This window comes from Capricornis sumatraensis, chromosome 5 (genome assembly GCF_032405125.1).
Source record: "Capricornis sumatraensis isolate serow.1 chromosome 5, serow.2, whole genome shotgun sequence".
NCBI classification, from domain to species: domain Eukaryota; kingdom Metazoa; phylum Chordata; class Mammalia; order Artiodactyla; family Bovidae; genus Capricornis; species Capricornis sumatraensis.
Window position 1 is genome coordinate 34,065,755 of NC_091073.1, and position 288,358 is coordinate 34,354,112.

The 288,358-nt window shown below is 38.0% G+C and overlaps 2 protein-coding genes and 1 pseudogene across 2 annotated transcripts; 1 reads left to right on the top strand and 2 right to left on the bottom strand.

The window, feature by feature from the left end:
- The first annotated feature begins 58,481 nt into the window (after nt 1–58,481).
- On the top strand, nt 58,482–173,572 carry ABCB5 (ATP binding cassette subfamily B member 5). The gene is given in 28 exon segments (XM_068972746.1): nt 58,482–58,534; nt 60,636–60,690; nt 61,007–61,157; nt 64,469–64,523; nt 74,306–74,497; nt 74,583–74,754; nt 78,136–78,260; nt 79,026–79,203; nt 80,531–80,644; nt 80,960–81,070; nt 83,181–83,306; nt 85,218–85,421; nt 92,034–92,204; nt 111,978–112,139; nt 114,814–114,954; nt 123,176–123,319; nt 124,251–124,355; nt 124,539–124,616; nt 131,989–132,072; nt 142,958–143,161; nt 146,783–146,883; nt 147,851–147,991; nt 156,948–157,104; nt 159,971–160,134; nt 160,136–160,166; nt 161,640–161,846; nt 170,848–170,994; nt 173,375–173,572. Coding segments are annotated over 28 exon segments (3,771 nt in total).
- Nucleotides 108,839–109,609, bottom strand: LOC138080159 (mitochondrial glutathione transporter SLC25A39 pseudogene; annotated as a pseudogene).
- A 23,048-nt stretch (nt 173,573–196,620) lies between the features above and the next one.
- Nucleotides 196,621–199,124, bottom strand: SP8 (Sp8 transcription factor). Its single transcript, XM_068973389.1, has 2 exons — nt 199,104–199,124; nt 196,621–198,114 (listed from the first exon to the last, which is right to left on the bottom strand). The coding sequence occupies exons 1-2, from the start codon at nt 199,122–199,124 to the stop codon at nt 196,621–196,623; spliced, it is 1,515 nt and encodes a 504-aa protein (XP_068829490.1).
- Between the last annotated feature and the right edge of the window lie 89,234 nt (nt 199,125–288,358).

The following is a 288,358-nucleotide window of genomic DNA, read 5'->3' on the forward strand; positions in this document are numbered from 1 at the left end:
TACCCTCTGAGCTACCAGGGAAGCCCATTTATTAAGCACCAGGAATGTGACAGCAAAGAGTTTAATGTAAATAGGAAACAACAAATTGACACAGTAATGATATGTTCATTTTACAGATGAACAGATGAAAACTTCCACAGTTTAAGTAACATGCATGTATGCATGCTCAGTAGCTTCAGTTGTGTCCAACTCTTTGCGACCCTATGGATGATAGACTGCCAGGCTCTTCTGTTCATCGGCTTTTCCTGGCAAGAATCCTGGAGAGGGTTGCCATGCCCTCCTCAAAGGGATCTTCCTGACCCAGGGATTGAACCCACATCCCATGCATCTACTGCACTGCAGGCAGATTCTTTACTGCTGAGCCACCAGGGAAGCCCTTAGGTAATACATTTTCACAACTATTAAAAATGGATATGCTTAAATATAAATTAAAGTGATAAACAAGTGACAAGATTAAGATAAAAAGAGAGAAGACAACTAAAATAAGAAATGAAAGAGAAGATATTATAACTAATACCACAGAAATAAAAAAAAGTCACAGGGGACTATTATGAATGCTGCTGCTGCTGCTGCTAAGTCACTTCAGTCGTGTCCAACTCTGCAACCCCACAGATGGCAGACCACCAGGCTCCGCTGTCCCTGGGATTCTCCAGGCAAGAACACTGGAGTGGGTTGCAGTCTCCTTCTCCAATGCATGGAAGTGAAAAGTGAAAGCGAAGTCACTCAGTGTTGTCCAACTCCTAGTGACCCCATGGACTGCAGCCCACCAGGTTTCTCCATCCATGGGATTTTCCAGGCAAGAGTACTGTAGTGGGGTGCCATTGCCTTCTCCACTATTATGAATAATTATACCTAAAAACTGCACAATCCAGGAGAAATAGGTAATTTCTAAAAACATACAAAGTACCAAGGTTGAATTATGAAGAAACAGAAAATATGAACAGATTTATAACTAGTAAGGAGGATTAATCAGTAATTTAAAATCTCCCAACAAGAGAAGAACCAAGGACCAGACGGCTTCACTGGTGAATTCTACCAAACATTTAAAGAATTAATATCAACCCTATTTAAACTCTTCCAAAAAAAGAAGGAACACTTCTAAATTCATTTTATAATGTCAGAATAACCCTTAATATAACAAAGCCAGAAAACACACTACAAAAAAAAAGTAGCTAACTAAATATCATGATCTCCAATTAATACTGATGCAAAAATCCTCAACAAGACACTAGCAAACCAAATTCAATGGTGCATTAAAAAACTTTTACATCATCACCACCAAGTGGAATATGGTTTATTTATTCATTTATTCTTACAATGAAAAGGTAGTTCAACACACAAAAATCAATCAAATGTAATCACCACAAGACAAAATGAAGGACAAAAAATTCTCTCAGTTGATGCAGAAAAAGAATTTGAGAAAATTCAACACCTATTCATGATTTTAAAAACTCAACAAACTTAGAAATAGAGGGAAATGATATCAACATAACTAAGGCCATATATTAAATTTTCTGCAGATCCATTGCACAATAATGTGAATACACTTAACACTACTGAACTATACATTTAAAAATGGTGAAGATGATGAATTTTACATCGTGTTTTTTTTCATTTTTATTTATTTTTTACTTTACAATATTGTATTGGTTTTTCCATACATCAACATGAATCTGCCACATTCAGGATTGGGAACACGTGTACATCATGTGTTTTTTATAATAATTTTTAAGAAGTGAACATGTATCCAGATTTCTTCACAGATGTTTTCCTGAAACATGTACCTGGAGGAGATTGAAAGGAACAAACAGTAAGCAGTCCAGGTGGAATGAAGTGGTGAGATGAATAAGTATTGACACTAATATGTGTCAAATGATAATAACATGGTAGGAAACCAGAACTGTTTTATAAGTACCAATACACACAGTAGCCTGTAGTTCAAATGTCAGGATATGTACCTTTATAAGAGATTTAATGACAATAATTTTCTTCAAAGATTTAGTACCTACTTCATTATCATCACTGTATTAGTTGCCAAGATAGCCATAACAAAATACCACAGACGTGTTTTCTCTTACAATTCTTCAGGCTGAAAGCCCAAGATCAAGAGGTCAACAGGTCTGCTTTCTCCTCAGGTCTCTCTCCTTGGCTTCCAGGCGGCCTTTTCTCAGTGCACATGCATCCCTGATATGGTTCTCTATCTGTCCTAATTTTTTCTTATAAGGACACCAGTCAAACTGGATTAGGGCTCACCATAATAGCCTCACTTAATCATAATTAACTCTTTAAAAGCACTATCTCCAAACGCAGTAAGTCTTTAAGGTAACAGGGGTTAAGGCTTCAACATACGAATATAGAAGGAACAGAATTCAATGCATAACAATCACAATGTTTAATGCCTTAGTTAATTGTACATGTGGTTTTTGCTAAAGAAAAACAGAACTTATAGGTGAATGGTTCAGGTCATATGCTATCAGCCAGGGATAATAAACTCAATGGACAAGAGTTTGAGCAAGCTCCAGGAGTTGATGATGGACAGGGAAGCCTGGTGTGCTGCAGTCCACGGGGTCACAAAGAGTCAGACATGACTGAACTGAGGGAAAATAAGAATGTAATTCTTTTATGTTCTCAGCATCACCAGCCACTTACGATTTCACAAATTATACATTTCTACAGATGTAGCTTTTTTTGTTTGGTTGGTTAGTTGGACGATTGGTTAACTATTCTATATTTTACTCAGTAGCAGGGAAAATAAAAACATCAAAAAGCAGGCTGTCAGGGCCAAGTGAAAGTTTGAAAGAACATCTCTATAATTCTACAAGATTGTTCCCAAGAGATTTCACATTTCCTTGGGGAAGTCTGAGAGCATAACTTTTCTTCAAAAGGTTTTAATATTCTGGCCTTATCTGATGTTCAGGACTTACCCTGGACTGGGACATCTCTAAGTATTTTTAAATGAAATTTTTTTTAAAACTGTAGGACTATTTCAGAAGTTTTTCTTTTAATATCGTAAATGAAAACGTGACTTAATTTTGACCCCTGGAAACCAGGTACGTTTTCTCTTTCTCATGTTCATTTTACAGTCACTTCTGTAATACACTCAACAGCCATTTCTCTTCTGAATTTTTAACTGATTTAAATTCTTAAGAAAATTATTCTTGCACACACTGACTAATTTTCTCAGTATCACTAACATCAGTAAATATTTATGAAGGCCAGCTGCATTAACTACATATATACACATATATTCTTAACAAAATACAACACAAGAGCTATTTTTAATTTAAGGGCCTAAATAACCGTGTTTCTTTGATGGTTTAGTTTCTGTTAATGGAATCTGACAGAATTAAGGAAAACAACCCAATTTATGATGCTGCTGCTGCTAAGTCGCTTCAGTCATGTCCAACTCTGTGTGACCCCATAGACAGCAGCCCAACAGGCTCCCCCATCCCTGGGATTCTCCAAGCAAGAACACTGGAGTGGGTTGCCATTTCCTTCTCCAATGCATGAAAGTGAAAAGTGAAAGTGAAGCCGCTCAGTCGTGCCCAACTCTTTGCGACCCCATGGACTGCAGCCTACCAGGCCCATCCATCCATGGGATTTTCCAGGCAAGAGTACTGGAGTGGGTTGCCATTGCCTTCTCCAACCCAATTCATAACTGTCTATAATTTATGAAGAGCTATGTAGCAGAGACATTACTTTGCCAACAAAGGTCCCTCTAGTCAAAGCTATGGTTTTTCCAGTAGTCATGTAAGGATGTGACAGTTGAACTATAAAGACAACTGAGCACTTAAAAATTGATGCTTTTGAACTGTGGTGTTGGAGAAGACTCTTGAGAGTCCCTTGGACAGCAAGGAGATCCAACCAGTCCATCCTAAAGGAAATCAATCAATCCTGAATATTCACTGGAAGGATTGATGCTGAAGCTGAAATTCCAATACTGTGGCCACCTGATGCAAAGAACTGACTCACTGGAAAAGACTCTGATGCTGGGAAAGACTGAAGGTGGGAGGAGAAGGCGACAACAGAGGATGAGATGGCTGGATGGCATCACCGACTCAATGGACATGACTTTGAGTAAACCCCAGGAGTTGGTGATGAACAAGGATGCCTGGCGTGCTACAGTCCATGGGGTCGCAAAGAGTTGGACACAACTGAGGAACTGAACTGAACTGATGTACCAAATATATTCCCTTTTCAATAATATGAGATCTGGCACATTTTAAAATCCATAAAATAGAGAAAAATACAAGATAATAATTTAGAACAATTTCTAAATGGATGAGAAAATAAGACTGTTCAACTTTAAACATAATTTGAGACCACTTTACCATATCAGTAAGCACTGTTTACACAGATTTGATGTTCCCAACTATCATATTTTTAAATGGACAAGCAAATTCATGAACTTTACACCCCAAATACTGTTTACAAAGGCCTAAGTTTTTTTCTCTGATTATCTTACAAACATTATTTTAAAAGTAACGTATTTCTATTTGTAGGTTAGAGTGATGATTAATTATTTAATCTCTGTACTACACTAACAATATTCTTACATACAGTTTACTGAAGAAAAAAATTCATTCTAGTTCAATAGGAATATCAGCTAGAATACTGAGTACCAAAAGCAGGCATACCACATTCAAATGCAGTGACTAAATGTTAAATTTTAAATAGATTGATATAATATTAAATTTTCCTCTATAAACCTAGATATATAGACACCAAATACTCTTCTACTTCCCTGAAAAGTTCAAGAAACAAAGCAATGTCATGTTAGTATTTAAAATGTTAACATCAAAAAAATAGTGATGATGATTTATATTCTGCCCCCCTTTTTTAAAATTTCTTTGAAGACACAGGAAAACCAATTTTTTATAACTCCTGGATTAGACTGGACCCTGGTGTCCATTAATATAGCAATAAAGGGCTTCCCTGGTGGTCCAGTAAAGATACACCTTGCAATGTGGTAGACATGGGTTCGATCCCTGGTCCAAGAAAATCCCACATGCTGTAGGGCAACTAAGCTCATGTGCCATAATTACTAAGCCTTCACTCTAGCGCTTGCAAGCCACAACTACTGAGCCCGACTTTGCTGTAACTACTGAAATCAGAACACCCTAGATCCTGTGCTCGACAACAGGAGAAGCCACCGCAGAAGGCAATGAGAAGTCCATGAACCGCGAGAGTAGTCCCTGTTTGCCACACTAGAGAAAGCCGGCTTGTAGCAACAAAGACCCAGCACAGCCAAAAATAAAAATAAATAATTAAGTAATTTTTAAAATATAGCATAAAACAGGGGATAGGATGAGTTGAGACTAGATCATATGTAAATGTTAACTTCTATCTAACTGTCAGAGCACTGATGTCTTCTTGGCTTCTGAGGTCATCCTACAAAGTAAATATGAGAGCATAAATGCCAGGCAATATTCCTTCCAGACAGTCTAAAAACATGAGAAGACAAGTCTGTGACAGCCATTTAGAATAAGCCCTCACTCTACATAAGACTTACATAAGGCAAACATTTTCATCTCCTAATTATCAGCCACCCTGTGTACTTCTGGACTATCCTTTACCATCAATTTTTCAGCCTAATGAAACAAATTAATTGTAGTACAATTTTCTTTCACTTATTATTGAAATATAGTTGATTTACAATGCTGTGTTAATTTCAGGTGTACAGCAAAGTGATTTAGTTATAAATATAATTATATATATTCTTTTCTTACATTTTCTTCCATTATAAGTTATTATAAGATATTGAATAGATTTCCCTATGATATACAGTAGGTCCTTTTTGGTTATCTATTTCATATATATTCATGTGCATATTTGAATCCCAAACTGCTAATTTATCCTTCCCTTTGACAGAGTCAATTCCTAGGCAGGTTGATAAGAAGTCCAGGGGTCCCTGAGGAGAGAGGGGTCTGGAGTTCTCAAGGAGGAGGAAAGGATAAGCTATTTTTTCTCTACATTCCTTCGTTTTAGTCACATAAAACGTGTTTTCTTTTTTTTCTTTAAACCTGAAACTGATGATTACACAACAACTGAAACTCTGTACTAAGGATTATACCACAACAATGTATCCTGCTTGAAGACAGTTCCTCCTTCCTGAAAACCTTCTGGCTAATCATGTTATTTAAAATGTAAATTATGGGAGTGAGTCTAGTAAGATCTTTACAACCTTGAGACATTCTTTTGATCTATTATAATAATCAATCAAAGAAAGTATATAACTCGCTTGCTAACACTAGAGAGGGGGTACTCTCCATCCCTCTTCTCATGTCTATGTCAGAAGCCTTTCCATACTTTAATAAAACTGCTACACAAAAGCTCTTGAGTGATCAAGCCTGGTCCCTTGTCCTCAAGCTAAATCTTCTTGGGAGATCACAAATCTGACGTCATTCACTGTAAACTATCATCTTCCTCCCCTTTAGTAATCATAAGTTTGTTTCTACGTCTATGAGTCTACTTCTGTTTTATAATAAAGTTCACTTGTATCATTTCTTAAGATTCCACATATAAGTGGTATCTTATTGTATTTGTCTTGGTCTGGCTTACTCCACTTAGTATGATAATCTCTAGGTCCATTTATATTGCTACAAATGGCATTATTTCATTATTTTTCATGTCTAAGTAATATTCCATTGTATATGCATACCACTTCCTCTTTATGCAGTCATCTGTCTATGGACATTTAGACTGTTTGCATGTTTTGGCTATTATAAACAGTGCTGCTATGAATATTGGAGTGCATATATCTTTTTAAATTTTCTCTGGTATATGCCCAGGAGTGGGATTTCAGGATCATATGGCAGCTCTGTTTTTAGTTTTTTAAGAAAAAGCCATACTGTTCTCCATAGTAGCTGTAAAAATTTACATTCCCAGCAACAGTGTAGGACGGCTTTTTCTTCCACATCTTTAACATTATTTTCAGACTCTTTAATGTTGGCCATTCTGATTGGTGTGAGGTGATACCACATTGTAGTTTTTAATTGTATTTATTGAATAATTAGCTATATTGAGCATCTTTTAGTGTGCCTATGGGCATCTGTATGTCTCCTTTGGAGAAATATCTTTTGAGTTTCTGCCCATTTTTCTGCCCATTTTTTTCACACAGCCATGAAATTAAAAGACACTTGCTCCTTGGAAGAAAAGCTATGACCAACCTAAACAGCATACTGAAAAGCAATGACATGACTTTGCCAACAAAGGTCCATCTAGTCAAAGCTATGGTTTTTCCAGTAGTCATGTATGGATGTGACAGTTGAACTATAAAGAAAGCTGAGCACCAAAGAATTGATGCTTTTGAACTGTGGTGTTGGAGAAGACTCTTGAGAGTCCCTTGGACTGCAAGGAGATCCAACCAGTCCATCCTAAATGAAATCTGTCCTGAATATTCATTGAAGGGACTGATGCTGAAGCTGAAACTCCAATACTTTAGCCACCTGATGCAAAGAATTGACTCATTTGAAAAGATCTGATGCTGGGAAAAACTGAAGGCAGGAGGAGAAAGGGATGACAGAGGATGAGATGGTTGGATGGCATCACCAACTTGATGGACATGAGTTTGAGAAAGCTCCAGGAGGCAGTGATGGACAGGGAGGCCTGGCATGCTGCAGTCCATGGGGTCGCAAAGAGTCAGACACAACTGAATTGCTCATTTTTTGACTGGGTTGGGTTTTTACTTTTTGGATACTGAACTGTAAGAGCTATCTGTATATTTTGAAAATTAATTCCTTGTCAGTCACATCAGTTGCAAATATTTTCTCCTGTTCTGTAGGTTGTCTTTTTATTTATGATTTCCTTTGCTATGCATAAGTTTTTAAGTTTAATTAGGTCTCATAATTTTAATTAGACCTAATTAAGTTTAATTAGGTCTCAAAAGTTTTTAAGTTTAATTAGGAAATGGATCCAAAAAGATATTGCTTCAAATTATGTTAAAGAGTGTTTGTTCTATGTTTTCCTCTAGGAATTTTATAGTATCGTCTTAAAATCTAGGTCTTTAAAACACTGTGACTTTATCTTTGTGTATGGTGTAAAGGAAGTGTTCTTAATTCATTCTTTTACATGTAGCTGTCCAGCCTTCCCAGTACCACTTATCAAAGAATCTATCTTTTATCCATATATTCTTGCCTCCTTTGTCATAGATTAGGTGACCATGGGTTTGTGGATTTATTTCTATCCTGTTCCACTGATCTGTATTTCTGTGTTTGTGCCAATACCACACTGTTTTGATGACTGTGGCTTTGTAGTATAGTCTGAAGTCAGGGAACCTAATTCCTCCAACTTCATTTTTATTTCTCAAGAATAAAATAATAATAATTTTATTTCAAGAATAAAATAGTAAAATTGCTTTGGCTATTTGGGGTCTTTAGAGTTTCTACACAAATATTAAACCTTTTTGGTCTTGTTCTGTGAAAAATGCCATTGGTAATTTGATAAGAACTGAACTGAATCTGTGAATTGCTTTTGGTAGTATAGTCATTTTCACAATATTCTTTCAATCCAAGAACATGGTATATCTCTACACATGTTTGTGTTGTCTTTGACTTCTTTCATCATTTCTTATAGTTTTCTGAGTACTATTCTTTTGCCACCTTAGGTAGGTTTATTCCTAGATATTTTAATCTTTTTGAAAGATGCTTACTCCTTGGAAGAAAGTTATGACCAACCTAGATAGCATATTCAAAAGCAGAGACATTACTTTGCTGACTAAGGTCCGTCTAGTCAAGGCTATGGTTTTTCCTGTGGTCATGTATGGATGTGAGAGTTGGACTGTGAAGAAGGCTGAGCACCGAAGAATTGATGCTTTTGAACTGTGGTGTTGGAGAAGACTCTTGAGAGTCCCTTGGACTGCAAGGAGATCCAACCAGTCCATTCTGAAGGAGATCAGCCCTGGGATTTCTTTGGAGGGAATGATGCTAAAGCTGAAACTCCAGTACTTTGGCCACCTCATGTGAAGAGTTGACTCATTGGAAAAGACTTTGATGCTGGGAGGGATTGGGGGCAGGAGGAGAAGGGGACGACAGAGGATGAGATGGCTGGATGGCATCACTGACTCAATGGATGTGAGTCTGAGTGAACTCTGGGAGTTGGTGATGGACAGGGAGGCCTGGCGTGCTGTGATTCATGGGGTACCAAAGAGTCGGACATGACTGAGCGACTGAACTGAACTGAACTGAATCTTTTTGTTGCAATGGCAAATGGGATTGTTTCTTTAATTTTTCTTTCTGACCTTTCATTGCTAATGTATAGAAATACATGAGATTCCTGTGTATTAATTTTGTATCCTGCAACTTTACCAAACTCATTGATGAGCTCCAGTATTCTGGTAGTATCTTTAGAATTTTCTGTGTATAGTAAGTATCATGTCATCTGCAAACTGGTCTTACTTCTTTTCCAATTTGGATTCCTTTTCTTTTCTTCTGATTATCCTGGTGAGGATTTCCAAACTATATTGAATGAAAGTGGGAAGAGTGGACATTCTTTTTTTATTCCATATATTTTAGAGGAAATGCTTTTAGCTTTTCAGCACTGAGTATGATGCTAGCTGCGGGTTTGTCATATATGGCCTTTATCATGTTGAAAAACACTAAAATGAAAATATGGAGCTACACTGAGTACATAATACAGTGAAATAAAAATGCTTTTATGTTTTTTGCCTTTGCTTACCTTCTGAGTGAGAAGTTGGTTGCATTTTATAACTGATTTCTATGCTTCTATTTCTCCATTAAAACATTACTAAGTCATCAATGATTCTACCTTTGGTTAGTGGTTAGAAAACCTCTCCTGTCAGCACTTCTGTCTAATCTTACAATGAAAAAACTGACATGTGTACATTTAAGAGCAGATATTGACTATGTTCGATAGTTGGCACAAATTGGAAACAAAACACATTACCTAACACATTATCCACATTACTAAAAAAGCAGGCTTCTTTTGTAAGATTTATTCCTAATTCTTTTGAGGTTAGAGAGCAAAATGTAGTAAGAAGGAAAATTGCTTTTGAAACCAGTTATATTCCTCTTGCTTCTCTGTAAGGACTCTCCTGTTATCTCAGCCATCATTTTGATGTGGATAACTCTAGCCCAACTCCTTCCCTTCCCTCCAGGACAACATTTCAACTTTTCAGTCCAATGGCTGACACTTCCATCTGGATGTTCTGCTAACACCTCTGGCTTTAAAATGTATTCAAAATGGAGCCTCTTATCTGGGTCCTCCATCTGCCTCCCTTTCTCCTGTCTTAATAAATCTCCCTTATTATTATTTTAAAGATTTTTTTGATGTAACCATTTTTAAAGTCTTTATTGAATTTGTTACAACATTGTTTCTGTTTTATATCATACTTTTTGGCTGCTAGAAATGTGGAATCTTAGCTCCCCAACCAGAGATCAAACCTGCACCCACTGCTTTGGAAGGCAAAGTCACAACCACTGGACCTTGTCCAGTGGAAGGAAGTCCCATCCCTTCTTACTTTTCTGCTTCCTATTTGCCATTATTATCCCCATCTTTGAAATCATAGTATGGGTCCTTCATCCATGTGGATGCTACATCAGCCTGTCTTTATCAAGTTAAGCTCCTATTTTTGTGTCTACTATTGTTAAAGCCTTCAGTCCCTCCTTGAAGCAACTGGTCCTATAATCTGCTCTAAGATGTGTCTCCCTTCAGCACATCTGTCCCAGGCTACTACTAGCCCATTTGATGCTTTTGTATAAATTAGAAAAGACATCCTACCTTCAATACACTTGACTTATCTGTCAGGAAACTTGCAATAACATATTTACAATGACTGAAACATGGTCACAAAAGAAGGAAATGGCAACCCACTCCAGTACTTTTGCCTAGAAAATTCCATGGATGGAGGAGCTTGGTGGGCTACAGTCCATGGGGTCACCAAGAGTCGGACACAACTGAGCGACTTCACTTCAAAGAGTTTCCATGTGAATGGCACCCTCTAAGATTTTCAGTGGAAAATCTGCATACAACACTGGGCCGCCCTATGACCCTAGTGTTCCTCAACTGTATACATTTTAACAACCCCATCACCTGTGAAAATAAATGCACACCTGTCAGCTTAGTACAGGAAACTCATCATACTTGGCATCAGCCTGCATCTTCTGTATTATTTCCTATTTCCTACATTTCTACATACCTATGCTCCACTCTAGCTAGCACATTTTTCCAGAAACAACTCACACTTGCCTGTCATCTTGCTTTTAATCCTTTGTCTCCTTGGTATGCCCTCTATGCCTTTTTTCACCTGTAAATATCCCATCTGTTTTTCAAATGTCATTTCTTCCATGAAGACATATATCTTTTTCCCACCCCAAATAGAAGTGAGCATTCTCTTTGAATCTCACTGAACTTTGTTTACACCCCAGTTACAATATTGTAATATACTTCCTTTTATTAGAGTTATTGGCTCATTTGATTGATCCTGTACTATACTGTAAACTTCGTGAAGCTCTGGTTATTGTGTTTGATTTTACATCTTCTTTAGGGTCAAAGTGACTTCCCTGGTGGCTCAGATGGTAAAGCGTCTGCCTACAATGAGGGAGATCCAGGTTCAATCCCTGGGTCAGGAAGATCTCCTGGAGAAGGAAATGGCAACCCACTCCAGTAAGTATTCTTGCCTGGAAAATCCCATGAATGGTGGAACCTAGTAGGCTATAGTCCATGGGGTCACAAAGAGTCGGACACGACTGAGCGACTTCACTTTCTTTCACTTAGGGTCACAATGAGGATTTCATGCAGAATATTTTTAATTTGCTTAGTTGAACTAAATTAGTAGGCCTTACTTGCAATAAGTATGTACTATGTTTTTGTGGTTAAAAGCCTTCCTTATTCCTTAGGAACATCATCAAGGAATTTTTTCTTTACTATTGAATTGGCAAAAAAATAGAATAAATAACTATGTTTCTAGTCTTCTTATCTGTATCACATTTCATTTGATTTCTCCTTTAGCTGAATAACAGGCAATTGCTATAAAATGTATAACCCATAAGATATATGCTCACTATTTTATTTTGTTCAACCAAGCAGTGTTAAATATAATTCTTTCTTGCCTACAGACTAACTATAAAGTCAGTCTATCCCTAATTATATAGATCTCATTCCTCTGACATTTTCACTGCAAATAAATTAAAAAAGTCTTTCAAAGAGAGTGGGTAATGAAGTATTTCTTATTTAAAAAGGACCAGATCCAGCTCACAAACAATTATGGGACAGCAAGCATCCTCAATCTTTCACCTGCTGTGACTACTATGCCACTATGGATTTTAAAGAGCTCAAGAGCTCAACTCAGCTGAGCACTAGTCATTCATTTTATCAATTTTTTTTAAATTTATTTATTTTTCTTTACAATATTCTTTGGTTTTGCCATACATTGACTTGAATCCACCATTGGTGTACATATGTTCCCCATCCTGAACCTCCTTCCCACCTCCTGCCCCATCCCATTCCTCTGGGTCATCCCAGTGCACCAGCCCCAAGCACCCTGTATCATGCATCAAACCTGGACTGGTGATTCGTTTCACGTATGATAATATACATGTTTCAATGCCATTCTCGCAAATCATCCCACCCTCTCCCTCTCCCACAGATTCCAAAAGACTGTTCTATACATCTATGTCTCTTTTGCTGTCTTGCATACAGGGTTCTCATTACCATCTTTCTAAATTCCATATATATGCGTTAGTATACTGCATTGGTGTTTTTCTTTCTGGCTTACTCCATCTGTATAATAGGCTCCAGTTTCATCCACCTCATTAGAACTAATTCAAATGTATTCTTTTTAATGGCTGAGTAATATTCCACTGTGTATATGTACCACAGCTTTCTTATCCATTCATCTCCTGATGGACATCTAGGTTGCTTCCATGTCCTGGCTATTATAAACAGTGCTGCAATAAACACTGGGGTACACATGTCTCTTTCAATTCTGGTTTCCTTGGTGTGTATGCCCAGCAGTGGGACTGCTGGGTCATATGGCGGTTTATTTCCAGTTTTTTAAGGAATCTCCACACTGTTCTCCATAGTGGCTGTACTAGCTTGCATTCCCACCAACAGTGTAAGAGGATTCCCTTTTCTCCACACCCTCTCCAGCATTTATTGCTTGTAGACTTTTGGATAGCAGCCAATCTGACTGGCATGAAATGGTATGTCACTGTGGTTTTGATTTGCATTTCTCTTATAATGAGTATCACTTTGTGGTTAAAGTTATACAGACAGTGCTAATGAGACATCATTTATTTGAGTCAATTTATTTAACTTGTAAATATTTGATAAACATATGATTTTTAAAGAATATGTTTCTCAGGCCCTGAGACATACTGAATAAGCATGTGTCAGAAATTGGGCCCTAGACGTCAATCGAAAATGGTGATCAATGACACAAGGATACAAATGCAAACAGGGCTGACAACATTAATAAATAATTTAAAATCATTTTAAAATCCCTGTTATTTCATACTTCTTTCATTGATTGAGACACTTCGCATTCAATTGTCCTCAGATTCAGTTCAATCATGTCCGAATCTTTGCGACCCGTGGACTGCAGCATATCAAGCTTCCCTGTCCATAAAGAACTCCCAGAGCTTACTCAAACTCATATCCATCGAGTCGGTGATGCCATCCAACCATCTCATTCTCTGTCATCCCCTTCTCCTCCTGCCTTCAATCATTCCCAGCATCAGGGTCTTTTCAAATAAGTCAGTTCATCACATCAGGTGGCCAAAGTATTAGAGTTTCTGCTTCAGCATCAGTCCTTCCAATGAATATTCAGGACTGATTTCCTTTAGGATGAACTGGTTGGATCTCCTTGCAGTCCAAGGGACTCTCAAGAGTCTTCTCCAACATCACAGCTCAAAAGCATCAATTCTTTGGCATTCAGCATTTTTTACAGTCCAAATCTCACATCCATTCAGGACTACTGGAAAAACCATAGCTTTGACTAGATGGACATTTGTTGGCAAAGTAATGTCTCTGTTTTTTAATATGCTGTCTAGGTTGGTCATAACTTTTCTTCCAAGGAGCAAGCGTCTTTTAATTTCATGGCTTCAGTCACTATCTGCAGTGATTTTGGAGCCCAAAAATATAAAGTCTCTCACTGTTTCCATTGTTTCCCCTTCTATTTGCCATGAAGTGATGGGACCGGATGTCATGATCTTAGCTTTCTGAATGTTGAAATTTAAGCCAGCTTTTCATTCTCCTCTTTCACTTTCATCAAGAGGCTCTTTAGTTCTTCTTCGGTTTCTGTCATAAGAATGGAGTCATCTGCATATCTGAGGTTATTGATATTTCTCCCAGAAATCTTGATTCCAGCTTGTGCTTCATCCAGCCCAGCATTTCTCATGGTGTACTCTGCATATAAATTAAATAAGCAGGGTGACAGTAGATAGCCTTGACGTACTCCTTTCCCGATTTGGAACCAGTCTGTTGTTCCGTGTCCAGTTCTAACTGTTGCTTCTTGGCCTGAATGCAGATTTCTCAAGAGGCAGGTCAGATGGTCTGGTATTCCCATCTCTTTAAGAATTTTTCCACAATGTGTTGTGATCCACACAGTTAAAGGCTTTGGCATAGTCAATAAAGCAGAAGTAGATGTTTTAGGGCAAAGAAAAGGTTCACTTGCATTGATAAACAAAATTTCTACCTGTTTATCAACTTGAGAATGCATTTTCCCTCCTTGTTTTTTCTCTCAGGAAAATCAGGATTAGACTTGACTTTAAACTTACTTTCTAGGCCCCAAAATGCATATGAACTCTGACATTTAGGAGCTTTCAAGGGTGATAAGTTTCAATCACAAGGAGTGAAGTTCACCTAGTCTGCCATTTCCACTCATATCTGAAATTCCTCTACAGCTTCTCTAACATATGGCCATTGAATGCTCACTTTAACATGTCTAGTATTATAATAGGAAGCTCAGCTTCACAAAGACTCCTTTTCCTAGAATTAATTCAAATTTTAGAAAACCTTTCCTTATGATGCACTGAAATCTACTTTTTTGTCTAATTTCCCTTTCATTCCTATCTGTACCTCTTTTACCCTCCAGGGCTACAAATTTTTTTTTTTTTTTTACTTTACAATACTGTATTGGTTTTGCCATACATCAACATGAATCCACCACGGGCGTACATGAGTTCCCAATCTTGAACCCCCCCGCCCACCTCCCTCCCCATACCATCTCTCTGGGTCATCCCAGTGCACCAGCCCCAAGCATCCTGTATCCTGCATCGAACCTAGACTGGCGATACATTTCTTACATGATATTATACATGTTTCAATGCCTTTTTCCCAAGTCATCCCACCCTCTCCCTCTCCCAGAGAGCCCAGAAGTCTGTTCTATACATCTGCGTCTCTTTTGCTGTCTCGCATACAGGGTTATCATTAATGGAAAACAAAGCTGTAGTACATATACACAATGGAGTATTACTCAGCCATTAAAAATAATACATTTGAATCAGTTCTAATGAGGTGGATGAAACTGGAGCCAATTATACAGAGTTCAGTAAGCCAGAAAGAAAAACACCAATACAGTATACTACAAATATTTTTTAAACTCCCTTTTATGTTCCTCCTTTGAAATTTTAGTGAAAATTATCTTGCTCTTCATTCTATTTCAATCCTAGCTCTGCTACTTGCCAGCTTTGTCATGCTAGCTTTATATGTCTAAAAATATTAAAGACCCTGGAAAAGTTACTTAGTATCTTTAATTGCCAATGTTTTCCTCTATAACATGGAGCTAAAAATATGATCTGTCTCATACAGTTTATATTAAGGATTTCATGAGAAAAACACTTACAAAAAGTGCTTCACACATTTTCAGTACTCCCTTTGACTATTACAAAGACCTCATTTTTAAGTGTCCTCTCTCACCTATCTGGAAAGCCCTCTTTTTCTCAGTCCATCACCATCCCTCCTTTTTGTTTTTGTTCAAATTGCTCTTTTCAGTGCCTTTTCTACCTGTCTGGCAAACAAAGAGAAAGTGGCAGTGATGTTGCTGTGGCCTCACACAGTTCTAGTGACTCCTGATAATACATTCAAGTCTCATTTGTTTCTTTGAGGTATACCTTCTCTGTAGCTTGGAGCTCAGCGCAGTGTTAAAGAAGGCCACAATGCTGACTGGCATCGCCTGCTTTCCTCTTGAAATTTCCACTCTTCCCACCTGAGAACAACTTCCCAAGTGGTGCAAGTGGTAAAGAACCCACCTGCCAATGCAAGAGACATAAGAGACTAGGGTTGGATCCCTCGGTCAGGAAGATCCCCTGGAGAAGGGCATGGTGACCCACTCTGGTATTCCTGCCTGGAGAATCCCAGGGACAGAGGAGCCTGGCAGGCTACAGTCCATAGGTTCACAAAGAGTTGGACACAACTGAAGTGACTTAGCACACATTCATGCTCCCCTCTTGAAATTTCCACTCTAGGCTCCTCATCCCAGCCATTAATCCCCTCTCTGACAAAATCTAGACCGTCACAGATACTCTTTCTCCTCCAGCTTCTCTGGCACTGCAACAGAGAAAAAGATAACTAAACTTGTATGCTCCATGTTCTTTTTCTCTCAGTGCCCTTGCATTAGCCAGCTAATCTTACATAGCAATTTTGCTATTGAGCTAATGGGAACTAATGGTCTAATATTTTGCCCTTCTAAATAACAAAAAATGCTATATTTTAGACCAACTACAGAACCTAGATATGACTTTTACGTGTTGGATAAGACTTAATTTTATCCTGTAGGTGTCTTAACAATTATGCTTATAAGGTTATTTTTCCTAGCATTTTAAATTTACCTTAATTTATTGTCCTGTGTGCTGGAACCACGTGCTGCAAGAAATGATGACCCAAATGAAACTCAACACAGCCACAGATAAATAAATATGTATTTTTTTAATGTGCACGTATGCAGCACTTCACAGGTCTCCATATCTATTAATAAGAAGTGGAAACTACTTGGAAAATCAGTGATGGCAATTTCAGGCATCTCACTAGTGTGAGATGGGCTTCTCAATGAGAAATTTTGCAACATTTTTGTGTACACAAAAGTTCACACCATGTATTGTTAAGTCCAATCCTAAAACAAATTAAGTCTGATTCTATTCTAGAAACATGCTTATATGTAAAGAGTTATTTCACAACTATTGCTGTTACTTTTGGGAGGTGAATGTTCACTATCAACAGATGATTACCTAAAGGTTATGAAATTAACCTAAACAGAGAAAGGAAGAGATGAAATCAAACTTTTAACCAAAGTCAACAAAAGCACAACTTTCCTGCCTATTCTGTCTATCTCCAAAACAGGAAATGATCAAAATTCTTCTAATATTTATTCTTTGCACAGCATTCCTTCAACCTTTTCCATTTAGAAGCTGTTCATGCTAAGTATGAGATCTCTCTTTGAAGTAAATTTACAGTAATATGTACAAACCAAGATTGCTTACATTAGTGGCTGGCTTTTCTGAGAAGCATCCTCTATTGGCTTGTTTTCTATTTTAAGGGAAGTGGTAAATTTCAAGAAGCCTATCTTATAGAAATTTAGATGGAATTAAATTAAGATATTAATATATTAAGATATTAGTATCTGATAGATAGAGTGCCTGATGAACTATGGAATGAGGTTTGTGACATTGTACAGGAGACAGGGATCAAGACCATCCCCATGGAAAAGAAATGCAAAAAAGCAAAATGACTGTCAGGGGAGGCCTTACAAATAGCTGTGAAAAGAAAAGAAGCAAAAAGCCAAGGAGAAAAGGAAAGATATAAGCATCTGAATGCAGAGTTCCAAAGAATAGCAAGAAGAGATAAGAAAGCCTTCCTCAGTAATCAATGCAAAGAAATAGAGGAAAACAACAGAATGGGAAAGACTAGAGATCTCTTCAAGGAAATTAGAGATACTGAGGGAACATTTCACGCAAAGATGGGCTTGATAAAGGACAGAAATGGTATGGACCTAACAGAAGCAGAAGATATTAAGAAGAGGTGGCAAGAATACACAGAGGAACTGTACAAAAAAGATCTTCAAGACCAAGATAATCATGATGGTGTGATCACTCACCTAGAGCCAGACATCCTGGAATGTGAAGTCAAGTGGGCCTTAGGAAGCATCACTACGAACAAAGCTAGTGGAGGTGATGGAATTCCAGTTGAGCTGTTTCAAATTCTGAAAGATGATGCTGTGAAAGTGTTGCACTTGATATGCCAGCAAATTTGGAAAACTCAGCAGTGGCCACAGGACTGGAAAAGGTCAGTTTTCATTCCAATCCCAAAGAAGGGCAAAGCCAAAGAATGCTCAAACTACCACACAATTGCACTCATCTCACATGTTAGTAAAGTAATGCTCAAAATTCTCCATTCCAGGCTTCAGCATTCAGCTTCCTGATGTTCAAGCTGCTTTTAGGAAAGGGAGAGGAACCAGAGATCAAATTGCCAACATCCGCTTAATCATCGAAAAAGCAAGAGAGTTCCAGAAAAACATCTGTTTCTGCTGTATTAACTATGCCAAAGCCTTTGACTGTGTGGATCACAATAAACTGTGGAAGATTCTTCAAGAGATGGGAATACCAGATCACCTGACCTGCCTCTTGAGAAACCTATACGCAGTTCAGGAAGCAGCAGTTAGAACTGGACATGGAACAACAGACTGGCTGCAAATAGGAAAAGGAGTACGTCAAGGCTGTATATTGTCACCCTGCTTATTTAACTTATATGCAGAGTACATCACGAGAAACGCTGGGCTGGAAGAAGCACAAGCTGGAATCAAGATTGCCGGGAGAAATATCAATAACCTCAGATATGCAGATGACACCACCCTTATGGCAGAAAGTGAAGAGGAACTAAAGAGCCTCTCAATGAAAGTGAAAGAGGAGAGTGAAAAAGTTGGCTTAAAGCTCAACATTCAGAAAACGAAGATCATCGCATCTGGTCCCATCACTTCAAGGGAAATAGTGGAAATAGTGTCAGACTTTATTTTTTTTAGGCTCCAAAATCACTGCAGATGGTGACTGTAGCCATGAAATTAAAAGACACTTGCTCCTTGTAAGAAAAGTTATGACCAACCTAGATAGTATATTAAAAAAACAGAGACATTACTTTGCCAACAAAGGTCCGTCTAGTCAAGGCTATGGTTTTTCCAGTGGTCATGTACGGATGTGAGAGTTGGACTGTGAAGAAAGCTGAGTGCCGAAGAACTGATGCTTTTGAACTGTGGTGTTGCAGAAGGAGAGTCCCTTGGACTGCAAAGAGATCCAACCAGTCCATTCTGAAGGAGATCAGCCCTGAAACCCCAGTACTTTGGCCACCTCATGCAAAGAGTTGACTCATTGGAAAAGACTTTGATGCTGGGAGGGATTGGGGGCAGGAGGAGAAGGGGATGACAGAGGATGAGATGGCTGGATGGCTTCACTGCCTCGATGGACGTGAGTCTGAATGAACTCTGGGAGTTGGTGATAGACAAGGAGGCCTGGCGTGCTGTGATTTATGGGGTCACAAAGAGTCGGACATGACTGACTGAACTGAACTGAACTGAACTGAAATTAAGAAAAACAATCAGTGACTTGAAGGGTTGTTTCCACTGTTAAACAAGGTATTTTGGGTCTTCCATTCCACTCACCACAAAGAGACCATTTGTGTCAATTAAGTTGATTAAGCTAATAAAGACTAAGGCATCAATAAAGTTCATCTTCTGTATTCACATTCAAAATTCTCATTTATAAAACAAGGAAGAACATGTTCATTACTTCACAAAAATTATAGAAACAACACAAACACATCATGAACAAAAGTCATTAAAGAGATCTCCTCTAAAAACTGGATGTCAGGTGTGGGTGAAAGACATGAGACAATGGGAGAATTTAACTGGAGTCAACTAGTTAACCAGTTAACTGGACTTGCAATCTGATGTCTGAGATCTTTAAAATAATCAAAGAGTAAAACACTTAAGTATCTCACATTGTTAAAAACTTAATTTTTAAGGAGATTAAACTACTTTTTGATTCAATATTCTATATATCATAGATGTGCCACTGTTTTGAGGAATATGACAGTTTCCTAACACATGTATTATCTTACTGTATAAAAGCCCCTCTTGATCTCAAGCTTCCTTTCCCTTTCCCCTTTAGAACATACATTAAGGGACTTTGCACAGTTATATGCCATCCTAATGGTCAGCCCCAAGCTGCTGAGACCTCAATTTTGATAAGGAGTAACACAATGGCAGTAACTTACTCTGCAGTTCATCTTTTTATCCCTGGCAAGTAAAGAATTGGAAAAATCCTTAGACAGGGAGAAGGCAGTCTTTGGATGTCATATTAACTATGCCACCTGTTAGCTATATGACTTTGGGCAAATTACTGTACTTCATACAAGTTCAGCTTTTTGAGTGTTTAATGAGAATAATACTTTGCTCATTTACTCATTCAGGAAGGACTGGAGCCTAAGGCCAGGCATGACCTTCAGAGCTAGAGACACCTCTTAAAACCAGACACTACCTCTGGCCTTGAGAGGTCTATGATTTAAAAGAGAGTAGGCAGACATCTGAATTGGCAAGTAGAATAAAGGGTGATAAAGTGTCAAGCAAAGGGGCCTGATGACCTCCCTAAAAAAATTAACATTTCTCAACATTATTGAAAAATATATTCCTGACACTTAAAGTTGTAGCAAAACAGAGAGAAATATGAGTCAGCTAATGTACTGTCAAAATGTATACAAACCAAACAGGGAATTAAAAAAATTTTTGTGGTTGCTAGTAGGGTATCAACTAGTAGGGTAAATGTGTATATAACTGCAGTTCAGAGGATAACTAACAATGTATGCATGATTTGGTGAGTATGTTCTAGAAACAGGGTCCTTAGCTTTTATCAGATTCTCAAAAAGTTGAATGACTCCAAAATCCTAGGGGTCAATAGCTTCTAAGATAGATACATTTTGGAAGAATTATAAGTAAAATGCTTGGGAAAAAATATAGATAGGTAGGTAGGTAGATGGATAATAATGTAGCTCAAACTCTAGATATATGACTTTTTAAATATGTTATTTATATCACTCTTGGCAAAACTCTATTAGTCTTTGCCCTGCTTCATTCCTCATTCCAAGGCCAAATTTGCCTGTTACTCCAGGTGTTTCTTGACTTCCTACTTTTGCATTCCAGTCCCCTATAATGAAAAGGACATCTTTTTTGGATGTTAGTTCTAAAAGGTCTTGTAGGTCTTCATAGAACGTTCAACTTCAGCTTCTTCAGCATTACTGGTTGGGGCATAGACTTGGATTACTGTGATATTGAATGGTTTGCCTTGGAAACAAACAGAGATAATTCTGTCATTTTTGAGATTGCATCCAAGTACTGCATTTCGGACTCTTTTGTTGACCATGATGGCTACTCCATTTCTTCTGAGGGATTCCTGCTCAAAGTAGTAGATATAATGAGATAAATTCACCCATTCCAGTCCATTTTAGGTCACAGATTCCTAGAATGTCGTCGTTCACTCTTGCCATCTCCTGTTTGACCACTTCCAATTTGCCTTGATTCATGGACCTGACATTCCAGGTTCCTATGCAATATTGCTCTTTACAGCATCGGACCTTGCTTCTATCACCAGTCACATCCACAGCTGGGTATCGTTTTTGCTTTGGCTCCATCCCTTCATTCTTTCTGGAGTTCTTTCTCCACTGATCTCCAGTAGCATATTGGGCACCTACTGATCTGGGGAGTCCCTCTTTCAGTATCCTATCATTTTGCCTTTTAATACTGTTCATGGGGTTCTCAAGGCAAGAATACTGAAGTGGTTTGCCATTCCCTTCTCCAGTGGACCACACTCTGTCAGACCTCTCCACCATGACCCACCCATCTTGGGTTGCCCCACGGGCATGGCTTAGTTTCATTGAGTTAGACAAGGCTGTGGTCCTAGTTGATTAGATTGCCTAGATTTCTGTGAGTATGGTTTCAGTGTGTCTGCCCTATGATGCCCTCTTGCAACACCTACCATCTTACTTGGGTTTCTCTTACCTTGGGCGTGGGGTATCTCTTCACGGCTGCTCCAGCAAAGCACAGCTGCTGCTCCTTACCTTGGATGAGGGGTATCTCCTCCCGCCGCCCTTCCTGACCTTCAACGTGGGATGGCTCCTCTAGGCCCTCCTGTGCCCGCACACCACCACTCCTTGGACATGGGGTTGCTCCTCCCGGTCGCCATCCTGGCCTCGGGCATGGGATTGCTTCTTCCTGCCACCGCCCCTGGCCTCAGGCACCGCCCCTGGCCTCGAGAAAATGCACTGGTCATAGCAAACACCCTCTTCCAACAACACAAGAGAAGACTCTACACATGGACAACACAAGATGGTCAACACCGAAATCAGATTGATTATATTCTCTGCAGCAAAAGATAGAGAAGCTATATACAGTCAACAAAAACAAGACCAGGAGCTGACTGTGGCTCAGATCATGAACTCATTACCAAATTCAGACTGAAATTGAAGAAAGTAGGGAAAACCGCTAGACCATTCAGGTATGACCTAAATCAAATCCCTTATGATTATACAGTGGAAATGAGAAATAGAATTAAGAGCCTAGATCTGATAGATAGAGTGTCTGATGAACTATGGAATGAGGTTCGTGACACTGTACAGGAGACAGGGATCAAAACCATCCCCATGGAAAAGAAATGCAAAAAAGCAAAATGGCTGTCTGGGGAAGCCTTACAAATAGCTGTGAAAAGAAGAGAAGTGAAAAGCCAAGGAGAAAAGGAAAGATATAAGCATCTGAATGCAGAGTTCCAAAGAATAGCAAGGAAAGATAAGAAAGCCATCTTCAGCGATCAATGCAAAGAAATAGAGGAAAACAACAGATTGGGAAAGACTAGAGATCTCTTCAAGAAAATTAGAGATACCAAGGGAACATTTCATGCAAAGATGGGCTTGATAAAGGACAGAAATGGTATGGACCTAACAGAAGCAGAAGATATTAAAAGAGATGGCAAGAATACACAGAAGAACTGTACAAAAAGGATCTTCCCGACCCAGATAATCACAATGGTGTGATCACTCATCTAGAGCCAGAATCCTGGAATGTGAAGTCAGGTGGGCTAAAAAAGCATCACTACGAACAAAGCTAGTGGAGGTGATGGAATTCCAGTTGAGCTGTTTCAAATCCTGAAAGATGATGCTGTGAAAGTGCTACACTCGATATGCCAGCAAATTTGGAAAACTCAGCAGGGGCCATAGGACTGGAAAAGGTCAGTTTTCATTCCAATCCCAAAGAAAGGAAATGCCAAAGAATGCTCAAACTATCACACAATTGCACTCATCTCACACGCTAGTAAAGTAATGCTCAAAATTCTCCATTCCAGGCTTCAGCAATACGTGAACCATGAACTTTCTGATGTTCAAGCTGGTTTTCGAATAGCAAGAGGAACCAGAGATCAAATTGCCAACATCCGCTGAATTATCAAAAAAGCAAGAGAGTTCCAGAAAAACATCTATTTCTGCTTTATTGACTATGCCAAAGCCTTTGACTGTGTGGATCACAATAAACTGTGGAAGATTCTTCAAGAGATGGGAATACCAGACCACCTGACCTGCCTCTTGAGAAATCTGTATGCAGGTCAGGAAGCAACAGTTAGAACTGGACATGGAACAACAGACTGGCTGCAAATAGGAAAAGGAGTACGTCAAGGCTGTATATTGTCACCCTGCTTATTTAACTTATATGCAGAGTACATCACGAGAAACGCTGGGCTGGAAGAAGCACAAGCTGGAATCAAGATTGCCGGGAGAAATATCAATAACCTCAGATATGCAGATGACACCACCCTTATGGCAGAAAGTGAAGAGGAATTAAAAAGCCTCGATGAAAGTGAAAGAGGAGAGTGAAAAAGTTGGCTTAATGCTCAACATTCAGAAAACGAAGATCATGGCATCCGGTCCCATCACTCCATGGGAAATAGATGGAGAAACAGTGGAAACAGTGTCAGACTTTATTTTGGGGGGCTCCAAAATCACTGCAGATGGTGACTGCAGCCATGAAATTAAAAGACACTTACTCCTTGGAAGAAAAGTTATGACCAACTTAGATAGCATATTCAAAAGCAGAGACATTACTTTGCTGACTAAGGTCCGTCTAGTCATGGCTATGGTTTTTCCAGTAGTCACGTATGGATGTGAGAGTTGGACTGTGAAGAAGGCTGAGCACCGAAGAATTGATGCTTTTGAACTGTGGTGTTGGAGAAGACTCTTGAGAGTCCCTTGGACTGCAAGGAGATCCAACCAGTCCATTCTGAAGGAGATCAGCCCTGGGATTTCTTTGGAAGGAATGATGATAAAGCTGAAACTCCAGTACTTTGGTCACCTCATGCAAAGAGTTGACTCACTGGAAAAGACTTTGATGCTGGGAGAGATTGGGGGCAGGAGGAGAAGGGGATGATCGAGGATGAGATGGCTGGATGGCTCAATGGACGTGAGTCTGAGTGAACTCCGGGAGTTGGTGATGGACAGGGAGGCCTGGCGTGCTGCGATTCATGGGGTCACAAAGAGTCGGACATGACTGAGCAACTGAACTGAACTGAACTGAACTGATTTCACCCTATTAAGTTCTTTAAAGCATTTTCAGAGATTTGCAAATAAATAACTATCTCCCTTGCACAAAAACAAATAATCAAAAAAAAAAAAAAAACACATAGCTGTATAGTAACTATTAGAACAAGAAAGACAGTATTATAAATTAAAGTAGCTATATCACTTCATGACAAATAGATGGGGGAAAGGTGGAAACAGTGACAGATTTCTTTTTCTTGGGCTCCAAAATCACTATGGATCGTGACTGCAGCCAGGGAATTAAAAGAAGCTTGCTTCTTGGGAGAAAAGGTACGACAAACATAGACAGCATATTAAAAAGCCGAGACATTACTTTGTTGACAAAGGTCCGTCTAGTCAAAGGCATGGTTTTTCCAGTAGTCATATACGGATGTGAGAGTTGGACCATAAAGAAGGCTAAGCTCCAAAGAACTGGTGTTTTCAAACTGTGGTGCTAGAGAAGACTCTGGAAAGTCCCTTGGACTACAAGATCAAGCCAGTCAATCCTAAAGGAAATCAACCCTGAATATTCACTGGAAGGACTGATGCTGAAGCTGAAGCTCCAATATTTTGTCCACCTGATTCAAAGTGCCGACTCACTGGAAAATACCCTGATGCTGGGAAAGACTGAGAGCAAGAGAAGATGGTTGGATGGCATCACCACCTCTATGGACATGAGTTTGAGCAAACTCCAGGAAATAGTGAAGGACTGGAAAGCCCGGCATGCTGCAGTTCATGGGGTTGCAAAGAGTCTGACAGGACTTGGGGACTGAACAACAACAGTAATTGGAGAGAGCCTGCAAACTTTTATAAGGACATATGCAAAGAAAAGGAGATTCACTTTGTTCTATAACTGATTTGATCTTGTTCTCAAGTCGTACACTGCTACATTTAAGAGAAAAAATCAATTAAACATATTAAATTTCTCTTCTGGCCTAAAAGAATAGTTGTACAAGGTATACACCCACCATCCACACATATAATGAGAATTCTCCTATATTCTCATTCCCTCTGAATCCCTTGCATGCCAGGGTACACTATGAGGAACCAGAAAACTTTACCTCAGTTTTGTATATCGAGAAATCTCCCTTTGCTAATCCTGCATTTTGACTCTGAATCAGGATGTGTAACTCTGGAGTTTAAATGTATAGAATACCCTAGATGCCTTGCCAAGGAAGCAGGCCACCAGGCCACACATCTCGCCAGATTTCTCCTATCCATCTGGATGTAATTATGGCACTCCACTTCACCATGTCCGCTGCCACAATATTCCTCAACAGAGAAAAAAGCAAAGACATTGCTCTTTACTCCATTTAAAATCATTTACAAAAAAAAAAATCTTATATTATCAAAAGTTCTAAATATGAAAACCACAGAAGCCAACTGTATTGCTGATCCTGTCAGTGATGCCAACTGTCTTGCTGTTCACACTGTTTCCTGAACCCAGGGTAAGAAAGGCTGGAGCTAAAAGGCTGGAAGGAAACTCGAGGAGCTGCAGGAACTGCAGACATGTTTATTCTCTCCTGGCTGGCATGGCAGCCGTAACACATTCTCTCTCCTAGCTGACACAGCAGCCATAGCAGCAGCCACAACACAACTCTAATGGAGCCATGACATAACTTCAATGCAGCAGCAGCCAGGGCTTCCATGGCGAAGCTCATACAGGCATACCACTCACAGTAGCCCGTGACATGCATGCACAGTGCTACAAGTGATCTCAGCAGTTACATAACTGTGCAGTCATTGTTTACAGAACACGGGGCGAGAAAGCCTGACTGGTGCCATCTTGTTAATTTCCCCACACCAATCATAGGCCAACTACATGACTTTGGATAAATTAGAACCTCAACTAAAAAGTAACATTGGAAGTTCAGGTCTTCCCGTTCCAATTTCATTATTTTTTCCAGTGTTCCTTGTTTCCTTAATTATGTCTTTGATACTTCATAAATCAGATGCAGTCCATATTTTAAAATCACTGACGTTGAATATTAGCCACAGAGTGTCTTCCATGTAATAGTCATACACACAATAAGTTATTTACATTACAGCCAGAGTGATACTTTTCAAAATACCTTTACTAATGTAGTAAACATTTCCATAGCACTTCGTATGTACCAGGAACTATTCAATGTACTTTAAAGATATAAATTACTTTGATCTTCATTCTAACCTCATGCTACATATGCCATGGTCATCCCATTTTACAGTGAAGAAAACAAACACAGAAAAAAAAAAATTAACTTGTCCAACGTCATCAGCTAACCTCAGGGAAGCAAGATTCAATGGAGGCAGTCTAGCTCCTAGACCATTCACTTAGATAATGTCATTCCCCTACTTGGAAACATCCAATATCTTCCCATACTACACAAATGCCTTACTAGGTCCTATATGTCTCTGGTCTACCTTAAATGAACCAAGTAGCCTCCCATGTCAGGATCTTGGAGTTGTCCCTCCACCTGAAGCATTCTTCTCCTGTTTAATGTTTGGCTTGCTCTCCTGCCTTTCCCAGCTTCACACCCAGACTTTGCCCATCTTTGCTATTCTGCTTTACTTTTCTTCAGATCACTTAACTGCTGCCTAAATATGTATTTTTTTGCTTTTATTTTCCCACCATTCAAAATACAAGCTACCCAGCTCAGTGCTCTGTGATGACCTAAGTAGAAAGCCAGTTGGGGTGGGAAGGAGGCTCAAGAGGGTATGTATATGTACACATATAGCTCATTCACTTTGTTGTATAGCAGAAACTAACATAACATTGTAAAGAAATTATACACCAATAATAAAATTTTAAATGGTAAAATAAAGTCAAGCTCCCTGAGACAAGGGCTTTGTCTTTTGTTCATTGCTGTTTATCTCCAATGCTTAGAATAATGGCTGGCATATAGCAGAGAGACACTGAATGACCCTCTGTTGGACAACTAAATAATGATTGGATGAATGTGCAGAAGATGTATACATATATGGGGGGGGGGGGCGGGAATTTGTATTCTGCCTCTTTCTAGCCTGCCTTTTTGATCCCAGTGCTATTTGATCTGACATTCTGACTCTGCTGCTTGTTTTGTGTTTCAAAAGGACACAGACTGCAAAGTGATTCAAAGTATACAGAAAGTTATACTTATTTACAGCAAGGCAATCCTGGACATGGGCTTCCCTGGTGGCTCAGATGGTAAAGAACCTGCCTGCAATTCGGGAGACCCAGGTTCAATCCCTTAGTTGGGAAGATCCCCTGAAGGAGAGCAATGCACTCCGGTATTCTTTCTTGGAGAATCCCCATGGACACCGAAGTCTGGCAGGCTACAGTCCATGGGGGTCACAAAGAGTCAGACATGACTGAGAAACTAAGCACAGCAACCCTGGACATAGAATAATTCTAAACTATTTGTGGGAAATTATCAGCTTTCTCACAATTAAGCTAAAATCTATGTATAACACTTTAAATAATTTATAATAAATACTACTACTAGAAATCAATATATTTTCTTCACAACACAATTTTTACAGGTTGTGGGCTAGTTGCTCAGTGGTGTCTGACACAACTCCATGCACTGTAGCCCACCAGACTCTTCTGTTCATGGGATTTTCCCAGCAAGAGTATTGGAATGGGTTGCCATTTCCTCTTCCAGAGGATCTTCCTGATAGAGGGATTGAAATCACCTCTCTGGCATCTTCTGCATTAGCAGGCAGAGCTTCCATGGTGGCTCAGAGGTTAAAGCGTCTGCCTCCAATGCGGGAGACCTGGGTTTGATCCCTGGGTCGGGAAGATCCCCTGGAGAAGGAAATGGCAATCCACTCCAGTATTCTTGCCTGGAGAATCCCATGGATGGAGAAGCCTAGTAGGTTACAGTCCACTGGGTCGCAAAGAGTCAGACACGACTGAGCGACTTCACCTTTACCTATTTATCACTGAGCCACCTGGGAAGCCCTTTTATAGGTTAAAAACTGACTAAATTTATTAAAGGAACTTATAGCTACAAAGAGCAATAGTCATGTATGGATGTGAGATTTGGACCATAAAGAAGGCTGAGTGCCGAAGAACTGAGGCTTTCAAATGGTGGTGTTAAAGAACACTCTGGAGAGTCCTTTGGGCTGCAAGGAGATCAAACCAGTCGATCCTACAGGAAGTCAATCCTAAATATTCATTGGAAAGACTGATGCTGAAGCTCCAATACTTTGGCCACCTGATGCAAAGAGCTGACTCATTGGAAAAGATCCTGATTCTGGGAAAGACTGAGGCAGGAGGAGAAGGGGATGACAGAGGATGAGATGGTTGGATGGCATCACCGACTCAATGGACATAAGTTTGAGCAAACTCCGGGAGATGGTGAAGGACAGGGAAGCCTGTTGTGCTGCAGTCCATGGGGTCGCAGAGTCAGACATGACTGAGCAACTGAACAACAACAATAGCTACAAGAGCAGAGAAACTAATAATTGTACTTTATACAAATAAATAATAAAAAATTGAAGTTAATAGTCTTAAGTCTCTGTATTTTTTTCACTTAAAAATACTTAATAGTTTTTTTATATAGTTCCAGCCACTACTCTGAAAGCTTTAACAAAAACATAGTTTACAGGCATGTGTTTGCGCTCAGTCACTCAGTCGTGTCCAGCTCTCTGTGATCCCATGGACTGTAGCCTTCCAGGCTCCTCTGCCCAAGGAATTTTTCAGTCAACAATACTGGAGTGGGTTGCCATTTCCCCCTCCAAGGGATTGTCCTGACCCAGGGATTGAACCTGTATCTCTGGTGTCTTACAGGCATACCTCAGGGATATTTTGAGTTCAGTTCCAGACCATTGCAATAAAATGAATATTGCAATAAAGTGAGTCACATAATGTTTTTTATTTCCCAATATATATATTGCAAAAATTATGTGTATACTATACTGTAATCTATTAAGTATGCAGTAGCATTATGCCTTAAAAAATGTACATACCTTAATTTAAAAATACTTTAATTGCCAAGACAATTATAATAGTGACATCAAAGATCACTGATAACAGATCACTATGACAAATATAATAATGAAAACATTTGAAATATTGCAAGAATTAGCAAAATGTAATACAGAGACACGAAGTGAGCAAATGCTGTTGGAAAAAAATGGTATTGATAAACTTGATCAACACAAAATTGCCACAATCTTCCATTTGTAATAGAAGTAGTATCTGCAGTGCAATAAAGCAAAATACAGTATAATGTACTAATTCCTTTATTATTGACTAGAATATTAAAGAATATTCACATCTTCCTACTTGAATTCATATCTGCAAATTTTGACACACTCAAACTGAGCTTGTTAGAAATAATGGCCATAAAACTCTCAAAGCAAAAGCTAAAATCAGTGTGATATGATATAAACAAAACAACTATGAATTAATAATTTATAGGAATTTACACAAAAAAATAGTTGATTGTGAAAATATATCAACCATTGATTTCTTTAAAACATGAACTTTTTAAGTGACATAAGTATGCAATACAAAACAGTTATCTAAGAGTGAAATAGGTTTTATGGAATCTGCTTGTCTGTACTAGTTGGGGTAGGCCAAGGAAAGCTATAGTAATAGATGACAAATACATTCCAGTTACTTCAGTGGTGTGAAACTGAAAAGTTTATTTTTCATGCATGCTATATGCCTTACATTTTGGCAGGGGGTTCTGTACCCATTTTTCTTAGCTGGGACTTTCTGAAATGCCATTGACTGAGGTAACAAGCATCATCTTTTATTTCTTTCACCACAGCAAGTCATATGGCTGTGCCTACCTTCAAGCAGGTAGGGAAGTGCCATCAGAAATAGAGGGGAAGTATTAGTGAGGTTTTCAATCAAGATTTATCGACGCATAGTTCCTAGATAAATACATAAAATCAGTACTCAGGTTAAAAGGAAGACAGAGAAGCAGGATGTGACTATAGATAAGCAACCAACATTTTCTGCTACCATCAGAAGTGCTAGAAATAATAAATATGCTAATAGTGGCCAACATTTATTGAGAACTCACAAAAAGCCAGTCACTGTGCACTGTAGCCACTGTCATTTAAACCCAAATCCCACGGAGAAAGTGCTTTTTTGTCTATCTTCTAGAACACAAAACTGAAGAACAGAGAAGTAAAATATCTTTCTGGACCTCAGAGCTGGTAACTTGGAGCTAGGTTCAAGAAACTAGATAATCTGGTAATGCTCCCTCTTAGAATGACTCCCCTATACCACTTCCCGTATAGTGCTTCTCTTCTGAGTTGCACATGATTCAATGTTTAGAGCATTTTACCTCTGGATATTACACACTTTGCAACTATATTCATCACTGGATCATGAGTGCAAAGTAGACACTGACCCTGGTGGTTTAACTATAACCGGAAAAGACAACTTCCACAAAATTTTCTCAGTAAGCCTGTTGCCAAGATTGTTGAGAACAACATGTGCTTTCCCAGATTACAGTGATACGAAGGTCAATGTTACTGAGGGCTGCAAGTCCTAACGAAGCAGCAGGTCTCCGGGAGAGGGATAATTCTGCTGGCCTCCACAAAAGCCTGTGCAATGGTTTCTTGGGGAGGAGCTGGCTAAGTTGGTTGGGAAACATTGACTAGATTCATGCTGTTGGAAGGGCCATCAACAGGAAATGGTCACTAGATTCTCTTAAATCCACTGCGCTTACAGTGGGGTACTGCTGCAATCAGCTGAGTATTACCATGCTGTCCATTTACTTGAAGACTGCAAGACTCCTTCTGTTCTAAAGGAGGAGTAATTAAAGAAAAAAAGAGTGTCTGCCAAAATTAACTATTCAAATTACTCACCCACAACTGGGAATTTACACCAATCCTACCAAGAAAAAGGTAACTATTTCAGTGTCTGGTATCTGCTGAGCTGTAAATCTCTTCAACAGGTGTTTACTGTCATGGGCTGGCAGGTGCTAGTGTCAAAAGGCCTCTAGCAAACACATACACACTCCACGTCTTCTTTTCATGTCCAAGTTCTTTTAAGTCCACTGGATATCTGCACCTCCACTGGATCCTTTCTCTCACTCTTGGGGTACACAAGACTCAGAGGAGATCCTCAGAGATATTACATAAGGCTCTTCATCAGGCCATGGCTGGTCTGCTACTTCAGCCCCATGATAAACAAGGGGTTTCTCTTTATTTTATTTTTAGGCTGTGTTTGGTCTTCACTGCTGCACTCGAGCTTTCTCTAGTTGTGGCCAGGGGGGGCTACTCCTCATTGCAGTGCACCAGCTTCTCTTGTTGTACAGTACAGGCTCTAGGGTGTGCAAGCTTCGGTAGTTGCAATGTGTAGGCTCAGTAATTATGGCACACAGGCTTAGTTGCTCTGTGGCACATGGGCTCTTCCAGGACCAGGGATTGAACTAGTGTCCCTTGCATTGCACGGTGGATTCTTAACCACTGGACAACCAGGGAAGCCCCCAAGGGGCTTCTAACAGTACTCCAGTCTCCCTGGTTACACCTTGGAACCCTGGGAAGTGATGTACCAATTTCCTTCTGGTTAGGGTGAGGGAATACAGAGCAGGATTTGGGTTTCTCTCATTAACTCTTACATCATCATACATTCTTTGATTTTGGCATAATCTCCGTGCTTTATCACCTTCAGGACCTTGGATTCTAATACCCAAAGCCAAGCACTTGAATTTTAAAGTGCCTTATCTGTCTCAAGCACTTGGTTCCTAAGAATTTCACCTCTGCTTTAAGTTTCAAAATCCATTCATCATTCCAATTGTTTCCTTTCAAAGCTACATATGCCCTCCCTCTGTGGGTGGTGTATAAAGAAAATTATACTGTGGAGAAAAGGTAAATGGGTTCCAAGCTCCCCTACAGAGGAGTAGAAACTGGGATCAAGAACTCTGACTAATGTATCTCAAAATATAACATTATTTGTTGGATATGTATGGGTGTTTCTCCTATTTTGAGGTTATTCTAGTAACTGTAATAGCTACACTTATGTAGCATTTGATGATACCATGTGTCAGTATCTTAGATGACTTTACCCTCTAATCCTCACAAAACATTATGAGTTGGAGTTTTTATCTCCTTTCACAGATAAAGAAAGGGAGTCTCAGACATGCTTATTAATTTGGCTAAATTCACACAAGGTAGTAGATGGTGGAGCTGGGCACTATATTAGGCCCTGAGTGTTGAAAGATTAACGGTACAAAGATGAATGTACCAACAGGTACAGACATCAGAAACTTAAATGGACCCAGACAGCCCATGTGACTAGACCTGCTGATGAGGTTTACACACACAGGAAGGACATTTGACTAAGGACTATGAATGACTTCCTAAAGAGATTAAGTCCTGAGTTGATTCAAGAAGACTAAGCTGGAAGGTTAGACAAGTGAAAGAAATGGGAGAGGAAGAAAATAAAGGGTATTTCACGCCCAAGAAACAGAATCAACAAAGGCACAGAGGCAAGATTACATAGAATGATTTGCTCCCTATTTAGGCTTATTTCTCTGGTTACTGACTTCTGTGTAACAAGCCACCTGAAAACTTAATGTCTTATAACAGCAGTTATTTTGCTTACAGAGCCTGCAATTTGGACAGGGCTATGTGGGAACTCCTTATCTTATCTCTGCACTGCCTGGCTTCATCTGGGAGAACTTAAAGGCTAGAGCTAGAATCAACAAAGGCTGACTCATATGCGAGCTGATAATGGCAATAAGCTGAGACCTCAGATGAGTCTATGGGCTGATAAATATAGCCCTGGCATGTCCCTGTGGGTTAAGCTTCTTCACAACATGGTTGCTGGGTTGCAAGAGTAACCACCCTGAGAGAGAATAAACTAGGTAGAAGCCATATCACATTTTTTTATCTCACCTTTTAGTCACCAAGTGTCACTTCCACCACCTTCTCTTTGTCAAGAGAGCCACAAAATGTCACCCAGATTCAAAGAAAAGAGCAAAATCTCAACCCTTGAGGGCATATGGCAAAGTTTTGGAGGAGCATATGGAACTGGAAATAAGTCTGTGATCACTTTTTAAACATACAATCTGATGGCGCTATAAACATGAAAGAATAATATACAATGCAGATAGCCCTCTCCCATAAGTCATGTCATTCCTGATCTAATCACACTATTAGCTGTATGAGATCACTGATTGACTCATATCTTATTAGGAGGAGGTTAACAGCACTAAGTCAAGAAAAGAATTTAAGTCATTCACTATCCATGCACTAAATTGGACACAGGGAAATCCTGTCATCACTCCACAAAATTCAAAGAACACATTCATGAACTGTCTACAACAAAGACTCAGCTAAAAATTGTGTCCAAAAGCTTGAATTTGACTTTTGCAATTAAAAGACCATTTGAACCTTTGTCCCATGCTGCCATGGGACATGTGGTAATCTGTATGTCTTCACCAAGAATGCCTAACAGTTTTGCAGTCATTCAGGGAAGGTTTTATTGTTTGTGGAAATGTATTCAAAATGGCTTAACCACTTTTAGCTTCATCTCACTTGCAGAGTACAAAAATCACAGCCCCATGCCATTTAATCATAAGATTGTAAGATGCTGAGGTTTCTATGCCCTACAGGGCTCAGAGAACAAGTGGGTCGGTATTTCTTGCCATGTTAAGAAAATGTAAAGTTGCTTTTCTCAGGCAACTTGGAATGAAGCTAAAAAGATAAGAGCTCTCTTATCTAGGAAAACTTAGCTCTGAATTTTCAGCTTTTTAACCACCTCATCTCCACTCCCCTGGGGTCAAAACAGACACAGAGTAGAGCTAAGGTTTTTTTGTTTTTGTTTTTTCCAGGTATCTCAGAGATAAGTTTAGAACTAGCCATGAACAAATGCAGACAGGAACCCTGTTACCAAGCAATTTAATTCTAACAGGCACAAAGGTTTATCAAAGTCACACAAATATGGGATGTAACTGAGAAGATAAATGCTATTTAAAAAAAAAAAAAAAGCACCTGAGACTACTAAGAAAGAAGAAAGAAAGTGAAGTCGCTCAGTCATGTCCGACTCTGCGACCCCATGAACCGTAGTCCACCAGGCTTCTCCATCCATGGAATTTTCCAGGCATGAGTGCTGGAGTGGGTTGCCATTTCCTTCTCCAGGGGATCTCCCCGACCCAGGGATTGAACCCGGGTAACCCGCATTGCAGGCAGACAGTTTACCATCTGAGCTACCAGGGAATCTCCCGAGGCTACTAAAGCATACTATAAGTTGACAGATGCCTGGGGAAGGTTTCCCAGAGGAAGTGACAATAGGGCTGAAGCTACAGAACAAGTATAGCTAACTCGGAGTCTGGACTGAGAAGGGGAAAGGGACAGAGGCTGGTTCCAGACAGAACTAAATGAGCCTGGTGAGCCCCAGGAAAGAAGGCACAGCATACAGGATGCTTAGAAGTTGTGGAACTAGGTGATCCTGGAGAGCCTTTGTCCTAAACCTGGTGCTGTGCCCAGGGGACACACACACACGCCTCACAATGAAGAAACAAAAAGCTTCAGACCCTTATAGCCCGGCTCGCCATGTTGCAACTGTTGCAGAATTTTCAAGCCTTCTTGGGCAACATGGCTTGTCTCTTTTTGTCTCATATAAGGAAAGGTATTCGTCCTGTTCTCTCCTTTCCAGCAAAAGGAAAGTATATGTACCCCACGCAGTCAACAAGTGACTCAGAAAGATTTCTTTGTTCCCCAGCTATAAAAACAGGGGGATGACCCACGTTCCTTAAGGTGACCCAAGGTTCTAACAGCATCTCCCGCTCTAATAAACTCTATTCTCTTCATTCTGCTTCCTGTCTGGAAATTCTTTTCCAACACATGCATGGACTAGGACACTGAGGTCAATGAGAAGCCATTAACAAGATGTTAGTCCCTCGGTTTATAAATTCACTGCATTCAGTATCATACAATTTTCAACTAAAAGGAAGCCAAGCCAGAGCAGGGCGGCAGTTTCGGCACTGAGGTACACGTCTTCTGTCACAGCCTGGCCCTTGGACACTACCGCTACCGTCCGCTTTGTTTAACCATACGTTGTATCCTTACCCTGTGCTCCTCTCAGAGCGTCTTCAGTGGTCCACACGGCTGGTAAGCGCCCAGCTACCTCAGCACGGACCCCGGCCGTGCGCCGCTATGGCGGCGAGGACGCCAGCAACGCCTGGACGCCGGCGTAGGACCCGGATGATGAGGACGCCCTCTCGGTGAGAGGAACCAGGCTAGCAAAGGGGCCGCCGAGAGCTTCCGTGGCCCTGTGGAACGTGTTGCCTGTCTTCCGCTATGGCTTCTCCATCCTCTTGGTGTTTGGCAACATCTTTCGTGGCTTCTCTGCCTGAGGACAAGATGCCCGAGTGGGCACGCGGGAAACTGAGAGGCCTGTGAAAGTCCAAGAAGCCCAGGGCTCCGGATCTGCCTCGACTCCACTGAGGAGCGCCTGCCGGACCGTGGTGAGGACGTACCAGTTGTCGCGGGGCTTCAAGAAGTGCCGCCTTCTCCGCTCGCCGGCCGCCCTCTGCCCTCTCCTCAGAGCACTTAAGCAAAGGAACTGAAAGGCTGAACTCCACCCTCCGCCCCCCGTGCTTTCAGAACTTTATTAGGTGAATTTTGGGCAGAAATGAAAACTCTTGAAACTGTAGAAGTGGGTAGAGGCGCCTTGGCTTGGAGACGTTTCTCTCACTGAAAAGAAAGCCATCTGGTTTGATTTGTTTGATTGTTTTTCTCTGTTTTTTGTTTGTTTGTTTGTTTGTTTTTTGTTGTTGTTGTTTTTTTCCTAAAGAGGAGCTGACTGGCTGAGTATATCTGAACACAAATTATGTTCAGAATGGAGAACCAGAGGAAGGCAAGTCTCTGGGCACAAGACCAGACGAGAAGCAGAAGCCCCTGCTCTATAGGAAGGCAGACAGGTGCCAGTTTTATGTTGGGCACGGGAAAGTTGAGGGAAGGATATCTCTGCTCTTTGTAAATCGACCTTTGGTGAGAAGGAAACCTGAAAAATGGCGAAAAGACCGGGATAAGGGATATAGTCACACGGGGAAGAAAACAGATAACGGAGCTCAAGAAGTCGTGATCCTTCTTCAGCATCTGCCTAGTACCCAAGAGTTCATCTTCCTACAGTGAAATATTCCTCATGTCATTCTGCTCAAAAACTTTTAGAGGCATATTCAGAAAGAAGAATAAATTCCTCCTCTTTGTTATTTGTCATTTCTGGTTCTATACAATCTGTCTCCACAGCCAGCTCCCACTCTTCCCCAAATCTTTCGCTTCACCCGAACTCAGTATTTGTCGCCACCTCCTCACTTGTGCTCATGTCAGTAGGCACGAGCTTGCTCTCTTCCTGCCTTGGCCAGCTCTTACTAATTATTAGAATATCACCCTAGTCCCACATCTGTGGAAAGTTACATTTTACATTTATTTCTCTGAGAGCTTATAGCTCCCGTTACCTATACCCTTTCTATTTGCTAAGTCTCTTCAGTCGTGTCCGACTCTCTGTGACCCCATAGACGGCAGCCCACCAGGCTCCCTCGTCCCTGGGATTCTCCAGGCAAGAACACTGGAGTGGGTTGCCATTTCCTTTTCCAATGCATGAAAGTGAAAAGAGAAAGTGAAGTCACTCAGTCGTGTCCGACTCTTCGCGACCCCATGAACTGCAGCCTACCAGGCTCCTCCATCCATGGGATTTTCCAGGCAAGAGTACTGGAGTGGGGTGCCATTGCCTTCTCCGCTTTCTATTTGCAACTAGTCACAAATGAATGCACACGCCTGTGTTATTCTGTAACTGTTCACATAGGTCTGTCTTGTCTCTTCGAAGAAAAACACAAGTTCCTTGTCAGAAACCTTGCCTTTAATCTCTTGAACATTAACCTGCGTTGGTGATTCCATTTCTTAAGCAACAGTGCCATCTAGTGGTTGGAAGTTTTCATGGCTTCGACTGAATTTAATAGTTATATTTATAAGAAGGTTATAGAGTAAGTAATGAACTCAAATGATTCCCATCAATTATGCTTGCTCATGAAGGGACTTAAAATGCAGATTTATGTGCTCTCCCTTCCCAGTGCTTTCCCCATCCTCCTGTGGTCCAGTGGCCCACAAACTGCTGGTAAGGGGTCTCTGCATGTGCTCCCTGCAAACCACAACATCCCTTTCCCGTAGGAAGATCACTAGACGCTTTTATGGTGATTATGCGATTTTTAATTCTGTGCTTCCTGTTGATATAGAGGTTTATGTGCATAAATATTTATTTTGGAAATAAAATATGTACTTGAGGAAGAAACTTGAGATGATAAATATGATAGCCAGAGTAGAAACTCATTTCAAAGCCAAATGGGAGAGGCAGTGTGGTGTAAAGGAAAGCTTGTGTACTTTGGCTTCTGAAGGACTTGGGATCAAATGCCAGGTCTTTCCATTAAAGTCATGTGGTAGTTGTGACAACTAACATCTCTGGAACTGTTTTCTCATCCCAAACAAAGAAAATGACCTATACTTTGCCAAGCTGCTTTGGAGAGGATTAAATAGAATCGTGTACCAAAAAATTCTGGTCCAGAGTAGGCAGTCATAAATGATAACTATTATTATTGTTGTTGTTTACATTTTGCTAAGAATTATTACCATCGTGCTTCCAATTTTGTATCTTTTAAAAACAAAATCCTAGTTTTTAAATTTGGAAACATCAGTAACTAATTTTGATTCTGATTAAAATTACCTCATCATTCTTGGTTTAAAATGATAAAGCTATAAAGTAATGAATTTGGGAAAAGTATTTTAAATCTCTGAAAATGAAACAGGAATTCTAATCTGTAGACATCAAAATTTGAATAGTAATAAAGGATTTAGAAGAAATGAAGCAGACTGAAATTATCTTTACATAGAGAACTTGAAAAACAGCCACTTTAACTCAAGTTATAAATTTCGATGACAACCTGGATTTCTGGAGGGATAAAAAAGCACTAGGACTAAATATGCAAATAAGTTTAGCATAAGAAAATATAAAGTGCTGACTTGTGTGGCCCCCTTGTGGGCAAAATGTGAATAACAATTACCCTTTTTAAATGTACTTTTTTTGTTTTTAACAATTACCCTTTTTAAATATGATTTGAGTTTTATCTGAACTCAAAGGTAAACCAAGAATTTGTTTCAAAGTTCACTTTTTTGCCTATTATTTGGAAAACTTTTTTCCATATAAGGGATGTTATATATGGTGGTTTATTTTTCTGTCAGCCTCAGATTAATGCTACATTTATGCCTCAACAATATAGCCCCACAAATTGTATTAGCCCAAGTAGCAAAAATAGACAATGATGTTTCTTTAAGCACATCAAAGAACAATAGAATTTCTAGTTTGGAAGAAATCTGAGCTCTCTATTCTAAATTCCAGCTAAGTATACCAAAAACGGGCTTTCCTGGTGGCTCAGATGGTAAAGAATCTGCCTGCAATACAGGAGGCCTAGGTTTGATCCCTAGGTCAGGAATATCCCCTGGAGAAGGGGCTACCCACTCCAGTATTCTTACCTGGAGAATTCTATGGACAGAAGAGCCTGGAGGGCTACAGTCCATTGGGGTCACAAAGAGTCAGACACGACTGAGCGACTCACACACACACACACACACCAAAAACACTCCTTCCCCCCAACTGCCGTCCCATCAATGGAAACAAATAATTCCTTCTTCTCTTAGATCAGACATAGCTCTCTTATCCTGTTGAGAATTATAATAGAAACAGCAAGTCTTGGACAGAAGACCTGGGCTCAGATTCTCACTTTTTTTATTGTTGTTGTAGAAGAAGAGTAGAGTTGGGATTATCATCCCAAAATTTCATAACAGTAAGCAAAATTATCCTTTGTGCTCACGTTAAGGGCCTCCACAGGTTGACTGCTACGCTCTTCCCAAGTCTTTCATCCTGCTGTCTTGACTGAGACAGCAGCCACTGCCAGGAACATGATAGTCCGGTGGCAGAAGGGAAAAATAAATTGACCAGTGAAATGCCTCAAAGTGCCTGCTTGGAAGCAGCGTGGGCCTCTTCCGCTCACATTCCTTAATCAAAGCAAATTCTAGGACCAACCCCAATGTTAACAGAATAGTAAGTATACTCCTTTCACAGGGTAGAGCTCCAGAGAAGGGCAAGATAGGGAAGTCAGCAAATATTTTGAACAAATACTGAAATGTATCATTTTTTGTGGCAGTAAATAGATCACCTATGATCTGTTAGTCTTAAGACTCAACCCCAAAATTGGAGGTAACAATCCTTTCCAGCCTAAGCTCAGGATTGTGGTAAAGATCAAGTATTTGTTATTTTATCCTTTCCCATAGATTTTGTACAGCAAGTCTCATGTGGAACCCTGCTATCTATATTTTTTAAATGTCCCCGTACATTTCAGAACCCAAAGAGCTTTTAGGGAAGACATACTTTTGGGCCTTATGCCAAAAATTCTGATTTCACCAGGACTGGGATGGAGTTCTAGACATTGTATTTTTAAAAGCTCCTCCAAGTTTCTGATCTAAATCTGGGCAAGAAACCCTGAGCTATAGATCGTTTTTAACAACAAAATTCTGTAATGGATATAGTCAATAACTTCTCCTTTTTTTTTTTCAGAGAGCAGGGTATTTTTATTAACTGTTTATATAGCTTTCTTTAGAAACGTCATTTTTTAATATCTCAATCTAATACTGGAAAAAAAAAAAAAAGATAGGTAGCAGATAAGTAAAGAGGAAATACAGGAGAGAGATACCTAAAGTGACTACATAGCACTGAGTGAAGAAATAACAATGACGGCACTCATTAATTCTGTGATCTCAGGCTCTGGCTTGACATGTAATATTTCTCTGGAACCTTAGGATATCAGTATAAATTAAGAAATATTATACTATATTAACCTGGGTGCCAACAAAGTTAAGTCAGAAATAGATAAAGCAAGATTCATACTCAAAACTGTCTAACTCAAATCTCAGGAATACTGGAATGGGTTGTCATTTCCCTTCTCCAATTTAATCTGTGCTACATTCTCAATAGGTGGCCAATAAATGTTTATTCAGTTCAGTTCAGTTCAGTCGCTCAGTCGTGTCCAACTCTTTGCGACCCCATGAATCGCAGCACGCCAGGACTCCCTGTCCATCACCAACTCCCGGAGTTCACTCAGACTCACCTCCATCAAGTCAGTGATGTCATCCAGCCATCTCATCCTCTGCCGTCCCCTTCTCCTCCTGCCCCCAATCCCTCCCAGCATCAGAGTCTTTTCCAATGAGTCAACTGTTCTCATGAGGTGGAGAAAGTATTGGAGTTTCAGCTTTAGCAGCATTCCTTCCAAAGAACACCCAGAACTGATCTCCTTTAGAATGGACTGGTTGGATCTCCTTGCAGTCCAAGGGACTCTCAAGAGTCTTCTCCAACACCACGTTTTTTATTAGACAACATAAAAAGAAAAATTAGGGCTTCCTGATTGATTTTCATGATCCCAATATACACCTGGAAGCATTTTTCTTCTCCAGTCAGCTTTCAGAATTCTGCTTCTTTGGCCTCACCTAGGAAAACCTACAGGAAGAATCATCCTAATCCAGTGAGCACCTTGGGGCGTCTAACTTGAGTGCTTTGGCCCACAAGCCTTCCACATCTGCTGGTAGAGTGAGACTTGGAGAAAATAATACTAGTTCCCAGTCCCACCAACCTTAAGTCTTTGTTTTATGCTAAAGCTGTTTGGCACTGGCTTTCTGTCACTTGTAACCTAAAGAGTCTTAACTAATATGTTCTACTCAGAAATATCCAACTTTTAACACATAAAATTTGAAAAGTAAAGCAGGCAGGTAACCTGGTTCTTCAGACCACCAGTGCTAAAACAGTTCATGCCATACCACTGCTTCCCTTGATGTTGAGGCCTTTTAGTCACTTATAGACGTCTCTATGGTACTAGAGACAGAAATAGGAGAAAGAAATGGCAACCCACTCCAGTGTTCTTGCCTGGAGAATCCCAGGGATGGCAGAGCCTGGTGGGCTGCCGTCTATGGGGTTGCACAGAGTCGCACACGACTGAAGCAACTTAGCAGCAGCATGGTACTAGAAGCCAGACTTCCTAGAAACATAAAATCTCTCATAGGTGTTTCAGGAAGGTAAAAGAAAAACCACCATTGTGACCAGATGAGGACATTTGGAAAAGGGAGGAATACTGTACTCAAAGAGCCTTCCTTCCAGGCTTCTCTGACTCTTCCAGTCCCTTTTGTCTACATTCTAACCACTTCTACTCCATACCTAAATCCTTTACCCAGGTCCCCTTTTTCAGAGATTCTTTAGATAGCCTTAGCTCTATGTAATAAAGTATCCTTTTCATCAAGAAACCAAGGGAATCTTAGCTCACCTCCTACTCCAGTGCCTGTAGTGGCAACTTTTGAGATGTAGCTGTTCCTTAGATTTACAGGTTTCTGGAGCAGGTCTCCTCCATTCTTATCTCATAACATTCAATTCTTTGCTGCTCCAATTATTACTTCTCTTTGGCTACACACCAAATTTCAGAACAGATGGACTTGAATTGACAAACGCTGCTGTAAAGTTTAACTTTTTTCTTGCTCTAAATTTAAAATGTCACTATAGAACTGCTGGTCCCATCACTTCATGGGAAATAGGTGGGGAAACAGTGGAAACCGTGTCAGACTTTATTTTGGGGGGCTCCAAAATCACTGCAGATGGTGACTGCAGCCATGAAATTAAAAGACGCTTACTCCTTGGAAGAAAAGTTATGACCAACCTAGACAGCATATTCAAAAGCAGAGACATTACTTTGCCAACAAAGGTCCGTCTAGTCAAGGCTATGGTTTTTCCTGTGGTCATGTATGGATGTGAGAGTTGGACTGTGAAGAAGGCTGAGCGCCGAAGAATTGATGCTTTTGAACTGTGGTGTTGGAGAAGACTCTTGAGAGTCCCTTGGACTGCAAGGAGATCCAACCAGTCCATTCTGAAGGAGATCAGCCCTGGGATTTCTTTGGAGGGAATGATGCTGAAGCTGAAACTCCAGTACTTTGGCCACCTCATGCGAAGAGTTGACTCGTTGGAAAAGACTCTGATGCTGGGAGGGATTAGGGGCAGGAGGAGAAGGGGACGACCGAGGATGAGATGGCTGGATGGCATCACTGACTCGATGGATGTGAGTCTGAGTGAACTCCGGGAGTTGGTGATGGACAGGGAGGCCTGGCGTGCTGCAATTCATGGGGTGGCAAAGAGTCGTACACGACTGAGCGACTGAACTGATCTGAACTGATAGAACTTAGTCTATTAAGAATTTAAATTTATTTATTAAAGTACTCTGTAAGTCTTTGAGAAGCAATATAACATTAACACATTACCTCAGAATAGAGTTAGTATATAGAAAACAATCCACCCACATATGCTACAAGTGCATCTAATGTATGAATTCAAAAATTTGTCCTGTTTTATACCAACAGCCTAAGAACTTTTTCTGTATTTTTCATGTTTTTTGTTTTCTTTATTTTCTGATGCTTTTACATCTTGGGGCTTTACTGATCCTAGAGGGAATAACCCTCCCAGGGTTAGCTAATACCTAGGGAAATAGACAATTCAAGCTCGAGTGTTCCTTTTATATGCAAACCATATGAAATCCAGAGCCCATACCCTTAATCATCTCCTTTATTAGGCTGAGTAATAAACATGCTGAGTATGCCACTATCCTTCTGCCCTAATCACCACAAGGAAGGTCAGGTACCAGACAACTAGAGACAGAACCTGCTACACCCCAGCATCCACAGAAAGTATTCAGATTAGCAAATTCTAAGCCTGCTTATCCTGCTTTGCTTGGGCCTTTTCACAGAAACTACAGCAAAGCCTCTTATACTTGGTTTCTTTTGCTTCCCCTGCTTCCTTTCCAACCCTGGTACTTCTTTATGTGCAACTGCATGAAGTGGTATGCTTCATGTTCCTAGGCTCTAAGAAGTCTCTACAACCTCTTTTGATATGAATAAAATATTGTGAGTCACCCAAGGGAAAATAATTTCTTCTTTTGTTGATTAAGTGATACATAAATTTTTACAAAACTCTAGGGGAAAGGCATTGTTTCTAACAATTTACCTAATTGTTCATTCGAATCTGGTGGATTATCTTGCAGTTTATTTAAGACAGGGCTATTGAGAAGCAAGTGGCCCCTACATGTGACTAGCTAGTGTTTCCTTCCCTGGAGGAAATTAATCTTGTGGCAAATTAGGCATTTTCTTTTAGTTAATCTTTAAATGAGTATGGAGTTGATGGCCTACCTGGCTACCTGACAGGGAGATTTTACACACAAGGGTTACATTAATGTTATCTGTTGTAATTCATATTAAAAAATAAAAACACCACTGTCCCAGAGAAGTTATTTTTCCTCTATTTAGAAGAGGAAGTTTAAAATAGAAATTCTGCACATGAAAACAACCAGGGGTAGAACCAGCTATCCATTATTTTATACAATGGACCTCAAATTCTAATTTGAATCAAATCCTTTGTGGAGTGTGTTTAAAATGTGTATTTATAGATCATACTCTCCAGAGATTCTGATTCAAGAGTCTAAATAGAAGGTCAAAATCTTTATTTTATCAAGAAGTCCGTATCCTGCCACACATGTTCCAAGAATCACAATTTAATAAACACAAGGAAACCACCAGCCTACTTTGCCTGATTCTGAAGATTTATTGTTGAGTCACGTATGCAGTCAGCTGCCAGCTTTTAGGTCCTAAAGTATCTCCTAGTAACAGCTTCTCTCTAAACATTGGATTGATAATATTAATATCATGCATATATTATGTATACATTTATAGACAGATAGATCTGGCTATCTAGCTATAGATATGGTTTTGATATCACTTCATCTGAGCCAGACATAAATGAGTAAAATTTCTATCTCAGTCACTAACTGTCTGAGTCAGGGCAAGTTAAACACTTTGAATCTATTTCCTCATTTTTAAAATGGGATTATTATGCCACTTCACAGAATTGTGATAAGGATTAACGGAGCATTTGTGTATAATGCATTTAAACCAGTACCCAACAAAGAGTGAGGATAGGAGTGGAGACAGTGCTACTGATTGATGTTTTACATGTATAGAAACTGTTACATGGTTTCCAGAGCTCTTTCACATGCATCATTTAATTATATCCTCAAAATGTGCATGTGAGGTAGAGGCTGCAGATTATTGTTCCAATTATGAAAGTGTTAATCTCAGTCTGCCACCATGGTCATAGGAAAGAAAGGAAAGTGTTAGTCTTTCAGACATTTCATAAATGTCCAACTCTTTGCAACCCCATCGTAGCCCGCCAGGACTCTCTGTCCATGGGATTTTCCAGACAAGAATACTGAAATGGGTTGCCATTTCCTTCTCCAGGGGATCTTCCCAACCCAGGGATTGAACCCGGGTTTCCCATATTGCAAGTTAATTCTTTACTGTCTGAGCCATCCTCAGTGGGAAAAAAAATGAGCATCAAAGTGTCTGAGAGTATAGGAGTTTCTTTCACCTTTCGAAGCCGAAGAATTAGTGTGTCCCAGAATACTTCACACTTCAGAGTTCAAGGTGAGTTTCAAATTTGTAGAATGGCAGAGTAGTAGTGTTTAGGAGCATGGGTTTTCCAGTAGACAAATTTGGCTCTGTCACTTTAATAACTGTGTTAACTTGACAATGTTATTTAAGTCTTCTAAGCCTCAATAGCTTCTTAGGAAAACAAGACTTATAAAGCAATAGTTAAATAATTTTCATAAGTGTAATAATGATATCTAGTATTTATCAAAGCCTCCATAAAATATTTTGTAGAGTGTTTAGCAGAGTAGTGCTCATAATAGAGCAAGTATGTAAGAAATCATCCACCCACACATGCTGCAAGTACTACTAATGTATGGGAACAGTTATTACTATTGCTAACAAAGAATAAAGCAATAAATTTTTTAACTTGAAGAGATAGCTAATGGGCAAATTCTTAGTTACTATTATAACCACAGACTTTATTAGAAAGCAGAGTAAACATGAAGAAACTACGTAGATAGACCCAGATCACAAAATGACTCCATAGCAGGGTCAGGTTTCTGCCCTGTCCAAGACCTTGTCTCTTCTCCAGGGATTACTATGATCCTTTCATTTTACTCAGAAGAAGGTCTTACACTTGGAGAATTCCTTTGTAGAGTTCCATGGTTTTATACCAAATGCTCTGAGGTCTTGAAGATTGCCTTGTTTAATATGTTAAATTACCTTGTGTTTGATGTTCTGTGTTTATGTTGAAAATGGAGTTTTTGCAGAGTTAAAGGCCTACACAGTTCTTACAGGTTCCAGTTTGGAACCAACCCTAATTCTTTTGTGGCTTTAAGTTAGTCTTGGCAGAAGACTTCCAGAGTGGGAGGATTTTTAATGGTTTCTTTAAAAGATTCACTTTAAAACATTCATTTAGGCTCAAACCAAAGTAAACTGACCAATCTATTCCCATGGATTTTAGAGGAACAAGGGTTAGAATTCAGAGGAAATGTGGTAAGCAAAGCCTACTGAGAATTTGGTTGATACTGAGGGCCATTAAGTGAGCACGGTGTCACTAAAAGAAACTTTCTCACAAAGAAACTTTCTCACAAATATCCTACTATATTATGCTCCCATAATATTAGAGGTGTTTTGAATATATACATATATGTATACACACATAATTTATATACCTTATATCAATCCCAAAGATTGTCATAAAAGTGATATTTTGCTGAACTTAAAATCATAAAATAAACTTCTAGTACAAAAGAATAACTCTAAATTTTTTTTGTTGACAATAGTAGTAAAAATTTAAAGGTCTAAGATGACAGTGAAGACCTATAATTTTCTAAAGATTGTCATCTGTTAATAGCTCCCACGGTCATTATACAGCACATCTGTCTTACTAAGTAGCCATTTTTCTAAGTGAAATATAAAGATATTTTCCCACAATACTTGTTTTCTCTTCCCCCATAGTTTTTCTATTCATTTTTAGGTCTGAAAATTGTATATGGTTTTGGAGCTTTTTCACCCTCAGGAATATTTGAGATGGCAAACTAGTATTCTGCTCTTAATTACTTCTCATAAGTTGTGAAGAATCTTAATTGGGACTTTTTTCCTGAAAGAACTCATTGCTCAAATATATTCTAAAAGTTAAGCAATACGTGTTCTAATGATGACATTGTTTAGTATTGGATGAATGTTAGTGTCCAATAATTCTATAAAGATTAAAAGTATAGACCATTTCATTTCTTTTACACTCTATCTTTAAAGTCATATAGTGATTATTTTTAATAGTTTTCCTAAATCTATCTAGCTGAAGTACCTTCTCTTCTTTTAACACTCAATCAAATTTCTTACTTTGTTAACTCTTCTATTTTTTAAATTGAGATATAACTGACATACAATATTGTGTAAGTTTAAAGTATACAGCATGTTGAATTAATACCTTTATATATTGCAATATGATTACACTGTAGCATTAGCTAACATCTCTAGCACATCACATAATTTATAATTTCCTTTTTTGTGAGAAGACTTAATATCTAATATCTTAACAACTTTGAAGCTTATAAAACATGATTGCTGACTATAATCACACTGCTGTGCATTAGATCTTCAAAACTTATTTAACTTCTAACTATAAATTTGTGCCCTTTGACTACTGTTTCTGCATTTTTTCCACTTCCCAGTCCCTGGAAACAGCCATTCTACTGTTTCTCTGAATTAACCTTTTTTAGTTTTTATATACAGTCATGCATCAGAAATATTGAAGATTTGGTTCCAGACAACAGCAATAAAGCAAATATCACAATAAAGCAAGGCACATAAACATTTTGATCCTCAAAAAATTATAAAAGTTACATTTACACTGTACTATAGTCTCTTTTATGTCTTTAAAAACATGCCCATATCTTAATTAAATAATACTTTATCACTGAAAATGCTAACCATCATATGAGCCTCCAGCAAGTTTTCATCTTTTTGCAATAATAGCACCTGATATAACTGATCATCAATCACTGTAACAAAATATAATGAAACAGTTTGTAATGTTGCATAAATTACCAAAATGTGGCACAGAAGAGACATGAAGTGAGCAAATGCTGTTGGAAAAAATGACACTGATAGACTTGCTCAACACAGGCTTGCAACAAAACTTCAGTTTGTAAAAAAACTGAATATCTGCTAAGTGCAATAAAGCTAAGTGCAATAAAACAAGGTATGCTGGAGTTTACTCAAACTCATGTCCACTGAGTTGGGATGCCATCCAACCATCTCATCCTCTGTTGTCCCGTTCTCCTCCCGCCTTCAATCTTTCCCAGCATCACGGTCATTTCCAATGAGTCAGTTCTTCACAACAGTTGGCCAAAGTATTGGAGTTTCAGCTTCAGCATCAGTCCTTCTAATGAATATTCAGGACTGATTTCCCTTAGGATGGACTGGTTGGATCTCGTTACAGTCCAAGGAATCTTGTCTAACACCACAGAGTCTTGTCCAACACCACAGTTCAAAAGCATCAATTCTTTGGCACTCAACTTTCTTTATAGTCCATCTCTCACATCCATACATGCAATAAACATGAAGAGCATATTTCTCTTCAATACTGTTTTTATTTTCTTTGTTTATCTACACAAGGTGGTATTTCTGCATCATTATGGCTGTTTTATATTTAATATTTTGAATAACCTCCATACTGACTTTAGTATCAGGGTAATGTTGATTTTGCAAAATGAGTTTGGTGTGCTCCTTCTTCTTCAAATTTTGGAAGAATTTGAGAAGTATTGACATTAATTCTTCTCTGTTTGGTAGAATTTATGGGGAAACCATGTGGTTTTAGTCTTTTCTTTCTTAGGAGGTTTTGGATTACTGATTGAATATTCTTACTTATTGCTGATCTGTTCAGCTCTTCTATTTCTTCATGATTCTTGATTGGTTGTCTTGAGTCTTGATAGGTTGTATCTCTTTCTAGGAATTTATCCGTTTGTTCTACATAGATTATCTAGTTTGTTGGTATGTAATTTTTCATAGTATGATCCTTTGTATTATCAGTTGTGATATCTCCTTTAACTTAATTTTTCTTTTTTGGCCACATCTCACGGCATGCAGGATCTTAGTTCCCTGATCAGAGATCAAACCTGAACGTGCTGCAGTGGAAGCTCAGAGTTCTAACCACTGGACCGCCAGGGAAGTAAGTCCCTTAAATAAATGTTTAATCTTTTTTTGACACCTTTAATTTCTGATTTTACTTGAGTCCTTTTCTTAGTCTACCTAATGATTTTTCAATGTCATTTATCTTTTTTAAAAAATTAGCCGTTAGTTTCTTTTCTGTCATTTCTCTAGTCTGTGTCAGTTATTTCCATTGTGATCTTTCTTACTTCCTTCCTTCAACTAACTTTAGGTTTAGTTTGTTATCCTTTTTCTAGTTCCTTGATGTGTACAGTTAGGTTATTTGAGATTTTTCTTTTTCTTAATATAAGCATTTATCATTATAATCTCTCTTAGAACTACTTTTGCTACATACTATAAATGTTGACATGTTGTGTTTCCATTTTTCTTTGTTTCAAGATTTTTTAAGTTTCTCTGTTGACTTTTTCTTTGATTCAGTGGTTGTTCAGTGTATGTTGTTTAATTTTCACACATTGTGAATTTTCCAGTTTTCTTCCATTATTGATTTCTAGTTCCATACTATCATGGTCCAAAAGATACTTGGCATTTCAGTCTGCTTAAATTTGCTAAGACTTGTTTTGTGATCTAACATATGATATATTCTGGAGAATGTTCCATGCATGCTTGAAAGGAATGTGTATTCTGCTGCCGTTGGATGGAAAGTTATGTATGGGTCTGATAGGTTCATTTGATCTAAAGTATAGTTCTGGTTCAGTGTCTCTATTAATTTTCTGTCTGGTTTAGCTGCTACTGCTACTGCTAAGTCACTTCAGTCGTGTCCGACTCTGTGTGACCCCATAGATGGCAGCCCACCAGGCTCCCCCGTCCCTGGGATTCTCCAGGCAAGAACGCTGGAGTGGGTTGCCATTTCCTTCTCCAATGCATGAAAGTGAAAAGTGAAAGGGAAGTTGCTCAGTCGTGTCCGACTCTTCGCGACCCCATGGACCGCAACCTACCAGGCTCCTCTGTCCATGGGATTTTCCAGGCAAGAGTACTGGAGTGGGGTGCCATCGCCTTCTCCGAGGCTATCCCCTGTTAAAAGTGAAATATTGAAGTTTCATACTATTATTATATTGCTATCTGTTTATCTCTTTAGATCTGTTAGTATTTGTTTTCATGTTTAGTGCTCCAGTGCTGGGTGCATAAATATTTACAATTGTTATATCCCCTCGGTGAATTTATCTCTTTATCATTATATAATGATTACCTTCTTTATCTCATTACAGTTTTGATTTGAAGTCCATTTTGTCTGATATAAGTGTGGCTACTCCTGTTCTCTTTTGATTTCCACTTGCATGGAATATCTTTTTTCATCTCTTCTCTTTGCACATTTGTGTGTCCTTAAGGATGAAGTGAATCTCTTGTAGGTAGCATGTAGTTGGGTCTTGGGTTTTTTTGTTACTTCGTCCGCCACTTTATACCTCTCGATTAAAAATTTTAATCCACTTATATTTTAGTAATTATTGATAGGTGAGGACTTACTAATGCCGTGTTAGTATTTTCTGGCTAATTTTGTAGTTCCATTGCTTCTCTCTTCGTTTCTTGTTATCTTCCTTTATCTATTCATGATTATCCATAAAGATATGCTTTACTTCCCTTTTTTATCTATTGTGTATCTACTGTAGGTTTTTACCTTATGGTTACCACGAGGGTTATTTAAAACATATTCTGTCAGTCTGTTTTAAGCTAATAGCAACCTAACTTTGATCATATCCAAAAACTCTAACCTTCTACCCCTCCTCCCCCACCTTTTATGTTTTAATATAATAATTTAACTCACTTTATATTGTGTATCCATTAACTAATATTACAGCAATTGTTATTTTAATAATTTTGTCCTTTAACCTTTATACTAGAATTAAGTAGTACCACCATATTACAGTATTAGAGTATTCTACATCTAACAATATACTTAACCTTACTAGTGTTCTTTATGTTTTTATATATTTACATTACTAGGGTGGCTCAGGCAGTAAAGAATCTGCCTGCAATGTGGGAGACTTGGGTTCTATCCCTGGGTTGGGAAGATCCCCTGGAGAAGGGAACAGCTACCCACTCCAGTATTCTTGCCTGGAGAATTCCATCAATAGAGGAGCCTGGCAGACTACAGTCCATGGGGTCTCAGAGAGTCGGATACAACTGAGCAACTTTCACTTAGGGTTTCCCTGGTGGCTCAGATTGTAAAGAATCTACCTGCAATGCAGGAAACCAGGGTTCAATCCTCGGGTTGGGAAGATTCCCTGGAAAAGGGACTAATTCGTGTCCTTTCATTTCAGCTTTAAGAATTCCTGTCAGCTTAGGCAGGTCTTGTGGTGATGAACTCCCTCAGCTTTTGTTTGTCTGGAAAAATCTTTATCTCATCTTCATCTGTGAATGACAGCTTTGCAAGGTATTCTTGGTGGACAGTTGTTGTTGTTTTTCTTTTAGTGATTTAAATACAATATTCCACTTTCTCCTGGTCTGCAAGGTTTCTGCTGAAAAATCTGCTGTTAGCTTCATGAGCGTTCCCTCACATGTGAGAAATTTCTTTTGTCTTGTTGCTTTTAAAATTCTCTCTTTGTCTTTAATTTTAAACAATTTATTATATAAGTGTGTCTTGGAAAAGATCATTTGGAGTTGAAACTGGAGACCTGTGAGCCTCTTGAACTAGAATGTCTAATCTCTCCCTAAAAATGGAAAGTTCTCAGTCGTTCTTTTTTTTTTCTTTCATTATTTCTTTAAATAAGCTTTCTACTCCTTTCTCTGTCTCATCTCCTTCTGTAACTCTAATAAAGCTGGGCTTTTTCTCTTCATAGTGTCTTACAGTTCATGGGAGCCTTCTTCACCTTTTTCACTCTTTTTCATTCATTCATCATTTTATTTTCATTTTTCCTTTGTTATTCTCTTACCAGTAATTTCAAATGACCTGTCTTCTACTTCATAGATTTCTTCTTCTGCTTGATTGATAGGCTGTTGATTCCTTCTCTTTCATGTATCTCCATTCATTGTATTCTTCAGCTCGAGAATTTGTTTCTCTCTTATGATTTTTATTTCTTTTATACTTCTCATTTTGCCCATGTATTGTATTCCTGATTTTGTTGAATTGTCTTTCTGTTTCCTAGTAGCTCACTGAGCTTCTTTAAAACAATTATTTTGAATACTTTATCAGGCAAATCTCAGTTCTCCATTTCTTTAGGATCAGTTACTAGAAAATTATTGTGTTCCTCTGGTGATATCCAGTTTCCTTGATTTTTTATGTTTCTTGAGGTTTTACATTGCTGTCTTTGCATTTGAAGAAGGAACTATCTCTTCTAGTCTTTCCTGACTGACTTCAGGAAAGAAATATACTTCTTCAGCCCTGTTAGGGAATTTTAGGTGTTCTTAGACCTTTTCTATGGTTATGTCTGCTTTACACTTCTTGCTTCCTCATGGAGGGAGATTCTTAAGATTGTGTGCCTTCTCTTGATCCTGCACAGACAGACCACATACTGACAGCTTCTCCTTTTCTTTATTTTCCAAGACAGTGCTCAGTTTTGTGTGGTTTTTCACAATCATGTAAACTTCTCTCAGTTTTCTGTGCATATGCATGCATGTTCACTAGCTGTTTGCAAAGCCTTGCTTACACCATCCTCAGGGGTGAACACAGGGAGCCAGTCACAGGTTGGGAGGCAGTAGAGTGTGCGTGAGGCATGCAGAATGTAGGGGGTACTCATGGGCCAGTTGAGGAAATCCGTAGGCAAGGCATCCCAAGAAACTTTCGAGCTGGCTTCTTGATATGACTAGTAGGATCATATCAAGACTAGTAGGATTTGCAACCCTTTGATATGTTCCATTCTGAGCCCTGGCTGCTATTATCCCAGCTACTCCCAGCCCCCTCGTCATGCAGGACACCTCAGTATTCTAGATAGGGCTAGAAAGAAATGGGTATCTTTAGAGGCTTCCTATATAGCTGAGAGAGTTAAACTATTTCTCTTACTCTCTTCAATCCATTTAGTCTCAGGTTTTTACTGCAATAGTGAGCTGAAACTTCTCTGCTGGACCATCCCAGACATCTCCAAAGGCACTCTTGTCTGTGAGTGATTGTCTAAATCAGTGTTTTGGGGGTGGGAGATGGTAGAAAGCTCCTATTTCACCATTTTGACCTCTGCCTTCACTTCTTTTTTTTTTTTTTTTTAAATCCTGATGTTACACTGACATCTTGTGGTAATTGATATGGCTTGTTTGTCCTAAGCTGACAAAAAGTAGTTACATACTTTAGAAAAGGAAGAGAGGTATTGAGTTGTAGACACTGTGCTTAGTGCCATAGTAAGGATTAAATGTCTTACCCAAAGTTATATGCATGGGGAGTACAGAATTTGAGTCTAGGCAGTTTGACTCTAGAAATGTACTTTCTAATATGATAGCCACTAGCCATGTGTGGTTTTTAAAAGTTAAATTAGTTAAATTATGTAAAACTAGAAACTTAGTTCCCTCAGTCGCTACATTGTGGTCATGGTGATTTGGTCCCTAAGTCAGGTCCGCCTTGGGACCCCAGGGACTGTAGACTGCCAGGCTTCTCTGTCCGTGGGATTCTCCGGACAAGAATACTGGAGTGAGTTGCCATTTCCTTCTCCAGGGGATCTTCCCAACCCAGGTATTGAACCTGGGTCCCCTGCATTGCAGGCAGATTCTTTACCAAATGAGCTATGAGGAATACCCCTAATAGCCACATTACAGGTGCTCCAATAGCTACACATGCCTAGTGACTACGTCTTGGATGATATAGAGAATATCTTCATTTTTGCAGAAACTTCCATTGGATAACACTGCACTAGAAGCAAAACTCTTGACTTCTCTACTATACCACTTCACCTGTACTTGTATATAACATTGTCAGATTATTAAAGCAAGTTTATCCTCAAATTGAAATGGTACCCCACTCCAGTATTCTTGCCTGGAGAATCCCATGGACAGAGGAGCCTGGTGGGCTATAGTCCATGGGGTCTCATAGAGTCGGATACGACTGAAGCGACTTCACACGCATGCACGCATCCTCAAATTTTTAATCATTCATTCTGTGCAGATGACTATCACAAGTATACATCTAGCTTAACAGTTTTCCTAATTATCAGTGTCACATTTCCATCTATATGAAAGATATGTTCACTTGGACACACAAATATTAACCAATCTTTCATTTTTAATCTAAATGTAACTTTTTCCCCTAACCAACTTTCTCTCCTGACTTCCCTATTACCATCTTTCTTACTCTTTTATTCCCAGTTTCTGAAGTTTAGTTATTGAACTTGTTCTAATTCCTTCTTTCTTGTTCCCTGACTCTATATCATGTCAATTTTTCCTTAAAAATATTTCTCAGATTTGACTTTCTTACTGCTGTTAAACTAGATTATAATGGGTCAACCTGGATTTTATCTTTTCCCATGTCCTTATAATCAACATTTATCAGGTTAATTGTATCAAATATCAATGGCCCTGTCACTCTCATTCTCAGAAAATTATAACAGTTGCCCTAAAATTTGGTTCAGTGCATTCTACAATCTCATCTACCTTATCTCTTTCTTGATTTTTTGCATGAACTGTTAATTCTAACCAGACCGGTCTCATTCCTCTATTATGAGATAATTCATCTTTGCATTCCTGAGATTATGTTCCTATTCCTCCTCCACACATCTCTACTTATTGACATATTAACCACCCTCCAAAGATTAACCTCAGGGCCCTTCTTGTCTGTGTGGTGAAACAATTTAGGTCATAATGTTCTTCTTAGACGCTAGAAAAGTCACTCTATGTACTATTCATCATATAACTTCCTGTCTTGCTGGGTATAATAGTCAGGATTCTCCAGAAACTACCTATTGGTTTTGTCTATGTATCTATATCTATCTATATATGTATCTGTATCTATCTAGAGAGAGAGAGAGAGATTAGAAAAGGGGAGCATTAAGTTTTAAAAATTGACTCACATGAGTGTGGTGGCTGGCAAACCCAAAATCTTCAAGAAAGGATAAAGGTTAGAAACTCTAGCAAGAATTTGATATCTTGAGCCTCAAGACAGTCTAGAAGCAGAATTATTTCCTTTTTAGAGAAAAAAGAGAAAACTACAAACATATATCCCTTATAAATATTTATATAAAATTCCTCAACAAAATGCAGTAAGTTCCCTATATATGAACCTAAAGTTCTGAACCTTCAAAGATGGGAACATGCATTCACATGTCCAGTCACATAAGTTAGTTCACGTGTCTGATGTACATTGTGATGTTCATGTATCCTCTACAAGCGTTTGTGCTTTTGTGTACTTTACTGTACACTACTGTACAGAGTATAGTAGTATAGAATCTTTATTTCAAGCCCAGGATGTCCAAAAACAAGGGTAAAAGCTGTGGTGACATAGCTGATACTGCTAAGAAACACCATCTGTTTCACTGTACTACTATACTTTTTAGAGTACTGTACTATAAGACTAAAAATATTTTCTTTACTTTTTGTGCTTGGTTTTTTGTGTACTATTTGTGTGGAAAGTATTTAAACCTATTACAGTTCAGTACTATATAGCCGATTGTGTTAGTTTAGGTATTATGTTAGTTTATGTTAGTTCAGGCTAATTTTGTTGGACTTAACAACAAATTGGACTTTCAAACACGCTCTTGAAATGGAACTCGTCCATATGTAGGGGACTTGCCGTACTAGCAACCAAATTCAACAGCTTATTAAAGTGATTTCACATCTTGAAAAAGTGAGATTTATTACCAGATTGCAAGGGTATGTGAACTTTCAAAAAGCAATCAATTTAATGCATGCGTGCTTGCTAAGTCACTTCAGTTACATTCAACTCTTTGCCACCCTATAGACTATAGTCTGCCAGACTCCTCTGTCCATGGTTTTTCCAGGCAAGAATACTGGAGTTGGTTGCCATGCCATCCTCTAGGGGATCTTCCCAACCCAGGGATGGAACCTGCATCTCATATCTCTTCTGCACTGGAAGGCAGGTTCTTTACCACTAGCACCCCTTGGAAAGCCCCAACCAATTTAATACATCTCATTAATAGACTGAAGAAAAATTTGTGTCTATCTCAGTTGATACAATAAAAACATATGACAAAATTCAACACCATTTAATGATAATAACACTCTACAAACTAAGAATAAAAGGAAACTTCTTCAACATGATGAAGACCATTTATTCAAAAACCTACAGGTGACATCATACTCAATGGAAAAAAACTGAAAACTTTCCCATTAAGATCAGGAGCAATTCTAGGATGCCTACTCTCACCACTTCTGTTCAACACAGTTCCAGCCAGCACACTTGGGCAAACAAAGGAAACATGAAACATCAAAATTAGAAAAAGAACTCTGTTCTCAGATAAGATCTTGTATACAGTATCTGTATACAAGATCTTTTATCCAATATCTGTCTCTGTCACTCACACACACACAATTGTCATAGCTAATACATGTGTTCATCAACATGTAAAAATCAGTTGCTTCTTACTATTCACATTAGCCAAGATATGCAAACAACTTAAGTGTTCAGCCACCAGCAGATAAATATATAATGTATATCAGTCAATGAAAATTTGTTGTGCAAATGTGCCATTGACATTAGACATTTATTTTACTTATTACAATTACTAACTCAGCTAATAAAATTATATGGGACTAAACAATAGAAAACTGGGTATATAAACACTACACATCTTTAAAAAGAGTGTTTATTTGGCTCAGTGAATTTTCTTTGCTCATTTTGTTTCCCAAGTACCCTATGACAAGAACATGGTGTGCTTTACTTGGAAATTCACCCTTGCTGTAATCAGATATTAAGGTGTGGTCAGAAAATAGGCTTTAGCAAAGCACAGTTCTGAAAGTGCAGTTGGTTTTTGTTGTTGTTGTTGAAGAGGAGAAACCACTGATGAGTTTGGTATAAAGCAGCAGATCATGCACTTACCAAGGTGAGCCTAAATTGTTTTGGTTTCTTTTAATGGATTTATGAGTTTTATTATAGAATTGCTAATTTCTATGAAATGCAATGTTTGATAGAGTCTATTTAATTACTTACACATATGTTAAATAACTGGAGATGGTATAACATCAGTATAGCAATTATGAAGATTTCTTGTATGAAGTTATGAACATTGGTTTCCAACACAGGAAGAATATGCCAGTGTATTGGTATCATGCCTTCTTTCTCAAGGTCTCCCCTGGCGGCCCAAAGAGTAAAGAATCTGCCTACAATGCGGGAGACCTGGGTTCTATCCCTGGGTTTTTGGAAAGGTTCCCTGGAGGAGGGCATGGCAACCCACTCTCATATTCTTGCCTGGAGAATCCCCATGGACAGAGCCATTTCTGACCCATTGAACATTTCTTCATGGAGAAACTTACTATTTGAAAGTGTATTTTACAGGTTTTTACAGATGCTTAGGTAGTACAGTCCATGGATCTCAAAGAGTCAGACACAACTGAGCAACTAACACTTTCAGGTAGTGTTTAATTGATTACTAAGGCCACTCTACAGTTTAAGTCCATATATGTTATAATCATCTCAATATAGATATTACCCCATGAACTATACAGTCCATGGAATTTTTCAGGCCACAATACTGGAGTGGGCTGCCGTCTCTGGGGTCGCACAGAGTCAGACACGACTGAAGTGACTTAGCAGCAGCAGCAGCCTTTCTCTTTTCCAGGAGATCTTCCCGACCCAGGAATCATACCCAGGGAGAACCCAGGTTTCCCGCATTGTATGTGGATTCTTTACCAGCTGAGCCACAAGGGAAGCCCAGTTAGGATCTTAGCTAGTCTCAGGATTGTAATTATCAACATAAATTATCATTTTCTTTGCAAATACACAGATGTTTTTGACTCAATATGATTTGTTAGGCCATGGAATCGAACTGGGGTCTCCTGCATTGCAGGCGGACTCTTTATCAACTGAGCTATCAGGCCCATAGATATTCCATGGCCTAACAAATCATATTGAGTCAAAAACATCTGTGTATTTGCAAAGAAATGATAATTTATGTTGATAATTACAATCCTGAGACTAGCTAAGATCCTAACTGGGCTTCATTGGTGGCTCAGATGGTAAAGAATGTGCCTGCAATGCAGGAGACCAGGGTTCAGTTCCTGTGTTGGAAAGATCCCCTGGAGAAGGAAATGGTGATCCACTCCAGTATTCTTACCTGGAGAATTCCATGGACAGAGAAGCCTGGGGGGGCTACAGTCCATGGGGTCGCAGGAGTCGAACACAACTTAGTGACTAAATGACCACCTAAGATCCTAAAATATCATCTAAAGGAAGAATACACTATATTTAATATAATGAGGTCTTTTTAATATTCTAATTTTTAAGAGCTATTAATTCATATATAGTAGAAGCTCTAACTTCCTCATATTTAATAAACTAGAGAACTCTGCTCCCTCAAGCTACTGGCTAACAGAAACTATTGCACCAGTTTTTTATTTGTTTGTTTTTTGTTTTTTAACAGAGAAAACTAAGCACTAGATAATTTAAAGGTTTTTATTAGTAACAATAAAATCCAATATCCTGGGAAAACATGCATTGGTCATGAAATCTGGCTTTTCTCCTTTTTATTCTATTTCTAGAATTTTATTAGCTCCAAATCTAAGCCCAGAATGAAGCAAAGAAGTTATAAATTCATGTTAAGTTCTGAATAGGTGAGCTAGGTAACCAGAAACTTATTTGGTGTGTCAGGGTTGGGGGGGGCATGGTGAAACTCAGCAGCATGCTTTTCTAGAAGCCCTTAGGGATGTAAAGAACGCTTCATATCAATTAAGTGATAAAAGTTCACTGTCATGATATACTTGTTGATATTTTATTTCAGAAGAATTAAGTTGTAAATAAGATGGCAAATTCTGAACAAGCTGAAGAAATGCAAAAAAATTACCAGAGAAATGGGTATGTTTTGCCTAAATTCTACAAAACATGTTCTGCAACTTCAATTATATCTTATCCTTTTCTCAACTGTAGCAAAATGTCAATAATATTTTCCAAAAATAACAGTGCTGTTTGCATTTTGCTGGACTTTAACATAGTGTTATAACTGGATTAATAGTCAATTTAGGAAGCATAATTGCTACAGGCTTTGATTTTGTATTTACTTCAGATATTTATTCTTCCAAATTTCTTATCTCTTACCAACATGTAGAGGGAAAATACTTAAATATTTTTAATTCTTTGTGAATCTTTCATTCCATGTGGTACAGTTAATAAAAGAAAATATTGGATTCTAATTATTTTTTCAATAAGTTGGTATCTATATGTATATTTGTATGTGTTATAAAATTTTCCTACACCTGTAATTCATTAACTTAGAGATGTAAAATGGAAATGATTTTAAATATTTTATTTCCATTTTTACCATAATAATTGAGTTACATTTCAATGTATGAACTATAAAACTGTAGAGGCCTGCTTTAGATTACTGGTTATATATTCCTGAAACAAAATTTATCAAAAGAAGATAGGGCTCACTAGATCTAGAGCTTTAAAAGTCCACATTTGAGCTGGGAGAAGGAGTAGTAGGGCTTTATCATCTTGAAGCAATAATTTTTGTCATCTATGAATTATCTCTGAGCAAACTGGCCCAATATGTTAGTAAATTATTAACTTCAGGTGGAATAAAATTAAGTGACTTGTCATTTATCAAAGCGGCCAGAACAATATGTTATGAAGCTGAAGAGAGGAGTCAGGAATTCATCCTTCTGTGACATCTTTTTTAGGAAATTTAATCTGATCCCCTCCACCCTTCTTTTAATGCTTCAGAGTCTTGTGTGTGTGTGTGTGTGTGTGTGTGTGTGTTGTGTGTGTGTGTGTTTAATGACAGATTACAGATTCCCTGAAATCAGTGGACAAAAATTTACATTCTTTGTCTGGAACTCCTTGAAAGTGAGGAAGAAATGAAATTTTCAGTGAGTACAAATTTCTCAGTACACTTGTTTAATGTGTACCTAATAGAACTTCTTTTATTTAAAGCATACAATTTCTCTTGAGCAATTTATTACAAAGGGTTAAAAATTCTAATTCACCACCTCATACTCATTAGGATGGCTCCTATCTAAAAATAGTAATAATAATATAAAACAGAAAATAAGAAGTGTTGTTGAGGATATAGAGAAATTGGAATACTTGTGCATGGTTGATGAGAATGTGAAATGATATAGGAAACAGTATGGTGATTCCTCAAGAAATTAAAAGAATTCCCACATGATCTAGAAATTCTACTCTTGGTTGGATACACAAAAGAATTGAAAGCAAGGACTTGGAGAGATATTTTTATACCTATATTCATAGCAGTATTGTTCACAATAGCCAAAAAGTAGAAGCAACCCAAGTGTTCACTGCTGGTAAATGGGTGAACAGAATGTGAGATAATACTTGCAATGGAATAGTATTCAGACTTAAAAAGGAGGAAAATTCTGACAAGTACTACAACATGGGTTAACCTTGAAGACATTTTGTTAAGTGAGATAAACCCTTCAGAAAACAATAAAACACTGTATTATTCCACCAAAATGAAGTTCTTAAAGTAGTCAGATTCCTGGAAAAAGAAAGTACAATGGTGATTGGCAGTGGCTATGGGGGAGGAGTTATTTATTGGGTACTGAGTTTCTTTTGGCCAAGATGAGAGGTCTATGAGTGGTTGATGATGATAAAAGCAGTATGATTGTACTTAATACCATTATATTCTTAAAAATAGTTGAGATGGTAAGTCCTATGTTATGTGTATTTTATCACGATAAAAAAAATTCTACTTCAGATGTGTGTCTTTCAGTTGTTACCTAACTAATAATGCAGAGACAGCCAGTGATAAATTACTTTCCCAGTGATTATACTAAAAACCTTTGTACTGTATATCATTGTTTGATTTTAAAATTTCAGTGTTGATATAAACTTATTACCAAGAGTAAAATTTGATACTTCAACACAGTTTTAATTAGAAAAATCTACAAATTATATTCACATTGTAATCTTTCCATTTTAAACATTTGTTTTCCAGAAAACTCCAAGAACTGCCTAAAGTAAGAAAGCAAGTTGTTGGACCTATTGAAATAGTAAGTAAAATTAGTTAGAAAGTGTGTCTATGTATCAGAAAATTTTAGGGAATTGTCAGGAGAATATAGAATAATTGTGTTTGTCTCATACAAACATAATTTATTTTTGTGTTTGGGGGGATTTTAAGAAAATAATTTACAAAACTATTATTTCCAACAGGAAAAATATACGTAAGTAACCCATAAATGCTATAATAAGAGATTTTTTAAAAAAACACAGTACCTGTACAAAGATCCAATTTTGCCCAAACTAATGGCAAAAGCTAAAGGCTGATTTTTGGGTGTTTTTTTAACGTGTTTTATTCATTTTCCTCAGTTTCGCTTTGCTGACGGACTGGATATCACACTCATGATCCTAGGATTACTAGCATCACTTGTAAATGGGGCCTGTCTTCCTGTAATGTCACTGATACTAGGAGAAATGAGTGACAACCTTATAAGTGGATGTCTAGTCAAAACCAACACAAGTGAGTACAATATTTACCTTTCCATGTTGCTAGGGACTCAAAAGTATTAAGGAAAGCAGACATTAAACTCATAATACAGATTATTCTCTTGTCAAACTCTGTAATATTTATTCTTCTGTGTTGCCAGGGACTAAAGAACCAAAATCCATATTTGTCAGCCTTCTTCAAAGAAACAGAACCAATAGAATTTGTGTGTGTGTGTGTGTGTGTTTATGTAGAGAAAAAGAGAGACATGTATTTTAAAAAATATATATATAGCTCACATGATTAGGGGAGATCATAAGTCCAAAATCTGTAAGGTAAGTTGACAAACTGCAGACCCTCTGTTCCTTATTTGACTTTAAATATTAATTTATACCATATTATTTTCCACCCAAATTTTAATTTTTTAAATGCCCCAGTTTTGTTCAAGTGGAATAAATTCATAGTTTCCATTTCTATTTCCTTCCATGTGATGACATCCTGTCTACACAGTTATTAATTTTTTGATATTTTAATGATAGAGTCTAAAGATGTCATTTCATTTGGTAAACAAATGGAGCTGCCAATTCATTGAATATATGTTTGTTGATTGCCAGTTATGTCTGTCTGTCTCTCTCTTTCTCTGAATGAGTGAGTGAAGAAAGGGAAGGAAGGAGGGGAAAAAAGGGAAGGAGTAAGGACAAACTTAGCAACTTAAGACAATCTCTTTGGGAGTACTCCTTCAGTTGCATGCATATGTGCTAAGTAGCTTCAGTCTTAGATCTGCTCTGTAAATGATTACTTTGTTAACTTTAGATAGGGTAGTCATGTGTGAAAGCAAAAGTCACTCAGTCCTGTTTGACTCTTTGCAAACCCATGGAGTATACAGTCCATGGACTTCTCCAGGCCAGAACACTGGAGTGGGTTAGTTAGTTAGTTCAGTCGCTCAGTCGTGTCCAACTCTTTGCAACCCCACGAATCACAGCATGCCAGGCCTCCCTATCCATCACCAACTCCTGGAGTTCACTCAGACTCACGTCCATCGAGTCGGTGATGCCATCCAGCCATCTCATCCTCTGTTGTCCCCTTCTCCTCCTGCCCCCAATCCCTCCCAGCATCAGAGTCTTTTCCAATGAGTCAACTCTTCGCATGAGGTGGCCAAAGTACTGGAGCTTCAGCTTTAGCATCAGTCCTTCCAAAGAAATCCCTGATCTCCTTCAGAATGGACTGGTGGGATCTCCTTGCAGTCCAAGCTGTTCCCTTCCCCAGGGGATCTTCCCAATTCAGGGACTGAACCTGTAGTCATGAGTATTTGACTGATATTGCTGAATTTTAATTTTGTTTTTGTTTGAGCCATGTTACTCAGGGTTTCATTGTGTGTTGTTTCAAATGTAATGAATACATAAAGAGGTTGAGAAATATCTAGCTAAATAATGGGTTTTATTTGTATAGGGATTCCCAGGTGGCTCAGCAGTAAAGAATCTGCCTGCCAGTTTAGGAGATACAGGAAATGCAGTTTCGATTCCTGGGTCAGAAAGATCCCCTGGAGGAGAAAATGGCAACCACTCCAGTATTCTTGCCTGGAAAATCCCATGGACAGAGGAGCCTCGTGGGCTACAGTCCGTGGGGTCACAAAGAGTTGGACATGACTGAGAGACTAAGCACACATCCTATTACTGGTATAACATATTATTAAAAAGAAGTGGAAATATTAAGGAGTATATCTTCAGCCTTCTAACATTGGTTTTCTGAAGGATAACAGAGGAGGATTTTTTGCTCCTACAATTAAAGATATATTTAATAACTATCATTGATCAGAGGCCCATTTTTATTCCAGCACTGAACTTTTTCACATTTTACCTCTATTAATATAATCTCCAAAATGAAATTATACCATTTTTATGTGATTCTAGGTATGATTTTTAGAAACAATGTATATTCTCTTTGTTGTTGTTGTTTTTTTCCAAAAAATATATTGTAGGAAGAGAGCTGACTTCAGAGGCATTTCTCATTCAGAATGCAGAAATAGTTTCTTCACAGTCTCCAAAAACCAAATTAAGAAATTGGCCCCATTCTTCACAGGACTCCTCTCCGCTTCAATAAGAGACCTTGTTCTGTCTAAACAAGTGCTTCTGAGGAGGAGCTTGTGAATTATAGCCACATGCAGAGTTCCCTTTCTCCATAACTCCTTACATCCCATGACCTCTTTTTTTAATATAAATTTATTTATTTTAATTGGAGGCTAATTACTTTACAATGTTGTATTGGTTTTGCCATACATCAACATGAATCCGCCACGGGTGTACATGTGTTCCCCATCCTGAACCCCCCTCCCATCTCTCTGTTAATTCAGTTAAATTTCCTTAAAACTTTGTACTGAGGTTTAATATTTCTATGTCAACTTTGATATTTGTGATAAGCTGCTTTAAAAAAAGTTCCAAAAATGGAATAAAGGAAAAATGCACATAAAGATCATATACATCATCATATAGGATGTTATTGCGTTTATGTAAGAAATGAAGAGCATGAGGTCTGTTGATTTATTACAAATGTTTATTATGATCAGAGAAGGAAATGGCAACCCACTCCAGTATTCCTGCCTGGAGAATCCCATGGACAGAGGAGTCTGGTGGGCTACAGTCCATGGGGTCGCAAAGATTCAGATACGACTGAGCAGCTAATACATACACATATTATGGCCCTTTAAGAAAGAAAATTATGATAGTTGATATCAACCTCAGTTTTGTGCTGTTGGTGAAATTACAACCTTGGTATACTAATTAAGGTATGATGTAGGTTACTTTAGAATATATGTAGAAATTTTACATGGAAACAGGTAAACCAAGAATTATTTAAATACTATTTTATGATGTTGCCATTCTTGTACCCAACAAATTTCAATGAGCTTCTTTTAAATTTTTCCCATTACTACTACAACTTTCATTGGTATTCTTGCTTTTCCTGGACTTTCTAAATTATTTCCTGGGGTATTTCAAACTGAATTCTAAATGCATAATCTCAAAGGAAAGGAAATTCTGTTACTATTACTTACATTCCTGTTACCCGAAATCAGAGATATCCTAAAGAATTATTTCCCGGTATGAGCTACATGGTTAATGTTTCCTTGCAATTTTTCATGTTGCATGTGTACTTCATGTGACCAGAGATAATAAATTCAAATTTCAAATTTTAGTTTGAAGAATAGAAAATAAAGATGATCATTAGCTATTGTGTTAAGTCCATTTTTTTGAGAAGGCATTATGTTTTGTTTGGAGGACTATGTATAAAACACACCATGGCCAATTATAAATTGATTAATATCCTTTATAATTTGAAAAACTTTTCTACAGCAAATTATCGGAACTGTACTCAGTCTCAAGAGAAGGTGAATGAAGATATGATTGTGTGAGTACAAATGAAATGTTAATATCATATTCATTGCATGCTGCTTTGTAAAAAACTGAAATACCTATCTGATTATTAATATTACATATAAATAAGTAAAGTAAACATGTCCTCTTCTTTCATTAGATATATAAAACATAATTATATATTATTTTTTCGCCTACTTGAAAGGTGTATAGCTTCATATGCTTTCAGTTTTGACAAAATTGTCATAATAGAAATGTTGTATTGGGATTTGCATTTTTGTATCAGCTTTGTTTCCTGGAACTGAAGGTACATATCCTAGAGGTTAAATGACTAATTTTTCCTTTTTTTCAAGTTATTTTTCTTACAAAACTTACAGAAAAAGTGCCACCCCAGTAAACTTTAAAAGCCAAAAATATGTGCAACAAATAGTTAAGTGAAAAAAAAAAGTAAGGAATAGTAAAGTTTTATTCAGATGAATTTTGGAAATGAACTATTCAGACTGTTATCAGTTCAGTTCAGTTCTGTCACTCAGTCGTGTCTAACTCTTTGCGACCCCATGAACCACAGCACTCCAGGCCTCCCTGTCCATCACCACTCCTGGACTTTACTCAAATCATGTTCATTGAGTCGGTATTGCCATCCAGCCATCTCATCCTCTGTCATCCCCTTCTCCTCCTGCCCTCAAACTTTCCCAGGATCAGGGTCTTTTCAAATGAGTCAGTTCTTCGCATCAAGTGGCCAAAGTACTGGAGTTTCAGCTTTAGCATCATTCCTTCCAATGAACACTCAGGACTCGATCTCCTTTAGGATGGACTGGTTGGATCTCCTTGCAGTCCAAGGGACTCTCAAGAGTCTTGTTCAACATCACAGTTCAAAAGCATCAATTCTTTGGTGCTCAGCTTTCTTTATAGTCCAACTCTCACATCCATACATGACTGCTGGAAAAACCATAGCCTTGACTAGATGGACCATTATTGGCAAATAATGTCTCTGCTTTTTAATATGCTACCTAGGTTGGTCATAACTTTCCTTCCAAGGAGCAAGCGTCTTTTACTTTCATGGCTGCAGTCACCATCTGCAGTGATTTTGGAGCCAAAAAAAAAAGTCAGCCAATGTTTCCCCATATATTTGCCATGAAGTGATGAGACCGGATGCCATGATCTTAGTTTTCTAAATGTTGAGCTTTAAGCCAACTTTTTCACTCTCTTCTTTCACTTTCATCAAAAGGCTCTTTAGTTCTTCTTCACTTTCTGCCATAAGGGTGGTGTTATTTGTGTATCTGAGGTTATTGATATTTCTCCCAGCAATCTTGATTCCAGCTTGTGCTTCATCCAGTCCAGCATTTCTCATGATGTACTCTGCATATAAATTAAGTAAGCAGGGTGAGAATATACAGCCTTGACGTACTCCTTTCTTAATTTGGAACCAGTCTGTTTTTCCATGTCCAGTTCTAACTGTTGCTTCCTGACCTGAATGCAGATTTCTCAGGAGGCAGATCAGGTGGTCTGGTATTCCCATCTCTTTCAGAATTTTCCACAGTTTATTGTGATCCACACAGTCAAAGGCTTTGGCATAGTCAATAAAGCAGAAATAGATGTTTTTCTGGAACTCTCGCTTTTTCCATCATCCAGCGGATGTTGGCAATTTGATCTCTGGTTCCTCTGCCTTTTCTCAAACCAGCTTGAACATCAGGAAGTTCATGGTTCACGTATTGCTGAAGCCAGGCTTGGAGAATTTTGAGCATTACTTTAGTAGCGTATGAGATGAGTGCAATTGTGCGGTAGTTTGAGCATTCTTTGGCATTGCCTTTCTTTGGGATTGGAATGAAAGCTGACCCTTTCCAGTCCTGTGGCCACTGCTGAGTTTTCCAGATTTGCTGGCATATTGAGTGCAGCACTTTCACAGCTTCATCTTTCAGGATTTGAAATAGCTCAACTAGAATTCCATCACCTCCACTAGCTTTGTTCGTAGTGATGCTTCCTAAGGCCCACTTGACTTCACATTCCAGGATGTCTGGCTCTAGGTGAGTGATCACACCATCGTGATTATCTTGGTTGTGAAGATATTTTTTGTATAGTTCTTCTGTGTATTCTTGCCACCTCTTCTTAATATCTTCTGCTTCTCTTAGGTCCATACCATTTCTGTCCTTTACTGAGCTCATCTTTGCATGATCTATTCCCTTGGTATCTCTAATTTTCTTGAAGAGCTCTCCAGTCTCAGAATATTTATAGTAAAATTGTATTCAGATTAAAAATTGTAAATTCTGAAATAGATAACTTATAAGGACATTTTGTTTTTGTAGGCTTGTGTCTTAAGCAACATGCTTTCCTCTGTCACATGTGTCGTTTGTTAGAGAAATGCAGTCTTACTGGGTATATTCACTGGATTTCAGTAGTGTCTCACTAAAACTATCTGTCTTATCAGACCTAAAGTGAAAGTAAAAGTGTTAATTGCTCAATCGTGTTGGACTCTTTGCAACCCGTGACTGTAGCTTACCAGGCTCCTCTGTCCACAGGATTCTCCACACAAGAATACTGGAGTGTGTTGCCATTCCCTTCTCCAGGGGATCTTCCTGACCCGGAGATCAAGCCTGGGTCTCCTACATTGCAGGCAGATTCTTTACCATCTGCGCTACCAGGGAAGCCCTTATCAGACCTAGGGGATCTCTTATTCTTTTCCCCCAGAAGTGAAGCCTCCATGCTATATAACCCTAAGACACTGCAATGGCACTATCTAGGCCATAATTCTTGATCTTCCACACTGTTAGCCACAACCTCATGTAACTGTGGCTTCGTAATCTTCAATTAATTAAAATTAAATAAAATTTAAAAATCAGTTCCTCATCCTCAGTCACATGCCAAGTGCTCACAAGTCATGTAAGGCTGGCTGCCATATTGTACAGCATCAATACGTAACATTTTCTTCATCACAGAAAGTTCAGTTGGGCTGTGCTGTTCTGCAACTAAATGTGAATAGTACTGCCTCAAGTTTTGCTTTGCTGCAGTCTCATCTTTCTTTGAGGGAACATTTCTAACTTTTTTAGCAATTTTCTCATAAAATTTATTGGTTTTGGATCTTTTGAAAATTCCTAATTAGGATCCAGGAACTTCCTTCTATTGAATATACTAGTCTTACAGTATTAGAACAGGGCTCTGATGTTACAATCATGAAGTATGAGTTTCTTACCAAAAAAGTTTGGAACCTTTAAAATTAGGGACATCTATTTTAAAAACAGATAATAGAAGGGCTAGAGTAAGATATGTCTATGTAGTCTATGCACAGTTATTGAGATTACAAAATTTATGAGGAAATATTCCTAACATTTATAATGTAATATTTGTTATGATGTTGTTTCTCAAACTAGTGTATCAGTTTGGAAATATTTGAGGTATATAATGAATAATAGTTCCACAGTCAAATTGGTTTAGAAAACACTGTATATGACACCCTTGTTGGACACTTTGGACAGATAAGCATAGTTAAGGCTCAGTTTAACCCAAGTTTTCCAAACCTCTTTAATTATGGAAACTAAACATCCTGCTGAGCTAATGTTTTGATGAACAGCTATCTGGGAAACAGTTTTTTATAGAACTCTTTTGGTAGGAATAAGGTTGTCCCTCTTACCTCTGTAGTAATCAGGAACTGAAGAATTTTATTCTACCTCAGTCATTTTACAAAGAGAATCACTCATAGCTTTATGTAATTTTAATGTTTTAATGTTGTCTGTGCCTTTGTCTTACTAATTAGACAATTGTTCTGAAAATAAGATTCCTCCTTTGTAATCAGTTCCCATTTCCAACCCTCAGTCCAGTTCAGTTCAGTCGCTCAGTCGTGTCTGACTCTTTGCGTCCCAGGACTCCCTGTCCATCACCATCTCCCGGAGCTCACTAACTCACGTCCATCGAGTCGGTGATGCCATCCAGCCATCTCATCCTCTGTTGTCCCCTTCTCCTCCTGCCCCCAATCCCTCCCAGCATCAGAGTCTTTTCCAATGAGTCAACCCTTTGCATGAGGTGGCCAAAGTACTGGAGTTTCAGCTTTAGCATCATTCCTTCCAAAGAACACCCAGGGCTGATCTCCTTTAGAATGGACTGGTTGGATCTCCTTGCAGTCCAAGGGACTCTCAAGAGTCTTCTCCAACACCACAGTTCAAAAGCATCAATTCTTCGGCACTCAGCTTTCTTCACAGTCCAATTCTCACATCCATACCCCCAAGCAAATACTTCTCTGCTATCTTTAAAGATTTGCAGAATTCAGACACTGCATGTGCTTAGAGACATACAGTATATAGGATTTCCCACCTAGCTTCTTTTATTAAATGTAATGTTTTTGAGGTTCATCCATATTATAATATCTATTAGTAGTTTATTTCTTTTCATTGCTTAGTAGTAATCCACTGCAAGGATATATCACATTTTGTTTGACTGTTCACCAGATGATGGACTTTAGGACTGTTTCCATTTTCTTTTTTTTCATGTGCAATTTAAAAATAATGTTTCTATGAACATTAATATGTAAGTTTCTGTGTGGACATATGTTTTTATTTCTCTTGGGTAGATACTTAGGAATGGAATTGCTGGGTCATATGGTAAGTTCACATTTAACTTTTTAAGAAACTGCTAAACTGTTTTCCAAAGTGGATACACCATTTTACTTTCCCACCAACAATGTGTGTTTCAGTTTCTCCGCATCTCCACCAACACTTGTTATTGTCTTTTTCATTATAGCTATTTTGTAGATATGAAGTGGTGTGGTGTTGTGACTTTAATTTGCATCTCCCTGGTGACTAATAACGAGTATTTTTTTTTCATTTACTTTTTAAGCATACATATATTTCTTTGGTAAAATACATATTCAAATATTTTGCCTATGTTGTTGTGTTTGTCTTAAATATTGAATTGTAAGAGTTCTTTATAAATTCTAGATATGAGTTCTTTGTCAGATATATGACTGGCATATATTTTCTCCTAGTGTGTGGCTCATTTTCTCATTTTTCTTAAAGATTCCTTTTGAGGCTGAAAAGTTTTAAATTTTGATTAGGTACAGTTTATCAAGTTTTTTGTTTATGAATTTCCCTTTTGGATTTAGGAATTCTTTGCATAGGATCATGAAAATTCTCTTCTATATTTTCTTCTATAAATTTCAACATTTAAGCTCATCCTTAGGTTTTTGATCCATTTGGAGTTTATTTTTGTGACTATTGAGGTAAGGGTCTAACTTCTTTTTTGCATGTGGCTATTCATTTGTCCCAAAACTGTTTCTTAAAAAAACTTTTTTTCCACGTTGAATTGCCTTGGCACTTCTGCTAAAAATCAAATGCCCACAAATGTAAGGGCTTCTGTTCTCTCATTTTTATTGCATTTATTGATATGGTTATCCTTATACTACCGTTGGGCTTCCCTTGTGGCTCAGACAGTAAAGAATCCCCTGCAGTGCAGAAGACCTGGGTTCGATCTCTGAGTTGGGGAGATCCCCTGGAGGAAGGCATGGCAACCCACTCCAGTATTCTTGCCTGGAGAATTCCATGGACAGAGGAGCCTGGCAGGCTGCAGTCCATGGGGTCGCAAAGAGTTGGACAGGACCAAGCGACTAAGTGCAGCACATGTTGGTATCACACTGCCTTGAATACTGTAGAGTTAGAGTTTAAATAAATAAATTTTTTAAAATCAGGTAATGAAAATCCTCCAGCTTTGTTCTTCTCTTTAGACATCTCATCTCTACATACATTTCTACATCTATTTTGGGATTATCTTTCAAAATCTGCAAAATAGCTTGCTGAGATTTTTGACAGGGGTTAATTGAATCTATAGATCAATCTGGGGAGCTCATCATCTTATCAACACTGAGTCCTCCAATCCATTTATTCAGATCTTTAATTTCTCCCAACAATGTTTTATAGTTTTCAGTGTACAAGTCTTCCATTTCTTCTTTGCATTAGGTTTTCTTAACCCCTTTTCCTCTTACGATATTGCAAACATTTTCCCCACAACATTCCCCACAAAAAGTTCAATAAGATTTCTATTAAACCTATAGCATCCTGTGGTGTCTTTGGGCAGTCCCTTCTATTAGAAAACAGTAATTTCTCATTATTGTAATAATTATCTTCTATTAAAGTCATCGTGAACACCGAAATACCAATACTGAACCATCACTTCTAGGTTTCTGTGAACCTCCAGTCACAACATTTTCATTAATCAGTTAATATTGAACTCACGGTCAACAGCACTGTAACTCGTGTCTGAATGACACTTGCCTTTCACATGTATTTTCATGCGCCATAGGGGACTTCACAGCTTCCTGCACTTAGGAACACTAGACAGGACTTCAACTTGCTTCTGGAGAGTTATTTTAAACAGTGAAATCATCAACAAAAAAAAAAAAACACAAAAATGAGGACAATTTGCCACTACCTAAATCACAAAAATGACATTGAAGGACAGGGAAGCCTGGTGTGCAGCAGTGCATGGAGTCACAAAGAGTCAGACACAACTTAGTGACTGAACAACAACAACAGAAAAAAACAATGAGAGCTAAAACAGAGAAGTAGAATGTTGCCTTGTTCAGCCTCAGCTGGGAACATCTATCTATGTTGGGTGACTCAAAATTTTTGCCACTCTGCACATGTCCATAAATAACAATGAAAACAGCAATAACTGATTTTGGGGTTACACGTAAATTTTATTGAACAGGCACATTTGCCAACAGAGAATCTGGGAATAATGAGACTCAAGTGTACATTTCTTTGTGCTTTTCTTGGTACTTTACTATCTTGGCTTTCCAAGTACCTCACTGGCCGTTTCTCAAGCTTTCTTTACTGGTTCTTTGTCTTCTTCTTAAACTCTACTATGTTTGGAGAGTACTTGAGCTCAGTCCTTGGCCTTATTCTCTTTTTTTATTGATATCTACACTTTATTCTCTGTCTCTGTGGGTGATCTCAGCCAGTACTTTAATTGCCATCTAGAGCTGTTGACTCAAATTTTCATCTCCAGCCAATACCCCTCTCCAGCACTTCAGCTTCTCATTATCAACTTGTTATTTGGTATCCACTTTGATGTTTAATGGGCATGTCAGACTTATGTCTAAATCAGAACACTTAATATCTCCTGCAAATCTGTTCCTCTGTCAGCTGCCCACATATGTAAATGGCACCCCATTCACTCAGTCGCTCAAGACAAAATCTAAGCAGTTATGCTTGCTTTCTTCCTTTCCTGCTTCCTGCTTTCCTGCCAGTACACTGGCAATTCTTGTTTGTTGTTGTTTTTCCAAAATATAACTAGAATCTGTCTACCTCTTTGCAATCAGCTTCCACCATCTACGTCCAAGCCTCCATCTTTCTTACTGTGACCATTGCAATTGCCTCCTATCTAAACTGTCTTTTTTTCTTCTTCTTCTTTTGTTGTTGCCTTCATCCATTCTCAGAGAGGATCCAGAGTAATCTTTAAAAGTTGAATAGATAAGGACATTGTATGTTTAAATGGTCTTATCTCTTGGAATAAAACTTGTGCAGTGCACCATAGCTAAGAGCCCTATGACACGCCAAATTCTCCAGCCTCACAATTTCATACCACTTTGGACTTCTTTTGTCTGGAAATATAGTAAGCTCTTTCCTGCCTCTGAATGTATTACTTGCTCTTCTCTGTTCCTGCAATGCTTTTCTTGCTTTTTTATGGCTAGTTCCGTTTCTTCTTTTGAATCCCAGCCATTATATCATTTCCTCAAAGGAAATTTTCTTAATCATTCTTTTTATCTTCACTAACTCTCCTGACTCACCTTTTTGTTAGTCGCTAAGTCCTGTCCAACTCTTTTGGGACTCCATGGACTGTAGTCTGCCAGGCTCCTCTGTCCTTGGGATTTCCCAGGCAAGAATATTGGAGTGGGTTGCCATTTCCTTCTTCAGGGATCTTCCCAACCCAGGGATTGAACCTGCATCTCCTGATATATATCTATATATAGCCATTGATCCGTCAGTGACACTTAGGTTGTTTTCATTTCTTGGCTATTGTAAATAATACTGTGATGAATGTAGAGGAGCATATGTCTTTTCAAATTATTGGTTTTATATTCTTCAGACAAACACCCAGAGTAGAATATCTGGATCATATGATAGTTCCATTCTCAATTTTATGAGGAATCTCCATACTGTTTTCCATAGTGGCTTCACCAGTTTAAATTCCCAGCAACAGTGCACAAGGATTCCCTTTACTCCACATCCTCGCCAACACTTGTTATTTCCTGTCTTTGTGATAATAGCCATTTTAACAGATGTGAAGTGATATCTCATTGTGGTTTTGATTTGCATTTCCCTGATGATAAGTGATATTAAGCATATTTTCATGTGTCTCTTGGCCATCTGTAGGCTTTCTTTGGAAAAATGTCTCTCCCGATCCTCAGCCCATTTTTTATTTGAATTGTCTGCTTTTTCCTTGTTGATTTTCATTAATTTTTATATATCTTGGATCTCAGCCATTATATCATTTCCTCAAAGGAAATTTTCTTAATCACTCTTTTTATTTTCACTAACTCTCCTGAATTATCATTTTGTTAGTCGCTAAGTCCTGTCCAACTCTTTTGGGACTCCATGGACTGTAATCTGCCAGGCTCGTCTGTCCTTGGGATTTCCCAGGCAAGAATATTGGAATGGGTTGCTGTCTCCTTCTCCAGAGATCTTCCCAACTCAGGGATTGAACCTGCATCTCCTGATATATATATAATATTAGATATATGACTTGCAAATATCTTCTCCCATTCAGTAAGTTGTCTTTCTATTTTGTTGATAATTTCCTTTGTTGTGAAAAACTTTTTGGTCTGATGTCATCCCATTTGTTTATTTGAAAGCTGATTCTAAGAACCAATCTATTTCTTCTAGGTTGTCCAACTTGTTGGCAAATAACTGTTCATTATATTCTCTTTTAATCCTTTGGATTTCTTTGGTATCTGTTGTAATTTCTTCTCCTTTGCTTCTGATTTTATCTAAGCCTTTTCTTTTTTCTTAGTAAGTTCAGCTAAAGGTCTGTCAATTTTATCTTTTCAAAGAACCAGCTTTTAGTTTCATTGATATTTTCTGTTGTTTTTGGTCTCTATTTCATTTATTTCTGCTCACCACTGTCTTCAAGCTTCATTTCTTTTTCTTTTTCTAGCTCCATGAGGTGTTAAGTTAGATTATTTATTTGAGATTTTTCTTATTTATAGGCCTGCTGTGAACTTCTCCTTAGTACTGAACTTGCTGTGTTCCATAGATTTTGGCATGAAATGAATAAATTTCTTATCTGGTCTCCCACTGTTAGATATTTAGAATGTTTACAATTTCATGTATTAATGCTGCAATAAACATTCATCTAGATTAATCTTTGTACATATTTCCTCAGGGTAAATTATTTAAGTTGGATAATTTTGGATTTAATGGTATATATATATATATAAAGCATTTTAAATATATATTTAAAGCTTTTTATAAAATGCTTTTGACTACTATCATTTCTTTACTCTGCCTTTTCCACATACAACTAAAATAATTACATCAATGTAGCACTGTCAAATGAAAGTATTAAAAATATGGAAAGAAGCTATAACTAACAAACATATTTTGAAATACTAATCTATGCTAATAATATAAGAGAGATATATTCTGAATGTCATACAAGGGTAACCTAGATTCCTCTATCAGCATACTCAATCTTTCTGATGGTAGTTTATTTTTAATTATGTGCTTTAGCACAAACTCTCTTAGTCAAATATAACAAATCTCATTTTTTGGTAACAAAGGAAAAAAAGGTGTACTTCAGTCTCACTAAAATTTCCAATAATCTTTTTTTCAGGTTAGCTTTGTATTATGTTGGAATAGGAGTTACTGCCTTGATTTTTGGCTACATACAGATTTCGTTTTGGGTCATGACTGCAGCACGGCAGACCAAGAGAATTCGAAAACAGTTTTTTCATTCAGTTTTGGCTCAGGACATCAGCTGGTTTGACAGCTGTGACATCAGTGAACTCAATACTCGCATGACTGAGTAAGAGAATGGATGTGCAGGGTATCAACTTTATTCTTATACATGATGTACAAATGACTTAATTTCATGTGTTTTCTTGTTTCAGTGACATCAACAAAATCAATGATGGTATTGGAGACAAGATTGCTCTGTTGTTTCAAAACATGTCTACTTTTTCTGTTGGCCTGGCAATTGGTTTGGTGAAGGGCTGGAAACTCACACTGGTGACTCTGTCCACATCCCCTCTTATAATTGCTTCAGCAGCCATATTTTCTAGGGTAGGTAAGATGGTTAATGCAGTGTTAACTGAAAGCAAGAATGTGAAGATATTTTACTGAGATTGTATAAAAAGAAGGCAGTTCTATTTATGTATGTGTCCCCAGATAAGAAAGAATATTATATGCCACAAATACTTTTGATTTTGTTCATCATTAACCACCTTTCTATCTTCAAGTAATTTGACTACAATGAAGTCTGGTTTTAATATCTTACTAATATCTAAAAATATTCCTTTCATTTAGAATCTAATGCAGTTTTGAATACTAGCGTGGATAAAGTTTTATGCCACTATACATTGAATGCTGGAAAATTCTTGTGTATTTTCAATTCCCAGATAAATGTGTTTCAATTAATTTCACTAGAACAGAATGGAGAAATCCTAAAACAGTAAACATTTAAGCTGTTATATGACTATTTTATGTCAACCATTCCAAATTTATATTTTATAAGGTTCTGAATAACCATTTAAAATGTCTGCTAATGTATATGTTTATATATTATGTCAATCTGTTTCAGTTCTTTAAAACAAATTATGTATTTACACAAGTTATAGTTTATCACTGTTATAGTGTGAATATTAATCTTTTTACAAGATATTAATCTATTTACAGCCTGGTTTTGAAATCACTGCCCTTTGTCAAGGGCAAAATATATATATCCCTGCACCAATATATCCTTAATATCTCTCTGCATGTTAAATCTTTGGCAATACTACCAATGTGTATACCCATTTCCTAGATTGGAGGCACAGTGTACTCTTGAAAGATGGAGTTTTGTTTTGTTTTGGGGTTTTTTGAGTTTGAAATTTTTCAAAGCTAATTGTTCTTTATGGAAGCAAAAACCATAAAATTCACTGTTTATTTTTTAGCTATATTCAAATTCAACCAAATGAGAACTTTCAGCAATAAAAAATATTCTGTGATTAAAACTCCCTTCACAATAGATTTGGGTGTTTAGACAACAGATCTTTATTTAGTGAATTCTAGTGTTGACCTTGTAACCCTTGTAAAAATCTTCATCCCCAGCTTACTAGAAATGAGGACCCCTCAGTAGGAAAATTACGCATGTTACTAAAATCAGAGTTTTAACTTCCCAAGAAGTGAAGTGGACAATGAGTTTAAAAAGAACAGCAGTGGGGAAAACTAAAGTCTGCTCTTGTTATTAACTGGTTGCAATAGGAAGCAAAGTCAAAATTATCTAAATGACTGAAGAAACCAGGCTGGATGCTTTCTAGCATCTTTCAATTCAATTTAATTTGATGAATATATTTATTGAATACTGGATATGTATTGGGTTGGCCAAAAAGTTTGTTTGGGTTTTTCAATAAGATGTTACAGAAAAGCCCAAATGAATTTTTTGGCCAACCCACTACAAGGTTTTTTGCTATGTGCAGCTTCTCCTTCAGGGATACATTATAGAAATAGCTATCTTTATTAAGTGAATTTGGTAAATAATGAGGATTAGTCAGTTTATAATACCTTCTGCTTTAGCAAACATCTGAACATGTCTTACATAAAATTAGTTCCAATTCAGTTCAGTTCAATTCAGTCGCTTAGTCGTGTCCGACTCTTTGCCACCCCATGAATCGCAGCACGCCAGGCCTCCCTGTCCATCATCATCTCCCAGAGTTCACCCAGACTCAACGTCCATCACGTCAGTGATGCCATCCAGCCATCTCATCCTCTGTCGTCCCCTTTTCCTCCTGCCCCCAATCCCTCCCAGCATCAGAGTCTTTTCCAATGAGTCAACTCTTCGCATGAGGTGTCCAAAGTACTGGAGTTTCAGCTTTAGCATCATTCCTTCCAAAGAAATCCCAGGGTTGATCTCTTTCAGAATGGACTGATTGTATCTCCTTGCAGTCCAAGGGACTCTCAAGAGTCTTCTCCAACACCACAGTTCAAAAGCATCAATTCTTCGGCACTCAGCCTTCTTCACAGTCCAACTCCCACATCTATACATGACCACTGGAAAAAACATAGCCTTTACATAGATGGACCTTTGCTGGCAAAGTAATGTCTCTGCTTTTGAATATGCTATCTAGGTTGGTCATAACTTTTCTTCCAAGGAGTAAGCGTCTTTTAATTTCATGGCTGCAGTCACCATCTGTAGTGATTTTGGAGCCCCCAAAAAACAAAGTCTGACCCTGTTTCCACTGTTTCCCCATGATGGAAACAGATGCCATGATCTTCGTTTTCTGAATGTTGAGCTTTAAGACAACTTTTTCACTCTCCACTTTCCAATTATGTGGAGTGTATTTTGAAAGTGGATTGATTTGTTATGTGAGCAAGCCACAGTTACAGGCTCATAACCCTAAGGACCATTTCTCTGCTTCCTTTCATTGAACTGTTATCCTAATTACTAAATTAAATCCTTCACTTATTAAAGGAATAGTAAGTGAGATATATAATAGAGAAAAAGGCACATGCTGATTAAAAATTTTGAGAAATCAAGTAAACTTGACTAATATCACCAAGAAATAGTCTCTCTCTCTCTCTCATTCCTCTTCTTGCTACAGCTCTCTAAGTCACCCTTGGGAAGTGTTTTTCTTTTTTATTTTTTACATAGTAAGAAATCAAATCAAGTCAAATCAAGCACACTAATTTCCAAAATACACTTAAGAAGAACCATGTCCCTAATATTCTTCTCCAAATCAAATTCTTCCAAACTGTATTGAGATAGATACTCATTTTTAAGCTTTTAAAAATATAGAGGAAAAAACAGTGAAGCTCCATTAGAAGGAAAAACAGAGATTTAGACTCTAGGTTACGTTAAGCTAAGCTTATTCACTGCTGTGAGATTCTAAAAAGTCAGTATCTGTCATCATTGATTTCCTTATTTGCAAACTGACTGGATTAGAATGTTATAAAGTATCTTTTCAATAGCAAAATTTTGTCATTCTAGATTCTACCTGAATTAAATTCTCTGCACATTGTTAGTATCTCAGGTTATTTTTTTTTTTTTCTGATAATCGGTCACACTTTTATTTTTTATTGGGGTATAATTTACAATATTGTGTTAGTTGAAGGTGTACAGCAAAGTGAATCTGTTATACATATACATATACCCATTCTTTTTTAGTGTCTCTTCCTATATAGGCCATTACAGAGTGCTGAGTAGAGTTCCCTGTGCTCTACAGGAGTTCCTTATTACTTATCTGTTATATATATATGTTTGTCTGTGTCAAACTCAATCTGCTAATTTGTCCCCTTACCCTTATCCAGGGTAGCCAGAAATGTATCTTTCACACCTGTAACTCTATTTCTGTTTTGTAGATAAGTTCGTTTGTAGCTGTCTTTTGGATTCCACATGTAAGTGATATCATATGGTATTTGTCTACCCTAAGTTATTCTCAGGTTAACTGCGGTCTTTGTTTATTATAGATAGTTATTTCATTATCCAGTAAGGAATTAAATGCCTATTCCAAAGCTGGCGCTGTAGCAGAAGAAGTCTTGTCATCAATCCGAACAGTCATAGCCTTTGGAGCCCAGGAGAAAGAAATTCAAAGGTCTGTTTCTTTAATCATGATAATATACACTTGCTTTTATTTTCCCCCGAGGCTATTTCCACTAGGAGTCAGCGGTCCAGCTGTGATGGGAACACATCTCTGTCTGACGTCACAGCTGCAACTTTATTTTTGGTGGTTGTTTTTTGTTTTGTTAAACAAGATCAGTAACTTTATTATTTGTGTAAAAGTGTTGCAGCCATATTATAAAAATTCAAGCCATTGGAGAAATATACAGAAGAAAAATAACTCACCTTGTTTCACTTTCTTCAGAAAAACATAATATTTAGTGACTATCATTCCAGGCATCTTTTCACATATATACACAGACATCAGAATAGGGAAGTCAGTGCAAAGATCAGTGAAAATTATTCTGCTAAGTGCGAGCCTGCTCTTCATCTTATTCATAATAAAAATAATGACTTTAACTTTTACCTGAAGAAAATTAAATGGAAATGGAATTTGAAGAAATTGTCAAAGTTAAGACAGCAAATCTCTTCCCAGAAATAATCCTCATCCCAAAGTTATTCCTCTAAAGTGAAGAGGAAAATTATGGACTCATTTCATAGCTAGAATCTTTGTTTTTCAGCAACTTGTTTCACTTTATCAAGGTTGGAGAAGGAAATGGCAATCCACTCCAGTATTCTTGGCTGGAGAATTCCATAGACAGAAGAGCCTGATGGGCTATAGTCCATGGGGTTGCAAAGAGTCAGACACAACTGAGCGACTATCACTAAAGACTATTATATTTTGTTGTGTCTTTTAAAGGTATTTGCAGAATCTAAAAGATGCGAAGGATGTTGGCATAAAAAAAGCTATTGCTTCAAAACTCTCTCTTGGAGCTGTGTACTTCTTTATGAATGGAACCTATGGACTTGCTTTTTGGTATGGAACCTCCTTGATTCTTAGTGGAGAACCTGATTATACCATCGGAACTGTTCTTGCTGTAAGTCTTATTTGAGAACAAAGGTGACTGGCTTAGATAATCTTTTCTTGCCTAGCGTTTATTAAAAATTTCTCTTTGAATGATAGTGAATATTTAAAGATGAGTGTTTTAATGAACAAGTATTTGTTTCCTTCAAATGATTTGTATGCACCTTTATAGTTGTATGTTGTCAGGATTTACTCATCCAGTATGATTTAGTGTCTTCTAAAGCATGATGCTTTTGAAAGAATCATAATTGAATTCTTCACTGGGAGTTAGAGTCATCTTAATCCAGGATTCAAAAAGACCAGTCTCTTGTAAAACTGTTTTCTTTCCATCCTGCTGAGATAAGAGGGTGCTCTGCATTCACCTTGCTAAATGTCTTCTGGAAATATTCTCTAGATTGGACTCTCCTACTCTTCCTCTGTCCTTTCAGCTCATAGTAAAGTTTAAAACAAACTATATACAGCTATGTTCAACATCACAACTTAGAGTTTTTTAAACTCTTAATGGTTATACATTAAATTATAATTTTTTCACTTACACTCCTAAGTTTCAATAATAAACGTATCAGTTCAAGGTTAAGAGTCATTTGTCTTGATGAACTAAATGGATCTGGCTGATATACTTTAGTTCTCATTTGGCCTTCCCATTCTATGTAGATTTCTTTTTTGTCAACTAAAGTCATCTTTTAAAGTTTAGACTTTTAAGACTTTAAGCTATTCATTAATTTCTGGTAAACAAAACTTGAGTTTGAGAAATTTTTAGCACCTTTTTCCTCTTCAATTTATGTGTGATCTAGGCTTATAACTAACTTGCTAAGCTTTAGTTTCCTCATCTATAAGACAGGGAAACTGGCACTTAGCTTGTGAGATTCTTTGCTTATTTGTCTTTTGGCAGAGATGTGTCTGTCTGAAAATGGACAACTGTCCACTAATACAAGTAATCAGAAAATTGGGGAAGAATAGTACAGCATCTCTAAGACAGTGAAATCTATAACATCCTTCCCTTTAAAGTTAAGAAGTTAACCAGCATGCGAGAGAGTACAGCTCACCTCCTCACCTATCCAGGTTCATGTATAGCTAGCAGTCCTCAGTAAGCAGATTTTTCTGCTCAGCTTCCCCACAGGTAATAAGAAGATGATTATGGGACAATTAGAAATTGTTCAACATTAAGAAAAGGCCAACTGCACTTGGATTAACTAATATTTCCTTTCTGTTTGACAACATCTTCCAATCTTTCCTATCTAATTTCTCTAGAATCCCTCTGAATATCAACCAAGTATACACTTCATTCTGTTGTCTCTCTTATATAACTGTGAAGGATAAATATTATTTTGTTTCTGCAGGTTTTTTTTAGTGTAATCCACAGTAGTTATTGTATTGGAGCAGCAGCCCCTAACTTTGAAACGTTCACTATAGCCAGAGGAGCCGCCTTTAATATTTTCCACATTATTGATAAGGTAAGACTCCCAATTGATTTGAAAGATAACTATCATTACTGCAAGAAGAAAACCAAAGAACAGGCACACTCATTGCACTAAAACAAAAAGATGGACAAAATCCATGTTGACCAATTGGCTATGGAAAGAGGAATTGTTTTAACTCTTCTATAAGGAGATTGTGTTTTATCAAAGCCTTCATATCCAACTCAATGCCCTTCTAAAGCAGAAAGGAAAATATTGTAAAAGAAAACACATCTTTAAACTACTTTTAGAATATAGAGAGTGTCAGTTTAGTTTCTCTAAGATTTATAATGCCCTTTTTGTTTTTCCAAGAAACCCACTATAGATAACTTTTCAACAACAGGCTACAAACTGGAATGCATAGAAGGAACTGTGGAATTTAAAAATGTTTCTTTCAGTTATCCATCAAGACCATCTATCAAGGTAAGTAAAATTTAATTATGGAAATGTACAATTTTCTAATATTACTTTCCACTGGCTCGATCACTTCTTAGGATATTGTTTAGGATTAGTCTGACCAAGATTTGGCTGCTTTGTTTAGAGATTTGAGGGGAGAGGTGGAGATAGAGACACATAGAGAAAGAGGAGAAGGAAAGAAGGAAGGATAGATCACAAATGCACAAATAATGCTGGAAAAACTACTTGCATTTTGCAGCCTCTTCTCTGTATTCAACTGACTAAAGTATTTTCACCTCCCTGGAATTCCTTCACTCTGAATTTGGGAGCACAGCAAAAATGTCTTGAATTGATGGTGCCACCTATTGGTGGTCCCTGGATATTTTCCCACTCAGCATAGACAACGTGGTGAACATTTTGAAGTTTCTAATCTGGGGGAATTGTGTATATGCTGTGTCTTTCCCTTTTCCCTTCCCTAAAGCCTTTACTGTACCAGCTTTTGTGCCTCAGCTTCCATCTCTTACTTTTATACAAGCACACACTCACACACACACACCACTCAGCAAAAGTGCATCCTTCTCCTTTTATCATTCAGTCTTGGACAATTTCTAGTAAAAATACATCTGTCTGTTCTATTGTTTTCATCCTTTCATCTTATTAGTGTATGTATCTTAAAAATAGTTACTGTTAAAGATTGCAAGGAATAATTCCTACTAAAATACCTGTTTTATAGAAAAAGGATGATTTTAAGTGAAATAGGTAAAATTACTAATGCCATCAATCTTTACTGTCTTTTAAAGTGTCCAAATATCTCCTGCATAATTTGCATCGAAAAAAATATTTACCTACTCCTACTACCTTATTTTTTTCTATGTATTTGATTGAAATTATTTTTTTCAAAGATCGCTATTTTAAAAAAATTTTGTTACTCAATTACCATTATTGGAACAGTGTTGTCTTCCATCATTTTTTCTTAATACAAATAGAGCATTTTAATTCCATTTTGCAACTATATTTGGGTTGGCTTCCTGGAGACTTAAGCAGCAGTTTTGCCGGTACGTTGCTTGGTAAAGAGCTCTCTGGGTTGTTGTTGTTGTTGTTTTTCTGGGTTTTAAACAACTATTTCTTAAATGAACCTTTGAAACATAGCCTTTTTTGTTAAATTTAAAAATGAATAATTCCCCCTGGAAAAAAGATCTACCCACTGTAAATAAACAAAACATAGATTCTTCGAAAGAAAGAACAGAAGTGAATTCTAGAGTAAAATTGCAGATGGGAGAGGAGGTACTCCCACTGGGTTCCCTTATTTCTCATCTCTTTTAGCGAATTTTTCTCTGCTTGGCCCTTTGAAGGTTTTACCTTTGGTCTCTTTAAAGAGTCTCTTTCTTTACTAATGTGGAGATCAAAGTGAAAGAATTCAAGAGAATATTCCCATGTTTGGGAGAAATGTAAGCAAAGATAGGTGAGTTTCTCAACAGGATTACTGTTGTCATTTTGGGAGGGCAGTGTTTTGGAGTTTCTCTCATAATGCAGGTTCCAGGACACTAAATGCTGGTAGCAACCCCCAGGTATTGAGAAAAGTATAAAAGCACTTACTCCCCCTAAGTTAAAATGTTCCTATGAGATCTACCACTAGAAAAGGAGGCTTTCTAGCGGTGAAATCCTATTCCAGCGAATCCCTAAGAAGTCTGCCAGTTGTTTTACTTTAGAATATATTTTGCAACAGTGTTAAATATATTCTAAGAAAGAACTTCCTTAAACTGCTCACAGAGATATCTGGCAAGGTTTCATTCCTGTTGTTGCAAGTTAGAAGATATAACTTTCTTTAATTTGGTAGTCATGAAATTCACATGAAATATTTTGACTTAAAAGTTGAAAAGTTTTCTGTGGCTCATTAATAGTCTGAGTACTCAACTTAGATCTTCTTTTTGTATAGAGAGATGATTAGTTCTTTACTGTTACTTTCTAAAATTGTGTAGGTAATACACATATATGAAAAAAACGTAGCAAGATCTAAGTTTGTTGTTAAGTACCAAAATTTTTCTGTTCGTAATTCTACATTAAATTTCTGAAGATAGGAAAATCATATTCTTACTTATCCTACTTTTATGAATTTTCCTCCCATGCATTTCAATAGATTCTGAAAGGTCTGAATCTCAAAATTAAGTCTGGAGAGACAGTAGCCCTGGTCGGCCCCAACGGCAGTGGGAAGAGTACAGTAGTCCAGCTTCTGCAGAGGTTATATGATCCTGATGACGGTTTTGTAAGTGCACCTAGTAAGATCATGTACAGTCCACACAACGAGATGTGGAAATGCCCACCTGTTACAGAGAACTTACAGCTATGTCAACTTTTAATTTTTAACAGTGGGGCTGGGAGAGAAGCCATATTGTTGTCTCTCTTGGATATTAATTCATTCAGCAAGTATTTATTGAGCACCTACCAAGAGCCAGACATTGTTCTATGTGCTGGGAATACATTGCTGAACAAAGCAAAAAAAACTTCTCTGCCCTCATCAAGATTACATTCTAATAAGCAGAGACAGACCATAAATAAAATCAGTAAATTATATAATGTTAGAAGATAATAAATGCTGTAGAGAAAAATAACTAGTAATTTTTAACACCAAGAACTTAACAAGAATTTCAGTCTCTCAAAACTTCCCAATAGAATTACATCTGTAGAAAATAAGCACTCTCATATTTTTGCACATCCATATGTTGCACTTAATTTTTTAACCTGTAAATAGCATAGAAAACAAGACTATGACAGTCACAGAAGCATAATTTGCACTGCTTCTATTCAGTTTTTCAACTGTTACTTTTAAAAGAAAATATATTCTTCTGAAACATAAATTTAACATCCTAAGTCTCTATGTGGAGTATACTGCTGCTGCTGCTAAGTCGCTTCAGTCTTGTGCAACTCTGTATGACCCCACAGACAGCAGCCCATCAGCCTCCCCCGTCCCTGGGATTCTCCAGGCAAGAACACTGGAGTGGGTTGCCATTTCCTTCTCCAATGCATGAAAGTGAAAAGTGAAAGTGAAGACGCTCAGTCGTGTCTGACTCTTAGTGACCCCATGGACTGCAGCCCACCAGGCTCCTCTGTCCATGGGATTCTCCAGGCAAGAACACTGGAGTGGGTTGCCATTTCCTTCTCCAATGCATGAAAGTGAAAAGTGAAAGGGAAGTCACTCAGTCGTGTCCGACTCTTCACAACCCCATGAACTGCAGCCTACCAGGCTCCTCCATCCCTGGGATTTTCCAGACAAGAGTACTGGAGTGGGGTGCCATTAGACCTACATATTCATGCTAATAGTGAATAAATTATTGGCCAAGTATCCCGTATATAAAGCAGTTGCATGGAATGCCCGTGCCCTGACAGAATACCAGTTGGTGTGAAATACCAGAGTTACGATGATCATACCTTGGCTTCTGTCATTGAAATATGTTGGGATAATGGATAATGGCATTATCTATGGGGAATACAATGTTCATTTAAGATTATTTATAGCAGGGAGTAAAATGCGCTTTTATCTTTTGCAGAGGATTGTGGTGTTGAAGGGAAGGAAAGAATTTCCTAGAAAACAATGCAGAAGTCACATAAGTCTTAAAACAACAAAACTGAAGTTTTTTACATGTGTCTACATAATAACATTTGTGACTCCTAGGGTATATATCCTCATAATACCTAATTTGTGGATCATGTTAGGGCCTGTAGATCATGCTAGCCTTAGTGTTAGGGCTTCCCTGGTGGCTCAGACAGTAAAGAATCTGCCTGTAATGCAAGAGACCCTGGTTCAATCCTTGGGTCGGGAAGATCTCCTGGAGAAGGGAATGACTACCCACTCCAGTATTCTTGCCTGGAAAATTCCATGGATAGAGGAGCCTTGCAGGTTATAGTCTATGGGGTAGAGTAAAGATATTCATATAGTCTGACAAAATTTTAAGTCAATTTTTTTAGGTTTTAAGTCAATTTTTTTAGGTTTTATTAGTTCCCAACTACCAGAAAAATTCTATTGGCAATGTACTTGCTATACATATTTTATCAAAATATAGTCAGTCTTTGTTTCCTGAAACAACCTGCTTCTCAGCTTATGTTTTGGAGTAGTAAAAAAGGTTTTAACCCAGTGCAATGAAAGGCATCACAATGATTCATTTCTTTGGATTTGTAGATCACGGTGGATGGTAACGACATCAGAACTTTAAATGTGCAGCATTATCGAGAACATTTTGGAGTGGTCAGCCAAGAGCCTGTTTTGTTTGGAACCACCATTAATAACAATATTAGATATGGACAAGATGGTGTGACTAATGAAGACATTGAGAAAGCAGCAAAGGAAGCAAATGCTTACGATTTTATAATGGAATTTCCCAAGGTAAGCACACTATGTAACCTATATTCTTAGCTTAAACCTAAAGCACTGAAATATTCCAAAATAAGTTAAATAATGATAACATCTACACAGTAAGGTAAGTATGATTAATTTTTGCATTGTCCGAGATGAAACAACTATAAATGAGAGAGCATGATAACAACCCAAAGTATACATTGTTGAAAGGTCAATTTTTAAAATCTGTTTTGTTCTTACTCGTTCTCACTGCTAATGGAAAAGAAAAATAAAGGATATGTTCAAATATAACAAAGAAATATGAAAGAAAATCATCAGTCCACCCTGAGAAATGTGTTATCTGCAAAATGTTGATTTGCAAGGCCATCTTGTGGCTAAGAGTGGGAATGTCACAGGCAATGTTCAGATTGGTTCTGTGTTAAGGCAAAGGAAAAAATTTTGTTTTTGAAGTATATGGAACTACTATTGGATAAGAAATGTGAAATTATAGTTGGAAAGAGATACAGTAAACTATAATTTGGGGTATTAGGACATATGAGATCCTAATGGAGATTTTCCAGGCAAGAGTACTGGAGTGGGTTGCCATTGCCTTCTCCGTTAAAATTGATAGAGAGCTATAAAAATATGTATACTCTTAAAGTATTTGTTCATTAGTAGCATTTCATTTTCAGTTATTCATTTAATTTTCAATTTCATGCCAGTATCACCTGAAATTATTTTGGGGAGCACCTTGTGAAATAAGAAAGGATGATATGTGAAAGTAAAACACAAATAAAATTCTAACATCCCAGAAGGCAATAATAACAAAAAAGTTATTCTAATGAATATATTTTACAAACCACATTCCATAGGTCATAATAATTTTGTTCTTTTGTTTTATTCATAAAATTTTTGTTATGCTATTTATTACCTCCTTTCCCCATTATTTAGGGTCATACTTAGGACAGAAAAGTTATTCTTTGGGGTCATTCTTTGCCTTGTGGTTTGGGAAAACACAAACTTCCTTTCTTTGACCTTCATTCAACACTTTCACTGACTTCTTTTCCTCAAAAAAAAAAAAAAATGATCTTCAGGTTTCCCCTTGGAATTAAGGAGTTTTCTGGTGTCTCTTGTCATTTTTTGAACTGTGGTGTTGGAAAAGATTCTTGAGAGTCCCTTGGACTGTAAGGAGATCCAACCAGTCAATCCTAAAGGAACTCAGTCCTGAATATTCATTGGAAGGACTGATGCTGAAGCCGAAACTACATTGGAAAATACCCTGATGCTAGGAAAGATTGAAGGTGGGAGGAGAAGGGAGTGACAGAGGACGAGATGGTTGATTGGCATCACCTAATTAATGGACATGAGTTTGAGTAAGCTCTGGGAGTTGGTGATGGACAAGGAAGCTGGTGTGCTGCAGTCCATGGGGTCGCAAAGAGTTGGACATGACTAAGCGACAGAACTGAACTGAACTGAAGTCATTCCCTGTAAGTTATGACTTATTTTTACTAAAAGGCCAATATTTACACAAAGGTGTCCTTGCTATAAATCTAATAGTAAATCCTAAAGATATAATGCAAAGAACAAATTAATATTTCTGGTTTATTATGATAGAAGCTAAATCCCACAGCCATGATAGTTAAACTGGGACATAAGAATAAACATAATAATAAATAAAAGTTACAGTAGTGGTTTCATATAGGTGAAAATTTAGGGAAAGCTATACTCAAAAATAAATACCATTTCTGGGCTTTCTATCTTGTTCCATTGGTCTATATTTCTGTTTTGTGCCAGGACCATACTGTCTTGATGACTGTAGCTTTGTAGTAAAAGGGCTTCCCAGGTAGTGCTAGTGGTAAGGAACCCACCTACCAGTGCAGGAGACATAAGAGACGCAAGCTCGATCCCTGGGTTGAGAAGATCTCCTGGAATAGGGCACGGCAACCCACACCAGTATTCTTGCCTGAAGAACCCCAAGGACAGAGGATCCTGGTGGGCTACAGTCCATATGGTCGCAAAGAGTTGCACATGACTGAGGCAACTTAGCAAACACGCATGCACATGAGAGTAAAATCAACATTTTCCTCAGAAGAAAACAGAACTGAGTCTCTTCAACATATTATGCATAGATTTCAATATGTATTCTACAATATCTAAATGTGCAAAGAAACAGGAAACTATGATCCATAGGCAAAAAAAAAAACCACCCATAATCTCAATATTTATTCACTTAAGCAAAATTTAAGGGACTTCTGTGGCAGTCCAGTGGTTAAGACTTCCCCTTTCAGTGCAGGGGGTGCAAGTTCAATTCCTGGTCAGGAAGTTAAGATCCCACATGCCTCAGGGCCAAAAACCCGAAAACATTAATAAAAGAAGAAGAAGCAATATTATAACAAATTCAATAAAGACTTTAAAAATGGTTCACATCAAAAAAATCTATAGGGCTTCCCTGGTGGCTCAGTCATAAAGAATCCACCTGCCAATGCAGGAGACGCGGGTTTAATCCCTTGTCCATGAGGATCCCACATGACTTGAAGCAACTAAACCCATGCACCACAACTACTGAGCCTGTGCGATAGAACTACTGAACCCTCCCAACGGAAATGCTGAAGCCCATGTGCCCTAGAGCCCATGCTCAGCAACAAGAGAAGCCACCGCTATAAGCAGCCTGCACACTGCAACTAAAGGAAAGCCCACACAGGAATGAACACCCAGCACAGCCAAATAAATAAACAACACTATTTTTTTTTAATCTATAAAAAAGAAGTCTTTTTTTTAAGTTTCAAAAAAAAATTTCAAAATGCATGAAGCAAAAAGAATACATCTGAAAGGAGAAACAGGCAAATCCACAATTTTAGCTGAAGGCTTTAATACTTGATTGAACAAGCAGGCAAAAGATCTAAGGATATACATAACCTCAACAATACTATCATCCAACTAGATATAACTGATATTTATAGACAGTTTCACCCAATAACAGCATAAAACATTTTTCTTAAGTGCATGTGGAATGTTCACTGAGATAAACAATATTCTCGACATTGAAAGAAAAAACGTGTATAATTTCAAAGTACATATAGTTCAAAGTTCAAAGGAAACATACAAAGTATGTCCTTGGGCCATAATAGAATTAAAATGTAGACATCAATAACAGAAATATACTTGGAAAATCCACAAATATTTGAAAATTAAAGAACCTACTTCTAAATAATATACGGACCAAATAGAAAGTTTCGAGAAAAATTAAAAACTTTTGAAGTAAAAATGAAAATACAAGGTATCTGTATTTGTGGAATACACTTGATCTTTCAACAACATGGGTTTGAACTGTACATATTCACTTATACCAGGATTTTTTTCCAAAAAATATATACTGTAGCACTACATGACCCCAGCTGGTAAAATTCAAGGATGTGGACACAGAGGACTGATTGTAAAGTTATACTTGGGTTTTTGACTGGGTGGGGGTTGGTGTCCCTAGCACCTATGTTGTTCAAGGATCAACTGCTTTAAGAGAAACTTACAGCATCAAGTGCTTACTTTAGAAAAGAAAAAGATCTAAAATCCATTAACTGAGTTTGCATCTTGAGAAACTAGAGTCAGAAGAGCAAATCAAATGCAAAGCAAGTAGAAGAGAAATAATATAGACTAGAGCAGAAAACAGTAAAATTAAAAATAGAAAACATTAGAAACAGTCACTGTGAAACTAAAAGCTGATTCCTTAAAAAGATCAATAAAATCAGTAAAACTATAGCAAACCTGATGAAGAAACAAAAAAGAGAAGAGAATATCAGGGATCAAAGAAGGTACATTATTATTAATCCCAAAGATATTAAAAGATTGATATAGGAATACTACAAACAAAGATATACCTATAATATTGACAACATAGAGGTTCTATTCCCTGAAAGACACAAACCACAAAAACTCACTCAAAAAGAAGTGGGTAGGTAACCTTAATAAAATGTATAACTATGAAAAAAATAAACTGGTTCTCAGAATAGTAGCAACAACGACAAATTAAATTAAAAGTGGCATTCACAATAGCGTTAAAAATATAAAATAGAACAAATACAATGAAAGATCTGTAAATCTTCTATGTGAAAACTATAGAACGCTGCTTAGAGAAATTAAAGAATACCTAAATATAATAAATAAGATGTTATCTTATTCATTGATTTAGAGGTTGAACATTTTTAAAGATATGCATTCTCCCCAAACCAATCTATAAATTTAGTGCTATTTCAATCAAAATCTCAGCTGTCTTTTTCATGTGCAGAAGTCTGCAGTCCATGGGGTCGCTAAGAGTCAGACACGACTGAGCGACTTCACTTTGACTTTTCACTTAGGAAATGGCAACCCACTCCAGTATTCCTGCCTAGAGAATCCCAGGGATGGGGGAGCCTGGTGGGCTGCTGACTATGGAGTCGCACAAAGTCGGACACGACTGAAGTGACTTAGCAGCAGCAGCAGCAATCAAAATCTCAGCTGTCTTTTTCATGTGCAGAAGTCAACAGGCTGATTAAAAATTTTATTTAGAAATCTCAGTGAAAGTGAAGTCACTCAGTCGTGTCCGACTCTTTGTGACCCCATGGACTGTAGCCTATCAGGCTCCTGCGTCCATGGGATTTTCCAGGCAAGAGTGCTGGAGTGGATTGCCATTTCCTTCTCCAGGGGAACTTCTCGACCCAGGAATCGAACCCGGGTCTCCCACATTGCAGGCAGACGCTTACGCTTTACCGTCTGAGCCACCAGGACCAATAATCGTCAAAACAATTTTGGAAAAAGAGCAACAAACCTAGAAGACCTACAATAGTTAATTTTAAGACAGCAATTAAGACTGTGATAATTACCTAACAGCAGGTTTCCCAGGTGGCACAATGGTAATGCAAGACGCATAGGAGATGCGGGTTCTACCGCTGGGTTAGAAAGACCCCTGGAGTAGAAAATGACAACCCACTCCAGTATTCTTGACTGGAAATTTCCAAGGACAGAAGAGCCTGGCAGGATACAGTCCATGGGGTCGCAAAGGGTCAGACATAACTGAGCATACACAGGCATTGACATAACAATGGACGTGTAAGTCAGTGGAACACAACACAGAGTCTAGAAATAGACCCACATGTATCTACTGAATTGATTTTTGACAAGGCCAGTGTAATTCAGTGGGAGAGAGGAGAGTCTTTTCAACAAATGGTGCTAGAAAAATTGGATAGCCATGTGTTAAAAAAAAAGAAATGTGGCCCTTACCTCATACCATATACACATATAATTTACCATGAATCTTAGATCAAATGAAACTTAAGCCATCTAACTTCAAAAATAAGTGCACACTCTGTGATTCTATTTATATGAAATTGTAGAACTAGCAAAATTAATTTATAGTGCTAAATATCAAATCAATGGTATCTGAGACAAGGTGTGGGTTTTGACTGGAAAGAGTCATTTGGAACCTTTCTAGGATGATGGAAATTTTCTGTTTTTATTTGGGTGGTAATAACATGGATACATGCATTTTTCAAAACTCATACAACTATTCTTTTAAAACAGGTGCATTTTATTATGAAAAATTATGCATCAATAAGGTGTGTGTGTCTATATATATACTTTTTTTTAAATGTGGGGCTTCCCAGATGGTGCTAGTGGTAAAGAACCCCCCTGCCAATGCAGGTTATCCCTAAGTCAGGAAGATCCCCTGGAGGAGGGCATTACAACCCATTCCAGTATTCTTGCCTGGAGAATCCCATGTACAGAGGAGCCTGGCAGGCTATTGCCGATAGGGTCGCAAAAAGTTGGACATGAATGAAGTGACTTGGCATGCACATTTTTAATGTAAAGGTCAAACTCTAGAAGTTAAAAGTTTAGAAATAGTATTTGAAAATAAGTCCTTGAAGAAATGAAGTTTGTATCAGGGACTTAGCACAATAGAATATTACTAATTCTAGAAATTACTCCAACTTGAAATATCTAACAACATATACTTTGTTGAAGATATAGATATCAAAAAAAAGTAAAAGAAGGCCCAAAAATTCTCCCAAGATTGAAAAAACATTTTGAAGAAGAAGTTTGTTTCTGCAGCAATCTTTTTCATACTATTTTTCAGAATGTAAAGGAAATTTTGAGTAATACATTAAATTACTAATAAACATTTTAAATAATAAATTATGTGTACCACAGTGCATTATAAAAGTGTCTTTAAAACTTTGAAAATTGGTTCAAATTATTGTCAATCTTCCTTAAAATCCTAGATTATGCTATGTCCTCATTTTTTTTAGTCCTAGCCAAATTTTCCTTTGGTCTTCTCTTCAATAGATTCTTTTTAAAATAGTTATTTATTTTTACAAAGAACAAATCATAGATCAAATACTATCCAGACAGCAGTGACTAATCTGGCATTAAAACACAACCATCTGGGGGAGAATGAATTCACATATATGTATGTATGTGTATATATATATATATATATATATGGCTGAGTCCCTTTGCTTTTTGCCTGGAACTGTTAACAACATTGTTAATTGGCTATACCCCAATGCAGAATAAAAAGTTCAATAAATAAATAAATGAGAAAAAAAATCCACAATTGTGACTGCCATTTCCTGTTCTAATCATCTGACCATGCTGCCTTCTGTTTCTGTTTTCTTTCCTAATTTTCATTAGAAATTTAATACCTTGGTAGGGGAAAAAGGAACTCAAATGAGTGGAGGACAGAAACAGAGAATCGCAATTGCTCGAGCTTTAGTTCGAAACCCGAAGATTCTGATCTTAGATGAGGCTATGTCTGCCTTAGATACAGAAAGCGAATCAGTAGTTCAAGCTGCACTGGTGAAGGTAAGTAAGCAGATTCATAATTTTAATGTTCCTGGTTCAGCATTATTTTTAAGTACAAGGAAGTATGGCTCCATAGTGGATTATTTATTCATTTCAGATCCCTCCTTAAGTTATGAATGCAGAGTGTTCATCCTTGTAAAAATTTCTGTAATGTTTATAGGAAGTGATATGGAGGAGAAAAGAAGATGCTATGCTTGGTGTTAAAAATATATATGAGGCTCGTAACCAAGCAATCATCCCATATATACAGGTCTGCATCGCATTCCAACAGGTCTGCACTTTCCACTTCTCCAGGGTAACTCCATACTCCTACCACAATTATAATCACATCCACCCTTTATCTCTTCCATATACTGCTATGGGGTTCTCTTCTCTGACCATTTTTTCCTCTCTAGGATAATCCCAGAGTACTCATTTTAACTTAATTTCACTTCAAGTGGAGAAGCATACCGTGTGGTTTGCCTTGACCTTGAACCATCCTCCTTCAACAGCCCTAAGGCCCTCATTCTGCCTTCCTACTCACTGTGTGGATGCGTGCTAAGTCGCTTCAGTCGTGTGCGACTCTTTGAGACCCTAGGGACTATAGCCTGCCAGGTTCCTCTGTCTGTGGGATTCTCCAGGCATGAATACTGGAGTGAGTTGTTATGCCCTCCTCTAGGGGACCTTCCCAACCCAGGGATTGAACCCACATCTCCTGCGGCTCATGCATTGCTGGCGGATTCTTTATTGCTGAGTCACAGGGAAGCACCCTACTCACTACAAGCTGCTGAATATACTTCATGGCCACAATGCAGAACTGGCCTTTTACCAAAATGCACTGCATCTGGGAAGGAAGTTAGTGGTGGTGACATGAAAAACCATAGAATACTTTTTCCAATAGCCAAACCCTCTTTGAAATCATGGCCTTCAAACCCTTTAGAAGGCTTAATGGCACTTTTTACTTTGTGCTTCTCTAAAAATGGATTGGGTTTTTCTAAGAAAATTACAGACTTTTCTTTTTAAATACTGAGTTTGCATGACTAGAAATGGATACTGGCAACCAGAGTCCCAACCAATTACTGAAAAATCTATTACTTACTATTGTCAATTTGCAAATCAGAGTTTTACAAATTTATAAATTTTTACCTTGTTTCCATCTCACATGATAAGAGTACCGAAAGGTGCTCATATTTCTTATTTTCATAAAATAAGTAATATGAAAATCCATGTTCATTATAGACATTTTGCCAATTTGGTTCATTTTGGTGAAGAAATGATAATTTCCTCAAAGGCATGACTCATATTCTATTCATTTCTTAACACTTAATAACTAAGACAGGGCTCTATTTATAAAATACACTCAAATTGTATATACTAATGGTGATGTTTAGTTGCTTAAGGCTTGAATGTACTAAAAAATGATTAGATTTAACTGTTTCAAATTACATAATTTTTCTAGTTTTATTGAAATATAATCAACATATATATAAGATTTTTGTAAAATATTATACTAGGCTCTGAAGTTGTTTACAGGTTAAATGTTGTGGCCATTGCCTTTGTTAATATGTTAATCACATCAGGCAATCAAAATTTGTTCAGACTTTTGAAAAAACAGTAAGTCCCCTACATATGAACAGGTTTCATTCTGAGAGTGCATTTTTTAAGTCCAATTTGTTTGTAAATCCAATAAAGATAGCCTGGGTACCCAACTAATACAATTGGCTATATAGCACTGTACTGTAATAGGTTTATAATACTTTTCACACAACAAATCCATTAAAAACAAACAAACACAAAAAATAAAACATTTTTAATCTTACAGTACAATATCTTGAAAAGTATGGTACAGTACCATCTATATCACCTCTGCTTTTACACTTGCTTTGTGACACCATTGGCTTGAAATAAAGATACTGTACTCTATATAGTATTGTACAGTAAAGTACACCAAAGCACAACCACTTGTAGAGAATGCACACAAGTGATGATGTATACCAGACATGTAAACTAATTAATGTGATTGGACATGAGAAACATCTTTGAAAGTTCACAACTTGCAAGGGGAACTTACTGTAAATAGTTGCTTAGAGTCATGATAAACTAATCAATATTGTTTTCTACTGCCTGAAATGAAATCTATATTATAAGTGAAAATATAAAAATACAAAATGCTTGTAAATGATTATTCCAAGTATATATTTTTAAAATTCAGTTACTGTTATTCTTTTCCAGTTTTTAAAGGGTGTAATTAAATCAGTGTTGTAGAGATATATAGGTGTGAAACTACTCTAAGTAGACTTTGCTGATCTTTTGTGAGGTGAGGGTAAATGGTTACTATGGGGTGACGAGTGGTGCAGCTCATTAAATATGTATGCTTCAGTATTTAATTGACGTGTGGTGGAGAGGAGAGTTGGAGCTTCCCCTTTGGCTCAGTGGTAAAGACTCTGCCTGTGATGTGGAAGATGCAGGAGACCGAGGTTCAATCCCTGGGTTGGGAAGATCCCCTGGAGGAAGGCATGACAACCCACTCTAGTATTCTTGCCTGGAGAATTCCTTGGACAGAGGAGCCTAGCAGGCTGCAGTCCACAGAGTTGCACTGAGTTGGACACAACTGCAGTGATTTAACACACACACACACACACACACACACACACACACACACAAAAGGAAGAGTTAAAATACAGGCAAAGCTATGAACACTCCAGCACTGTGAGAGTTCTGTACACTCACTACACAGATGGTGATTGTGGCACCAAGCTTTAAAGAGGTCCCCACCTAAAGAGGGTAGGGCATCCAACAGGTCTCATTTCTGCTCAGACATCTGTCTATAAATTCTAGAACCCTGTGGCATGATACAGCCTAATCCACAGCAGTTAACAGATTTTTATAGCTCAAAATATCATGCAAACCACTAGCCAACAAAAAGGGAACAATAAAATGTATTCTTTCTCACTGGTGAATGCAGCATCCACCTCCTTCCATACCCAGCCTTCAGATAGCCTCCCAATCCTCCCAACTCCTCCTCTCCATTACCCCATCGTCTTCCTTTTGTATGAAGCTACAGAACCAGCAAAATTAATCTATAGTGATAAAAAAAATCAAATCAATAGTTTACTGGGAGAAGAGGGTGAATTTTGAGGGAAATAGCACTCTTGTCCTTACTTGGATTACTGCAATAGCTATCTCCCACGGGCTTCCTTGGTGGTTCAGATGGTAAAGAATCTGCCTGCAATGCAGGAGACCCAGGTTCAATCCCTGGGTTGGGAAGACCTTCTGGAGAAGGAAACAGCAACTCACTCAAGTACTCTTGCCTGGAGAATCGCATGAACAAAGGAGCCTGGCAGGCTACAGTCAATGGGGTCACAAAGAGTTGCACATGATTGAGTGACTAACACATAACATAATATCTCGCATACTGCTCACTTCAGTCTGTTCTCAGCACAGCACACAGACAATATTACTAAAATGTAAATTTGATCATGTTGCCCTTCTGCTCAAACCCTTCAGTGGCTCCTTATCTTACTTGTCACTCTAAGTAAAAACCAAATTCCTTACAGAAGCTATAAGGTTCTATGGAGTTGGGCACCAAGCTCTTTCTGGAACCGAGCCACTCTGTCCCACATTGGCTACCCCTTAAACATACCATAGCCCTTTATATCAGCTAATATATTATACACATATTTGTTTATTATCTCTCTTCCCCTACTAAAATATCTACTCTCTTCTACTAAAACATCTGCTGTCTATTATCAAAGGCATTGATTGTTTAACTGCAGCATACTCAGCAATAGAACAATGCCTGGCCCTCATTAGTCAATAAATATTTGTTGACTAGTGTTTGGATGAGTGTGATACAGAAGAGTTTCAAGGCCTGAAGTGCTCTTTTCTGGACTTTTTTAGTGTAGGCTTGCTACCATCTAATTTTGCGTCACTAATCTTGTTCAAGAGGAGGATTTAGGATCAGTGGATAAATATCTACATCACAGCTATGGAGTTTTACTCTGCTACTGGTTTGGACCTGGTGTGCCAATGCAGCAGGCTTCCAAGCTGTCCTACTATGAGGAGGCACGGCAGTGAACACCTGCAAGCCCCTGGAGAAGCAGAGAAAGCCCATGTTGATTTTAGGATTAAGCCTATGAAAGCTCTTTGAAATGTTAAAAGTTGTATACAAATCTAAGGAATAATTATTTAAGGAGGTTCAGCTATACCACATCAGTGGAGAACCTTTAAAAAGGCCCTTTGCTGATTATGAAAGATGGGTTTCCATCACAGCTTTATTCTTTGAAGAGACTGAGCTACTTTGTTGTAACAGCCATGGGCTTTTCTTTATCATCATTTTTGTTTCTGATATGATGCATTCTGTTGGTCTTCCTCTGAAGTCTCTTACATTATACTTATACTACTTAGAGAATTAATAAGTAAGTTGGTATATTGTATTAAGCTATGGACTACTTTATTAAATTAAGCCCCAAGAAGTGAGGTTAATTATATTACACACACAGATGCACACACATACATACACACACACACACACACATGTTTTGGTGTGCCTGTGTTAAATATCTTTCTCTTTATATGTGGAATGGGAAATACTTTAGATCTTTTTCTTTCTGCCCTCCCTGTTTTTAAAACTATTTGTTAATAGTTGGGAGCAGAAAGGGAATTTCTACAAGGGAAATTCCTTGGCTGGAATTTAATTAGGAGAACAAAGGTAACACAGATAATACCTCATCCCAAAGCATCATGGGACATTTTACAAGCTTGCTTAATCAAGCTCACATGCATAAGACTTGGTGTTGTTATAGGCCACTAACTCCTTTCAGAATAGTGTTTCGCCCCATTTGAAAGATCAGGGGCCCATTGACAATCTGACTAAGAAAGGGAAAAATAAACCACTGTAAATCTTCCCCAAAATCTGCAAATTCACTTGTACACTAAGATTTATGTATAATATTGAGGGGTTCACAGACCCCCTGAAGCCATTCATAAGTCATTATTATAGGTGTAATAATGGAACAGATTAATAAGAAAAACTAATCCTTACAAGAACCCAATGAAAGTTGTACATTTATTCTCCTGTTTCACAGATGTGCAAACTGAAGCACAGGGAGGTTGAGTAATAGCTAGGAAGCAGTGAAGCCAGAACCTGGACCCAGAGAGTCAGCCCTCCAGCTCATCCACGTAACCACCATGGTTCATTTCAGTTCAGTCTCTCAGTTGTGTCCATGGACACAGAGTCACTCACTCTGTGACCCCATGGACTACAACACATTCCCAGAGCTTACTCAAACTCATGTCCATTGAGTCGGTGATGCCATCCAACCATCTCATCCTCTGTTGTCCCCTTCTCCTCCTGGCCTTCAATCTTTCCCAGCATTAGAGTCTTTTCTAATCAGTCAGCTCTTCGCATCAGGTGGCCAAAGGACTGGAGTTTCAGCACTAGCATCAGTCCTTCCAATAAATATTCAGGGTTGATTTCTTTTCAGATTGACTGGTTTGATCTCCTTGCAGTCCAAGGGGCTCTCAAGAGTCTTCTCCAACACCACAGTTCAAAAGCATCAATTCTTCAGTCCTCAGCTTTCTTTATGGTCCAACTCTCATATCTGTACATGACTACTGGAAAAACCATAGCTTTGACTAGATGGACCTTTGTTGGCAAAGTAATATATCTGCTCTTTAATACACTGCCTAGATTTGTCATTGCTTTTCTTCCAAGGAGCAAGCGTCTTTTAATTTTGTGGCTGCAGTCACTGTCTACAGTGATTTTGGAGCCCAAGAAAATTAATTTAAGTCTGTCACTGTTTCTGTTGTTTCCTGTCTATTTGCCATGAAGTGATGGGACTAGATGCCATGATCTTAGTTTTCTGAATGTCAAGTTTTAAGCCAGTTTTTTCACTCTCCTCTTTCACCTTCATTAAGAGGCTCTTTAGTTCCTCTTCACTTTTTGCCATAAGGGCAGTGTCATCTACATACCTGAGGTTATTGATATTTCTCCCGGCAATCTTGATTCCAGCTTGTGCTTCATCTAGCTTGGCATTCAGAATGATGTACTCTGCATATAAGTTAAATAAGCAGGGTGACAGCATACAGCAATTTGGGACCAGTTTGTTTTTCAATGTCCGGTTCTAACTGTTGCTTCTTGACCTGCATACAGGTTTCTCAGGAGGCAGGTAAAGTGGTCTGGTATTCCCATCTCTTGAAAAATTTCCACAGCTTGTTGTGATCCACACAGTCAAAGGCTTTAGGGTAGTCAATGAAGAAAATATTTTTCTGGAGTTTTTCTGCTTTTTCTATGATCCAATGGATGTTGGCAACTATTATCTGTTTACAGCTTATTGCAAATAAGACATTTTTAATGTATCATTTTTTGGTCAGTGCTCTGAGCTAGGTTAGACTTTATTTCCTCTTAGAAGAAAGATGAGCTAACTATTGTAATATTTTCTCTTCTTATTCACTGTTTACTTCTTCATTTAGTTTTTGTTGTAAGTTTATCCACAAATGTTAGCTTGTTAATAAAGTTAAGAGAAGGAAAACAGTATTAAATGATCATAAATAATTTTATTATCTTCAATTGCCAAATTGTTTGTTAAGTTATTTAGAAATGATAATGAAGAGATTCCAGGATATAAAAAGAAAACTTTGTACTATAGAGTCCTGTTCCAATTTACTAACTTGGTAGTCCACATGGCTTCAACTCAGCAGAGTTTAGATTTTCAATGTGTTTTCCTTTCTGAAGAGTCTTAACCTAAGCATATATACATATTCACATGCAAGTTGAAAGAAAGAGATTGGGAAGGAGGTTAGTCCCTTATTAAATATAGCTTCTGAGTCCTTGATATTTTTCTTTTCATCATCACATTTTACAAAAGAGAAAGCATTCTTGGACAGGTGATGAGAGGGGGCAGTAAATTCTTGTTCGGCTATGGAACTAGTATTGACCCAGAAGAACACCAAGCCAATGGGCTCTCAACATCATGAGGTAGTTAAGACTTCCAATATCCTGTGATTCCCATATAACTACGATACATATATGCATACATACAGTCACTAAGTCGTGTGTGACTCTTGTGACCCCATGGACTGTAGCCTGCCAGGCTCTGTCCATGGGATTCTCTGGGCAAGAATACTGGAGTGGGTTGCCATTTCCTCCTCCAGGGGATCTTCCCAACAAAGGGATTGAACCCAGGTCTCCCGCATTGCAGGCAAATTCTTTACCTCTTTTACTAACTATGGGCTATGAGGGAAGCCCATATATAGAGCTTCTTATAGCAGATGGTAGCTAAAAAAGACAGAAATTTGCAAAAGAGTAGTGACAGGTTTGTCAGACTTTATTTTTGAAGTACTAGGGTTTTCCAGAAACCTCTTGAGGTGTGGAAGAAGGCAGGGAGGTGGAGTAGGATGAGCAGGTAGGGCTAAGGTCAACAGTTCATACAGAGGAGTTACTCATTAATCTGTATGGTTTATTTAAACATATTAAGTTTCTATGTGTGTTTTCATTTGATGAAAGGATTTTTCATCTTAAAGAAAAAGAGTTTGAAGACCACAGGCCTGGATCATGGAGCATATGTCATCAGTGGGCCCCAAGTCCACCTGAGGCAGTCTTCTAGGAGGCAGTCAGTGAGAACTTGTGGTTCCATAGGTTTCTTACATCATGCTTGCTGTTAGACACTAGAACTCTGTGTTTACAGGCTTCTCCAGAGAGTCTATTAGCCCTGTTAATTGACCCAGCAGTCAAATGCAGGCCCTCTCAAATGCTCACAGCTTTTTATTGGTCTCCCTTCTTTTCCTGCTGCCCACTCTTGTTCAAGGCTTATGGCTGCCAACGGTGAGAAGCTAGATGACCTCCTCAGGCCCTTAACTCTGCCCTAGCAATTCTGGGAGGGATGTTTTAAAGCATGCTGTCTTTCAAAATCCAAGCTAATTACCTGATGATTTATGGTTGTGCATGAAATTGTGAAGTAATCTGAAAATGCCAGCAAAGTGTCAAGTAGAAATCTTTCTGTTGACCTTTCTTTGGTCAAATACCTAATGGTTTGTCTTTCAGCATTGTACAAACTATGAAGGAGCAGAGGAAATGCCAGGAAATTCATTCAAATTGGTACTTTCTAGAAGGAATAATAGCAACAATGACATATTGAAAATCTACTACACCTGAGCATCTGAAAAAAGCGTGGAATGAATTGCACTATCTTCCCTATCTTTACAGTGAAGTGAAAGTCGTTCAGTTGTGTCTGACTCTTTGCGTCCCCATGGACTATACAAGTCCATGGAATTCTCCAGGCTAGAATACTGGAGTGGGTAGCCTCTCCCTTCTCCAGGGAATCTTCCCAGTGCAGGGATCAAACCCAGGTCTCCCACATAACAGGTGGATTCTTTACCAGCTGAGCCATAGTGGAAGCCCTATCTTTATAGTAATTATTGCTAAAAGACAAAGCATCAGCTCAGACTTCTTTGATCAGTTTTCTAAGAGGCCTTGGCTTCCAAAATCTCTTCTCTGTTTTAAGTCTGAAGTGAATGAGTTCTAGGTCACACTTATGATGTAGTGAAGTTGTACTTTATGGGCTTCCCAGGTGGCACAGTGGTAAAGAACTGCCTGCCAATACAGAAGACTCAAGAGACTCAGGTTTGATCCCTGGGTCAGGAAGATCCTCTAGAGTAGGAAATGGCATCCTACTCCAGTATTCTTGCCTAGAAAATCCCTTGGACAGAGGAGCCTGCAGGCTGCAGTCCATGGGGTCACAAACAGTCAGATACCTGAGCAACTGAACATACACACACAGTGTACTTTATGGTACCTTAACTGCATACCTTGATGCTTGCAGGCTCCATTTTATAGGCCTTTGGAGCAGTATTATGTATTTCTGTAATTTGTTTGAAATACTCAGATTCTAATGCATGACATCATAAATTAATTGTAACATAATATATGTACTTGTGCTCAGTCATGTCTGACTCTTTGCAACCCTATGAACTGTAGCCTGCCAGGATCCTCTGTCCATGGGATTTCCTAGGCAAGAGTACTAGAGCAGGTTGCCATTTCCTATTCCAGGGGATCTTCCTGTTCCAGGGATGGAACTCAAGTCTCCTGCATTGGCAGGTGGATTCTCTACCACTGTGCCACCTGGCAAGCCCCAGCACAATATATACTTTAATCAAATGTCTGATATATGAAGATATACGAGAATATATGTGTGTAAAAGTGCCTGAGTCCCTCTTTGAAGAAGAGAAGGACTAAACAAACTGCATAAGGAAACCTTGTGATTCTGACTCTGTCTCAAGAGGCTGCACACAATTCAGACCTCTTCTAGTTGCAATCTCCAAATTGTTTGATTTTTACAACATTCTCTCTCCCCACATTCTCCTTTGAACATGAGGTGTTATATGTGCCCTTTCATACTTTTAATTAAATTTCATACACATTAATTTGTTTAAGAAATATTTAATAGTAGTGGGAAAATCATTGAACTAATTGATAACATAGCTTTATCAATAAGGTTTGAGCTCTGTTGCTTTTAGGAAATAACATTTGTAACCTCATGGAAAAGTAATTGAATAAATGGGAGCAATATAGAGCAGAAGCCTGGGTGTCTGGGTGTTTTCACCTTTGTGGTGATAGTTCTAAATCATATCCACTTAACAACATTATTAACATTCTCTTTTAAGGCACTGTTGTTAAGTCCTAGGATCTCCGAGTTTGAATGAGAAAAGTGGGATCATATAAGCTGAATACCGTGCCCCTAAAAACTAGACACATCAGACATACCCAAACTGAGGGCCCTTCTACCAAGTATGTGACAGATATTCCTCAAAACTGTCAAGTTCATAAAAAATAAGAACAATTGAAAAATTGTCACAGTCAAGAGAATCTTAAGGAGTCATGATGATTAAATGCAATGTGATATCCTGGAACAGGAAAAAAGGGATCATAAGTAAAAATTAAGGATATCTGAATAAAATTTGGAGTCTAGTTAAAAATAACATAGTATATATTAGTTTATTAGTTGTGACACGTGAACTATAGAAATATCAGATGATGATACTGGAGTATACTATGTGCAGGGACCTGGATACTGTACTTCCTTTGCAAATTTTCTGTAAGTCTAAAACTATTCTAAAATTAAAATTTTATTTAAAAAAACTAAAAAAGTCTTATTACATTTTTTACTAACCTTTTATACCATTCATAAGGACCCTTCCATATAAGGAAGGTTTAGAATTACCACATAAAAGTAAATAAGAGACTGAGGAAAACAAAGCAAGCAATAAATATTCATTGCCTAAATATATCCACTCATTAGTTTAATAAAAAATTATGTATTTGGCAATATGAAAAATGAAGGAAGCACTAAGCATTGTAGTACTTAGACCTCTCTTCTACTACAGGGTATGTTACATAAATATCATCCATAGAAACTCAAAATGTCCATTATCAGACTTTGCTGAAGTTAAGAAAAAGAAAGCTTCCTACCTACAATGCAGTTAGTTGATACTCAGTTCACTTTTTCATTATATTTGCATAATATCATTAAAATATCTATCTGGCAATGACGACCCTGTATGCAAGACAGGAAAAAAGACACAGCGGTGTATAACGGACTTTTGGACTCAGAGGGAGAGGGAGAGGGTGGGATGATTTGGGAGAATGGCATTCTATCATGTATACTATCATGTAAGAATTGAATCGCCAGTCTATGTCTGATGCAGGATACAGCATGCTTGGGGCTGGTGCATGGGGATGACCCACAGAGATGTTATGGGGAGGGAGGTGGGAGGGGGGTTCATGTTTGGGAACACATGTAAGAATTAAAGATTTTAAAATTTTTTTTAAAAAAAGTAAAAAAATTAAAATTAAAATTAAAAATTAAAAAATTAAAAAATAAGTAATTAAAAAAATAAAAAAATAAAAAAAATAAAAAAGCCCCCAGTGAGCACTGTCCTCCCATTTGCCTTAGTCTCTAGTACCAGACCCTCCTAGGTCCCTAAGGACTCCCAAGTCCTCATAGACATTTGAAAAAAAAAAAAAAAATCTATCTCATTGGCGATTTTTGCAGAACTTCAAGATTGGCCACCTGGGGTGCTGTAAACATGCTTCTTTTGTTTGACTTTCTTTTTCTTAACAGTTTTTTGACTTACCATAACTGCACATACTAAAGTATACAATTGGAAAAGTTTGGGCATATATATACACTTATGAAACCATCACCATAATCAAATCTGTCAACCAGTCATTCCCAAATATTTTCACATGCTTTTTGTAATCCCTCCATCCCAACCCCTCTACCCTTCTTTGACTCTTGACAGCCACTGATTTGTTTACTGCCACTATAGAGCGGTTTGTATTTTCTGGAGCTTATAGTATGTATTCTTTTCTGGCTTCTTTCACTCAGTGTAATTGTTTTGAGACTCATCCATGTTTAGTTCCTTTTTTATTGGTGGATGGTGTTCCATTATATAGATATCACACAGTTAGAGTTATTGGTATTGATGCCCATTTGAGTTATTTGGTTTGTTTGCAGGTTTTGAATATTAACGGATAACGAAGCTCTGAACATCCATATGTCATTTTTTTCTGTGGGCATACACTTTCGTTTCTCTTAGGTAAATACCTAAAATTTGAATGGGTGAATCTTATAGTAGGAGTATATTTAAGTTTTTCATTAAGTGCCAAACTATTTTCCTTTTATGTTCTTTTCTTTTCATAGATACCTTTTTTTATTCTTTCTTTTTTGTTTTTTTGTTAGGAAAATATGATAACACATTTACAGTAGACTTGGAAACAGCAGAACAAAGGTACATATAGTTCCACTATATATTACAATTACTTTTAAGCAGGTAAATCAAGATTTTTATTGATGTTTCAATACCAATCTCTCAAAAATTTATAGAATGAATAGACAGAAAAGTAGAAGGATATAGTAGATCTGAAAAGCACTATGAACCAACTCAACATAAATAAGATTTATACAACTTTCACACAACAGCAGGATACAAATTTTATTCAACTTCCTATAGTCTATAAACCCTGACTATAAACCCCTATAGACTATAGACCCTGGAACATATCCAGGGATATAAAACAAGATGCAAAAAATGTATGGCCTAAAGATAGTGAAATAATAGTCTGTTCTCTTATCACTGTGGAATTATGTTAGAAAGCAATATCAAAAAATATTTGAAAATAACCCACATATTTTCAAGTGCAATGTGACATTTACCAAGACAGATACTTGATTTAGCCATTGAAAACCTCAATAAAATTCAGTTCAGTTCAGTTTAGTTCAGTCACTCAGTCATGTCCTACTCTTTGCAGCCCCGTGGACTGCAGCATGCCAAGCCTCCCTGTCCATCACCAACTCCCAGAGTTTACCCAAACTCATGTCCATTGAGTTGGTGATGCCATCCAACCATCTCATCTTCTGTCATCCCCTTCTCCTCCTTCCTTCAATCCTTCCGAGCATCAGGGTCTTTTCCAATGAGTCAGTTCTTTGCATCAGGTGGTCAAAGTATTGGAGTTTCAATTTCAACATCAGTTCTTCCAGTGAACACTCAGGACTGATCTCCTTTAGGATAAACTGGTTGGATCTCCTTGCAGTCCAAGGGATGCTCAAGAGTCTTCTCCAACACCACAGTTCAAAAGCATCAATTCTTCAGCACTCAGCTTTCTTTATAGTCCAACTCTCACATCCATACATGACTACTGGAAAAACCATAGCCTCGACTAAACGGACTTTTGTGGGCAAAGTAATTTCTCTACTTTTTAATGTACTATCTAGGTTGGTCATAACTTTCCTTCCAAGGAGTAAGCGTCTTTTAATTTCATGGCTGCAATCACCATCTGCAGTGATTTTGGAGTCCCCAAATATAAAGCCTGCCACTGTTTCCACTGTTTCCCCATCTATTTCCCATGAAGTGATGGGACCAGATGCCATGATCTTAGTTTTCTGAATGTTGAGCTTTAAGCCAACTTTTTCACTCTCCTCTTTCACTTTCATCAAGAGGCGCTTTAGTTCAATTAAGTTAAAAGACTGAAAAAACAAAGAGGGCAGCTGCAGAAAAGAAAGCATTTAAATGAGAAATTAATATCAAAGATACTTTAAAACCCCCATGTATTTGGAAATTAAATATCCACTTTCAAATTAAATATCTAAGGAGCCATAACAAGGAAAATTAGAAAATATTTGTAACAAAATAAAAATGAAAAGAACTTAGAATTAGTCACATGCAGCTGAAGCTGCTCAGTGCAACTAAATGCAATGTGGAATCTTGAATAAGGTATGAAAACAATTAATGGGCACCAGCAGAAAGTTTTGTGAAATTTGAACAAAATCTGTCCTTTAGTTTGTATTACTGTATCACATTAATTTCTTTTTTTTTTACAACATAGTATTTCTTTAAATTCTCAGAATCAGATTACAAGTTTCCAGCCTCATTCAGATTTTTTAATCACTAAAATAATAAACTTTCTAGACTTTTAGCAGTCATACTAGATGCCAGAATAAATGGAATTATATCAAAGTTTTGAGTGAATATAAATTAAATATCTGACATTCTGTTTGTACTGAGTATAACAGGTGTAAAATGTCATAAATTCTTTAGCTAAGCAAAAATTCATGTTTTCTAAAATATATATTATACATAGTATTTATATACATGTGTGGGTATACAAAAGCTTTTCTACTACACTTGATAAAGATTTGAGAAAGAACAACAAAGAACAGATGGAGAAACTGGAAAACATAAACCAAATGAAATACGAGCACTGAATATGAAATAGTAAAAGTGAAACAAACTAGATAAAAATAAAAGATCATCATATAATCCAGTTGTTTTTAAACATGGATGCTCATTAGAATCATACCTGGAGCTTTGGAAAAAGAAACAATACCCAGGTATTTGCATTTTTAAAAAAATTCCAAGATAATTGTAATGTGCATCTGGATTTTTAAACATCATTATAGGTTTTTGTATTAAATGTTAGTTTTAGTGGTATAGAATTCTGTTATTTTCTGTTGAACAATCATGATACAATGGAATTAAAACAAATAATAGTTACATAATCACAACAGTAAAAGATATTTATCAGCTATATGAGAATTCCTGCTACTCCACATACTTGCCAACACTTGGTATATCCAGACATATTAATTTTAGAACTGTTTAGTGGTGCTTTATTTTTAATTTAATTTGAGTTTTACTGATGAGTAATGATCATTCAATTTTGCTGAATGATGCTAAAGCTGAAACTCCAGTACTTTGGCCACCTCATGTGAAGAGTTGACTCATTGGAAAAGACTCTGATGCTGGGAGGGATTGGGGGCAGGAGGAGAAGGGGATGACAGAAGATGAGATGGCTGGATGGCATCACTGACTTGATGGATGTGATTCTGAGTGAACTCCCGGAGTTGGTGATGGACAGGGAGCCCTGGCGTGCTGCGATTCATGGGGTCGCAAAGAGTTGGACATGACTGAGCGACTGAACTGAACTGAATGATGTTGAGCATTTTTATGTGCTTTTTGAACATCCATATCTCTTCTTTTTTTATTATATTTTATTTTTAACTATAAGATAATTGCAATATTGTGATAGCTTCTGCAATACATCAGCATGAATCGTATCTCTTCTTTTTTAAAGTTTCCATTCACGTGTTATGCTTATACCATTTTTTGATTGGTCATTTGATCTCTTGTCATTGAGTTTTGAGATTTCTTTATATATTCTTTACATTCTGAATATAAGGACTTTATCAGATAACTGGAAAATATTTCTTTAATCTGAGACTTGTCTTTCCATCCTCTTAGTATCTTCCAAAGAACAGAAGTCTTTGATTTTGATGAAGTTTAGTTTATCATTTTTCCCTTTATAAATCAAGCTTTGGGTGTTCTACTTAAGAAATTTTTAGCCAAATTCAAGATCAAAAACATTATTTCCCTGCTTTTCTTCAAGAAGTATTATAGTTTTAGTTTTTACATTTAGGTTTATGATCAATTTTGAGTTAATTTCTGTACATGGTGCCATGTATGGTTTGAAGTTTGTTTTATTTTTGGTTTGTTTTATTTTCTTTGCACATTAACTTTCAACTGTTTCAGCAATATTTGTTGAAAAGACTGCTTATCTCTGCACTGAATTAGCTTTACATCTTTGTAGAAAATCAGTTTTTCCATATATGTATGGGTGTATCTTTGGTCTCTCTTATACTGATGTCTCTCTTTTTGACTTATTTTCCTCCTTTATATTTAACTGTTTTCTGCTTGGATCTTTATTATTTCCTTTCTTCTGCTTACTTTGAGTTTAACTATCTCTTCCCTTTTTTGTTTTCTTAGGTTGACTCTGAGGTCATTTACTTGAAAAATGTTATTTGGTTTCCAAGTATTTAAGGAGTTTCCAAAGATCTTTCTGTATTAAATTTTAATTTAATACTATTGTGGTCAAAGAACATACTTTGTATGATTTGAATACAAAGTCATACTTGTATGACTTCAATTTATTAAGATGCTTTAAGAAACAGAATATGGTCTGTCTTGGTAAATATTCTATGTAAACTTGGAAATAATATGCATTTGCTGTTGTTGATCAAATGTTCTATGAATACTGATTATGGGAAATTGGTTGATAGTGTTATTCAAGCCTTCTTTATCCTTACAGATAGTCTGTGTACTTGCTTTATAAATTGAGGGAGAGTTATTGAATTATCCATCTTTCATTGTGGATTGGACTTGTCCTTGCAGCTATGTTCATTTTGGTGTCATGTATTTTGGAACTCTGCTGTGATGTACATAAACATTCAGGATTACCAGGTCTTCTTGATTAATTGATCCCTCCATCATTATGGAATATGCTCCTTTACTCTGGTTATATCCTTTGCTCCTTAGTTTTCTTTGTCTAATACTGATAATACAGTCCACTCCAGCTTTCTTTTACTTAGAGTTAGCATGGTATGTTTTTTTCATCCTTTACTGTAGGCTTATTTGTGTCTTGATTTTAAAAATGTGTTTCTTTGTAGCTGGCATACAGTTGGGTCTTGGTTTTGTGCTCAGTCTGACAATCTTTGACTTTTAATTGGGGCATTCAAACTATTTACATTTTCTGTGATTATTAGATCCCCTGGAGAAGGAAATGGCAGACCACTCCAGGATTCTTGCCTGGAAAACACTATGAACAGAGGAGCCTGGCAGGATATAGACCGTGGGGTCACAAGAGTCAGATATGACTTAGCGACTAAACCACCCAATTTATTATTATTATTTTTTCCACTGGAAAGAAGTTTATCATCTTTAGACTCAACAAATTAACAGGGGTGCATGCAGACTACGCCAGGCCCAGGGTTTTGTGGCTCCTAGAGACAGGCTCACTTACAGCAAACCCACAGGGAAATGAGGGGAGAAGTGAGCAGATTTGGTCTTGAACTTGAGGGGAGAGAGTGATGATTCTCTGTCTGGGGAATGGGGAACAGCAGGAAGCAGTCGGGGGTTGGGGAGGTGCTCTGAGTGGGTGCAGAGGGGCATTCCCCTACCCTGGGGCTGAGTGGGGTGGAACGAGAAATGAGGCCCCTCCCCTCAGTGCTGAAGGAAAAGGCACTAGGTAGGCTCAGTCTCCTCCCGCCCCACCCTGTCCATGGAAGAGGTAGGGTCCTTGTCCCCTCGCTCCTTTCAAGGGCTCAGAAGCTGTTGCTGTTGAGCCTCTGGAAGAAGCTTTTGCCCAACTCATAAGTGCTGATCATGATGGCGCAGGAAGGGGTGGCCTTGATGATCCTCGGGAGGAAGCCTGCAAAGAGGCCCCTGGTGCCTGACTCGGCCAGGATCCTCCGGAGCAGCAGCCACGTGGAGTCGGTGTACGGGGGCATCACTCTCACAGCCTTCACTGCTCCTAGCGCGACCTGGCGCTGAGTCTTCACCACGTCGAAGGGTAGAGTCAGGGTGGCCGCCACCATCCCTGAGATGCTGCCAGCGACAAAGCTGATGCCCACGGAGGCCTGGTCTTTTGGCCTGAGTCCACTCAGCCAGCTCTTCACCAGTTCATAGTTGAACCAGTACAGAGCTGAGAAGGGCACATCCCGAAGGGCAGTGGGACCCCAGCCCAGCCAGAGTGAGCACCAGCCACCCTGAGCCACAGCTGCTCGGACACAGGTGCCCAGCTCACGGTATGATAGGTGCTGAGCCTGCAGCTTTGTCCGCACCAGCTCTAGGGGTCTGATCACAGTCACGGTGCCCAGGCGGGCCAGGGCACCAGCCACCATGGGAGCGTAGAGGTCAGAGGTCAGGGCTCGACCACACAGGAAGGCCTTGAGTTGGTCCTGGGCGGTGAAGTAGGCGGCAGTGGCTGGCACAGTCATCACCAGGGTTAAACCACCCAAATTAAATAGATAATCTTTGCTGTTTTTTCTACTCTTATTTCTGTTTTCCGCTGCACTTGTTTCTGTTTTCCTCATGTTCTCCCTTTACATGGATTAACTGAATACTTTTTATTATCCCATTTTATCTCTTTTGTAAGTATATTAGCTATAACTCTTTTTTATTTCAGTGACAGGTTTAAGGTTTAGAGTATGTACCTTTAACTTATCACCATCTACCCTCAAATGACATTATATCACCTCACATATAGTAGAAAAAACTTACTTCCATTCCTCCCTTTCTGGCCTTCAAGCTATTATTATTATTATTTTCTAGCAAGAGATGCAAGAGACATGGGTAGGGAAGATCCCCTGAGGTAGGAAATGGCAACCCACTCCAGTATTGTTGCCAGGAAAATTCCAAGGACACAGGAGCCTGGTGGGCTGCAGTTCATGGGGTCACAAAGAGTCAGACATGACTGGGGCAACTGAGCATGCACAATAATAATATACATGTGTTGTACACTTATGCATGTGTTATAAACCCCAAGCTGTTAATACATTGGGCTTGCCCTCAGTAAATTGTCAAGGGTCTGCAGCCTGAAAACAGTTAATGGTATAAAAGCTATTATTTACTGCAAACTTTCCATCTTTGAGGCATGGTACCAAGAATATTGGTACCTCTTATATAGCAAAAAAAACTTGCATTAGTATACTTCCACAACTGAGCGACTTTCACTTTCACTTCACTTCACCAAGAACATTAATCTGCATGATAACCCTAAAATATAGGTAGCATAATTTACCCCATTTAATAAATGAGGAAACTAGTCTTAAGATCGCAGACCCAAAAAGTGGCAGAAAAAAGACTGAAACCTAGGAACTGTGACTCCAGAGAACACAAATGATGAAGAAATTATTAAAAATTAAACTTTCCTTTATAAGCATGGTATATTTTATAGTCTATATATGAGATTGTTTACCATTTGTACTTAATTAGCATGTAATACAGTAAGTTGGACTTCCTAGGTGGCTCAGTGGTAAAGAATCTGCCTGCTAATGTAGGAGACATGGGTTTGATCCCTGGGTCAGCAAAATCTCCTAGAGGAGGAGCTGGGAACCCACTCCAGTATTCTTACCTGGAATATCCCATGGACAGAGGAGCCTGGCAGGCTACAGTCCCCAGGGTCACAAAAGAGTCAGACACAACTTAGCAACTAAACAACAACATTATGTCCATCAATATATATGTCAGAGTAACTGTATTGTGAGTTTTAATTGAAACAGTGGGCTCCATTCCTAGTTTATTGCTCGTTTAGCTATTCATGCAGTGTGATGATCTGCTTTCAAACTAAAAAAATCAAGGGCAATTTGGTGCCAGTCATATTATCTCATATTATTTTTTAAAAAGATCTAAAATATAGGTAGGCCTGCTGAGGGCAGTAATAACTACTCTATCTAATCTATGTGACAGAAGATGTGGATTAACTGTGATACAAGTTTAGATGCTTTTAATAATAATTACAGTCTGATTATTAGAATGTTATTGAGGTCATGACAAGAAGAAACACTGGTAAAATATACATGACATTAAATTTACCATTCTAAAACCATTAAAGAAAAATTTACTGACATATACTTGACTTACAGTATTATATAATTTCAGTTGTACAACATAGTGATTCAATATTTTTATAGATTACACTACATATAAATTTATAATAAAATTTTAGCTATATTGGCTGTGCTACATTTTTCTGTATATACATAATACTTGTTAAAAAGTCAAAAACATATATTATCTTGAATCTGTACCTTTAGTTTAGAGATGAAAAATAAGAAATAATTAGTTACTTTTAGTTACTGATAGCCAGGCAGTTGTTAGGTGGCTCAGATTAAATAGTCTTTAGTTTTCTTTCCAGCTCTAAGATACTGTGTCGGTGTTTAAGTATTTATTTATTTATTTTTGGCTGCACTGGGTTTTCTTTCCAGTGCAAGCAGCTGCAGTGAGTAGGGGCTACTGTCTAGTTGCAGTGCATAGGCCCTCATTGTGGTGGCCTCTCTTCTTGCGGATCATGGGCTCTAGGGTGCGAGGATTCAGTAGTTGTGACTCACGGGCCCTAGAGCATAGGCTCAAAAGTTGTGGACACAGGCTTAGTCGCTCTGCAGCATGTGGGATCTTCCCAGACCAGGGACTGAACCCGTGTCTCCTGCATTGGCAGATGGATTCTTTAACACTGGGCCACCAGGGAAGCCCTACTATGGTTTTATAAATTCAACAATTTGGAATCTAACTTCCTGCTTTTTAATTTTAATTTCTATTGGCCTTCCAAATCAGCTAAAGTTTTCAAATTTCTATATCCAAAGGTAAGATTCTTTTATACTTAAATAATAGTATAAGTTTTCCTGAATATTCCAAGTTTATTTTTCCTACTAACATTCATTTTCTATGCTTATTGCTTTATAGGCAAGCAAAGGTCGGACTACAATTGTAGTAGCTCACCGGCTTTCCACGATTCGAAGTGCAGATATGATTGTGACCATAAAAGATGGGATGGTGGTGGAAAAAGGGACACATGCTGAATTAATGGCAAAACAGGGTCTATATTATTCACTTGCAATGTCACAGGTAATGTTTACATGACATATGTTGTGTTTGCTTATTTTAACTTTTCAGAGATCATGCCATGCTAGAAAACAGAAGTCCTGAATTATTATCTTATGTTTCATGAGGCAATCAAGGATATTCATAGTTCCTTAGTTAAGAAATTCAGTGTGTCTAATATCCTCAGCATTGTTATAGATAATGGTGAAAGTTAAAGAACTAATTGGTATATATATAATATATATACATACATATATAGTATTTTTACCTAATATTTGCCATGCAGATAACAAATAGGCTCCAAAGCTTGTATCTGGCAGATCCAGAATAATCTAACTCTGTATACTGTGATCTTTTTGTTAAAACACAAAGACCTATAACACACAGTCCCTACTTAAAGGCTTAAAACTTACTTAGCTACAGAGGTAAAATGCAGAATCATGCATACAGATGCTACAAGTTGTAGAAATAAGAAGCAAGATTGTTGGAGACATGAATCCCATGAAAGGATTCATGAAGAAATCTTGCAGGCAAGCAGCAGGGTAAGGAGAAGAAATCTAGGTAATATGAAAGTAAGAAGGAACTTGGTTTGCAGGTCAACAGAAAGGAGAGAAGAAAGTAATAATGAGTGTTGGGAGGATAATGGAAAATTAGGATAATGGAAAATTTGGATAATGAAGATCAGACCATGTAAAGATTAAGACTTCCTGTGTAGAAAGCGCCTAACCCAGTGCCTAACACACAATGGGCACTCAAAAAATATCTGCTAAATGAAAGGATGTATAATACATGTCCATACTGTGTATACACATTGTCACAGGTATACCGGAAAGCTTATGTTAGGTAATCAAGAGGATACATGACAATACTGGGGCAAGCTGGCAAATCCCAAATTTGGGATCCAAATTTCGGCATGTCATGTGATCTACCCAACTGAATTTCAGTTTTTTGTTAGGGCACATTAACATAAGTGGTAGTGATTAGGCTCTAGCTATCTTCATTCTGCCTTCTTCTCTTGGTCAAGAAGGCAGCCCTCTTTCCAAGGGGTCTTCTGCAGGTAACTAATATTAACCTTTTTTTGGTTTATTTTACTTCTTTAATTTTCTGACTATATTTTTTATATCAACATTATTATTTCACAAATTAGGAAATTTAGAAAGCTATGAGCCTATATCTCACAAAACTTAGAATTTCAGACCCCAGCTTTCTCCATATGCTAGAATGAAGGATTTTTAAACACAACCTACCAAGCAAAGATAGTTTTAAAAAGAGAGAGAGAAAATAAAATGTTTGAAAATATAATCTCACACTTGATTAATTTTAAAACTTCTGTATTTCAATTTTATTTCATGTTAGGCCATATTCTTCTTTAAAGATAAAATTTATGTGTTATTTGCCAGTTGAATTTGTCTGATTTTAATTCCATAGTAAACTTAACAATTTATGAATTTCAATATTTTCAAACTAATAATTGTAAAAAATAAAAGGAAATAATTATAGTCAAACTAACCCTATTTTAAGATTCTTAAAAACTACTACACAGATCTTTCTTTGAAGCAACACATATTTCATTATAGCCAAACTAAAACTCCATTTTTAGGTGTTAGGTTAAAGAGCTCCACAATGTAAGGAAAACAAAAATGGAGTGTTTATGGTATAACTGTGTAAAACTTCTATTCAAAATCTTATTCAGAATGGATTAGTACTCTCTGATTATCTAAAATAATGTTCATTTTGATATAATAATATAATTTTTAATATTAATACTCAATGAACAACTCTAATATTCTGGAAACTGTATATAGTAAACATAACATACATGATATCTGCATAAACAGTAACACAGTTCTGAAACTCTGGATGGACTTATTTGCTACCATTGCCTGTAGTGTCCAAATGAATCTGTTTATGACAATTCATGATTTTCTTAAGTATTACAAAGTTATAAAGGCCCTGGTTGGGCCTTCATCATCCTAACCAAACTCTTCGTTTCTGTCTTTACCCCTCCTCCCATGTCTTCATAAGGAAGTCACTAAAACTGGCCTTACTTCCTGGAGTAGCAAGAAAAATAAAAACTAGACTTAGAGGAATCTGGTTTAGAACTTTATCCTATTCTATGATTTAAGCAATTTCTTTAAGGTTAATTTGATGTCTTTGGAATTTCTCATTCTTTTGGAGCTGACCCCACCAAATTTGCTTTTTAGTTTGTTTGGAATGGGCAGCAGTGGCCAGCCTGCAAAATATTATTGTCTCCTGAGATCTATCTCCTACCTAGGGCCAGCTTCACATTTGAGTGCCTAACTATATGTTATAAATTTGTAAGCTCCAGAAAAGGCTGGGAAGAAGGAATCAGAGAGAGAGAGAGAGTATATTTGAGTCATTGCCCTCACAAAGCTCATTTTACTAAGATCTGTTCTTGCTAGAGGAATAATTGTTTTTAATTAAGGCATTATTTTCTGTGGTTAATTATACAGGTCTTTGGGGGGAAAGACACAATAAGCTATTGTCACTCACTAACATTTTAGTATGAATTGGACTTACTGGTTCTGTATTGAGTCTAAAAACTTCAGCAAGAACTGCTCAGAAATACACCACTTTCAATAACAAAGGCAGTACAATTTTAGAGGGATGCTTAATAGAGTTGCTTTGAATTTTTAAGGCATTATTCTGGTGATAACATGGGTATTCTTCATTTAAGGATATTAAAAAAGCTGATGAACAGATAGAATCGGTGGCTTATTCTGCTGAAAAAGATACCAGCTCAATTCCTCTGTGCTCTGTGAATAGCATGAAGTCAGATTTGACTGACAAGGTTGAGGAATCCACCCAATATAAAGAGGTAATGGGTCAACTATCAACAAGTTACCAACATGTTCTCCAATGAATTTTGATACAATCCTTATAATATATTTAGAATGTATATATTATAAAATATTATTATAGCACTTAGGTTACCAAACCTAAGTCTTTGCCGAACTTCACTCTAACATCACTGTGACTGTAAGAAAGAAGCCTTCAAATAAGACTGCACTGAATGTCAGAGGTCATTATTGGGGCAAGAAATCTTGTGAGAATCCTTTCCTATATGGCAAACCATGGGTTAAAACAGTGGCTCGTGTGGTGTGGTACTAACAATGATGCTCAAGGTCAATCTAAGTCAGATTAAGACCCAAATCCACTCCACACACTGGATGCAGATAAGCACTAGCACATACAGGATCCAGTCTTTCAACCCCAGGGTGCAACCCTAATAGCTTTGCTCAGCTGGGCAAGGAGTACTTGTTCCCACGCTTGCTTCCCTACACCTACCCCCAGGCTCTTCCTGAGTCCAGATCAGTCTCCTTTAAGCCTCCTTATGTCTCATAACTCTCTGTATTATCTCTTCAGTCTTCATTCTTACCTCTAGTCTAATTTCTCTTTCCCATTCAGCCTCCCTTTTCTTAAAATTCCCAGCACCTTCTTTGGACCTCAACTTCCACTCTAACTCTTTCCCTCAGCATTCTTTCATAAAACCTAGTTCCATCTCACCGCAGCCTGTGATCCTTCCAGCCTCCTCATTCCCTAAGTCCAGCTCTCTCCTCAACCCCAGGCAACCTCACTCAGCCCTTCTGCTGCTTCTCAGTTGTAAACTCATACACCATGAAGTCTCTCACCTCAGCCCCTGAATATTAGCTTCTGTTTTCCTAAACTCCAGCTCCCATATCATCCACTCTTATCTTTGGCTCACTATTTCTCACAAACTGGAGTTCCCTTCTTCTCCTTGGGTTGACAAATACTTGAGATTGAATACCCCTTAGCCATTCCCGCCATCTTCCTGCCCACGCTTCCCAGGCTCATCTATTATCTGTCTAAAGCCCTGGGATGACCTGTCTCAAACCTCCTCCTCTGCCTTTCTCTGGCACTGCCAGTCTGTTGCTTTTAATTCTAGATGCAGTTTTTTTCCCTTTTTAGGTATGTGATCCTACATAGCATTCACATTTGTATGTTTGTTTATCTATTAATTTTATTTAAAAAATGCATTTATGTAAACATTAAAAGAACAATATTAAGTAAATAATAGCATAGGTAATTTTCTCTATGGCAAAAGGCCTGAATATAAGACAGTAAAGAGTTTATACTGTATAAGAATTTGTGAAATGCTGTGCAAGAGTATAAAAAACACTATGTTAAAACATCTGTTAACAGCTACTGAACCTCCCACTGTAATTGTTAAAAACAGAATGAAAGTCCACCTTGAAGTCTGAAAATTCACTAGGTGTATAAAGTGGAATTTTAAAATCTGATAAAGGTGAAAATCATAAAATTAAAAAACAACTCAGACTTACAGAGAAAATGATAGGGTAAATTTATACTCTGATACAACTGCTCTGCTCCACACACATAGTAATGATAGAGAAAACATAAAAAGGGAAGAAACAATAAGACATATCCAGGCTCCAAAACAAGATAAATATCTCTACCTACTAGAAACAGAGCAGAAGTACCAAGTGGTTAGCTGGGCTTCAGTCATGCGTCTCCTCTTTTGTTTCTGTTTTTTTTTAATTGGAGTTTAGTTGCTTTACAATGTTGTGTTAGTTTCTGCTGTACTACAAAGTGAATCAGTTATGCATATACACACAGCCACTCTTTTTTGGATTTCCTTCCCATTTAGATCGCCACAGAGCACTGAGTAGAGTTCCCTGTACTATATAGCATGTCCTCACTAATTATCTATTTTTTATGTAGTAGAAAAAGGAGACTACAGACTTGGTGACCAGTGCCTGGTGCTGTAGCGAGTAGAAAGCTGAGAGCCTGGAAGGAAGGATACAGTCTTACCAAGGGAAGCAAGCCAAACTTCAGCTCCATGGCCATATTTGCAAATAACTTTTTCAGACTATAGTAATGCAATGATAAGTGAACAGAAACTATAAAAATAAATAATGAAATGGAAAATATGAAGTAGGATTTTAGAACAGAATTAATAGGAGGTTGGGTTGAGTCAGAAGACAGAAACCATACAATTTGAACAGAGACAGCTTAGTGTAACAAATCATTAGGGAATTAAAGTAATAGGAATTGGTTAGTTAAAATTAAGAGAACACTAAAGAATGCCGAGGTAGCAGATAAAAAGTGCCAACCACTATCCCTGGGGTGAAACAGAGACCCAAGGAAGAGCCCTCTTTAGTCCCTGCAACTAAATGACTCAGTGGCTAACAAAGAAGATACCAAGGTACCTTGCTGGTGAAGTTTACTTGAAATCTGTCCTTTAGGATGCCGGGGGAGGGTCTGAGCTTCAGAATAAAAAGATTCAACATTATTTGGAAGTCATTACTTCCCAAATTGGGTCCATAGTTCAAAGCAATCCCAGTCAACATCTTAGCAGACTTTTTGTAGAATTTGGCAAACTGATTCTAAATGGAAATTCAAAAAGATAAAAAGAGAAAAACAACTTTTATAAAGAACAAAGTTGTAGGATTTATAATTACTAATTCCAATTTTTAATATAAAGCTATAGTAATCAAAATAATGTGCTATTAGAACAAAAATAGAGAAATAGATCAATAGAACAGAATAGAGAGAATCAAGAATTAGACCCACACACATATAGTCAGCTCTTTAGACGAAAGTGCAAAGGCAATTTAATATAGAATATATAGTCTTTTTCAATTTTATGTTTATTTTGGTTGCTGAGTCTTCATTGCTGGGCGGAGACTCTTCTCCAGTTACCTACCACAAGTGGGAGCTACTCTAGTTGCTGTGCATGGAGTTCCCTTTGCGGTGGCCTCTCCTGTGGCTGAGCACAGGCTCTAGGGTGTGCAGGCTTCAATAGTTTTAGCACCCGGGCTCAGTAGTTGTGACTCTTGGGCTCTATAGTACAGGCTAGTTAATGGAGCATGGGCCCAGTTGCTCAGCGGCATGTGGGATCTTCCCTAACCAGGGATCAAACCTGTGTCTCCTGCATTGGCAGGCAGATTCTTCACCACTGAGCCACCAGGGAAGCCTCAAAAATATATAGTCTTTATAAGAAAAGATGCTGAAAGAAATACCTATGTATCCAAAAGAATCATCTTCAGTCCATTCTTCAAAACACAGATGAAAATTAACTATAAATTGAATTCAGACCTTACTGAAAAGCTAAAAATAGAAAGTTTTCATAAGAAAATATAGTAGAAAATCTTTATGGCTTTGAGTTAAGTAAAGATTTCTTAGCTACAACACAAAAATCACAATTTGTAAAAGAGAAAGATAGATAAGTTAGACTTCAAAATGAAGAAAATTTCTATTTGTAAAACTTTTTTTTTTTTTTGGCTGCATCACAAGGCTTGCAGCATCTTAGTTGCCTGACTAGGGACCAAACCCAGGCCCTGGCAGTGAAAGCACAGTGTCCTAGCCACTGGACTGTCAGGAAATTCCCAGTAAAACTTTTTAAGAAATGAAAAAATAGACTATAAACTGTAAGAAAATATTTGTAAGTCACATATGTGATAAAGGACTTGTATCCAGAATATACAGAGAACTCCCAAAGCACAGTAATAAGAATACCAAAAACCCAATAGGAAAATGGGAAAAATATTTTAATAGACATTTTGACAAAGAAGATATGCATATGGGAAATGAGCATATGAAAATATGCCTAACATCATTAGGCATTGTTATTGTTTAATTACTCAGTCTTATCTAACTGTTTGCAACCCCATGACTGTAGTATGCCAGGCTTCCCTGTCCTTCATTAGGCATTAGAGAAGAACAAATGAATTATAATTGAGATGTCATGATACACCTTTTAGAATAGTTAAATCTAAAAAGACTGTACCAACTATTGATGGTGATGTGGAGCATCTGGAACCCTACATTTTGCTAGCGGGAATGAAAAGCAGTAATCCCAATTTGGCAAAATAGTTCAGTAGTTTCGTTAAAAGTTAAACATGCACCTACTATGACCCAGCCATTCTTTTTCTAGGTTTTATTGTTGTTGTTGTTAGTTTTCTAAGTCATGTCCAACCCTTTTTTGACCCCATGGACTGCAGTCCTCCAGGCTCTTCTGTCCATAGGATTTCCCAGACAAGAATATAGGACTGGGTTGCCATTTCCTTCTCCAGGGGATCTTCCCAATCCAGGGATCAAACCTGCGTCTCCTGCATTGGTAGGAGAGTTCTTCACCATTGAGTCACCAGGGAAGCCCTTCTGGGTGTTCACTCAAGAGAAATGAAATCATATCTCCACACAAAGTCTTGTATGTTAATGATAGCAGCTTTATTTGTGATAGCCCATAACTTGGGATAATCCAATTTATGTCAAGAGGTAAACTGTGGTATATCCAAACAATGAAACACTTCTCAGCAATGAAAATGAATGAAATATTAATTCATAGAATAGCATGAATAAATCTCAAAGCAGTTATTTTGAACAAAAAGAAGCCACATGAAAAGAGTACATACTATGTGATTTAATTTATATATATTAAATAAAACTCTAGAAATTGCAAAGCAGTCTATAGTGAAAAAAATATATCAGTGGTTGTAGGGGAAGAGCACGGGCAGCTGAGAAGTGTGTAAGAAAGGGATTAGAAATCAGGAGGAAACTTACCAGGGTAAGGAGTATGTTCATTATGTTGACTGTGGCAAAGCAGTCTATACTGACAAAAATATATCAGTGGTTGTAGGGGAAGAGCACTAGCAGCTGAGAAGTGTGGAAGAAAGGGATTAGAAATCAAGAGGAAACTTACCAGGGTAAAGAGTATGTTCATTATGTTGACTGTGGTGATAGTTTCATGGGTGTGTACTGAAGTCTAATCTTATGAAAATGTACACTTTATATAAGTGTAGCTTGTATGAAAATTATAACTCAATAAAGCTTTAAAATATATCCGATTAAATTTTAAATTTTTAAGAGTTTTTTTAACTTTTAAAAATCTTTCCATATCTCTTTATAAAATGACTCTAATTTCATATATTTTTGTATAAAGTTCTCTTAAAAACACACTATTAATATAACCTGTAACACAGTTAAGTAGTCCAGACTCTCATGATCTTACTAAAATTTTTCACTTTGTTTTTCTTTCAATTTATTCTTTTCTCTCTTTATAGCAATAGTTAAGTAATACCCTTTTTTCAATCTTTTTCATATTTTTAGAGGTAAAAAGGTATTCTACAGAAGCTGATAGACCTCTCACATTAGCTGGTTCTATAATGTACTGGTATTGTGTCCTGGGACATGCTTGTAGTTTCATTACAAAATGAGATAATTTTGTAGACAGTTTGGCAAAAAAGAAAATCCATGTTTAGGACTTCACAAAGAGTTGGAATGGAACTTTTAAAATTTCTCTATATTCTGTTGGACAGTGACCTAACTGAAAAGTGAAGCTCTTTATGATGAAAATCCTCAGAAAACTTCAGAAAGGAAGATAATAGATAATCAAATTATTAAGTGAAAGTGTTAGTTGCTCAATCGTTTCTGACTTTTTGCAACCTCATGGACTGTAGCCCATCAGGTCCTCTGTCCATGGGATTCTCCAGGAAAGAATACTGGAGTGGGTTGCCATTTCCTTCTCCAGGGGATCTTTGTGACCCAGAGATCAAACCCAGATCTCCCACATTGCAGGCAGATTCTTTACCATCTGAGCCACTAGGGAATCCCCCAATATAAATTTGGTTTAGCCATCCTGAAAATAGACTTTAAAGGCTTTAGAATTTTAAAAGTTCTTTTGTTCAAACAATAGAGTTTGTATTATAATTGCCAGGCTAAGATTAAAACAAGAATTATATACTATTTTATATCTTACCTGAAATCTTTCCCTGGTTTTCAGGTTCATAAATTTCATTACTTCAACAGTGAATGCCATGAGGAAGTTTCAACATATAAAATGCCTAGTAGTTTGCTACCTACATTTCTATTCAAAAGACTTACTCACCGCAGAATTTATTCACAAGATTTTTGAAGTTTCTTAAATAAATCCCCTAGGTATTCCAGACAAGAGAAAGGAGAGATCATTATTATGTTATTTATCCTCTGATCATCATGACTACTACCTCCCCCATGGCACCCTCCATGGATCAGGAAGGACTGGCAGACACCAGTATTATTTGCAATATTCATTCTCTGTATAAGACCCAAGATTTTTCATAACATTATCCTTCCTTTCACAATAACATCAATAATAGCTAACATTTATTTGGTATTTATTGTTGTTGTTCAGTAGTTAAGTCATGTCCGAGTCTTGGACCCCATGGACTTCAGTGCACTAGGCCTCCGTGTCCTCTCCCAGAGTGTGCTCAAATTCATGTCCATTGAGTCCGTGATGCTATCTAACCATCTCATCCTCTGCTGCCCTCTTCTGCTTTTGCCTTCAATCTTTCCCAGCATCAGGATCTTTTCTAACTAGTCAGTTCTTCGCATCAGGTGGCCAAAGTAAGCTTCAGCAGCAGTCCTTCCAATGAATATTCAGGATTGATTTCCTTTAGAATTGACTGGTTGGATCTCCTTGCAGTCCAAGGGACTCTCAAAAGTCTTCTCCAACACCACAATGCAAAAGCATCAATTCTGCAGCACTTAGCCTTCTTTATGGTCCAACTCTCACATTCATACATGACTACTGGAAAAACCATGGCTTTGACTATACGTACCTTTGTCAGCAAAGTTGTATCTCTGCTTTTTAATATGCTATCTAGGTTTGTCATAGTTTTTCTTCTGAGGAGCAAGTGTGTTTTAGTTTTATGGCTGCAGTCCCCATCCACAGTGATTTTAGAGCCCAAGAAAGGAAAATCTGTCACTGCTTCCATTTTTTCCCTATCTATTTGCTGTGAAGTGATGGAACTTCATGCCATGATATTAGTTTTTTAAATGTTGAATTTAAGCCAGTTTTTTCAGTCTCCTCTTTCACCCTCATCAAGAGGCTCTTTAGTTCCTCTTCATTTTCTGCCATTTAGAGTGGTATCTGCATATCCAAGGTTGTTGAAATTGGGTATTTATTGTGTGCAAATACTGAGTTAAGCTTAATTCTGAAAACAATCCTCTACTCAGCATAAAAATGAATAAAATAATGCTATTTGCAGCAACACAGACGGACCTAGAGATTATCATACTAAGTGAAGTAAATCAGAGAAAAACAAATATTATATGATATCACTTATATGTGGAACCTAAAAAAAAATTGATACAGATGAACTTATTTGCAAAACAGAAACAGACTCACAGACTTAGAAAATAAAAGGGGAAATGTATGGGGGAGGGATAAATTAGGAGTCTGGCATTGACATATACTCACTACTATATATAATAATAATCAACAAGGCCTTATTGTATAGCACAGGAAACTCTACTCACTATTCCGTAGTAACTTACACAAGAAAAGAGTCTGCAAAAGAATGGATATATGTATAACTGAATCACTTTAGTGTACGTCTGAAACTAACACAACATTGTGAATCAAATATCCTTCAATATAAAATAAAAACTAAAAAAACATCAGTCCTGTAAGATAGGAACTCTTATCTTCCTCAAAAAGATAAGGAAAGTGAACCATGGTGATTGTAAGTAACATACTCAGATATTGCAGCAATTAACTTATAATTGAGAACCCCAAAACAAGCTTTTAACCAAGGTATTAGAAAAATGTTTCCATAAATAGTCATGAAACTAGAAAACTTTCAAGCTTAAAATGCTAGAAAAATTTTTACCTTCTGTCTATGCTTAGTTCCCATCTAGATTTTGTCCTATTCTAGGGCATGATATTCAATCCAGTTTAACAGGTGTAAAGGAAAATATGCCTGTCATTTCTTCTAAAGTCTTAGCTATCAGCACATGTGTGTTAATTTATACTTTTTTAATGATAGTGACTGAGTGAAATGCCAAAAGGTGATAAGTTGCACAGTCACTTTTGTATAAAATTTATTTTATGTTTTTATATCATTATCAGTATTATAGGCAGTAAATTTTTTCTAAGAGAAATTCTGCTTTCTTCTCTATTACCTATTATATTTGATATTTTATATTATAGATCTATTCAAGATGGGCTAACTTCTTTAGATTCCATTATGCTCCCAAACTGGGGTTATAAACAAAGTATTTCATTTTATCTATAGACAAATCTTCCTGAAGTTTCTCTATTAAAAATTTTTAAATTATATAAGCCTGAATGGCCTTCTGTGGTTCTGGGGACACTGGCTTCTGTTTTAAATGGAACTGTTCATCCAATATTTTCCATCATCTTTGCAAAAATTGTAACTGTAAGTAAAGCTAATTCTCTAATATTTTTAACCATTTTAAATGAAGTGTGACCTGAGAGAACAGACCTTGGGTACTTTAAAACTCAACAAGGGGAAAATTGAGACGTGTAGTGGGTCACCCCTAGTGTGGGATCCATGATAGAAAGGTTAGCTAATGTTCTCAGGGGATAAGCCAGCCTCTATTGTGAAGTGTTGGGCTGTACCTTGTTAATCTGGCAATCAGTAAAGAAATTGCTTTGTTTTCTAATTCTGACTCCAGTGCTGTATCAGCATTCCAAAACACTGAAGTAATAAAAGAGACAAATACGACTACTCTTTCTGTCAACTGGTCTGAACAATGACCATTTTTTATTACCAGTCAGAAAGAGGAAATAAGGAGTTCGGGACTGTGCTGCGGACCCAGGAGAGCTGATGATTTCAAGGATCTTATTAGAGCCATGTTAAGTCTTCAGTTTTAACAACAGCAACAGTCCAAGACTGTTGACACTGTGTCAACATAGATGCCAATATATGTATAGTTACTAATTTTAGGAACAATTTCTAGAGACATGTTAAAGGTCTCATGTTGCAGGTGGTACTCTGAATAGGGGAATATTAAGAAACCTGAGTTATTAGAAATAATATTTCAATAGTTTCTTTGAAAATATACAGTGATATTAATAGCAGATAGAGGGCTCATTTGTCTGGTCCCTTATTGATATACCTTAAGTGAGAGGATTTATGACAAGCTATTTTTCATTAAAGTAGTGTTATTTTTTATTTTATGTAATGAATGTAGAGGACAGAATAAGATGCATTTTTCCCCAGAATTATGTGGAAATTATTATGTTGAAATTCATTTTTTAAATCCTGATGAATAGATATTTTAGTTTTTTTCTTTCTTTTATATTCTCCTCCAATCACCTGATTTTAAAAATCTACTCCTTTTCAGATGTTTGAAAATGATGATAAAACCACATTAAAACATGATGCAGAAATTTATTCCATGATATTTGTAATTTTGGGTGTTATTTGCTTTGTCAGTTATTTTATTCAGGTAAGCTTTTAATGAATTAACTGTGTACGTGATTACTGTTTTGTGTCATCCTATTTGAGTTAAAAATAGTAACTAGATATAACTAAATAAAATACAAATATGTAAATATAGTAACTAAATATTCCAAAGCAATGGAAAAGACAGTTAAGAATAAATGTAAACTTTTGTTTGTTTCTTTTCCAGGGATTATTTTATGGCAGAGCAGGGGAAATCTTAACCATGAGATTAAGACACTTGGCATTTAAAGCCATGTTATCTCAGGTTGGTGGTTAGTTATTTTTATCTTATTTTATTTAAAATGTGTTTTTAAATATTCTAGTTTTTAGTTTTTTCTTCAGAAACATTTTCTTGACATAACCTTTCCTTTGATCATTTAAAAGCATCCTTTTTGTGTCCCAAGCAGCATCTAACATCAGAATTCTTGTGGTGAACTTTCCTAACAGAAGCAAGTAAAAAACTGTTATGTTCAAAAATGCAACTTACAGAAAACAAGATTTAGAGTTCACTCCTTCTTCCTTGCATTTATCTTGACAAATCTCTTTCAATGTATAGTGTTCTAGAATCAGAATGGAAGGCTAACTTAAAACTGAAAAGGAGTGTTAAAAACTACAGTATCTCGAGGAACATGTTGAAAAAAGAGGAGTTAATTTCTCATAGTGCTCATTCACTGCTGCTTCTTAAAGCAGTCATTCTTTCTGCCCGCATCAGAAGAGTACTGAATTCAGATAACATCTGTCTAGCTTGTGACATATAATCATTCACACCTATGAAATAACTAAAAATAGGTGAATCAAATAATAATCTTGAAAAGTGAGTCGTGAGGGCAAATGGCAGGAATGTCTCAGATTGGCACCTCTAAAATTCTTTCAGGAGGCTGAGGTGTATTGGGTTACCCTGAAAGCCAGTAATCATTTGAAGCCCTTTGCCACACTTTCTGTCACCGGACCTCACCATGCAGGAGTAAATAGCTTCCTGCCAGGGTCATTTCTTTTCAAAAGTAGAGATACTATCCCTCCAGCCGAGTCATCAAAACCAGTTTTTACATCTTGTGACTTTTAGCAGCAGTGCTCAAAGGACTGCTGAGTAACAAAACTCCTCCACCTTGGTGTGCTGTTAGAGGATTACAGATTAAAAAAAAAAAAAAAAAGAGTGAGTTTCCAAGCAACCTGATGCTTGGAAGCAGTTGGTACCTAACATCCTCTCTCAAAATGTCCTATTAGAGAGAACTGGAAGCACTCAGTCCAGAAAAACAAAAATCTACTTGATGGATCATAAAATGACTTAAAGATTGCACATCTTGTGTAATTCTCATTAAGCTTCTACTTTTTTTTCCTATGAATAGTTTATGTTTTTACCTCAGATCTTTGATGAAATTAGGTGTGATTTTATTTGGCTACTACTGTGTTTCACATTTGTTGAAAATTTCTGCTCATTTTTGTTTTTCTTTGTGTATTTATGTTTTCTCACATTCAAGGACATTTGTTTTCAATTTCCAGGAACTTTTGAAAATGTTCCCTGAATTTCTGAATATCTTAAATAGAAGAATATAAATTTTAACTTTTCCAATTATTACTTTGAACTTCTTTCTAGAGGTTTACAGGATGCTTTTGGTGGCATATCCTAAAGGCCATAAGCCAGTTTAACCAGTAGATATTGTTAATCCAGTATCCTGATGGCTGATACTGGACATTAATCCTCTGCTTAGCATTAGCCATGTGACCACAAGGAGAGTAACATTCTTGGATTAAGTAGTGTCTGCCCATGAGAATACACCTACCTGTAAACTATAAGCTCTCTTTCTTCAGAACATACAAAGACACAAATAGAAACTGTGCTATTCAGCAGATGTTATTCATTTCTCCCATAAATTCAACTGAGCCCCTTTCAGTTTACCATTTGATTTCCCTCTTCATTCTTCAGCACTCTTTTTGCTTATTTGCTTTTTTTAAATTGGAAAAAAGGAGTAATGTAATTGGCCTTTTCTTCATAAATGTCTTAGAAATTTCACTTTTGTCTGTTAGTAAGGGAAATTCCTAATGTACAGCTTTGCCCTAACTTCTGTTACTTGTTTTTTCCCCTAAGATAAAGTTGTTTTTTTTTTTTTTAAGTCTTAGAAAGCATGCTGAAACTTGCAGTGCTTTTTATAACCATTTTGAAACTTCAGTTGAAGTTGAGGTATTTATGGAATCAGGTGTGGTCTTTTTGTAGGTATAAAATTGCTATTTTATTTGATCACTTGAGATCCTTCCAGTTGAAAAGAATGTTCAAATTGTTGCTGATTTCAGTGGTTATAAATAACTCATTGTTTATTATGTTTAAGGGCTTCTCTTATGGCTCAGCTAGTAAAGAATCTGCCTGCAATGCGGGAGATCTGGGTTTGATCCCTGGGTTGGGAAGATCCCCTGGAGAAGGGAAAGTCTACCCACTCCAGTATTCTTGCCTGGAGAATCCCACAGGGGTCACAAAGAGCTGGACATGACCAAGTGAGCACAAAACGATAAATATTAGCCTATAGATCTATTTGGCTTTTTAAAAGATGTAAAGCTTATTTTTGCCTATTTCTCTCTAAACTGAATTTGGCACGGGGGGTGGGCAGGAGGGAGGTCTAAATCATTAGAAGATGGCGTTAGTGGAGATCACTAAGGAATCTCCAAAAAGATTTGAGGTAACAAATCCTGAAGCAGGAAAAACATATCATGAAACTCAACTGTAATGCTTCAGTTAGATGGGAGGCCGAAAAGGGTTTTGATTAAAAATTCTAGCATTTGGTTGCCTAGGTTTAAATCCTGGCCTCAGTTCTTTCCAGCTGTTTGACCTTGGGCAAGTTACTTAATCTCTCAGTTCCTCCTTCTTCTCATTTATAAAATATGGATAATCATAGTATCTGTCTTATACTTGTGATGATTAAATAAGCAAAAACATACCAAGCACTTACAATGCCACTGCTGTAGATTTTTACTTCTATTAGAATTATTGGCAGGAAAATGGGTTTTCTAGTATCAGAAAACTTAATGAAAATGAAAGTTGTTCAGTCATGTCCAACTCCTTGTGACCCCATGGAGGGTACAGTCCATTGAATTCTCCAGGCCACAGTACTGGAGTGGATAGCTGCTCCCTTCTTCAGGGGATCTTAGCCTAACTTAGAATCATTTTATCATCAGAAAGATAAGAAGCAAGCTAATTTTTACTCAATACCAGCTGTGTTCCAGAAACTCTGCTAAATGTTTTACCATATAGGGCCTATGCTGAAAAGCAAACCCTAGAGTGAATAATTGCTGACTTGTTGAAAAGCAAGTTTGGATATCTTGCTGATTGAACATCATCAGATAAGGACTAAGACTAGTCATATATGTATCCTTTGCCTTACGTATTAGAGCAATTACTATACTATAGAATCAGGAATGTTTACACTGTGTAATTATTTCTATATTTCAGCATGACATGGAATACCCAATGAAGTTTTAGATACAATATGAAGTATAAAAAAGAATTTATTATTTAATACTACACTCCTGATTCTATAGACTCTATACTATAGAATCCATGTCATGCTGAAATACAGAAATAATTACACAGTGTCAACTATATATATACATATATATATATATATATACACATACACACACACACACACACATATATACACATATAATTGTGTTTGTGCATGCTCAGTCAGTCATGTCCAAAACTCTTCATGACACCATGGACTGTAGCCCACCAGACTCCTCTGTCCGTGGGATTTCCCAGGCAAGAGTAGTTGGCAAACCACCCCAGTATACTTGCCATGAGAGCCTCATGAAGTGTATAAAAGGCCTTTTAAAGAGATATGACACCTAAAAATGAGTCTCCCAGGTCTGAAGGTGTCCAATATGCTACTGGGGAAGAGTGGGGGAGAATTACCAATAGCTCAGAGTGAATGAAACAGCTGGGCCAAAGCGGATATGATGCTCAGTTGTTGATGTGTCTGGTGACGCAAGTAAAATCTGATGCAGCAAAGAACAGTATTGTATGGGAAAACTGGATATGGTCAAGCAGGAGATGGTAAAAACATCGACATCCTAAGAATCAGCAAACTAAACTGGACAAGAATGGGCAAATTTAATTCAGATGACCATTATATCTACTACTGTGGGCGAACAATGCCAGAGAAGAAACAGAGTGACCCTTATAATCAGCAAGAGTCTGAAATACAGTACTTGGGTGCAACCTTAAAAAGGACAGAATGATCTTGGTTCGTTTTCAAGACAAACCATTCACCATCAGGGTAATTTGAGTTTATGCCCCTACCACTGATGGAAGAGACGGAAAGAATACATGGATGAACTGTACAAAAAATGACCTTAATGAACCAGATTACTACAATGATGTGGTTAGTCTCCCAGAGTCAGACATTCTGGAGTGTGAAGTCAAGTGGGCCTTAAGAAGCACTGCTGTTAATAAAGCTAGTGGATGCAATGAAATTCCAGCAGAACTATTTAAATCCCTAAAGGAGGATGCCATCAAGGTTTTGCATTCATTATGTTAGCAAATCTGGAAGACCCAGCAGTGGCCACAGGACTGGAAAAGGTCAATCTCATCCCAATTCCCAAGAAGGGTAGTACCAAAGAATGTGCTAACCATCAGACAATTGCATTCATCTCCCATGCTAGTAAGGTCATGCTTAAAATCTTGCATGCTAGACTTTGGCATTATGCAAACCAAGAACTTCCAGATGTCCAAACTGGGTTTAGAAAAGGAAGAGGAACTAGAGATCAAATTGCCAGCATTCGCTGGATTATAGAGAAAGCAAGGGAATTTCAGAAAAACTTCTATCTCTGTTATATTGACTACACTAAAGCTTTTGACTGTGTGGATCATGAAAAATATGGAACACTCTTAAAGAGATGGGAATACCAGACTGTTTTACCTGTCTTCTGAGAAACTGTATTCGGGTCAAGAAGCAGCAGTTAGAGCCCTGTATGGAACAACTGATTGGTTCAAGATGGGGAAAGGAGTACAACAGAGCTGTCTGCTGTCACCCTGTTCATTTAACCTATGCTGAGCACATCATGAGAAATGCCAGGCTGGATGAGTTACAAACTGGAATCAAGATAGGCGGGAGAAACATCAACAACCTCAGATATGCAAATGATACCACTCTAATGGCAGAGAGCGAAGAGGAAATAAACAGCCTCTTGATGAAGCTGAAGGAGAAAAATGAAAGAGCCGGCTTAAGACTAAATATTCTTTTAAAAACCAGTAAGATCCAGCCCCATTACTGTATGGCAAATAGAAGGGGAAAAGGTGGAAGTAGTGACAGATTTCCTCTTATTTGGCTCCAAAATCACTGCGGACAGTGACTGCACCCATGAAATCAGAAGACGATTGCTTCTTGGCAGGAAAGTGATAACAAACCTAGACAGGGTGTTGAAAAGCAGAGACATTACTCTGCCAACAAAGGTACGTATAGTCAAGGCTATGGTATTCCCAGTGGTCACATACAGTTATGAGAGTTGGACCATAAAGAAGGCAGAACACCAAAGAATTGATGCCTTTGAACTGTGGTGCTGGAGAAGATTCCTGAAAGTCCCTTGAACAGCAAGGAGATCAAACCAGTCAGTCTTAAAGACCAACCCTGAATATTCACTGATGCTGAACCTGAAGCTCCAGTATTTTGGTCATCTGATTCAGATGACTCATTGGAAAAGTCCCTGATGCTGGGAAAGATCAAGGCAGAAGGAGAAGAGGGCATCAGAGAATGAGATGGCTGGACGGCATCACCGATGCAATGAACATGAACTTAGGCAAACTCCAGGAGACGGTGGGGGACAGGGAGGCCTGGTATGCTGCAGTCCATAGGGTCACAAAGAGTCCAACATGACTGGGCGACTGAACAACAGCAACAGAAACAGAAATGTAATATTAAATAATCAATTATTTTTTATACTTTTACTTTATATTGTATCTAAAACTTCTTTGGGTATTCCATGTCATGTGAAATATAGAAATAATTACACAGTGTAAACTATATATATATGTATGTGTATATATATATATATATATATATATATATATATATATATATAAAATTCTATGACTGCATGCTCAGTCACTCAGTCCTGTCCAAAACTCTTTGCAACCCCATGGTCTGTAGCCCACCAGACTCCTCTATCCATGGGATTTCCCAGGCAAGAATACTGGAGTTAAGTTGCCATTTCCTTCATCAGGGGATCTTCCCAACCCAGGGATCAAGCCTGCTAGTATACAATAAAAACCAAGTAATGTCTTCTAGATCAGGAGTGCTGTAGTTAAAACTACCACTCATGTGTGTTCACAATAAGATAGGCTCTTGACTGGGGTTCTGTTCTCAACACTGCTACTGTATAGTGCAGATCGTGATCTCTATAAAATGTCCTTTGAACATCTAGACCCTAATTTGTTTGGGACACCTTCTCAATCCAGGGGTTTACAGAGTAGTGATGTCATGCTAGGACTGCAATCCCCGACCCCTCCCATATTCCTCCACAGGGGCTTTCTTCTTACATAGCAGCATGATTAATGCATCACCTTCTATCTGTCTTGTTTTTGTTTCCTTAGTTGGCAGAAATGTGTTACCTGGGCATCAGGGCCCTGGCTGGGTTTAGTAATTCAAGAATTCTTTTGCTCTTCACTCACTAAAAATCAGTCATTTTTAGAGCCAGTCTCCACATAGTTTTAAGCCATATGAGGTTTAAGTAGTTTGAGTGCATGGGAGGAAACATTTAATAGCTAAGGAAAGAAAATCAGCATTGCTCAAAATTGAGAAGTGCTAAGTGCTATCTGTATTTGATGTTGAAAATGAAATTGGTTATAACATTATGCTTTTATTGTGTATATTTTTGACCTATCAAATTGCATGCTTTTTTGGCTGCAGGGGTTTTACAGCAGGCCTGCCTCTTTAGCTTCTCACAATGTCCAGTACTTATAAGATCTAGGTGGGAATGTAAAGTGTCAGGGAAAATCTTGCCTATATAGGTCCTGAAGAGAAGGAAACAGATTTTTTTTTAATCATTTCTAAGTTTAGATAGAAAGTTTGGAAATATTTCTAAGGTGTGTTGTGCATTACCTTACTTTTTTAGTAAAATCTGCTCTCCACAAAAATTACTTGTGCAGTAAAATTATAAATTACTTGGTGGTTCAAAATGATCATTTTAAACACCGATTATTATATAGTGTTGTAGCATGGTAAAGAGTCCAAGCTGTTGGGCTTAAGTTCTTCAGTTTTTATCTACATATAGATCTTCGTGAAGTAAGAAAAAAAATTTATTTGCTCCACAAATTTTAAGTGCCTGTGAGTAAAGAGGCAGGCAAATAAATGCTTTCAAAGTTAATATAGCGCTTCCCTGGGGGTTCAGACAGTAAAGAATCCATCTGGAATGCGGGAGACCTGGGTTCGATCCCTGGGTTGGGAAGATCTCCTGGAGAAGGGCGTGACAACTCACTCCAGAATTCTTCCCTGGAGAATCCCCTTGGATAGAGGAGCCTGGCAGCCTGCAGTCCATGGGTTGCAGAGTCGGACATGACTGAGCAAATAGGCACAGAGCAGAAGTTAATACAGCACAATCACAAGTCAAAGAATTTTTTGATAACCATTTTAATTCTCTCTTTTCTTTAGGATATTTCCTGGTTTGATGATAAAGAAAACACCACAGGAGCCTTGACAACAATATTAGCCATAGATATAGCACAAATCCAAGGAGTATGTATATTGCTTTTATTTTTAAATGGTGTATATTTGTGTTACACATGAGTGCATGTACACATATGTGTCTTTGCCTATATGTGAGCTACGCTGAGATGACCCACATCATTAAGGAGACCAGGTAAGTCTCAGGGCTAACAGGGAGCTCTCAATGAAAGATATAAGGAAGCGTTTCAGTTCTGGACATTTTTAACTAAAAATAAAGGGCATTTAGGACACATAATAGGATAACCAGAGGACCACAGAAAATACCAAGAATGAGTTAGACAAAAAAGCTCAGAATTAGATAGTAATATAAGATAAAGTAACAAAATTAAAACACACAAATAACTTGGAAGTTTTAAAAGAAGCAAGTTTAATTTTTCTTTCCCCCCAGAAAATAAAATCTCATTTAAATAATATGTAACAAGTTAAATTCATCTGTATCTGGAAATGGTTCTGTGCTGTTGTTATACAGATCAAGTTAAAGAGTTATGTGTAATCATGACTGGTCATAATATGTGTAAATAAAATGTACACTGATGCACAATATTCAAAATCAATGACAGAATAACTAGCATAACGTATGTCAAAGTGATGCGAAAATAAGTATGGGGAGAAGGATAGGATGGAAGAGATAAAGAGGAATTTATTAGCTTTCATCCAGTTATTTTAATAAAATTAATCTTTTATTACATGTGGAGTTTCAACTATGATTGAGAAAAGAAATGTAAAACAAAATTTTCCCACTTTGAATTTAAGTGAGATAAAATGTTTGATCTCTTTGTTAAAATAAGAATTCTACCAGAGTTACAAACTTTCCTTTTTCCTTATGCATGTAGAGAAAAGGAAAGTCAATGATGCACCTCTGAAGGACAGAAAAATCTTAACAGTTTTTGGTTGTTGTTGTTATTGTTTAGAAATACTGAAATGTTGATTGCAGCATTGCTATCAGAGCAACAAATTGTCAACTAAAACAGCTCTTCAAAATCGTATTTTTATTTCCACAAGACATGGCCACTATTCTAATTTTTGTAACTTTTGCAAAACCTCTTTTTCAATATATACATTCAAGGAAATAGATTTCTAATACTAGAGAACAGAGCAAGTTGGTTACAATTATAAACATTCACATGCTTCTGTATTGGTTTAGAAAACTAATTTTATGATGTAGAAAGACCTAAAGAGGAAAGAGGGCATCATCTTCATCGCTTCCTGAAACTCTTTTCTGTAATTTTTAAAACAAAGCTCTAAATTTCATTGGATAGCATTTAAATTTTAAAGTAAGGCTGAGAAGTTGGATTTTACTGATATAAATGGGGAAAAAATGATGGATAGAATTTCACTTAGTCATTAAGGAATGAGGATAGCAACAATAGAATTAGATGAATGACATCTGTATTTAGAAATTCAAGGGTTCACTAAATTTGGCAGAAATATCAGTCCCTATAATTCCATTTGGATCTCCATTCTACAAAACTTTTTTTTCCTTTGCTGTATGAATGTTTTTCTCTTACTACCTATCATCATTCAGATCTTTTAAGAATTCAGTGGATTAACTATTCTTACTACCAGCTATACTTTATAAGTAAGACATTTCTTTAATAAGTATTTGCTTGAATGAAAAGAACAAATTAGTACTAAAGACCAACATTGCTTTCCTATAATCTTTACTTGTGTCAAATGATAATCTTGTCTCTTATCAAGAGAAATTAATGAGAATATTTGTCCTTATAAGCGTTTGACTAATACCATTTGATCATTTGAAAATGTCCTGTTGCAGTTAGTAAATGTTGTTCTCATGATAACTTCTGGGCAAGTCAAATCATTTTCATTGAATAAGAAGTAGTAGCTAAAGGCTAGATGGCTGGAATACCAATGACCCATTTAAAGTTGCAGAATTTGAAAAGCAAAGCAACCAAAGAAGGATACCAAGAATGAGACTGTGTCTGGTGCTGCTGCTGCTAAGTCGCTTCAGTCGTGTCCAACTCTGTGCGACCCCATGGACTGCAGCCTACCAGGCTCCTCCGCCCATGGGATTTTCCAAGCAAGAGTACTGGAGTGGGTTGCCATTGCCTTCTCCGGAGACTGTGTCTGCTAGCATATACTTCACATAAGCCCTTGCTTTGCCATATATAGGTAGAATCATATCTAACTTGAATGGATTCTCTTTCTATCAAAGGAAGAATTATTTCCAAATCTCATTTGACCAATATTTCTTTTCTCACAAAGACACACCACACTACAGATTAATCAGAAAACAATAATTCAGGGTCATATGTCCTATCATATCAACTTAAGGAAGATATATTTCCATCTCAGTTTCTTCATCATGCAATTTCAGTCACATGTTACTTTTATCAAATGTAATAGGGTGAATGTTCATGAACTAGCCCCTTAATAACAATAAATATTATTATGAAACCCTTACTAATGACCAAAAGTCTAAGCTCCGGGTCCTTTTTAAATGTTCTGATACTCTGAGAGTCTTGAGAAAAACATGTTAGTGAACTAAGGTTACAGAACAAAATGATTCCTAAAACAGTTGATTGAATCCAACCAATTTAACTGGTATTATTTCAGCCCAAGGTAATGGCTTATTGCCAGTAGAGCTGTCAACAGACTTTTCTGTGTAAAATGTAGTTTTATTAAAGGTATAGAGCCATTTTTAATTCTTTGGGAGACTGAATTTCACAGAATTACAAGGTACTATTTCTGTATATTTTAGCAGCTCCTCTTCATCAACCAGAAGTCTTACCTCCCTTTTGTCCTTAAGAAAGCCATAATGTACACTTGATATACCACTGAGAGACACAATGTTAGTTCCAAGAATTCTCCTCATCAGAATAGTTACATTGCCTCCCAAGAAATAAAAATTTCATTTATTAATTCCAAGAGCCCAATGATTTGATTAGGTAGAGCTTGGCTATCAAAGCCTAGACAATGGTGACCTCACTTCTTGATTAAATTTTTTGGTATGGAAAGAGTATAAAACAGCTTAACATTACTTACGATTCGAACAATGTGAGTAGTCACTGAAATCACTTTACCACAGTATAATGTTGGTGTATACTTGCTGTTTGCCTTACAATTTTAGGTTGAATTCATTGAGACATTATCAAGTCTACAGCAAAACCTAATATAATGGTTTAAGGCGGTTCTTCTTATAAAGAAAAATTTCAATCTCAGTCCTGAACTCAATACTCCATAGTAAAACTTTACCGCTGCTAAACCCACAAACTGTTGGGAAGACAAATCAAGAAATTCAACTTCCGCTTTTGACCAAAAAAGTAAGAGAAAGCTATAGGGACAAACGGACTTCATTGAGCATACTGGCCCAATAATGTGTAATTAGTTCAGTTCAGTTCAGTTCAGTTCAGTTGCTCAGTCGTGTCCGACTCTTTGCAACTCCATGAATCGTAGCACGCCAGGCCTCCCTGTCCATCACTATCTCCTGGAGTTCACTGAAACTCACATCCATCGAGTCGGTGATGGCATCCAGCCATCTCATCCTCTGCCATCCCCTTCTCCTCCTGCCCCCAATCTCTCCCAGCATCAGTCTTTTCCAATGAGTCAACTCTTTGCATGAGGTGGCCAAAGTACTGGAGTTTCAGCTTTAGCATCCTTCCTTCCAAAGAACACCCAGGACTGATCTTATTTAGAATGGACTGGTTGGATCTCCTTGCAGTCCAAGGGACTCTCAAGAGTCTTCTCCAACACCACAGTTCAAAAGCATCAATTCTTCAGCACTCAGCTTTCTTCACAGTCCAATGCTCACATCCATATATGACCACTGGAAAAACCATAGCCTTGACTAGATGGACCTTTGTTGGCAAAGTAATGTCTCTGCTTTTTAATATGCTATCTAGGTTGGTCATAACTTTTCTTCCAAGGAGTAAGCATCTTTTAATTTCATGGCTGCAGTCACCATCTGCAGTGATTTTGGAGCCCCAAAAAATAAAGTCTGACACTGCTTCCACTGTTTCCCCATCTATTTCCCATGAAGTGATGGGACCGGATGCCATGATCTTAGTTTTCTGAATGATGTATTCTGCATATAAGTTAAATAGGCAGAGAGACAGTATACAGCCTTGACGTACTCCTTTTCCTATTTGGAACCAGTCTGTTGTTCCATGTCCAGTTCTAACTGTTGCTTCCTGACTTGCATATAGGTTTCTCAAAAAGCAGGTCAGGTGGTCTGGTATTCCCATCTCTTTCAGTAAATTCATTTATTTTCCACAAAATACTTTATTAATGAATAATATGAATACAATGAATAGCAACAAGCCTTAAACACCTTCATTTTCACAAACTTTATAAATTTGTCCAACTAAACCTTTTATTTTCCTCTACAAATATTTTTGCTACCATCAGTTGTAGTACATCTTAGCAGGTTACACTTCAGGTTGTACTCATCTAGGTTTTTGTCTCAACTTCTTTGAAAATATTCTCAACTGTAGCTGTTACATACAGATTATCCATAGCAGTTAATGTTTCAGTCACTTCAAACTTGACATTGACTCATCAAAAAAACCAACAATTAAGCAGTATAACTATTTAGGTCAACACATCAAGAGCCAGGAAAACTACTCAAAACGACCTACCTTGATTTTCAATTGATCATTTATATTTCTGTTGTTCTCAACTTTTTGAGCAATAGTTTTCATATCATCTGATATAAGTTTATGCTCTCTGAACACATTTCTTCCACTACTGCAATCAAACATGATTTAATTAAGTCACTATCTGTGACTTTCTTTACTTAGCTAATAAATGAGATGCTCAGAAACTTATTTAGATTCAGCCACATTTTCACTTTTTAGTTTTATGAATAAATTGTTAAAATGTGTTATTCCATTTTAATTTTCTAATTTTTATAAATGTTACTTTCCTGTGAATTAGGAATTTTATGATGAGTGCTGTCTCCTAATGTTGACCTGTATTTTTAGAACTATACAGTATCATAGCATAATAAACTCAACACTGTGGCATCTAATTAGAACACAGAGTGATCCACAGCCTACTGTGCCTTAAAAGCAGACATCCCAAAGTCCACTTTTCTCTTCCTTTTTTATTTTTAGATGATGGACGTCAATGGTAATTTGAAAAATTTGAATAAAATACCATAGTACAGCAACACGTGTGGCACTCAACATGCCGCCAAATTACAGTTGCCTGACACTGAGCAGCAGTACAAAGTGAGGAGAGGGGCACATAAGGTCTCTCTAGCAGTGCCTCAACTTCCATCATTTTAGTGCTGAGATAGCCGTAGACAATAGGTAAACAAAGAGACATGGCTGTGTTTCAATAAAACTTTGTTTATGGACACTGACATTTTCATTTGTAGAAATTTGATGTGGGTCGTTTTCATTTATCCTCCTTATCTCTTAACTTTTTGAGTGTATGCTATACAATTATAATAACTTTCAAGGCCATTATCTGCTAAATCTAACATTTCTGTCAGTTCTGAGTCAGTTTCAATTTATTGATTTTTATGCTCATTAAGGGTCCTTTTTTGCTGCTTTTTGGCATACCTGATAATTTTTGACTAGATGCCACATGTTGTGAATATAAATTTTTAGGTGCTGAATATTTTTGTATTTCTATAAATATTCTTGTCTTGTTCTGGGATGCAGTTAAATTACCTGGAAACAGTTTGATCTCTGGGAGGGAGGGTCTTGATTTTAAGATTTATTAAGCAAGACTGGAGTCAACTACTGAGGCAAGACATTGAACATGCGCTACCCAATGCTGGGTGAATAATGAGGTTTTCCAGTCAGGCTGGTATGACCAAACACTATTTCTAGCCTTCACACATGCATTGTTCAATCGAATACTCAAGGGGGACCCTTTCTGGATATTTAGATTTCTTTCTGTATACCTTTAGTGTTCTGTATTGCAAACTCTAGCTTCCTTGGACTCTCCAGACTCTCAGCTTTGTCTATTCCACTTAGTCAGTCTGGTGGGCTCAGTCTTAGAGGTCTTAGAGTTCACCCTTTCTATTCTACAGCCTTGGAGCTCTTTCAAGGCATAAGCTGGGGCAATCATAGGGCTCACCTTGTTTGTTTCCTATTTCCCTTCGTTGTCTTAGGTCTAGTATCTTGAAACTTATTGTTTCATATATTTTATCTATTTTTTGTTTCAGCTGAAAGGACAAATTCATTCCTTCTGTTCATGTTCATGTTCAGTTCAGTTGCTCAGTCGTGTCCGACTCTTTGCAACCCCATGAATCGCAGCACGCCAGGCCTCCCTATCCATCAACAACTCCCGGAGTTCACTCAGACTCACATCCATCAAGTCAGTGATGCCATCCAGCCATCTCATCCTCGGTTGTCTCCTTCTCCTCCTGCCCCCAATCCCTCCCAGCATCAGAGTCTTTTCCAATGAGTCAACTCTTTGCATGAGGTGGCCAAAGTACTGGAGTTTCAGCTTTAGCATCATTTCTTCCAAAGAAACCCCAGGGCTGATCTCCTTCAGAATGGACTGGTTGGATCTCCTTGCAGTCCAAGGGACTCTCAAGAGTCTTCTCCAACACCACAGTTCAAAAGCATCAATTCTTCGGCGCTCAGCCTTCTTCACAGTCCAACTCTCACATCCATACATGACCACTGGAAAAACCATAGCCTTGACTAGGCGGACCTTAGTCAGCAAAGTAATGTCTCTGTTCATGTTAGCCAGAAGCAGAAATCCTGCCGTATGGAATTTTGTTTCTACAATTACGTACTGAGTTTACATCCATTTATTTTCTTATGGTAGCCATTTTCTGGAATTTTCTTATCAAAGTTGTATTCCCCACATTTAGCACAGTACCTTGGACATAGTAGATACTCCATAATGGTTATCTGCAGAACTATATAATTATGAATTTCTGCTTTTAATTTTCAAGGAAAAATTCTATTTTTCTGCACATTGATAAAGAATCTAAAGAAGTTTAATTAAATTTCTTCTGATTTCCAGTTCTAAATTCTTTCCAGAATTACACTGTTACTCTAGGCTTTAAAGGCAATTTTTTTATTTTCCTTTAGTTCTTGTAGTATTTTTCAAGGCTGCATTTTTATTTTAATTCTTCCTGGAATAAGAAAGATATATTTGGATCCTTCTTATCCTGCTACCATCACCAAAAGGCAGGGACTGTGGCCTGTCCATGGCTGCACTGACTGAATATTTCAATAAGTTTCTGGTAGCTTAAACTAGAATGCCAGTAGAAAGGCACATGATCTTATTTTCAAGAAGCAGATTAGTACAAAAGTGGATAACTCAAGCTTGTTGAATAAACAAGGATATGCAAGTACAAGTCAGTTTATAGAAAGTTTTTATGTCCTAAACAAAAAGTTCAAACACAAGACTATTCCATCAGAAATTTGGCAGGTTTACACTTGAATGTTTTTAGACAAGAGGTTGGTATGCATAGTGTATAGCCTAATTTTCAGTGATTCTCAAATGTTCATCTACTGTGGCACCTACAGTTCATCTGCTGTACTTCTCTCTCTCTTTCTAGCACACTGCATAATTTTACACACAAAAGCTACAATCCTCAGTATACTTTCTGTCTTTCCTCTTCTGGTTTTCTACCTCTTTACTTCCTTTTGATCTACTGTCAAGAATTTTAATTTTTAAAGAAAATAGGATAAAAACAGAGGAAGGCAGTGAAGAAAAGAACTACATTATGGCCACCTAATAGGAAATATCCAAACAGAAAAGAATAACTGTCCACTGGATATATTTCATACTTTTGTTAATATACATATAATGTTAAGAACTGTCATCTGAAAAAGGAAAAGTCATTGACTTCAACCTAAGAAACTACAAAGTGGAAATTAATGAATGTATCAAGGCCTACCAAACACAGCTATCAAGTAATTTCTTACTAATATATAGATAAATTTTATATTAAAAGAATATCTTATTCTTAACAAAGCCTGACTGTAGTTTTTTTAATATTTCTATTTTATAGAAAAATATATAGAGTTTATGTGGCTGTAGGGGCATTCCATAGTTAATTTGATATGGGGGTGGGAACTTCAACATTACAAGTGCTTAAGTTCCACAGCCTCTTCATCCAACTATATGATCTATATAACTCTGAAACTCATGGTGAGCGTGGGAGGAAAGGAGCAAGTTGACAGTATATTAGTTTGCTAGGTTGCTGTAACCAAGTACCACAGTCTGAGTGGCTTAAACAACAGGAATTTATTTCCTCATGGCTCTAGAGGTTAAAAGCCCAGGATCAAAATGTTGGCACAGTTGGTTTCATTCTGCATCCTCTCACCTTGACTTATAGTTTTCTTCTTCTTGTGTCTTTCCTCTGTGCAAACATGTTCACATTGAAATTTCCTTTTTTTTTTAAATAAGGAAACCAATCATATTTGATTAGGGTTCACCCTCCAAAACCTTATTTTAACTTAATCACCTCTTTAAGGACCTTATCTCCAAATGCAGTCACATTCTGAGGAACTGGGAGTCAGGATCTCAACATATGAATTTGGGTGGGAGGTGCAGGACAATTCAGTCATAATATACACATCATATATCTCTGCATCATCCAGAACCCTCAAGAGACAGAGTGTGAGTAGGTATTAAGTACCAAATGATGTTCTTATTTTAACCTCATAGGTTAGTCAGTCGGTAATAAATACCCTAAGGCATATTTAAAATACGTTACCTGTCTGTCTGAATTTTCAGTATTTAGTGGTTTGTTTGATGTTTGCTATTGTTATTTGTTTTTACTTTGGGGAGTTTTCTTTGATTGTTCATTGAAAAATGGGAAAATAGTGAATCATTATGAAATGCAGTCTTGAAATTAAAACCACAAAAAAATTTTTAGGAGTAAGTCAGAGCCCTGTCTGATAGCTCAGTTGGTAAAAGAATTTGCCTGCAGTGTAGGAGACCCCAGTTCGATTCCTGGGTCAGGAAGATCCCCTGGAGAAGGGAATGGCTACCCACTCTAGTATTCTGGTCTGGAGAATTCCATGGACTGTACAATCCATGGGGTCGCAAAGAGTTGGAGACAGCTGGGCAACTTTTTATTTCACAGAGCCCTGTGGGGAAAGAAGATTTTTCATTAATGTTATTTTAATGATGATACTAATTTGGGGGGGGTACGTCAGTGAATAGTAATATCATTTTTTAGAGAAGCAATTTGACAATATCTATGAAGAATGAAAGGGTATATACACTTTAACATATAATTCCAGGCTAGGAATTTAATATCGGGAAATAAAAGATGAGCACAGAGATATTGCACAAAGATGCTCATTACGTCTTTGTTTTTAGTAGTGAAAAATTGGAAGCGATCTACTAAAAAATTTTTGAAGACTATTTCATGACCCACGAAAAAGCTTGCAGTGTAATATAAAGGGATAAAAGCAGGATATAATACTGAATACACACAATAATCCTAATCTGAATGTGTATGTATTTATGTCTGGAAGGATGTCATTTTAAACATTATTCAGACCTTTTCCAATGACCATGTTTTCATGATCAGAGCAAAACATATGTTCTAAAATGTGAATTGATATCTCAGTTGATTGTAGCTATGTTTCTAGGTAAATAGGGGTTTCCTTTTTTCATCCCAGTATAAAGGAGCTTCAAATTTCAAGACATGTAGTTCTCATAAAACAGCGATGAAGATATTTCTACCTATTTTAAGTTTTTTCCCCAAATTTCTTTTATGTTATCTTATACCATAATGTTTCCAACTCTTTTTCTATCTTGATGTTGCCTCTGTAGAACTTTGCTGAGTGAAATTGTTATAAATTGCAGAAAAGGGAAGATATTATATACAAAGGATATACTTCAGTGAATATCCTCATTCAATTCAGCACTACTATAGTATAGTAGCTAAGAGTACCAGCCCTTTTTTGGTATAAGAGGAAGGGGGCAGGACTGGGTTGTGGAGACCACATATGGTGAGTTGGTCATTCATATGAGTCACCAGCCTCATGCCGGAAAGCAAAGCCAGAGCATGCAGAGGAGAGGGTATGCGTCCTGGGCAGAGACAGGGGTCATGATAGCTGACTGGTCATGATCTGCATGATAGCAGAGAGACTGATCATGACACTTTGTTAAAGAAAATGGGAGCTAGGTTTCTTACTATTGAAGAAGTGGATAACAAATATTAGAAAGGAGAAAGCCAGAAATAATAACCTTGTGTTTTTTTAATTGGAACTGGATGTATTGATATAAACCCATGGATTTCAAGAAATGTAGAGAGAAATATAGATTTCAATATGTGCATGCATCTACACACATACACACACACACACACACTCCCCTGTTATATCCACTAACATTCCACTGATAATGAACACAACTAGCACTATATATTGACTTCTAAATAACATCCTCTACTACAGGAACTCGGTCTCCAGGAACTCAGACTCCTTGGAGAAATGACAAATTTAAGGTGTAGGGCCTAGAAAATATTTTTTATCAGAAAGCAATAATATATTCAAAGAATAATAGGAACAATTCAAAGGACAATAATATTGGACATAGGCATACAAATAAAACATAGTGACCCCATAGTAGAGGACATTTTTAAACTCTAAATATTATTTAATCTCTAAATGGACTTCTCTGGTGTTTTAGATGGTTAAGAATCTGTAATGGCTACCTACTCCAATATTCTTACCTGTAGAATTCCATGGATAGAGGAGTCTGGCAGGCTACAGTCTATGGGATCACAGCCAGACACAACTGAGGGACTAAAAAAAAAAAATCTCTAATTATTGGGTTGACCCAAAAGTTCATTTGGGTTTTCTGTAAGATGTTATGGAATATATTCAAAATAAAAATATATGTATAAATAAAAAAAAATCTTATTTTGCAAGAAACTATCATCGCAATTCTTATAAACTTAAAATTGACTGGCTTTTCCCCAATTTATGTCTGATTATAGGCAACAGGTTCAAGGATTGGTGTCTTAACACAAAATGCAATTAATATGGGACTTTCAGTTATCATTTCCTTCATATATGGATGGGAGATGACACTGTTGATTGTGAGTATTGCTCCAGTACTTGCTCTCGCAGGAATGATTGAAACAGCAGCAATGACTGGATTTGCCAACAAGGATAAGCAAGAACTTAAGCGTGCTGGAAAGGTAAAATAAAGACCATTGCTACCATCATAACATTTTAAGAGAAAATCAATAAGAGATTCCATATTTAACATTAACTTCCTTTCTTAAGAATCTGTAAAGTGGTGTATATGTATTGAAATCCATACAAATCAGTTTAGGATGGGTATAGATATGTCATAGCAATAGGGTGGCACAAAATTTAGAGCATGGGCTATGCAGTCAAATTGGTTGAATTAGAATTCAGATTCTATCACTAACAAATGTGTGATATGAGCAAGTTATATCAACATTTCTGGACTTCAATTTCTTCCTTTGTAAAGTAGAAATAAAATACTATCCACTTACAGATCTTCATGAGTATTATAGAAAATAGTCTTATTAGGTATATGCAATAGTATCTGGAGGGCAGTAAGCACTCAATAATGTCAGTCATTATTACTGTTAGCAAATTGTGGGGGAATTTGTTAACATTGTGATTATCCACTCTCTAATTGTTGAATAATTAAATTTATTGAATAATTAAGGGTGTTTCATTTTTCAAAATAAAGAGGAAATATAATATTTACTAAATGCAACTCTGGTGGCTCAGAGGTTAAAACGTCTGCCTGCAATGCAGGAGACCTGGGATCGATCCCTGGGAAGATCCCCTAAAGAAGGAAATGGCAACCCACTCCAGTATTCTTGCCTGGAGAATCCCATGGACAGAGGAGCCTGGTGGGCTACAGTCCACGGGATCGTAAAGAGTCGGACACGACTGAGCAACTTCACTTTCACTTTCACTTAAGGCAAGGTACTGCTATTGGGAGTGCCTAAAACAAAACTTTATACTGATCAAAAAGAACAATGTATTTACTTAGAAAATGCTTTGACATATATAACTTTCTTCCCTAGTACCTCAGTCAATAAAGAATCTGCCTGCAATGCAGGAGACCAGGGTTCAACCTGGGATGGGAAGATCCCCTGGAGAAGGAAATGGCAACCCACTCCACTATTCTTGCCTGGAAAATCTCATGGACAGAGGAGCCTCACGGGCTACAGTCCATGAGGTTGCAAGGGTCGGACATGACTTAGCAACTAAACCTACATGTAACTTTCCCAAGATCAGTCATATTCATAACAATCATCATTGTAGTAGAGCTTTAGGGAAATACTGGAAATGTAGTACCATAATATCTAAGAATTGAAAGAGATGTCATTTGATCCAGCCACTCACCCAAAGTAGGAATCTCTTACGTAACATCCCTGTTGAGTGTCTATCCATCTTCTATCCTCCCTTTTCTGCAGTTGCAGATGGTTTATTACTTTCCCAGGCTGTTGCCTACCCCTTAGATGGTAGTCACCTTTTTTGTTTGCTTGCTTTTGGGGACCTTCTGTCCTTCTCGGTTTTCATCTCAGTAGAGGTCCAAAACCTGTTTCTCATGATTTTAGGAAGCTGCACCATGAAAATGTCAAGTCTTCTCTTGGCCATCCAGCCCAAGATATAGTATTAAAGATTTATATCAAAGCTGGTGAATATGCCTGGGTATGAAAATGATTTTAATATCCTTATGGTCTGAATCACAGTGACTGTATCATATTAGATATAGATCACATATTAGATATAGATTAGATATAGATATAGATCTAATATATCATATTAGATATAGTATCATATTAATATCATATTAGATATGTATCTAATATGATACAGTCACCTATTCATGAATAGGGAGCCAATGAAGCACAAGACTCAAATAAATCTGGTTTTCATGACCCTTGGACCTTTCCACCTTTCTTGCACTAGATAAGGACCTTTAGAATGTCTACTTGAGCAAGAAAACTGAACTGTTTAGCATGTATTTGCCTCTGAGGGCTGAAATTTTGTTCAGCCCTCCATGTGTTTGCAAATTATCACTACTTCCAAGTTAAACTGGCCCTAATTAATTGTATTTTATTCATCTTAATTTTTATGACATGGTGGTGGTGATTTAGTCACTAAGTCATGTCTGACTCTTGTGACCCCATGGACTGTAGCCTGTCAGGCTCCTCTATCCATGGGATTCTCCAGGCAAGAATATTGGAGTGGGTTGCCATTTCCTTCTCCAGGGGATCTTCCCAACCCAGGAATCGAACCCAGTTCTCCTGCACTGCAGGCAGATTCTTTACCAACTGAGCTATGAGGGAACACGTCATCAGCTTTAGTTACAAATCAAAAATCTTTGATTTTTTTTTCCTTTTTTGCATTATTAGAGTAACCTCAGACTATACAATTAATAATTCCAATCAAATAGGCAACGTGTCCTTTTCCTACTGGCTTTTTAATCTGTCACTTTACCAAACACCAAAACTTAGAATATGGACCAGTAAGAATATGGTCCTTCTTTGGTTGCATGTATAGATTTGGACAAATCATCAAATGTTTTATTTTTCAGATTTAAAATGATCAGTTTAAAATAAAGGTTATTTTCTAAGGCTCTCTTATTAGTCCTTTCTCCCTTGTGAAAAGTGAACCCAAGATTTTGTGTTCATTTCTCTTTATTTTCTTCAAGATTTCAGCATTCTTATCCATTTTCCTTATGTACTAAAAAATATTACAAATGGAGGTTTCTTTGAGTTTCTTTTGAAATTACAAGACTTTAGAGCAGAATCCAGGTGTCCTGATCATGGTCTAGATATCCAATTCTCTCCCATAACCCAACTTCCCCTTCAAATAACCTTGAGTGTCTACCTAGGTCTTCATCTTTCCGCAGTCCACTCTGCCAGTCTGGAAACAGACTGTGAAAGCAGGAAATTTCTCTTTTAGATCAACATGTGTTCTCATGTCCAAATTATTCTAAGCCAAAAATCTCCTCCATTTTTGATACCTCTTCTTTTTGAAAACTATGTAACTGTGAAGAAGCATTAATATAATTAAACTAAATATCATTTTTAAGGGATATCTCTGGCAATCCAGTGATTAAAAATCTATGCTTCATTGCAAGGAGCACAGCTTTGATCCCTGGTTGGAGAACTAAGATCCTATGTGTTCTGTGGTGCAGCAAATAATTGAATAAATAAATATCCTTTTAAGGTTACAGAAATCAAAATGAAAAATAGCCATAAAATATCTTATACAGAATTGAAAAGCCACACTCCATGTTACTTTATGGCAGTATTCCTAAGTCCTTGGGTTGCTATTTGCATTTCTGTGCTAGAATGAAACAATTATTTATTTGATTCTCTCTGCTGTCTTTTTCTTGAATTAACTCAAAATTCATAAGACAGCTCCTTTGCATAGTTACATATGGATATAATGTTCACTAATATTTGATCCCTCAGCTTATGGAACTAGTCTAAATAGAAATTCAATGAAGACTTAAAGAAGGCTAAATTTAGATCAGTGGACTAAATCTTTTCAAAAGGAATTTTCCTTGAGTGTATTATCCTGATATATTACTTTTTTTATCTTATTTTGTCCATGGGTTTGCAAAAAGAGTCAGATACAACTTAGCAACTAAATAACAACAATCTTATTTTGGGGAAAGAAAAAAAGAAGCTAGGAAAACTCATCAGAAAAACTTATTGACTTGATGTACTTAACATGTCTTCAGTGTGACTGTACTTCACAATCAGAAGTTTAACCACTATTAATTTTATTTCCCTTTTATTATCTTGTTTTATAAGATAGCAACTGAAGCTGTGGAAAATATACGTACTATAATGTCATTAACTAGAGAAAAAGCCTTTGAGCAAATGTATGAGGAAACTCTTCAGACTCAGCACAGGTGACTGTAGATTTATACTGACTGTATTAACTATAGTTTGTTCCTATAAAGGCAGTACTCCCAGGTGACTGCAGTGGTTTGCCTGCCAATTCATTTGCTCTGGAATCATTCCTAATAATGGCATATCAGAATTTCTCACATAAGTCCACCAAGAGCAGACTAGAAAGAGGAGTTGAGAGTAAGCACATTTAGAAAATATGTTTTAGGTCCTCTCACATTGCCATGAAGTATAACTGGGTGAGCATTTTATTATTTCCATGAAACAAGGTTGAGGAAATAACATATTTAAGAAAGAAAATAATATTGCTTAGCCCTTTATGGGGAAGGAAATGGCAACCCACTCCAGTGTTCTTGCCTGGAAAATCCCAGGGACGGGGGAGCCTGGTGGGCTGCTGTCTATGGTGTCGCACAGAGTCGGACACGACTGAAGCGACTTAGCAGCAGCAGCAGCAGCAGCAGCCCTTTATATTGAATCTCTTAAAAAAATATATTTACACATCAAATGTAATCACTTCTTTTAATTTTAAACTACCCCTCCTTACTTTAGCAGAAAGATAGCTTTGTATTCTTTCACACTCATGCTTCTTTGGTTAGTACTGCCCTTTAATTTCCATCATTTATTCTCTTAGTGCAAGATTAAGATAGAAAATATTTTTAAGCCAAATCTCTTTAATTCTTTCATTAGGTCTTCTTTAACAGACCTTGCCCATTCATTTGAAAACGCATAGAGTCAGTTTTGTTACATCAAACTATAGAGCCATATAGCTATAGGGAAAATCATTATTTCTGTTGTTTTCTCTGTAATAATTACTAGTAGTTAAAAAGGTAAATTCTTAATTCTTAGAAAAAATTCTCTAAAATTCTAAATAATAATGTATCTTGTTTTCTATATTCATTACTCTACATTTATTTAAAAGACCTTGCTATACCTCATGCCCCATTATCTGGTAAATTTTGTGCATTTCAGAAATACCTTGAAGAAAGCACAGATCATTGGAATCTGTTATGCATTCAGCCATGCCTTTGTATATTTTGCCTATGCAGTGGGATTTCGATTTGGAACTTACTTAATTCAAGCAGGACGAATGACCCCAGAGGGCATGTTCATGTAAGTCATGCAAATATATAAACTCTGTAAATGGGTTATGTACTTAAAGTAACCAGAAAGATGTGTAGTTTAGAGTGCAATATCATTTAAATAATATATGTGTAAAAGACATACTGGGAAATTTAAAAATAATTGTTATTTAATAAGTACAGTCAAGTCAGTAAAATACTGATATAACACAGGACTTCCTCGTGGCTCAGACGGGAGCCACCTGTAAAGCATCTGCCTACAATGCGGGAGACCTGGGTTCAATCCCTGGGTCGGGAAGAGCTCCTGGAGAAGGAAATGGCAACCCACTCCAGTACTCTTGCCTGGAAAATTCCATGGACAGAGGAACCTGGTAGGCTACAGTCATGGGGTCACAGTCGGACACAACTGAGCGACTTCAGTGTCAATGTCAACACAGGCGTATGTGTGTGTGCTGTTGCTTCAGTTGTGTCTGACTCTCTATGACCCCATGGACTGTAGCCCGCCAGGTTTCTCTGTCCATGGGATCCTCCAGGCAAGAATACTGGAGTGGTTGCCATTTCCTTCTCCAACACAGGTACTCTGAATTAAACTCTCAAATGAATTACTTACTACTTCAGTTTACCAGATGTGGGAATATAAGGTAAAATATGTCTTCTTGTTATCCATTATCTCTCCAGGTAGAGATAGCTGTAACAAGTATGATTGTAAATCAGTGAGGTGAGTTCCTTGCTAAGCAAACACTCCAGAAGAAACTCATGTAAATGAGTATTTCTCCTCAGAAAAGTCACACTGAGAATTGATCTTGGCATCCCAATGAGGCTGCCTCTTCCCAAAGCATTTGTTGGTGCTTTGAAACTCTCTTCTCATAGTTATGAATTTCTTTACTTCATACAAATACCTAAATTCAACTTCTGAAATTAGAAAAATTAATTTTGAGTATTAATTCTGAGCTTCTTAAGTCTCCCTAAAATGTCAGAATGTTACTAATCTATATCATAAATGTCACTGCTAAACATTTAGAGCTGCCCTGAGATTTGTTTAGAATTTAGAAAGATGGTAACAATAACCCTGTATGCGAGACAGCAAAAGAGACACAGATGTATAGAACAGTCTTTTGGACTCTGTGGGAGGGAGAGAGGGTGGGATGATTTGGGCGAATGTCATGAAAACATGTATAATATCATATAAGAAACGAGTTACCAGTCCAGGTTTGATACAGGATCCTTGGGACTGGTGCAGTGGGATGACCCGGAGGGATGGTACAGGGAGGGAGGTGGGAGGGGGGTTCAGGATAGGGAACACATGTACGCCCGTGGCGGATTCATGTTGATGTGTGGCAGAACCAATACAATATTGTAAAGTAATGAGCCTCCAATTAAAATAAATAAATTTAAATTTAAAAAAAAAACTAAGCAAACAATCTTCTTAGTTAAAGAATGATACAACCTCAAAATCACACCATCACTATCATGCCTGCAAATGACATCAGGCAGGATATTTTGAATGGGGCCTCTCAAGACTGCCAACCATTCTGTTTCATATGATAATCACAGTAACAACAAACTTGATTGAGTCCTTATTCAGTATTAAGGATTTGTAGTAGACTATTTGCTTAATCTTCTCAACTGCCCTGTGAGATGTTATGATTCCCATTTTACAGGTGGGGAAAATTAAGACTCAAGGAGGTTACCTAACTTGGCCAAAGTCACTTAATCAGTAAGTGGCAGAGCACAGATTCAAGTTCATGCTACAAGATGCTAGGGGCTTTGCTTGGTAGACATTTATTATTATTAATCATTAGTTATTATTATTACTAACTCTGTGACAAATTTGCATAGAATATTTCTATAAAATTATTATTTTTAAAGTCTTATGTAGTTTTCTGAACATTTAAATATCGAGAGGCGGGCTAATGATTACCATAAATGGAACAAGTGACTTGCTTAATGTTATTTTATGGCCCTAAAAAGTAGGAGAATCAAAAGGCCCCCATACAAAAACTCCTCCTCCTGCTGGCCTATCACATTTCCTGAATTTTTTTAAACTCATTAAAAAGGATAATTTCTGGAGACATAAAATTTGTATCTGTCAGAATATATGTTAAGACTATTAACATGAGAGCATTAATGAACAGTGTCACATTGGTATTTCCCAGTGCCCTGAGGGAAGGAAGAAACAAGGAGCTACGCACTAGTATCATTTTTTATTTGTTTCATTCAACCAGACTACAAACAGACTAAGGATACTGATACTTTTATAGTGTGGACACAGGGGATGGGCTCTGAAAAATATGGGAATGGGACTGTGCAAAATGTGAACAGATGAGATTTGTCTTCAATAGCAAAATCTTCAGCTTTCTTGGAAATCCAAAGTGGTCTCTGACAACTATGATCATGTCATGAGTGTCCCTTTATCAACATTAAATTATACCTAGCTTGAAGCATGCTGCACTTTCCAGAGTAGGACAGCTTTCTATCTCATCAGCTAAGTGAATGGAAAATTTTACCAAGTTAAACACTTCCTACTAGAACCCTCTTTAGGTAAAAAGAACTTCGTGCTGTTTTCTAAATTAGTGATTTCCTGATTCATTAATCGAGAAACTGGTTAAAAATGAAGATATTTGGAGCTCACCCCACAGACCTAATCCAGAGATATGTAGATTTGGTGTAGGGCCAGGAACCTACATTTTACCAAACATCCAGATTATTCTGAGGCACAGAATCTGAAGATCACTCTTTAAGAAATACGAGTATAGGGACTGAATCCCAGGCTGCTCTCCATAGTTCCTTAAAACCTTAGAGTTTTCTTTTGATCATTTCAGAAACTTTCCTAGAATTATCTAAAAATTGGGAAATTCATATTTTAGTTTATTGTATAAAATAAAAATGTTTTATTCACTCTATAAAATGTAAATGTATTTTCATGATTTATAGCTACCAGGATGGGTAAGCTGTCTGTCTTTCAGAAATGACAGTGTGTCTTTAGAGGGCTTCCCTAGTGGCTCAGATGACAACGAATCTGCCTGCAGTGCAGCAGACCCAGGTTTGATCCCTGGGTTGGGAAGATCTTCTGGAGAAGGGAATGGCTACCCACTCCAGTATTCTGGCCTGGAGAATTCCATGGACAGAGCCTGGCAGGCTACAGTCCATGGGGTCACAAAGAGTCAAACATGACTGAGCGATTTTCACTTCACTTATAAAAGGAGATATACAAAGGGAGTCTTATCAGCAGAATTCCTTGATGTGCTCATAATATTACTTTATCAGCCAAGCTACTATCAACCTTAGCTTTTTCTTCTTAAAAAAAAAAAAAGGTCATATAGATTTCTTATGGTAAAAGCTGTCTCTATTATCGTAAAAGTTTCTCTGAAATGGGCATTTTTTTAAAAGGTTTTAAACATTTTCACTCTGTTGCCTTGCAGCCAATGCATAACCATTTAGAAAAATTTCTTGCTTAGATTTTCATTACACATATGTGTAGTAAAACTCTCTGCTTCTGCCTTTGTTAGTCCTTGTAACACTTTGGGTTTACTCTAATATAAATGTACACGCTTTGAGAAATACAACATAAGTTTATTCTGTCTGAATTTTAGTGTCTTTAGGTTAGTTTCTAGCTGACTTGTCTTGTGCAATATAGTGCAGAAACCTTAGTGTCCAGCAGAGGCTTCTGTAACTTCATACTCCAACTTCAGAACTTGCCTCTCTCTCTGTTTCTTCCTTCTATGCTATGCATATTAGCAGGAAGATAAGCAGAGCAGATGGGTAAGAAAGAATCAAGGCATCACGCCTTCAGAATAGTTAAAATAAAAGCCACAGCTTTGAAAACTGCCTGACAAGCAGAGCCAAGCAGCATATGTGTTGCGGCCTAGTCCTCCAAAAATCCAAATACAGTTAATGACAGGAAATCATATTGGACTTTGAATATTCAATCTCAGGTAGCTCAGTGATAAAGAAATTGCCTGCCACGCAGGAGACAGTTTGATCCCTGGTTTGGGAAGATTCACTGGAGGAGGAAATGGCAACCCACTCCAGTTTTCTTGCCTGGAAAATTTCATGGACAGAGAAGCCTGGTGGGCAACACCCCGTGGGGTCACAAAGAGTCAGACACGACTTAGCAACTGAGCACGAGCACAGAAAGCAAGCTAGATCCTCACGATTATCTTTGCTCTGGTAAGCCAGGGAGCCATGGAACAGTGTTAACATTTTACTGATAGTTAGGAAAACAACCTTGATTAGCCAAAACAAGGAAAACAGTAAAGTCTTCTTTCAGTGTTTACTGCCATGACAGCTACCCAACTTCTCCCCAGAGATTATCCAGAAGAGAGGAGGACAAGATAAGGAGACCAGATAGAGGGATCAAGCATTGAAGGGATCTAAAGGAGACAAACCAGGGGAGATTTGATATCTAAGGTTGTCTGAAGATTCTAAAATGGGAAACAAGTGGTAACAAACCCCAACGTGCAGGACACAGCTCGGGTCAGCTTTCCACCGAAAGGAGTACTGTAGAAGGGAAAATACAGTAAACAAGGAAGTTCAAGTTCCAGGCCTGAGGTTTTCACAGCTATGTGATCCTGGGCAAACTGCTTATTTCTCTGAGTTAAGAGTCTCCTGATTTATTAAAAAGGGATAAATTTTCCTACCTTACTCCGAAGTGATCAAATGGTGTCATATATATGAAAATATTCTATAAAACCGAAAGAAACAAATAAATATAAGTTGTATATTTTCTTTCTTCCTTCTGTTGAGAAAGGGATTTAGGGTAAAAAGAAAAGAATCTTTGTACTGTTACCTAGATACAGGGAGAAAGAGTATGAGTATAGCAATAATTGTAATGGCCACCTGTGTGAGGAAAGATACTTTATCTTCCAGTTCAAAAACAGAAATTTACTGGGTAGGGACTTCGGAAGTTGTGGTTTGACCTGCTGCACTAATCTACATCCACAGAAATGTGTGAGCTTATTTTCCAACAGGAAGTGTCCCATTAACTTTCAGTTCTGTGAAAGGAATAACAAAAACTTAAACATTCACTGAGCACTATTCTAAACACTTTACATTATTCAATTCTCACAACAATCCCGTAAGATGCAGATAGTCTTGTTATCTCTGATTGTCATGCAGAAGCAGAACCACAAAGAACGTGCAGAGGGTCACAGAGCTAGTACAGAAAGGATGGAACTTGGATGTAGGCCCAGTGGTCTGGCTTCAGAGTCAGTCTCAGAACCCCCTAGTATACTTCTTGAAGTCGTCAAAGGTATACACACTGGATATGGGAGCAGGGTTAAGGGGAGACATACAGACGTGAACTAGTTACTATGCTAGATATTTCTATTTGGAGCAATTGTATTAAAATCAGGTTTGTTCATTTCTATGCTTTTTTATTGTTGTTCCTAGCCAAAAGATCTTTTAAAAATTTGAATTCTATTTCAGCAGCAATGATGGGCAAGGAGATTTCTCCATTGTTTGGAAATGCTTGAAAGGATCATTGTAGCAAGGCTGCAGTGACAATGACCCCATGCACCCATGAAGAATCCATATAACAAGGAAAGCTCAGCACGTGAAAACCCTCTCCAGATCTCTATTTGCTCAATATTCTCTTTCCTTAACTCTACCATCCCAGAGATGTTTGCTATAAAATCAGTAAAGCAGTATAAATTCAGAGTAAATCCATGTAAGGATAAGCTGTAGATAAGATTTCTTCTTCCATGGACAATTTAAATTTAAGAAAGCTATGGGAGCTAAATTTTAGGTTTTTTAATTCTTACATTACATATTTGTGGCTCAAGAATTTTTTCTACATGCAAATCATTTCTGAACTGTGCAATGCTTCTTGTAATCTTATTTAGGCATGAAGAGGCTGTATAATACTATCATACATTAATAAGTACATTATACTATAAGTTATATAGTATATATATAATACTATACATTGTTATATAGTAGATATATAATATATATATAAGTACTATATAAGGATACTATATAGTGTATATATATAGTATATATAGTACTATTATATATAGTATACTATTACTATACATTATATATACTTATATATAGTATATATATAATTATTATATATTTTATATATATACTATATAACTTATAGTATATATAGTATACTATACTATATACTATATATAGTACTATATATACTATATAGTAATTATATATAATACTTTATATATACTATTATATAAGTATATATAATGTATAGTAATTATACTATATAAGTACATTAATACTTTGATGAATGTGTTATTGGTGACTTTAAAACATTTGTCATCATAGCAAATTACTCCTCTTTATGTATCCTAAATGGGCAAAATTCCCATGACCAATATTGGCATGGCAAGTCAGCCTGAACATTTCCTGGAGTAAACTCTTGGTTCAGAGGCCTCCAGGAGCTGGGACCAATTTGAAGAGACTTAACACTGCAGTCCATGGGGTCGCTAAGAGTCGGATATGACTGAGCAACTTCACTTTGACTTTTCACTTTCATGCACTGGAGAAGGAAATGGCAACCCACTCCAGTGTTCTTGCCTGGAGAATCCCAGGGATGGGGGAGCCTGTTGGGCTGCCATCTATGGGGTCGCACAGAGTCGGACACGACTGAAGTGACTCAGCAGCAACACTCTCATGGAGTTAAAGCACTGGTTATTGTGCAATAAATACTTAAGTGGAAGTGAATTGCACTTTAGTTCATTCTATCTAATTGGGCCAGATGAGGTCAGGACAGATTCTGTAGCTTTGGTCTCTTTATACAGCACCCACTGGGAGAAAAGTATAATGGAGAATAATGTCCCTGACTAAACCCCTAGACTTTATTTTTGGGGGCTCCAAGATCACTGGAGATGGTGACTGCAGCCATGAAATTAAACAACGCTTGCTCCTTGAAAGAAAAGTTATAATCAACCTAGACAACATATTAAACAGCAGAGACATTACTTTGCCAACAAAGGTCCATCTAGTCAAGGCTATGGTTTTCCAGTAGTCGTGTATGGATGTGAGAGCTGGACTATAAAGAAAGCTGAGCACCAAAGAACTGATGCTTTTGAATTGTGGTGTTGGAAAAGACTCTTGAGCATCCCTTGGACTGCAAGGAGATCCAACCAGTCCATCCTAAAGGAAATCAGCCCTGGATATTCATTGGAAGGACTGATGCTGAAGCTGAAACTTCAATACTTTGGCCACCTGATGCGAAGAACTGACTCACTGGAAAAGACCCTGATACTGGGAAAGATTGAAGGCAGGAGGAGAAGGGGACGACAGAGGATAAGATGGTTGGATGGCATCACCAGCTTAATGGACATGAGTTTAAGTAAACTCCTGAAGTTGGTGATGGACAGGGAGGCCTGGCGTTCTGCAGTCCATGAGGTCGCAGAGTCAGACACGACTGAGCGACTTAACTGAACTGAACTGAAACCCCTAGACAGTCCCATCACCACAAAGTTAGTTTCCTCAATCTAATCCTCATCAACATCAATGCCCGTTCCATTTAGCCTCTCCTCAACATAAACATAATGAAGACAGCACAGAGCTTTCAGCTGGTGCTCTCCTTCTTACTAAAACTTTTCTTCTTAATCTATTTTGCATCTTTGTTTTCCCTTCTCCCCTTCTCAGTAAATTTCATTTTATGGGAGACCTAACAAAGACATTAGCCTCGGTACACTTATGCCAAATAATTAAATTGACTTTTAATTATGCAAATTTTAGGACAGTAAGATATTCTGGCACATTTCAGATACTAAGGTATGTTCTTAGTTGTTCTGAGACACCTACTCTCATGTATTACCTAAATTCGATACTCACTTCCGATATTTATAGCTGAGTATTAAGTATTTTGAATGGCATTTTCAGCTCTGAATATCGGTAAATATTAGTACTAAAAATGCCTTGACATCACAGAGCTAGTGACTACAAAATTTTAGCATCACACATCCCAGTAAACCAGTTGTTTGTATATTTTATATGGTGTTTGACCTTTATAAAGAAAACAAGGTTCAAGATCTGAAGTCTATGTTGCTGAAGAGATTGCATCAAAATCCACCCCTTGTTAGGTCCCATCTCTGGAGAAATTCATGAGACCAGTGTGTTTGTATTTACCTTGCTATGATACAGCACGGCAAACAAGCAACTGGGTTCTGTGTATCCTTTTATTGCCTAATGTTTAAATATTGCCAGTGAAACTTATATAATTGTTAGCTGAATTACACTTTTAGCTCTGTCACTGAGATGCAGTATTTTTCATTCCAGTAATGTGTTTCCATGACTAAAATGAAAAATGAGAGGAAAAATATTTAACCATGGCCACATGATATGCACATTTCCGTGACTATTATCCTGTGTGCTTTCATCTGCATACTTACCATTTTAGAATTAATCATAATCCGTAGCAGACCAAAGATCATAGCACTTCTTCCAGTCTGGCTAACCTGTATTTTACTCATATATTGTTTTTAGGATCTTAACAAAGAACAGTCTCCATGCTTTGCTCTCTTTAAATCTTGTAGCACTTCAGGCAGATAACCAATCATCTGGCATCAGAGTATCTGTTCTAACTACATTATATGCAAAAACGGGGGGAAAAAACCGTTCATATCTACTGTGTAAATTCAGACCTCACTACTGGAGAATCCATTCTTCCCATTGTTAGTTGAATTCTCTGTCAAATCTCCAAGCAAATGATCCTTATATCAAAGAAACAAAGAAGTTTTATACTCACTAGTTAGAGCCTTTGATCTGTCTTTCTAATTGGAAGAGAAATTTTTAAGATTACCTGAGCTCCAAAGTTATTTCGTTGTATAGGAAAGGGATAATTGATATGTGGTGGAAAATTACAAAAGAGCTATATCATTTTTGAGCCTTGAGCATTAATGGCTCTATCTGGGTCAAAAGATTATATCCCAGCGCCTGATTTTTCCTTCACTTTTAGAGCTCTTATTTGAAAATAGACCTAACTGAGATTCAAATGCTTTATCTTTTGATAGAGTTTTTACTGCAATTGCATATGGAGCTATGGCCATTGGAGAAACACTTGTTTTGGCACCTGAATATTCAAGAGCCAAATCTGGGGCTGCACATCTGTTTGCTTTGCTGGAAAAGAAACCAACTATAGACAGCTATAGTCAAGAAGGGAAAAAAACAGTAAGCACAACTATGATTTTAAATGTCCACTTATTAATTCTTCATATGCATGCTCTCTAATTAGACTTAAATGAAGGCATTACTTGATAACTGCAAATGAGTGCTGTAAATAATTAAAAGCTTGTATAAATAACTGTTATGGTTATAAGAGAAGAAAGGGGATCTTGTCTTAATCAAATTTTCACCTCTCCTACTAAAATGTACAGATTTTATATTAAAAAATATGTGCTTCTGGTTTATTTGCCAGAATATTCTTGAACACAGGATTGATTTATACATTTGATTTTATTTAGACTGCAAAAGTTTTAATATTGGATAAAGCTCTGCATTAAGATTTATTCATTTTTTTCTCTGATAACATATGCAAAGTAAATAGTATCCTGCTACTTCAGACGTCATTTTTCATGGAAAATATATGTGTAAACAGAAGAGAGGAAATGGGAAATATATTAAATTATTAATATTAAAACACATGTACACATTTAATCACAGACTCTAAAAGATGCATATATTAAATAAATATTCAGTTTTTCTAGACATTTTAAATTTAAAAGAATAACTATTAGGTATACACTTAAAAGGAAATTTTCATTTAAATGTATTTCCCTCTAGAATTTTAACAGTAGATTTATATGTAAGATAGCTTAAAATAGTACATTATCACTCAAACCTCATAATTATTAAAAGAAATGCTAGTTGTTAGAAATAAAAAGATCATGACAGTCTCAAAATAGAATGCTTTAAGAGACATGAGTGTCACAATAAAATTTCATACTTGTCTTTTGAAAAGTAATGTAGGAAAATTTTTAAATCTTAGGATTTAGATATTTAGTAATATTACTAGTCATTTCTTTCTAAATGTTACAACAGAGGGATTGAGCATCTCACTGATAAACATCCCCATAGAACTGTATCAAAGGGATAGAATGTGGAAATGTTTCTATAAAGACTATAAAATTAAGTTATTTAATCTTTATTTTATTTAATAGACACATACTTCTATCACTCCCTGTTTTATTTTTATTTTAATTTTTATTCATTTATTTTTGGCTGTGCTGGGTCTTTGTTGCTGTGCTGCCTTTTCTCTAGTTGCGGTGGGCCGGGGCTTCTCTCTAGTTGTGGTACGCAGGTTTCTCCTTGTGCTGGCTTCCCTTATTGAAGAGCACAGCCTCTAGGTTGAGCAGGCTTCAGTAGTTGCAGTTCCTGGGCTCTAGAGCACGGGCTCAATAGGCTCAGTTGTTCTGTGGCATATGGGATCTTCCCAGATCAGGGATCAAGTCTGTGTTCTGCATTGGCAGGTGGATTCTTTACTACTGAGCCACCAGGGAAGCCCACTCGCTATGCTTTAAAAAAATAAAGTCTGATAAAAACAAAACTGGCAAACAACAATAACTACTGACATTGGGAGATAGGCATATATACAAACAGTCCATTATATGTTATTCTCTCTACTTCTATAGATGTTTGAAATTTTTTCATTACAAAATGTTTAAAATAGTAAAAATTTAAATGTATTAAAGTCTGGAAGTCTAGAATATCTCTCTATACCTTTCCAAAAGGCATCAGAGCATACAGAAATAATTGCACTCTCCAAGGTTTTTTAAAATTTTTTTTTGCAAATAATATTCATGTGCTGTAGTGGGCAAAACAGAAAGCATTGAAAAAGCTAAAAACAAGGTGCTGTTAAACTTACTATTTTGGTACATATCGTTTCAGGATTTTTTTTCTAATTCTAAAATACTTAACCACAAGTTAACATTTCTTTCCTTTGACGACAGAATAATTTCATTGTCAAATATTTTTTGATACTCCTCCCCTCCACCTATCCCTGCCTCCTACCTATATACTGGGCTCAGAATATGCTGATCATGATTATTAAACCTCACTAGTTAAAATGCATTTGATTGAGGGCAAACATGGAATTCAAAAGAACCTAAAATCTTATGAACCAAATACATAAAGAGAAAGTTAATCATCATTTAGTGATTGTTCTGGAAAGTCTTTTATAAACATCATACTTATGATATACATAAATATTGGTTTACAAATTATCAATCACTAAAGAGATTGAAGCATAGAGAAAATAAATTTAGAGGCAAATGTCACTGCCAAAAGATTAACACAGATAACTCTGAATTTAAAATAGAGATGTATATAAACTGTAAATCATGGTCCAACTTATAAAAACAACATTTATACATATAGTTTATGAGGGCTCTAGCTATTCTGAGTTAAGCAATAATACCTATAAAGCACAAATAATATCTGTAAAGCACAAACTAATTTTTTAAAAGATGTATTTATTTAGAGCAGGTGGTCAAACAGCTCTTCTGCAGATCAGACTGTGACTGGGTACTGAAGCCAAAGGAAACTAGTGTTTTTAGCAAGTCTGAGAGTTAAGACCACAAAAACTACAGACATAAAAATCTCAACCAAAATGACAGAAAGTACTGAGGCTGAAGCTGAAACTTTGGCCACCTGATGTGAAGGGTCAACTCACTGGAAAAGACCCTGATGGCTGGAAAAGTTTGAGGGCAAGAGAAGAAGGGGGCGACAGAGGATGAAATGGTTGGATGGCATCACCGACTCAATGGATGTAAGTTTGAGCAAACTCAAGGATATAGTGAAGGACAGGGAGGCCTGGCATGCTGCAGTCCATGGGGTCGCAAAGATTTGGACACGACTTAGTGACTGAACAGCAGCAACAATGTGCAGTCAGCAACTCGACAGAGAGGAACATGATGTTTAAAATTAAAATGGTTATGGAAACATACACAGTTTTCAGAAAGCACTCAGCCAGTGTGCTGTAGTTTGTTACAGATTTTCTAAGTCATCCTTCTAAACACTGCCAACTTTCTTTCACCAGGACATATGTGAAGGGAATATAGAGTTCCGAGAAGTCTCTTTCTTCTATCCAAGTCGCCCAGATGTCCTAATCCTTCGCAGTTTATCCCTCAATATTGAGAAAGGAAAGACAGTAGCATTTGTGGGAAGCAGTGGCTGTGGGAAAAGCACTTCTGTCCAACTTCTGCAGATTTTATGACCCAGTGAAAGGACAAGTGGTAAGACTGAATTCAAATACAACTTATCTGGAGGTTAGTGGAGCTGTTCTTAAACATTCCCTTGGGCTTAAGTTCAAGCTTCCTGCTATTCACTCTGGCCATCTCCACACCACAATTCTCAAAACCATAGGCATGATTAGAGCTCTTTTGAATCAGCTCCATTAAGTTCTGCATCCTGATCTCAAAAAAGAAATGCAACCTCTCCCTCCTTTGAACTCCAAGGACGGATTTTCTTACCTGGCACTTTTCTTACTCTAACTTATATTCAGATTTTCAACTATTCTGTCCCTTCAAACACCACCACGTTACAAACACACAAAGACAACTTCCTGTTCTTCCTTCCCCTACCACCGCAAAAAACAAGAAGCCCGTAAAAGTCAGTGATTGTCATGACAGTCATTTTGCTGCAATGTACAGTCTTTTGCCCATCACAGCCACAAAGATTATTTGCAAAAAGGCTGTCTTCACAGAAAACAATGAACAATGAGGACCAAAATTAGGTAACACTCGGCTGTTTGCATATAGCATAGCACACTCCTTCTTTTAAACTCTCCAATGATTTTCTATCGCAGTTAAAATAAATGAGAGTCCATACTATCAAATCAAGGTCCTTTGTGATCTAGCCCCTGCCTCTCCCTCCAAACTCCTCTCCTATCATTCCTACCTCACTATACACTGTTTATCAGTCTCATTGACTTCTTTATGTTCTAGAAATACACAATGTTCTTTGAACACACATTGTTCTTGCTGTTCCCCTGATCACAATTTGTTCTTACTATAACTCCTTTGCCAATACCTTCTCATCATTCATGTCTCAGTCTAAAAATACTACTTCCTTAGAGGGACTTCTTAGAATATAATGCATTCACCTGTCCCCTTCCCAAATCCTCAGCACATTCTTAGTCACTCTCTATTTCATTATCTTGTTTCATGACACTTTATTTTTCTGACGTTGTTGTTTGTCAGTGTGCTTATTACCTGCCTCTCTCTGCTACAATATAAGCTAAGGAGGGTAAGACCTTTGTCTTATTTATTACTCTTTCCTCAGTGCCTGAAGAGTCCTCATCACATAGTAGGTATGCTTATGCTCATCAGATGTCAGTTGAATTTTGTTACATCACTAGGCTTTAATAAAGCAGGGTCCTTTACAGTGGAGGTTGGTCGTTCTTCATCTGACTTTAGTACAGAACACCAGACTTCATTCTAAACTCTGGGCAGGTCTCTAGAACATATGGCCATTCCCAGAAATGTCAAGTAAGTTTAAGAGTTGGTACTTCAGTTAGTTATTAATACGTGCTGTCTGCTTCTATACAACATATGATTTATGAGCCCTTCTTGGGTAACATTTATGCTATGAAACAGCTTGAATTCCTAACCTTCTTGTTATGATTTGTATATGTTTGAATGCAGTGAGCTGTAACATGATGCAGTTGTTGGATCTTCACATACCATTCTCCCTTCTGCCTTTGGCAGCTATTTGATGGTGTGGATGCAAAGGAATTGGACGTACAGTGGCTCCGTTCCCAGATAGCAATCATTTCTCAAGAACCTGTGCTCTTCAACTGTAGCATTGCTGAGAACATAGCCTATGGTGATAACAGCCGTGTTGTGTCACTGAATGAGATAAAAGAAGTAGCAAATGCAGCAAACATCCACTCTTTAATTGAGGGTCTCCCTGAGGTAAGAAAATGCCTGGAATCTTGAACCAAAAGCTGTCTAGTATTTTATTGGGCTTAAGTGGTTATTTTTATGTGCTCCTTGGATTACACAATTTATTGCTGGCATCTAATGTAAAGTGAGATATAAAAAGCAAAATTTGAGATTATGTTTGGGTGACATTTTCCAAGACCAACTGTATTAATATTCACTGAATATCAATTAATCTCCATATTTTGATTTTATACCTTCTATTCATTTATACTCTACTCATGGCTACACCACCATCATCCCCCTCTGGACCACCTTGAAAGTGAGTGAAAGTGTTAGTCGCTCAGTCACATCTGACTGTTTGTGATGCCATGGACTCCTCTGTCCATGGAATTCTCTAGGCAAGAACACTGGAGTGGGTAGCCATTCCTTTCTCCAGGGGATCTTCCCAACCCAGGGATTGAACCTGAGTTTCCACATTGCAGATGGATTCTTTACCACCTGAGACATCAGAGAGGACCACTTTAGTACCTTCTTAATCTGTCTTCCCTTCTCCAGGGGACCACATTCTGTCATGAGAACCCCATGAACAGTATGAAAGGCAAAATGATGGGATACTGAAAGAGGGACTCCTCAGGTCAGTAGGTGCCCAATATGCTACTGGATTTCAGTGGTGAAATAACTCTAGAAAGAATGAAGGGATGGAGCCAAAGCAAAAACGATACCCAGCTGTGGATGTGACTGGTGGGAGAAGCAAGGTCCGAGGCTGTAAAGAGCAATATTGCATAGGAACCTGGAATGTCAGGTCCATGAATCAAGGCAAATTGGAAGTGGTCAAACAAGAGATGGCAAGAGTGAACATCGACATTCTAGGAATCAAAGAACTAAAATGGACTGGAATGGGTGAATTTAACTCAGATGACCATTATATCTACTACTGCAGGCAGAAATCCCTCAGAAGAAATGGAGTAGCCATCATGGTCAACAAAAGAGTCCGAAACGCAGTACTTGGATGCAATCTCAAAAATGACAGAATGATCTCTGTTCGTTTCCAAGGCAAACTATTCAGTATCACAGTTATCCAAGTCTGTGCCCCAACCAGTAACGCTGAAGAAGCTGAAGTTGAACAGTTTTATGAAGACCTACAAGATCTTTTAGAATTAACACCCAAAAAAGATGTCCTTTTCATTATAGGGGACTGGAATGCAAAAGTAGGAAGCCAGGAAACACCTGGAGTAACAGGCAAATTTGGCCTTGGAATGCGGAATGAAGCAGGGCAAAGACTAATAGAGTTTTGCCAAGAAAAGGCACTGGTCATAGCAAACACGCTCTTCCAACAACACAAGAGAAGACTCTACACATGGACATCACCAGATGGTCAACACAGAAATCAGATTGATTATATTCTTTGCAGCCAAAGATGGAGAAGCTCTATACAGTCAACAAAAACAAGACCAGGAGCTGACTGTGGCTCAGATCATGAACTCCTTATTACCAAATTCAGACTTAAATTGAAGAAAGTAGGGAAAATCGCTAGACCATTCAGGTATGACCTAAATCAAATCCCTTCTGATTATACAGTGGAAGTGAGACATAGATTTAAGGGCCTAGATCTGATAGATAGAGGGCCTGATGAACTATGGATGGAAGTTCGTGACATTGTACAGGAGACAGGGATCAAGAACATCCCCATGGAAAAGAAATGCAAAAAAGCAAAATGGCTGTCTGGGGAGGCCTTACAAATAGCTGTGAAAAGACGAGAAGCAAAAAGCAAAGGAGAAAAGGAAAGATATAAGCATCTGAATGCAGAGTTCCAAAGAATAGCAAGAAGAGATGAGAAAGCCTTCTTCAGCGATCAATGCAAAGAAATAGAGGAAAACAACAGAATGGGAAAGACTAGAGATCTCTTCAAGAAAATGAGAGATACCAAGGGAACATTTCATGCAAAGATGGGCTCGATCAAGGACAGAAATGGTATGGACCTAACAGAAGCAGAAGATATTAAGAAGAGGTGGCAAGAATACACAGAAGAACTGTACAAAAAAGATCTTCAAGACCAAGATAATCACGATGGTGTGATCACTCATCTAGAGCCAGACATCCTGGAATGTGAAGTCAAGTGGGCCTTAGAAAGCATCACTATGAACAAAGCTAGTGGAGGTGATGGAATTCCAGTTGAGCTGTTTCAAATCCTGAAAGATGATGCTGTGAAAGTGCTGCACTCAATATGCCAGCAAATTTGGAAAACTCAGCAGTGGCCACAGGACTGGAAAAGGGCAGTTTTCATTCCAATCCCAAAGAAAGGCAATGCCAAAGAATGCTCAAACTACCGCATAATTGAACTCATCTCACATGCTAGTAAAGTAATGCTCAAAATTCTCCAAGCCAGACTTCAGCAATACGTGAACCGTGAACTCCCTGATGTTCAAGTTGCTTTTAGGAAAGGCAGAGGAACCAGAGACCAAATTGCCAACATCTGCTGGATCATGGAAAAAGCAAGAGAGTTCCAGAAAAACATCTATTTCTGCTTTATTGACTATGCCAAAGCCTTTGACTGTGTGGATCACAAGAAACTGTGGAAAATTCTGAGAGAGATGGGAATACCAGACCACCTGACCTGCCTCTTGAGAAATCTGTATGCAGGTCAGGAAGCAACAGTTAGAACTGGACATGGAACAACAGACTGGTTCCAAATAGGAAAAGGAGTATGTCAAGGCTGTATATTGCCACCCTGCTTATTTAACTTATATGCAGAGTACATCATGAGAAACGCTGGACTGGAAGAAACACAAGCTGGAATCAAGATTGCCAGGAGAAATATCAATAATCTCAGATATGTAGATGATACCACGCTTATGGCAGAAAGTGAAGAGGAACTAAAAAGCCTCTTGATGAAAGTGAAAGAGGAGAGTGAAAAAGTTGGCTTAAAGCTCAACATTCAGAAAATGAAGATCATGGCATCCGGTCCCATCACTTCATGGCAAATAGATGGGGAAACAGTGGAAATAGTGTCAGACTATATTTTGGGGCTCCAAAATCACTGCAGATGGTGACTGCAGCCATGAAATTAAAAGATGCTTACTCCTTGGAAGAAAAGTTATGACCAACCTAGATAGCATATTAAAAAGCAGAGACATTACTTTGCCAGCAAAGATCCGTCTAGTCAAGGCTATGGTTTTTCCAGTAGTCATGTAAGGATGTGAGAGTTGGACTGTGAAGAAGGCTGAGAGCCGAAGAATTGATTTTGCAGAAGACTCTTGAGAGTCCCTTGGACTGCAAGGAGATCCAACCAGTCCATTCTGAAGGAGATCAGCCCTGGGATTTCTTTGGAAGGAATGATGCTAAAGCTGAAACTCCAGTACTTTGGCCACCTCATGCGAAGAGTTGACTCATTGCAAAAGACTTTGATGCTGGGAGGGATTGGGGGCAGGAGGAGAAGGGGACGACAGAGGATGAGATGGCTGGATGGCATCACTGACTCGATGGACGTGAGTCTGGGTGAACTCCATGAGTTGTTGATGGACAGGGAGGCCTGGCGTGCTGCGATTCATGGGGTCGCTAGGAGTCGGACACGACTGAGCGACTGAACTGAATCTGTCTTCCTGTTTCCAGTCTTGCCCCTTTATAATTCTTCCTCACATCAATTGGATCTTTTATAAAGTAAATCATATCCCTCCCTGCCTAAAACCTCCTAACGTCATCCCTTTGAACTAAGAATGAAATCAAAACTTCTTATAAGACTGGCAGGACCTTCTGTGATCTGGCCCTGATCTCTTTATGTGCTGACTCTCTCCAGCCATACTGACTTCTTTCTGTCTCATTAACTTTTTTATTCCCTACTGCAGGACATTTACACTCAAATTTATTCAGCTGGGTTCTCCCTTCCCACGACTCTTCGAAGAGCCAGCTCTTTAAATTTCAAGCTCTTTCAAATGTCACTTTTGTAGAAGTCTCCCGTGGCCATCTTATTTTAAAGAGGCCTTATAGCCTATCGCATAGTCTTTAGAGTGCTTACCATAGTCTACAATTACCCTGGTGCTTATTAATTTGTTTAGGGTCTCCTTTTCTCACTAGAGTGTTAGGTCCTTGCCTGCCATTTTTGTCATCTCTCTGTATTGGCTGTTACAGCTGACACAAAATTTCAGAAAAGTTGAAAATCTTGGCTAACTGTCAAGAGGGCTTCAGCATAGCAAGCATTGATACAAATCCAGAATCAGTGCACAGACACTAATGTTGGTTGCAACTTATAAGTTCTTACTATTTATACCTACATACATACATAGATAAAATAAAAATACAGGGACTTCCTGGTGGGCCAGTGGTTAAGACTCCACACTTCCTAAAAGGGGCACAGGTTTGACCCTGGTGAGAGAGCTAAGACCCCATATGTTGCACAGTGCAGCAAAAATTTTTTAAAAAGTATATGTATGTACCTACTTATATATATATATATATATATATATATATACACATACACACACTTACTTTTGATTAGAAACAAATTTGTATAATGTGGTTTTCTAGCTCACTTTAAAAGGAAATGCCCAAGTTCAGTAAGCGTTATATTAAACAACTAATCTAATGCCCTGTTTTGGGAGAAGGATAATGGTCACCATACTCTCTTTTATACTACCAGATCATCCCTCACCATCTCCTGTCCATCTTAATTGGTTCCTCTAACTAGAAATGGGCCATTAATACAGTTTCCCTAACTTCAGTAAGGTTCTGCATTACTAACTATAATAGAAGGAGTAACAAAATATTGTGACCCTATAGCTTTCCCTTTTTCAACCAAGACATTCACTGAATTATTGATTCAAGGATAGATTATTATTTACATAATCCTAAGAGGGTTTTCTTTATGTATGGTAACATGCTTTCCATTTTATATTTGTACCATTTGACTCTTACCCTTAAATTGCTTTTTATCTTTCATTATTTTCATTGTACTATTTCTCAGATTTACCCAAAACTATATACTGCAGAGATTCAGCATTCTTTTTACAATCAACTTTGAGAATCATAATGTTATTTCCAAAAGAAAGAATAGCTTGTTTCTAAGTGTTTTTAAATAAAACTGTAGTTTACTTTCATATCACTCTTACCTGGAAAATATATAGAACCATAAAGAAATCTGGTGCCAAAATATCCTTTTGGAATAGGACAGGGAAATTACTAGTCTAGCAGTAAAGGACAAGGGTTTTGGGAAATCAACTCGGAGCTATTTCCAGGGTTTAGTTATGAAGGTCTGAATTAATAAAGTAAAATAAAACAAGGAAAAGGATGTAAAAAATATCATAAAAGTGGAATTGTCAGGACTGAGCTTCAGGTTGTCTGTAGAAAGTGAGCAAGAAAGTACATAATACACTGGGCAGCTTTCTGGCATGAAAACACAAAGAGCATATGATGAGAGTATGAAAGCAGGAATGACGAAGTTTCACAGAAAATCACACAGAGGATGTTGCTTTGAACTGGCTTTTGAAGAATGAGTAGTTCACTAGGCAGAAAGGGAGCAACACCATTTTTAGGAGACAGAATAAGCTCGTGCAGAAACACATACATGTGAAAGGGTTTTATGTGTTTGAAGGAAAATAAATTTAAAGTTCTGAGCACAAACTATAAAGTGGGGAATTAAGAAGAAGCCACGCAAATATGAGCATGGACTAAATGTGAAGGTTCTGAATTACCAGACTAAGTTTGGACTCTGTTATTATTGGAAAGAGGAAACCGCTAGACCTTTTTTACACAAAGAAGTGACATGATCAAATTTTTAAAGGAAAAAAAAATCATTTGAAGCTCAGCCTTTTGTTTGCTCATTCAAGAGACGCTGTGGCCTCTGTGGCAATGGCCCAGACTACATGAAAGGGGCAAGTCTTGGTACATTACAACGTTGATGAGAGAAATTCAGGTCCATACTTTTCTTTCCCCCAGTTCCAATTTCCAAAAGTTCTTAAACGTCACACACTCCCCTCCACACACAAAGACCATATGTTTGAAGTAAATTTGTTGGGTGGTCAAAATGACATGAGGTTTTATGTAGTCTTTATTAATCCTACTTAGAATGAATTGTCAAATATTTCTACAGAAGTATTCACATATTTGGTTACTGATTGCTACCCAGCCCTTTCTGGGGGTCTTAAATAATATTTGTGTGTGGGCTCAGTTGCTCAGTCCTGTCTGACTCTTTGAGACCCATGGACTGTAGCCTGGCAGGCCACACTGTTCATGGAATTTTCCAGGCAAGAATACTGGAGCATATTGCCATTTCCTTCTCCAGGGGATCTTCCCATCCCAGGCATCAAACCTGAGTCTCCTGTGTCTCCTGCGTTGGCAGGCGAATTCTTTACCCCCGAAGCCTGGGAAGCCCAAAATAATATATATTGCATATTAAATATAAATAATGTATGATGTGTACAATTTATAGTATATTTTATTCTAAAGTAAAGAAAAATAGAATTGTTAAGTATAGCCCTGTGGGTTTCAGGTAAAGGATTATGGACCTGTCTGGCAGATCAAGGCTAGAACGTGAATAGCAGTCAACTTAGAGTGTGCTAAGGATAACAAATCTATGGTGTATGCCATGAATAGAACCTCCAGGCATTTGGAAATATCAGCCTGGGAGAGAAGTTCAGATAACACTGGCTTGGTCTTGAGGATCCCTGAGAAATACATCAGATGTAGAAATCCCCTATTGCCCACAATTTCACACAGTCAGCTCTCAGTCAAACCACCTCCTGGCTCCACTGGAACCATCCTAAAACTCCTTTAACGGGCCTGCAGAGAATCTCCAGCATGCAGCTGGTTTAGGATTAGACTCTATCTGATGTTCCTTCCAGGATGAAATTGGTATTTAGTCCCAGGTTTACATTGAACAGCTACTGCTTCTTGAGTATCTCATAAAACAAGTGATTTCAGGGCACTCACCATCCTAGTGTTTGCCAGAAAACTGATTTAGATTTTCAGCTGAAACAGGAAAGAATGAAATCCTGTAGTTCTTCATTAGAAACAAACAAAAAGACAAAAACCTTCAGTTTAAGTGTCTGCAAATGTTTTTAGATTACTATTGAGACAACATGTGTATTCATATTTATAATCTGTTCTGCTTGAAAGTGTTAGTCTTTCAGTTGTGTCCGACTCTTTATGATCCCATGGACTGAAGACTGCCAGGTTCCTCTGTCCATGGAATTCTCTAGGCAAGAATACTGGAGTGGGTTGCCATTTCCTCCTCCAGGGGATCCCCCCGACCCAGCGATTGAACCTGTGTCTCCTGCATAGCAGGCAGATTCTTTACCATCTTAGCCACCAGGGCTTAATGATGGGCAAAAACATCTGAATTGTATTTTCATCCAGTTCATTCTTGCGACATATATCTTCCTGAAAGCTAAAGAAAGCCAAGAAATGCAAAGTGATTTCTAAGCTAGTATTATATCTTCTTCAGCTGTAATAGAAGAATCCACATACAATTTAATCTAGGCTGGCAGAAAGAGCTACAAGTCCATTATCATTGCCACCAAATCCAGTTTTTGGCTTAAGATTGAATCCTCTAATTTAGATGGGAAACTTGCAGTGTGTGGATATGAACCACTGAGTTTTACCTGATTATCTATAGCCCTGTGGTTCCAGTTTTAATAAAATGTGTTTTAGAAGGAAAAGGCCCAGTGGGCTAGCAGTCTCGGCTAAAATCACAAAGAAAAACTAATGAAGGTGAAGTAGCGTCCGACTCTTTGCGACCCCATGGACTCTAGCCCGCCAGGCTTCTCCATCCATGGAATTTTCCAGGCAAAAGTATTGGAGTGGGTTGCCATTTCCTTCTCCAGGGGATGTTCCTGACCCAGGGATTGAACCTAGGTCTCCCGCATTGCAGGGAGACGCTTTACCATCTGAGCCACCAGGGAATCTCTCAAATCACATAGGAGATAGCTAAAGTCTGTTTCCTTTGTAGACCATTCACAAAGGACACTTTTACTGGGCTTCAGTAATTCACCCATGATTTGATATAAAGTAAGCAACTAAGCATTTTAAGTTGAAAATGAACTTTGAGATTAAGGAGACATGTCTGTTATTAAAGTTACTCACAAGCTTTCTCCAAACCTCCTCTGCTGGAGAAACACCTCCTGAAGGCAGCAGGTGTGGAGGGAAAGGCAGTTGAATCAGGCCTCTCCAAGGTCCTAAGCTAAACAGTACATCATCACGTGCTGCGTTTCTCTATGATGATGCTACAGGATCCACCTTTAGAAGGTTGTACAGTTGGACTTACTTTCCCAGTGGAGCTGATCCACCCATACATCCTTGTTTGGGTACCAAGGGCATGTATTTCTCAGACAACTGGCAAGGACTAATAGAGAGCAAGGTGAAACCCTGGAGGAAAGCAGACTCAACAGGATAATGCAGAAAACAAGTGGGAGCCTGCTTGCTGATCCATTATGATTTAGATATGTGAGAAATTTCCTTTACCCTTGCATGGAGTGTAATACTGAAAAGGGGGTCATTAGTAAGTAGGAGAGTGTAGCAATTTGTGAAGTGCTAAATATCACTATCACGGCCTGAAAAGTTGCTAGGATGATACCTGCACCACTGAGAATGGCATCATGACACCTGGAGAAATGTGCCCACAGAGATTTAGTAAGAGCCACAACTAAAAAACCCAGTGATTTCTTTTAAAATGATACTTTAAATCATTTTGACCTGAAAACAGAAGACAATTTAACTTAATGGGGAAAGATTTGTGTTTACTGGGAACTTTTTCCCTAATGATTTTTTTTTTAATGCTTTAATTTGAACAATTCCTTTGTAGAAGCAAAATGGCAAAGGTCTACTATTTGTGATCAGATTAGATATGTAAATGAAATAGTAGTGTTTACTGTTGGTTTAGCATTTATTTGCAACAAAGCCCAAGAATAGATTTCAGCACTTGTTGGGACACAAACTTTAGAGAGTAGCAAAATCTGAAATATTTAGATGGCTCTCACCCACAGTTGCCATGTTAATTTAAATAACCAAGACTTGCTTTCTTAATTGCATGTTCCTGTAATAGAAATACAACACAAACGTTGGAGTGAAAGGAACACAGCTTTCTGGCGGCCAGAAACAAAGACTAGCTATTGCAAGGGCTCTTCTCCGTAAACCAAAAATTTTATTGTTGGATGAGGCCACTTCAGCTCTTGACAATGAGAGTGAAAAGGTAACTTTCTCTTCTTTCATCTCAGGATTAATATGAAATATGAGAGTGGAGTATTTTGGAAGAAATTAAGGTCAGTTGGTGGGGAAAAAAAAGGCCTGGAGAGAATTGTAGTCATAGGGTCACCAGTTGTAATTAAGGTTTTGACCTTTATGTAAAGGTCAGAAGCTGGTGGGGAGGAGGGAGAGAGTTGGGGCACAAGGCATCCCGTGTGTTAGAAAGGTTTTCTCATTAGAATTGGTCTCATCATCAAAAGGGTCCCAATTCTTGAAATGCTTCTCCACTCAAGGAAAAAGCCCAAGGAAGATTACTTTCCTGTTTTATTATTATTCTAATGATACCAAACAAAATAATAAGGTAATCTACATATGTAAGAGAGTGATCTACACAGCAATGTTGGAGCCTGCTAGTTTCTCTACCTTTAGAATATTTGCTCAGTTTGAAAAGGAAACAAGGGGGCAAACAAACATGTAACAATAGGCGTACAGTTCAAGCGTCTTCTCATGTTTAATTTTACTATATTCTTGTCCCTTAGTAGTTCTTACATATATAGTATGTTCTTATTTGTTAAATGAAAGCTGGTTAAATGAATAATAATCTTCAATATTTATCAAGTGCTTATTATACACTACTATCTCAATCCTCACAACAGTTTGATTATTTTTTACTATGTTTAATTTACAGATCAGCACATTAACGCTTAGAAAAAGTTAAGTAACTTCCTTAAATCCCTTGTGGCTCAGCTAGTAAAGAATCCATCTGCAATGAAGGAGACCTGGGTTCCATCCCTGGGTTGGGAAGATCCCCTGGAGAAGGGAAAGGCTACCCACTCCAGTATTCTAGCCTGGAGAATTCCATGGACTGTATAGTCCCTGGGTCGCAAAGAGTTGAACACGACTGAGCAACTTTCACTTTCACTTTAAATTCTAATAAGGTGTATCTGAGCTAAGATCCCATGAGATTAATCAGTACACAACTACTATTTGTAGATGATTATCATTCTTGATTTCCAAGGAGACAGTGTGTTATGAAAGAAAAAAATGGGACTTTTGGAATCAGACATATTTGGGCTGTAATTCTGGATTCATCAGGTACTAGCAGTGTGACCTAGGTCAAGTGACCTGAATTTTTCAAATCCTGGTTTATTTATCAGGAAAATGAAAATACTCCTTACAGAGATACTGAAAGGATTTAAATGAGATAACCATCATTAGAATATCTTATATATTTAGCAAATAATCGGATTTTACCTTCTGCTTCCATTTCTTGTTTGTTCTTGTTGTTTTGGTTTTGGCTGCACTGCGAGGCATGTGGGATCTTAGCTCCCCAACCAGGGATTGAACCTGTTTTCCCTGTAGTGAGAGCACAGATCCTACCACTGGACCTCCAGGGAATTCCCCTATTTATCATATACAGCATTATTACCCCTTTGTCGCTGAGATGCTGTTTTAGCTAGGACAGTTTGACAACTAAATTCTAAAAAGAAAAACAAACAAAAGAAACTATGAGAAAAAATGAAGTAAATAGACAATTGAGTATGGAAATACTACTTTCTGGGTTTGACTTTGAAACCCCCTGGTGGCTCAGAGGTTAAAGCATCTGCCTCCAATGCGGGAGACCTGGCTTTGATCCCTGGGTTGGGAAGATCCCCCTGGAGAAGGAAATGGCAATCCACTCCAGTATTCTTGCCTGGAGAATCCCATGGATGGAGAAGCCTAGTATGTTACAGTCCACGGGGTCGCAAAGAGTCGGACACGACTGAGCGACTTCACCTTACCTCCCCTCACCTAAATACAAATAATGGCAATCCACTCCAGTACTGAGTGACTGAGTGAGTGAAGTCGCTCAGTCGTGTCCAACTCTTTGCGACCCCATGGACTGGAGCCTATCAGGCTCCTCCGTCCATGGGATTTTCCAGGCAAGAGTGCTGAAGTGGATTGCCATTTCCTTTTCCAGGGGATCTTCCTGACCCAGGAATCAAATCCAGGTCTCCTGCATTGCAGGCAGACGCTTTACCATCTGAGCCACCAGGGAAGCCCCAGTACTATTGCCTGGAAACTCCCATGGATAGAGGAGCCTGGTAGGCTACAGTCCATGGGGTTGCAAAGAGTCAGAGTCGGACACGACTGAGTGACTTCACTTTCACTTTCACTTTCAAATACAAATAACCATTTACTTTTTATTGTCACAAAAGCTACTCTAAAAATCTTAATTAGTGTCTATAATTACTTTTTCTAGATTTCTATTAAGATATTCCACAAAGAAGGGTAGTTTCCTTGAAGATAAGCAAATACACAATGAAGATTTCCTTAATCAATTTGACTTGGGCAAGTTTACTGGCATTTAACCAAAGCTAGCAATCACAGGTCCTTCTCTCTTCCAGATGGTTCAACATGCCCTTGATAAGGCCAGTAAGGGGAGGACGTGCCTAGTGGTGGCTCACAGACTCTCCACAATACAGAACGCAGATTTGATAGTGGTTCTGCACAATGGAAAAATAAAGGAACAAGGAACTCATCAAGAGCTCATGAGAAATCGAGACATATATTTTAAATTAGTAAACGCACAGTCAGTGCAATGATGCTGTTAGAGTTAACACATATTTTGATCTTCGTGTAATGCAAAGAAAGACTGCCTAATAATTATTTGGTATGCTTTGATCTTGTTTATTGCATGTATCAATAAAATCACGCTATTCAAGTAGACATGTTTTGTTCACACACCATCTACCCTTCAGATTCTTAAAAGGAAACAAAAATTCATTTAAGTGAGATAATGCATATATCCTTCAATTTATAAAAAGCACATTTGCTTATAAAGCAATTTGCTGAAAAGTGAGTATTTTCCTATCAATTTCTGCTATAAAATTGGGAATATATTCCTAGAGGGAAAAATTACCCAACTAACTTAAAGATTTTAGCAAATAGACAGTATGATATAGTTGGACCTGTGGCATTGCAGGAAGAATGATTTGGAACATCCCGAATTTTCTAGCAAATATTAGAGTAATTTGAGCTGGTCCTTTTCTCCAGACCATCGGATGTTCTCTCACAGTATCTCTCAATGCTTCTTTCAGTGAATATCCACTATTATTCAAAATTCCATTATATCCTTTTGTCAAGAGGATAGGGAAAATTATAATGTAATTAAGAATGTAAAATTTCTGGCAGAATTAGGTAGTTATCTTCCACTTCAGTAAATGAAATGGTTTACATGATCCATTCTAAAGATTCCACTATTTCAAGCTTTGGGTTTGGCAAGTCACAAGCTTACTCTATACATGAACACTTATTTACTTAAAATAAGAGCTACTTTTACTATGGTGAAAAAATTTAAATGCCTTTATTATTGTTGAATCAAGTAATTTGTTTAAACTTTCTATGTAATACATGTACGATTTTAAAATTCCACGTAAATAACAGCATTGATAAACTGAGTCATGTTTTATATTTAAATATGTAATTTCATCCAGTGATTTTATGTCTTTTCTTCATTGTATTTGTTTCTATTTACAGTGTTACTTACAACCAGCCTCCCTAAAGTGCACTCTGCCAGTAATCTGAAATGTTGTGAAAAAAATTAAAACCATTTGTGTTTTATGTCACACTTTAGAAAATGCAAAATAAAAATAGGATTGGGGGATTGAGAATCAGATTATTGTTTAAAAACACTGGCATGAAACCCTGTGGCCCCTTTGCTATGTGTGGATGTCGAGCTCTTGGTGATTTCTCTTTCCTGAGTAGGGAGGTAAGGAGGGAGAGAGCAGTATGGTATTGGATATGCTTAATTCCTCAGAGCAGAAGCAGTCCAGGCTTCAATTATGTAATGCCTCCTAGATTAGAAATACCTGCCAAGCCTATATTCTCCTTGGGCTTAGCCATAGTAGTTCCACAGTCATACCTACAGACGTCAGTGAAACATTCTAATTACTAGCCCCGCCTAATATTTTATTTTTATTTCAAAAGATTTTAGACAGATCAACTAAACAGAAAATTAACAAAGAAACACAAACTTTAAATGATACAATAGACCAGTTAGACCTAATTGATATCTATAGGACATTTCACCCTAAAACAATGAATTTCACCTTTTTCTCAAGTGCTCACGGAACCTTCTCCAGGGTAGATCATATCCTGGGCCATAAATCTAACCTTGATAAATTCAAAAAAATTGAAATCATTCCAAGCATCTTTTCTGACCATAATGCATTAAGATTAGATCTCAATTACAGGAGAAAAACTGTTAAAAATTCCAACATATGGAGGCTGAACAACACACTTCTGAATAACCAACAAATCACAGAAGAAATCAAAAAAGAAATCAAAATATGCATAGAAACGAATGAAAATGAAAACACAACAACCCAAAACCTGTGGGACACTGTAAAAGCAGTGCTAAGAGGAAAGTTCATAGCAATACAGGCATACCTCAAGAAACAAGAAAAAAGTCAAATAAATAACCTAACTCTACACCTAAAGCAACTAGAAAAGGAAGAAATGGAGAACCCCAGAGTTAGTAGAAGGAAAGAAATCTTAAAAATTAGGGCAGAAATAAGTGAAAAAGAAACAAAAGAGACCATAGCAAAAATCAACAAAGCCAAAAGCTGGTTCTTTGAAAGGATAAATAAAATTGACAAACCATTAGCCAGCCTCATCAAGAAACAAAGAGAGAAAAATCAAATCAATAAAATTAGAAATGAAAATGGAGAGATCACAACAGACAACACAGAAATACAAAGGATCATAAGAGACTACTATCAGCAATTATATGCCAATAAAATGGACAACGTGGAAGACATGGACAAATTCTTAGAAAAGTACAACTTTCCAAAACTGAACCAAGAAGAAAGAGAAAATCTTAACAGACCCATCACAAGCACAGAAATTGAAACTGTAATCAGAAATCTTCAAGCAAACAAAAGCCCTGGTCCAGACGGCTTCACAGCTGAATTCTACCAAAAATTTTGAGAAGAGCTAACACCTATCCTACTCAAACTCTTCCAGAAAATTGCAGAGGAAGGTAAACTTCCAAACTCATTCTATGAGGCCACCATCACTCTAAAACCAAAACCTGACAAACATGCCACAAAGAAAGAAAACTACAGGCCAATATCACGGATGAACATAGATGCAAAAATCCTTAACAAAATTCTAGCAATCAGAATCCAACAACACATTAAAAAGATCATACACCATGACCAAGTAGGCTTTATCCCAGGGATGCAAGGATTCTTCAATATCTGCAAATCAATCAATGTAATTCACCACATTAACAAATTGAAAAATAAAAGCCATACGATTATCTCAATAGATTCATAGAAGGCCTTTGACAAAATTCAACATCCATTTATGATAAAAACTCTCCAGAAAGCAGGAATAGAAGGAACATACCTCAACATAATAAAAGCTATATATGACAAACCCACAGTAAACATTATCCTCAATGGTGAAAAATTGAAAGCATTTCCCCTAAAGTCAGGAACAAGACAAGGGTGCCCACTTTCAGCGCTACTATTCAACATAGTTCTGGAAGTTTTGCCCACAGCAATGAGAGCAGAAAAAGAAATAAAAGGAATCTGGATTGGAAAAGAAGAAGTAAAACTTTCACTGTTTGAAGATGACATGATCCTCTACACAGAAAACCCTAAAGACTCCACCAGAAAATTACTAGAGCTAATCAATGAATATAGAAAAGTTGCAGGATATAAAATCAACACACAGAAATCCCTTGCATGCCTATACACTAATAATGAGAAAGTAGAAAAAGAAATTAAGGAAACAATTCCATTCACCATTGCAATGAAAAGAATAAAATACTTAAGAATATACCTACCTAAAGAAACTAAAGACCTATATACAGAAAATTATAAAATTTTCTGATTTTATGATGAAAGAAATCAAAGAGGACACTAACAGATGGAGAAATATACCATGTTCATGGATTGGAAGAATCAATATAGTGAAGATGATATACTACCCAAAGCAATTTACAGATTCAATGCAATCCCTATCAAGCTACCAGCAGTATTTTTCACAGAGCTAGAACAAATAATTTCACAATTTGTATGGAAATACAAAAAACCTCGAATAGCCAAAGCAATCTTGAGAAAGAATAGAACTGGAGGAATCAACCTGCCTGACTTCAGGCTCTACTACAAAGCCACAGTCATCAAGACAGGATGGTACTGGCACAAAGACAGAAATATAGATCAATGGAACAAAATAGAAAGCCCAGAGATAAATCCACACACCTATGGACACCTTATCTTCGACAAACGAGGCAAGAATATACAATGGAGTAAAGACAATCTCTTTAACAAGTGGTGCTGGGAAAACTGGTCAACTACTTGTAAAAGAATGAAACTAGATCACTTTCTAACACCATACACAAAAATAAACTCAAAATGGATTAAAGATCTAAACGTAAAACCAGAAACTATAAAAATCCTAGAGGAAAACAGGCAAAACACTCTCCGACATAAATCACAGCAGGATCCTCTGTGATCCACCTCCTAGAATACTGGAAATAAAAGCAAAAATAAACAAATGGGATCTAATTAAAATTAAAAGCTTCTGCACAACAAAGGAAACTATAAGCAAGTTGAAAAGACAGCCTTCTGAATGGGAGAAAAATAGCAAATGAAGCAACTGACAAAAAACTAATCTCAAAAATATAGAAGCAACTTATGCAGCTCAATTCCAGAAAAATAAATGGCCCAATCAAAAAATGGGCCAAAGAACTAAATAGACATTTCTCCAAAGAAGACATATGGATGGCTAACAAACACATGAAGATGCTCAACATCACTCATTATGAGAGAAATGCAAATCAAGACCACAATGAGGTACCATTTCACACCAGTCAGAATGGCTGTGATCCAAAAGTCTACAAGCAATAAATGCTGGAGAGGATGTGGAGAAAAGGGAACCCTCTTACACTGTTGGTGGGAATGCAAACTAGTACAGTCACTATGGAGAACAGTGTGGAGAATCCTTAAAAAATTGCAAATAGAACTGCCTTATGACCCAGCAATCCCACTGCTGGGCATACACACCGGGGAAACCAGAATTGAAAGAGACACATGTACCCCAATGCTCATCGCAGCACTGTTTATAATAGCCAGGACATGGAAACAACCTAGATGTCCATCAGCAGACGAATGGATAAGAAAGCTGTGGTACATATACACAATGGAGTATTACTCAGCTGTTAAAAAGAATCATTTGAATCAGTTCTAATGAGGTGGATGAAACTGGAGCCGATTATACAGAGTGAAGTAAGCCAGAAAGAAAAACACCAATATAGTATACTAACACATATATATGGAATTTAGAAAGATGGTAATGAGAACCCTGTATGCGAGACAGCAAAAGAGACACAGATGTATATAGAACAGTCTTTTGGACTCTGTGGGAGAGGGAGAGGGTGGGATGATTTCGGAGAATGGCATTGAAACATGTATACTATCATGTAAGAAACGAATTGCCAATCTATGTTTGATACAGGATACAGAAGGCTTGGGGCTGGTACATGGGAATGATCCAGAGAGATGATATGGGGTGGGAGGTGGGAGGGGGGTTCAGGATTGGGAACTCATGTACACCCGTGGCTGATTCATGTCAATGTATGGCAAAACCAATACTGTATTGTAAAGCAAAATAAAGTAAAAATAAAAATTAAAAAAAAAAGGATTTTAAAGGGTACTCCACAAGCAGAATTCTCTTAAAGCTACTGCCTTCACTGGAACAAGTAACCAGGCTGAGCACTGGGGTCCTGGATAGTATACAAGGATCTGTGGGGTTATCAGCTGATGAAGGCAGAAAGTAAGTAGAGACCAGTTGCTTTTAGTAAACATCACAATTTAAAATTTTTAAATTGCTGTATTATTTTAAAAATGGTTTTAAAATATAACCCAACCAACTCACTTTTTATCTTACCACTCCTTAAAACAAATGGTGGTATGTTTTTATGTTCAGTAATCTTAGGTCATAGCTAATAACCTGGCTTTTAGCCTACTCAATGTGTCAGTTTCATAGTATATATAGAGTGCTTTGCATATGACTTATTGTATGAAAATATTTTCTGTTAGTGTCCACCTGTGTATTCATTGTTTTAATTTGAGCTGTTATTTCCAGAGGACTACTGAAGCGGAATCATAAGTTGACTAGAAAATTCACTCATAAGAACTAGTCTAGGGAGGAAACTGGGAAAATTGGAAGTAACAGAAATTTAAAAGCTCATTTAAAAGACATAATTATTTTTTAAAAACTGCATGGATCATCAAATGTCTACATAGTAACCTCAAGCAACACAGCTTGCCTCCTTTTAGCAAAAGCACACTAATAAAGTTTGTATTACTTTTCTATTGCTGCTGTAACAAATTACCACAAATGTAGTGGATTTAAAAAATATATACATTTGTTATCTGGCAGTACTCGAGAACAGAAGTCTAAAATCAGTCTCCATAGGCTCTAGAGACAAATCCATTCCTTGTTCTTTACCCATGTACCTCAGCATGCATCCCTCAGATCTCTGATTACTTCATTATACCTCCATCTCTGCCTTTGCCCTTCTTCTCGTACTCTTATATAAGGACCCTATGATTACACTGGGCCCATGTAGGTAATCCAGGATAATTTTCCCATCTTAAAAAAAAAGCATAGTATCTGTGAATATGTCTATGGAAATACACTGAAAAGCATTACCAATGTAATTGAATTTGTTAAGCATGTTTCCTTAATGATTTATACTTAATTATAAAGGTACAGTTCAATCCTATTAAAATATTTTACTTTTAAAACTACTTGAGGAGCTCCTTAAAGATGTTTGAGATTTTAGAAAAGCAAAAGTTATAGACAATTCAGTGTGAAAAACTATAAATGAATGCAATCACTACTGCATTATTAAACTGAAGGAAAGAATGGTCTCGTAAACTGATCTGTGTTTCTGTAGATGTAGTAAATGATGGAATGCTATTCTTTATAAGCCAAGTAAAATTTTCTATTGAATGGAGGTATTTTGTTTGACCATCAGCTTTACTACAATCCAGTAATGTAATACATGGCTAAAATATTTTCTCCCCAGCTGAAAGTCAAGAAAAGATTCTAGGAAGATAGTTGAAGTTGTTAAATTACCAGAACATTCTGGACAACTGTACAGCAAAAAAGGAGAGAAAGCAAGAGAAAGAATGAACTAGAAAAAGAGGAAAAAAACTATTTGAAAATACTCAAACAGTAAAGAATATAATAGACTCAAGGATTCAGCTTAGGACTGAAAGGGAAAAAATATTCCACCATGAAATCCTCAGAAAATCTAAAAAAAAAAAAAACCCTACAAATTTAAATTTGTAGTTTCGTGACCCTAATTAAAGCAGAATTACTTTGCCTATATTAGTTTCATAAGTTCCTTTAGCCCCCACTTTCCTAGAACTAAATCCCCTGGGAAGAGATGGGTTAAGACCAACATACAAATCAAAAAGGAAAAGCCTGGCTCTCACAGCATGGTATATACAGGACACCAAAGGAAATCAGGAGCAGGAAGGGGTCATCAAATAAGAGCAAGGTCAACAGGGCTCTCAAAGAGAAAGGGAAAAGAACCTCCAAAGTAACAAAGAGAATGTCTTCCATTATAAAATGAAATGCTCCTATCATTAGTATCCATAATAATAAGATCAATAATATAAAATAAGCTAATTTATAAGTTCCAGTTTTCATATACCATACATACTTTTTATACAGAACTTATAAAATTAAGTTCACATTCATTAAGCACTCATCCATCAGGCACTATGATTGAGCCTTACAGGCATTAACCTACTGACAGTAAGATTCATTCTTTTATTTAAACTTTACCAAATGAGGCACAGATTAATGAAGGAATCTTCTCAAACACCAAGGAAGTAACAGAATGAGGATTCAATTCAGAAAATCTGACTCTATAACCCACACTCAACTAGCACATTACTCTTCTAAGATGGAATTGGAAGTCGTACTTTTGAATCGTTTACATAGAAAATAGCTTGCTATGTGCCTCCTCCTTACAGAGTGAAAACATAAAGGTGCATGGTTCCTCCTTGGTTAACATTCTGATGTGAATCTAGATTTTTTTTTTTCTGCCAACCCACACTCTGAAAAAAAATTCCCATGCACAACCTAATTATGATTTGGAAGGCTTAGAAATATAGCTGCTATGGCAATAGCACATTTTCCCCACAATTGTTCAGTCTTCTCTACCTTCAGACACCAGTGCTCACAAGCGTAGAGGAAGATTAGATCCAAGGTGTACATAGACTGTCTCTCTCACTGTTGAATCACCCCTTCTATCTTTATTTTCAGGGTGTTTATCATAACTCTTTTGTTCCATTTACAGCCCACTTGCTGATGCATCATTCTTCTCTTTGGTTAAGATAAAAAAGATGTTGATAGCTGTATCATGCAAAAACTAAGACAGATTTACAAATGCTGTAACTGACAAAAAAAGACAGTAACATACGCATTGGATAAAGTTTTGGCTAAGGCGGTGTGCATCAGAAGTGGTTTGGGTTTGCTCAACTATACTGAGGCTCCTATTCATATGAATGACTTTCCAAATATTAGAAAATAAATACTGCTTCAGTAATAAAATTATTTTAAAGTGGGATATTTAATGATGTACTATAAAATTCCATCTATTTCCATATTAACAGAAGGCCTAAGACATTAGCTTAGACAAATATTAAAACATCTGGAGTGACCACTAGTACATCACGGACCCAGCATAGAAAAGTACAAACATCACAAAATTTTAGTCATACACTTCTGAAATGTGAAGGACAACACCCTGGTAGTTCTTCTTTATTGGAATCTTCAGAGACATTCCAGTCTGTTGGAAAAGAGTCAACCTTTCTCCACATTCATTTTTATCAAGGTTAGATAACACAGTCAAAGATAAAAGACACTTACTTTGACTTACTCAAGTAAAATTCCTCTAAAAACATGTGCATTTTAGAACATACAAACTAAGGACTCACCAGAATACATCTACCTCTAAATCTTGAGTCAATTTATAGGTATCAGAGAGGTATTGAGATGAGTATATTCTTAAGATAAGATCCATAACCTGAATCAAATTCTCAAAGGGGTTTGTTAACAACAACAAAACTGAGAACCACTGTTTTAGAGAAGAATTTAAAAAAAGACAAAACAAAACAAAAACTGTCTCCAAAACCAGCCACCTTAAATATAGGATTCATAAACAAAAGTTGTAAACTTGAGCATGGATAGAACAATTAATTAAATCCAATAAGTGTTACCTTATTTTCTTTGTTGAAGTTTAGTTTTATAAAGGCTCTTGGATCTTATAAAAGCTCTTTGATCCATTTTTTTTGATGTATTCAGAATTTCTTATATATAGTTAAGAAAGGAGAGCAATTACTTCTACAAAAGTCTATTTAGCAACATCAGTGACTATCAGTTTATTATATACAATAGAATATTTACATTTAGTTAATAATCAATTAACCTTATTTGGAGGATGAACTAATATTAACTTGTTCTCTTATAACAATTTTAGATTAAAAATAGATTGGGCATAATTCTGGGTAAGTACATATACACACACAGACTAAAGTTTAAGTTATTTTAACACACTTTGAGCATTTCAAAATTATAATGCAAAAATGCCTTCATACTGTTAAATTTTTAAATAGTTGATTTTAGTCATATGGTCAGAATGATGGAGTGATTTCTTTTCAAATGATTATTTTTTTCTTAAAGAAAGGACACAAGAAATATTTTACTCCTGTTTACAATAAGTTCTCAAATTATGTCAGTGATTCATAATAAGGCTTATTTTTAACCCAAACGACTGAAAACAAAGTAGGCATTTGGTATTTGTTATTTAAAAAAATTTTTGAACAACAGCAAATATATCATTTAAAATATCTCTATGAGATAGTTATCTCTATTACAAGCTGAGGCTGTATTAGAGATATGATGTATGTCCAATCTACTCACCCTCTTCTTCCTTCTCTTCTCCCAGTAACTCAAGGGTTTGACTCTTCAACGGTTGTACTTAAGCATTCCTTTCTAGGGCTAATGAATATGTCATGTAGTTATTACTTCAAGCTTGTTAAGGAATAATTATGTAAAAAACTTTTTTAAAAAGTTAGAATTCATTAGTGATTATGTAGACCTCACTTTACTCTTGGACATTATTTCTCCAATGGTCATAAAATATCAAAAATTTTAAATAGATCTTTCTGTCCTGCTAAAATAAGCTGATTCAAATCAAACTCATTATCTATGGTGGCCAGGAATTAGTTGAGTGAGTGAGTAAAAGTCACTCAGTTGTGTCTGACTCTCTGCAACCCCATGGACTGTAGCCTGTCAGGCTCCTCTGTCTATGGAATTCTCCGGGCAAGAATACTGGAGTGGCTATCCCTCTTCTTCAGGGTATCTTCCCAACCTAGGGATCAAACCCAGGTCTCCTGCATTGCAGGCAGACTCTTTACTGTCTGAGCCACCATGGAATGAAATAAGTCTCTTGAAAGATCAAATATGTGGCTTCCTGCAGCCAGAGGCCCTAGCTACTTCAGTTTAAAAAGTAAACTATTAAAATTATAAGTCATTTTTGGGGACCATCCTATAGACTCATTTTTTTTTAACTTTTCAAACAGTTACAGCTAACATGTTCAAGTGAATCTATACTTAGTACTGTGTGACAGTGCAAAGCAGTGTTCACACTTAGTTGGAAAATACAACTGGTTGTTTCCAAAAATTCTTTTGTAAAATGATAGCATGTATTTATGTTCCACTCTGCCCACTTACTGCAATTAATCTGGTACCAACAAAAGGAAACCGATCTGCAGGTTTCACCTTAAGGGAACTGTATGGTGCAAAGATGGAAAAGGAGTTTCTGCTTCCAGAGCCAACACTGTTTCTCCACAGTGTTCTTCAATGGCCCAGATCATCTGCTTGATTTTGCAACCAAGTGGACAATCATTCAGGAAAGGGCATAGCCATGGAAGGACAATTTACAAAAGAGAGAATAAAAATAACAAACACACATGGCGAATAAAAGTTTAGGAATCAGAAATATATGACTTAAAGCAATAATGAGAGTCATTTCTTTCTTATTAAATGAACAAAGAATTCAGTGCACTTAAGTCAGTTCTTTCAACTGCTGTTTCCTGAAGTATAAACTGCTATATACTTCAGGGTCAGTAATCTGGTCATCCTTAGCTAGAGTCTTTAAAATGTTCTTATCCCACAAACTCTCTCCTCTTTTAGTATCCTAAGGAAATAATCAGAAATTAGAACAAAAAGTCATACATAAGGATGTTCAATCATTTGGGAACAGCTAGATGCCCAGTATTAGGGAAGTAGTAAAACTTTGATATATGGGGTCCATAACCACTGAAAATTGTATTTGCAGATAACTTTTAATAGTGAGGAAAATTAATTTTGATATTAATGAGGAAAAAGTAAATTATACTCATATAAAAATCACAAAGAAAAAATTATAAGACATAATGTATCTCAGAAGTGGGTTTAAGGTATCTTGTTTTCTCTGCTTCTTCACAATTTCTTGAATTTTCTAGGATATCTTCAGTGAGGCTCTCAGTTCAGTTCAGTTCAGTTCAGACGCTCAGTCGTGTCAGACTCTTTGCAGCTCCATGAATTGCAGCACACCAGGCCTCCCTGTCCATCACCAACTCCCAGAGTTCACTCAAACTCACGTCCATCGAGTAGGTGATGCCATCCAGCCATCTCACCCTCTGTTGTCCCCTTTTCCTACTGCCCCCAGTCTCTCCCAGCATCAGAGTCTTTTCCAATGAGTCAACTCTTCGTGAGGCTCTAATAGTCTCCAAAAACTGAAGTTTTTCAAACTTTTGTTGAAATGGGAAGTCTTTGGATTAGGATGGAGGTAGTATGTTTTGACAAATTTGCATTTGTATATGAATGCCTCCCTTAAAAGTCACAGAGGTAATTACATTTTAAAAAATTAACTGAAATGAATATCTAATTAGCTTTATAAAACAAAGTAAAGTGGAGGGGAAAGTAGGGCACTTGGTGAAAACTTGCCTACAATTTAATTTTCAGGGAGTGCTACCATCAAGACAGCTTCCTAAATAAATTTTCCTACACGTCCCACTTAGCCATTTCTTCCGACCCTTAGAAAAATAGCTTAACTGTCTGATAAAAGCAGCTACCTTTAAAGTCTGGGCTTTTGATAAATTCCTTGTTTATGAATAAAAGACTGCCTGTATTGTTCTTAATGATTTATCTCATTGGTATACATGGCCTGTTAATGTCTTTACTTACTCTTTGAGCTGTGTGAAAGTAACATGGATAAACCTCAGATGCCAGGTTCACTGTCCCCCCTCACCACTTATTTATTAGCCTGTATTGTATCTAAGCTATATAGAATTATACTCATTATTTTTATGAATAATCACAAATAATAATTGCCAAGAGATAGGAAATTGTTAGAAAAATTAATAGTATAAATGAATCACAAGGAGAGAAACTATTATGTTAGGATAATGGATTGCTACTGGAGAAAATGTCATGAATAAATAAGTGGATATTACCTTTATATCCTACAGCAATACTTCCACAGAAGGAAAAACAAACTCTCCTAGTAGGGAGAACTTTAACTTCTAGTTACTTAGTTATAATTTATAGACTACCTGGCAAATGAATTTCATATGCAGTACTGCTGCTACAACTTATTCATGACTTCTGGAAATACAGGAATCCACATTTATGCAGTTTAGATAAGAGCAATTTAGTAGGTGTAAAGTACCTGGGGAGTAGAATTTGCAAGAGCAAAAGTTTACTATAGGGTCTTAACTGCATGAATCTAATGACTAGAAATTAGGGTGATTTTGTAGATATCTTCTTTTTGTAGCATTAATATTAGAAAGAAGAGTGTATACATCAGCATAATATTACTTTCTTGAAAGCTAGGTAAATGTAGATTCTTAGTATGGCAAAGTAGTACTCGCATTATTCTAAATGTGTAAGGAATCCAGTTTGAAGCCAAACAAGCTGAAAAATAAAAAACAGAAAAGAGGAAAACCAATTTTATATTTTCATCCTACACGTAACAAGTAAATTTTAACTTTATTATGTCATGTACTTCCTTTTTAAATAGCACAGAATGCTATCTTTAGCATTTTCATGAACAAGCAGAAGTTATTTTGTATTTATATTGCCTTTTATTTTTAGATTTATCCTTATAAATATATGAATTTCATTTAAAAAAGGAAAAATAAATAATCAGGACACCCAATTAAATCTGAATTTAAAAAAAACAACAAATCATGCTTAGTATAATTATGTCCCAAATATTACATGGGACATACTTACACTAATAAAATTATTTGTTGTTTACCTAAAACACCAGTGTAACTGGATTTCCTATATTTTATCTAGCAACTCTATATAAAGTTAAAATACATTTTAAATAAAGAATACTTCCTTTTTATGAAACTGCTTATAATCTCACTTAAATGAGACAAAGATCCAAGCAAATGTATTGCTCCATGGAAAGACATTTATCTGTGTTTAAAAAAAGAAGAAAGAAAAATCATTAAGTTTCAAAGCTTTCTATATGCTGACAAACTCAGTTCCTTAGTAAAAGTGATCCTAAAATTTAATTTGGAAAACAGGAAATAAATAGAATCATTATATTATCACAAATAATGAGCAAATAAGTCATTTTAAATTACAGGAGAAAAAACAGTTCTAGGCTACAAGTCGAACATTGTTAACAATAATTGCTTTATAATTTTAAGTGAAACCATCAACTGAAAATTTAATCTGATGCTTTCATACATGAAATTAAAATGAAAATTGAACTATATATTTTCATAGATTTTAACTATGAATTTTAAAAAACCATTTTATTCTAAGAAACAATATTTTAAAAACACACCCCTGTAGAGTAGCTTTCTATATAACTTGTTTATTAATGTAGTATATAGCCTCTGCATAGACAAGTTGACTATAAGAAGCTGAACAAAAAGTCAGCATTTTCCTAAGCTGCTATCTACACTGACAGATATGCAATGTAACATTTGTTGACTTTAATTCTTTATTAAAAAAAATTATATACCAATATTGATTTCCTGGATGTGATAAATATACCATCATAATATAAGATGTTATTAATAGAGAAAACTACTAGAGCTCACTATACTGTTCTTACAGCTTTCTGGAGTCTAAAATTATTCCAAAATGAAAAGTTTACTTTAAAAAAAAAAAATGAAGTAAAAAAATGCCACTGCTTTTGGATTATAAAAATATTAAAAGTCATTCTAAACCTCTTCACAGACATAAATACCATTTCTTTACAATAGGAATCACTATTATATCCCACTTTTGAAACATTTTCTCTGTAAAACAACAGGCAGAATTTTAAGAATGGAACACTTCACAGATTCTGATTTTCTTGGGTATACATATTAAAACATTCAAGTGAACATGTCACTAAGCAAAGTACGTTCACATTTAATAATTACACCATATACTAAATAAATTATATCATATACTTTCTACAGAGTATATGCAACTAAAGAATATATAACGTTCTATTGCCAAAATATTTTCAAGGCTGTTTTATTGCCTTATATTCCTTACTATTACAACAGTCAATTGTGATAATAAACTAAAATATGTCACTACTGAGGGCATAGGAAATTGATATACGTATATCATACTCCAACATAACCACTACAGTTTTAAACCAAATAGTTATTGGGAAAATGAGAAAAACTCAATTTGCCTAACAGTACAAAGGACACTGAACTGTCATCTACAAGAGTCTTACTTTCTTAAAGGTTTAAGAGAAACAGAATTTAATGTTAGAAAAATGATTTTTCCTTAAACTGAGACTTCATATATTTGTAGTCAAATTCTGTTAAGAGTGTGTATATATATGTATATATATATACATACATACATATACATAACTTGATAATATTGATTCACTAAATCAATGTGAATAACTCTTAAATTCACTTCCACCTACTGGTTCCCCCTTCCTTACAAAGGTCATTGTTTGTTTCATTGAAAGGGGAAAGTGCTTAGGAAAAAAAAAAAAAGCCAAAATAAGGGACAGGTATGTAAAAGAGAAACGAAATATTGATCGGTACAGAAGAATGAGCACAAAACTTCCTGAAATGATGGGAAACCTGATGATAGGGTACCTGAATAATTAGGGGTATTAAATTGGGTGCAAAATTGGGCAGTACAATCTTTATTTTCAGTTGAAGTAGACAATCACCTGAACTCTGGGGGAGGTGGGGGTGCATAACATCTATTTTCTTTCTTTCTTCTGTTTCAGGGCTTAAAATGGAGTGGCTAAAAAACTTAAAACTGGAAGGATCAGTCCCCTTCAAAGATATAAAGATAACCCGAGGTAAATTATTGAGTTTTTTTCTAACATTCACAAGAAGTATAGAGTGAAATGAACACAATGTAAATCAACTCATTGTTTGGGCACTTTCAAATTAGTTGCCAAGAAAGGAGTGAAAACTTGATAAGCAGGCTCCAGTTTCCATGTGTTAAGAAACCTTAAAACTTGTGGGAGCACAATAAATTTAAAAGGAAGAAAAGTAAACAAGGAAAATGCTAAGCAGTGAAACACTGATGTGAACAGGGTATAAAGGATTTTCTTTAAAGAAAAAAACTATAAAGAGTTCCATTGTGCTTTTAAATTACAAATTTGGATTTCTTTGATTTAAGCTGAGTCTGATTTTAAAGTATCTGTCAGAATGTCCTGATCCATTTAAATATTCAAACTGTTGATGCTATTTCTTACCTATCTTGGGGAAAAATTAAATATAAATCAAAATCTTAAGGAAGCCCACATTTTCAAATAGGTAAATAGCTATTTTGAATGAAGCAACAATGTAGTATACTTTTTATCCTCCCGCTCTGGCACAGAAAGTGCATTTCTGAAGCGCAAACCAGGTATGTTCACTGTTTGCAGAAGTTCCAGGTCTTGAGCCTTTTCCCCAGGAACCAAGCAAAAAACACACAAATTCACTAAAATAAGTGACAAGAGATAGCAGGCAAATCCCAGGTGGCTTGTCTGCCTTTTTCCAGGAAAAATGTGGCCTCAGCTTTCACGAATGTGTACTTTGTCTTGATAGGAATGCATATTTAATCATCAAAGCAAAAATTTTTACACTCAAACATCAGATCCTTTAGTAGAGATTTTTAAACTTTTTTAAAGCCACAAATAAAATGAAAAAAAGTGATGCCAAACTGTTTTGCAGGCACAAGAAAGATGAGAGCAGGGAAAGATTAGATCATCCAGACGGGGATTTTGAAAGACACTTGTAGTTTACTTGTGAAGCTTCATTTAGCATTGAGGTACAGGGGAAATGCTGTTCCTGGTGACAGCGCAGTGGGAATTCCCACTCCAACAACCCATGAAATGTTACTGCATAATTATTCACCTTCTGAGGCCCATTAGAACTTATCAGCAGAGAAAGAAATTTAATTTAAACTCACCCCTCGGTGGTAAAGAATGACCGAGACATGAGATCAAAGCCGGAAGCTCTGTCCTCCAGTGGTTTGCAACACCTAGGCACAATAGGGTGAGAGAACGCTACATTCCAGCACTTTCCGGCTTTCCGGACCCTGGAGAGAGGGGTGGAGGTGGGGGCCTCCACACCGGCTGGTTTGAGGGAAGGACTCCGGAGGTGGATGTGTCAAATACACCCTTGAATTCCAGGAGGCCAGACTGCTTCTACCCGAGGCTTCAGGGGCTTTTCGAGAGAGGCCCAAACTGCAGACCACTTAAGCCATTCCCCTCCCTTGCCTGCTACTGGGATTGAGGGTCAGTGGTGCCGTGGATTTAACCACAAGCTGGACATGGTTGGAGCCATAGCACACGCAGGTGTGCAGCTCTGCGAACTCTTGAATATTGAAGAAAACGCTCAGATTGCAGCACATCACAGGGCACTTTAAAAGCCTATAGAGGCTGCATGCATAACCAAACATAAACTCCAAATTTAATCCCTGGCACATCTAGAGAGCACAAGGTGGAACTCAGATCCAAACCTGCTGAGAGGGGCCTCTGTTTCTCAGTCCACCCCAGGGAGCAGCAGGTACATTCTCAAAGTAAAGATGATCTTTAAAGGAAGTATGGTACTTTTTCTGAAGGACTGACCCGTTCCTCCTTTCAGATGTCACCAAAATATGGGGCCCGGAGAATATTGCTGGCACTCCTCAAATATTCAGCTGCCAGAAGCGTGGACCAGCAAGAAGGGAGAGGAAGAAGCCCAAAAGAGGTTGTGGTTTTAGGTACAACGCAGCAAAGACAAGTTGAGTCAGCTCAACAGGTACAGTGATTATATATCTATATATACCTGTCGATAAGATTCTCCTCTAGATCGTCATTTGTGATTCCTGAAATCAAAAATCACAGTCAATCGGTCCTGATTTTGCTTCCCTTATGCCAAAAGTGTGAGAAAATGTGCACAAATTCCTTCATTTGAGTCTGACAAACCCTTAATAAAATGACAAGAATAAAACTTACTGCCGATGGAAGACCGCTGCAGTTTGTTGAACTGCTACAAGACCAGAAACGGTTAAGAGACAAGTGAGAGTGAACAGAGTAATTTAGCCAGGAAAAGAGCACAGTCGATGCTATACCGAAAGAAATCCAACAGGTTCAGGAAGAAGGACCTTGGCGCGCCACGCCGCGGGAGGCCAGGGTAGTACCGGCAGGACGCGGCACTTGGCCTGCCATCCCGGCATAGGGTGGGATAGAGGCCCGAGGGTCCCGGCGCTCGTATGGCCAAGGGCAGTGGGCGGATGCTGGTGATTTGGCGAGCAAAAGGAGGGAATCCGCCCATCCCAGGCCGGCCGGCTTGTCTTTTGAGCCGGGAAGTGAGCGCGGGAGAAGTTCACCCGGCGATTCCCGCGGTGGGTTCGCGCGGGGCCAGAGAGGCTCTGGGAAGCGCGGGCTGGTTGGGCCGGTGTCGGCAGCGGCTGGCGCGCTGCAGAACGCGCACGGGGCACAGGGTGGCGCTCGCTGTCCGTGCAGCGGGAGGAGGCGGCCGCGGTGCCTTTGTGTGCGCGGGCGCCGCGCGCGGCGGCTCAGCTGGCAGCACAAGGGGGAATGCGGGCGGGTACGGTGGTCCGGGATAGACTCGACTGCCGCCCTACCCTTCGCTGCAGCTCTTGGGTGGACAACGCGGCTCGTCCGCTCATACGCTTCCGGGGAGTCGGAGAGGCTTTTTGAGAGCAGCTGGCAAGTCAAGAAGGGAAAGCAAAGAGGAAGTAGCGTTTAGAGAGGCTGGAAAACTCTCTTGGGCTCAACACATCGCCTTGAATTCACTGAAACAGAATAAGGGCAACTTTGGGCAGCCCAAACTCAGCCTCGAGCCCCGCAAGAGAAGCAGCGGGCGTCTCCACCTGCCCTCCCGCGCGGCCAGAAATGGCTTGTCTGAGAAGTAAAGTTAGGGAGTGGGCTTAGAAGAAATTCCCCAAATGGACAGGAAAGAACAACAGTGAAAAGCAGCAGTTTTGAGCGAGCGCTTCATTCCCGGTTCTCAGTCATCCTCCAGCTCCCTTCGCTGTCTCTGAAGCTCTAGAAGCCCAGACTGTCGTTAGGAATCGAAGCAAAATGTATAAGGCTGCTTCCTCACCGCCAGGAGACTCCGCAGGAAATTAAATTAAATTAACACGCGCCCAGGGACCAAAGAAAATAGATACCACCCCTAAACCCCCTCCCCCCGCTAAGCAAATCAACACTTCAGCGTACAGGGAATGCGGCGAACCTAAAGAGATCGCCACTGACGCGCATCCCCTTAAACCTTAGCGGCTGGAGCAAGAAATTATCGGCTTTCCTTTAATCCGGAAGCAGGGAATAAATAGGGCGAAAGCAAATTCTGAATCTTAATTTTTAAACAACAGCAACAACTGTATATCGAGCAAAGTCTTCAAAAGATACCACCCAGAACGACAATCCAAAGTTAAAAATGAGTACACTTCACTCCCACTGATCCTTTACTTAACACGATTTTCTTTCAAGACTGATAGAATTAATCTGCTTGTCTACTTTTTAAAGAAAAAAGGGGGGGGGGGCGCGACAACATAGAAATCATATTTTTAAAAGAGAGAGAGGCTTGATCATACCTGAGTTGTTCTTAAGGGTGTAGGGAGAAATAATAATGCCTGTTTGGAGAGAAGCAGTAAAAGTCAGCAGTAAATTTTAAACCCCAGTTTATTCAAAATATCTACGTCAAATTAACCCCTCTTTGAGGCTGTTTGAAAAATTGAGCAAAATGTAGAATTTCTCTACCAGTTTAGGCAACCAGAAAACAATTAAATCTACACTCCCCCTACCCCCAAAGTTCCTGCCTTAATTTACCAGCCTAAAAGATCAACTGACCTTTAAGCTAATCCTCTAAAATAAAACATTTTAAAAAATTCCTCCACAGGCCCTCTGTAACATTCCATTCGATAATTTCAACAAAAGATCCATGGGGAAATGAAAATGTAGATGGCAGGATTATCGATTTGTCCGCTCAGGAGTCCAGTCTCATCATACGCTTGTCTTTAATTTTTAATTTCAGCATTCTGTCCCCAATTGAGAAGGTATACCAAGATTGGGGTAAGATGAGAGTGGAAGGAGGACAAACCCATCCAGGAACTTTTTCTAGTATCAGTTGATAAAGAAGAGTACCTCATCATATTTGCTTAAATTGTTTCAGCTTAAACAAATTTTTTGCTGATAGTCTATCTCAACAAATCATAGTCATGTTCCTAAGCAAAAGACATCATCCAAAAAGAAATTGAACCCGAACAGGAGAAAGCAGGGTAAGGAAGAAACACTCAAGTGTGGGGATGAAATGAAGAAGGTTAACAGAAGAGCTGGACTCAGCTGCAGCCCTATTCTAGTCTCCTGAGGGTGGACTGATATATATGCTGGCCTGACTGTGGGTCAACAACTAGTTTAACTCTACCTTGATCTGCAAGACTGAAAGCTTGTCCCTTGGTTATAAGTGAGACCAAGCCTTTGGCTTCATTTGAGTGAGCCTGCAGGCACTGTTATGGGGTGCGTTTGCATAGATAAAATGGGGAGAAACCAGAGTTTTATACTTCATCCTCTACCCTCCAAAAAGATGTGTACCCCCAAAAGGAAACCCTGGCCATCCTGCAGAAATGAATTTGTTGGCTATAGCCAACAACACAAAATAAACCAAAGCTAAAATGGGGAGAAGCCAAAGGAAGAAAGTGAAAATTTGAACATCCACACTGCAGAAAAATCTGTCCCCGTTTATGCACCCCAGAATCTTCTTCCAGACAATATCTATCCTTATCATCAACCACTTTGTAAATCACATGTGATCCTGGGTAAAATGCAACTGATATAATGAAGGTACCAAGCAGCTTTTTTCTTACCTGCCACTACATTTAACTCCTTCAGAACCGTTTTCTCTGAATCCCTCAGCACTGCAACTTTCAATAAAAAAGAAACAACACTTAAATTGTGTTCTGCGTGTTACCCCTAGGAAGAAAGTGACAGAAAGAGACCATTTTACTTTTTAAAACCATTATGTAGAGCTGTAGTATACCAAAGAATTAGAGTTTACTTGCTTGCCTAAAGCCATAGGGGTTGGAGTTCTCAAACATCAGCACAAGCAACAGGATTAAGGCATGCTGTTACCTGGGCACAAACTACATTATTCTAAAATACTTTATCCCTGTCTTTTTCTTATGAATTTACAGTATTTATAACACTCTGTATTTTCACTTGTTTCTATGGATAATAATGACTTTATATAAATTTCATTGAAAATTTGTCAGTTCAAGATGCACACCAAGACTGAATTTAGGGTGGGGAAATGCAAACGGAAAGAAAGAAGCTAAACTTAAAAGAATCTGAACACACTAACTTTTTATTCAGTTTGTTTCAAAATAATATTAATCTAATAGTGAAATACTTTGATATAACAGCAATCAACATTTAAAGTATTTTATGTTTCAAAGTATGGCTCAAGGAACACCCATTGCTTAAATGCACTTAGACATAACAAGACAGTATTTTTTTATTGGCATCATTGACACCTATGAACAATAGCCTAGTAGATAGATTAAGGTTTAACCTTCCTTTTCTTTGGTGGCTGTTTAGAGACTTTAAAAGAACGGATAACTCATTTCAACAGGAATCTACTACTGATATTTACCTCTACATAATCTTTAGCTAAGACATGGAATGCCAAAAACAAGCTTTTGTTAGCTTGACCTCCTCCACCCCCTAACAACAAAAAGTTATTCCCAAACCCATGTTTTTATTTTAGATGTACTGATCTTCTAGTGTAAGGCTTGGCCTTTTAAATACCAAATGCAACCAATGGCCAACAACCTGACTCCTGGAGAATGAGAAGAAAGCAGAACGAAGAAATTCCTTTCAATTGTTTGGTGACTTTGTATAAATTTTAAGAGCTCAGTAAATCCTGATGCTTGGAGCTAAAATCTACTGGTAAATAATAACATTTCTTAGACACTACAGTCTTAATCTTGGTAAACAGAGAAAACACAGCTTCCCCAAATATACCATTCCATCTAAGTAATAGCTTAAAAACAATTATTTAAATATTACCTCAAAACAGGGCTATGTTTTGTTTAAATTAGACATTTAACTGAAGATAAAATGCAAATGTCCATAGTTTAAAAAGGAAAAAAAATACAAATTAACTGACCTAGTCTTTATCTGAGTTTATTAATACCATTTAAAATATTACAAATAAATCAATTACATTTCATGCATTTAAAATGCAAGTCTAAAATGTTCCAGAGAAAGGCTTTTCATTTCAATGTGAAATATCCAAATTATTTCAACATTACAATGATCAATTAGTTTGCAGAATCTGCAAACATTTAAATGTAGTGTCAGGAGTGTTTATTATTAACAGTTAACAATATTACCTTCAGGAAATACACAAAGGCCAAAGTTAGTTGAGATTCACTTGGACATTTTATTTAACACATGGGTTTTTGGCAGACCCAGTTATTATGAAATATAAGAGAACTCTCACTTTAACTATGCCTGAACTGCCAGCAAATGCAAGTAAGTACATGCTTCATTAAATTAAGTGTCATCCCACATTTATCAAATATTGTCTTAGTTACAGTTTGATACCTATCTAAATTCATATTCGAGCAAAACTAGGCCCCGAAAGTGCGTTTGTGGCTCTGCACCTCCAGAAGTGAGTTCAAAAAATCTGCAGCTCATCAGAACTGCAAGAATAACTCTTAATATTTTCTTGTGTCAAAAAAAAAAAATCAAGTTTACTTCAATATATTTTCAAATATTTACTGGAAGTAATGTACAAGAAAAATACTATACAAAATCGTCTCCTGGACAACTGCACCTCGCACCCATACACTGGTGGAGTTATAGTTAATTGATATCTAATCTAGAACGATTCTCCAGTTGTACAAACCATTAGGTTCAGATATATCTTACAATTTTTTTTTCTGTTTTTCCCTTTTGGCATTTAAACTACAGCCTGGTCCGAAATAAACAATAGCTTCTTTACTTGTTTATAAGTTTAAATCACACACAAAAAAGTTAAACCCTAAGAATCTTCAACGAATTGCAAGAATTTACAGAAATGGGTTCTATACAAATTGACTGCTGGACTAGGAAAAAAAAAAGAGATTATGCTCTGGAGTGGTGAAAACGAGGTAGCAAAGGACAAACACGGATATAGTTAATCTGGTCTCACCGGAAAGGGGTATTTTTGCATAAGAAAAAGACACCTACCCTCACCCCCACCCCCAACCCCATAAGTTAATGCGATCAAAATAACTTTGGGATCAATATTAGCACAATTTTGAGAGAAAGACTTGCTTACTGATAGAGGAAAAACTACCTACAAGGGAAACCAAATAGAAGGATGCTGTTGTGTTTTCTTTAGATTTTCCGTTTTAAAAAGTTATAAACATCGATTCACCAAGACTGCCCTTAGCTAAAACTTGCATCGGTACCACCCAAGGGAACAAAGGGAAAGAGTCAGGGCTGGCGTTGGGGAGCTGAACTAGGCAAACTCCGGGTCTCCGTGCCCCGAGATGGGCACCCGACAGCTCTGCGAAGGGCAGGCCGCGACGCCCGGCTGCAAGGCAGGGCGCTTTGCAACTCAGACGCCTGGTAATGGTACCTAGCCAGTCGGCGGCTGGCCTGCCCCGGAGGCCCTGGGTGGTGCTCAAACTTGCTCAGCCTAGTTGTTAACCGCGCGTGCAGGCACTGGATCGGTCCACCCTTACCTCCAGCGGCCACTTCCCTCTAAAAGATGTGCCCGTCCCAACTGGGGATGGTGACGGGAGAACAAGGAGAGGACCAGAATTAAAGGCCTGGCGAGGGGCCGGCTGGGGCTGTTCTGGGCCCCAACGGTGTTATCCGGTAGACAGACAGCTAGGGCCCAGGAGAGCAACGCGTGTTACTTACATGTCCACATTCCCTTTACAAAGTTGTCACAGAGAGAGTTAAGAGACAGAAGGGCAGAGACAGAGATAGTGAGCAGGGTGGAGAGAGACTGAAGCCAAAGCCAGGACCCACAAAGCCCAAACGGACCAAGGTGGGAGGAGGAAGGGGAGAGAGGCAGGGGCGGGGTGCACGTCACTCCAGGCCGTTTCGGTGCCCGGGCTCGGGGGGCGGCAGCAGCTCCGGGGAGTGGCAAGGCGGGCTGCCTGCGGCGCTGTGCTCGCTGTCGGTGTCGCTGCCCTTCTTGCCGCCGCTTCCGGACCCCGCCGAGCCGCCGCCGCCGCCGCTGTGCGTCTTCACGTGCTTGCTGAGGTGGTCGCTGCGCATGAAGCGCTTGTTGCACACCGGGCAGGCGAAGCGCTTCTCGCCGGTGTGGGTCCGAAGGTGCCGCTGAAGCTCATCGGAGCGCGTGAAGCGCTTGCCGCAGAAGAGCCAGTTGCACACGAAGGGCCGCTCGCCCGTGTGCCAGCGCAGGTGCGCTTTGAGGTGCGACGTCTTGCCGTATACCTTGCCGCAACCCGGGATGTGGCAGCTGTGCAGGCCCTTGCGCCGCAGGCTCGCCCCGGCCGGGCCCAGCCGCTCCGCCTCTTGGCAGTTGGGGCAGTCACAGGTGGCGCGGCCAGAGTAGCGGCGGGCTGAAGAGCGCGGGGAGCCCCCCAGAGGCGCCGACGGCCCCGCGCTCAGCATGGAGCCCCCAGCGCCGGCCAGCGGCGACGGGGCCGAGTCCGGGTAGGAGCCGGGCAGCACCGGCTTGAAGCCGTCCATGAGGTGTTGCCCCGCGGGGCTGAGCAGGTGCGAAGAGGCGCCGCTGCTGAAGGCTGAGTGGCTCAGGCCTGAGTAATCCGAGTTGTAGCCTCCGAGCGGCGAGTGCAGCGAGGTTTGGAGCCCCCCGGCGGCAGGGTGCAGGGAGCCGGGCAGCGCCGCCGCGCCGTTCGGGTTCTGCACGTCGATCCAGCCCGCGCCCACGTCCCACCAGCTGGAGGCGCCGGCCGACCCCACTTCGCCGGCGGCGCCCAGGCCGGGATGCGAGGGCTTGAACCACGACTCGTAAGGGTGCGCCATGCCCACGCGCGGGTAGATGCCCTGCAGCCCGTCCACAGAGGTGTGCACCTTGGAGATGAACACGGGCTGGTGGGAGCCGTCCTGCGAGTGTGCCGAGGAGCCGCCGCCGCCACCCCCGCCGCCGCTGCCCCCCGACACGCCAGGGGCCTGGAACACCGAGTAGTCGTTTGCGAAGGGAGAGCTCGAGGCGGCGGCGGCCGCGGCGGCGGCGGCGGCGGCGGCGCTGCTGGAGGTTAGGGAGAAGGCGCTAGAGCCGGGTGAGCCGCCACAGCTGAAAGAGTCGGACACCAGAGCCGCCGCCGCCGCAGCCGCCGCCGCCGCAGCCGCCGCGGCCGAGGATGAGCCGCCGTTTCTGGAGGGCCCCGACACGCCGAAGCTTGAGAGACTGGAGCCCACTACGTTGCAGCTGCCTGAGGACGAGGACGAGGACCGTTTCCAGGGGTGGAAGCCTTTGCCGAAGGAAGATGAGCTGTCCGAGAGGGAGGAGGGAGACGGGCTGGGGCTGCCGATCTTATTACAGGTAGCAGCAAGCATGGCCAAAGGAGTTGATCCCAACCTCGGTTCTTCCTGAGAGAAGGAGAGGAGAAGGGGTGGGGGAGGGGAGGTGGGCAAAGGTCCGGTGGGGGAGGGAGGAAAGAAATGTGCATCAGTCCTCTAGTAGCCTCCAAAACGCCCCCAGTGCACCCCATTTCTCGCTGCGGCGCGGCGCCACAAACTCACCTGGCTCCCCCAACAGCCCCGGCGCCCGGCTGCTTCCTACTCTACGGGAGGGGACAAGTTTGGCTGCCGGCGTCTGATTCGGAAGTAAAGCGCCACGCTAAAGAGTTTGACAAGTATTCTCACCTAAAACAACACTCTTTTGCACACAAGGCCCCAGGCACTTCGAAACAAACTAGCAAGCAAAAAGTCCAGATTGGTAAGGAAGATTCCTTTGCGGAGAAGCCTGGGGAAAAACCATTGGATTGGTTTTAAGAGCTACTCCTGAAATCCACAGAAGAGCTTTGAAAATCCTGTTGCAGTTCCCAGAAACCCATCCTGGGTTGTTTCTCCCAGGCCAAAAGACGTCAAACTATAGGGCTCGATCGCTCTTCCTGATTTTCTTAAAATACAAAAAAAGTCTACAATACTAAAAAAGAGAAAATGAGAGAGAGAGAGACGGGTTCAACGTACCTGCAAGACAAGGCGGGCTGAGGAATTTTTTAAGGGGAAGAGGGGAAAATCTGCAGTTTGCCCAGGAGAAAAAACTTGCTCTCTTTACCCCCGAAATCGTCTCACGTAAAATAGGCTGGACGCACGTCTCTGGGGCGGGGAGCGGCCGGGCGCTGCGAGGTGGCTTGTCTAAATGCCCTCCGAACCTTTTCCTGCGCTGAAAAAAGTGACTCTGCCCCCTCTCCCCCTCTTTCTTTTCTCTAAACTCACTTGTATTTAAAGGGGGGAGGAAAAAAGCTCTCAATAGAGACTGATAGCCCGTGGCCTGGCCGGGGCGACTTTAACCCCCTCCGATCGGCAATAAAAGAAAACTAATTAAACCAGCAAGAGAAAATCCTGAGACTCACCCCTAGAAGTGAAGTTGCCATCACACAAAAGTGCCCTCCTCCTCTCAGAGGATCTTTTTTATATTGATAAATCAGAGGCAGTGTTTTTTTTAGAGGTGTGCAATACAATGATCAGTTCCGCCCATTCCACCACAATTGTAGCTCCCTCTCCGGCTTTGAAGTGCCGCGGAGGCGCGGCCAGCCAATCTGCGGCCTCGCCGGGCCGCGCGGCGCGCGCGCCGTGAGGTCATCGGCGCCGCCGCCGGCCGCCGTGGGGGGGCTGCGGGAAGCGGTAGCGGGAGGGGCGCGCGTGACTGCGTGTGTGTTACAAAGCGGTTTTGTGTGTGTGTGTGTGTAACTATGTGCGAGTGCAACCAAGCTGAGAACACAGTGCAGCCAGGGAAGGGGGTGGGGGGGATGCGGAGAGGTTGGGGACTAGAGTCTGGCAGTGTAACAGTGACGGGGGGAGGGGAGGGACAGTGCAAAGAGGGAGAGGGGGTTGTGAGTGACAATTTAACTGTATGTGTGACAAAGGGTAGCAGACCAGTAAATTGTTGAGGGGAAGGGTGAGTGTAGTGCAACTGAGTGATAAACCTGGGGAGGGAAGAGAGTGCAGTAGAGTGTGTGTGGCGGGGGCGGGGGGAGTGTGATAGGTGGTGTCTGAGTGTTTGGTTTGGAGAAGAGGAAGAGTGAATATGTGGGTTTGTGTGTGTGAAAAAGGAGAGAGAGTGGATGCGTGTGTGTTCGCTTCACATGGGAGAGGCAAGGGCAGTGTGTCACAAACGTGGGGAGGGGATCGTGTGTGCTTGTGTGTGTCTCTGCAACGAAACTGTGATGGAGAATAGGACCGGTGCAGTAAAGTGTACGTACGTAAAAGAGAGACATGGCGATTAGAAGAGTGAAACTGACTGCGAAGTTGAGTGAGGTTGAATAAATATTCACAAATGCTATCACTGTCTCCAACTTCCTCAGGTTTTCTTGTAGCTCAAATCTTGACTGGTTTTCTTCCCCTTAATTTTTCGGGTACTGTCACTACATTTTAAAACAATCATATTTATACCATCCTCTCCTTTCCTAGCTTTACAGCGGAAGGGTAGAAATTTAGGGAGGCTGACGGGTATTTTTAGAGCGTTCGGGAGGGTGTGCGCCTGCGTCAAAGAGTTGTTACTTTGATGCGGTAGCTTTTTTTTTCTTCTGAGGGGGGATTCGGCTTTGGAAGTGCAAGTCTCTCTGTAGGGGAGACCGTGTGTTTGTCCCGTGGCGATGAGTAAATTTCAATACAAAAGGATTAGATAAAAGGGGGGGTAAGAGTATTGTGTTTTTTTTTTTTCCTGAGGGGTGAGAAATTGAGCGTTTTATAGATTGTAGGAGTTTTCGTAGGCTATCCCACCGCCTCTTTCTGAGAAAAAAAAATCGGGATTTTGATTGAAATCTGGGGGTTTTATTTATCTGAGAAGAGAAACAAGCTTTTAACAAATCTTGGACCACGTGCATTGGAAGCTTCTGTGTCTAGTGGGGTTTGGGCCAGATATCTGTTAAATGTATGCATGTGAACAGTTCAAATTTGGTGGATTTTAGAACTTGCTTGCCATTTGTGTTATTAGTTGCCTACAGAAATGTAATTACAATTTCACTGCCACCACAATGAAACATCTTAAACTACAGAAAGCACCACACCAGTGTAACAAAAAGTCCACAGCCTTTGGAGCCCTGTTGAATATCCATATGTTTTTAAAAAGTAATTCACATATTTAAGCAATTACAAATGCTCCCAGAAATCTATCTTTAAGTCAGAATTGATTTTAAAAAATGTTACTAGCTGAGAGAGGTGTTTTGTTTTGACAGAGGAAAACTTTTCATTTTATTGTTGTTTTGAACCTTCCTCAAGTACATCACAGCTTCTGGGGATGTAAAAAAAAAAATCCTCCGGGGTTTACTGAAGTCCAAAGTCAGGTTGTAGCATTGTGTAAGTTTCACTGAACAGAGTTGAGGCTGATGTTTGTGGTGTGAGAGTGTTTCTGACCCCTTTATAACAGTGTTGAGATATTGACTGTACATCATATCTATTGATTAAGGGGATAAGGTACATTCTCATACTTCGAAGTAAGTGTGAAGTAAATTAATGAACTGCTTTCTTTCTCTGAAGGCTGACGCTTACCATAAATGTCGTGTTTCTCCCTGCAAGCCACTCTGAATGATTTTAGCGTGTTGAGAAGGCGTGACAGGCCAGCCCAGAAGGAGGAAGGGGTGGGGGAAAGGAGGGAACTCCGTTTAACAAATAAAAGAGAATTAACTTCATTGCTTTGGTCTCCTTTTATAATGATATTCATTTTAAAGACCTAATATACAGTTGTTCAAATTTGGGATTTAATTCTAATCAATACCGTCACCCTCAAAGGTGGAGAAAGAAAGCCTTAGCGAAGACTCCCTTCTATGAATAGTTATTTATTTTATCTTTTTATCCTCCTATCTCTAGTAGGAAGTGAGGCAGGACTTTTGAAAAGTTAAAAGCTGATTCTGAGAGTAAACAAACATTAACCATTGTTTCCTCAAAAAATGCAGGAATTAGAAAAACACGAATCATGTGATTACAAATTTGAGCATCTACTTTTAAGATTGTATTTATATAAATTCACTTTAGAATCATGTAATTCTGCCTAGGACAATGGGTCACAATGTTGGTATGGATATAATGAGTATACTGGATTCTTCAGTTTGCATAAGGTTGACTTGCAGATTTTCGCAAAGGTTTGTATGTGCATCTTCATTATGAAAAAATATGTTTTCATATATATATGTATAGTCCATTTACTCCCACTTTAAAATCAGGTGTTTATTTTATACTAGTATTGTCAAAGTTTCTTTTTCACCCTACCCCTCACCCCAAAATAAGTGGTTAGTGTTTGTCCTAAGGTATAAGACAGAATTAAAAAGGAAAGGCAAAGAGAATTATATAATTGACCAAAAATTGAAACAACAATAATCTTGAAACAGTGACCAGCAACCAACCAGACCAACAATGAAACTGGTCTTAATGGCAGCTCTTTCTCCACTTTGCAGAAGTGACTGTATTATTTTTGAATCCCCCCACAGGAGGGAACATCTGTAATCCATTGTAGATAGTCTGTCAGGGAAAGCATTTCATAGCACATCCAGTTCAGTTTACCTTTTGTGATACTGATGACTGCTCTTGAGTATTAAGCTGTAATAATATGGAGGTTTGGAAGGGGAAGAGGAAGAAAGATAGGAAGTGCAGGCTTTCTAACATCAGTTAAAAGTTCCCCCACCTCATAAGTTTAAGTGCTGCCTGGGAGAGGAGTAGATGGCTATTCTGCTGTTTCTTGCAAACCTGTGAGATCCACTTTCAATAAAGCTAAAATCTATTAGCATTCTGTATGCATCTGCAGCATAAATTTCATTTGAATTTCAAATTTAATAAACCAGGAGGTTTTTAATCATCCCTGGTTTTATTTGTTTGATATTAACATGCTTATTGACCGGGTCTGGTGACCAGTTTGATCATTACAGGACAGCAAAAAGTTAATTAAAACGACCACAGCCCCTTAATCATATCATCTGTCTCATCCATGTCGCTCTCTTTATTACCGGTGATGATGGATAGTCTCCCAGATTAATTTCTCTGTTTCTTCGATTTGGACAACAGCTTTTGGGACCTAATTTACATCCTGGGAACAACTTGCTCAAGTATATCTAACACCTTGCAGCTACAATATACATCAACATCTCTTTAGATAGAGTGGAAAAGGGGAGCTTTTTTGCTGGCTGGTTTGAAGACTAATCAATGCCGTGATTTGGAGTTCTCAGGTTTTCACAACCAAAGAAATAGAAGGTCCTAAAAGCAAATTAGAGGCTTCGGTCCATGATTTTCCTTTTCGTGGAGTGGGGAGTGAAATATACCTCTGTTGTTTGGTTAAACAGATTAAAATGTGTAGATAGAAGGACAAGTAAATAAAGCCATTTGTAACCATTGAGTACAATTGGGGATTTATAGTCGAAAACATCAAAGTTATCCAGGCTTTCAAGTGTCCAGCAACAGATCTACACCAAGTAAGGTTTTGAAAGTGTCAAGTGTGGTCTGGTAAATACACAGAGCTGAAAAAAGCCTAATAAGAAAAAAAAAAAAAAAAACCGCACATGAACTATATAGGCGAGTACCTCTGCTTGGGTACGTTTAAACAGGGGTCTACGCTTCTCGGTTTCCTGAGCATTGGCGGAACGCATAAGCTCTGGAAACTGATTTGGCCGGTGCCCGCTGAAGACCCAGGTGACCTGCTGGGCGCCCCTCCTCAAAGAGGGAGACAGCTCCTAATCTGTGGCCATTGTGCAGGGACCTCGCGCGCGGACTCTTGGCTACTAAATAAAACGTGAAGAAGGGTAGGGAGCGAGCCTAGCGCAGCCAGCGGCTGCAAGGAGAAGCAGTCTGGGCCAGGTTGGAGGTGTCTCCTCGTCCGGAGCTCTTTGATCAAAGTTTATTTCCTGCTGAAAAGAAAACCTGGCCAGGCATGGACCTGTGGATTCCCGAGGGGCATCCTTTTGCTTTCGGGCGGCTTTACTAGGGAGTTGCCTAACATTTCCTGGGAAGGGAGGTAATAAAAGCCCCTCGCTGGTGGCAGATTGTTGAGCCGTAGGTGGGAAGGGATCAGGCAGCCAGAGTCCAGAAAGGGCTGTATTTTCCTGATTGGAAAATGGGAACTTCCATACTAAACAATAGCCCCTATTAGTGAGGTTATTCGGTTTCAAACTATCCCGCCACATTTACAGCCGAGTCCTTACTTTCCTGGTTCTGCTTAATTGGATGCATTTGTTGACCACAGCAAAGCAGTGGTGACTCTTGATCTACGTGCAAGGATCTCCTGCAAAGCATTGCTTTGGCGACTCTTTCAAATAAATAGGGTCGCTTGAGAAAGCATATTGTTTCTTAATTGACTAGATTCCCCCCACCCCCACCCCGTATCACGCTGCTTAATATTTATTCTTTCTCTCTGCCACTTAGAAACACTCAAAAGTTAGGGACATTTTAATTAAAAGGGACTCATCTAACTTAGGATATTACGATGCTTTGATTCCTTTTAGCCAGGGCAGTCAAATTGCATATATTCAGAAAGACAAGGAAGACTTTAATGTAGCAAACATATGAATGTGTTGGCAAATTCACAGATAGGAAAAACATGAAGATATTTACCCAAATAGGCATTTTGGCATATATTAAAGGAAGATAATAATTCCTTATTTGTGTGCATGCATAATGTTCATATCTTCATAGTATGTTGATATGATTGCGTGCTAGTTCTACAGGCAGGCATGTACTCAATGGTATATTTCATATTCATTTCCCTGCTACCCCACAGATGAAATTGATAATTAATTCTACAGCATTTCATATTCCTCTTTCATCATGTAAATGAAGGAAACACACGTAGGGAAGAGAGTTTGCTCATTTGTGGTGGGGGGTGTGTGTGCGTGTGTGTGTTTGTGTATATTCTAGTTGAACAAGGCAAGAAAGAGAGAGGCTTAGACATTCAGACAAGTTGGCCTCTGATTTTTCCTAGAGTGGATTTGTTTCAGCTGTTTTCTCTTTTGGTATTATATATCACTTTATCACAGCTAACATGCAGAGTTAAAAACTACTGAATTCTTATCCTCAACACTATTGATTTCTTTTCATTCTGTTCTGTTACTAGAGGAGGTAATGCTCCCAGATTACCTCCTTGGTCTCTTCCAGACGGTTGACAATTGCAATCGCAGTTTCGGGAAGATAAATGTTACTTTGGGAATTGTGTTTAATTACAAATAATCTAGGAGCTGCACCCGGTCTCTAGGTTTAACCGCACTTATACATCATTGTACAAGATTTACAAATGGGTGATATTTGTGAAAGCGGATACAGTTCACTTTTCCAAAATCAGGGGGCAAACTAGGATGCCCCCACTTGGGGTTTGTCTCAGATATAACATAGACCAGAAAACACTGACAACAGAAAGTGTGGGGCCTCAGGGTACTTGCAAGCTTAAGAAATCTTTTTCCAGTGAAGTTTACCTTCAGATCAATTTTATTAAAATAAAAACCTGAAAATAAACCAGTCTTTGTTGAGTCTTTAAAATCTCTTACGTAAAACCATTTTTGTAGACAGCATTTCTGAATTCATATATTACATTTTCTTTTCTTTTTTTTCTCACAGTCCTGTAGATTTTCATTGAAATAGCCCAATGGTTATTTTTTACAGTTCCTCTTGTAACTCAGCTGCTACCTTTGTGTGTCTGATTCCTTGCTTCTAGGGTAGCTCAATTAGTGTTGTTTGTGTGTGTGTTCGCTTTTTTTCTAATAGTCTTATTAACAAGAAAAAAGGTGGCGAACAGGTTATTCTCTTAACCTGACCTGGCTGTAAGAGTAAGATGAGCAGCACTGAACAGATGTCCCCATTTAAGCCGTTCCTTTCCCACATGCCTGCTGGATATTGCAGGCGCGCAGGAAGCTCGCTTCAAACCTGGCCCATTTCAGGCCATAATGGCCACGTTATTTCGGCCCAGTGAACACGAACAAAATCGCGTGCTTTAGAATCATTCGACTCTGAGTCCAGGAAAAGCAGGGGGTGTGGTGGCAGTGGGGGTGGCTAGGGAGGGGTGTGTACGAAGGGGAGGTGGGGTGGGGAGCCCATTTCATCTGGGATCTCAGGAAGAGAACTTGCTCAAAAGAATTTTTCCCTAGCAAATATGGTATAATTTACAGCGCAACTTAATAATCCGAGGGGCAATGCAAAAGCCCTTTGCGTTGTAAACTGCTTCTAATTACCTGCCAGAGCAATTAGCTGACTATCACGAAGAAATTAGATCGCTCAATGTAGCATAAATAATGCGAATAATTTTGTAAGAAGAATGGAAAGCGAGACCTGGTGTTTCTTTATAAGGAAATAACACCTCGTACTGTACGAGCCCTCCATGAACACATATTAATGTCTAGGCATGCATGGCAATGAGTCCGAGCAGGAACCCTCTGGCTGCTGTTCAGCACTTTTTCCGTTTACGTATGCGGGGTGAAAGTCGGCTTCCAGGCGTTCGATCTCCAGCCTTCCAGCTCACAGTAATTAACACATAGCGACTTCAATGGGAAAACCTGTTTTCCAGATGATTTTTACAATGCAGCTTTATGTCTCATTTGGCAGTTTAAATAGCTGGAGTTGTTTTCTGGCTTCATCTCTACTATCATCTGTTGAGCATATTTTGGTTAGAATACTGAATCTCACCCAAAACTTGGGTGCAGGCTTTCTCTAACTTTTTTTTCGCCTAAGAAGTAGGGCTATCAGAAGTCACTCTGAGGCCACTAGGGCAAAGAATTCTTGTGGAGACGTGAAAGAGACCTGCTTTCCTGAATGTGATTGCCGGGTATATTGGAATATTTTGATGTGCTTCATTTTAACTTTTTATTTAAGTCTACCTCAGTCATATTGTTATAGATGTATATAATTTCTCTTGATTGTTTCCTATAGGAAATTTATATGGTGAGTTCACACATAACTAAGCAAAAGATTTTAAGTCAAGTACTGTGTTTGTAAATCACAAATGAGTAGACAGATTCCAAAGATGTTTGGAAGTCGAATACCTATGCCAACACCTACACACACACACACACACACACGATTTCCAGTGCCGCCGAAGTGAAGGGAGTCACGGCCCCTCTTTCCATGGTTAAAGAGATGGGTCACACCCTTGGGTCAAGTTGAATCAGTCTGGAGAGCTTCCGTGGTAATCGAACTGGACGTCCGCCCTGGTCACTGCAAAGGGTAGCTTGTGAATCCGGGAGCAGCCTGGTCGCGCACAGTCCTCAGGGTGTGTTCCACCCCCGCGACCCTAGTGGCTTAGGGCTAGCGCCGCCACACCCCCATACCCTACTCAGCCCTACACATCGAAAGCTTCGGCCCAGGTCATTGGTGAGCATCTTTCACGCCTGTTTTCACTGAATTTTGCAAGACTTCTCAATGGCCTTGGCCAGACCAGCCGTACTATGCCCAGTTTTCTGCTTCTGAGAAGACAGACTGACTGGTGATTGGGGAGTTCTAGATGGAAACGCAAGGAACCTCCGTGATTAATTGAGTCAGCCCAGTCTACAAATTTGAGTTACTGCTGTTTATGGCTTCACGTCTATGCAGCCCTCCCTCTTAAATAGATGGGCGCTAGCCACCCTTAGGCTCCTTTCCTGGAGCTCAGGGCTGCGGGGTTAGCGGGAAGGATATAAGGGTTCTAAGAGGGGGACCTGCTTAGCACACCTTAGAAGGTGTTCGAAATAAAATATCTACATCTGCTCTAGGAAAGTCGTGACGTGATGCGCTAAACTTTTGAGTTCAAGGGTGTCTACTATAACCGGTGTGAAATTCCCCTTTCAAACCCTTAACAGAAACGCCCATCTAGACTGAACAGAGGCACGTTTTCATTTAAGGCTAGACAAGTATTGACTTCTTTACTCAGCAGCAGTTGCTTTTCAAGAGGAAATAAAACCTTGAATCTTGCTTATGGATTCTGGAAAAGTAATAAAGTTTGCCCAAATACTGAGAACGCAATTTTCCACAATCGCCTCACCGGAACAAACCAACTTACGGTATTTCATTTTGTAGCTCGGTTTCTTTGGAACTCTTAGCACCACCCCTCCCCCAACGTCGCTGTGAAGATTCTCCCTCTTAAATGACAAGGATCTTGCTGGCCACTAAAGAAGGCTGCCGCCCCATTTTAGTTCAAAACAAGAGCAAGACTGCAGGGTTTAAAGAGTGGGCGAGTGAGGTTCGAGCTTTTTTCCCTTGAAGTAGCTGCACTAATTCGCAGTAGCCAGTGTAGTCCTTCTTTCCTTATCTGTCGTCTTTACTTAAAAGTTTCTTTCTAAAAAATTCTCGCAGCCTGTCTTAAGATGAGACAAATAAGCTGAATTGATCGTTTTGTCTGTTAATTGCTCTAAAAACATCTTCCAAAGGGGCCTCATAAGACAAACACATAGCTCTTTGATCAACACTGAAGAAAGCAAACATTGGAAGGACGGAAGCCCACTACTTTGGAGTCTACACTCAGCATTTACAGCCCTGAGATGGAATGTCCATTACCTTCAAAGGCTCAGCTATTAACGGCAGAACGTTCTCATTTTTCTGTAGATGGTACTTTTCTCAAGATTGCTACTGCTATTACACCTGTGCTAATATAGGCATAATCTCCTCCTCATCCCACCTCATCCTCCTGAAGCGGGAAAACGCGCGCGCGCGCGCGCACACACACACACACACACACACACACACACACACACACAGAGACAGACAATTGCTGCAAATTGAAACGATTTGACAAGTACTGTCCAAGATCAGTTTATTTGAAGTTTTCTGGATAAAAGTGTTGGAAGAACTAAGGAATCCACTTCAAAACTCTCTCTGCTATGCTTCAAGAAGCTTAGAGAACAAAAGGAAAACAAAAGTGATTTCCACAATTCCGGCATACCTACCCATTGGAACTCTAAGAAGTGTGTAGCAACCTAATAAAAGCCAAAGTCAAACCAGAAGCAGCAGTGTTTGTTGTTGCTGAAAGACACCCCGCACTACTGACTTTCTTGACTGACTGGTATTAGGACATTAAAGAGTGTTTTGCCCACTTTCAGTGCTTTAACAGATTTTAGCAGATTTAACAGAAAATCGGCCAATTAATATAGGTATCTAAAGTTCCAAAACAAACCTTAGATGGATATACACAACTAATTTTGCTAGGTGATGCTGCTGATTGACCAAACAAGTCAAAACTACTCTTTTTCAGAAGCTTCGGTCATTCGAATTTCCTTCCCCATAGTTACTAGGAATTAAGGACAGAAATTCCAAAACGGCCAGAAATTGTAGGAAATCTGTGGGAGAAAAGTCAACCCAGTGTTGACTTTAAAAAGGCCTGATATGTACAAGTTCCTAACTCAGCTGCAGGTGAGACCCTTGCGGATAGACGGTTCCAAGTATCACTTTAAGCACCAGCAGCCACCACGCTCTGCGACAGGCAAGACTCGCGAGGCCGCGGTCGCTGCGCGAAGACGCGAACATCCGCGAGTTCCCGCGATTAGTTATCCGGGCCACCTCAGAGGTACTCCCCGCTTTTTTGCTCTCCAGCGTGTACCGGTGGTCTCATGTCCTTTCTCTGTGCTATGCCATCTAAGAGGTCAGGAGACTGGCAAGGAAAACTCAAGGCTGTAGCCGACGGGTGGGGTAGGGGGATTAGAAAGACTAGGAGAGGCTCCCCCGTCACATCCGCCTCCCAAGGTGGTAACCGCCCAGCGCTTTCCTGGAGCTGAAGCTCCCCAAGAAGTCACTTAGTGTCCTGTCCTTGGGACTCTAGAATAAAACGTGAGTACTGGACAACGTTCCCCACCCGTCTCAGGTCGGGATGAAATGGGCGCCGGTTGTCTGGAAGGCAGTCACGAAGACCTTCCAAACGAGGGCCCGTCGGGCCTCCCTGGTTTCCCAGGGCTCGGTGCCGGGATCTCCGACAGCACGGCGGAGAGTTTCCGCACCCAGCAGTCACAATATTTGCACAGCCTTTTCTTCCCTCCCCTCGCCCTACCCCCACCTCGACAGCCGCCCGTCCCCAGGCCCGGCGCGCAGGCCCGCGCCGCCTCGCACCTCCTGGTCTCGGGCGTACGCCGCCCGCCCGCGCGGTCCGGACACCGGTGGCGGCGGCGGAAGGCGGAGGCGCGGCCGCTGGGCTCAGCCGCGGCCCGGCCCAGCCCCGCCCCGCCCCACCCTCCGGCCCTCCCCTCCGCTTAGCCGCGCTCTCCTGCCGAGCGCCACCGCCGGCTCCGCGCTCTGCCCCGCTCGGCCGCCGCGCTCCCCGGCCGGGAAGGCTGCGTTGGCTCCCGCCAAGTGGGAGGCGCCACCCCGCCTCGGGGCGGGCGTTCCGCGGGGACTCCCGGGCCGGCCACAAAAGCCCCTTTTCGTGGGCCGGGCGGGACGGGAGTCGGGTGTGCGGCGGCGGCTCCCCACCCCTGCACTCAGCCGCCCGCCTTGCTCCTCCTCCTTCCCTCCTCGATTCCTCCTCCTCTCCCGCCCCCCGAGGGTTCTCACACCCCGCGGGCGGGAAGGTGCCGCCCTCGGGGCGGACAAAGGGGCAGGCCGGGCGGAAGGGGGCTGCGGCCGGCACGCGCGGTCGCGGGAGGGGCTCCGAGTCCCGGGCTGTCGACCCGACTCCCACTGGGCGGCCGGCGCGGCCTGGGGGCGGAGGGGGGCGGAGGGAGGCGGAGGGGGGCGGAGGGGGGCGGAGGGGGGCGGAGGGGGGCGGAGGGGGGCGGGCGGCGAGGCCGGGGGGCGGGGTGCCTGCCCCACTCCCCCCGCCCCACCCCCGGGACCGCGGGGGGCGTGTGTGCGGAAGGGGGTCGCGGACAGGTCACGGGGCCTGGGACTCACCCCACCCCACCGGGGCAGGAATTGAACCTCCTGTTCTAATCGTCTCCCCCTCCAGGTTTTGACTGGACTGGACTTTAAAGCTCCTTTAGAAAATTTATAATCTCGTTTTTCTGTCGGTGATAATACATTAGAACCACCCAAAGGGCTAGTTAAACGCAGATTGCTCGGCCCCAACGCCAGAGTTCCTGCTTAAGTAGGCCTGGGGGGGTGGGGACCGATAATTTGCATTTCCAAATAGTTCCCACGTGATGCTGAACTGCAGATTCGGGTACCACACGTGAGAATCACTGCTACACCATTCTTTCCTCACCACTCCCTTCCTCTAGAATTGTGGAGAGGCTCTCCCACAGGAATTCCCGAATGCACTGCTTGTGCTATCATTGCCAAGGTAGTTTTCCCTCTTTTGAAGGTAAGCTGTACAGAGAGTATGAACTGGATGTTCTTGCCAGCGGCTCTAAATTTGAGACTGACCAAATGCTGGAGTGTAATACTAGTGTGGAAGGATTTCCTCGTAGCTCAGTTGGTAAAGAATCTGCCTGCAGTGCAGGAGACCCGGGTTCGATTCCTGGGTTGGGACGAACCCCTGGAGCAGGAAATGGCAACCCACTCCAATACTCCTGAGAATCCCAGGGATAGAGGAGCTTGGCAGGCTACAATCCATGGGGTCGCAGTAGTCGGTCGACTTAGCGACTAAACCACCACCAATCCTAGTGTGAGTGGTGCTTGAGAAAGAGGCTGCAGAGATGAACCAGAGCAAGCCATAGTTCAGCTGGTCATTTCCCCACCTTCAAAACCAGAGCCAGGGAGATGAGTCCTGTCGCTCCAGCACAAATTCAGAAGGGAATCAAGTAGTTACATCTTACTGAAGGACCTAAAAATGTTAAAACAGGGCACATGAACTAGATAAGCAGATAAGAGATAAGTATGAAACTTTATTTAAAAGCCACATTACTGTTGAAATTTTCTCTGATGCTTTAAAAAAGCATAGCTATGTATTTAAAGCTATGTATTATTTATAAATTAAATAATAATTTGTCTTATTTTAAATGCATCCCCTGCCATCTCAAATCTAATTTCTCAAAAAAATTTTTTTTGAAAATCTAGTGTGAGATATATTTTGATATTTCAATTCAGTTAAAGTTAGTTGAGGAAACTCCCCCTAAAAGAGACATGCTAAAGTTTTCTTATCCCCAGTGGACGTTGTTAGTCATCTGCTCTGAGCCTTGTCGTTTTCATTGTCAATACTTGGGTTCTCTCAAAGGAAAGAAAGTTGGGGACTTGCATTCACTGTTTTTCAAGAGGAGATTAAACACAAAATCGATTTAATGGAGCATCTGTAATCTTAAATACAAGAAGTCAAGAGCTAAGGTTGTAATAGAAAGGTTAGCCTTTCTCCATTGTTCACACTCTCTAACTCATATTTTTGGAACTTAATTATCAAAGAAAGCTGCTACATCGATGCAATACAGTATAGGCAAATTACAAGAACCTTTTACTTCTTCCAACTGGGTTTAAATTGCAAATCTTAACAGTGAACTGTGTGCTTTTGGCACTGAATATTCAATACAGTGAAATGTGTTTTAAGTGAACCACCCAAGGACCCAGGAACATTTGCTTAATAATGATACTTTGCAATTCTATAGGGCCTTTCAGGCAAGGATCTCAAGTGGAATGCTCTTTAACTACACCCTGCATGGGAAACCTTGAGAATATTTTAAAGTGCTCACTTAAGGCTTATTGGAAAGAATCCTTAGTATAGATTTCACAGTGTGGTTTTAAGAAATGAGGTACTGCAGAATTTTCAATCTCAAGGGTATCATATTCATGGGGGTTTGATGGTTACTGAATATTTGTTAGTTATTTTCTGTGAAACTTAAAATGCATATATTTCCCCCAACTTTTTATTTTGAAAAAAGTTCAAACTTACAGAAAAGTTTGAAATAATAGCACAATGAACCATTTCAGTGAACACCCATATTCCTTTCTTCTAGGTTAACAGTGCTAACATTTTGTGACAATTTCTTAGATTCTTTCTCTCTCCCTGTAGATAGGTAGATATTGACACACTGTATCTATATAGGTAGACATCGATATAGAATAAAATTATTTGTTTTCTTGTTTATTCATGTACCTTCATATAGTTCTGTAGTTCCTGTTTAACTTATGAGCATCATTGCACTTCACTCTTAAATGCTCCTCCTGATTCTTCTACCTAACTATAATGCCTATAAAGAATGTATTCTTGTGGTTGATTTTTAAAAGGAATTCCAGTGACCTTATTTTTGAGTTCAGAATTTTGTCCGTGTTGTCTATGAATTCTGAAAAGAGATTTAAGCCAATGCTTGTGTAAATGATCTAAAATACCTAGGTATCTTGGGAACTTAAGAATCCAATTAAATAATTATTATAGAAACAATATATACTAAGTGTTTTGAAATCTAATTTCAAAAATAATTCAAGAAACAGAAAATCTTTTTAACAAGCTTATGAAACAAGAGGAACATTTATATTCCAATCCAAGCCCATCCCCACCCCTCCACCCCCCACTAAATTTAATCTGCTTTTACCTTAATTAATGTTTGATCTAAATTATCAGGATAATTGTCTTAATTATCCACTTCATTTTGCTAGCTAGTGTAGACTTGACCAAAGTGAAAATAGCATTGGCAGTTATGTACTTTGAGAAGTGTATGCAGACAATTTACATAATTTAGCCAAAATGGCCAATTAATTGGTGTAATTATGAATGTCTAGACTTGGCCTTTTGGGTAGGCAGAAGTAAAACCACTCCTCTTTCCAATGGTTGTTCGCCTCTAGCTTGAAAGATCCGTATTTTTCTTGTATTGAATATTTTTACATTCCTAATTTTAAATATTCTCATATTTTTATTATTTAGGCATGTTAATTAAGAGTAATTATCCAAAGACTATCAAGTGCATCTTCTTGCCTCTTACAAATCCTTGAATTATGACATAACTTAATGTGTGATTTATCCCACTTTTGGAAATGTATGTAATTACATATTTATCTCCATAGTGTTACTGCCTTATACTTAATATTCAGTCATTAGCATTATTCTCTCTTCTATGGAAAGTCAACTTCTAACTGCATGAAATTCCCAGAGCTTAAAGTCATTTTACAAATAAATGTTAATGAATTTTTGCAGTTTTTCAAGTGTGAAATTCATATAACTTTATGTAAAAATTAGTGGGAACTTTAAATTTTTTGCATACAGTTACCTCCTTAGATTAGAATCACTGCTACTTTGACTATTTAAATATAACGTCTTCTTTTATTCTTATGTAGCTCACATTTTAAAACATGTTTCAATAAAGTCTTAATCCTCTAAAGCTGTTTGTCAAGGCAAAGCAAAAGTACTGATGGTTGTGCTAATCCTACTAAGCAGAGAACTACAGTATGATTAGTTTTAATCAGAACTTAAGCATCAGAAATGTACAACCTAAATTAGAAAACATGTTTTTTGACAACTAGTGATGGTTATTGTCCTCATCCATGGGAAATTTCTTAATACTAGTCAGTGAAGGCAATTGAGAATAAAAGTACTTTTATAATTAATATACTTGTACATACACTTGAAACTGTAGCTATAATGAATACTGACTTATAAATTCGGAAAATTTATTTCTATTTCTAGTTTCACTGATTCTGTGTTGGTTAGAAGACATATCACTTAACCTGCTGAGTCTTAGTTTTTTCGTTTCTAAAACATGGGTATTACTTGCCCTGCCAGCTCCACAAGTTGGACAACATGGCTCTGAGGCTCCAATGAGACAAAGTATATGAATCTTCATATTTATGGAGCACCTACTGTAGGAAGAAAGGAAAAGATAAGCAATAGATGCCTGATTTCAGATTATTTAGAGTACCTGAGTAGAAGAGCAAAAGTGTAAGAAGTCATTGGCACATATGGTAGGTAGAGAATTGAATATGTGTTTAATGAATTGTACAAATCATTAGTTAGGGTCAATAGGGAGTTGCAAGAAGACAAAACCTAGGGGTCTTGAGTGGATTATAAGACGATAACATGTAACAGATGTGGAATATTCTGAAGATTAAAATTTTTATTTTTCAGATTTTTTATACGTACTAAGATAGATCTAGAGCTGCACTTATTATTTGATACATGTGATAAAGCTATAGATGGAACTGTAGCATATAATATATACCTGGAAATATAGATATATATAGCAATATATGCGATCTATATTATATACATATATATATAATTAAAAGGTAATCACAAGTTAGGGAAAAACCAGTTGTTGGTGTTTGCTTGTATTCTTAGGTAAAAATGGTATTCTGAGGCTTAATCAGTAAATATTGCCTTATACCAGTATCTTGTATATGTAAAAAAGGCAGCTGGCTTAAAAAAAAATTTATTGAAGTAAATGGGGCTCCAAGACTGTCATTCTCTTTTGTTTGTCCGGGATGAGGTCCTGCCCACTTCGGGGCACTGGCTCTACATCTGTCATTCCATTTGCCAGTGAATCTCAAAGTCAGGACACTACAGCTGTCCTGTTCTTTTCAGCCTTTTCTGTGATGGAAGAGATGAGATGACTGGCTGGCTGGTCAAGGCTTCATCACATATTCAGCAATTCTGTACAAGTACTATCCTGTAATTGTATTGTTCTCGCCTTTATTAGTGGAGCAGAACTTTTCACTCTGAAAGGTCATTGGAATGTTTATTTTACTATGTGTCCCTATTTAATTATTTTGCTTTGAGTTGTGTTTGTTAATAAAACAATGGTGTCAAACTGTTAGCCATAATTTATGTTCCACCACGCACACGCATGCATTTGCATAGCCAGGAATAGTGAATGGAAGGGGAAAGAACACTGCAGTTGGAAGGTTCCCGTTAGGTTTCCTTCCAAATAAGGACTAATCTGTTGACTTCCTAAATAAGACATGTGGACATAAGCAACGTCTTTTGTGTTTGAAAGTACCAAAGTCTACTAATTCAATATTAATGTCTTGGATTTGTCAGAGGAACCCGAATATAAATAATCAGATGAATTTTCTGTTGGTTGGTGACTGGGCTGGTTCTGGCTAAACTAGCTTTGAGTTGGATGGAGTTGGTGGAGACAAATTCGAAGTTCATTTGCACTTTCTTTTCCTTGGCTGGGATGTGTATGTGTTTGAATTAGTCTTTAATCAAACCAAAAATTTTGATGGAGGAAACACTGTAATGAGGCATCTCTAAATGTGCTATGTGATAGTCTTGCACAATTGCCATGAACTTGAATGCATGATCTTGAAGCATAGCAAGATCACATCTTTTGCCTTCTCCCTTGAGTGTCAGTTGTTTTTAACCTTGGCTGTACAATCATACTCTCTTGAGAAGGTTTCAGAAATCTTGATGTCTGGGCCGGATACTCAGAGGTTGATTTAATCGGTCTGGAATGTGGCCTGGGGCTTGGGATTTTGAAAGCTCCTCCAAAGAGTTTTGCCACTTGATTCTAACTTAGAGCTGAGGTAGAAAACCATGGACTCAAGGGTAGACTGTTTACTGAGTGTGCTTAAGCACTTGCTTTTGAGTTTGGCATCTCCTCTCCAAGTCTTCCCTGCAGGTCTTCAGTTATAGCTGACAATCCCAAATATCTAGGGGAGAGAAGTAGGTAGGGTAAATTACATAAATTCAGAATGAGGCTAAAGTAAACAGGATTCGGAGCCCTGTGGTTTAAACACTTTCTTATTTAATTACCTTAATATCCTGCACTAAATAACTCCATTTGTGTTAAAACTACTGTTAGATTTTAAACATTTTTTAAAAAGGAAGTGTGATTGGCTTACAATAATATTTGGTTCCAGGTGTACAACATACTGAAATTCTCTGTTTCTATACATTACAAAATTATCACCATGATAAGTCTAATTACCATCTATCACCAAAAAAAGTTTTTACAATATTACTAACTATATTCCCCATTGCTGTACGTTTTATCCCCATAGCTCACTTATTTTTCAGCTGGAAGTTTGTACTTCTTAATCTCTCTCACCAATTTCAGTAGAATTCACCTGGTTTTACACTTTTGTTTGTTGGGAGATTTTAAAATATCTGATTCAGCTTAATTACTAGTAATCTGTAAGTTCGTATTTCCTTTTTCTACCTGACTCAGTCTTGGGAAATTGTACATTGTAGGTATCTATTTATTTCTTCTAGGTTATCCATTTTATTGGCATATAATTGTTCAAAAGTAATCTCATGACTTTTGTGTTTCTGTGGTGTTTGTTGTAACTTCTTTTTCATTTCTGATTTTATTCTGATTTTGTTTTATTTATCTGTGTCCAACAAAGAGTCAGACACACTTAACAACTCGAGAACAACAATTCACTAAAAAAAAAAAGAACAACAGCATATGGGTATAACTGCAATTTAAGATAATCAGTACCAGTAATTAAGTGACCAGATTAAGTATATAATTTGATTTTTATTGTTGTTCTTCAGTTACTAAGTTGCGTCCAACTCTTTGCAACCCCATGAACAATAGCATGCCAGACTTCCCTGTCCTTCACTATCTCCCTGAGTTTGTTCAACTCATGTCCATTGAGTCAGTGGTGCCAGCCTACCTTCTCATTCTCTGTCCCCTTCTTCTCTTGCCGTCAGTCTTTCCCAGCATCAGGGTCTTTTCCAATGAGATGGCTCTTTGCATTAGGTGACCAAAGTATTGGAGCTTTAGCTTTAGCATCAGTCCTTCCAGTGAAAATTCAGGATTGCTTTACTTTAGTTGTGGACTGGTTTGCTCTCTTTGCTGTCCAAGGGACTCTCAAAAGTCTTCTCCACCACCACAGTTCGAAAGTATCAATTCTTCACTGTTCAGACTTCTTTATGGTCCAACTCTCACATCTGTACATGACTACCAGAAAAATTGTAACTTTGACTATATGGACCTTTGTTAGCAAAGTGATGTCTCTGCTTTTTAGTACACTGTCTAATTTTTTCATAGTTTACCTTCCAAGGAGTAAGGGTCTTTCATTTCATGGCTGCAGTCACCATCTTCAGTGATTTTGGAGCACAAGAAAATAAAATCTGTCAATGTTTCCATTTTCCCCCTATCTATTTGCCATGAAGTGATTGGACTAGCTGCCATGATCTTAGTTTTTTGAATGCTGAGTTTTAAGCCAGCCTTTTCACTCTCCTTTTTTACCCTCATCGAGATTAAAGACAACAAATCTACTTCCATTATAAAAAGCTATCTCAGTGTAAATAGTTTTTGAAGAAAATGAGATTTAGGGACATATAGTTAATATAGTTAATATAGCAGATTGAACATGTATACTTTTTTCACTTCTCTTCAGAAACCTATCAAAATCATAATGGAATAATATAAGAGAGCAAAGTAGAACCAGAAAGTAAACTATGAAATGAATAGTTATGGAGTCCATGAAACAATCCAGTCAAAGAAAAGAAGTGAAGTAAAGAATGACAAATGGGTTTAGAGGGAGCCACCAACCCATATTGAAATAGGAGGCTATGGGAGGGAGGATTTTAGGAAAAAAATGTAAAAGTAATGAATTGTTTGATGTACGTAAACTTTTAGAAAAATTAATGAACACTTAACAAGTCTGTAGTAGCATTTGGGGAAAAACAGAGTAAGTACATAGAAAACTTGGGCTTCCCTGCTGGCAGAGTGGTAAAGAATCTGCCTACCAAGCAAGAGATGTGGGTTCAATCCCTGGGTCAGGAATATCCTCTGGAGAAGGAAATGGCAACCCACTCCAGTATTCTTGCCTGGTAAATCCCATGGACAGAGAAGTCTGGGTCTTCAGTCCACTGGGTCACAAAAGAGTCAGACATGCCTCATCGACTAAATAACAACAACATAGAAAACTAAACCAATGTGAAATCATTAAAATAATAACTACAGGAAAAACAAAAAATATAATGAGAGAAGAAACACAGCAAAACATATCACTTGGTTCACCCAATAGTAAACAGTTTTTATGTAGTTGTAATATAGTAAATATCAATTATTAATCTAAATAAAATTTTTGATGTAATTATATTTGGTGGATGGGGGAGATAAATGTGTATTCCTTTTTTTGGAAGGTAGGTGAGGTGGTGTAAGAGAGCTCAATTGTCATCCATGTCATCCGTGATAGAAAATCAGTAGTTTATATGAAAAAAATTTTATATATTTACAATTGGAAAATATGTGCTTAATTACTAACAGCAGTTGCTTTGGGCTGTAGGATTTTGTTGGGTGGGGGATGGTGGACAGAGTGGGAATGGGATAGTGGAGACTTTTTAATACTAGTCGATTTGATTTTTAATAGTAATTGATTTAGTAATAGTTTTGATTTAATAGTACCATGCACATGTATTACATAGGGAAAAATTAAAATTAATTTAAAGAAATACTTTTAAAAAGATAAACGTGGTTTGAAGAAGCACCCTCAAAACTAATCTTTCACTCCTAAAATAGTTAATGTGTACGTGTGTGTTTTTTTTTTTAAGGCTTCCCAAATCAAAATATTCTTTTCAGGTTATTATTTCTGGGAATGCTTAAGTCCTCAGAAAGTCAGTTCAGTGGGCTCAGAGTTCTAATGAAACAATTAAAGCAAAATCAAATTATAACAATGAAGGAAATAATTTACTTTTGATTTTTATTTCACCTCTGATTTCTTAGTGGTGAAGTGCAGTGGAATCAACATTCCTGAGTTTGAACAAGTTCTATTACTTCCTGACTGGGTGATCTCAGGCTAATAGTTTAACTTCTCTAAGCATCAGTTTCTTCCCTAAAAATCGAATGATAAGATTTTCTATCTCATAGGGCAGTTGTGAGGATTAAATGAAATGAATTACTTAGCAAAGTGTTTGGACTATCATAGGCATTGCTTAATGCTAACTGCTATTACTCATCCTTCTTCTTTCTTCCTAGAAAACAGAATATTCTCTAATAGCTCTATATGCATTGTCTTCTACCACTGAGCAACTAGATGCTTTTTAACTTGTCCTATTAGTTATCACTTTATCTCTAGCCACATCTATTTTTATAAGCACATGAATTATGGACCATTATATCACAGCTGAACTAATTTCTTAATGAGTGTCTTAATTATAAGTTACACAAGAACAAGTAACTAGTTTCTGATGTTCTAAGGGAGTAAATTTTTTCTTTTTTTCCTGAGGGAGTAAATTTAAGATTAATTACAATTGTTTAGAACTTTCATTTGTCAAGCTTAAATTGCTATGTAAATAAAATCTGATTAAACCTTTGAGTAATTTATGATCCCCATTTGGCAGATGAGAAAACTGAGGTTTAAAAGTTATAGGTTTATAGGTTATATAGTTTGTCTTTAAAAGACCTGTTATAATATGTTATGTGCCTTAATTCATTTTAATTTCCTCATTTTAGCATCATCCTAAGTGTTACTGAATAGGTAATAATACAATGTTTCAAAACTTAAATATGCAGTCAGTGATAACTTTGTGCCGCAAATTAGGTAATATTTCTGAATACGAAAGAGCTGTAGGACTGCCCTTGATTGCTGCAGGGTCAGTAAGGTTTTTCCCCATGAACTACTTTGGTTTATTTGTGTGTTTATGCATGCAGTAACCACAGAGGGCTCTCTGTATGATAGGCACAGTGGTTAAGGTTGGGCATCTGTAGTGGAAAAGGTATGGTTCTTACCTACCCCCAAGCAGTTCCAGCAGGGAGATCTATCTGTTTGCATTTGTAACACAGTGCTGTCAAGGACATGATGCAAATGTGAACAAAGTTCCCAGAAAAATAGCCCCTAGGTATATGGCTGTGGTTTTTCCAGTGGTCATGTATGGATGTGAGAGTTGGACTGTGCAGAAAGCTGAGCGCCAAGGAATTGATGCTTTTAGACTGTGGTGTTGCAGAAGACTCTTGAGAGTCCCTTGGACTGCAAGGAGATCCAACCAGTCCATCCTAAAGGAGATCAGTCCTGGGGGTTCATTGGAAGGACTGATGCTAAAGCTCAAATTCCAATACTTTGACCACCTCATGCAAAGAGTTGACTCATTGGAAAGGACCCTGATGCTGGGAGGGATTGGGGGCAGGAGGAGAAGGGGATTACAGAGGATGAGATGGCTGGATGGCGTCACCGACTCGATGCACATGAGTTTGGGGGAACTCCGGGAGTTGATGACGGACAGGGAGGCCTGGCATGCTGCGATTCACAGGGTCACAAAGAGTCAGACATGACTGAGTGACTGAACTGAATTGATATCCAGGGAATATCAAACTGGTTTAGGCCAGTCCCACCTACACTATCCAGGGGCACAGGACCTTTCCTCTGGAGCTTGTCCTCCTCTCTCTGAGAGGAAACCCCAGGCAGATTGTGTTGGCATTACCCTTTCAAAGAACTTTTCTCATGGAAAGGGGCATGGTATTTACTTCTCCTTTCTTGCAGGGTCCTTTTGACTACCCCCTCAGTTTCTCTAAGATCCTTTACTATGAGGGACAGTATTCTAATCTCAATCTTTATCTTGATGAATGGACCTCTAGTTGCTGAGACAGTTGGCTTCTTGTCTTTGGATACCAATTGTCAAGTGAATAACGGATTCGTTTTCTGAGGTCCAGCTCATGAAGGCACTTGACAAACATGACTGCAAATTCTGTGCTGCATCACTACGTTATACTGCCTCTGAAGCACATTTGTAGTCTCTATAAATAGCAGAAATATGGGATTTCATAATGATCTGATAATGACTTTTCATTAACTTGTTTGTGTTGTCCTTTTGACTTCCTTATACTGGAATACAACAGACAGGTATAGTGTGACCACAAAGGCTGATATATCCCCCCTAAATTTAAGGTGGTCTGTACTGGCTAAGAGTACAATGATTTGAGTGTTGGCTTTTGTTCATGGCCCTCTTGGGTGAATTACTTAACTCTCTAATGCTCAGTTTCCTATCTGTGAAAGGAGAATACAGTAGTATTAATTTCATATAGTTCTGAAGAATAAATCATTGTAAGTACCTAAATCAGACTGTTCGGCTTTACTGTTTGCTCTGTCCTAGCTTGGCATGAATATTTGAGGAAAATACAAATAGGGAGAGGTTGCCAGCACGTCTTCTGCATCTTCTCTCTACTGTGGTTGATTAGAGGATTGTGCCGTTTCTCCATCATATCTTACTTTGGTATTTGCCTCATTTCCAGAGACTGGATCTACAGATGGAGCCTTCCCTACCCTCCTTCCATCCCTGAAATTGCAGCTACTGTGAGATTTCATAAGTCTAGGGGATATATTAATTGGGGTATTGGGAACTGGTTGAATTTTATTTGTCTGATGGTTATTTCCCAGAGTTTCAAGATTGTAAATAGGTTAGTACCATTATTCCCAAAGGGGTGTGTTTTAATATCATATAGTTTGGAGCACCTAATAATTTATGAGAAGTATTGCTTTTTCTCTATAATATAAACAAAAATAATGGATTGTTGTGACTTAAGATACAGAAGTAATTATTTTGCAAGTAAAAATAGTGTGGAATATTTTTATTTATCATAATGTATATCTTAATCATAGATTCCATAAAAATCCTAACTTTTTTTGAATTTTTTATTTTGTATTGGAGGATAGCTTGGGAAGTGCTTCCCTAGTGGCTCAGCTGATTAACAATGTTGTAATAGTTTCAGGTGAATAGGGAAGGGACTCAGCCATACATATACATATATCCATTCTTCCTCAAACTCCCCTCCCATCCAGGCTGCCAGGTAACATTGAGTAGAGTTCCTTCTGCTACACAATAGCCCTTTATTGATTATTTGATTAAGCAGTGTGTACACATCCATCCCAAACTCCCTAAACCTTCCCCCTAGCAACTATATGTTTGTTTTCTAAGACTGTTAGTCTCTTTCTGTTTTGTAAGTAAGTTCATTCGTATCATTGTATTTTAGATTCCACATATAAGGGAAAAATCCCAACATTTTAATCCTAAAATTTCAGCTACAAAATGGTTATTTACTAACTTATATTTTGATAATATATATTTTATGTCTCTTTAAGAATTTTTCTCTTAAACTTATTTCTTACTAATAATATAATTTTATTAAAGCATTAATCACCAAGATAATTTTCTAAATATCTGCTTAGTGCTTTTTCTAGTTTTATTGAGAAATAATTTAGTATATCAGCATATAAGTTTAAGATTTATAGCATTATGGAGAAGAGAATGGCAACGCACTCCAGTATTCTTCTTGGAAGATCCCATGGATGGAGGAGCCTGGCAGGCCCCAATCCATGGGGTTGCAAAGAGCAACTAACACACATACAGCATGATGGTTTGATTTACATATATTATGAAATAATTGGGCTTCCCGTGTAGCTCAGTTGGTAAAGAATCTGCCCACAGTGCAGAAAACCTGGGTTCTATCCCTGGGTTGGGAAGATCCCTTCGAGAAGGAAATGGCAACCCACTCCAGTATCCTTGCCTGGAAAATCCCATGGACAGAGGAGCCTGGTGGGCTGCAGTCCATGGGGTTGCAAAGAGTTGGGTATGACTGAGCAACTAACACTTCACTTCATGAAATAATTACCACAGTAGTTCTAGTTAACATCCATCATCTCACAAAGATTAAAAAAAAATTTCTCCCTTGATTACAACTCTTCAGATCTACTCTTAACTTTTCCGTATATCATACAGCTTTGGTAACTGTAGTCAGCATGTAATATTAATACATTATATCCCTAGTACTTATTTATCTTATAAGAGGAAGTTTATACCTTTTGGCCACCTTTCTCCAGTCCCTCCGCCCGCCACTCCCACTTTTGGTAACCACAAATCTAATCTCTTTTCTTATGAGTGTGGTCTTTGTTTGTTTTTTTAGGTTCCACATATAAATGTGATTATATAGTATTAGTTGTTCTCTGTCTGACTTATTTCATTTTGTAACAATGCCTTCAAGATCCATGTGTATTGTTGTAAATTATAGGACTTCCTTGTTTTTTATGACTGGGTAGTATATGTGTTCAGTTCAGTTCAGTTGCTCAGTCGTATTCAACTCTTTGTGACCCCATGGACTGCAGCACACTAGGCTTCCCTGTCCGTCACCAACTCCCAGAGCTTGCTCAAACTCCTGTCCACGAGTTGGTGATGCCATCCAACCAACTCATCCTCTGTCGTCCCCTTCTCCTCCTGCCTTTAATCTTCTTCAGCATCAGGGCCTTTTCCAATGAGTCAGTTCTTCACATCGGGTGGCCAAAGTATTGGAGCTTCAGCTTCAGCATCAGTCGTTCCAGAGAATATTCAGGACTGATTTCCATTAGGACTGACTGGTTTGATCTCCTTGTAGTCCATCTTTTAACAGTTTTGGATCAATAATTTGGATTAATAATTCCATAAATCTGTTAAAGGACTGTTGCTAGTTTGTGAGATGAGTGCAATTGTGAGGTAGTACAAAAAGTAGTATGTGTATATATATATATATCTGTCTCACAACTTCTTTATCCACGTTGAGATCAAAAGACTTTGATCTCAAAAGTCTTTTCCAATACCACAGTTCAAAAGCATCAATTCTTCAGCTTTAACTTTTCTTTATGGCATAACTCTCACATCCATAGATGACTACTGGAAAAACCATAGCTTTGACTAGACGGACATTTGTTGGCAAAGTAATGTCTCTCCTTTTTAATATGCTGTCTAGGTTGGTCATAGCTTTTCTTCCAAGGAGCAAGTGTCTTTTAATTTCATGGCTGCAGTCACCATCTGCAGTGATGTTGGAGGCCAAGAATATAAAGTCTGTCACTGTTTCCATTGTTTCCCCATCTATTTGCCATGAAGTGACGGGCTGAATGCCATGATCTTAGTGTTTTGAATGTTGAGTTTTAAGCCAGCTTTTTCACTCTCTTCTTTCACTTTCATCAAGAGACTCTTTAGGTCTTCTTCACTTTTTGCCATAAGGGTGTTGTCATCTGTATATCTGAGGTTGTTGATATTCCTCCTGGAAATCTTGATTCTAGCTTGTGCTTCATCCAGCCCAGCATTCTACATGATTTAACATGATTTAACCTCTGCATACAGGTTAAATAAGTAAGGTGACAATATACAGTCTTGATGTACTCTTTTCCCAATTTGGAAGCAGTCTGTTGTTCCATGTTTGGTTCTAACTGTTGCTTCTTGACCTGCATACAGATTTTTCGGGAGGCAGGTCAGATGGTCTGGTATTCCCATCTCTTGAAGAATTTTCCATAGTTTATGATGATCCACACAGTCAAAGGCTTTGGCATTGTCAATAAAGCAGGAGTAGATGATTTTCTGGAACTCTCTTGCTTTTTCAGTGATCCAATGGATGTTGGCAATTTGATCTCTGGTTCCTCTGCCTTTTCTAAATCCCGCTTGAACATCTGGAAGTTCATGGTTCACATACTGCTGAAGCCTGGCTTGGAGAATTCTGAGGATTACTTTGCTAGCATGTGAGATGAGTGCCATTGTGTGGTATTACAAAAAGTAGTGTGTGTGTATATATATATCTATATGTCTCACAACTTCTTCATCCATTCATTCATAGATGAGTTTATAGGTTGTTTCTAGGTCTTGGTTATTGTAAATAATGCTTCTGTGAACATGGAAACACAGATATCTTTTTCAGTTAGTGTTTTTATTTCCTTGGGATAGATTTTCAACAATGGAATTGCTGGATCATATGGTAGTTATATTTTTAAGTTTTTGAGGAACCTCCATACACTTTTCCATAGTTGGAGGTATAAATTTATAATCCTGCAATAGTGCAGGATTGTTATCTCTTGCCTTTCTGATGATGGCCATTCTAACAGGCATGAGGTAATATCTCATTGTGGTTTTAAGCTTTAGAATTTTTTAAAACAGAATTTTTTATGAGACAACTCTTCAACCTATCCACCCCTCCACTTTTAAGGCTGTGCCACTTGGCATATGGGACCTTAATTCCTGGATCAGAAATTGAACCTGTGTCCTCTGTAGTGGAAGTGTGGGGTCTTAACTCCTAGACCACCAGGGAAGTCCCTTCATGAGACATGTCTTAAGGAAAGAATATTTGATACAAAATTTGAAATACTTGTTCTCCTTGAAAGTAGATCTGTAATCAACTTGAGGTCTCAGTGACATATAAGTTCAAGAGTCAAAGATGGTGTTTGCTGGTTTACTAAGAGGCTAAAATTAATCATTTCCTTTTTCAGCTTGAAAGTTCTTTGAGAACAATGACAGGATCTTAGGACTCTTTATTTCCCTTCCAGTATACATTATCTTTTTATAATATGGTGTGCTACAGTCCAAGGGCTCACAAAAAGTCAAACATGACTGGGGAACTGAACAACAACAACAACATACATTATCTTGCCTTGCACATAGAAAATTCTAAATGAATACTCAAATGAATTAAATGAACATCAAACAAGATGAAATTGAGGTCTGAACTTTTTGGAATGAACTCTAATTTTTAACTTGGGTCTAATAATTCTTATCCATATTAGTAGAACATTTGGTTCGGTTGTAGAAGATCAATCTTTGCGTTAATTTGCAATGGTAGACAGAGTTTATCATGTTTTTTTGAAAAAAAAAACTAATAAAACTCTGGGTTTGTAGATAAGATATGATTGGTGAAATACTTTGGAGATGTTTTTCTCAAAAATCATGGTAAAATAGTGGCTTGGATGAACATATGGAATCATTTGTGTAAGATAGACTGCTTCTAATTCTTCTGTTTTTTTTTTTTTAAATACTAAGTATTAGACATAAGATAGGATGAAATTAATATTCAAAATATATAGTGTCTTTGGTTCTCTTAAAGTCTTGATTTATTTATTTCTTCCTTTTCTTTTTTAAAAAAATGGCTACTATAGCACTTGAAAAATCATATATTCATTCCTAGAAATAGTGGTATTGCCAAAGCAAAACATCTTCTATTTGCATATAAATATCCTCATTCAGCAGGACTGAATACCTTTCTCATTTATAATGAAGTGACAGCAACCACAACAATCAAATTCTAAGACATAGATACTAGATTAAAGTGACTGAGGATATCTCAGCATCAAAAAAAAGTCTTTCAAAAAATTCAGCCTGGTCCTCCTGTATAATCCTTCTTAAAGCAGTTTTGAGTTACTGCCAGATCCCTGGGTATGATTTTGCAATCCCAGCCAATCAATTCATAAGACCTTTGGAGGAGAATATCAGAACTTCCTGCCTTATCCAGTGACACAGAGGGAGTGTTGATGTATTTTCACTATACCATCTATCGCTTGCTGAAAGGCCAATATTTTGCATTTATATAGTGACTTATAGAAGTCAGTGAACATTGTGGTTTCACATTAACCACAGTACTGTCATTTCAAAGGTAATGTACAAGTTCATCATAATTTATCCTAGCCCTTTTACGTCTGCAGAGCAGTAGGACGCCAGTTTATGTGGTCAGTTGACTTTGATGTACATAATTTGTGTCCTACTCTGATCATTGAACTTTAAATATCTTTATTTATTTAATACTTTTTCATTAATTAATTTATTCTCTTTTTGGCTGAACTGTGAGGCATTCAGGATTCTAGTTCCCTGGTCAGGGATCAAAGCTGTGCCCAGCTACAGTGGAAGTACAGAGTTTTAAACATTGGACCACCAGGGAAATCCAGAACTTAAGATAGCTTTAAAAAAACTAATTAGAATACTTAAAAAGCTGAGCACAATTTACTCTGCAATTTTTAATTTTAAAATTTAAAGTAATGCAATTGCTAATTTATTATTTAATCTTTGAATAAATGTCATTTAATTATCACTCTCACTACCAATTTAGCATGCTCTTTTAAATCGTTTTCTTTCTCTTACATGTAATTTTGTATCTTCCATTTTGACCCTTTATTCATCCATTCATAAAGCATAATTCCATAAAACTGTTAAAGGACTAAAAGTTTTTCAACTAGTATGAGAAGGAAGGATTGGTACAGGTGATTTTCATAAAGTTTATAATACTTCGGCTCCTGCATTCAATTAATTATTTATTTCTTAGAGAGATTCCATAAATCTTTGACTTCAATATATGATTTCTATAGAAGGAATGATAAACAGCCTGAATGATGTGTGACTGGGAAAATAATTGTTTTGCATATTTGAATCAAGTTTATTTTTACAGTGTAAGAAAAATTAATAATGAATTTTCCAAGTTTGTCCATTTAATATTAATGCTTGTAATTATTGGTCTTATATTAATATTCAATCACTGTTGCATTTTAAGAATCTGAACTATATGAGTTTAATTATTAAGCATCTAACATGAAATTAAAAGATACTTGCTCCTCGTAAGTAAAGCTGTGACCAACCTAGATAGCATATTAAAAAGCAGAGACATTAATTTGCCAACAAACATCCATCTAGTCAAAGCTACGGTTTTTCCAGTATTCCTGTGTGGATGGGATAGTTGGACCGTAAAGAAAGCTGGGCACCAAAGAATTGATGCTTTTGAACTGTGGTGTTGGAAAAGAGTCCTGAGAGTCCCTTGGACAGCAAGGAGATCAAACCGGTCAATCCTAAAGGAAACCAGTCCTGAATGTTCATTGGAAAGACTGATGTTGAAACGGAAACTCCAATACTTTGGTCACCTGATGCGAAGAACTGACTCACTGGCAAAGATCCTGATGCTGGGAAAGATTGAAGGCAGGAGGAGAAGGGGACAACAGAGGCTAAGATGATTGGATGGAATCACCGACTTGATAGACATGAGTTTGAGCAAGCTCCAGGAGTTGGTGATGGACAGTCCATGGGGACGAAAAGAATGAGACATGACTGAGCAAATGAACTGAACTGAACTGAACTGAACTGATCTGATCCAGTGGTGTAGCTGCTAAGAAGGTGCTCAGATGCAGGGTCTAAACTAGGCATCCCTGATTTTACCAAACAAAGTAAACAGGGAAGTAATTATGCTTAAGCAAGGATAAGGATCTTTGGGCGAGTGCAAGTGGAATTAGTGCCAACAAGTTTACCAGAGAATCAGAGATGGAGGCCTAGGGGCCTCAGGTAATTTAGTGTCATTGCCCTGAAGTTGAAGAATGTTCTTAGACAATGGCTGCTGCAGAATTGAAGCCAGTATCTGCCATCATTGCCTGGACAGTACAATGGGGTCCTAGCCCACTGCTCCAATATGGTGTTAGAGCTACCTCAGCCTCGCCCTTATATGTTTCCAGCATACTTTCTGTGTCAACTTGTGCCACATACTTTCAGATGCTTCTCTGGTAATGAGCTTTTGTGGGACCCTTATAAAGCCTATGACCTGAATGGCAAAGCATCAACCCTGGTTAAATTTTGCCATCTCTGATTCTTTACTCTGGAGCTGGACAAATGGCAGGAATGCAGTTCCTTTTAAATGAAATTATGGGTACATAAAAAGGAGGAGCATATAAAGTAGAGCATGAATCCACTTTATTGAGTTCCCTTTTTGAATTGTTATATGAGGTAGAAGGAAAGGCCTTGGCAACCTGGATGAAACTGAGAGGGATAAAATATGCACAAGGTAAATAACCAAGAAGAGGGTGATTGAGGTCACTGTACCATTGGTAATCTATGTTGCTTTGTAGTGGAATGTGCAAACAAGCCCAAGGCCTGACCTGTGCTCTTCACTTGTTGTAATGCCTCACTTCCTTTCTTGCTTAGTGGAGTACTGAATATCCTTTAAGTAAAAGTAAAGTCGCTCAGTCGTGTCTGACTCTTTGTGACCCCATGGACTGTAGCCCACCAGGTCCTCCATCCATGGAATTTTCCAGGCAAGAGTACCAGAGTGGGTTGCCATTTCCTTCTCCGGAGGATCTTCCCACCCAGGGATCGAACCAGGGTCTTCTGCATTGCAAGCAGATGCTTTTACTATCTGAGCCACGAGGGAAGATGTTTTTTGGAACTCTCTTGCTTTTTTGATGATCCAACAAATGTTGGCAATTTGATCTCTGGTTCCTCTGCCTTTTCTAAAACCAGCTTGAACATTTGGAAGTTCACAGTTCACATATTGCTGAAGCCTGGCTTGGAGAATTTTGAGGATTACTTTACTACCGTGTGAGGTGAGTACTGCAATTATGCAGTAGTTTGAACATTCTTTGGCATTGCCTTTCTTTGGGAGTGGAAGAAAAACTGCCCTTTTCCAGTCCTCTGGCCACTGCTTAGTTTTCCAAATTTGCTGACATATTGAGTGCAGCACTTGAAGCTAAATATGATCGATGTTCTTATAGTGAACTGATAAATAGTTGTTTAAACATCTCCAGAGAAAACAGAAAGGACTGAACTGCAGTAAGTTTTTTCCTAAAGAGTAGCATAAGAATATGAACTATATTCTTTTGTGAAATGCATAAACTTGTTTGGTTGGTATCTGGGAGAAAGAATTGGCCAGTGCCCAAACCACTGGATCCCATTGTCAAATACTAAAGAACACACTGAGCATCAGCAGAGGACTTTCCGTTAAAAATCATTCCCCTAAGGAAACCAACTCCCTGGGATTTAGAAGCTGTAGAAAGAGGTCAGAAAAAACATATTTGCAAGAGTTTTCAAAGTAAAGGGAAACAAGTCATGCATTTCTTCAGAAAGGGGCTCTCTTTAATGACAGTGGAAAAGAAAGCAAGAAAGAAAGGAAGGAAGATAGGAACGGAACAAGGAAGGAAGAAAGAAAAGGATTATTTCTAGTACTGTATTCCAGAAGTTTTCTAATCAACTCTTAGAAAAATAATAGCTTTACTGAAATATGATTCACACACCATAATATTTATCTGTTGACTATGCTAAAGTCTTTGTGTGGATCACAACAAGCTGGAAAATTTTTGAAGAGATTGGAATACCAGAACACCTTCTCTGCCTTCTGAGAAACTGTGTGCAGGTCAAGAAGCAACAGTTAGAACCAGACAGGAAAGAACAGACTGGTTCAAAACTGAGAGTACCAATTATAAGCAAGGAGTATGCTTACTCCTTGGAAGAAAAGTTATGACCAACCTAGATAGCATATTAAATAGAAGAGACATTACTTTGCTGACTAAGGTCCATCTAGTCAAGGCTATGGTCTTTCCAGTAGTCATATATGGATGTGAGAGTTGGACTGTGAAGAAGGCTGAGCGCCGAAGAATTGATGCTTCTGAATTGTGGTGTTGGAGAAGACTCTCGAGAGTCCCTTGAACTGCAAGGAGATCCAACCAGTCCATTCTGAAGGAGATCAGCCCTGGGATTTCTTTGGAAGGAATGATGCTGAAGCTGAAACTCCAGTACTTTGGCCACCTCATGTGAAGAGTTGACTCATTGGAAAAGACTGTGATGCTGGGAGGGATTGGAGGCAGGAGGAGAAGGGGACGACCGAGGATGAGATGGCTGGATGACATCACTGACTCGATGAACGCGAGTCTGAGTGAACTCCGGGAGTTGGTGATGGACAGAGGGGCCTGGCGTGCTGCGATTCATGGAGTCACAAAGAGTCGGCCACGACTGAGCGACTGAACTGAACTGAACTGAACTGACCTTGCTTATAATACTCTTATTATATTCAGAGTACATCATGCAAAATGCCAGGCTAGATGAAGCACAAGCTGGAATCAAGATTACCAGGAGAAATATCAGTAACTTCAGATATGTGGATGATACTACCCTAATGACAGAAAGTGAAGAGGAACTAAAGAGCCTCTTGATGAGAGTGAAAGATGAGAGGGAAAAAGTTGGCTTAAAACTCAACATTCAGAAAACTAAGATCATGGCATCCAATCCCATCACTTCATGGAAAATAGATGGGGAAATAATGTAAACAGTGACAGACTACTTTCTTGGGCTCCAAAGTCACTACACATGGTGACTGCAGCCATGAAATTAAAAGACACTTGCTCCTTGGAAGAAAAGTTATGACCAATGTAGACAGCGTATTAAAAAGTAGAGACTCACTTTGCCGACAACATTCTGGATAGTCAAAGCCATAGTTTTCTCAGTAGTCGTGTACAGATGTGAGAGACCATAAAGAAGGCTGAGTGCTGAAGAATTGATGCTTTTGAACTGCGGTGTTGAAGACTCTTGAGAGTCCCTTGGACTGCAAGGAAATCAAACCAGTCAATCCCAAAGGAAATCGATCCTGAATAGTTATTGGAAGGACTGATGCTGAAGCCGAAGCTCCAATACTTTGGCTACCTGATGGGAAGAGCTGACTCACTGGAAAAGACCCTGAAGCTGGCAAAGGTTGAGGGCAGGAGAAAAGGGGGTGACAGAGGGTGAGATGGTTGGATGGCATCATCAACTCAAGGGACATGAGTTTGAGCAAGCTCCAGGAGATAGTGAAGGACAGGGAAGCCTGCTGTGCTGCAGTCCATGGGGTCACATAGTTGGATATGACTGAGTGACTGAACAACAAATTTAAAGTGTAAAATTCAGTGGGCTTTAGTGTATTTACAGGATGGTTCAACCATCACCACATTGAATTATAGAACATTTTTGTTACCCCCTCAAAAAACACCCATGCCCTTTAGCTATCACTTCTGAAATTTTACCTCTCTCCCTCACCCCTGCCCAACACAGTTTCTTTCTGTCTCTGTAGATTTGCCTCTTCTGGACATTTTATATTGATGGAATCATGTAACGTGTAGCTTTTGTGATTGACTTCTTTCCCTTAGCATAATGTTTTCAAGATTTATTCTCTCTCAGTGAATACTGTTCCATTGTATGGATAGATGATTTTTTATTTTTCCCACATCAGTTGTTGGATAAGTTCGTTTCCACCTTTTGACTATGGTGAATGATGCTGCTGTGAATATTCAGGTACAGGTTTTTCTGAGGATATATGTTTTCATTTCTTTTAGGTATATACCTGGGCCTGTTTTCCCAGATGCTCATCAGGCAATCTCCACATATATAGCCAAGGTCCTTTTGTAAGTTCTTAGGGTTATCCCCCTGAGCCTCTGACTGTAAACCTGACAGTGTAAGCCAGAATTTTAGTCAGTTCTCAAGGCCTATTTCATTCATTTATGCATTCACTATTTATTCAGTCCCTACTATGTGCCAGACACAGTGCTGTGTCCTAGAGATGAAATGGAGGTGGTGATTTAGTTGCTAAGTTGTGTCAGACTCTTGGGACCCCATGAACTATAGCCCACCAGGCTCCTCTGTCCATGGGATTTTCAGGCAAGAATACTGGCAGCGCAGAAAATTGCTTCACTTGGGTCTGACTGTTTGTGACCCAGTGGACTGTAGCCCGCCAGGCTCCTCCGTCCATGGGATTCTCTAGGCGAGTATAATGGAGTGGCTTCTGTGCCCTCCTACAAGGGATCTTCCTGAACCAGGAATCGAACCTGCATCTTTTATGTCTCCTGCATTGGCAGGCAGGTTCTTTACCACGAGCAACACCTGGGAAGCCAGTACTGGGAAGAATACTGAAGTGGGTAGCTATTTTCTTCTCTAGTGGATCTTCCCGACTCAGGGGTTGAACCCAAGTCTCCACATTGCAGGAAGATTCTTTTACTGACTGAGCCACCAAGGAAACCCAGGAATACAATAAGAAACAACAAAACCAAAGTTATTACCAGAACTTATTTACTTGTTGTCACTCAGTCATGTCCGACTCTGCAACCCTATGACTGAAGCATGGCAGGCTTCCCTATCCTTCACTGTCCCGCAGAACTTGCTCACACTCATGTCCATTGAGTTGGTGATTCTATCTAACCATCTCGTCCTCTGTCATCCCCTTCTCTTGCCTTCAATCTTTCCTAGCATCAAGGTCTTTTCCAGTGAGTCAGCTCTTCCCATCAGGTGGCCAAAGTATTGGAGCTTCAACATCAGCATCAGTCTCTCCAATGAATATTCAAGGTTGATTTCCTTTTGGGTAGACTGATTTGATCTCCTTGCAGTCCAAGGGACTCTCAAGAGTCTTCTCCAACAGCACAGTTTAAAAGCATCAGTTTTTTGGTGTTCAGCTTTCTTTGTGGTCCAGCTTTCACATCCATAGATGACTACTGGAAAAACCATAGCTTTGACTAGATAGACATTTGTTGGCAATGTAATGTCTCTGCTTTTTAATATGCTGTCTAGGTTGGTCATAACTTTTCTTCCAAGGAGCAAGTGTCTTTTAATTTCATGGCTGCAGTCACCATCTGCAGTGATTTTGGAGCCCAAGAAAATAAATTCTGTCACTGTTTACATTATTTCCCCATCTATATGCCATGAAGTGATGGGGCTGGATGCCATGAAGTGATGGGACTGGATGCCATGATCTTAGCTTTTTGAACATTGAGTTTTAAGCCAGCTTTTTTACTCTCCTCTTTCACTTCATCAAGAAGCTCTTTTGTTCCTCCTCACTTTCTGCCATAAGGGTGTTGTCATCTGCATATCTGAGGGTATTGATATTTCCCCTGGAAATCTTGACTCCAGCTTGTGCTTTATCCAGCCCGGCATTCCACATGATGTATTCTGCTGCTGCTGCTGCTGCTGCTAAGTCACTTCAGTCGTGTCCAACTCTGTGTGACCCCATAGACAGCAGCCCACCAGGCTCCCCCGTCCCTGGGATTCTCCAGGCAAGAGCACTGGAGTGGCTTGCCATTTCCTTCTCCAATGCATGACAGTGAAAAGTGAAAGTGAAGTCACTCAGTCGTGTCCGACTCTTCGCGATCTCATGGACTGCAGCCTACCAGGCTCCTCCATCCATGGGATTTTCCAGGCAAGAGGGCTGGAGTGGGGTGCCATTGATGTACTCTGCATACAGGTTAGATAAGCAGGGTGACAATATACACCCTTAATGTATTCCTTTCCCAATTTGGAACCAGTCTGTTGTTCCATGTCCATTTCTAACTGTTGCTTCTTGACCTTCATACAGATTTCGTAGGAGGCAGGTTAGGTAGTCTGGTATTCCCATCTCTTAAAGAATTTTCCATAGTTTGTTGTGATCCACACAGTCAAAGGCTTTAGCGTAGTCAATGAAGCAGATTTAGATGTTTTCCTGGAATTATTTTGCTTTTTCTATGATCCAACAGATGTTGGCAATTTGATCTCTGGTTCCTCTGCCTTTTTAAATCCAGCTTGAATATATGGAAGTTCTCGGTTCAGGTACTGTTGAAGCCTCACTTGGAGAATTTTGAGCATTACTTTGCTAGCGTGTGGAATGAGTGCAGTTGTGCAGTAGTTTGAATATTCTTTGGCATTGCCTTTCTTTGGGATTGGAATGAAAACTGACCTTTCTAGGCCTATGGTTATTGCTGAGTTTTCCAAATTTGTTGAGATATTGAGTGCAGTACTTTCACGGCATCATCTTTTAGTATTTGAAATAGCTCAGCTGGAATTCCATCACCTTCAGTAGCTTTGTTCGTAGTGATGGTTCCTAAAGCCCACTTGACTTTGTACTCCAAGATATCTGGCTCTAGGTGAGTGATCACACCATTGCAGTTACCTGGGTCGTTAAGATCTTTTTTGTATAGTTCTGTGTATTCTTACCACCTCTTCTTGATACCTTCTGCTTCTGTTAGGTCCATACTGTTTCTGTCCTTAATTCTGCCCATCTTTGCATGAAATGTTCTCTTGCTATCTCTAATTTTCTTGAAGAGATCTCTAGTCTTTCTGATTCTGTTGTTTTCTTTTATTTCTTTGCATTGTTCACTGTGGAAGGCTTTCTTATCTCTCCATGCTATTCTTTGGAACTTTGCGTTCAGATGGGTATGTCTTTGCTTATACTTATTTATACTTGGGACGAATAAAGTTCTGGTAACTTGTAGAAATGAAAGAGGCTGGATTAGTATTAAAAAAATTTAGTCTCAAATCCCATGCCCTTAGTCTACCAATTTCTTATTATGTAATGTTGGGCAAGTGATGCTATTCTTCAAATGTGTGTTTCTAATCTGTGTAACACCTATAAATCCTCTGCCTCGTGGAGCTATGAGAATTCACTTTAATAATGTACATGAGAACATTCTGTAATATATAACGACATGTTACTAGTTACTGTTATTTTGACTCTTCTAGTACTGATGAGACAGAAGGGTTATGGGTATTAGGATTACACTCTCTCAGCTGGATATTACCACTGCCACTTACTTGCAAGATTATTATGAGAAAAAAATGAGTTAATACATGTAAAATATTTAGAATAGTCCCTCACACATAATAAGCACTTAATAAGTATTAGTTATTATTTATGAGGTAGACTGACATGGTAGAATCTTTCCCTTTTAAACTTTTATTATTTTTTATGTAAAAGCCCTTCTCTGCTAGAAAAATTCACTGTAATTTCCCTTTCCCAGCAAGTAGAAGCAGATTTCACAAGCAAATAAGCATTTCAGGAGTAAATATAAACATTTCTAGTAGATGAGCTGAAATGTTTATATTTACTCCTGAGCAGCCTCATAGACTTGCTCTGTGACAAAATCGGGGTTGTCAGTTGTCGCACAGACAATAATAAATGAATCAGGCTGAAAATTATCTAATTGTGCATGAATGTCCAATATAAGATAGAAAGTATGCCTTACATTTTCCCAGGCTACTTTCTGGAGAAACATGGAGATCATTATAAACAACCCAAGTCTGAATATTTAGTTCTGGCAACACGTTGCATGTTAACAGTTTTCAGATAAAGTTTATTTTTTTCATATGTGAAACATTGATGGCATCTTATTCCCTTTGTTTCTTAGTTTCCTTTAATAAACTGTGTGTTTAATTGCTCAGTGAGTGAGTGAAAGTCACTCAGTCATGTCCAACTCATTGCGATCCCATGGACTGGGATTCTCTAGGCCAGAATACTGGAGTGGGTAGCCTTTCCCTTCTCCAGAAGATCTTCCCAACCCAGGGATCAAACCTGGGTCTCCCATATTGCAAGTGGATTCTTTATGAGCTGAGCCCCCAGGGAAGCCCGTTTAGTTGCTCAAGATGACCATAATTCATTTATTAGTATTTCTAACATTTATAAGGATTCATGGATGTTTAACTTAATTGTTTAGTATTAGCAGTAATTGGATGCCACTGTGGGTTTGTGAACTTTGCCCTCATTTAACAGTTATAGCCTATATCCTCTATCAATTACCTGTATACTCACAAATATGACATTCATTATCATGAGAAAAATCTGAGTCTTCAAGGAAAACATGTTAGCTAAAGCCAAGCTGATCTAACAAACATGCTAAATGAAGTGGCTTAAAGAAGACAGAGGTTTATTTTTCTCTTTTATGTGTAAGCAGGAGAATAGTTAAAGGCAGCTTGGCTCCATGAGATCATTCAAGGACTCAGGTACATTTTTTCAGCCCCCACAAGCATTCCCTAGGGCATTATTGCCATCTGCTTGGTCAAAGTGGGATTTCTTCAACTGGAAAGGGAAAAGAAGACATGAGGAAACATACCCACTGTCCTAAGGTTCAGGCTAAGGTGCAGCAGAGTCTGAGGCTGCACCTAACCACAAGGGATGATGGAAAATGTCTAGCTCTATAGTCACATGCCTAGAAATAGAAGGAAAATAGATTTTGGTAGACTGCTAGTGGTCTATGTTATGTTGATTTGCAGAATTATATCTCCAAGATAAATATTTTGTTATTTCAATAAAGTTTTTCTTTCACACATTCATAGCAATTTAAACCTGCTTTCATATTCCATTGGATTGCTATTTTATCATGCTATGAGGAGAGCAAAATTCCCACTCAGGAATAAAGTACCTACTGATTTTGGCTGAGTTTTCTCAGCCAAAAGTCAAATATTCCAAGAATCTTTTGAATGAAGAATACGTTTTTCTCAGGGGCCAAAGATAAATGCTTACTATTTGGGGATATAGTAAATGTTAAAGCTCTTTGGAAAGTGTGAAGACTTGTACAAATGCAAGACTGTTATTATTATTATAGTATTATTATCACAGAAGTGAAAGTGTCCTGCTCTTCATAATATATTGTGTGATTTGGCCCCCAAAATATTGAGCTCCTTATAAAGACGTTTTGTTCTTTATTTTTAAAGTTTATTTTTTTACAGTCTATCTCAGAGAGTTCCATGTGCCCTGCAAAGGTGACTAAAATGTATGTAAATATAATAGACTTTGTCATAGAAATGAACAATATAGCTAAACACTATGTGTTCATTATCATAATCTACATATTTGTGCAGTTTACCTTCTTGTACTAAACTCATAAAATTTCCTTTATTGTTAATATACTAGTTTTCCCAAATTATGTTTATTTCTTACATTTGGTCTTATTCTTTCAGAAAAACCTTCTTTAAAATTTACTTTTGTTTGTTGTGATACTGGCTTTTTTATCCAAGAGTTTCATAATTGTTTAGAATGTTGTTTGGAGAAGAAACCCTTAATTTTCTTTACAATTCCCTCAACATTCCTCCCAACGAAAGGGGGTTGTTTGTCCCATGGCTGTTAGTAGGGGAGAGGAAACCTGTAAATTTTTTGCCTCCTCTTAGGAAAAGAAATTTTTAAAAAGCCATTTATTTTAAAGATAACCAATTCTTTTTTTCTTATCAGATGCTCTGTTATCATTGATGAATGGATGTGATTATTGTCAAACAATAATTACTTCTTATAATTGCTTATGATTTTTCACTTTTGTACTCTGTGGTATTTTCTCTCAATATCCAGGAAAAATGAATGGAAGAGGTACTTTACAGTAATAATCATACCTTAAGAGTGCCCAAGAATATAAGACAGTATTAGGAGAGCAAATTACTTAAGTTTTTATTAATTAGGCAATCCCTGCAGATTAGAAGCCTTGAGGCATGAAATCCTTGCCTCCAAAAAACTCACATTGTAATCTTAGAAAAATTGGACCAAGCTGAGTAGATGAACAGACAAAGTTAGTTTTACCCCTCATGGAAAAACGTGTTACTTTTAGAAAGTACTTCTTCTTAGTTACTGAAACATTAGCCTAGATATTCAGTTCAGTTCCGTCGCTTAGTCGTGTCTGACTCTTTGTGACCCTATGGACTACAGCACGCCAGGCTTCCCTGTCCATCAGCAACTCCTGAAGCCCACTCAAACTCATGTCCATTGAGTTGGTGATGCCATCCAACCATCTCATCCTCTGTCATCCTCTTCTCCTGCCTTCAGTCTTTCCCAGCATCAGGGTCTTTTCCAATGAGTCAGTTCTTCACATCATGTGGCCAAAGTATTGGAGTTTCAGCTTCAGCATCAGTCCTTCCAATGAATATTCAGGATACACCACTCCTTTTGTTTTAAGAATGTTTGTTCTCTACAAATGTCTCTTCTTTCATAAGTAAACCCATTTGCAGATTATGGTACTCTTTGTTCCTGATTAAAATTTCTCTCTCCTGTTGCTTTGTATTTTACCTTTCACAGAAGCTTAATCCACATTTTATGGTTTTGTGATTAACTCTGAATATGGAATCTTAGTGTAGGTTTCATGAGCCTCATCTGAACTTGAAGCATATCTCTTTGTTTCATTTGGAATTTCTTCAATAGCATTGATTTACCTCATCTTCAGTTTTGTTCACTAAAGCACATCATTTTCTTTTGAGTTTTTCCCCCGCATTCTTAATTGGTGGGCAATTTGGGGAATTTGTTTTTGTTGTTGTTATTCAAAGCACTGATCAGTGATTCAAAAAAATCAGTAATTCACTTTCCTAATACTGTCTTATATTCTTGGGCACTCTTAAGGTATGATTATTACTGTAAAGTACCTCTTCCATTCATTTTTCCTGGATATTGAGAGAAAATACCACAAAGAGTACAAAAGTGAAAATCGTAGGCAATTATAAGAAGTAATTATTGTTTGACAACAATCACATCCATTTGTCAATGATAATAGAGCATATGATAAGAAAAAAAAGAATTGGTTATCTTAAAAATAAATGGCTTTTTAAAAAATTTCTTTTCCTAAGAAGAGGCAAAATGTTTACAGATTTCCTCTCATCTACTAGAATAGACACATAGCCACAAGACAAGCAACCCCTTTTTGTTGGGAGACATGTTGGTGGAATTATAAAGAAAAATTAAGAGTTTATTCTCCAAACAACATTCAAAACAATTATGAAACTCTTGGTTAAAAAAGCCAGTATCACAGTAAACAAAAGTAAATTTTAAAGAAGCTTTTTCTGAAAGAGTAAGACCAAATGTAAGAAATAAACAATTTTACATGATTTTCTTTTTTCTTACAGTTAAAATAACCAATGACATTTAGCCATTACAAGCCCTACCAATACTGTCCTTAGTGTTAAGATAACGGATTAGTTCTGCAGCCCTGCTGAACACCTCCCAGCATTCACCTATAATGGGTCATAAACTTGAAAGCCTTCCAGCCTCTTTCCCTGTCCCTGGGTGAGGCTTGCAGAGTGGAGGAGGGGCACCAAGCTCAGCAGAGAATGAGTGAGAAACACTGACAGAATAACGGGGGGAATGGAAAAAAAGAACTTAAGAGGATTATAACAAGAAAGGAAGCATTTGGAGTCCAGGGAGGTGATGCCAGTCAGGATCTCTGAATTGCTAAGAAAAGAGAAAAATTTCCCATCCACTTATAGGACGTGGTCGGGGAATTTCTTTTTCCCTCTGATATCCCCTTCTTTCTTCCTGAGAAGTGATGGTCCTTCTCTTCAGGGAAAGGACCAGGCCAACCTCTCTAAAGAAGGACATTTCCTTGAAAAGTGGCTTTGACTTGACATTCTCATGGGGTAGGAAGAGCAATCAAGAGAGGCATGAGTTTCAGCCAGATAAACTGATGACATCTGGAAAAGGCAGGCCAACATGATTCGTAATGGAATGTAGAAAATTGCTATTCAGTTGTGGCTATTCAACTTGGGACAGTCTAAGAAGGGCTTTTCCACAAAAAGCCTTGAACTTTCTGAAGGGAGGTCAGGCAACATGGATCATTTAAATGAAGATTTTAATCTTGAAGTGCATTTTGATTATATTAGATTGCATAGGTCTTAACATGTTGCAAATATTTAGTGCTAGAGAATACTGTAGTTTTAAATTAAAAAGATATTAGGGTTGTTACTAATCACATAATTTTCTTTGATGAGCCTATTTCTAGTGCTTATAATTTAAATAATAGATTGGCAAAAATATTCAAAATTTTAAATATGTATAGTAATTACTGATTGTCAAGTGAGAACGCTATTTTTTTAAACAACAGGAGAAATTTGCTTAAAGTATAGTGCCAAATACTTTAATGGAAGCCAATTCATAAATACTTAATGATATTTTAATATCCTATAAAAACATTCTGAAGGATTGAAATAACAGCAAAGAGGTAACTGTTAAACACAATCCTTCAATAACTATGGAGCTTTGGGATAGAGATGGAAAGAATTCCACTAATAGCCAGCAACTATAGGAATCCACAGAAAATTTCTTTAGTTGAGACCATAGTACCAGTAGACCTGTATGTCTTTATAACATAATTGTTTTTCCTAAATTTTTTTGATACAACTAAGGCTTTATATTTTAGAACTTTTAAAAGAAGGTTTATATCAAAATTGAGAGGAAGATACAGAAATTTATCATATACCTCCTGCCCCCCACATTCATAGCCTCCCTCATTATCAATATCCCCAGCCAAAGTGGCACATTTGTTACACCTGATGAACTTAGATTATAATTGTCCAAAATCCATAGTTTGGTACAATTCACTCTTGGTATTGTACAATTTGTGGGTTTGGACAAATGTATAATGATATGTATGTATCCATCTTTATGGTATCTTTGTGGGATGTTTTCACTGCCTCAAAATCCTCTGTGTTCCACCTGTTCATCCTCCTCTCCCTTCTAACCCCTGGAAATTACTGAAATTTTCACTTTCAGACTGGTTTCTTTCACTTAGTAATATGCATTTAAGAGTTCTCCATGAATTTTCATGGCTTGATAGCTCATTTCTTTTTAGTGCTGAATAATATTCCATCCTCTGGTGTACCATACCTTATGTATTCATTCATCTACTGATAGACATCTTGGTTTCTTATGAAATTTTTGGCAATTATGGTTAAAGATGTTCTAGACATTCATGTGCAGGTTTTTGTGAAGACTTGAGTTTCCAACTTATTTGGGTAAATACCAAGGAGCATGATTGCTGTATTATATGGTAAGTATATTTGTCCTGATAAACAAGTACCAAACTGTCTTCCAAAGTAGCTGTACCATTTTGCATTCCCACCAGCAATGAATGAGAGTTCCTGTTGCTTTATATCCTTACCGACATTTGGTGGTGGTAGTTTTCTCAACTTTTAATAGCAATGTAGTAGTACCTCACTGATGACAGAACATTTTTTAATTTGCATTTCCCTGATGACATGTAATGTGGAACATTTTTTCATGTGCTTATTTGCTATCTGTTTATCTTCTTTAGTTGGTATCTGCTAAGGGCTTTGGCCCATTTTTAAACTGGGTTGTTAGTTTTCTTATTGTGGAGTTTTAAAAGTTGTATATATATTTGGATAACAGTATTTATCAGTTGTGTTTTTTGCAAAAAATTTTCTCCTAGTCTGTGATCTGTCTTTCCCTTCTCTTGACATTGTCTTTCACAGAAGAAGTTTTTAACCTTAATGAGGTAGCTTATTGTTCCTTTCATGGATCATGCTTTTAGTATTATCTCTAAAAAGTCATCACCATACCCATCTAGCTTTTCTCTTGTGTTACCTTCTAAGAGTTTTATAGTTTTATATCTGTTTGTAGTATAGGAGTTTATATTTTTAAGTCTGTGATCCATTTTGAGTTAATTATTGTGAAGGATGTAATGTTTTTTTTGCGTGTGGATATATACATAAGCACGCATAATCGGGTACACAGTTGGTATTGTTTTTGTGAACAAAATGTTATCTGTTAGATCCATAAAGAATAATAAAAATGAAAGTTTTAATTTTACCTTACCTTGACTTATTCTTTCTTTGCTGCTCTTCTTTTTTTAAAATGTAGATCCAAGTTTGTTGCCTCTCTCTATATATATGTGTGTATATATATATTTTTGTTTGTTTGTTTTGTTTTGTTTTTCTCCCTTATCTCTAGGGAACTTCTTTTAACATTTCTTGCAAGACAGGTCTGTTGGCAACAAATTAGTTCAATTTTGTTTCTCTGAGAAAGTATTTCTCTTTCATTTCTGAAGGATAATTTTACAGGGTACAGAATTCTGGATTTTTTTTTTCCTCTCTCTTAAGACTTCAAGTGTTTCACTCCACTTTCTTCTTGCATGGTTTCTGAGGAAAAGTTGGATGTAATTCTTATCTTTGTTCTTGTGTTGGTGAGATTGTGGCTTCTTTTACAACTTTATCTTTACTTTTCTATAGTTTGAAAACGATATGGCTAGATGTAGTTTTTTTGTTTTTTTTTTAAATTTATCCTGCTTAGTGTTCTTTGATATTCCTGGAGCTGTAGTATGCTATCTGACATTAATTTGGCGAAATTCTCAGTTACATTATCAAATACTTCTTTGTTCTTTTCTCTCTTCTTTTCTGATAATTCCATTTCACATAAATTACACCGTCTGTAGTTGTCCTGCAGTTGTTTCTTTTAGCCTTTGTTCTCTTTACTTTGGTTTTTGAGATTTCAGAGATTTCTCCCTTAGCCATATGCAGTGTAGTAATGAGCCTATCAAAGGTGTTTTTCATTTCTGCTACAACTTTTAAAAAATCATCTCTAGCAAGATAAGATCTTTCTTAAGAGTTCCCTTTTTCTGCTTACGTTGCCTGTCCTTGCATGCTGTCTTCTTTATCCATTAGAGCTCTTGGTTTATTAATTCTCGGTTTTTTTCCCTCTCCCCTTAAGTGGAACAATAGAGCTAGAATGGGCTGGAGTTGGATATCCCACCCCCATGCCCCCTGTCAGTTAGGCTCTGATAATCTTCGAAACAGGTTAGGATCTGGTTAGTTAGTTTCCTCTGAGTTCAGGCCTTGTTGAGTGCTCTGGCATACTTAAAAAAGGTTCCTTTTCCCATTCTCCTGTCATGAGAGAATGAGAGGTTTTTTTCCTCTGTTGTTTACTTTGAAGCTTGATGGAGCTCGTGGAATTGTCTCACAATATTGTGAGAGTTCTGTTTGTAACTGAGTCCCCCTTGAAGTTTTAAAATCTGAGACTTTTTCTCACTGAGCCTCCAGCAGTTGATTAATTAATAGTCCAGGCTCTCCTCCCCCAGCATTGGTTCCCACTGTGGTTTCTGCTTGTGAGTCTCTGCTCCGGAAAGCTGTGACTGCCTGTATTTGCCAGTCTCTTTCCAATTTGGGGGGTGGCAATTTGACCTGTGTCCTCCTCTCTCTTATGGATCCAAGAAGAGTTGTTGAATTTTTAGCGTGTTTTGCTTTTTACATGATGTTAGCACCAAGTGGTATCTTCCAAATTCCTTATATGTGAAACCAAAACTCTCCTAGAGTTGTCTTTTTTAAAGCCAGTTAGAAGAGTATGGATTTGAGAAGCTGTGCTATGGTTGTGACTATATTAAGCTGTGAAGGTGGTCAAGGAAGACATAGTTCTTAATTTGTATTCTGCTTTTGTGCAGTTCTCAGGAAGCCTGGTCAAAAAAATACCACCAGAGAACTCTAGACGTAGTTCTGTGTCTCCCTGGAATCAATACCTAAGGTGGGATAAATGTGACAACATGATGCCAGCACATCTACTGTCCACGGCTGGTTAGTTTCATTATCCTTCAGTCACGGTGGGAGAAGTTTCTAGCAAAAGCTAAGTGTCAAGGTAAATTTTCTTAAGAACAACATTCAGAGTATATTCTTGCTGAGTCCTCGTTCTGGGTAGATGATTAGGATGGAGGCACACTTTGAAACAGAGCCCCTGTGATTATGAAACAGGACAGGCTCCATTGGGTGGACGTAGAGGAACATGATCTGCACCAGTGCCAGGCAAACTTTGGGTGGTCTTCTAGCAAACCTGAGTCTACTCATCCTCAATAATCTGCACTGTCTTTTTATACTGAGTAACTTAAGGGTAATGAGGCATGATAGTCTTGGTTCAGGTGACTCTTGACTGCAAGTTAATCAACTTAGTTCTGGTAATTTTCAGAATCTACAGAACATTATTATCAGTGAGTTACACTTGACAGCAGCTAGTCTTAGGGTTGCAACTGAGGTTTAAGATGGAACTAGGAGCACTTCCAGCCCTTCTGATAGTAAGATCTGGTACCAGCTTCCTACCTTTCTCATTTCATCTTGTATATCTTCCCAGCTCCCTGATGGCTCAGAGGTTAAAGCGTCTGCCTGCAATGCTGGAGAACTGGGTTCAATCCCTGGGTTCAGTCCCTGGGTCAGGAAGATCCCCTGGAGAAGGAAATGGCAACCCACTCCAGTATTCTTGCCTGGAGAATTCCATGGACAGAGGAGCCTGGCGGGCTACAGTCTATGGGGTCGCAAAGAGTTGGACACGACTGAGCGACTTCACTTCACTTCACTTCACTTCACTCTGCTCCAGCCTCACTGCCTTCTCACTCTATCCCACCAGTAAGTCTCAACTTGAATCATCTCAGAAAGGTCTTCTGTGTGGCAGTCCTCCCATCTCTCACCCCCATTTATGAAAACATTATTCTGTTGTATTTTCTTCATAGCATTTATCACTCTGTAAAATTTCTCTATTATATTTTTTCTTTGATGACATTCTCTACTAGAATGTAAACTCCATGAAAGCTGGACCTTAGTTACTTAATGCTGTATCACTAGCACCCAAAAGAGTATCTGGCACTTAGAAGGAACCTGATAAACAAATGTTTAATAAATGGATAAAATGCATTCTTACCAGAGTAATCCTCTTTAACTTTGGGCCATTGCCCCATCGTTGCTTTTCTCAGCTATCAATTTGATCTTACATGCTCAAGCTCTCATTTTCCAGACCAATCTAAACAGATATAATGTAACAGCCTCAGATTCCCTTTCAGATCAAGATGGGGAAGGGTTGGGGGTGTTGGTGTTGGTGGTGCAGTGGTCACTAGCTCAGCACAGGGTCCTGCAGACCCCTCTCTGATCATGACAAAGAGTCTTTTAGGCTGCTCTTTTATCTGGAAATCTGTGCCCCTCAGTGACCATGAGACCCTGCAGTCACACCCTCTTCCATTGATCCTAATTTTCAGGACTATGCTGCTGCTTGTTTTCTAACACCCCCGTGTCTTTAGCATGGGAACTGAAGCCCTGCCCTTGGCAAGAAGCCCCTTCCACATGGACAGAATGCCTAGATGACAACCATCTGCGTCCACTGGCTTGCTTTCCTTCCTAGCAAACTCTGCCTATTCCCCTACCCTCACCGAGGTTAATTACTGCTGACAATCCAGAAGGTGTCTGTAGGCTGGGGAAAGCAGTGCAATCATTACTCAAACTTGCTTAGAGTTGCTTGCCTTAAGAGAGAAGAAAAACAGTTTATAGTAAATAGCTTCAGTGAAACTTGAAGTTCTTGCTTTGCTTTTGGAGTAAGCATTTCTTGTGTCACTAATACCTTATTTTAAATGCAATGACTACATGCAGCATTGATTTGATCTGAAGTGTCTAACAAATTGATTGGAGTTTCTGATTTCTCCTTTCTCTCTACCTCTTGCTTGTTTTTATTTATGTTTGTATCTTAAGACTCTAAATATAGGGTTTCTGATACCTTTCCTAAAATACAATTTGTCTTGGTAGCCATGCCTTTTATGGACTACATAAATTAGCTTCTTTGGCCTTTAGTGCCAGCGTGTATGAAGAAAGAGTGAGGTTAAGGTATGCAACCTCCTAGTGCTTGCCCTGCTGGTTAACAGGAAAGGCACAGCTCCTGCCAGGTGGACTTTCTGAGCTGTAGCTATTCCTTCTGGGTCCTTGTAGCTGCTTTCCCTCTTGCCTCATTTCAGACTAGGAATGGTAATAGTGTCCCACTGTTGCTACTTTCTGGGGTGATTCACTCTTGTTGATTTCTCTTTTCTCTTCCTGTACTCATAAAAGATCACTTTATTACGCTTTTTCCGATTGTCTGTTCATGTGTGTCGTTTGTTTTTGCTGAGACCCTAAGTATAATACATGGGACATGAATTTGGATAAAGGTATTAGTATGTAAGGTATGGTATATGTATACCTTTTAAAAGAAAACATAGGAGGAAATTCTTAGGACCTCAGACTAGATGAAGTGGTGTTAGATATGACACAAGAAGCACAATTCATACAGGAAAAAAATTATTAAATTGGTCCTTCTCAAAATCTTTTGCTCAATGAACGACCCTTTAAAGAGGATGAGCAGGCAAACAACAGACTAAAAGAAAACATTTGCAAACCATGTATCTCATAAAGAACTCTTAAAACTTAACAGTGAAAAAAAAAAAACTTAACAGTGAAAAAAGCAAGCAATCCATTTTGAATCATAATGGCTAAAATTTAAAAAAAAATTAACACCAAATACTGGCAGGGATGCAGATAAGGTAAATCACTCATGCATTGCCAGTGGGAATGAAAAATGTGAGAAATATTTTGGCAGTTCTTTAAAAATGTGAACATTCTCCTCCCATGCAACCCAAAATGACACTCCTGGGCATTTATCCCAGAGAAAAGAAAACTTATGTCCAGATCAAAATATCTATGTAAATGTTCCTAGCATCAGTATTTGTAATATGAAAATTTCTATGAATGAATGATTAAATAAACTGTGTTGCATCTGTACCATGGAATACTATCCAGTAACAAAAAGAAATCAGCTATTGAAATACGTGCATAACTTGGGTGGACCTCATGATAATTATGCTGAGGGAATAAGTGTACAAACAAGAGATTATGTACAGAATTAATTTATACAATATTATCAAAATAAAATTATAGATATGCAAAAGAGATTTAGTGGTTGTTAGGGGTTAGGGACAGTACTTGGGAGGGAGAGACACAGTATGAATATGAAAGGTACCACTAGGGATCTCTGTGGTGATGAAATGATTCTGTACCTTGATTGTATGGTAGTTACACAAATCTGCCTGTGATAAAATTGTATAGACTCTCACACACACAGGAGTGCCTGTCAAAACTGGTAAAATCTAAACAAAGTTGTTTATGTTACCAATGTTAGTTTCCTGATATTATATATATGTGTGTGTATATATATATATATATATATATATACACACACCCACTATGCTGCTGCTGCTGCTAAGTCACTTCAGTTATGTCCGACTCTGTGCGACCCCATGGACAGCAGCCCAACAGGCTCCTCTGTCCCTGGGATTCTCCAGGCAAGAATACTGGAGTGGGTTGCCATTTCCTTCTCCAAATATATACACTATATAACATAGTTATATTAAGATGTTATCTTTGAGGAAAAATGGGTGAATGGTACATGGAACCTGGCTATATTATGATTGTGACTTCTTGTGAGTCTATAATTATTGAAAAATAGAAAGTAAAAAAAAATCAGTCTCAGATCGGGACCATTAGCTTGGAAAATGTATTGTCTTGATCTTTAGCAGGAGGGAGGGGAGGAGAGGAGGGTAACACCATAAGCACTTTGCTGTTAGCTATATGTCATTGCTAAGCTGTGTCAATAATAGTTAAATTGCCAAAAGATCTGAGTATTCCTAATGGGAAGATTTTATTTTCAGTTGTTTAACTTAAAAAAAAATGAGCCTTCCATATCTCTTTGTGGAAGCATTTCCAAGGAAAGATATAAAATCCATATAAAATTTCTCTTGACAAATATACAATTTGTACTCTAAAATGCTAGCAATTTGCTTCTACAGAATATTCAAACTTGTACAGAGATTTCAGCCATCTTCAAGACGCACTTCCAGAGACTTTCTAGAAAGATGTCACCATTCAGTTAAACACTCTGCACAATGAAATAGGGTTCTCTAGACATCGAGAAGGTAAATCTCTCCACCCAGCTCTAATTTTTTCCTAGGTTGTGGTTGTTGTAGTTGTTAGCTCTAATATTAGTGTTTCTTTATGGTGATCAAAACCACAGCTACAAAATGCTATGATGAAAACATAGGAGTGGTAGATATACCAACTCAGCAGTGGGAGGTTTGAAAGAGGCTGTAGCCTGTGGCAGTTTGATCTCATCCAGGGCGACAAGCTTCTCTTTTTTGGTCACAGATCCAAGGAGCTTGGCTTTCAAGTCAAATAACTGACCCAGGGTTTGGGCACAGTAGAGGGTGGACAGCATTTCAAACATCTCATTAATTCAAGTAAAAAGTAGAGACATCAGACTGATTTCATTAAACTTTAGACTTACACATAGTGCTTTCCAAAAGGCTAATATAGTATGTCCATATAACTGTGTATCTAAAAATAGATAAGAAAATATGTGATAGCATTTCAGGCACTTATATATGGTATTATTATCGTGTAAGCAATTCCTTGACAATTTTTAGAGAGACCTCAAAAAATTCCCTTAAAAGTGTTCCCAGAACCTCTGGTACATGTTTTGCTAATACTGCCACGTTCAGGAGTGCTTCTGCAGTGCTTGATGCTAATGTACTTTACAAAGAACACTATTTTCCTCATAATCTTTGTTTTCTGTGTGCATGTGTGCATGCTAAGTCGCTTTAGTCATATCTGACTCTTTGGGACTCTATGGACTGTAGCCCCTAGCCTCTCTGTCCAAGAAATTCTCCAGGCAAAAGTACTGGAGTGGGTTGCCATGCCCTCCTCCAGAGGATCTTCCTAAGCCAGGGATAGAACCCTTGCCTCTTAAGTCTCCTGCATTTGCATGAGGGTTCTTAACTTCTAACGCCACCTGGAAAGCCCAATCTTTGTTTTCTAGAGACATATAAATTACCCTATTTTTAGTATCACCCATGTTTTGATTCATCTGGATGATAAATAACATATTTTCTGAATGAATGAATGAAATTCAAAACTTAATAAAGAGTTGCTATATTCTTACTTTATGGATTAAAAAGATTTTATGACATGGTGAAATAATACCTAGAATTGAATAGAGACATCTTTGACTTTAGGTAAGTTGCAAAATCAGTAAGTCTTGGTTTTCTTCCTAGTAAGACTTATTACGTCATAGGTTTTTTTGGAAGGATGAATGAGGTCTTAACTGTTGAAGTGATTTGAAATATAAATTGCTTATATTAAGACTGAAGTCAGTGGAGTAACTCAAAGAATGAAGTTAGTGGTATTGACAGAGATTGGATTTAGGTCTTCACAAATAAAATTCCGTGTTTAATGTTGTTGCTCATCTTTCAACATTTTCTAAAGCTGGTTTGAAGACAGTGAGTATAGTTTTCTACAACATGACACAGAGAGTACCAGAGCAAGATTATATCTGTCACAGATGAAAATACTCTATTTATGTGTCATAGTAATCTATTCATTGGTTTATGGACCCAAAATTCTCCAGGGGGACTCACAAATCCACATAATGTTTCCAGGTGCCAGATTTTTCATTTGGAGAGCTGATTTAGTTGACAGATGTGTAAAAATCAAATGTAGCCAAATGACTCTTCAGTTACTACTAAGTTGATAATGCTGAAGACTGGTTTATCCCAGCTGAGTCACTGGATCCTCTGTCTTGACTGTGGTTTTCAAATCTTATACTAGAGTTTAATGTTATGCTATGCTAATGCCAGTGCTTTTGTCCCCTATGCTTTATCTTTAAAATATAATGCCTCTTTCTATTACAAACACTAACTTAAAAAGAGATCTCTTTGAGGACATCAGAAGAGATCAGTAATAGCATCTAGTTCCTCAAAGATACCAGTGAAAGCGTGGCTTGAAGATTCACACACAAATCAGACTGAGAGACAGTTTCTATTGGGGATAATAAATTATAAAATCTTAAAACATAAGTATTAGTTGCACATATATATTGAGTCCCTAGATGTGTCCTGATCAGTGGAGGAAAACTGATTTGCCGGGTCTTGCAGACAGTAACTGGTAGAGCTGAAATTTGAATCCAGGTCTTCTGATTACTCTAGTTCGAGTGCTGTTTGTGCTATTACTATCCTTTAGATAAAAATGTTAATATTATGTGAGACAAACCTGGCAAGCATAGAAGTTATATTAACACCAGTAGGAGTGACATTAGGTTTCCCAGGTGGTGCAGTGGTAAAGACTCTGCCTGGCAATGTAGGAGATACAAAAGACTGGATTTGCTCCCTGGGTCAGGAAGATCCCCTGCAGAGGTAAATGGCACTCTAGTATTCTTGCCTGGAAAATCCCATGGATAGAGGAGCCTGGCAGGCCCCAGTACATAGAATTGCAAAGAGGTGGACATGACTGAGCATGCATGGACAAAATGATATTTAACATTAAGAAGTTGTGTTAGGGGACTTCCTTGGCAGTCCAGTGGTTAAGACTCTGCACTTTCAGTGCAGGGAGGAAAGTGTTCAATCCCCGGTCAGGGAACTAAGATCCCACATGCCACACGTGGTGTTAAATAGATAAGTAAAATTAAAAAAAAAATAAAGTTAGGGTTTTCCAGAGAAAAAGAACTAAAGGAGATCATATGCATATATGTGTGTGTGTATATATATATATATATTTGTACATGTATATATGTATGTATATATATACAAATATGTGTCTAAAATTATAAGGAATTGGCTCACACAGTTACGGATGCTGAGAAGTTCCAGAGTCTGCCCCAGGACCTGCAGTCAGCAAGCTGAAGACCCAGGAGAGTCAAGGTATTTGTTATTGTTTAGTTGCTAAGTCGTGTCCGACTCTTTGTGACCCCATGGACTGCAGCATGCCAGTCTTCCCTGTCCATCACCATCTCCTGGAGTTTTTTCAAGCTCTAGTCCATTGAGTTGGTGATGCCATCCAACCATCTCATCCTCCATCATCCCCTTCTCTCCTTTTTTTAATCTTTCCCAGCATCAGGGTCTTGTCCAGTGAGTCAGTTTTTTTGCATCAGGTGGCCAAAGTATTGGAGTTTTAGCTTCAGCATCAGTTCTTCCAGTCAATATTTAGGTCTAATTTCTTTTAGGATTGACTGGTTTGATCTCCTTGCTGTCCAAGGAGCTCTCAAGAGTCTTCTCCAGCCCCACAGTTCAAAAACATCAATTCTTCTGCACTCAGCCTCTTTATGATCCAATTCTCACATCTGTACATGACTACTGGAAAAACCATAGCTTTGATTATCCAGACCTTTGTTGGTAAAATGATGTCTCTGCTTTTAATTCACTATCTAGGTTTGTCATAGTTTTTCTTCCAAGGAGCAAGCGTCTTTTAATTTCATGGCTGCAGTCACCGTCTACAGTGATTTTGGAGCTGAAGAAAATAAAATCTGTCACTATTTCCATTGTTGCCCCATCTGTTTGTCATGAATTGAGGAGACCAGATGCCATACTCTTAGTTTTTTGACCTTTGAGTTTTAAGCCAGCTTTTTCACTCTCCTCTTTGACCTTCATCAAGAGGCTCTTTTGTTCCTCTTTGCTTTCTGCCATCAAGGTAGTGTCATCTGTATTTATCTGAGGTTGTTGATACTTCTCTGGGCAATCTTGATTCCAGCTTGTGGTTCATCCAGCTGTGGATGACAAGTGACATCCACAAGTGACAAGATATAGACTTCACTTACTCCTTTCCCAATTTTGAGCCAGTGGTGTAAGTTATAGTCCAAGTCTGAATCTGAAGGCAGGGAGAGAAAACACCAGGGTCCCAGTTTCAAGACAATCAGACAGAGAAATGGAATTCTTATTTCATCTTTCGTTCTGTTCAGGCCTTTGATGGACTGGTTTGGCAAGGCAACTTACTTCACTCAGTCTACCAAATTAAATTCTGATCTCATCCAAAAACACCCTCACAAATACGTTTAAATAATATTTGACCAAATATTTGGGCACCTAGGTATTTAAACTAACCGTCACAGAAGTGGACAAATTCCTGGGTTAATATTTTAGATTTTATAGTGACAATGACCTCTAGTAGGATAGTTGTTTTATAGAAAAAAACTCCAGTATATTTTGTATTCCTTTTTTTTTTTTTTTTTGGCCCTTCACGTAATTCCAGGGTATTTTTCCTCTTTTCTCTCTTCAACTGGGAAAAAAAAAATGATACTATATTAAAAAGTTTTAGAAGGTTGATTTTTTTCTCCTAAAAAGTCTACTGTTATTCTAAATAAATGATATTAGCTATTTTTTTGTGATAAGAACAAATAAAAAGTTTCAATTTGTAGTACATGCATTGAGTATCAAACGTACTAGGATGTATATCAGTGAAATCTGATCTTTAAATAGAGTAGATCTTGTTTTTAAGAAAAAATTACTTATTTTTGGCTGTGCTGGGTCTTCATCGATGAACACAAACATTCTCTAGTTGTGACAGGTGGAGGCTACGCTTCAGTCGTGGTGCACAGGCTTTACCTTGTGGTGGTTTCTCTGGTGGAGCACAGGCTCTGGAGCTTCCTGGGCTCAGAAGTTGCAGCTCCTGGGCTCCAGAGCACAGGCTCAACAGTTGTGCTGCACAAGCTTAGTTTCCCCATGATGTGCGGCATTTTTACAGACCAGGGTTCAAACGTGTGTCACCTGTATTGTAAGACGAATTCTTAACCGCTGGATCACCAGGGAAGCCCAGCGTAGGCCTTTTACATTTATAAATCTCTACAAATGGCATCTTCCAGTCACTTTAAAGTTCCTGTTTAAAAAACAAACAAACAAAACCACTATGGGAGTGAAAAACTAAATTGCTTCCAAAGGTCAGATAGGTAATGTAGATGAAGGAAGCATTCTAGAACAAGTTCATAGAGAGCAGTAGGCACAGTGGCAATGCACATGACCTGTCTTTGTGGGTCTGCAGTCAGCTCCAGTCCTGTGCTGCCATGAGAAATGTGAGAGCAATATTACAAATCCCCATGCTTTGTTTTTTAACCTTTAATTAATTTATTTGCTTTTGGCTGTGCTGGGTCCCTGTTGCTGCTTGGGCTTTTTTCTGACTGTGGTAAGTGGGGCTACTGTCTAGTTGTGGTATGTGGTGGGTGCTTCTCTTGTTGCAGAGCATGGGTTCTAGGGTGCACGGGGTTCCATAGTTACGGTGCATGGACTCAGTAGTTGCAGCTCCCAGGCTTTAGAGCACAAGCTCAGCAGTTGTTTTGTACAGGCTTAGTTGCTCCTTGGCACGTGGGATCTTCCCAGATCACGAATCAAGCCTGTATCTCCTGCATTGACAGGCAAATTCTTTACCACTGAGCCACCAGAGAAGCCCCCACAAATCCCCATGCTTTTTTTAAAAAAAGAATTTGAAGTGCTGTGATTTTAATTTTTAATACAAAGTTGCAACTAATTCTAGTTGTTTTTTTTTTTTAAAGTTCAGACCAAGCTAAATACATCTGTCTTGTATCTGGCCTATAAGTTTTTAGTTTTTGACACCTGATCTAAAGCATGTAATTTCTTCTTTTAAAATTTATTCGTGACAAGTAGAAGGCAACAAGTCCCAATTAAGAGCAGATTCTGGGCAATTAGCCAGGCTTAGTCCTTTTTGTTGTTGTTTTTGTTTTACTTGAGGTAATGCTGGTTTACTAACATGATGTAATTTTATGTGGACCATATAATTTCAACTTCTGTATATACTACAGCATGCTCACCACCGAAAGTCTACTTTCCATACATCACAATACAGTTGACCTCTTTCATCCATTTCATCCTCCCTCAGTCTCTCTTCCCCTTTGGTGACTACCAGTCAGTTCTCTATATATTTGTGTTTGTTTTAAATTTGTTTTGTTTGTTCATTCATTTTAAAAATAATGCACGTATGAGTGAAATCATGTGGTATTTATTTCTTTTTCTGTCTTATTTCACTTAGCATAATACCCGAAGGTCTATCCATATCATTGCAAATAGCAATATTTCATATTTTTTAAAGCTGAGCAATATTCCATTGTATTATATATCACATCGTCTTTATCTGTTCATCTTTTGATGGGTGCTTAGGTTGTTTCCATATTTTGCTTATTGTAAATAATGCTGGAATGCACATGGGTGCTTCAGTCCTGTCCAACTCTATGCGACCCTATGGACATAGCCCGACAGGTTCCTCTGTCCATGGGATTCTCCAGGCAAGGATGCTGGAGTGGGTTGCCATGCTCTCCTCCAGGGAATCTTCCCCAACCAGGGATCAAACCTGAGTCTCTTACATCTCTTGTACTGTCAGGCAAGTTCTTTACTACCAGCACCACCTGGGAAGCCCTGCAATGAACATGTGTGCATGCTAAGTCACTTCAGTTGTGTTGGACTCTTTGCGACCCTATAGACTGTAGCCCACCAGGTTCCTCTGTCCATGGGGTTCTACAGGCAAGAATACCGGAGTGGGTTGCCATGCCCTCCTCCAGGGGAGCTTCCTAACCCAGGGATCGAATCTACAACTCCTGCATTGCAGGCTGATTCTTTACCTCTGAGCCACTGGGAAAGCCCCTCTAATGAATGTGCTGCTGCTGCTAAGTCGCTTCAGTCGTGTCCAACTCTGTGCGACTCCATAGACGGCAGCCTACCAGGCTCCCCTGTCCCTGGGATTCTCCAGGCAAGAGTACTGGACTGGGCTGCCATTTCCTTCTCCAATGCACGAAAGTGAAAACTGAAAGTGAAGCTGCTCAGTCTTGTCCGACTCTTAGTGACCCCATGGCCTGCAGCCTACCAGGCTCCTCTGTCCATGGGATTTTCCAGGCAAGAGTACTGGAGTGGGTGCCATTGCCTTCTCTGTCCAGTGAACTTAGGGGTGCATAAATCTTTTTGAATTAGTATTTTCATATTCTTCAGATAAACACACAAAAGTGGAATAGCTGGATCATATGGTAGTTCTATTCTTAATTTTTTGAGGAATCTCCATAGTTTTTTTTTTTCCATAGTAGTTGTACCAGTTTACATTCTCACCAACAGTGTATGGTGGTTCCTTTTACTTCACATCCTTTCCAGCTCTAATTGTTTCTTATCCTTTTGATAATACTGGCTCAGTCTTTAACACTTCTCTATATAATTATGTGATTCAAATTCATGATTTAGGAAAGTAACATATTCTGTAAGCCAGGCATCTCAAGACCTAATGGAAACTTTGAATGAAATCTTTGAAGCCAAGTTTCTCTTGTATTTGGAAACTGAGTTAACCCTTGTTGATTTGGAGGACTATCTATGTTCCTTTCTGTTCTTGTCCAGTGCCAGCATAGCCCTGAAAAAACAACCAAAGAGTTGTTTGGTTATTCTCTATTAATGGTAGGATTTTGCACCGAGGAAAGCTATGCCAAATCTGCCGATACATGTAACTGGTTTGGTTAAGGTAATACAATGGAATTGAAATCGTTTGTTTTTTCTTTCATTATTAAACTTTTTTGTTTTGTCCAGATGGTCTATTTATTTACAGTTTATTTATTTGCAGGGATAAGACTGATGTCTTAGGAAAGAATGGTTTAAAAACTGATTATTACAATGTAATTTTACTTTATGAAAAAGAAATACCCCTCCTAGAATATACTACATTGTGTGTATATGTGTTTTGATCTAAGGTTGTTACTTTTATGGTATTCACTAGTTCAATGCAAAAGCCATGTGACAATTTATTATGCATGCTGAAAACTGCTCTTAGGTTAAATCTAACAGTCGCTGCTACGTTTATCACCTTAGAAGAGCTGTTCTCAAATTTTAACTGTAAGTTCATCTGTGTAAAAGCTTGTCTCCAATGTGACTGGTAACAGTTCTTCCTCTCTCTGTACATGCATGCTGCTTCTTTCATCAAAACATGGAATCTTGTTCCTCTCATTTCAATCTGGGCAGTCCATGTAACTTGCTTTGATGAATATAATGCAGCAGAATAATCTAAGTAAGTTTTGGGACAAGTGTGTAAGAGATTTCTACTTCTGTGGCCTTGGAAACCAGGTACTATGCCAAGAAGCTTAGGCTAAGCTACTGAATGACGAGGGATCAGGTCAAAGTACTGGGGTGATCTCTGGGATGCCCCACCCATGGTCAGCACCAGACTGCATAAGAACTCTGAGGATAATTTAGGCTGGTAAAGTTCCAAACTGAATGCAGTTATGTAAATGAAATCTTCTGATACCATGTGGACCACAAGTCCTGCCAATCCACAGAGTATTCTTTCAGGGTACTGCAGTTTGTGTGTCCCTCCTTAAGCAGATTTATGGATTAGAGTATACTATTCTAAATAATAGAATCCTCATAATGTTTTTATTTATTTATTTTTAATTTAATTTATTTATTTTAATTGGAGGCTAATTACTTTATAATATTGTAGTGGTTTTGCCATACATTGACATGACTCCGCCATGGGTGTACATGTGTTCCCCATCCTGAACCCCCGCTCTCACCTCCCTCTCCATCCCATCCCTCTGGGTCATCCCAGTGCACCAGCCCTGAGCACCCTGTCTCATGCATTGAACCTGCACTGGCGATCTGTTTCACATATGATAATGTACATATTTCAATGCTATTCTCTCAAATCATCCTACTCTCACCTTCTCCCACAGAGTCCAAGAGACTGTTCTATACATCTGTGTCTCTTTTGCTGTCTCACATATGGGGTTATCATTACCATCTTTCTAAATTCCATATATATGCGTTAGTATACAGTATTGATGTTTTTCTTTCTGGCTTACTTCACTCTCTATAATCAGCTCCAGTTTCATCCACCTCATTAGAACTGATTCAAATGTATTCTTTTTAATAGCTAAGTAATACTCCATTGTGTATATGTACCACAGCTTTCTTTTTTTTTTCTTTTTTAAAAAATTTATTTATTTATTTTTTTTTAATTTTAAAATCTTTAATTCTTACATGCGTTCCCAAACATGAACCCTCCTCCCACCTCCCTCCCCATAACATCTCTCTGGGTCATCCCCATGCACCAGCCCCAAGCATGCTGTATCCTGCGTCAGACATAGACTGGCAATTCGATTCTTACATGATAGTATACATGTTAGAATGCCATTCTCCCAAATCATCCCACCCTCTCCCTCTCCATCTGAGACCAAAAGTCCATTATACACATCTGTGTCTTTTTTGCTGTCTTGCATACAGGGTCGTCATTGCCATCGTTTAAATTCCATATATATGTGTTAGTATACTGTATTGGTGTTTTTCTTTCTGGCTTACTTCACTCTGTATAATCAGCTCCAGTTTCATCCATCTCATCAGAACTGATTCAAATGAATTCTTTTTAATGGCTGAGTAATACTCCATTGTGTATATGTACCACAGCTTTCTTATCCATTCATCTCCTGATGGACATCTAGGTTGCTTCCATGTCCTGGCTATTATAAACAGTGCTGCGATGAACATTGGGGTACACGCATCTCTTTCAATTCTGGTTTCCTCCATGTGTATGCCCAGCAGTGGGACTGCTGGGTCATATGGCAGCTCTATTTCCAGCTTTTTAAGGAATCTCCACACTGTTCTTCATAGTGGCTGTACTAGTTTGCATTCCCACCAACAGTGTAAGAGGGTTCCCTTTTCTCCACACCCTCTCCAGCATTTATTGCTTGTAGACTTTTGGATCGCAGCCATTCTGACTGGCGTGAGATGGTACCTCATTGTGGTCTTGATTTGCATTTCTCTGATAATGAGTGATGTTGAGCATCTTATCATGTGTTTGTTAGCCATCTGTATGTCTTCTTGGGAGAAATGTTTGTTTAGTTCTTTGGCCCATTTTTTGATTGGGTCATTTATTTTTATGGAACTGAGCTGCAGGGGTTGCTTGTATATTTTTGAGATTAATTCTTTGTCAGTTGCTTCTTTTGCTATTATTTTCTCCCATTCTGAAGGCTGTCTTTTTACCTTGCTTATAGTTTCCTTCCTTGGGCAAAAGCTTTTAAGTTTAATTAGGCCCTATTTGTTCATTTTTGCTTTTATTTCCATTACTCTGGGAGGTGGGTCATAGAGGATCCTGCTGTGATTTATGTCGGAGAGTGTTTTGCCTATGTTTTCCTCTAGGAGTTTTATAGTTTCTATTCTTACATTTAGATATTTAATCCATTTTGAGTTTATTTTTGTGTATGGTGTTAGAAAGTGTTCTAGTGTCATTTTTTTACAAGTGGTTGACCAGTTTTCCCAGCACCACTTGTTAAAGAGATTGTCTTTTCTCCATTGTATATTCTTGCCTCCTTTGTCAAAGATAAGGTGTCCATAGATTTATCTCTGGGCTTTCTATTTTGTGCCATAATGTTTTTAGTACTAAGACGGGAAGTGACCTCGGGCATCTCTTATGCCTTACAGAAATTCAACGGTTATTTTGAAATAAAACACTTGGGGGAGTTGTCATATTTAGTGATAAATGGTGCTTATTTATTTTGTGAAATATAAAGTTCTAAGTTTGCTGACCTTTCTGTAAGTAACCATGAGTAGACTGCTGCTGCTGCTAAGTCGCTTCAGTCATGTCCGACTCTGTGCGACCCCATAGACAGCAGCCCCTGTCCCTGGGATTCTCCAGGCAAGAATACTGGAGTGGGTTGCCATTTCCTTCTCCAATGCATGAAAGTGAAAATTAAAAGTGAAGCTGCTCAGTCCTGTCCGACTCTTAGTGACCCCATGGACTGTAGCCTACCAGGCTCCTCTGTCCATAGGATTTTCCAGGCAAGAGTACTGGAGTGGGTCGCCAGTGCCTTCTCTGGAGTATTCTGTTACCTAGTAGAAAATTAACACACACAACCTTACTCATCCATTTTCTCTGTGCCAGCAAAACAGAGGCAGTTTCATAATGAGAAAATTCCTTTCTTTTCTTAAAATGAAGTCTTTTAAAAACAAATATTGGGAAATATTTCTACTGTTATATAGTAGTGCAGAAAAAATGATGTGCTACCTAAGAAAATGTTTATTTTGGCTTGTAAGAAATTTGAAAAAAATTTAAAATCCATTTAGAAATCTTCCAATGTAGAGTTTCTGTGCATTTGAATCCATTTGTGATTAGTGTGCAACAACTGGAAATTTACTAGGCGAATTTCACCAAACTATAAAATTTTGGGGTGGCATTGAAAAATGAGCATCAGAATTTAGTAAGTGCAACCAAATGTTGGCACTTTTCCTATTTGGGAAATACAAATGTTCATGAGAAATATTTTTCACTTATAAAAACTATGTATCAAAAGAAACAACTTAGAAGCAAACTTTAAACTCCTGTTGTCAGATGTTAAGCTAAACTGTGGAACAATTGAAGTGTATTATTGTATTAACAATATTTATTATGTTTTTAGTGAGAATCATTTTATAAAAATACAAATGACCAATAAACCATTTTAAAATATTGTGTGCTTCATTATCTTATTCTATGAATTTTCCTGATTTTGGGGTTTTAGAAGCATGTTATTTAGATAATACAGTACATGTATATAATTTAAAAATAAATGTTGACTCTTTGAAGTTCATGTTTGAACATTTTTTATTGTTGAATTGTACTATCCAAATAGCTTGGAAACCAACATTCTAGACCTCAAAAAGATATTCTGTTGTATCTTCCATACATGTTATTATGTGGAAAATAATGTATTTCTGATTGTTCATTGATGAAAAGTCTACAGAGCAGGAATATATTTTTAGCCCTTTCATAGATAAGAGACTGGGGATCTGGCTTAGATTTATCTTCTTGCAGATCACTTGGATTTGGTACTCTTAAAATCTATTCTAAAATAATGTAGATATGCATATTTGGCACCTTATGATAATTCTATTTTTTGCATATACTACAAAGGATAACACATTTCTGAATGGGTCAGCTACTACTCCTGTAGTCTAGAATTAATATTTTCTTCTCCATCTTGAAAATAGACCAAGTATCAGTGAAAACCTGACAAAATTGATCTTTTAAAAATAGATTCTTTTTTAAAAGTTTTATTTTTTTCTCTATTTTTCGTTGCACTGGGTCTTCATTGCTGCCAAAGAAGATTCTACATTCTGCGGCACACAGGCTCTGTATTTGCAGCTCCTGTGCTCTATCAGCCTGGGGCACAGGCTTAGTTGCTCTGCAACATGTGGAATCTTCCTGGACCAGGGATTGAACCCATGTCCCCTTCACTGGCAGACAGATTCTTATCCACTGTACCACGAGTGAAGTCCCCAAACTGACTTTTTTATTCTGTTCCCCTCCCCTCCCCCATTTTTAGTGTGTTGCTGGGTAGGGAGGCTAGCGAGAGGGAAGCATTATCAGGGAGAAGTTAAACTTCATCCAGCAGAGTTTTTTGTTCACTTTAACCTTTGGAAAGGGAACCCCCTTTGTTTCCCATTCTTGCGCTCTGGGAGAGCAAAGAGGGAACATTTTAGTATAAGTACTTTTCACTCATGCAGGTGCCTGACAAATACATCACTTAACACTGGCACATGCTTGTAGGTAAAAATATATTTCAGTAAGTGGAATGAAACCTTGCTGAATTGTGCTGAAGCAGTTTAGAGCATTTATTTCACTTCACTTTTGGAAAATTTCAGTATAAGCAACTTTACAAAGAGGGAGACTATATAAAAATACACTTGGGGCAAGCACTTTAGAAGGTTTGTATAATGTCAAAATGCAAGTCTTCTTTCTTCATCAGGAATTTCCCCTTGGTATTATAGATGTTATAAACTTGAAAGCTACAAATACCAAACTAATTTGGGTAAAATATTTGTTATCTTTATAGCAGATGGTATAATATAAATTGTAAAAATACCCTTTGAAAATATTACCCTTTTATACTTTATTACTTTTGTGTTTTTCTATAATATATCAGTATTTAAATAGCTGTAACAGTTTGCTCTATATATATTTCAAAATGTAGTCACCCACATTGTTATTCAATGTATATATCAACCAGAGTTCAGTTCAGTTCAGTCATTCAGTTGTGTCCAACTCTTTGCAGCCCCATGGACTGCAGCATACCAGGCTTCCCTGTCCATCACAACTCTTGGTGCTTACTCAGACTCATGTCCATTGAGTCAGTGATGCCATCCAACCATCTCATCCTCTGTCATCCCCTTCTCTTCCCACCTTCAATCTTTCCTGCATCAGGGGCTTTTCCAATGAGTCACTTCTTTGTGTCAGGTGGTCAAAGTATTGGAGTTTCAGCCTCAGCAGCAGTCCTTCCAATGAATATTCAGGGCCAATTTCCGTTAGGATGGACTGGTTGAATCTCCTTGCAGTCCAACGGAGTATCAAGAGTCTTCTTTAACACCACAGTTCAAAAGCATCAACTCTTCTGTTAGAGTAATACTGATTATTTACAGCCTCTTCATGCTTGGTCCTTTTTTAGGCTAAGGAGGAAAGAGTATCCCAGTAGCAAGTTTATTATTTGTTTTGTGGAGGGTTTAATAGGTGAAGATATAAATTGGCAAGATTTCTTCAAATAAGAAAGGGACAGAGATACTAAAGGAGGAATAGAGTTTGAAAAGAAAAGGGAAGATGTTTCAGGTGATAGGAAGAACGGATAATCTGAGATTTCAAAGAAAGATAAAAGGGATCAAAGCTTAGGAGAGAATTAAAGATTTGTTGTAGCATTTATTATGTAACTCCTTTCTCAGCCACCCCACAAAACCTCTAGTAAAATTCAGTTGTTGGTCCATGCTTCTGGAATGTTTATAATTCTGGATATATGTTCAAGGCTGGTTTTAAGGTGTCTGTGGATATGAAAAGAGTAGAAACCTTCTACAGTTAGGGATAAAATAAGCTGTGGTGTACCAAGAGGCAGAAGTCAGTTTGCTTGGGTAGGGAGGATTATTTTATCATGGACATCAATTAGAATTTTCCACGTAGGGTGATAAAAAGCAGACTTTTTTTTCACTTTTATTTTGTTTTTGAGTTTGCTGTGTATGTGCTCCCTGATTGTAGGCATCCGGGCAGACTGTTCTTCCCACCTTCCTACCTTGGTCTCTCATTAGAAATAAGTGTAAAGCTCTAATTCAAAATATAGCGTATGTTGGCATTTCCATCAGAAACTTACCACTCTTTTTTTTTTTAGTTGTTCTATACCAACTTAGAGGGCATCTCAGGAACCTAAGTGACCAATGTACTTTGAAGTCTCTGGTGAGTTTGGTCCTAATTTATAGCTGTTCTGTCATATTAATACTTGTAGGCCAGAGGCAGGTCCCTAAATAGGAAATGTGGAAAATGATGTTCCTGCCCTCCTGATAACTGCAATTCCTTTGTACAATTTCTTATCACATGTAAAGCAATGAGAGTAGGTTTTGGGGTTTTTAAATTTTTGTCCTTTTTCTCATTTCCCTCCTCTTTTTCTTTCTCTCATTTCATGTCTACCTGTCCCTTCTTTCTGACTCTTGATTTCCATACTAAAATAGGGGATCATCAGAGATCAGTAAAGTTATGGAGGGATATTGTTAGAGCACCTACTGGTGAATATTCTGGTTTCTTCATCGCTGGTCAGATTGAAACTTAATGAGCTTCATTTACTGGTTTTGTTTTATTGGGGCAGTTAAAAGGAAAAGCCAGGGAAAAAGAACATAAGGGAAATGACTAAGCAAAAATACTACCATGGAAATAATGAGAGTAAGGCCATAAAAGTTTTGTTAGTCTTGTTTCCAATCTACTGTGCTTTCTTTCACCCTGTCTATACTTGCAAAATATTTATAATGAGATTAGAAAGCTTACTTGCTTGCTGTATTTTTTTGATGTAAACTTAGATTTCCTTCCACAGTAGATAACTGCTGGATTGTTAAAGTTGTAGTATTGTTTCTACTTGTGTTTCAACTGCAATATTGTTAAGAAGGGAAAAAAAAGGTGGTGACAGCAAACACAGATTCCTCTCATGGACTTTTAAGTCACTTGTGCCTTGTTTCCTTGTTTTCACTCTATTTTTTCACTTCCTGCCTAAAGGTCCTCATCATTTGTAGTATACGTTTGCTTTTCTGATAGGATCTCACTGAACTCCACATATGGATGGCATCATGTCGGTGTGAATGGTAGCCTGAAACTTGTGCCTGGGCTGGAGAGACATGAAACAGCTACTTTCCTTCTTAATGCTAAACTTTGGCTGTACTATTTTTGACCATATGTAAACAAGTGTGAATTATAACTGAAACAGAGGTCATCAGATTTTTTCTATATAGAATCAAATAGTAAATATTTTAGGCTTTTCAGGTATCTAGTGAAAAAACAAATGTAATCTAAAAGTTGAGAATTCCATTTTATTCAGTGGGCATACTGAGGACTCAAGCTGGGGAGACAGGCCCTCAGCTAACTCTGAGGGACTGTTCTAAAGAGGTAAAGGAGGAGTCAGGATATATAGGAGTTTTTGCAGAAACAACCAGGTGATCAGAGTATCAAAAAATTACTGTTAATCTTTGGAAGAAGGTGATTTGAAGGACAATGAACATCTCAAGTTAATGAATTTAGTGCTTTTCTTTGCATGGGAAGATGCAAGAGTCTGGGCTCACTGAAATCATTCCTTTGATATGCACCTTAACTATCTAGGGCCTATATCCTGCTTTTCTTTATCCTGAATCTTCTAAGGGTGCACAGTTGGGGGTGGCTGCAGTGGCTGATAGCTTGATGGCTTTAGAATCCTTTGTTTACTGATATGGCAGGTTACATTCTTCTTCAACACAGGCGATATAGTCTCTATTAAACTATGCTCTCGCAATGCAAAAGCGGCCATAGATAATGATAAACAAATGGATGTGGCTGTGTTCCAATAAAATTCTGAACACTGAAATTTGAGTTTCACAAACTTTATATGTCATGAAATAAATTCTTCTTTTGGTTTTTCAATCGTTTACAAATGTAAAAGCCATTCTTAATTTGTAGGCTGTACAAAAACAGGGAGCAGGCTAAATTGACCTACAGGCTGTAATTTGCTGGATGTGAACCAGAACATTATTCTTTGCCATGTTATTCTACACCACCAGTTTAGTGGCTTAAAACAACTGTTATTTATTTAGTTTTTTATTTGTTGGTTGGCAATTTGGATGGGTTCCACTGGGTAGTTTTTGACTAGTTTCAAGTATATATCTGTGGTCAGCTGTTGGTCATGGTTCTGCTTCTAGGGGTTAGTGGCTTTTGGCTGGGGTAATCAAAGCTATTATATTAAAGGTCATGTATCCAGCAGGCTCACCTGTGCTTGTTCACATGGTGGTTCTAAGAGCAGCCAAAATAGGCAAACCCCTACCTGGGAGAACTTTGCAAGGTTCTGTGAGTTTCATTTTGCTACTGTCTCATTGGCTGAAACAAGTCACATGACCAAGTCCAACATGTGGAAGGGGACTAGGTATGGATCCAGGCAAGTGTGAACAGCTGGAGTCTTACTGCCACAACCTACCGTAGAAGGCCCCTGACTTGATGATTTATATCCTTTTCATAGGCAAAACACATTCCTTCCCTTCTAAAACCCCCTAAATTTCATCTAGTTACAACATCAGGCTAAAAGTCCAGGATCTCTTGATACAGAATCATAGAAAGTACCTTTGAATGCAGTTCCTATTTATTTAGTTGCACTAAAAAGCTAAGTTACAACATAAGTAACTTAAGACCCACAACATGATAACTATAATAGAAAGAACCATTTGAAAGGGGAAGACTGAGAGTAGAAGCAGTCACTGATTCACAAGAATTCTGAAATCCAGCCAGGCATATGTTGCCAGATCATCTGTGCTCCAGGGGTTCCCTGATAGCTTAGCTGGTAAAGAATCCTCCTGCAATGCCAAAGACGTGGGTTTGATTCCTGGGTTGGGAAGATCCCCTGGAAAAGGGAAAGGCTACCCACTCCAGTATTCTGGCCTGGAGAATCGCATGGACTGTACAGTCCATGGGGTCACAAAGAGTCAGACACGACTGAGCAACTTTCACTTTCTGTACTCCATGGTCAAGGAAGTTTTCCTTGATTAGGCTGAAACTGCTTTCTGGGCGTGTTTCTCCAGTCTGTTGTTTTTTTACAAATCTCAACGAGTGGTACCCTAGTCCATTGTTTTTCACAGTTCTTGTCTCTGACCTCTGAGATGACATTCCTTATATTTTTAAAAAAGATTTATAGATTTATTTAATTTATGGCTTCTTGGCTGTGCAAGGGCCTTCTCCAGTTGCACGCAGGGGCTACTCTCTAGCTGTGGTGCTTGGGCTTTTCATGGCAGTGGCTTCTCTTGTTTTGGAGCACAAACTCTAGTTGCTCAGGCTGCAGTAGTGGTGTTGCGTGGGCTCAATAGTTGCAGCTCATGGGCTATAGCGTACTGGCTCAGTAGTTGTGGAGCACAGGCTTAGTTGTTCTGCTGCATGTGGGATCTTCCTGGACTATGGGATCAAACTTGTGTCCCCTGCATTGGCAGGCAGTTTCTTTATCACTGAGCTACCAGGGAAGCACCATCATTCCTTATTTATAAGCAATGTATTGTATTTATAGCTGAATATCGTTCTCAGCCTTCTTCATTGATATGGAGTGTTGGGGTCCCAGAGGCTCTTTATGGTTTGAGATGATGTGGTCTCTTTCAGTGCAGGATGTCTGGGCTTTCATCAATGTAGTTGACTTCAACATTTTGAGAGCTTCCTATGACTCTGATTCAGGTATGGAAGCCAATTTCACAATTCATATAGAGGCAGTTTTCTTTGTACTTGGGTGTGTCAGGTTGCTGGGGAACCGCCCTGAAGAATTTTAAGTCTTTTTTTTTTTTTTCGTCTGAGAGTACTGTATATGTCATTAAAAATTGTATAGCTCTTAACAAAGGGATTTCCGCTTCCCTGGTGGCTCAGTGGTAAAGAATCCACCTGTTGATGCAGGAGATACACGTTTGATCCCTGGGACAGGAAGATCCCCTGGAGAAGGAAATGGCAACCCACTACAGTATTCTTACCTGGAGAATCCCATGGACAGAGGAGCCTGGTGGCTATAGTCGATGGGGTAGCAAAAGATTTAGACATGACTTAGCGACTAAACAAAAACAAAGTGACTTTGAGTCACACTATGATTCGATCTTTATCCTGAAATGATTTATTACCTTGACAATATTTTCCTGACTGGGGAGATTGGAGATAAAGAACAGTTAACTTTTTTTCCAGCATGTCCTGACCCCTTTACATTCCCCCTAAGTTCTGCTTGCAGACAGAATTTTCTTGAGCTCATTTCTCCTTTCTTGTACCTTATCATAGGCAGTTAAAAGAAGCCAATTGACTTTAGCTTTTTGTGGGGTCATCTCCCTAGCCAAATTTATTAGTTACTTCAGGCAGCATTTTTATTAATTATTTCACAACTACCTAACTTAGGTCACTTTTTCTAGTCTGCTTTTGGAGTTTCTTTGGGTTTCCCAGGTGGCGCCAGTGGTAAAGAATCTGCCTGCCAACACAGGAGACTTGGGTTCAATATCTGGGTGAGGAAATTCCCCTGGAGGAGGAAATGGCACTCACTCCGATATTCTTACCTGAAGAATCCATGGACAGTGTAGCCTGGCAGAGTATGGTCCATGGGGTCACAAAAAGTTAGACATGACTGAAGTGACTTAGCACACCCACACATGCATATCAATTTCCTTATCACTTTCATAACCCCTGCTAACAGTGTGCTCACCATTTTTCCAGCCATAACAGTTACTTTGCATCCTTTCCAGCCTCCACCAGCCACCTATTCCAAAGTTAATGCCTCGTATTTTGGGTTTTTGTTACAGAAGCACTGTACGTATTTGTACTGATTTCTTTATGAGTTGTTGTTGCAGCAGAACAAAGCATCCAACCCTAGTGGGTTGAAACAGTCATCTATGTCACTCATAACATATGACACATATGTGCTGGAAAACCTGAACTGGGCTCAGCAGGACAAAATTTGGCTGGTCTTTGCCAGGTTCACTTGTACATCTGCAGTCTTTGATAGTTAGAGAAGAGGTTTGACTTCAGGTGTCGGCTGGCTGCTGAGGGGCAACAGGGAAACTGGGCCACGTGTCTGTCATTATCTAGCTGGCTAGCCTGGGCTTGTTCACACAGTGGTGTTGGCAGGGGTTCCAATCAGCCAGAAATTACAAGTCCTGATTTGCAAGAACTTTTTAAGTCTCTGCTGTGTCACATTTACTTTTGTCACATTGGCTAAAGCAAATCACATGGCCATTCCAAAGTGAGTGTGGAATTATCCAGTGGCATACACTGAAGGAAGGGATAAGTTCAGAAAGGTATGAACATATTTGGGGCTATTAAGGCTACAGTCTGTAAAACTAGTCTTACACTAAATAGAACAGACTACAATCTGACACATACATAGCCTGCTAACTTTCTCTGGTAGCAAAAGAGCTACCAGCTTGCTAAAAGGTCACTGAATTTGCTGAAATTGCAAATTTTGAGTGACTGGTTATGCAGCTAGTTGATACAAGTATGGAAAATTCAAGTTTTGGCTCTAAATTTGGTAAATGATACTTTCTAAATACCAGGACTATATATAGATTTCTGCACTGTGCTTTTGGAGCTTGAGCTACCAAAAATGCAAGGGTATGGAAAGAACAGTGATTCTGAGGGTAGGCAAACAGAGTGAAAAATAGCAAAATTTAAAATATCTAACATTTACAAGATGTTGGTCATGTGCCAGATACTGTGCTGGAAGCTTTTCATGGATTATGTCATATCTTTTAAAAACAGAAAAATTAGTATTAGGAAATTAAGAAGAACTTTTTATTTTTAGATCTAGAGAGCACAACCTGCTTTCAATATAATGGGAATGCTTTTACGTAATGCTCAGGATTAGGGATTCTCTTTTCAGACACCATTGATTGGAGGTTAGAGATTATAGAAAAGTGTAGGTTACTTTGGAGTCTACTGGTCATTTACTCCATTTCCTATTTGCATGAGTGTTACTGTTTGGGACAGTTTCCATCTTTATAATGAATCCAGCTGAAACTGAAATCCTTTCCTTTTGCCTTTATCAAGTAAAATATCCTAGTTTAATAATTAGTTTTTGGGAAGAGAGCCTATTTTGATTCTCCTTGCATATTTCCTGTCCATTCTTGATTGACTCCAAAATGCAAAAAAAGAAAATAATAGAGATTTTCCTAGAATAAAATATTGCTTTTTATAATGTATGTGTAAGGATGTGAATACATAAGGATTCACAGAAAAGTTAGCAAAGAAATGACAGGAGTTAGACTTGAATAGAAGAGTTTTATTGTTGTTGTTTTGTTGCTGAGTCACGTCTGACTCTTTGTGAACCTATGGACTGCAGCACCCTAAGCTTCCCAGTCCTTCACTATCTCCCAGAGTTTGCTCAAAGTCATGTCCACTGATGGAGAAGGCAATGGCAACCCACTCCAGTACTCTTGCCTGGAAAATCCCATGGACGGAGGAGCCTGGTAGGCTGCAGTCCAAGTGGTTGTGAAGAGTTGGACATGACTGAGTAAGTTCACTTTCACTTTTCACTTTCACGCATTGGAGAAGGAAATGGCAACCCACTCCAGTGTTCTTGCCTGGAGAATCCCAGGGACGGCGGAGCCTGGTGGGCTGCTGTCTATGGGGTCGCACAGGGTCGGACACGACTGAAGTGACAGCAGCAGCAGCATGTCCATTGATTTGGTGATGTTATTCAACCATCTCATCCTCTGTCACCCCCTTCTCCTCCTGCCCTTAATCTTTCCTAGCATCAGAGTCTTTTCCAGTGAGTTGGCTCTTTGCATCAGGTGGCTAAAGTATTGGAGCTTCAGCTTCAGTGCCAGTCCTTCCAATGAATATTCAGGGTTGATTTCCTTTAGGGTTGTCTGGTTTGATCTCCTTGCAGTCCAAAGGACTCTAAAGAGTCTTTTCCAACAACACAATTCAAAGGCATCAATTCTTCAGCACTCAGCCTTCTTTATGGTCCAATTCTAACATCCATACATACGATTACTGGAAAAACCATAGCTTTGACTATACACACCTTTGTTGGAGAAGTGATGGCTCTGCTTTTTAATATGCTGTCTAGATTTGTCATAGGTTTCCTTCCAAGGAACAAGTGTCTTTTAATTTCATGGCTGCAGTCACCATCTGCAGTGATTTTGGTGCCCAAGAAAATAAAATCTGTCACTGTTTCCACTTTCCCCCTTCTATTTGCCATGAAATGATGGGACTGGATGCCAGGATCTTTGTTTTTTGACTGTTGAGTTTTAAGCCAGCTTTTCACTCTCCTCTTTCACCCTCATCAAGAGGCTCTTTAGTTCCTCTTAGCTTTCTGCCATTAGAGTGGTATCATCTGCACATCTGAGATTATTGATATTTCTCCTGACAGTCTTGATTCCAGCTTGTGATTCATCCTGCCTGGAATTTCACATGATGTATTCTGGAAAAAAGTTAAATAAGCAAGATGACAATATATAGCCTTGATGTACTCCTTTCCCAATTTTGAACCAGTTCATTGTTCCATGTCCAGTTTTAATTGTTGCTTCTTGTCCTGCATACAGGATTCTCAGGAGATGGGTAAGATGATCTGGTATTCCCATCTCTTTAAGAACTTTCTACAGTTTGTTGTGATCCACACAGTCAAAGGCTTTGCTATAGTCAATGAAGTATAGTCAGAAATAGATTTTTTTTTCAGTTCCCTTGCTTTCTCTTTGATCCAATGAAAGTCAGCAATTTGATCTCTGGTTCTTCTACCTTTTCTAAATCCAGCTTATGCATATGGAAGTTCTTGGTTCATTTACTGCTGAAGTATAGGTTGAAGGATTTTTAGCATAACTTTGCCAGAATGTGAAATGAGGGCAATTGTACAGTAATTTGAGCATTCTTTGGCATCGCTCTTCTTTGGGAGTGGAATACAAACTGACTTCTTCCAGTCCTGTGGCCACTGCCAAGTTTTCCAAATTTGCTGATATATTGAGTGCAACACTTTAAAGGCATCATCTTTTAGGATTTGAAATAGTTCAGCTAGAATTCCATCACCCCCACTAGTTTTGTCCATAGTAATGCTTCTTAAGGCACACTTGACTTCACAAGTCTAACTCCAGGTGAGTGGCCACACCATCGTGGTTGTCCGGGTCATTAAGACCTTTTTTGTATAGTTCTCTTGTGTATTCTTGCCACCTCTTCTTAATCTCTTCTGCTTCTGATAAGTCCTTACCATTCTTGTCCTTTAGCATTCCCATCCTTGCATGAAATGAAGTAGTAGAATTATTAAAAGTGTTTTTCTTCAGAAACTTAGGTTAAAGTGAAGATTAAGGTGGAAGAATAAAGCAGACCAGGAATATATCAACAGCTTCCCCTTAAATAGATAGAAAATATTAATGCTAAACTCTGACACACACATGCACAATTGAGATTGAGCAATGGATGTGTGGGGGTAAAATAAGATTCTATAAAGACATAAAACTGATAACTAAACTTTATTTTTACATTTAAATTCATTATTTTGGAAGTAGTGCTTTCTCCATGAGAGAAAAAAAATGTTTTTCTTTTTAATTAAGCTAAATTATAAGCAAGAAAAAAATTTGTAAAGTATCTCAGATATTCAAGTTTGTAACTCTAAAGTATAATCTGTAATTGGCTAACTATGGCAAAATTAAATGAGGCACAGCAGCAGTTAAGAAGTTACCTTAGTTCATCAAACATCAATATGAATCAACCATAGCTATACGTATGTCCCCTCCCTCTTAAAACTGTGTTTGACAGAAAACTACAAATGTCTATAAAGCAATTATTCTTCAAGTAAAAAATAAATTAATTAAAAAAAGACGTTACCTTAGTTTAGACTGATAGACATATATATACACTAGATGATACACAGAAAATTCTTCAACCCCTACAGAAAAACAAGCACATTGACCAATATAGTTGTGTTAAAGGAAGGTAATAAGTCCACTCAGTTGTGGAATGCTTAATTTTTAAAAACCTTTCCTCTTTTTTTCTTCAAGAATACTGATACATTTGTCATTATGATATAATTTACAGAAATTCTTATTAGTTTTACTTTTTAATTTTGAAAAATTTTAAGCATTCAGAAAAATTATGGAAAACTGTATAGAATTCTAGAACACTGGTATGCACATCACCTAGATTTATTAATATTTTCTCAAATTTGTTTAATTTCTTTGTAATTATCTATCTATCTAATCATGCTGAATTATTTGAGAATAAGTTGTAGATACCATAACACTTCACCTCTAAATACTCGAACCTTATGTCATTACAGCCTCATGTATTAATTTAATTTGATACAGTTTAATTGTGAAATTCAGGAAATTTAACATTAACACAACACAAATTGCCTAGTATATGGTCCACATTTAGATTTAGATTTTTAGTCCTAATAATGTTCTTTAGAGAAAAGCAAACAAAACAAAAACCCTTTTTCCTATCCATGCATCAATCCAGAATTACATATTGTGCTTAGTTATTGTGTCTGTTTAGTCTCTTTTAATCTTGATCAGCCCATCAATCCTTTTGTTTTTTTCATGACATTTTGAAAATAACAAGCCTGTTATTTTTGTATAACATCACTGAATTTGTTTTTGATTGTTTCCTCATGATTAGATTCAGGTTGTGCATTTATGTCTGGAGTACTGTCTACATGGGACCGTTCTTCTCAAGCATATGACCCTATGTCACACAATGTCAGTTTATCTCATTATTGGTGATGCTAACATTACTACTTTCATAAGGAGGTGTCTGCAATTATCTCTACTTTAAAATACCATTCCTTTTGCTAATCAATATATAAACCAAGAAGAGATACTTAGGTCCTATTCTAAGTATCAACCTTTGCCTAAAGGTTGTAGCATTTGCTGATCATTTTTGCCTAAATCAGTTATTACAATGTTAGTTACCAATTATTAAAAAATTTTGATAAAGCAAAAATTTTTACTAGTGATTTTTTTTAAAAAAGAGTATAAAAGAGGTTATCACAAGGTATTAATATATCCGTAGACAAGCAGAAGTGTACAGTAGTACTACTGGTAATTAATTTGGAAAGGCAAAAGTAAAGAATAACCCCAATGAAGAATAAAGCTATTGCAACAAATATTCTGAATTTCTCATCAAGCAGGAGAATGGTAATAAGTTAGGTCTTTGAAGTGAAATGCGTGCATCAACCATTTCCTCCTGCATAATCTTAAACTGCTTTGCATTTATACACAATCATGCATAGTGATAATCAGGAAAATGTTTGGACTGTACAGAAAAAAAAGAGCTTGGCACCAAGTATAATAAAAGAGAAATATGAAAACAAGGGAGTCAGGTAAGGCATTTAAGATTAGAAGATGTTTATATAAAATATATAAAGCAGTTGATAAATGATATTTACTTATATTACTAGTTTTTCTTTCTCTATTTCTGGCTAATTTTATTAATAAAGAATAGCTTTAGATTATTCTCAGTTGCATCTAGTGAATTCAAAAAAGAACAACTCTGCCATAAAGTATCTATCATGTCTTGCCAAATAAAGTGTGTATTTTGTGCAACCTGAGATTGAAGGCTTTTGAAGCTTGTTGGAGGTTTAAATCAGACAACCCCCCACTTCTTGCAGACACAGTTGCTTGTCATTTTGAGTTTGATTTATCTCAAGCAGGAGCTAAAACTGTATTAAAATCTTCTGTTAAGCATGTAAAATTCCACATATATAGAGTCAGTAAGCTAAACATCTCTAACAAAAGACAGCTGTGTTCTCATTGGGAACAAAAATAGGATAGTAAGAGACTTGTTTCTGTGAAAGGTGATATAAAAGAATTAGAAACCGAGTGTCTTCTCTTTGCTCTATAAAATGACTCTGATATAGAAAGCAATAAAAATACTTTCAATGATTTTTTTAAGTGCACATAAAATAATCAGTGAATCTGTGTATTCAGCTATTGATGAGTTTAGTGATGGGATGAAAAATTGTTACTTACTGAGTGTCCTCTGCCTTATTCATTATTTCACTATATATTTTCCTTTCTCTTTCAATCTATGTGAGAATAAACCTGGAATATAACATTATATAACATTAATGGTTTTATAATCATAGTTTCCATATAATTTCAGAGATTATTTTTGGCCTCTTAACATTTTTGGTTTGCTCATTTGTGTGTATACTTTAAATTTTTAAAATTTTATTAGATAAGTTTAAACATTATGAATATGGATTTTTAGCCTTAAAAATATATAACCAAAGAGAATGGCCCATTTACCCTAGAGTTTGTATAATATATCTGATTAGCTATCTTGTAAATTTCTGTTCATATTTGTAGCATAATGTATATGAAAGGAAACAAAAGTAAAAATTGATGACTTCATGTTGATAAAGTTAAGCTGAAATTAAGCAACATAGTTTGATTACAGCTTAGTCTGGAATTCTGCTTTGGTTCACCTGATTATGGTGGTGCACTGTATTTTATTTATTCATCTAGAACATTTATTTAGTGCTGACAGATAGAAGTTGTTTAATAAGTAGTTATTTTATTGTTTTTAATGCATTAAACACATCCATACATATCAGTTCAGTTCAGTTCAGTCACTTAGTCATGTCTGACTCTTTGGAAGCCCATAGACTGCAGCATTCCAGGCCTCCCTGTCCATCACCAACTCCGGGAGTTTACTCAAACTCATGTCCATTGAGTCAGTGATGCCATCCAACCGACTCATCCTCTGTTGTCCCCTTCTCCTCCCTCCTTCAATCTTTCCCAGCATCAGAGTCTTTTCAAATGAGTCAGTTCTTTGCATCAGGTGGCCAAAATATTGGAGGTTCAACTCCAGCATCAGTCCTTCCAATGAATATTCAGGACTGATTTCCTTTAGGATGGACTGGTTGGATCTCCTTGCAGTCCAAGGGATTTTCAAGAGTCTTCTCCAACACCACAGTTCAGAAGCATCAATTCTTCAGTGTTCAGCTTTCTTTACAGTCCAACTCTCACATCCATACGTGAGTACAGAAAAACCATAGCCTTGACTAGACGGACCTTTGTTGGCAAAGTAGTGTCTTTGCTTTTTAATATGTCGTCTAGGTTGGTCATAACTTTCCTTCCAAGGAGTAAGCATCTTTTAATTTCATGGCTGCAGTCACCATCTGCAGTGATTTTGGAGCCCCACCCGCCAAATAAAGTCTGACACTGTTTCCACTGTTTCCCCATCTATTTCCCATGAAGTGATGGGACTGAATGCCATGATCTTCCTTTTCTGAATGTTGAGCTTTAAGCCAACTTTTTCACTCTCCTCTTTCACTTTCATCAAGAGGCTCTTTAGTTCTTCTTTGCTTTCTGCCTTAAGGGTGGTTTCATCTGCATATCTGAGGTTATTGATATTTCTCCCAGCAGTCTTGATTCCAGCTTGTGTTTCATCCAGTCCAGCGTTTCTCATGATATACTCTGCATATAAGGTAGATAAGCAGGGTGACAATATACAGCCTTGACGTACTGCTTTTCCTATGTGGAACCAGTCTGTTGTTCCATGTCCAGTTCTAACTGTTGCTTCCTGACCTGCATACAGATTTCTCAAGAGGCAGGTCAGGTGGTTTGGTATTCCCATCTCTAAGAATTTTCCACAGTTAGTGGTGATCCACACAGTCAAAGGCTTTGGCATAGTCAATGAAGCAGAAATAGATATTTTTCTGGGACATTCTTGCTTAATCCAGCAGATGTTGGCAATTTGATTTCTGGTTCCTGTGCCCTTTTAAAATCCAGCTTGAACATCTAGAAGTTCACGGTTCATGTGTTGCTGAAGCCTGGCTTGGAGAATTTTGAGCATTATTTTACTAGTGTGTGAGATGAGTGCAACTGTGTGGTGCTTGGGACATTCTTTGGCATTGCCTTTCTTTGGGATTGGAATGAAAATTTACCTTTTCTAGTCCTGTGGCCATTGCTGAGTTTTCCAAATTTGCTGGCCTGTTGAGTGCAGCACTTTCACAGTATCCTCTTTTAGAATTTGAAACAGCTCAACTGGAATTCCATCACTTCCCCTAGCTTTCTTTGTAGTGTTGCTTCCTAAGGCCCACTTGACTTCACATTCCAGGAAGTCTGGCTCTAGGTGAGTGATCACACTGCTGTGATTATCTGGGTCGTGAAGATCTTTTTTGTACAGTTCTTCTGTATATTTTTGCCTTCTCTTCTTAATATCTTCTGCTTCTGTTAGGTCCATACCATTTCTGTCCTTTATGGAGCCCATCTTTGCATGAAATGTCCCCTTGGTATCTCTCATTTTCTTGAAGAGGTCTCTAGTCTTTCCCATTCTATTGTTTTCCTCAATTTCTGTGCACTGATCACTTTGGAAAGCTTTCTTATCTCTCCTTGCTATTCTTTGGAACTCTGCATTCAAATGGGTATATCTTTCCTTTTCTTCTTTGCTTTTAGCTTCTCTTTTTTCCACAGCTATTTGCAATGCATATGTATATTGCTGACATGAATTCCTCACAGATTAAAATTTAAAGTTTTCTTTTATAATATATGCAATATGGTTTTAAGTTTATTTCATGCATTTAATAATTATTTGAGGACCTTCCATGAGCCAGGCCCTGTACTAGTCTTCAGCAATACATCTATGGATAAGATACATGAACCATCAGCTTTCAGGGAGCTTATATTTTTGTAGGAAAGACAGAAAAGAAACAAGTAAACAGGTAAATAACATAATTAGATATTTTCAAGAATTCTACCAAGGAAAAGTGCCCAGAGTAATTAGTCTTGGCAATTAAGTATGTGTGTGTATGCATGTTCACATACCCCTGCGTTTTGTATATATGTATATGTATGGATGTGTGTGCATACATATAGGTGTGTGTGCATGTGTGTATATATATATAAAATCTATGTTAATATAGATATATATTATATATATGTGTGTGTGTGTGTGCTTACATGTATATGTACAATTGACCCTTGAACAATGAGAAAGTTAGGGGCACTGACCCCTGACGTTGTCAGAAATATGCATGTAACTTTTGACTCCTCCAGAACTTAACTACTAATAGCCTACTGTTGACTGGAAACATACTATAACATAAACAGTAGATTATCAGACAGTTTGTATGTTAATATATATAATACAGTATTATATGCTATATTTTATAGGAAACTATGCTAGAGAAAATAAAATGTTTTAAAGATCATAAGGAACAAACATTTATGGTACTGTACTGTATTTCTTGATACTATGACTTTGTATCATCTGTTTAACAAGATAAATATTCTATGTCAATATTGTCATAATACCTATGTCAATATTGTCTTATAAGGTACAAAACACTAGATGTTATATGTATTACTAATACTAGACATCAAAAAATGATACTGTAAAAAAGAATTTCATACTTATTTACAGGTATAACAATTCATGCCTTGATAATGAAGAAGCAGCAGTATGATTGCTGGTATAATCAATACAGTTTCTTCATGGTGCCCTAGCCTATACACGCTGAATGAATTGAATAGAGTTTTTATGGAATACATTATTACCATCATGTCCATAATACAATTTTGGAAACATGGTTACATTGTTCAAAAAGCACTTACCAGTGATGATATTTTGATATACATTTTCTCTAATTATGAGAGAGAGAGGCATACAGGATAGTAATATAATTCTTTTAAAGTTATAAAACAGTAAGAAAACTAACACATTAATTTTATGTTAAATATCACTCAGCTTGTGCCTATATCAGGATTGGCTATCCACTTCAATAGAGGCCTTACACACCTTGTTCTACACGATGAGTACTTAGGCAATGATGATGATGGCACAAAATCTCTCATACAATTCTTGCTGTAGAGTTACTAGATTTCCATATGAAGACACACATACAGGACAGGTATATTTATTAACTGTGTGGTATGATGAGTTTTTACTCTTAAGTGGAAATGGATCATTTAAATATTTTGCTCTTCATCATCTTCATGTTGAGTATGCTGAGGAGGAGTAGAAAAAGGAGACGCTTGTCTTGCTATCTCAGGGACTGCAGAGGCAGAAGAGGTGAAGGAGAGGCGTGCACACTTGGTGTTACTTTATAGAAATACACTGTAATTACAGCCTGACTTTTTTTCTTTTTCATTTTTCTGAAAATGTTTCCAGTACTTCTTCCACTGTTTGCGTCATTGAAAATGCCTGTATCATGGAAGGGTTTCTGACATAAAAAGAAGTCAAAAACAATCTTGAATAATTGGAACCCTTCTGCCAGATTGTCTCATGTAAATCTTTTTCTGGTTCTGCTTCTTCTACATCTTCTTCCTCTTCCTCATCCATCGGTTCAGAAGCCTTCATCTCCATCAGATCATCCTCTGTTAATTTCTTTGTTGTGGCTTCTATAAACTCTTGAATTCCTCTGGCGTGGCCTCTAAAAGCTCTTCAATTTCTTGAAATTCTTCGCCCACCACCTTTTTTCTTTTTGCCATAATCACAGTCTCTTTTGTGATTTCCTTGATAGGCTCTGTTGTAAATCCTGTGAAGTCATGCATACCCTCTGAAAACAGTTTTTCTAGCAGTAACTTATTATTTGGGGCTTATTATTTTTTTTTAGCTTTTTCTGTTACCATAGATGACATCTTCAGTGGTGCAATCCTTCCAGACTTTAACAATGTTCTATCGGTGTTTTCTTTGTAGCACTGAAAATCCTTCCAGAGAAAACCTGGTGTCCTTACGACCTCCTGATCTAGAAGCTGAATTAAAGATGCATTTGGTGCAAACAGACCACTTTGACATCTTTGGTTGAATTTATGGGGTTCTGTGTGTCCAGAGGATGAGATGGCTGGATGGCATCACTGACTCGATGGACGTGAATCTGAGTGAACTCCGGGAGTTAGTGATGGACAAGGAGGCCTGGCGTGCTGCGATTCATGGGGTCGCAAAGAGTCGGACACAACTGAGAGACTGAACTGAACTGAACTGTGTGTCCAATATCAAGATAACATGAAAAAGCAATATGTTACTGGTACGGTAGTTCCTAACTTTAGCAAATAAAAGCATCGATGGGACTGATCCCCAGAAAAAGGGTTTGCACTTCAGGCCTTGTACAAATCAAAGTCTGGCAGCTGCTATTTATCTTTTCCCTTCAAGGCTTAGAGATTAGTAGCTTTACAGATAAGGGTAGATCTGATCACAAACGTGACTACATTTGCACAAAACAATAGAGTTAGCCTATCCCTTCCTGCCTTAAATCCTAGTGCTTGCTTCTCTTTGTGACTAATAAATGTCCTTTGTGGTGTTTTTTCCTCCCGCCCAGAATAGGGCACTTTGGTCTGCATTAAAAACCTGTTCCGTCAGAAAGCCTTTCTCCTCAGTGATTTTCTTAATGGCATCTGGAAACTCATCTACTGCCTCTTGGTCTACAGCAGTTGCTTATCCTGTTATCTTGACATTTTTTAAGCCAAACCTCTTTCTTAAAATTATCAAACCATCCTTTGTTGGCATTAAATTCTCAAGTTTTATATCCTTCACTTTCCTTTTGCTTTAAGTTGTCATTATAATGATATTGTTTTTCTAGAGTTATATTTGTATATATAGGTATATCTTTCTTATAGCAATCTTGTACCCATATAAGGCTACATTTTCAGTACAAGATTAAAAAAGATAGTTTTGCAAAAAAGTGCAAAGTTTTCATGGCTGCTGGCATAGCTGTGGCGATGGATTCACAAATTTATTTTTTTTAAAACAAATAAGTAAACAATGGTCCTTATGCTGGATTCATTTATCTTGAAATGATGTGCAACCACAGCTGCAGACCTCAATCTATAGTACATATCAGACAATTCAGCTCTTTTTTGTAACATCATGACTTTTCTCTGCTTCTTGGGAGTACTTCCAGCTTCACAAATAGTGAGGCTATGCTGTGCTGTGCTTAGTCACTCAGTCGTGTCTGACTCTTTGTGAACCTATGGACTGTAGTCCTCCAGGCTCCTCTGTCCATGGGATTTTTCAGGCAAGAAGACTGGAGTGAGTTGCCGTGCCCTCCTCCAGGGGATCTTCCCAACCCAGGGATTGAACCCAAGTCTCCTGCATTGCAAATGTATTCTTTACCAGCTGAGCTACCAAGAAAGCCCCAGTAGTGGGCTATATGGATGTTATCCAAGGCTTATGGTATTGGACTAAACAAAAAATAAGCAAGAACCATAAGTGATCACTTTTAACTGTGATAGACAATGTACTGGAGAGACAGACTGCTCATGTGGAGATGATTAGTGTCACATGGCATTTTAAGTGGATACTTGTAACACTTGAACTTACCTCAAGAGCAACAGGAGGTGGGTACAAAATTAGTACAGTAGTACGGTATGTACTACAGTTACTTATATGCAGTTATGATTTAATAATGACTATTTTTGTTTACATTTCTTTCAATTGCAAATGATGCCACTTACAGTCTCTGTGTGCATAAGTTTGATAAATTTTAACTTTTTACAAGAGTTTTGTAAATGTTTTATGGTAGAAAATGATAAAGTAGACATATCTATCTACATATTTTATACATTCATGACATATTAAAAAAATTTTTTTTATATTTCTAGATCATATAGTTGGTCTGTGAGGTTTTTCAAATTGTCACAAATCTCCAAGCATTTTCCCAGTAGATTTATTTTAAAAAATTTTTTGTGTAAGTGGACTTGTGAAGTTCAAACCTATGTTGTTCAGGTGTTGACTGTGTTTATGTATGTGATACTGTAGATTGGGTAGTCAGGGAAGTTCTGTCTGGAGAGTATCATATAGACCTGAAGAATGAGAAGAGATCAGTTACATAAAAGGACATGGAATGTTGTTCCAGAAGCAGTTTAGGATTTAATATGATTTTATGATAGTTTTAAATTTGGAAATAACCAAATAACTCATCTAGTCCTCCTGAGGTCCCCCAAATTCAAGTTACTTACCCAAAGTTTCATAGCCAAGACTGGAATGCAGAGATGACTGCTACTCTGTAAAACAGAGTCAATTAAATATGTAGAGATATAAAAGTAAAAATTATCATGTGCAATATTAAGAGAATGGAGTTGGAAGTTTAGAAAAAGCAGATCTCTTTCATCTTCACATTTTCCATTTCATCAAAACGCAGTGAAGAGTTTAAAATTCAATATAGGTAAGTAGGCTAAAAAACTATAATTCTGAGTCATCAACAGCATATCTGAAAGGAACAACACAGCCAACCCTGGCAGTTCCTATTTTTGAGATTAGAAATTAACTACTATGTTGTCAGGATGAAATGGTATGTTTTATTACTGAAAAGGCAGCTCTATTAGCTTCTTTGGGCCTCAAGGACCCATTTATTTAATTACTTCTTCCAGGACACTAAGTGGATCTCTAGTGACCAGGCCAAATTGTTGCACCTTAAAAGGTGAGCACCACATTCACTTTGATGGATAGTAGGTTTTCTTTACTTTGCTTCCGTTTATTCATTTGTTTCACTAAATACATAAAGAAAGGAGGAGTCCAGTTTCTTTTCATCTCTGCGGAAAATAGCTTAGAGCCAGAGCATTTTGATTCACTTTTAATAAAGCAATATGATAAAAGTGAAAAGTAAGACAGATCATCTAAGTAAGGAGCGCAAGACTTGTTTTAGATTCCTATGAAAAATCCTTTAATAGACTTGATTTTCAGAGCAGTTTTAGGTTCCTGGCAAAACTGAGAGGAAGGTACAAGAAATTTCCCATATACCTCTCTATAACCTCCCCCCAGCCTCTCCTACTATGAGCATCCCCCACAAAAGTGGTCCATTTGTTAAAACTGATGAACCAACATTGACATATCATTATTACCCCAAGTCCCTAGTTTACATTAGGATTCATTCTTGGTATTGCACATTCTATGGTTTTTGGCAAATATATAATATATACCCAGCATTACTGTATACTGAATGATTTTTTTTCATTGCCCAGAAAATCCTCTTTACTCTACCTGTTCATCCCTCCCTCCTTTGTAACCTCTGACAATCTCTAATCTTTTTTACTGAGTCCATGATTTTGCTTCAGTAGGTGGTCTTTTCAGATTAACTTTTTTTTTAACTTAGTAATGTACATTTAAGTTTCTTCCATCTCTTCATAGCTTTGATAGATCAGTCCTTTTTAGTGCTGAATTATATTCCATTGTCTTGGTGTAAGATTCCTTTCTTAGAACTCCAAACTTAATAGAGATTTTGAATGAGAAAATTTAAAATCAGAGAAGAAAATATAAAATTATATTTAAAAATTATTTAATAACAGTGTGAAAGAATAGATTCCTATAATTAAGCATGCAAAAACAGAAATATGTATTGTTTTGCAGAATATCTTCCCTTTATTAACAAAGTTAAGGTAATCTTAAAATCTCAATAGAGTCAATAGAAAAAAAAAATTAACACATCCTATAATGTAAATATAGGTCAGGGGTAAATATCATAGTATAAAAAATCTATATTTTAGATATTTAATTGTACCAGCTGATAGCCTGCCTTTCAAGGAAATTTTCTTTCAGATTCTTTGAGTGTGGTTGGTATTTAAGCTTTACTAGCCCAGCATTGAGCATCTGTTACTAATGGGTTATGACTTTCATCTTTTAATTTTTAATTCTTAATTTCACATGCTATAAAGCAGTAACTGCTATAATCCTTTTAAATGAGTTTTCATTAGTACTCACTTTAGTTTTAGGGATAAAAATATATAATATCTCATAGCAACTTTCTCAAGAGAAATTAAATCTTTTCAGACATTACTGATTTTCAGAAATTTTCTTTAAGGTAGATAGGAGATATTTATCACAATTCCTACCGGATGAATTGAAAAGCAAGTATACAACCTGAGAGTCAAGCTCTTTGAGGTTAATTCATATATCAGTAGGGATAAGTGAGAACAGAAATTCTACATTTTTTATAAACAATTTTATTGTGGTATAGTTGACTTACATTGTTGTATTAGTTTCTGCTGTACAGCAAAGTGTATACATATATCCAAGAAATTCTATGTTTTGATTCTTAGGATCTGGGTGTTTTCCCTTCTAAACTTTGCCTTGTTGATTTTATTATGTAGCAAATTGGCATGATTTGTATTTCATTAAATCATAATGTATGATAACTTAAGTAGCCATTTAAATTCTATCTGATTTTTTCCTATTCTTCCTCTTACCCAATGGTGGAATGGAGATGATTCATTATACTGCTTATCATGAAGAGGTCTGATTTTAGAGAGAGGAGCTCAGGCTGAAATCTTGACTCTGAAACTTTATTAAGCATGTGATCTTAGGAAAGTATTTAAATTGCCTAAAACTATTAAAAAAATGAGAAAGAGAGATATATCTATATCATATAGCATCTATATCATAGAGTTCTTATGGAAATAAAACTATTGATTATAAAGTAGCTGTAGAGTACAGTGCATAACACATTGAAAATGCACAATAAATATCATTTCTTATTAAAACCAGAGGTAGAAAATTCTTGTTGTTGTTTTATATATCGTACATTCCTCCAGCAATCATGACTTAAATTTTAGCTTAAATTATTGTAATAAGTATATTGCTGTTATTTCTGGACTTAAAATTTTTTTTAATTAGATTTTTTAAATTTAATTTAAAAATCTTTAATTCTTACATGTGTTCCCAAACATGAACCCCCCTCCCACCTCCCTCCCCATAACATCTCTGTGGGTCATCCCCATGCACCAGCCCCAAGCATGCTGTATCCTGCATCCGACATAGACTGGTGATTCAATTCTTACATGATAGTATACATGATAGAATGCCATTCTCCCAAATCATCCCACCCTCTCCCTCTCCCTCTGAGTCCAAAAGTCCGTTATACACCGCTGTGTCTTTTTTCCTGTCTAGCATACAGGGTCGTCATTGCTATCTTTCTAAATTCCATATATATGTGTTAGTATACTGTATTGGTGTTTTTCTTTCTGGCTTACTTCACTCTGTATAATCAGCTCCAGTTTCATCCATCTCATCAGAACTGATTCAAATGAATTCTTTTTAATGGCTGAGTAATACTCCATTGTGTACATGTACCACAGCTTTCTTATCCATTCATCTGCTGATGGACATCTAGGTTGTTTCCATGTCCTGGCTATTATAAACAGTGCTGCGATGAACACTGGGGTACATGTGTCTCTTTCAATTCTGGTTTCCTCGGTGTGTATGCCCAGCAGTGGGATTGCTGGGTCATAAGGTAGTTCTATTTGCAATTTTTTAAGGAATCTCCACACTGTTCTCCATAGTGGCTGTACTAGTTTGCATTCCCACCAACAGTGTAGGAGGGTTCCCTTTTCTCCACACCCTCTCCAGCATTTATTGCTTGCAGATTTTTGGATCGCAGCCATTCTGACTGGTGTGAAGTGGTACCTCATTGTGGTTTTGATTTGCATTTCTCTGATAATGAGTGATGTTGAGCATCTTTTCATGTGTTTGTTAGCCATCCGTATGTCTTCTTTGGAGAAATGTCTATTTAGTTCTTTGGCCCATTTTTTGACTGGGTCGTTTATTTTTCTGGAATTGAGCTGCATAAGTTGCTTGTATATTTTTGAGATTAGTTGTTTGTCAGTAGCTTCATTTGCTATTATTTTCTCCCATTCAGAAGGCTGTCTTTTCACCTTGCGTATATTTTCCTTTGTTGTGCAGAAGCTTTTAATTTTAATTAGATCCCATTTGTTTATTTTTGCTTTTATTTCCAGAATTCTGGGAGGTGGATCATAGAGGATCCTGCTGTGATTTATGTCGGAGAGTGTTTTGCCTATGTTCTCCTCTAGGAGTTTTATAGTTTCTGGTCTTACATTTAGATCTTTAATCCATTTTGAGTTTATTTTTGTGTGCGGTGTTAGAAAGTGATCTAGTTTCATTCTTTAATTTTTAAAAATTCCTTCTTTATCTTGCTTTCTCTTTAGTACACATTTGTGAGGTTTCATCTTAGTTGAAAATAAAAAGCCCTTCCACAAAACCCTTATAGTGTTTCTAATACTGTTTCCAAGGAATCTAAGCTTTTGTATTGGAAAAAGTGTCTTTGTTTTCTTTCTATCAGGAGAATTAATTATTGAGTGTTTGTATAAACATCTAAATTTTAGAACATTGTATGTTATGACTTGAAGCTTGATTCACTGCATGCATCACTCAGTTGTGTTTGATTGACCTCAACTTACTGGCCACCTCATGCAAAGTGTTGACTCATTGGAAAAGACTCTGATGCTGGGAAGGATTGGGGGCAGGAGGAGAGGGGGACGACAGAGGATGAGATGGCTGGATGGCATCACTGACTCGATGGACGTGAGTCTGAGTGAACTCTGGGAGCTGGTGATGGACAGGGAGGCCTGGTGTGCTGCGATTCATGGGGTTGCAAAGAGTCGGACACGACTGAGCGACTGAACTGAACTGAAAACTCAAAATTATGATTCAAGTAATGTGGGCTGCAACTTGTATTAAGTATTTTAACCTAAAGACAGGACTAATTCATACCTTACGCTGGCTATCATTGACTACAGACTCAGTGAATATTTGTTGAGTTACTTTAATACCATTCCTTGGTAAATGAGTGACCTTACTTTATGGATATTAGTCTTTAGTTCTCTGTTCAAATCACTGTATGAGCTCTAGGAAAAAACTTCACTAGTTTGTTTCTTTAAAATATAGCTTATTTGTTTATGCTTATTTCACTTAGCATAATATCCTCTAGATCAGTGGTCTCCAGCCTCTGGGCCGGGGACCAGTACTAGTCATGGCCTGTTAGAAACCAGGCTGCATAGCAGGAGGTGAGCAATGAGCACAATGAATGTAATATACTTGAATCATTCTCAAACCATCCTCCCCACCCTTTGTCCAAGGAAAAATTGTCTTCCACAAAAACAGTCTGGTGCCAAAAAGGTTGGGGACCACTGCTCTAGATGCATCCATGATTTTACAAATGACAAGGTTTCACTTTTCTTAAGGCTGAGTAATACTCCATTTTATGTATGTATCACATCTCTATCCATTCACCTATGAACGTACATTTACATTTCTTCTGTATCCTAGCTATCGTAAATGATGCTGCAATGAATATTTACAAGCATATATCTTTTTGAAATAGTGCTTTTGTTTTTTGGAGGGTAAATATTTAGAAGTGAAATTCCTAGATCATATGGCAGTTCTAGTTTTAATTTTTTGAATTACTGTTTCCTATAGTGGCTGCAACAACTTAAAATCCCTCCAGCAGTGCACAAGAGTTCTTTTTTCTCCACATCCTTTCCAACACTTGTTATTTGTGGTCTTTCTCATGATAGCCATACTGACAGGTGTGAGGTGGTATCTCTTTGTAGCATTGTTTTGCATTTCCAGGATCATTAGTGATGTTGAGCATCTTTTCCTGTGTCTACTGGCCAGCAATATGTCTTCTTTGAAAAATGTCTATTTAGGTCCTCTACCTGTGTTTTAAAACATTTTTTTAATGTTGAGCTGTATGAATTCTCTGTGTACTTTGCCTATTAACCCTTTATCAGATATATTGTTTGTGAATATCTTCTGCCATTCTTGAAAGTCGACTTTTCGTTTTGTTGGTAATCTTCTTCATCAGGCAAAACTTTTTAGTTGGTGTGCTCCCATTTGTTTATGTTTGATTTTGTTTCCCTTCCCTGAGGAGGCAAATGTTAAAAATATATATATATATTTCTAGGACTGATGTCAAAGAGCATAGTGCCTATGTTTTCTCCAAGGAGTTTTATGGTTTCAGGTCTTATGTGAAAGTCTCTAATCCATTTTGAGTTTATTTTTGTATGTAGTGTGAAGAAGTAGTCTAGTTTGATTTTTTTGCTTATAGCTGTCTGTTTTTCTCAAGCCATTTACTGAAGAAGTCGTTTTTTTTTTTCCCCCTCTTGTATATTATTGCATGCTTTGTCATAGATTAAATGACCATACAATTGGGGTTAATTTCTGGGCTCTCTCTTCTGTTCCATTAGTTTATATGTCTGTTTTTGTGCCAGTACCATGCTGTTTTGATTATTGTTGCTTTGTAGTATAGTTAGAAATCAGGGCATATTGTAGCTCTAGCTTTGTTCTTCTTTCTCATGATTGCTTTGACAATTGATGGTGTTTTGTGTTTCCAATTTTAGAGTTATCTGTTACAGTTTTGTGAAAAATTAAATTGGTAGTTTGATAGGGATTGCATTGAGTCTGTAGATTGCCTTCAAATAATGTGGCCTTTTAAACTATTATTTCTTCTAATTTATGAACATGGTGTATTTTTCCAATTGATCATGTCACCTTTAATCTCTCATCAATGCAATTGGTAGTCACTGATGCCAATTTTCAGGTTTTTAAAATAGTAGTCACATCACACTGATTGTCAGGAGTATTTCCTCATAAAATAGAGGATTATATGTGTGTGAGTCAGTCTGTAGCTTTACTCTGCCTCCCTGCCTCCCATCCTGTTCATTCTGTTTACCTCTTGGCTCATTAATTGTCTCCTTTTGTTCCAAGGGAAATAAATTCTGGCATTGTATATGCTATTATGAATCTTAGCCTCTTACTCTTAATTCCACCCTCTACTGAGGGTGGAATAACATCAGAAATGGTATGGACTGTCAAGGTAAAACTCCACATAATCTAATGTCAAGTGAATTGACCTGGTGGAAGTGTCTTAGCATTCTAGATCATCGTATGTAAAGAAAATCACCTTGTGATAATTTTGATCCAGCTGTTGTATTTAAAATTTAGGAAATTGACTAGGCATTAGCAGTGTTTAGCAAATGAATACATTTAAGTTATAGGAAGAAAATTGAAATAGGATGGTTTTGTTTTATTTAGCAATGCTTTCATAGTTGAATTTAGTCACATTATTTGACTATTACATGTGCACTTTTTTCATTTCTTGAATATACTTTATTTTAATTAAAGTGTAGTTGATTTACAATATTAGTTTCAGGTGTACAATGTAGTGATTCAATACTTTTATAGATTATACTCCATGTAAAGTTACTATAAAATGATGGTTATATTTGTCTGTGCTGTGCAATATATCCTTGTTGTTTATTTATTTTATGGATAGTAGTTTGTATCTCTTAATACCATATTACTATCTTGCCCCTTCCCGACTACATGTACAGTGTTAATGAAGGGAAGGCATCACTTGCTCCTTAATTGGACCTAATGGGAAAATTTTTCCCATTTGTACCCAAGTAACCAGTCCATCCTAAAGGAGATCAGTCCCGGGTGTTCTTTGGAAGGACTGATGTTAAAGCTGAAACTCCAGTACTTTGGCCACCTCATGTGAAGAGTTGACTCATTGGAAAAGACTCTGATGCTGGGAGGGATTGGGGGCAGGAAGAGAAGGGGACGATGGAGGATGAGATGGCTGGATGGCATCACCAACTCGATGGACATGAGTTTGAGTGAACTCCGGGTGTTGGTGACGGGCAGGGAGGTCTGATGCGCTGCAATTCATGGGGTCACAAAGAGTCGGACATGACTGAGTGACTGAACTGAACTGACTGACTGACTCGGAGTGTATATCTTGGGTACATGCTATAGACAGTGGGGAGATTTGCTTGATAGTTAACTTCAACTCTGAATTTCTTTCTTCTGTTTTTTCTGTTCAGGGCAAGTGTTATTTGAAAGGAGTAAAACAAATATATCAATAAACATGCTCATGAATATGTTATTAATTAATATTCTGTAATATCACATGGCAAATCTAAACTTCTGATTAATGCAAATCTTTATACATCTCAGTATGTTTAGCATATTTTATCCAAATAGTTATTAAGAATAAAAATTCTAGTTTCAAATGAAGAAAATTCATAACATGCACCTTGGGTTGTGTTTTAATCACTGTATACCCAGGAAGGTATCGACAGTTGTCCTGTGGAAGCTATTAAAGTTGCTGTCCAAGGTTAAATGAAATTGCAGTTTATCAGAACTGCATTGAGAAAAAAAAGGAATCTGTTCATGGCTCTTGATTAATGCCAAGCCTGATCAACACAAGGGGGTTCATTAAGCTATACATCATGTAGGTAATTTAACATGTCATTGTGCCTGCTGTCTACTTTGACTGTGCACAGCCCTGAGTTTCAAAGTTGTATCTCTGACCCACTGAGTTTTATATAGAAGCATCCCTCATACTTCATTGCTGCACATTTTTCATTATGCATACTTTTTTATAGACACATTAAACATTTCACATAAATTATTAATATGTTTTGGGACAAAAACATATTTTGTTTTTATAATGAGTTCCCCTCACACTAAACATAGTAAAACTTATTAAAAAATTCTTCTCCTTTTGAATTTTTCTCTTCACTTAATCATATTGATTATTGACATAATCAATATATATGTCTTAAAATCTGATGTGACTTGGGAAAAGCTATTGGAATTATTAACTGAATCCTTTTGAAT

Excerpts from the sequence above, each read along its gene's own strand:
- SP8 (XM_068973389.1), bottom strand. The coding sequence starts at position 199,124 with ATGGCAACTTCACTTCTAGGG. Across the intron at positions 198,115-199,103 it reads TGGCAACTTCACTTCTAGGG|GAAGAACCGAGGTTGGGATC; the intron begins GTGAGTCTCAGG and ends TCCTTCTCTCAG.